Source organism: Phalangium opilio, unplaced genomic scaffold (assembly GCF_054372755.1).
Source record: "Phalangium opilio isolate 3A_F unplaced genomic scaffold, DU_Popi_V2 ptg000009l_1, whole genome shotgun sequence".
Classification (NCBI taxonomy): domain Eukaryota; kingdom Metazoa; phylum Arthropoda; class Arachnida; order Opiliones; family Phalangiidae; genus Phalangium; species Phalangium opilio.
The window spans coordinates 2,973,733-3,261,050 of NW_028324146.1; the positions used below are offsets into that span (position 1 = coordinate 2,973,733).

At 37.2% G+C, this 287,318-nt stretch overlaps 21 protein-coding genes, 8 long non-coding RNA genes and 1 other non-coding gene across 52 annotated transcripts; 15 read left to right on the top strand and 15 right to left on the bottom strand.

Moving 5' to 3' along the window:
• Positions 1–909: 909 nt before the first annotated feature.
• On the bottom strand, positions 910–60,713 carry Cdk4 (Cyclin-dependent kinase 4). 2 transcript variants are annotated; one of them, XM_089846818.1, is made up of 8 exons: positions 60,524–60,713; positions 30,645–31,069; positions 3,699–3,840; positions 3,442–3,609; positions 3,101–3,210; positions 2,874–2,924; positions 2,674–2,809; positions 910–2,029 (listed from the first exon to the last, which is right to left on the bottom strand). In XM_089846818.1, the coding sequence occupies exons 2-8, from the start codon at positions 31,007–31,009 to the stop codon at positions 1,805–1,807; spliced, it is 1,197 nt and encodes a 398-aa protein (XP_089702944.1). In that variant the 5' UTR covers positions 31,010–31,069; positions 60,524–60,713; the 3' UTR covers positions 910–1,804. The 2 variants fall into 2 exon arrangements, with proteins under 2 accessions (XP_089702944.1, XP_089702952.1); XM_089846826.1 differs by lacking the exon at positions 60,524–60,713 and adding an exon at positions 42,466–42,663.
• Positions 60,714–60,719: 6 nt separating this feature from the next.
• On the top strand, positions 60,720–85,501 carry LOC149713168 (multidrug resistance-associated protein 1-like). Its single transcript, XM_089846761.1, has 23 exons — positions 60,720–60,857; positions 62,983–65,230; positions 65,291–66,864; positions 66,990–67,166; positions 67,291–67,404; positions 67,467–67,604; positions 68,119–68,256; positions 69,728–69,786; positions 69,867–70,169; positions 72,876–73,050; positions 73,111–73,365; positions 74,336–74,539; positions 74,856–75,002; positions 76,673–76,763; positions 77,431–77,801; positions 78,288–78,455; positions 81,409–81,593; positions 81,827–81,932; positions 82,040–82,564; positions 82,976–83,175; positions 83,341–83,467; positions 84,389–85,158; positions 85,228–85,501. Exons 3-23 carry the CDS (start codon positions 66,820–66,822, stop codon positions 85,337–85,339), a joined length of 4,410 nt encoding a protein of 1,469 aa, XP_089702887.1. The 5' UTR covers positions 60,720–60,857; positions 62,983–65,230; positions 65,291–66,819; the 3' UTR covers positions 85,340–85,501.
• On the top strand, positions 79,976–80,048 carry TRNAV-CAC (transfer RNA valine (anticodon CAC)). Its single transcript has one exon. It is a non-coding gene; the product is annotated as a tRNA-Val (tRNA).
• Positions 85,485–87,610, bottom strand: LOC149713170 (uncharacterized). Its single transcript, XR_016370841.1, has 2 exons — positions 87,479–87,610; positions 85,485–85,771 (listed from the first exon to the last, which is right to left on the bottom strand). It is a non-coding gene; the product is annotated as an uncharacterized LOC149713170 (long non-coding RNA).
• LOC149713171 (uncharacterized) lies at positions 87,316–93,007 on the top strand. The gene is made up of 2 exons (XM_089846809.1): positions 87,316–87,439; positions 91,653–93,007. Exons 1-2 carry the CDS (start codon positions 87,411–87,413, stop codon positions 92,935–92,937), a joined length of 1,314 nt encoding a protein of 437 aa, XP_089702935.1. The 5' UTR covers positions 87,316–87,410; the 3' UTR covers positions 92,938–93,007.
• On the bottom strand, positions 92,987–95,664 carry LOC149713172 (uncharacterized). The gene is made up of 3 exons (XM_089847015.1): positions 95,640–95,664; positions 95,418–95,524; positions 92,987–95,351 (listed from the first exon to the last, which is right to left on the bottom strand). The coding sequence occupies exon 3, from the start codon at positions 95,190–95,192 to the stop codon at positions 94,692–94,694; it is 501 nt and encodes a 166-aa protein (XP_089703141.1). The 5' UTR covers positions 95,193–95,351; positions 95,418–95,524; positions 95,640–95,664; the 3' UTR covers positions 92,987–94,691.
• A 377-nt stretch (positions 95,665–96,041) lies between these two features.
• LOC149713173 (uncharacterized) lies at positions 96,042–102,111 on the top strand. Its single transcript, XM_089846954.1, has 3 exons — positions 96,042–96,346; positions 96,425–97,832; positions 101,549–102,111. Exons 2-3 carry the CDS (start codon positions 97,788–97,790, stop codon positions 102,035–102,037), a joined length of 534 nt encoding a protein of 177 aa, XP_089703080.1. The 5' UTR covers positions 96,042–96,346; positions 96,425–97,787; the 3' UTR covers positions 102,038–102,111.
• LOC149713174 (ATP-binding cassette sub-family C member 1-like) lies at positions 102,061–123,005 on the top strand. The gene is made up of 21 exons (XM_089849467.1): positions 102,061–102,091; positions 102,540–102,553; positions 104,921–105,034; positions 105,109–105,246; positions 105,722–105,859; positions 107,465–107,523; positions 107,630–107,932; positions 108,168–108,342; positions 108,412–108,666; positions 110,076–110,279; positions 117,416–117,562; positions 117,698–117,788; positions 118,209–118,576; positions 118,833–119,000; positions 119,196–119,371; positions 119,623–119,728; positions 119,811–120,335; positions 121,035–121,234; positions 121,531–121,657; positions 121,979–122,748; positions 122,830–123,005. The coding sequence occupies exons 1-21, from the start codon at positions 102,061–102,063 to the stop codon at positions 122,939–122,941; spliced, it is 4,221 nt and encodes a 1,406-aa protein (XP_089705593.1). The 3' UTR covers positions 122,942–123,005.
• Positions 111,627–114,057, bottom strand: LOC149713175 (uncharacterized). Its single transcript, XR_016370842.1, has 4 exons — positions 113,853–114,057; positions 113,678–113,769; positions 112,246–112,357; positions 111,627–111,694 (listed from the first exon to the last, which is right to left on the bottom strand). It is a non-coding gene; the product is annotated as an uncharacterized LOC149713175 (long non-coding RNA).
• An 891-nt stretch (positions 123,006–123,896) lies between the features above and the next one.
• Positions 123,897–176,665, bottom strand: LOC149713176 (uncharacterized). Its single transcript, XM_089846770.1, has 9 exons — positions 176,349–176,665; positions 136,784–137,112; positions 131,500–131,592; positions 130,919–131,080; positions 129,675–129,859; positions 129,034–129,256; positions 128,046–128,473; positions 127,518–127,861; positions 123,897–126,786 (listed from the first exon to the last, which is right to left on the bottom strand). The coding sequence occupies exons 1-9, from the start codon at positions 176,360–176,362 to the stop codon at positions 126,591–126,593; spliced, it is 1,974 nt and encodes a 657-aa protein (XP_089702896.1). The 5' UTR covers positions 176,363–176,665; the 3' UTR covers positions 123,897–126,590.
• LOC149713177 (uncharacterized) lies at positions 134,286–134,707 on the top strand. The gene is made up of 2 exons (XR_016369036.1): positions 134,286–134,416; positions 134,502–134,707. It is a non-coding gene; the product is annotated as an uncharacterized LOC149713177 (long non-coding RNA).
• LOC149713178 (uncharacterized) lies at positions 151,074–155,608 on the bottom strand. 2 transcript variants are annotated; one of them, XM_089846677.1, is made up of 2 exons: positions 154,585–155,605; positions 151,074–151,154 (listed from the first exon to the last, which is right to left on the bottom strand). In XM_089846677.1, the coding sequence occupies exon 1, from the start codon at positions 155,372–155,374 to the stop codon at positions 154,589–154,591; it is 786 nt and encodes a 261-aa protein (XP_089702803.1). In that variant the 5' UTR covers positions 155,375–155,605; the 3' UTR covers positions 151,074–151,154; positions 154,585–154,588. The 2 variants fall into 2 exon arrangements, with proteins under 2 accessions (XP_089702803.1, XP_089702811.1); XM_089846685.1 differs by lacking the exon at positions 151,074–151,154 and adding an exon at positions 153,145–153,256 and having other exon boundaries at positions 154,585–155,608.
• LOC149713179 (uncharacterized) lies at positions 158,813–161,491 on the top strand. The gene is made up of 3 exons (XM_089846666.1): positions 158,813–159,015; positions 159,139–159,221; positions 160,667–161,491. Exons 1-3 carry the CDS (start codon positions 158,934–158,936, stop codon positions 161,429–161,431), a joined length of 930 nt encoding a protein of 309 aa, XP_089702792.1. The 5' UTR covers positions 158,813–158,933; the 3' UTR covers positions 161,432–161,491.
• Positions 176,666–181,312: 4,647 nt separating the features above from the next.
• Positions 181,313–184,669, top strand: LOC149713180 (uncharacterized). The gene is made up of 3 exons (XR_016369037.1): positions 181,313–181,958; positions 182,021–182,123; positions 183,233–184,669. It is a non-coding gene; the product is annotated as an uncharacterized LOC149713180 (long non-coding RNA).
• Positions 184,670–196,504: 11,835 nt separating this feature from the next.
• Positions 196,505–231,927, bottom strand: didum (dilute class unconventional myosin). Of its 4 annotated transcripts, XM_089846711.1 has the most exons (36): positions 231,220–231,925; positions 228,893–228,997; positions 228,724–228,835; positions 227,561–227,762; positions 227,302–227,458; positions 226,179–226,410; positions 225,342–225,449; positions 224,245–224,357; positions 224,036–224,167; positions 223,817–223,950; positions 223,663–223,744; positions 222,571–222,711; positions 222,110–222,316; positions 221,013–221,150; positions 219,599–219,783; positions 218,511–218,622; positions 218,405–218,422; positions 217,475–217,686; positions 216,560–216,866; positions 214,430–214,519; positions 214,034–214,352; positions 212,426–212,706; positions 208,719–208,838; positions 207,476–207,652; positions 207,298–207,403; positions 205,421–205,545; positions 205,168–205,350; positions 205,023–205,100; positions 204,823–204,916; positions 203,366–203,670; positions 201,556–201,645; positions 200,651–200,801; positions 200,381–200,592; positions 200,127–200,212; positions 199,877–200,048; positions 196,505–197,880 (listed from the first exon to the last, which is right to left on the bottom strand). In XM_089846711.1, the coding sequence occupies exons 1-36, from the start codon at positions 231,244–231,246 to the stop codon at positions 197,605–197,607; spliced, it is 5,589 nt and encodes a 1,862-aa protein (XP_089702837.1). In that variant the 5' UTR covers positions 231,247–231,925; the 3' UTR covers positions 196,505–197,604. The 4 variants fall into 4 exon arrangements, with proteins under 4 accessions (XP_089702837.1, XP_089702822.1, XP_089702845.1 ...); XM_089846696.1 differs by having other exon boundaries at positions 228,724–228,997; positions 231,220–231,927; XM_089846719.1 differs by lacking the exon at positions 218,405–218,422.
• Positions 231,928–235,699: 3,772 nt separating this feature from the next.
• Positions 235,700–239,067, bottom strand: LOC149713182 (uncharacterized). The gene is made up of 2 exons (XM_089846733.1): positions 236,624–239,067; positions 235,700–236,563 (listed from the first exon to the last, which is right to left on the bottom strand). Exon 1 carries the CDS (start codon positions 238,026–238,028, stop codon positions 237,576–237,578), a length of 453 nt encoding a protein of 150 aa, XP_089702859.1. The 5' UTR covers positions 238,029–239,067; the 3' UTR covers positions 235,700–236,563; positions 236,624–237,575.
• LOC149713183 (uncharacterized) lies at positions 237,367–239,067 on the bottom strand. 2 transcript variants are annotated; one of them, XR_016370795.1, is made up of 3 exons: positions 238,901–239,067; positions 238,373–238,515; positions 237,367–238,267 (listed from the first exon to the last, which is right to left on the bottom strand). It is a non-coding gene; the product is annotated as an uncharacterized LOC149713183 (long non-coding RNA). The 2 variants fall into 2 exon arrangements; XR_016370796.1 differs by having other exon boundaries at positions 238,884–239,067.
• Positions 239,068–239,119: 52 nt separating this feature from the next.
• LOC149713184 (uncharacterized) lies at positions 239,120–242,943 on the bottom strand. The gene is made up of 3 exons (XM_089846991.1): positions 241,331–242,943; positions 241,130–241,273; positions 239,120–241,069 (listed from the first exon to the last, which is right to left on the bottom strand). Coding segments are annotated over exons 1-3 (327 nt in total). The 5' UTR covers positions 241,333–242,943; the 3' UTR covers positions 239,120–240,888.
• Positions 239,120–242,943, bottom strand: LOC149713185 (uncharacterized). Of its 4 annotated transcripts, none has more exons than XR_016370837.1 (3): positions 240,607–242,943; positions 240,337–240,546; positions 239,120–240,255 (listed from the first exon to the last, which is right to left on the bottom strand). It is a non-coding gene; the product is annotated as an uncharacterized LOC149713185 (long non-coding RNA). The 4 variants fall into 4 exon arrangements; XR_016370838.1 differs by having other exon boundaries at positions 239,120–240,009; positions 240,110–240,255; positions 240,337–242,943; XR_016370839.1 differs by having other exon boundaries at positions 239,120–240,037; positions 240,110–240,255; positions 240,337–242,943.
• A 140-nt stretch (positions 242,944–243,083) lies between these two features.
• On the bottom strand, positions 243,084–250,884 carry LOC149713186 (uncharacterized). Of its 2 annotated transcripts, XM_089846969.1 has the most exons (3): positions 250,746–250,884; positions 250,525–250,668; positions 243,084–250,451 (listed from the first exon to the last, which is right to left on the bottom strand). In XM_089846969.1, the coding sequence occupies exons 1-3, from the start codon at positions 250,863–250,865 to the stop codon at positions 250,353–250,355; spliced, it is 363 nt and encodes a 120-aa protein (XP_089703095.1). In that variant the 5' UTR covers positions 250,866–250,884; the 3' UTR covers positions 243,084–250,352. The 2 variants fall into 2 exon arrangements, with proteins under 2 accessions (XP_089703095.1, XP_089703089.1); XM_089846963.1 differs by having other exon boundaries at positions 243,084–250,668.
• Positions 250,885–251,891: 1,007 nt separating this feature from the next.
• On the top strand, positions 251,892–268,558 carry LOC149713187 (uncharacterized). 10 transcript variants are annotated; one of them, XM_089846951.1, is made up of 7 exons: positions 251,892–263,345; positions 263,428–263,549; positions 263,638–264,190; positions 264,251–264,436; positions 264,497–264,559; positions 264,616–264,879; positions 264,938–268,558. In XM_089846951.1, the coding sequence occupies exons 3-7, from the start codon at positions 264,138–264,140 to the stop codon at positions 265,212–265,214; spliced, it is 843 nt and encodes a 280-aa protein (XP_089703077.1). In that variant the 5' UTR covers positions 251,892–263,345; positions 263,428–263,549; positions 263,638–264,137; the 3' UTR covers positions 265,215–268,558. The 10 variants fall into 10 exon arrangements, with proteins under 10 accessions (XP_089703077.1, XP_089703019.1, XP_089703027.1 ...); XM_089846893.1 differs by having other exon boundaries at positions 251,892–263,813; positions 263,889–264,190; XM_089846901.1 differs by having other exon boundaries at positions 251,892–263,782; positions 263,889–264,190.
• LOC149713188 (uncharacterized) lies at positions 265,354–268,558 on the top strand. Its single transcript, XR_016370834.1, has 3 exons — positions 265,354–265,490; positions 265,554–265,610; positions 265,669–268,558. It is a non-coding gene; the product is annotated as an uncharacterized LOC149713188 (long non-coding RNA).
• LOC149713189 (uncharacterized) lies at positions 267,273–268,469 on the bottom strand. Of its 3 annotated transcripts, XR_016370833.1 has the most exons (3): positions 268,178–268,469; positions 267,816–268,109; positions 267,273–267,750 (listed from the first exon to the last, which is right to left on the bottom strand). XR_016370833.1 is itself a non-coding variant. In XM_089846980.1 (2 exons), the coding sequence occupies exons 1-2, from the start codon at positions 268,467–268,469 to the stop codon at positions 268,069–268,071; spliced, it is 333 nt and encodes a 110-aa protein (XP_089703106.1). In that variant the 3' UTR covers positions 267,273–268,068. The 3 variants fall into 3 exon arrangements, 2 of the variants coding, with proteins under 2 accessions (XP_089703106.1, XP_089703103.1); XM_089846980.1 differs by having other exon boundaries at positions 267,273–268,109; XM_089846977.1 differs by lacking the exon at positions 268,178–268,469 and having other exon boundaries at positions 267,835–267,956.
• Positions 268,559–269,418: 860 nt separating the features above from the next.
• Positions 269,419–270,974, top strand: LOC149713190 (uncharacterized). The gene is made up of 6 exons (XM_089846838.1): positions 269,419–269,560; positions 269,620–269,883; positions 270,014–270,376; positions 270,433–270,582; positions 270,645–270,719; positions 270,821–270,974. The coding sequence occupies exons 1-6, from the start codon at positions 269,493–269,495 to the stop codon at positions 270,972–270,974; spliced, it is 1,074 nt and encodes a 357-aa protein (XP_089702964.1). The 5' UTR covers positions 269,419–269,492.
• A 4,369-nt stretch (positions 270,975–275,343) lies between these two features.
• On the bottom strand, positions 275,344–281,248 carry LOC149713191 (uncharacterized). Its single transcript, XM_089846852.1, has 2 exons — positions 281,097–281,248; positions 275,344–281,039 (listed from the first exon to the last, which is right to left on the bottom strand). Exons 1-2 carry the CDS (start codon positions 281,246–281,248, stop codon positions 280,220–280,222), a joined length of 972 nt encoding a protein of 323 aa, XP_089702978.1. The 3' UTR covers positions 275,344–280,219.
• Positions 276,257–277,698, top strand: LOC149713192 (uncharacterized). Its single transcript, XM_089846865.1, has 5 exons — positions 276,257–276,398; positions 276,458–276,721; positions 276,852–277,214; positions 277,274–277,423; positions 277,486–277,698. The coding sequence occupies exons 1-5, from the start codon at positions 276,331–276,333 to the stop codon at positions 277,535–277,537; spliced, it is 897 nt and encodes a 298-aa protein (XP_089702991.1). The 5' UTR covers positions 276,257–276,330; the 3' UTR covers positions 277,538–277,698.
• Positions 277,819–279,878, top strand: LOC149713193 (uncharacterized). Its single transcript, XM_089846783.1, has 5 exons — positions 277,819–278,278; positions 278,346–278,569; positions 278,624–278,754; positions 278,821–279,284; positions 279,343–279,878. The coding sequence occupies exons 1-5, from the start codon at positions 277,819–277,821 to the stop codon at positions 279,876–279,878; spliced, it is 1,815 nt and encodes a 604-aa protein (XP_089702909.1).
• A 2-nt stretch (positions 281,249–281,250) lies between the features above and the next one.
• On the bottom strand, positions 281,251–281,941 carry LOC149713194 (uncharacterized). The gene is made up of 3 exons (XM_089849477.1): positions 281,639–281,941; positions 281,309–281,557; positions 281,251–281,265 (listed from the first exon to the last, which is right to left on the bottom strand). Exons 1-3 carry the CDS (start codon positions 281,939–281,941, stop codon positions 281,251–281,253), a joined length of 567 nt encoding a protein of 188 aa, XP_089705603.1.
• A 716-nt stretch (positions 281,942–282,657) lies between these two features.
• Positions 282,658–283,160, top strand: LOC149713195 (uncharacterized). Of its 2 annotated transcripts, XR_016370862.1 has the most exons (3): positions 282,658–282,797; positions 282,859–282,970; positions 283,035–283,160. It is a non-coding gene; the product is annotated as an uncharacterized LOC149713195 (long non-coding RNA). The 2 variants fall into 2 exon arrangements; XR_016370859.1 differs by lacking the exon at positions 282,658–282,797 and having other exon boundaries at positions 282,837–282,970.
• Positions 283,137–283,700, top strand: LOC149713196 (uncharacterized). The gene is made up of 3 exons (XM_089847072.1): positions 283,137–283,270; positions 283,338–283,412; positions 283,508–283,700. The coding sequence occupies exons 1-3, from the start codon at positions 283,167–283,169 to the stop codon at positions 283,698–283,700; spliced, it is 372 nt and encodes a 123-aa protein (XP_089703198.1). The 5' UTR covers positions 283,137–283,166.
• Positions 283,701–287,318: the final 3,618 nt, after the last annotated feature.

Consider the following 287,318-nt stretch of genomic DNA (forward strand, 5'->3'; position numbering starts at 1 on the left):
GCTGACACAAATCGCACAGCTACTAAATCGTAATTTTTTAGCTCTCCGAGTGACGATGACGTTAAGGAGAAGTATTTACACTGGACGTGTCTGTGTGTCTGTCTATCACCGCCGTCGCAGTTGGAAAATCGGAGCAAACGTATATGCACTATACCATACGGAACGTGTTCGCAGTACACAGAAAGCTAATGGTGGGGTGGCGTAGCGCTTTCGCCTCGCAGCAAGATGATCCCGGGTGGGATCCCGGACTGTGGCACTGGGTGAAAATCTGGGAACAAATCCTTCTGCATAGAGTTTGCAAGTTCTCTCCCCGCTTGTTAAAAGGAGTTTTCCTTCCGCGGTTTAACCCGGTTTCTCCTTTCCATCAAAACTTGCAGAGGTTAACGGTAATAGTTAGTATAGGGCGCTGTCGGTTAGCTGTGGCATAGGGGCTAGCCACCACCCCTCTATGCATTGTAGAGGGACCCACCTGTAAACAAGCCAAAGGCTTAGTGTGGAAATCCCTTCATAGGCAAAGCTTAGATTATTATTATTCTTGACTTCTACTCCATTATCATCGTTAGGGTTAAGATGTACGCTGCGATCGGCTAGGGTTACGAGAAACGTTCAGCCTCCCATACAATGGCAGAGCTTCCACCAAAGGTTCACGCGATTGCGGGTTTTCTTATCATATACTAAGAATCAATCCCTTTATACACCCAAAAATTCTTAAAAGGGCATACGCTATGGTTAACGTCAACAATAGCCATGTTTAAAATTATTTTAGGAATAACGATTCTTAAAACGATTTCACTGGAATTAAGGTAATTAATACTAATTATCCTTATCGGTCATACACACTCGTAATTCGCGTTGACTTTTATCGGCCTTCAACGCTTAAACCTGACTTGAAATTTAAATACAAAACTCTTGTTAGCGTGGACAATTTAAATTTAATAGAAACCCAATTAATTTGTCATTTATTCATCGCTACAGATGAAATAATGGTGGATATACATACATACATACAAATAATATTTTGGCAGTCGGTAAATTAATTGATTTGCATTAATTGTGGCATTACATGATTAAGAAAAACAATTAGGTAAAAAAAAGACGAACAGCCATTACATGATTCTCGTAAAAGGCACTTCGCGAAGTATAAATAAAAAACAGAAAACCGGGGTTCAAATAATTTAAAATGGGCACTTTTTTGCCTTAAGTTCTCAACCATTGACAATTTTTTAAATTAAGAGATTAAATTAACTTCCAATTTAACTGCATTATACGCTACGGTCATAGCTCCTTAGGCTGAAATCAAAAAATGACTCTCGCCAATTAGTTTCTGGACCTTTTTTTACCTAAATTAAAAATAACGCTACTTGGCTCAAATAATAATTGATATAATTATCATTAATACTTAGGAATACGTTTATAAAAAGGTTACTCGAGATTTTAGAGATAGTAAGGTTAAGTTACAGTAATCGTTTTTCTTAAACGTAAACCGGGTGTTGAAAGACGATAGTCACGTTTTGATTTCAGCTTCAGGAAGTATTATTCAATATTTCCGAAATTTCCAGTTCAAGTTTTACAGTAAAACTTCATTGGGAATTGACAACTATTAATTAATTTTGGACCTGTTAATTGGATGGTTCAACGTTGGGTAAAAATTTAGTTTTTTGCCTAATGGATGTCTTTAGTTCATTGAATGAATTATTTTTTAACATAGCCTAGAACAATTACATAATATCACACTTTATCCGTAAAATTCGATTGAATGTTTTCTTCCACGATTCCATTGTTCAAAATATTTAAGAAACTAGTCCTAGCTCCTTATTAAATGCGTAGTAGAAGCGGAAGCGCCAAAGCCAGCCATGGCGCCACCACTGTGTCCCGCTTGGGAGCCAGCTCCCATTTGAGGTCCACTCGTTTCATTTGAAGTCCTATCTAACACTTTAGTCGGAGGATGGATTTCCAATTCTTTAAAATATTCGTGAGCTAAGCTTTCTCTCGCCGTGATTCTCTTCTGTGGGTTAAACGTCAACATTTTCTGAAAATAAAACAATCATAGTGTTAGAAAATCATGTTTCTTATTGAAAATTTCGAAATGGCTATCGTAGTAAAGAAAATTCGACTCTAGTCTGATTGGGGGCTAGTACTCGCGAACTAGCGATACGTTTTGTTGAAGAACCCAAATGAACCCAAGCCAGTGACTCATTACTCATTGGTCACCAGACTAACTAAGCACGTGTTTGTAACATATAACGTTACAAACTTAATTGTTCGACATTGGTATCAGCAGTTACCATTATCATGAATATTTGTGATGGTATTTGGTTTGCTCGTGGAATCACGGTAGTATCCATACGCTCCCGCTGGGTGCAATAAATATTTTATCCTTGTTTGCAGAAGCAAGTGTAAGACTCTTCTTGCAATTACTTTTATAGTGCGGCACTCCTTTTAGGTAGAACTATTATTACTTCTGCTATTATTCAATTAAACAGTCGTGTTTTGAAATTTTGCTCTGTTGAAGAGTCAGTGGCGAAAAGTAATCGATTTGAGATGAAGTAAAGGGAAGTTATGAGACCATAATGGTGGTGGTTCTTGGCTTGCTAAGTGCCCTTAAACAAAACTACAGAGATCCTCCCATCTGTAGCTTATAGAAGAAACATGAAAACGATCAGGTTTTCTTACCGCTAAAAGGTCCATGCCTTCGGAACATATTTCTGGAATTACAGTATCTAACGGAACGCCTCTAGTAGGTCCAAAGGAGCCCCAAGAAAGGGGAACCTCTTCAGGCCATTCTTCTTCAGAAGGTGTTCCTAAAATTCTAAGGAGTAACCAAGTTGAAAAATACAATGTTTTAATCAACAATTTGAGTGCCAGAAACTTACTCGAATATTTTGCCAAGTTGATCACTTTCAGATTTACCCCTAAATAAAGCCCTGAAAGAAAGTTGCAATTTCGTATTAAGCGTATGACACACTATTTCCGTTAACCCAAATTGTTATTTGTCAACCAATAGGTCATTAAGGACTAATACGGTTATCGTAATGGGTAGTGGCACTCTTACGGTTGTTATGTTACATATGGTTACTGCTCACTTTGAAATTCTAATTACCTTCTGAGGAACAACTCTGCAAATATGCACCCGCAACTCCATAAATCAACTGCAGTGGCGTATTGAGTTTGTAAAAGAACCTCTGGTGATCTGTACCATAACGTCACTACCTGAAACAAATGATTACAACGTAAATTATTTCCATTACTAAATATTCCCACGTTTCTTTATCAATTTGAACTTTAACTGTTTCATCCCTAATTTTAACCAAATATTCCTAACATTAAATGAACAAGCTTACAATATTCTTAGCTACATGATTTGAAGAACAGGTTATCACGTGACCTAAATGTGAGGTAATTTCTTTGAAACAGTATATAGTCGAAATTTTCAAAACTCACCACAGACGTTAATGCTATTTCGGAGTCATACATCCTAGAAAGTCCAAAATCTGCCAGTTTAACTTGACCAGAAATGGTTACTAATATGTTCTGAGGCTTTAAATCTCTGTGAATAATTCGATGTGAATGAAGAAAATCCACTCCGTTTAAAATATGATAAGTCATGTCCTATAAAATATTTGATCAAGAAAAAAGTAAGTTAATTACTTGTACACGAGTATAATGTTTGATGGAATGTTATTGAAATTTCAATTAACCTTAATTTTATCGGGACCCAAACCAGGAGAAGGACATTTCTCTAAATATGTTGCTAGATCTTGTTCAACGTGCTCGAAAACTAAATATAGAACTAATTGTTGCTCCTGTTCCAGTCTTCGACCATGACAAACGTCTAATAACCTGTGGAAAATAAAAAATATCAGTTTATTTTCACTTTCCAAAAACATATATATCAAACACATAATTCGTATTTACAATAACCTCAAATTCTTGTTAATAACATAATGGCCGTAAGTATAACACTTCCCATTGCTAAGTTCCGGACACTTATATTATAAGGCAATGTTTCCCAGCTCGACTTTAACAGGGCCCCCAGCCGAATTTTGAAAATATTTATGGGAATTATAGGTATTTTTTCATAAAAATATAGGATTTTATAGGACGGTTTTCCGGAATTATAGGACACTAAAATATTAATTTCGTTTTTTAAAGAACCATGAAGCGAAACAAAACTTTTATTTCAACTTGAGTATAGAAAATAATGTAACAATGGTAACCTAAATAGTAACTACCCCAATTTAACCTCCAATCTGGCAAATCGATGAAATACTTCAAAATATAGGACTTTATAGGACTTTTTGCAAAAATTATAGGATTTTATGGGACCACTGGGGGCCCTGCTTTAAATATACGACACGTTTTCCGATGTGAATTTTTTTGGGATTTAAGAAAACTATATTTTGAACAATTTACATATTTGGCTTGCCCCATGTGACAAAATATTTCTTCACTATAGACTAGACTCCTGAGCATGTGATATTATTAGTACGTTAATAATGGCTTACAACTACAACAAAGGCATACACTTTTTATGGTAATATATTACGTCAATTTTCACGAAACCATGATGAAACCTATTTAGTGTTTTTTGACTCAACCCGTTGAAAGTTGAGATAAAAATCTTGAAACACAGTTTTCAAATTTCACGACGAAACCGATCTACTTAAACTTTGATAGATTTTGTAAAAGGCAGTTTTGACAAAAACTCAAAATAGAACTTCGTCGTCGGAAATTATATATAATTTGGAAACACACCTTCATTAACGTGTTTGAGATACGTCTCATACTTTTTGTTACTACGATACTTATTTACATATGAATGAATTCACGCTGATAGAAAAAAAAACATAGAAAAATCGCCCGTGGGTGGCTTTGCTAATTGAAAGAAAATAGGCAACCAAGCCCTTGGCCTTTTTTCGTACAAAATTAAAGGAAAATTTCACCCTAGAATTATTTTTTTATTTTTACTCAAAAGAGCATATAAAATAAAATTGTTTTAATTTATAATACTAAAGAAGATACAAGCAAGTTTTCTTACTGGACCCTTTGCAGTAAGCCTTTATGTAAAGATGACGACAAAGGGTTACAAAATTATATTGGACGACTAGTACCACCTGACGAATTCGTCCAATAGGATTCATTAGCCCTCTTTCGTCATATTCGCAAAGATGCCTAACCCGATAGGTTCTGTTAGAAAACTTAAATTGCTTCCAATTTCTTTAATTGAATATCATCTATATTTGTATAAGTAAAAGCCCTAACTGATAATTAAAGCCCAGCCCGAACCGCTTTACCTATAAGGCTGAAATGTCGCAGGGACATATAACTCTTAAAGCAAGTCTCCTCTGTGATTTAGTTTAAATAAATGCCACTAGATGCTCCCATAATCGAGGGGTGGAGTTGACTGACCCTGGAAGCTTTGCTAAGGCTAGTTTTAGCTCCGCCGTTATGGACGAGCTCTAATTGGCTCCTGCCTTTGACCATACTAGCCGACATTTTCTTTAAGTAGTAGGTAGGTAATAAAACGATTTTTAGAAAATGGCGGTCAAAAATGTTAAAAAAATATTTGTTGAATAACATCCCAGGGTTTCAACCTTTTTCACGAAGCTAAACTGCCTGGCGTTGCCCGGTGTTTTAAGGGGTGAAAAAACGGGAGGGGTTTTCTTTCTATAGTCTTTTGACCCACCCGTACAAAGCATGATGTTTTTAGAAACTAACGTTCCTTTTCCAACTTTAAATTTCAATAAAACGATTCTTAATTAGGGGTTAGTCATAAAGCTTAAATAATTCTTGCCTAGAATATGACCTTCTTACGAACTTAATGGCTAGGGGTTATCGGACCCAACCTTGAGGAACTTAAGCAAACCACTTCTAAAACCTTAACCTAGTGTTGCTGATATCAACCTCGCAGTTTGGTAACGAATTTTGACTGTGTAAAATGAACAAACAAATAATTACCCATAAACATATTTAAGATAATCTATGGTAAATTTTAGGGGTTGAACATGCCTTCCACCATCTTTTAAAATGGCGGCCCGAAAAATAGCGGAAATGACCTGACTAGCAACGACTGGTTCCTTTGAAGCTAGTTATTTTACGCGCTCTTTCGAATTAAAGAGAGAAAATCTAGCTTGGAACTTTCCTTTAACTACTGCGAAAATTATCCAAAGAGCGGATATCATGACGTAACCGTACGGTAATTTCAGAGGCATGCGATCCGACATTGACTCCCTTTCGTTATTACCCACGTTTAATCAAACAGTGTATGAAGTGTTACCTTTAAAAGCTAAGGGGAGTTTAAGTAAATTTTGTACAGACAGGAAGAATACGAACTATTTTAATACTGAAATGAATGGAAGTTCATATCTTAGAAGGTGTTAGACGGCTGGTTTTCGAAATACATTTTTATCCACAAATTTGTGAATAGTTCATCGATTATCTACACCACCAACCATAATTTGAAGAATTGTTCATAAAATTATCCATAATTTGAAAAATTGTTCATAAAATTATCCATAATTTGAAAAATTGTTCATAAAATTATCCATAATTTGAAGAATTGTTCATAAAATTATCCATAATTTGAAAAATTGTTCATAAAATTATCCATAATTTGAAAAATTGTTCATAAAATTATCCATAATTTGAAAAATTGTTCATAAAATTATCCATAATTTGAAAAATTGTTCATAAAATTATCCATAATTTTGCGAATAGTTCATCAATTGTTCATAATTTTGCGAATAGTTCAGAAATTATCCATAATTTGCGAAAATTTAATCAATTATTCATAATATAATAATCCTTGCATTTTTATAAACAAATGTGTTTATAATCCTTAACTTTTTATAAACAAATGTGTCTATAATCCTTCAAATAATTGGATTATTAGTAGGTTCTGAGAATCCTTTCGGCAAGAATAAAACTCGGAAAAGAATACGCGTCACTATAATATCAAAATCCTTGACTTCACGTAACAAACTTCTGATATGATAAAATGAGTATGACTTTTAAGGGCGCGGCGTGTTCAACTTTACACGCCCCCACTTCCTGCAACCGGTGGAAAACCTTGTAATCTCGCTGAAGGCAGAATTTACTACGCAGTTTGCAAATACTGAACTAGATGGCGCGCCAATCTTCGAAATATTAAGAGATAAACTTGAGAAGCAAAAAATTATAGTTGGCGGAATCACGAAAAGGTCATTATTATCTTTTAAAACGTCTTTATGTGATTCATAAATATAAACTCCAAACCGGAAGAGATTCCCATTTGATGACGAACTAATATTAAATTTATTATAGCCTTCGTCATCAATGATGAACGTCGCTTGTTTTCATTCAAGGTTTTAACATGATTCAGATTCACACAAATCATTTATTATCAATGAGTCAAGTATTTTGACTCAAATTCATTTAGGCTTTATTTAAACAATCTCTGGTATTTAAAGGTCTTAGTCGAAATTAAAAGCTACTATCATAAATTCATAAGATATGTTCCATAAGCTTGTCACTGGTTACTGAGAGCTTGTCATGAAGTGACGTGGGTAAAACATAACAGATAAAAGTGACGCCTGGGGAGGCGCTAAATAGGAAGATGGACTGCAAAATTAACCGAGTGTAGTCAATTCTCGCGTCGTTATTGAACTAGCACGAGCTGTAAGTCTCAAGCATTACGAAGTGTCATACTTATGGATATTTACTTATGATACTATTTATATTCAATCCAAAATTTCATCAAAATTACTCCCTGACCGTTATAACTCTAATACACAAAATTCGCTAATTGTAGTTTCAAAATGAAAGCTCAAATATGTTAACAGTATATTTGTTAGTATATTGTTTTAAGAAATGTATTTTTCCCACACTAAAATCAAACTCCCTGACTTTTCCGTGATATTTTTGGTCTATTTTTAAAAAATCTGACTTGTCCAGGTTTTTCCTGACCTGATGTAAAAGTGTTCGGATCCATTTCAATAAAACCCAATTTAACCGACCGGCTCACCAAATGTTGTCCAACAAACGACATTCAAGGAACATGAGTCCCCATATGACAACCAAAATAAGAACAAGCAGCAAGATTCCCCACGTGACAACAATACAAGTAGGACCAAGCAACAAGAGTCTCCACGTGACAACAATACAAGTAGGACCAAGCAACAAGAGTCTCCACGTGACAACAAGTAACAAAAATGCGCACGTGTCAACAAACAAAACGACAACTAAGGAACAAGAATCAGCGTGTGAGAATGAAAAGTAATTAGGGTCCTGCATCGGACGAAGAAAGCAAAGGCGAGAGAAAAGAGGACGGGGTAAAAGAAAGGCAAGGCCGAGATCCTAATCAGCTCGAGGCTATCGAGCGGAAAAAGCGCTCTGGCGTGAGAAGCGGCAGCGAATAACGAAAACCCCTTTCGGTACCGCGATTAAAACGAAGGCGAAACCGGCATTCGTTGGTATTTCCTCATCATCCAACCCTCCCTACATAATCCACATTCTTGAGAAGCTAGCGTGGCAACACACTCATTTCGCGTCGGCAGAGAAAAAATGGCACAAAGGCATTTTAATTCTTTTCCTCCTCGGGCGATGATCTAACGAAGCTCCTTACACAAATCGTATTGTAGATTGAGCCATTCTCCAAAAATTTCAGTCTCTTAAATTTTCGAGTTCAGCGGGTTCCACGAACTCACCGCGAAACGCCTTGTCCTAAGAGTATCACTACCGTGCCAAAGTCTACCAAAGTTCCAACTTTCAAGCTGTCCAGACAGCGTACGTAACTACGTAAGCAAAAAAGTATGGGAAAGACCGTGGGCTGATACTCCAAGTCTAGGGCGTAAATGACGCAACAAGTTTTATTCTCCGCCACCGCTTCGTGTATTAAAAACAAGAAACGTTACGATTACGGAATGTTATATCTACGCGTGTAGATGTCGATGGAATCAAGAGGAAATGTATTTCCCTATTAAGATAAATTCTCTAACATCATTGAATCCACATGCCGTATTTTCCTAATTAAGACAATACAGTGTTCAAACACCAGACTCTATTTTATCCACGACTATTCTGGACAAGTTTCTTGAGAGCAGGAGTTGGATGGGGAGGAAATTTCTGGGGAGTATTGTGTAGATTCTTTTCTATAAAGCGTTCATACTATGCAGCTATGTGTTACACAAAGAACGGATTCATGCTCATAAGAACATAGGACACGAGATATTCTGTCCCCGTCCTAGCATGGAAGAAGAAGGGTATGGAAGGGTCCTATAGTGTTAAAGAGAGCGCGTTGAAAAATCGTAACTTCCCCCTTTTCATTCCCTCCTTCCCGAGTTTATCACCAACGTTGAAAGCTTCCGCGCAGGCGCGCTGTAGCAGAGGCGGTAGAGAGCGGATCTAAACAGTGTATCCCTCTCTCTGCTTGCGCGCCAATATTGCGCAGAGCAGTAATCGCGTTACAGCTAGTGCCGAGAGGAGAGGAGAGTTTTCTCACGTGACCCTACATTTCGCGTAGCCGTCTGCCCATGGACGAACCAATACTGAAGGACGGATGGCAGAGGGAGAAAGTTAAAAAATACTTGTTAATTCTCCTTCTAGCGGCAGATAGTAGCAAACAGGATAGTGGGGGGCTTATGGGGGAATCAACGTTCTAAAGAGGGAAGCAGCAAACGTCTTAGTTTGTCTAGATGGCGCTAGCTTTTTCCGGGACTTGACTCGGTATTTTTCATAACCCCCCTCCGTTTTGGTGCTGAAAATGGGGAAGTAAGCTTAACATTGGTTGTTTACTCGCTTAGTATGGGGCTCTATGGGCTGCCATCGGTCCTTCAGTATTCGTTCGTCCATGGTCTGCCTATTCACCTCACCATTCCATACCCTTCTTCTTCCATGGTCCTAGCATACTTGGTGTAGGTTCGCGTCACTTCATTCCGCCATCTATGACGGTCTGCAGGAACTATATAGATTAGAGAAATGTACGCTTTTAGACACGTGCCATAAATATTAGCAGACGAATCTTCTCAACCAAGTATGCGAGGATGGTACCAGAGGATAAAGCTATTGCCCTATGTTCTTATCAGCATGAATCCGTTCTTGGTTACACGTGCTAGGCCTAGTAGAACAATTAAATAAGTAGTCCACGGGATCACTTCTATTCTATTCTACCCTCTATAAATAGTTGAAATTGTTTCTTTCTTTGTGTTAGCGCGAGAGGATAGGGATTGCGGGCGTCAGGTCGGAGTGGCATCAATTTTCTATTTATATTTAATCCAAAATTTCATCAAAATCTCCGTTAAGTTTAACACGTAGCTAATAAAAATACGTAATAGTCAATTTTAACTTGTTACGAGAACGGTGCATGCGTGGAAAAAACATGATTTTTGTACACCGGCACTTCGGAAGAGAAATAAATATGGTACCTAGGTAGGTGGCCCTCATTCGAGAATAGTATTATGCCCGTTGGGCTTATAGATGAGAAAAATTGTATTTCCTTTTTTCGATCTCACTTCCGTCCATTGTTGAGGAAAAGCCGTCAAGCGGAAAACTAAAAATTCATCACAAGCAACGAACGCTCTTTCGATTCTTTTCAGTTGTTTAACGTTCTCACGGAACGGTTATTCCCGTTAATTAACGTCAAATGTTTAGTATTACTACTCATTTACCCAACAATATTTATGCAAACGAATTTAAATACCTCCGTTCTTTAAGATAATATCTCCTCTATGATGTGCTTACGGTTCAATGGATGTGTAGTATAATTTAATGAAACTATTAATGACCTTCGTTAGTGTCGAAGGTTAATTAGGGTTAAAACATATAAACATATATAACTTAACAACAGTAAGTAAGAAACTCAAGTAAAATACGATTATGTTTACTAGTGAAACAGGATTTTGACTGTTCAATTTATTATTTGCCGAATTTGGCAAATAATAAGTTGAACGGTCAAAATCCTACCTGGCGAGGCAGACCAAATTGGTATAGTCTGCAAATGTTTTTTTTTTTAGAGTTTCTGGTACACAGAAAATTACATAACGTGGAAACTAACCTAATCACAGCAAATTTAGCATAACTGCAATGGGAATTGACAAACTTATTTTTATTATGTTCCACTAACTTAAATTAATTTTAAATATTATCTTTACAAAATAGCATGCAGGTGTGGCATATCAAAAGAAAAATAAGCTTTTATAATTTTTGTAAATAATAGTTGCCGGCGTTTTGTTAATGCATCGTAAATATTTCCGAAGTTTCAAACAATATTGAGAAGGCCGGGTGTTTAAAGAAGAAAACCTCGGAAGTAATTGTGGCAAGTGTTTTGTTAATGCTACTTCAGGAAGTATTTTTAACTAATAGGGAAGGTTCCCGGCGTTGGCCGCGTAAAGCTATGCTTCAAAAAAAGCAAGTTGGGAAACTAAAATGTTACCTCTCCGTGTCGAGACCAGGAAAATCTACCAACTTAATTTCCTGAATATACAAATATTGCTATTTATTGATAAGCAACTGAATGTGTTATAATTAAAATAATAAAGGCTTTATTAAGAACTCTATTGGCTTGTAAATACTGTCCTCTCCTTTTACCTCAACAATGGTCTTAGTTATCCATTATGTCCATACATTTATCGGGACAAAAGCTGAGCATGGGCCAAAGAATGGAAGGCTATTGCCTGATCATACCTATAACTTTGGCAACCCAATTGTGGGAATAACTCATTAATCTTCGAAAGAGTTTCCATCATTCCATGATTTGTAATACAATGGGGCAACGTCTTAATTCCTTGCTCTATATTAACTATGAAATTTGTATTGTGTATCGACTTCATACGCAATTTTCATTACTCGTCCTATATAAACTTTGACTGGAGAGGTTTTGGCTTACAGACGTTTTTCTTAAAACAATTAAATAAAATTGTATTAATTATTTTTATCGTAAGTTAAGTACCTTAATTTTAGTTAAATAGTTTTAAGTAACGCTATTCCTAACACCATTTGAAATATAACTACTATTGACGTTTGCGGCCTACCGTATGCTATTTTTTGTAAAGACGGCCGAATCCCAATAAGTGTTATGAAATAGTTCATTCGCGTGAACCTTTGGTGGAAGCCTTGCCATTTGGAAGTTAGACGTTTCTCGTAACCCTAGCCAACCGCCGCGTACAACTTAACCCTAACTATGATAATGGAGTAGAAGCCAATGTGACTGATTGGTGTCAGTGTGGAATAGACGGAAGACCTGTTGAAGGTGGTTTTGTAAGTAGCCAACAATTACAGATTGGTATCTATTGTCGATAGACGATTCTGACATTTTGCCCTAAGGGCCGCGGTTTTCTTTCCTAGTTAGTGTTTTACGCATGACTCTTTAAATTTATGTAAAAAAACAGATAGACAATGTAATTTAATTGCTGTTTCTGAATGGTTTGTGTTTAAAATAAAATCTACCAAAGCATTGGAGATTAAGATTTGAAGGGATATTCTTCATAAAAAAAACCTTCGGAAGGAGTTGAAAGGTCTGACAAATATTATGCACCAGATTTCATGTTTCCAAATATTATAATACGCAATTATCGTAAGAAGTTATGCTTAAAAATTTCATCTTCTCTGATTAGGCTGAGATTCGTGACAGCTATAAAGGTCTTTCGTTTCAGTTCCAAATACACGGGAAGTAACTTAACAAAAATAAGTATGACACTCGTAGAATACCTAATTGTAAGTGCTTACGACTAAAACACGATTTCCGTCAACTAACTAAGCATTGGTAGGTCATAAGACATCTTACATAAGTTGGTCACTGGTTACTGAGAGATAGATTCTCGTAAAGCGACGCCTGGTGATTCGCTGTCAAAGGCTTAGTACAGACCTACAGACTAAATAGGAAGATGGACTGCAAAAACGGAGTGTAGTCAATTCTCGCGTCGTTCTCGAACTAGATCTCAGTAAGTCTCTAGCATTTCGAAGCATATAGGTAGTGTTATAATATTGGAACATAACTTTTAAGCTCAAGGTAGAAGTGATCCATTATAAGGCAGAGCCAAGAGATATAAACATTCCGGTGTAATGTCAAAAGCTGATTACGCTTTCAGTTAAGAGCTGACTGAACTCTGTTAATTCCGAGGGGTCGGTCATTCATGAAATCCCGTACGCTACCCGCGAAATCCAACTAAAGAAATCCGAAATCAATGCTGATTTCGAAATCCCATAAAAAATCCGAAATCATGAACGAAATCACAGAATTAGTAAAGAAATCATAAAATCAGTAAAAAATTCAAAAAATCAACAAAGAAATCACGAAATCAGAAACAAAATCAGTAAAGAAATCGTCAAATCCAAAATCATAATAAATCACAAAATCCGACGAAATCACGGGGGAAATCTCAAAATCCGAGGAAATCACGCAAAAAGCCTTAAAATCCAACGAAATCACAGAATTAGTAAAGAAATCATAAAATCAGTAAAAAATTCAAAAAATCAACAAAGAAATCACGAAATCAGAAACAAAATCAGTAAAGAAATCGTCAAATCCAAAATCATAATAAATCACAAAATCCGACGAAATCACGGGGGAAATCTCAAAATCCGAGGAAATCACGCAAAAAGCCTCAAAATCCAACGAAATCAAGGGAAATATCGCAAAATCCGTCGAAATCAGGAGAAAAATCTCAAAATTCGATGAAATCCATTTGATTTTATCGAATTCTGAAATCAAACAAAATCCGATGAAATCAAACGAAATCCGATTAAATCAAATGAAATCCGATTAAATCAAATTGGATTTCGAAATCCCGTACACTTTTTCCAAAACGTCCGACCCCTAGTCAAATTCCATACAAAATCCCTAATTTGGCACGGTAGGAAACAAACCTTATTTTTATGAAATATAGCTTTAAGGCAATGGGAGCTATCATACTTATCATTATTACGTTACAAATGATATATACATAATTCCGATAGTGGATTGAAATTTCCGATAAAGAAAGCAACTTATTTGTGTTAAGGTAGAGGCGCATTCCGATTTCGAAAAGCGCTCGTTATCAACGATGGAACTACTTTTCTCTGGCAACGAAGAAGGGGTGATTGGCCGAGATATCCGGCTGCGTGCCAGTGTTATAGGAGTGACCGGTGCCGTCACCTTACATAAAAACACGCAAATTCCTTCTTCTCAAGATTAGAGATCTTCGAGGGGCCAGTCACTCAGTGCTATTGGGGTACACGGTTAAAGAGAGATTCCCGTTGAAGGAGGAGCTAAATTTCGTGAAATAATAGACCCCTGCCGTATCGTCTTCTTGATATAGGGGGTTAAGACGGAACATCCGGTATGTGGATCCAAAGACATTGGATAATAGTTTTAAAGTTTCCAGTCCTTCAAAGTCCATTTGTTTGAAGTCATGTCTAACGTCTTTGTATCTAAATACTGGATACAATAACAAGGTCGTCAAACGCCAGACTCTATTTTACCCCTGACCTATGAAAAAGGTCTATCACACTGCCATACTGGTGGGTCGAATGCATTGAGAAAGCTGAAACCCCCAACCAGTATGGCCGCCAGAACTGAGGTTAAAAATGGTGTGCTAAGCTAATTACCCAAATGAAAGCAATCTATAACTTTGACTGTACTAAAGGGATAACAAGTAATCTTTAAAAGCCGTGTCCTTGAAAGTACTAAAAGGATTACGCGTAACCCGTAATCGGTGAGAGTGATTAGCCCATCAGAAATCTCAAGCACGCCACACATGATTCGCTGTTGGCCAAATATCAAATGTGTGGCGTTACCTTCAAAAGTTTTTCCAAGACTCAAATACAATCAGAAGTGTATTAAATATTTTCCTTATACGAATGTATGTCCGATGTTAAAGATATAGAGAAACGGCAGCCTGAAATGTAAAAAATCGTTTTTATGGAACGACTTCCGCTCTTTGAAACGGTTATTAGACGGGCAAATTAATAAATTATTATAAAAATAGACGGGCAACGTCGGGTCTCTTTTCTGCAAGTTACGTTAATATCTATAAATGAGAATCATTGTCATGATTTACTAATGACATATCTCTCACTTCATTGTGGGAGACTAGATAAATTTAATTATTGTACGACGAACAACTTCTATTTCGCTTTGTCAGTTAAGTTATAAATTTTTAAACTAATTTTTTAAATTTATCTTTGACAATACAGTTTTACATCTGATTTTAATTTACTTGAAATTTTCCTTAATTACTAGATTATTATTCTAAGGAGCTTAATTTCCCTAAAGGACAACTAAAACTAAGAATGAAGTCTCGTTTAAAATAACCATTGAAATCCCTTCTAGACAGACGCCATTTACTTAATACCATGCACACCTGTTCTTCCCTTTATTTTAACCACTTTAAGGAAACACCAACCAATTGGCAAACAATTTATTGTCCATATCGAAGCAGCTGCTCTACCCCATGAATCAATAATGCTAGAAACAATAGCCCCGATCGTTTATAGACTTTATTATTTAACTACCGTTAAAATTTGAAACAAGCCGAAAGTGGCGGCGATGCGCCAAGACCATACGGCACACGCGTGTCAAGAGCTCGCGTGGTTAGTCAAGCGTCCAAGCGTCAGCCCCTGACGACACCTGCCTCTTAACAAGAGACCTTTTGTCAGGCTGGACAGAATCCAAGTGCAGCCTCGAGCTTGTTCACCAGAAAGCGTCGAAGCGTGAAGACCGCTTAATTTTGAATTTGAAGGAATAGCACGCAATTATCGGCCTCCGCCGCCTAATAAATATATTTCTATCGACGAATCCAAGGAGAGTAGCTCTTTCGAACTCAAAAACATTCTTGGAATATTTTGAATTTTTTTTTTAAATTTTTAAATAAGTATATTAAGCGACGATCCTGAAAAAGACTTGCAACATTCTCCGACTCATTCGGTAAAATGAATATCCGACTCCAGGCTCATTCGGTCGAAAGAATACCCGGTACCCGACTCATTCGGTATAAAGAATACCCGCTTCCCGACTCATTCGGTATAAAGAATACCCGCTTCCCGACTCAATCGGTATAAAGAATACCCACTTCCCGACTCATTCGGTATAAAGAATACCCGCTTCCCGACTCAATCGGTATAAAGAATACCCACTTCCCGACTCATTCGGTATAAAGAATACCCGCTTCCCGACTCATTCGGTATAAAGAATAACCGCTTCCCGACTCATTCGGTATAAAGAATAACCGCTCCCGACTCATTCGGTATAAAGAATACCCAGCAACACGACTCAATCGGTATAAAGAATACCCGCTTCCGACTCAATCGGTATAAGAAATACCCGCTTCCCGACTCATTCGGCATAAAGAATACCCGCCTCCCGACTCAATCGGTATAAAGAATACCCGCTTCCCGATTCATTCGGTAGAGAAAGATTACCCGACAACCGGACTCGTTCAATAGAAGAAATACCCGGCTTCTAATTCTTTGGGACCTGATAGTAGGAACCTCCATTCCATAACCCATTCGTAAAAGGAACTCTAATTCGCTAAATAGAATTCCCAGATTCAGTAAAACCAAATCTCCTGCTACTCGACAGATTCGGTAAAACTAAATCTCCTGTATACCCGACAAATTCGGTAAAACCAAATCTCCTGTATACCCGACAAATTCGGTAAAACCATATCTCCTGTATACCCGACAGATTCGGTAAAACCAAATCTCCTGCTACCCGACAGATTCGGTAAAACCAAATCTCCTGTATACCCGACAAATTCGGTAAAACCAAATCTCCTGCTACCCGACAGATTCGGTAAAACCAAATCTCCTGTATACCCGGCAGATTCGGTAAAACCAAATCTCCTGTATACCCGACAGATTCGGTAAAACCAAATCTCCTGCTACCCGACAGATTCGGTAAAACCAAATCTCCTGCTACCCGACAGATTCGGTAAAACCAAATCTCCTGTATACCCGACAGATTCGGTAAAACCAAATCTCCTGTATACCCGACAGATTCGGTAAAACCAAATCTCCTGTATACCCGACACATTCGGTTTTTAAAAGGGTAATTTTCGTGCGGGAAAGGTATACAAGAAGGTCTGCAAGCCAGGTGTGTAGGTATTTAGTGGCTCAAATGTAATCATAAGCACTAATTAAGTTATCGGCAATAATTCGCGCGACAATTGATCGTCTTCATGGTGTCGTCCATAACAAATAGGTGAAAATTGCTTCTTTCGCGAATTAAATTAGGAGGCGTGGTTCCGTTCATTTTGTCAATAGGTCGAGAACCGCTTTTATCTTAAATTGTCTAACTAGTTATTTCCTCGGTTCTTCATTAGTCGCACCGACGCCTTTAGTCCGGTCGCCCCATCCCCATCCCCTGTCCTCGTACATGATGTGGTCTAAGAGAATTTAATCTGAAGGAGATGAAAATAAAGAGAAGTCAAGTTCAATTTCCAAAAAGAATACAAAGCGGCGGAATAGAGAATTAAGCATTAGTTCATGTTCCGCTGATTATAACGTGATACGCGTTGGCTTATTCAAAGTCTGCTTAAGCAGACTTATGTATTTACCTCTAGCATAAATCTAATAGTCATATTTTCGGAAGCTTACATTATGATCTTATGGTAGAGTTTTAAATATAAGTATTAGAAATTTTTTAATAGGAACCTTTCTTGGTGATCTTGTATATTCAAAATATAATTTTTAATTTTTTTTTTTCAAAAACATGTTAATTTTGTTAACGCTAAGACTCGGCTCTAAAATCATTTCAGTCAAAGTAAGAGCTAGCTTTACCATATTTAATTAGAAAAAATAAGTCGATAAAGCTTACATTAGGACCATTGGGCTAAAAAGACCTATACCATTATTATTCAGGAACCTAAGCCTTTGATCAAATGGCATAAAAAGAGCGTTGTTTTGGACTTTACCAGTAACAATTTGGACAAATAGCAATCATTCCTTACTCTCCTAAATAACCAAGATTTCGGAAAACAATGAATAATAAACATGAATAATTGATTTTTTACATAAAGCCCTCTCAGATTTGCTCAACTCAGAGTCCTGAGAGTTCCAGTTTGAAGAAACTTTACCATACACGTCTTGAGTTCCCTACTTTCTCTCAATTCCAAACAACCAATGAACCAAGGTCTCCTTTCTGATATGTCACATCGAGCAAAACAAGCTAGTCGGTATTTTGCGGTTAGTTTGAATTTCAAAATATCTAATGTAATTTTAACTTTTTAAGTCGAAATTTTTGTATTCCACATAATTTTAGGCATATTTTCCTTCCTAAAACTGCCGCCATCTAAAACTACTAGTAGTAGTAAAGTGTTTGAGAGTATCCCTTTGAAGAGCAGGTAAAACAAGCTCGTCAGTGGTTAGAAGTTTAAGCACGGTGTTTATTACTTTTGACACATTTATGAGTTTCGAGGATGGGAGGAAAAGAAAACCAGTGTGAAATTCAATCTAGATCTTCTCCATGTCATAATTCCTCAAAGATGTCATCTAGGAATTCTCTAATTAGCCGCATCGCGTTTACCTTGATGGCAGATCGTTTCGCTTCCATGAATTGTAATGGAATTTCTTTCTTTGCGCGTAATTTATCACTAACTATTTAAGGAATTTTGTTTCGTTAAAAAATAACGTAAGGGGTGAATTTATTACCAATGTTCTCTTCTCTTCTATTTTTATATCGAAAACTAGTTTCGCAGATTTTGAAATTCTTAAGAGGATACTGACATTGGACATTCTGAATATTTATGTTACTTACATTATTAGCGCGAATTGTGTAACATTACACACCCTTTTTAGAGCCAGTATGACGACCCAAATTTTTGGGTGCATCACCTAATTACTTCTGCCTGCAAACATGATACCCTTCTACGCTTTAAACCTCAACAGGCGTAGAGTTTCTATGACGTTTCACCTACTTCACTCCCTGACTAACTCTCAATAAGCATTGGAAAATGTACTATAAGTTCATAAGTATGTTCCATATGTTTGTCACTGGCTACAAACTGGAGCTTGTCATGAAGTGACGTAGGTCATAGATTCTCGTCATGCAAAGCCTGCTGTGGCGCTGTCAAAGGTTTAGTACAGACTAAATAGGAAGATGGACTGCAAAACCGAGTGTAGTCAATTCTCGAACTAGCTCTCAGGAAATCTCTTGAATTACGAAGTATAGGTAGGTAGTGTCATACTTATGGAATATAACTTATAAACTTATGATATAACCATATATATATTTGAGAAAGTGGTCTGTTTGTTTGTTCTTCATGCACAGTCACCATTCATTAACAAATTTTGCCAAAATGCATGGTTGATATCAGTAAAAGTGGTTCGTTTCAGCTTCTCAATGTTGGGTCCATGAACTCCTTGACATTAAAGGGGCTGGCCGGAGCTGTTGGGTGAAGGGGGGTCAAACTGTTGGTTAGCATATTTCTTACCCGCCCACCGCGATGGTGGCGCCATTTCTTATGGCCAAGGAGCTGGGTGTTTTCCCCTGAACTAAGGGCGGACTTCACCCCAACAGCGCCGGTTAGCCCCTTTAAGCAAGGACGTGCCAACATGAGCCAACATTTTATACTTTAGCGGGGGCAAAATGGCTGCCTAATGTTAAAGTCCCATAGAGTTCAAAATTTGAGCGGGGGCCTTCGCCCCCGCAGTTGGCACACCCCTGACATTAAGCGTGTAAAGAACGTCATATTATCTACCCGAAACATTTTAGCTTTAAGAACAACAACTAGCTAAGCATCCATTGTTGAATTTGAAACATGTAAAAATTGTCTGTTTCTAAAAAACATTATCACGCAGCTATTTTTTACCTCTCCGTGTGACGTAGTCCAGGAGAGGTTCTGTAACGGCCGTGTCTGTCTGTGTGTGTGTGTGTGTCTGTCTGTGTGTCTGTCTGTCCGTTGTTACACCCACATGACCGCGTTCGCAGTTTGCGTATCGGAGCAAACGTGTTCCCAATTTCCGGACCGCATTGACAGTTCACAGAAATTTGGAAAATTGTATTTCTCTCCGTTGGCTACTCTATACTTGAGTTCTCACACCACCATGTTTGGTCTTCGTCCATCCCATATGAACACCAGTCTGGTACTTTTCTGGCTTCCACCACCACCATCTTCTATTCTTTGTCAATCCCACATTGACACCAGTCCGCACTTACACTGGCTTCTAACACCACCATCCACTGGTCTTCCGTCTATTCCACATAGACACCAATCTGTATCATTGGCTTCTAACACCACCATCCACTGGTCTTCCGTCTATTCCACATAGACACCAATCTGTATCATTGGCTTCTAACACCACCATCCACTGGTCTTCCGTCTATTCCACATAGACACCAATCTGTATCATTGGCTTCTAACACCACCATCCACTGGTCTTCCGTCTATTCCACATAGACACCAATCTGTATCATTGGCTTCTACTCCATTATCATCGTTTGGTTTTAGGATATACGCGGCGATCAGCTAGGGTTACGAGAAACGTCTAGCCTCCCTAAGGTGGGATCGGCCACCAAAGGTTTTCGCAATTGCGCTTTTTCCTTACTATTATAATGGAAACGAATCGTATATATACCCCAAAATTTGAAGAAAGCGGGCAAGAGGGGTACACTTCACTTTAAACGTCAATATTAGAAAGGTTTGGGAAGATAATAGGTATAACTTTATTTTAAACGATTTAACTATTATTAATGTTAATAATTGAAGATTAAAATAATTAAAAATAATTATATTTATTTAAATATTAAAGATAATCTTGTTTCTCAACTCAAAATTAATACGGAAAGATTTAAAAAGCAGTCTATGTTTTTGTCTGTGTGTGTCCGTCCATTGTTACACTAGTGCGTCGCGTTAGCAGTTAGCCTTGTGTTGATGTGTTAAGAAATCATACAGAACCTTAATATTCCCTTTTTCCATAATATAAAGTGAATATGTGGAAGTATTTTTCGTAATTATGATGCATTTAGTACTTTTGTAGCTTTAAAGCTCTGTTTCATTTTGATATTCCAAAGATTTATTTTAATATTGTTATTTGAAATGGCTGTTTATATATTGCGTAAGCTATACTACATCTGTATATAGAATAATCCTTGGTTTAGTAATTTCATGAAGAAAACTAAGACCTAGACTCAGGCGCGTATAACAAGTATTATCCGCAATAGGCTGAGTGAAACAAAGAGTATATAATTGAGGCCTGAGGTGAAGTAAACTTTTGGCTTTGATTTTCGTGTCTGAAATGAACAGACATCAACGGTTCAGAGTGAGCCGAAAGTTAAATACACTCTTAAATAATAATAATAAGGTTAGTAAAAGGGCTAATGGTAAACGGCTAGTAACTACAGACTTATTATTCTCTTTATGGTGCGCATTTACTATTAGTGCGTCTAGCTACAATTTAGCTTTGGTGTTATTTAACGTTAACATTCATGTTGGCAAACTAAGAATATTGTTGAGGTGAGACGAGACGATAGTGTTTACACTGCAAACCAGTTGTGAATGTAGCTTTCAGAATATAGGGTAAACAGCTGAAGCGTAGACTTCATTTCCTGTTCTTTTCCCCATTGACTGATTTCCATGTGTCCAAGATTTATCCTTATTGGATGTAAAATGTCGTCTGCTTTACTGTACATTCGCTATGTTTGGAATACTGCTTCAATATTTCGTAAATTTTTACTTCAAAAAAGTGAAATAATTCCATATCTAGGTAAATACGTTTGTAGTAGTAGACCTCTTGACACGGAGAGGTAATATTTTGGTTTTCCCAACTTGTAATTAGTTATGTTTTTTTTTACCAACCCGAGAATGCGAAGGTCCTAAAATACTTCTAATATGTCCAATTAAAGGAGTGGCGCCCTAAGCGCACCTCGGCGGTAAAATTTCTTAAAAAACTTTGCTATATTGTACATTTTTGATAACAAGAAATGAGAGTTACAATTTAGATTTGTACACGACACGCGGAACCATTTTTGCCTCTAAATAAAGTATTATTTTTGAACATGCACCAACTCACTTCGTGTCTTCCTTAGAAATTCAAATGGACCACTTGGTAATTATGGATTAAAATGTCTGCTTCAAGTGATTACCTTTCCTAAATCGTTCTTTTACTTCTTGGTTTAATATGAATCAAGTTGAAATTAATGTTTAATGTTTAAGATATATCTTTTTTGCATTAGCATGACGTTAAATTAGACTTGAGATTAGCCTAAAACTCTTAGCCATTATTTTTATAATTGCTAGCGTAGTTGATGCGTAATTGAAAATAACATCGAGATCCTAATTTAATTTTCAATCACATATTACGTATATTGCCTCTTATTTTGCTGTTCTACAATGTCATAAATCAGAAAACAAGCCAAGTGTTACTCCAATAAAAAGGATTAATTCGAGAATGAAGAAGCGTAGTAAGCTTCAATGACTCGCTTATTAAATAACATAAATTATTCAAATTATGATGATGGTTTTGCCCTGTAATTTTCCCAAGCACTTTTGGCCAAAAAAGAAAGTAATCTATAAAATTTCAAAGCTTCGTTGCATCTTAAATTATCCATGAAACTTGTCATTTAAGAAAACGACCGCTATAGGCCATCTCGATCAAAAACGCATTGCAAAAATAAAATATCAGTGCTTCTTTATTTACGGATTAAATAGTAATTCAATGTGATATCATAGTTTAAAAAATATTTTGCTACAAGAGAGTTTAATTCATAGTTTGTAGGGTTCATACGGTATTTCCACCACGCAGAGGTTGGAACGAGTGGTTGGAAAGGTTAAGCAATGGATTATGGTAAGGTAACGATTTCCGTTCGTTCTTGTGGTAATAGGGTTAGATCATGGTCAGACTTTATGGTGGTAATTGCGAATTGGATTTTGATAGTATGGTTAAGCATTGTGAATTGGCTTGTACCTAGTAGTCCTTTAATGATAATACATTCGTGCATATAAAATTATTTTCTTCTGTTTATAACAAGGATATAAGTTATTATCAAGACATAATAAGTAAGAAGCAAACATTTGGTATACAGGGTGCTAACCTTTACCGGTGACTAGTCTACGTGTTGCAGACTGGTGTTATGAAGGGATTATTGTATGAAATGTACAGACGCTATAGAAAATTTCGATGTAACTAAGAGGGAATGACACGGGGGCAAAACTTTGCCTTCCATCTCGCTTTTTATCATGAAAGTGCGCAGAGACGGCAATGCATCAACCCCCTTGTATGTCCCGATACTGAGGGCTGCTTACCCCTTTTTTACATCGAAAAGGTCTATTAGTCTATTAGGTAAATTAAATAAGTTTGGAGACCAGTGACTTTGGTTCATTTGGTTTCTTCAATTAATGTTATTCCGACTACTAATTTAATTATTGTACTAGCGCTTGTGAATTTCTACAAATTATCAAAACTATGCCTTTGAAGAAAGTTATCTCATACGGAAAGAGAGACTTAATTAATGTAATTAATACGTTTTGTTTACGATACGATTTGGTCCGAATATTTTCTGTTCAAGCGAAAAGTTCGGCATTTGAAAATGAAAGAAATCACTTTGAATATATTAGAATTTATTTAGCATTAATCGTGTATTACGTAAGCCGTTTAATAGCATATTTGACGCGTAATTAGACCCTAAAGAAAGTAATAAATTTCGATGGAAATGATGAGTTTTCCCAGAACTAATTGCAATTTTCCCTCGTTTTCCGAAAATTAGAATATACCCATAGCAGGGATAGATTTAATTTAGAAGTAGGAATGGAGTACGGTTAGTATTCACTTCAGTCCGACTCATAGCCCAGTATAGAGCCCCTACCACCAACACGTAACAAAAAGTTTAAATTACCTTATTGGCTCACTTAAACTACGATTTGATGACGTTGCTGACGGGGACGGCGAAAAAAAAAGTAATTCCTTTTTACCTCTGTCGCTATGACCCGCTTCATTTTCATACCCCTTCGTCCCGTGGAGGGGGGTGCAGGACTTTGACGCGCGCCCACATTACTCCGTTCTCCATTCCTACATCTAAAATTAAATTTATCCCCGCCTATAGGTATATTTCTTCTTGCTGAAACTAAAAACAACACAATTTATATACGCTCTCACATTTTCCTTGCTTGTTTTTTTTTTCTTTCACCCTTTTGTTACTTGTTAATGCCATCATAAGTAACATAGCCTCAATAAGTATGTTATGCACTTCCCATTGCGATATTACTAAATTTCTTAAAATGTTAAGGTTTGTTCCGAAGTTGTAGAAATGGGTATTGCATGAACTTGGCACCGTAATACAGGGTGTCCCAAAAAGGGGGGTAGTACAGTAGGTTACATGGGCAATTTTGAATTAAAAATGTTCAGTGGCATTTTACGCTAATAAGTTATGGGTATTTTCCCATTTTCCCCAATTGGTATCGTCCTACAGTTTGTTATTTAAATTTAAGGGGTCATCCCTAAAACGCGCTAACCATTACTTGTAAATTAATGTCGTAAAACATTTTCAACTATAGAGTACTAAGATCCTACACCATTTTAGCATAAGTTTATAAGATATGTTCCATAAGTGTGTCACTCGTTAATGAGAGCTTGTCATGAAGTGACGTAGGTGAAACGTCATAGATTCTCGTAAAGCGACGCCTGGTGAGGCACTGTCAAAGGCTTAGTACAGACTAAATAGGAGGATGGACTGCAAAACCGAGTGTAGTCAATTCTCGCGTCGTTCTTGAACTAGCTCTCATTAACCCTCTAGCATTACGAAGTATAGGTAGTGACATACTTATGGAACATATCTTATAAACTTATGATTTTAGGTATTACTCCTTGATGTTAAAACCATAAGTTTATAAGATATGTTCCATAAGTATGACACTTCCTATACTTCGTAATGCTAGATACTTACTGAGAGCTAGTTCGAGAATCGACTACACTCGGTTTTGAAGTCCATCGTCCTGTTTAGTCTACTGCCTTTGACAGTGCCTCAGCAGGCGTCGCTTTACGAGAATATATGACGTTTCACCTACGTCACTTCATGACAAGCTCTCAGTAACCAGTCACAAACTTATGGAACATATCTAATGAACGTATTGGCTTGCTGGACCCAAAGGGTCACGTCAAGGATAGCTCGTGTTGACAAATGTCAAGTTACTTGGCGGAAATAATGTTTTTTCTAGGAAACACACCACCATTGACATATTTTTGCGAGTGATATACTTCTGGTTGTTGTATTACTTTTGATTCCACCTATAAACTGTTACATTGTTTCAAGACTCGAGTCTTGTTCAGTCTGTAGAATTCAGCAACACTACATTCTTTCTTACGAGACGTAACATCACTTAATCATACGCCTCAGCTTTTCCTACATTATGAAGCGCGAATAAAATTTGGTTGTAGACCTAATTAATCACAGATTAAATTGTCATTAAGCATATACAATACGGTGACGTAATAATGACGTTGTTTAATTTTAAATGTAAGAAAATAAATAGGGCTTTGACTTTCTGAGTGAACAAAGAACCCTTTCAGTAAACGTAAGTCAAATTTTACGAACTATTTGAGTTTAAAGGAGCATTGTTCAGACAAATTCCCTGACTTTTTCGGTTTTTCTGACAATGTGTGGTTTTTCCCTGACCTTATTTTAGCCAAAGGTTATCAATATTAACATTTTTAACCACTTTTTATAGTGGTTTTATTGTTTGAAACAATAAAATTCAAACGTTACAATTTTCCGAAATATTCACCTATTAAATTCTGACCTTTTCCCAACTTGTCTATAAATTCACTTGAGTTTTTCTGGTTTCCCTGGCATCAGCCATTAAACATAAGAAGTAGATCTATCTTTAATAAATTACTAAATCTCTAAGAACTGTTATGGTCTGCTACTACGAACTTTCTCGTGACGACAATTTCACACCCTCCTATCTCTTACCTCGGTTTTGGCAACCATATTGGAAGTCATCAGCTTAGGCCATACAATTTATACTACCAATATTGACGTCACGTCCTGGTAACTCCTCCCCTATCAGTACCACTCTATTTCTATTGCCTTTGTTTAATTTATCACTTAAATTTCTATGATAATTTTATGGACTCCATCCTAGGGACTAGGAGAGGAGAAAAAATAATACAAGTATTTTCTTTTGTACAAAAAGGATATTGTTCTAAGTTTATGCAGCTGGGTTAAGGCTTAAGCCAACCACTGGTCATGGCCCGTCCTATGACAAAGAGACAGAAAGATGGCATGGGACAGTGACCCTATCTTCTCTAAATTTATGGTTCTTGCTAGCTGTGGACAAGATGGGTCGAAATGTCAAATTAAATAATTATTAAGTTGGCTTCCTTTAGGTTTTATTAGGAAAGCTACTTCACACGGTTAAGACCTACCCTTTGGTTTGAAATAATACATCGAAATGCTATAGACTTACAGCTCGAGCTAGTTCGAGAACGACGCGAGAATTTACTACACTCGGTTTAGCAGTCCATCTTACTATTTAGTTTGTACTAAGCCTTTGACAGCGCCTCATCAAGCGTTGCTTTACGAGAATCTATGACGTTTCACTTTATTAAAAGATCTCAGCAACCAGTGACAAACTTGTGGAACATATCTTATGAACTTATGGTAAACTTAATGGTTTAACTGAGGTTATAAGTAATTTTAGGATAAAGTTTAAATTTCGAAGGGTCTAAGTTCTCTTTTAAGCCTATTTTTAAACCTAAATTTCTTTACACAACAAAGATCAATCAATCAATAAATCAACAAAAACTTACGGAATACTGTCAATACCTTACCACCGATTTAATTAACATTGATTATTCTGGGTCGCTATATACTATCAGGGATAGATTTAATTTTAGAAGTAGGAATGGAGAACGGTTAATATTTACTTCAGTCCGACTCATAGCCCAGTATAGAGCCCCTCCCACCAACACGTAAAAACAAGTTTAAATTATCTTATTGGCTCACTTAAACTACGATTTGATGACGTTGCTGACGGGGACGGCGAAATATACGTAATTCCCTTTTACCTCTGTTGCTATGACCCGCCTCTTCTTTCAGACCCCCACTCCCGTCCCGTGGAAGGGGGTCCGGGACCTTGACGCGTTCCCACATTACTCTGTTCTCCATTCCTACTTCTAAAATTAAATCTATCCCTGATACTATAGACGGACTTTAAGGCTTGGGTTTGATCATGCCCCCATATTTTGAATTGGCGGCCCGATGAGTAACAAAAATGTCATGACGGGAAAACGCTGGGGTTTTTGCAGCTACTAGTAGATATAAAAACAAAGATAGGTTCAATGGCAGGCTAATGCACTAGTTTCTTTATAACAATTAATGGCAGCATATACTCTCCAATTACGCGTCTTCCATATTAAGTTCCATATGCCTAGCTTTTCACGCACTGATATTAAATATTGGTTCTCACAACTTATTTCGGACCAAGGCCTCCAGAAGGCAAAGTACGATCCAAGCATTACCGACTATTTAGTTACTTAACATTACAAAGAGAGTTCCGCATCATTGACGAAGAGGAAACGCCACTAATATAAACAAGCCCGTGTTTCCCTTCTCCTAGCGCGCTTAATGGACAAACGCTAATTCAAGGCGATGAAAGAAGACAATTATTTAAGTAAAAACGATTTAGCCCAATTCAGAAAATGATACAGCATGCGAGAAGAGGGAGAGCCAGAGAGAAACGGGCAAAAGGGGGATGAATTTGTTATGACTGTCAATGGAGACAATACGATCCATATATGGGACGTCGACCTTCCTAGTTATTTATAAACAAATACCAGAAGTGAGATGAGACTAGAAGTACTGAGCTAACCAAATTCTTCACTTGGCGAAAGTGAGTATTCTTGATAACACACCAACGGTTGGCCCTCTGGTGGCGGTTTCAGAAATTCCCCTCCAAAACGTGAGACGCTCGCGACGCAAGACGGCCGAACTATATTCAAGCACCTGCGTCCGTGTTCCGCGGCTTTAGGTTGAGGGGAAGGGGGTCGGAAATGTTTTTGGAACTCGACCAATTTTTTTCTCTCTAGTGTAGGCGAGTTGGAAGCGGCATAAAATCCTCAAATTTGTTCACTAGTTCCAGGATCTACTACCAATGCTAGAGCTCTTTACTTCTAGTCTCATCCTACTTCTGCAAATACTTAACAGAGCCTTTCCCACTCCGGCCTGCAGCTAAGTTAACAAAACTTAACATCGTACGCCTCATTTTACGCCTAGTGGATTTCTAACCTTAAAGGCGTCATTTTTGCCACTTGCTCCTTATTATGGCAAAATGCGCGTGGACACACTTGCCTATGTGTCAGCTACGGCAGAAGTTAATGAATTCTATCCTAGAAGTGTAAGACTCTGAGCCTATTCTAAACCATATCTGTTAGGCAGCTTGTATAATAATTCCGAGCCCCGCGCCATCTACGAAATTTCACGATTTGGTCTGGAGGCAAAGAGAATATACCAAGAGGAGCAGAAACTTTGTAAATAGGGACCGGCTCTGAATTTGGAGAAACTAGTTTCGGTTGTTCACGTGACCGTGTTGTCTGCTTAAAAATTACCTTTTGTACGTCAATGTTCAACCCAGAGATCAACCCAGGCTTTGCCACCACCAAAAATAAGCAGTCGACATAATTTAACCAATAAAAGGCGTCGCTGCTTAGCCAATCAACACAAACCGGATCTAGTTACTCCAAAACCGTGGCCGGGCTTTTCAAAAGCCTTGTGAAAGGCTAGACTTTCTGCTCCTTTTGGTATATTCTCTTTGGTGGAAACTATCTATAGGATGAGCCGAAACTGCTTTAGCTAGGAAGCTCAATTATTTTATTTTTGTTTTACCAATCAGCAGCCATCTTGAAAAATGGCAGCCCTTAAATGTAACCTACACCTTACTTACGGAATATAGTCCTTTATTAATATTTAGTATACTGATTGCTATCCCATATAGACAGACAGGCTTTATGGCTATAAGGTTGAACATGCCACCGTCTTTTAAAATGGCCGCCTTAAAAGTAACAAATAAGTCAGGTCGCTAGTGCTATTAATTTTGTATATATTCCAAATCATACGCTATTAATGACGAGATTGTGATAATTTTTCGAAATGTTAATTCTGGTTCTGCGTGAATAGTTGAGCCAGGTTGGGTGGGTTGGGGTAATTGTTGTCAAACAAGGAACTGGCGCTTTTAATCTAATAACTGAATGCAATATGACTTTAAAGCCTCGTGAACATTTCCCGTCAGCTGAGTCCAGAAATATACATCTGCCATCCGGCGACATTTCCCCTCAAAGCGGAAGTTACAATCAGCGCGCCACGAGACTCCATTAAAACGTTCATTCTAAAAATTCCCCGACCCCTATATAGGGCCTTCAGGAATTATTATTATTACGTATAATATCTTTATCGAAATTAGAACTTTAGGATAGACGCGTACTGGATTTACAGTAGCTAGTAACAGAAATAACTTCAACTGAAGCCATCGGATGAACCAAAGTCATTCATCACCGTTGGTAGCACCGTTGGTAGCAATGTTTCAATGTCGACGGACACCATTTTGAATATTTTAAATTGGAAATATTAAATGTAATGGGTTATGAACACTTGTTTTGTAAGTCCGGTAACCAATGGCATTGGTTCATTTGGTTTCTTCAATTATAACAAGTTTATAAAATATGTTCCAAAGTATGACTTTCCATATACTTTGTAATGCTAGAGACTTAATTAGATCTTGTTCGAGAACGACTCGAGAATTGACTACACGCGGTTTTGTAATCCATCTTCCTATATAGTCTGTACTAACCATTGAAAGCGCCTCACCATCACCAGGCTTCGCTTTACGAGAATCTAACGTTTTACCTACGTCACATCATGACAAACTCTCAGTAACCAGTAACAAACTTATAGAACATATCTTATAATCTTATGATTACAAGTTTCCTATAAACGTTCATTTACTTTCCCTACTAGCACCTGTACATCCTGTACACATTATCCCTGCAAAACACCAACTCTTCAGTTCAAATATCTAGACTGGTCAACCGGGAATGTTTCCACCTTTTATATGGGATTTACGAGAGTAATTTCCATGGGTTAGTGGTGTTTTTTTTGTTGTTGTTGGTGCATGTATCTTATAAACCTTATAGGATTGGGATAACTGGGGGCATTTACGATACAAAACCACGGGGTGCACGAACAAGGGCAGATTAGGACTGTAGAATATCAAGGTTACTCCGGGTTTTTTTCTGTTTTATGGAGGTCACTCGAAAAATCAAAAACCTGTTTAAAGGTAGGCGAGAGTAGGTTAGCACATGAGATGTATTCGCCTGAGCAAACCCTACTCTGATCATAGAAATTACTTGTTTGCTGATGCTCTTTAGAATTAAAAAGTTCATAGGAATGTGATACACCGCCCTCCGTCGCTTTGCCACAACAAATCTGCCTAAAGTCCGGTATTTTCCGACAGTTTCGAATGGTAAAGAGACCACATTTAATGGTGCCGAAACCCGAAATTAGTGATCTAATTTTCGGAACTTGGTGATATCACGTGGAACGATTGGATTTGTTACCGTTAAGGGCGATTTCCAGGATTAAATGATCACACACTGGATCGCCAGAGCCCCTTAATCTATAATGTTTAAACTAGTTTGACGGGAAAGTCCGGTCATGGCTAGCTAGCATGCACTTAAGAAAAAGTGAATTGATGTTTATCACTCACCTAACAATGTTGGGATGCTCGAAACTATCTAGATGCTTGAGTAGCGCGATTTCCCTCAGAGTATTCATTGGCACACCATCCTCAGTTAGAGGAACTCGAACTTTCTTCAAAGCCACGACCTCACCCTCGCGAGCCAAGTCTTTCGCTTTGTAAACGGTTCCGTAGGCTCCTGTTCCGATCACGGCCACTTCTTCGTAGTTCCGGGCGTTGTTTTGGATCGTTACGTAAGGATTCCTAAGCTCTAGCGTATCGGCTCCCGCCATAGCGTGGCCTCGTTGACTTCCTCCCATGTTACCACCGCTCTGATTGTTGCCCGCACCGCCGTTTCCCGAACTTGGTGTGGTTCTGGTGGTGGTGGCCTGCATTATTTAACGACGGACACTGATTTTGATTAAGCCGCATTCATTCCTTTGTTTTAACGACTACTGTAAAGAGAAACAATATTGGATTAAGATTTAATACAAACTGTAAATTTTACCCAATGGAATGGGTCAAACGATGGGTTTTTCTGTAATAGGCCATCCCATTAATTATTTGCTGAGAAACCGACACAGGTTATTTCCCTCGCTCAAAAGGCAACACTAGACGGAGCCCGAGTTCACTACACGCGGTGACGCGGGAGGGTAGCCAACTCGCACTGTCTCTAACGGAGCTTCTTGAAGCGATGGAAATAACCCAAGGAGGCGTTCCAGCCCCTGTGGTGTTTGCTTCTCTTCTGGAATTCTAGAGGGTCATAACCATTAGGCCCTTCTAGATAAGAACCCACACCCTCCCGTATTGTTACAGAAACAATTTGCAGGTTTTAAGCTAAGCGTCCCATAGAAAAAGCATTGTGTTTTGGTGGTCCCGCACATCTTATAGCTAAGGAACAACAGGGAAGTAGAGGTTCGGAATACTTTTAAATTAACAAGCAACTATTGAACGTTGAACTTCTGAAGTTTCATTAAGAACAATTTAGTCTAAGTATTTTATTTTCATTAATTTTGAAATTATGGTAAAACAGTTATTCGATGAACAAAGTCAGTCTCAAATGTTATCGCGTTCAAACGTATTTGGTCCAATTTTCGTGCTTCTTGAAACACAAAGGGGCCAGGCCTTGTGCGTGCTAACTAGTTAAGTTGCTAAATTGCTGTTTTAAAAGGGAAAAAACGGAAAAAAGACTATAGGGGATATTTTAGTAAATTTTCAAAATTGCCCAAATTATGAGAGAATTATTATTTCTAGCAATAATTCGTTAAACAACTTATGACGCAGCGTTGTCAAAATAAAAGAATCGGAGAAAAAACTAAATTTTCCTGTTGAGGGTTATTGAACGCAGAATTGGCGTCGTAAACATTACAGGCTTTCTTTCTTGTCTCACTTTTAGCCATGTTAGAACCGTTGAAGTACAATATTTGTTACTAAGGCTTAGTAAGTTGAATGAAACTCGGTAATCAGCTGGTAAGAAAGCTAATCGCGTTTAAAGATTATTTGTCCTAAACACTCTTAAGAATTTCTTACCGAGAAACGATAACAAATTCATTCAGGGTGCGGGCGGTTGTCGCCTCAGCTGAGTTTCTATGTCGTAACGGAAGGTTCGCGCTTGATATGAATTTTACACAGCCCCGATATGGAATCACAACAAGAAACGACAAGATTACGCGATATTGTCAGATTCAATTGAAAATAGACACCCCACCAACACTAAAGCTTACTGCATACTAAAGCGAGTATGAAGATTGCACGTTTCGAAGCGTATGCGTTTGAAAAATCTCGCCAAAGCTCGCGTTACGGTCATAGCGACACCTGGCGATCCTATTCACGCGGGAAAAGGCACACCCTATGCAACACTTCAAAACGCTAATGTATAGTAAGCTTAAAGGCCGACTTCCATCGAAAAGAGTTCTAGCGAATTGAAAACAGAGCATCGAGTCTAACAATGGAGCAACCGTGCCGATTTTCGAAGCCCCGCTGGGGTAAAAGATGGAAGGGTTCTAGCTAACTGAAGATACACAATAGAGAATTTCCTTCAGGGGAAAGCAAAAATTCGAGAGGAAATAAATTTAAAAGGATTTCTATTGTTCATCTTCAGGTCGCTAGAACCACATTGCACGGCTTTCAGTTAGCAAGAACCCTTCCAACTTTTGACCCAGCGGGGCTTCGAAAATCGGCACGGTCGCTTCAATGTTTGACTCGATGCTCGGTTTTCAGAACACTTTTCGCTGGACGTCGGCCTTTAAGAGCGAGACGTTAGGAACTGGTGATTATGAGTCAACAGTGTTCTTTGACATTTTGACGTAAAGGCCGCAGTAACCAGTTATAATTAGTGCTTTAAGAATGACCCCTTAAAATTATGTAAGATACTCAATGACAATGTTAATTTAATTAAGGGATCACGCGTAAAACAATAATCTTAACTGGCTTAGGGTGTCCGTTTCGACTCAAAATTAACCATAAAGCCCACTGTACTAGGTCCTACCACAATTTATGGAGTACCGTCATACTATTTGTAAGCTCCGTTTTCGCGACACCTGCTAAAGCAGAGTCTATAGGTAGAAGCGCAACAATTAATAGGGGTTTAGTTCCCTATCCCGTTTTCTGGAAAAACCCAATCTATAACATGATAGGGATAGTGAACAAACCTAGATAGCACAGCGCGAGGAAGTGTCATAGATTATTATTACAATTGAAAAATATAAATCAGATAATCGTTTCGCATATTAACTCTAAGAAAATGCTTATTCTCTACCTCAAGGGCCCTATGTAGTTTGTTTCATCACTGACTAAATATTACCACGGTCCCGTCGTCCCGTTATGTGATGCTGGCGACAAAAACCTGGTAGAACCCAACTGATTTTTCTTGTCTTTAATTATTATTGATAGCATCGCTAAGGTTTAGTGCAAAAACTTCAATGTGGTATTATAAAACTTCAATGTGGTATTATCAATGAACGCTACTCATTAACAGCCGTTACCCTCCCCAAAATTACGAGAAAACAAACATAATTTATGCGCTGCTTATCTGTCAGTGGTATGTGTGTTTGTGGAGCTTGGATACACAAAAAAAAAGGTTTGGTGAGGAAGTAGCTAAGAAAAAATCCCCTCAAGCTCCGAACTTGTACTCGAAAAGAATTCCATTGTAAAGTCCACTGGGTGTTTTGTGGCGACACTCAATTCTTGGCTAATATTGTACCTCCTCTTTTGTGAGCTGGAATTGTGGAAGTGGTGTCACACACATACCGTTCTACCCGTAATTCTCGAGAGGACATTCGGTTCGTGGAAACCTCTAGACTTAGCTACTTGTTTTGGAGAACTTAATAATATGTAAGCATGATGAAAGTCAAAAGATATTGTTTTAGTGATGACGCTCGAGGATTGGGATTGCAGACTGCTTTAGAGAACCTGAGTCGGCTGCTGTCGGCACGGAAATGATTTTATATTATATTCAACAATAACGCGCATCAAAAATTTGTTTAGGGTCTAACACGAGACACGTAGCTATTTAAAGTTTGGTAGTCATGTTTTCTACTTGTTTTTAACTAGAGACGAAGTCATTTGTCGTGGAAACCTCTCGACTTTGTAGTGCCCTTTATCGTTATGAACTTAATCGTTGACTAGTGAGTAGTGACGTCACTAGTTGACTTTCCTCGTCTTGAAGATCCCGGACTAAATGAATTTTACGTACACAGTAATAAAGGAATACTTAAGGAATGAAGAGTAATCTATAGGCCTCGATTAAAACAACTGGAAAATGTTTACTTAGGCAGAGTGCGTTCGTTATCTATGCAAGTTGTAAACTAGCAACAACATATATGACTGACTTTGACCCCTCTTTTTCAAAGCCTTATCGTTTAAAATTTGCACCGTTCATTTCCGTTGAAGTTTTGGAAGAGCGAAATTATTTCGAACGCTAGTACATGATTTCTAAAAATCAACTAACTTGTTTTACGTTGGGCTTGGTGTTTATGTCGATGTTACAAAGGCGCGGTCAGTCGCACTTACCGAATTAAGCTTCGTGTAATTATACGGGATAGTTTTTTTGCGGCTGAACACTGAAAAGAACATGAAGAAAAATGTGTTTGTTTCCGTAGACCAACTTTGTTATTTGTTAAAACGTTCATAGACGCGACCGCGGGTCAAGCAAAGCCAATAGGTATAAACAGCAAGGATTAATATGGTTGCACAGAAGCTAGAAACATTCTAATGTTCATGTTTGTACACAAAAATCTGTGTATAGACCATTTCATTAATGCCATAGAACAAGTAAACACTAAACAGGCGGGAAATCTTCCAAGACGATCTTCTGATAACATGCCCAAACGATGAAGAGTATTTCGAAAACTTGGAAACAGTCCTCGTCTATAAGGAGCAGGACTGAAATTGACACGAGAAAAATGCGTGTTCTCAACGAATTCGGTGGAATACCTCGGACACTTGTTGGATGAGAAAGATCTCTCACTTTCAGAGAAGAAAATTAGATCCATCATGGAAGCACCACAGCCAACAAAAGTAACCGAGCTGAAATACTTCCTGGGACTAGTAACTCTAAGTTCGTGTAAAATATGTCGGACCTGCTCAGGCCTCTGTACAAACTCACCAAAAAGGAACAACCTCGGACATGGGACAAAGACACCAACGTAGCTTTCCTCAAGACTAAAGGAATACTAGCTTGATTCAGAATTCTAGTACATTACGATCCGACCAAGTCACTGGTCCTTGCTTCCTATGCCTCTCGGCTTCAGCGGTTTTCAACGTGAAATTGAACGTCTATACTAGCAAATATTCTCAACGTCGAAATTTTCCAAGACTATCTTCTGATTACTGATCCAAATGATGAAGAGCAGTCCTGTCGCGTGTAAAAGAAGACAAGTACGATCGTCCAATCGTTTTCGACTGGAGAAAACTGTCGTCCGCAGAAAAATATTACAGACAAACCGAAAAAGAATCTCTGTTCTTGGTCTTTGGAATAACACGTTTCCGGGAATACTGACACAGAAGACGTTTCATCTTACTTACCGACCACATCCCTTTGACGATAAACACCTACAGCAGCATGAATACAGCTAGCCCTTTGGTCGCCTATGACCTGCGATATCAAATACGCGCCAGGAAGTCAAATCGGAAACGCAGATACCCTTGCCGGATACACGCGAAACCACTCAGCAACCAATGGAGTACGTAATGTTACTCAATGATACAATTTTCGGTCCGATCACCACCATGGACATAATATTAACATTGGAGAAAGATGACACCCCTGTACTTCGTCAAAAATGGTTGGCCAAAGTAAGTTCTAGACAACCTGAAACCTTTCAGTTCACGAAGACACAAACTTAAAGCCAAGTCAGGAGAAATACTGTGGCACAATCGCACGTACATTCACGAGCGATACCGACAAAAAATACAGGAAGAGCTAAACGTTTAGCCAGAACTACTGTGTGGTGGGGCAAAACATCGACCGAGAAGTCGAGAACTTGGTTTCAAATTGTCATGCCCAAAAAAAGTGAGAGCTCACTGGCCAAAAACAACTGTTCCAATGGGACGAGTCCATATCGATTACCTGGTAGATAAATAAGATATTCCAACATGATAGAAGCGGTTACAACAGAATCAACCACGTCCTCAACCAGCACTGATTCTCATGGACATCTTCGCACGCCATGGATTTCCGAAATGCCTCATTTCAGACAACGGGACTAACTTGAATTAAACATTTGACCACTGCTCCTTACCGAGGGTCCTCAAACTGTAAGAGCAGTAGATACGGTGAAACACAGTTTCGCCAAGCTGACACTAGGTGCCATGAAGTAAGGGAGGAGCTGTGTAGCCGCTTGGATTTACTGAAACCCGTTCCTTTAACTTCAACAGCTCCAAAACAGCGAGAGGAACTCGCAGTTAACAAAAATATTCGGTTCAAGTCACAAAGTATGGGCGAATAACTACTGGCAAAGACCAAGTTGGTTTGAAGGATCTATAATGCTCTCAGTTTCGACACCATTCGGAACCATACGCAGAGGTGTATATCAAATTATACCACGAATTCAAAACGTCTCTATATAATCGCTTACGAGCATCAGAGATTCCTCGGAAGCACAACAGAACACGCAGCAACAACAGACACTACAGTCTTACGAAATCATTTCAGCCATTTCCGAACCAACAAACCACGCGAAGGAAGACAAATCCAATGCCAAGAAGATCCTCAAGATCAACCAAACCACCAGATCGTTTAATGTTTTACCAGAAGCACTAGAACTTAGACTTATCTACTGTATAGTTAGCCTATTTCTATTATGTATAAATAATATTATGTATCATTACCACTCCAAATGACGATGACGTAATAAATTCTATTTATTGCTTCCGATTGCGGTTTTTTAATTCTGATTACTTGCGATTATGGTTTCTTTAATTCTACTGATTACTTGCGATTATGGTTTCTTTAATTCTACTGATTACTTGCGATTATGGTTTCCTTAATTCTACTGATTACTTGCGATTATGATTTCTTTAATTCTACTGATTACTTGCGATTATGGTTTCTTTAATTCTACTGATTACTTGCGATTATGGTTTCTTTAATTCTACTGATTACTTGCGATTATGGTTTCTTTAATTCTACTGATTACTTGCGATTATGGTTTCTTTAATTCTACTGATTACTTGCGATTATGGTTTCTTTAATTCTACTGATTACTTGCGATTATGGTTTCTTTAATTCTACTGATTACTTGCGATTATGGTTTCTTTAATTCTACTGATTACTTGCGATTATGGTTTCTTTAATTCTACTGATTACTTGCGATTATGGTTTCTTTAATTCTACTGATTACTTGCGATTATGGTTTCTTTAATTCTACTGATTACTTGCGATTATGGTTTCTTTAATTCTACTGCTTACTTGCGATTATGGTTTCTTTAATTCTACTGATTACTGTTCGAATTTTATTGGTTACTTGTCACCACTGTTTGAATACAACCAGAAGTGAGATGAGACTAGAAGTGAAGGGCTCTATCATTGATAGTAGATCCTGGCACTAGTGAACAAATTTGAGTATTTTATGCCGCTTCCCACGCGCCTACACTACTGAGAAAAAAATTGGTCGAGTTCCAAAAACATTTCCTACCCCTTTCCCCTCAACCTAAAGCGGCCGAACACGGACGCGGCTCCTTGAATCTAGTTTGGCCGTCTACCACCGCGAGCGTCTCACGTTTTGGAGGGAAAATTCAGAAACCGCTACTAGAGGGCCAACCGTTCTTGTGTTATCAAGAATATTCACTCTCGCCGAGTGAAGAATTTGGTTAGCTCAGTACTTCTGGTCTCATCTCACTTCTGATACAACTTATTACTTGTGATTACTATTTCAATTCTATTGATTACTGTGTATTCTACTGATAACTTGTGATTACTGTTTGAAATCTACTGATCCACTAAAATCAAATTGCCCAACTTTTCCCTGACCTTGTTAAAAGTTCGTCATGTTTCTCGGTCATTTTGACCAAACTTTAAATTATATTTTTCTGTCAATTTTGGAAAACATTAAACTCACTTTCTTTGGTCAATTTTGACCCATAATATAATAGCTTGACTTTTCCGTGTTTCTAACCTACGACAACCCAGCAATTATAAAATACACACACAAACACGATTGATAACCGCTACTTTCCAAATTCTTTCCCCAAAGTGAGCTCACCCAAAACTGAAGTTCGTAAAATCAATGCAGTGAGCACGTATATTAGAGCTCACTGATCAAAGGTGGGTCACTCATCACTCCAAGACCCGAGGAAACCCTAATAAAACGCCTTCGAGAATTTCGATTGCAGACCTGTTTCTTCCTCCTTGGAAATAATAATAACTGTTTGTTTATTGTGCAAATCAACAGTACATCGTAATGACCTTCTAGGATTTACACTCCTCAGTACAAGAGAACATCGTAAGGGGTTCTGGCTTGCAGGCGGCACTAAATCAATGGTGGAACCAGTCTGGGAAATAAGGATATTTTTTTAAACTTGTCCTTGGGACCAGTGACCCCCTAGGGTCCGAAATAATAAAATGGTCTCCGGATTGATCCCAGCTTTTGTTCTACCATAGATTTGCAATAAATAAACTGGTCTCGAGGACCAGTAAACCCCACTTCTCGAATTTAAAAACTAGTCCAAGCAATTTATTAACTGGTTTTGGACCAGAGGAAGTGTGTTATTTCCCAAACTGTATCGTTTAAAGGGATACTCTCAGCTGAAAATTTCAGAGCCGCGTTTTCTTTTTTCCTGGTTTGTTTTAATTAAATATGAAGTCTCTAATGTTTTTCTGATTTTTCAAACATTTTTATCAATGAAAATTAAATTTTTTAAAATTTGTTAGGTTTAGCCAATGCCTACGAGATAGACATCTATCTATCTCGTAGGCATTGGTTTAGCAATGGGTTTCGATTTTAGCACGCCAATAAAAACTTCTTTAGGGATAGAGACAAATCAGCCAATCCCGTGAGGTTTAGAGAATACTTAGTCCTATGCTGTCTGCTTCAAATAGGTAAAGCTAAGTTTAAAAGGGCGGGAAATAAGGATTTCTAGAATGGCCTCGTCATCATTGACTCCCCGGGACCCGTCGTCTGCTAAAGCTTGAGGACGATAGTAACATAAGAAATCAGAATAAAAATACTAAATTTCTGTCAATAATGTCCCTTTAAAGACTAATTAAATGCTAATTACTTTGTAATAAGAGATAATTTTTTATATATTTTCATTTTTATGTTTAGAAAAAGGCCGAGAGCAATTCGTCACTGTATTTTTATACGCTGAAACTTAAACTCTTTTCTCAGTTTTATGGTTCTGGTAAGATGCAAGTACGAACGAAACTTTTAAGTTCTTTCGTAGTATCATCTCGCCTCCAGGCGGCGACGGCCGCTAAACAGTTCAGGGCCTTTCACCCTGAAAGAGGGCTTCCTTTCGGCATGCGTAGTACCCCCTCCTCGCCACCCACAAAGATTCCCACCCTTCGTTGATAAAAATTCAAACCACCCTCTCCCCCCTCCCTCCCGCTCCTCCGCTTCAAACCCCCTTCTTTCTCCCGCTTCTTTCTGCCAAAACATTTTGCTCGGTTCCCCTTCTATCTACACAAAAAGATTTTAAATGTCCCTGGAGGAGAAACTTTTATTTCCTGTCGCTTTATCAAAATTAATCGCTTTCAAGAAAAACTTATTAAATCGACTTTTGGTTTCATTTATGCGTCTGATAATGTACGACGATAAAATCTAAGATGTAATCAAGAAGTGATATCTAGTTTATTAGGGAGAAGGTATAAGATCCCTAAGTATTTGCGCGCCATAGTCCCAGTCCCCCTTTCAAAATACGAGGGGGACGTAAAAGGAGGCCGGGCTATTTTGCCTCTCCTCAGTCGGTAAATATGACTGTAATTTTCGTCATTCGAGTCGCGATGACGTGAGTTTTCAAGAACCAATGAGGTGCTAGTTGTAATTTAGAGGCGGGGACTAACTTCGGACCTACGTTTGGACTGGAGATAAAGCTGGAAATGTGGCGAATTTATGCCTTCTCCCTAATAAACTAGATATCACTTCTTGATGTAATCTCGACTTTATCAATAATGCTAGTTAAGGTTGTAATCTCGCTTTAATCAAACTAGTTAAAGATGTAATCTCGCTTTAATCAAACTAGTTAAAGATGTAATCTCGCTTTAATCAAACTAGTTAAAGATGTAATCTCGCTTTAATCAAACTAGTTAAAGATGTAATCTCGCTTTAATCAAACTAGTTAAAGATGTAATCTCGCTTTAATCAAACTAGTTAAAGATGTAATCTCGCTTTAATCAAACTAGTTAAAGATGTAATCTCGCTTTAATCAAACTAGTTAAAGATGTAATCTCGCTTTAATCAAACTAGTTAAAGATGTAATCTCGCTTTAATCAAAACTAGTTAAAGATGTAATCTCGCTTTAATCAAAACAGTTTAGGTTGTAATCTCGCTTCAATCAAAACAGTTTAGGTTGTAATCTCGCTTCAATCGAAACAGTTTAGGTTGAAATCTCGCTTCAATCGAAACAGTTTAGGTTGTAATCTCGCTTCAATCGAAACAGTTTAGGTTGTAATCTCGCTTCAATCGAAACAGTATAGGTTGTAATCTCGCTTCAATCGAAACAGTTTAGGTTGTAATCTCGCTTTAATCGAAACAGTTTAGGATATAATCTCGCTTTAATCGAAATAGTTTAGGATATAATCTCGCTTTAATCGAAATAGTTTAGGATATAATCTCGCTTTAATCGAAATAGTTTAGGATATAATCTCGCTTTAATCGAAATAGTTTAGGATATAATCTCGCTTTAATCGAAATAGTTTAGGATATAATCTCGCTTTAATCGAAATAGTTTAGGATATAATCTCCCTTTAATCGAAATAGTTTAGGATATAATCTCGCTTTAATCGAAATAGTTTAGGATATAATCTCGCTTTAATCGAAATAGTTTAGGATATAATCTCGCTTTAATCGAAATAGTTTAGGATATAATCTCGCTTTAATCGAAATAGTTTAGGATATAATCTCGCTTTAATCGAAATATTTTAGGATATAATCTCGCTTTAATCGAAATAGTTTAGGATATAATCTCGCTTTAATCGAAATAGTTTAGGATATAATCTCGCTTTAATCGAAATAGTTTAGGATATAATCTCGCTTTAATCGAAATAGTATAGGATATAGTCTGGCTTTAATCGAAATAGTATAGGATATAGTCTGGCTTTAATCGAAATAGTATAGGATATAGTCTGGCTTTAATCGAAATAGTATAGGATATAGTCTGGCTTTAATCGAAATAGTATAGGATATAGTCTGGCTTTAATCGAAATAGTATAGGTTATAGTCTGGCTTTAATCGAAATAGTTTAGGTTATAGTCTGGCTTTAATCGAAATAGTTTAGGTTATAGTCTGGCTTTAATCGAAATAGTTTAGGTTATAGTCTGGCTTTAATCGAAATAGTTTAGGTTATAGTCTGGCTTTAATGGAAATAGTTTAGGTTATAGTCTGGCTTTAATCGAAATAGTTTAGATTATAGTCTGGCTTTAATCGAAATAGTTTAGGTTATAGTCTGGCTTTAATCGAAATAGTTTAGGTTATAGTCTGGCTTTAATCGAAATAGTTTAGGATATAATCTGGCTTTAATCGAAATAGTTTAGGTTGTAATCTCACTTTAATCGAAATAGTTTAGGATATAATCTGGCTTTAATCGAAATAGTTTAGGATATAATCTGGCTTTAATCGAAATAGTTTAGGATATAATCTGGCTTTAATCGAAATAGTTTAGGATATAATCTCGCTTTAATCGAAATAGTTTAGGATGTAATCTCGATTTAATAAAAGTGAAAAAAATGCTTTCTCCGGGGTACTTTAAAACCTTTATTCTCAAGTCTAAAAGTTCTCCGGCTGCAGAGTGCGGCGCGGAGTAGTAAGTCAGCTGATCAGAGACGTCACAGCCTCGTCGTCTGCAGCTAGCGAGAGAAACGGGGGAAGTCGGGGAACCTCGAATTTCAGCGAGTCTCACGGACTGAGCGTAAACCCCCTCGAGCAGAGAAACGAGAGTCGAGTCAAACAAAAAAAAAATTTAAAAACAAAAAAAAATGTACCTAAAAATTCCGACGCGAAAACCCTGAAGAATTTAAAACATCTTTAAATAAAAACCGCCGTCTGCTACTAGACGACGATTACTTTTATGACCGAGGCTTAACAAATAAATCCGGAAAAAAACCACGCGAAAGTGGATTTTAATTAATTTAATTTAATATAATTAATAAGGAAACGAAGTGGATTAATTTAAAGATGGAAAAAATTGTATTTACCTTATTTAAGAAATATCCAACAGAAGTAGATAAAACAAGCGTAGAAGTTTATAGTTAATTTATTTCTTTAAAAGTATATACAAAGTGAGTTCATTTCTATTGGCAGATCGAGACTGGCGGTCGTCTTCGCGTCAAGTTCGCGAGAACGGGGCAGCTGAAACTATGCTGTTTAGACTAGCTATAAAAACCAAATGAGACTTTCATGGGAGAGTTTCTCTCGATTACCGTCCCCCCTTCGTTTCTCTACCCCCCCCCCCAGCGAACGCAACTTTGAAGCTGCCTTCCCCCCTCCCAAACCCCCACTTTTTTTCAACTCTAAACTCTCCCCAATCTCTTTAACTAAAATCCAAACTCTACTTACTACCAATGGTTTTTTAAAATATACATAAAACCATTAACTATTGCCACGTTGCTATTACTAAAATTTAAATATTTACTCTGTGGGTTTAATTAGAACAATTGTAAATTTCTATGTTATTCGAATTTTGCTATTAGAGTTATTTTAAGGTATGGGAACACATTCGTCTTAAAATTCCCTTAAAATCCTATATTTTTTTAATATATTTACGCGTAATACCATCAAATATACTTTAAAATCATTTTGACTTTGCCTAACTTACAAATAATAAAATTTTGTTGTTTAATAGCTAAATAATCGCCGTTTCGATTCAAATTTAGCAACTGCGTATTTGCTCTCTGCTGACTAACCAAAGTCCAGTTCCATTTTGGAAATTTCTTTTATCCAATTTCGAAATTTCAATAGATAGAGACCTACAGTGTCAAATCAATATGTAGAAATAATATTATTCAAAATAACCACATTTTTATCCTATAGAATCCTATTAAACCGAAACAAAATAACCAATTTTTCTTATTTCTTATAGGAAATTTAAATTTTTGACTGGTTAGGTTAACTATAAACATTAATAGATATCAATTTGAAATTAATTTCAAATTCACCTGAAACCGAAGTTATGGTTTAATTATATTAGCGTCTAAATTGTGAGTCGTTATATTTTGAAACGTGGATGGAGGCTTATAATCCGTATAGCCATCTCGTCGCATATAATAGCATAATCGCGATGTAAAGGAGTTATTTATTTGAGTAGCACAAGTCTCTGTATTGTTGCCAACGGCTCGAACCAACGAATGGAAGGCTAGCGCGCTAAAATTGACGCCATATTATCCCGGAATATCGCTTAATTTCGAACCATTTCAATGGCAAAGGCTTACATAACTATTTTAAAACCCATTTAAATTTAATTACCAACTAAAAAATTATTATATACATGATTGGTTACATTTCAAATAACCCGCGTGTATAGCATCAGTCTCGGACAAAGGCTTAGTTCAAGATATATTTTTAAATAAGCGTTTTAAACCAAATTAAAATATTAAATTAATTATTTAAAACAATTAGGTATAGGATCGGCTAATTTCTAACTCCTGTACTATATCACTGTTTTTAATAACTGATTTAAATCCTTTTAAACAGAATTAACTATTTAAAATATAGAGTCGGTTGATCGCTAACCCAAGTGTCAGATTACAGGCAAAATAAAACTATTTAAAACCCATTTAAACTGAAATAATTATGTATTTAATAATGATTTTAAATCCGTTAAAACAGAGTTATTTAACATTATTAAAAATAGGATCGGTTAATGTCTAACACCACCATCAAGGCATAATTCGTTATAATAACCATTTAAAAGCCATTTAAATCCAATTAATTATAGTTTTAAATAATAATTATAAATCCATTAAAACAGAGTTAACTATTTAAAATAAATAAAATTATTATTGTTTAATTTCCAACCCACGAATCGGATCAAATTCAAATATATTCATATTTGGTGTCATTAACCATTTAAAACCCATTTAAATCAAATAACTATTTTAATTAATTATATATATAGGATCGGTTAAATTTTAGTTCTATCATCAATCTCAGGCTAAGACTTATTTCAAAATATTAGCCATTTTAACTATTAAATATTGGTTAAGTTATATACACATCATCAAGCTCATGCAGGCAAAGGCTTATTTGACTAAAAAACCCTTTTATATCAAATTAAGTAGAATAAACTCTATATAATAATTATATATAGGATCGGAAATATCTGCCGACTAATTAGAGACCATTTTTAATTATCACATTTAATAATTAACTACTTAAATTAACTTAAAAAGACTTAAATTTCTCGAAAAGATTCAACGTTTTCGGCGCCATTTTTGAAATCTGCCTTTGGATTTCGCTATAAATACTGACTAAAACGATTGTTTTCTCTTGTATTTTAGGCTTATATCTTAGTTAACGACACGATGGTAATAAATATGTCAATAATAATTAATTTACAATAGTAATTAGGGTTAAATTAACATAATTTCAACCAATTTTAACGTTGGGAGATTTGTTTTCAATATTAAAGTCGTTGGAAATCGCGCGTTGACTTGACATCATGATTACATTGCTAATTTAAATATAATTAAATATTTTCAGTAATGACACTTTAATTATCTATATTATAAACTAATTTAAACTTAATTTTATTGTATAATAAAAAAAATTTCAGATGTTTTGCATTGCATATATACGTAATATTTTTTCTAGTGATGAACTTGGATATTTAATAACTTAATGATTGTATTTATATTTAATTAATGTACTGCGAAATATTAATCCCAAATATGAAATTAAGGCCCATATTTATAATTTTTTACATTAAACGTTTAGGTTAAACTTAAATATGAACAAGACTGCATTTTGTATTTTTACTTAATTTCAGTTGATTCTCAACAGAAATTAGTTAAAGAACCAAAATCAAGGATAATATCAATGAGAAGTTTATTTGCTTAATTATTTAGGAAAATTACATATTTATTTTATGCTTGAAAAAGACAGTCAAAGAAAACTTTAATTTCTATACCATAACAGAAATTAGCTACATTTTTCTTTTTAGCGAAACTTTTAAGGCAATTCATGTACATTTTAATATCTTCGCAACATAACTTACCCGTATTTATCTGCTAAACATAATTATCATGTAAAATTTAATTGCTTCATAACATTAATTACCTATATTTATATAGAAACCTTAATTCAATGATTATTTTAATGCCAATAAACAACAGAAACCCAGAAAAATATTGAATTTTTGGTTTTAAGATTTTCTTTGTAGTTCCATGGTAATTTACGGCTATTTACCACGGCAATTGGTAAATGACCGATGGCAAATCGTACCGACAAAATGCCTAGTACTAATATGCTTCACCACTATATAAAATCATCACATATTCAAAAAATCTTGCTTGATTCGTATTGATTTATTTATTTATTAAATTGTTTTATTTTAAATTTTATTTCTAACGACTATAGTCTTATACGTTTTAATTTTGAATATTTTTCAACAATTATTGCGTTAAACAGGATTGAAAGCATTTTACAGATAATTCTCGGTTTCAAAGAGTATTTCAGCTTAATTTCCAGGCATATTTTATACTGAATGAATCTTTATAATCTAAAATAGCACGACTTTGAACTGTACTCACGAAATTAACAAATGTTTAAATTTAAATGCTCAACAATGTAATTTCCTAAAATTCGGTTATGATTCTTATGATTTACCCTGATATTTACCCTGATTTTTCACATTTCAATGAACCCTACCTGTTTAATAGAATTAGTTAACAAAAACCGGTTAAAAATATTTCTCTCAAATTTGGGAGACATTTACATTTTTTTAAAAATAAAAAGAGTAAGCCTTCCCTATTAATTTTTAATTATACTTCAACATAATGAATAAGAATTAACTATAAACGTTGATCAATATTCAATATCACAATTAATTAAAATCTATATTTGACTTATAAAATTATTTGAAAAATATCCGGATTAAAGTGTATATCTTCGATAACATTTAAAATCTAATTTAATTAAAAATCCAACGTAATTTTATAACTAAACTATACATTTATAGGATCGGACTGATGTATTCTTTGTTATGAAGGCAATTATTACATGTTTAAAATCATGTGTCATCAATGTATGCACTTAGAAACAAGCTACTCACAAAACCGCTTCGATATTAGAAATTTACGCAGTTTTTAAGTGAGATTAATTAAAATATTATTTCATTATGAACATTATTCAATTATATAGGAAGCGTAGGTCCAGACACACCTATATATTTAGTTTATTAAGCCTTCATTAGTCAATAATAGAAATTATTACTCTTAAACACGCAAATATGAAAAATTAGAAAAATTCTTTTAAGTACAAATACGAACGCGCAGACCAAACAGCTTGTGCGAAGTGAAACTAATAACTATATATAGCATTGCTATAACGATATCTACTACAAAAAAAAAGAAAAAAAAACAAAACAGAATTTAGTATACCGCGGCCATCTTGGAAATTGGCCGAATGCCGACGATAGAAATTAAACTAAAATCTTCCTAACGCAATAGTTTCCTTATACGTTAGAAGCGTTGCCAGATGTACTATAATTATAGTACAATACGATAATTTTAAGAGTTTTTTCGAAGCGTACGATAATTTTGACGCTGTACTATATATAGTACATACGCTAAATTCGATAATTCGGCTTAGGCGAACTATAATTTTGAATTTAGCGGGAAATTGAACTAATCTGGGCACAAAAGTCTCGCTAGGTGTCAAAAAAATGAAATATAAGGCAGTGAATCGTGTTGATCCCATAGTAATAATACACTTAAGGCCAAAGGCAGGATGTGAGAAACGCGTGGAGACGTTATTTACCTATCAACACTAAAAATACTGGTTCTTTCAATCATATTTAGGGGCTGTAAATGGTTTTTGGTTCGAATATTAAGCCTTGTTTTGAACTGGCGTGGCGACCGCATAAAAGTAGACAAAACATCCTCTTTTGTTATGGTAAACAGGGCTTGGAAATCAAATGGTGATGCACATTTTTCAATGGATTTTCTTATTTTTTTTTTGTTCGAAACCGACCATTAATTCGTTCCACAAATATTTTACGAAGAATAAGAGTCTTATCTCTCCATATTTGACCTCTTAAACAAATACATCTCAAAAACCAACCAGTGTCAACTCAAAACTGCCCTTTTGTTAACAACACCTGTTGATAAAAATAGTTCCATAGAACGACACTCTTTCAACTTTGATCTCGCCTTTGATAAGGTTATCTTGGATTTTGACCGCCGAAACAAATAGGCCTAGTTATTTATCAAACATTTCGTAAATTCGAAGAAGCGACTACATGGTGATGCATAAGTAATATGTTTTCAAGCAAAACCCCTCAAATAAATTTAGCTTAACGTCAACGGGAAGTTCATATCATACTTGATCATACTCATTGTTATGGTACTTTATTATGACTTTATTACTGCATCATTAGGCTTCAGTTCTATTAAAAGATTTCCATGAACTAAGTAGAATGAAGATAAACAAGTATAACATGTAGACAAACCTTAATTTCATAAGTAATTGAGCATTACGGCAATGGGAAGTGTTTTACTTATTTTTATAATTCTATTGTTGATATAATAGACTAGTCCATTAATGCCATAAGAGAAGCAAACACCTTAGATGCCCAACCCCTCTGCGTTGGTTTCTCTGCAAATATTTAATAGAATAGTTAGGCCTATCTTCGATGTGACGACAGAGGGCTATTAAAGGGAATGAGAAGCTTCGTTCGAAAAACCTCTGATTTATATAAAAAAAGATAGAATTAATTCCTGTGAATTCAAAAATATCAAGCTTTTAATTCTCCGATTTCTGCTTATTTGGCCGCAATATGCATTCGAAAATGCTTCATATGAAATTATTTGAAATCCACTTTTTATGAAAGGCTAAAACGTTTCCCGTAGGCTGACGTCACAGATATATTTTTCACGAGAGATGGTGTTCGCGCCGGCCACTCTCTCCGCTACAGTGTTGTTCTTGGTAGTACAATTGTACTTTTTTAGTAAATTTTAAAATCTTCAGTACGAAAAGTACATTTTGATGCTTGAAAGTACATTTTCAAATTCCATTTTTTAACATTAGCGTCTATGGGACGAAAATTACGCCGCAAGATGGCGCCAAAAGCCTTTCGTGTACGGGAAGGAAATTTTAATACCCCCAAAGGGAGAAAAGTACGTTTTCAATAAGCCTCCCATTGGGGTAGTACGTTTTACTATTGGGGAAAGTACGTTCCCAAAAATCTAAGGAACAACACTGCTCCGCTATCAGACCCAGAGTTTAGACTGGCGAGAAGCTCGAGACGCGTATAGGATTCCCGCGCTTTTTTTCCTCACGTCATAGTGATGTTATCAAAACGGGCGAACAAGCTCGACAAGACTAAATTATTGATATATCGAAACTGAGTTTTCGTGATTTTTCAATGGATTTTAAAAATATAAACTTTGGTTCAATTATATTAAAAACTCGGTATTTTGAAAGTAGAGACTTGAAAGTGTAACATAATACCACTTTCGTGCTAAAATATGATATTAAATTGTAAATTCGCATTCCCATTAAATTCTATTGGACGATTAGTATCACCTTAAGTCACCTTAGTATAATTAAGAGAGGCCTAACGCGTGTTTAACATTCTTAACAAATCTGTTGTTATCAAGTCACTATGGATAAGGTCGGTTGTAAATGGCAAGAACTATATAATAGTTGGGTCAATTTGTATAAGTTTAAATAAGATGGCTGCATGGTTGAGAAATCAAGCAACGCCTGCTAATAAAAACACAATAACTATGTATAAACACCGGTTCAACGAATCGGCTCACCGCGGCGTAATACCAATAATTATCCAGAGCTGTGCTAATTAGCTGACAACTAATTGAATTAGAATTAGCAATTAGGAAAATATTTATGAACTAATTAATTAGCCAATTAGCAATTAGGGAAATATTTATGAACTAATTAATTAGCCAATTAGCAATTAGGGAAATATTTATGAACTAATTAATTAGCCAATTAGCAATTAGACATAGAAACTAATTCAATTCAATTAGAAATTAGACATTTATTTATCAAACTATTTAATTAGAATTACTGTTTTCTAATTAAGGTACAAAAGAAACCATAAGTAAACATAAAAGTTTAAAGTGCCCATGGATTTAGTACTTTGGTAATGCAAAGTTTAATGTTTTAATGCCATTGAGAAACGGGTACGGAAGCCATGAATTAATTCTCGAAAAATGAGACAGGCCTCGAGTGTTCCGTCATGTTAAAATTTGTCTCATTTCTTCATTTTATTGCACAGTTCCAATAATGGACTCCTGAGTAGTAAATACATGCGCACTGCTATTAAATCGAGTAGGTAAATCAGTCGGAATTTCGAAATGGGGCAGTTGCGAACTACGAAATTTTCTACTAGTACTAGTATTCTCTCATAATTGAGGAGCTGAAAAATTTAGAGTAGCACTAAGGTTTCCTCATCGATATAATAAGGCTTTTTCATATTCAAATAGATGAATCAAGAATTAATTCCTCGATTTTTTTTACAACAAATTGGCGTAAAAGATTAATTGAAAATCCAATTGGCTAATTAGTTAATCCTAAATCTAATTAAATTTTAATTAGATAATTACCTTTCCGAATCATACTAATTAATTAGAATTACTTCTCAATTAGCACTAAGGTAATTAAAATTCAATTACCATTTTCAATTAGAAAATGTTGCTAATTAATTAGAAATTGAATTAGCTAACTAATTAATTAGCACAGCTCTGTAATTATCTGCTACAACTAACCCTAATCATATAAAATTAATAATGCTATAAAACCCGAATTGAATCACCATTATCTTAGGATGTCTACATTTTTTTTATATTCAGATTCTGGATAAATAATGGTTGCTATAAGAAGTAAACAAGTTCAGTCTTTTAACAGAGAACCTGTGTTTTCCAACAACGTTAAAATGAAAATGAGCCGAAGAAGCTTAAACTTGCGTCCACTAAACCCTTTTCAAAAGTTGGGGGTAAATTAGAGTCTGGTTTTCAAAGGATATACCTTCCAATAAAAGGACTTGTAACTTTGATGCCCAATCTAACGTCTTTGAAGGCACATTCCAGATGTTCCATCTGAAACCTTTATCAAGCGGATGATATTGCGCACCCCCCCCCCCAATTTGGAAAGGGTATATACATTGTTTAGTTTTCGGTAACATGGTTGCCAGTTTCCCAAGATGGTCTAACTGCGTAAATAACTAATTTCGAACGCTTGATTGTTATTGATTCTAAAAGTACTTCCGCGAAAAGCGATATGTAAATGGCACTAGTCTACCTTTTCTTAGCCACATCGAAGTCCGACTGCTGCTGCATTTATGGCTGGCTTCCACATTTATAATATTAGTAGGATTAACATAACGGCAATAAGTATGACATAATGAAATAGGTTAATTGGTTTGTGTTTCCGAGTAAAACACGATTTCGGCCGACCAAGTTGCTATGAGCTATGTGTCAAAACATTCTTAGAAGCGACCCCTGGTGAGGCTGAACCAACAGGATTAAGCACCAATGAATAGTATAATTTTATTGTTCTTGAATATAAGCTAGATGATTCGTGAACAATCGTGAAATGCTTCAATAGACCATTTCATTTTTGAAATAAGAGAAGCAAAGACCAACGGGGTTATTTCCCTCGATCCAAAAAGCACCGCAAGAGGCAGGGCGAATTGGCCAACCTCTTAGGGCGAGGAAAATAGCCTCATATGGTGGCCCAGCCCCTGTTCCTTGGTTGTTTTGTAAGTATTTAATGAAATGGTCTACCGATCAGAAGTTGCTTTTATAGAACCAATCTCTTTGGTGTGTGCACTGAACGCCCCTGTGTGACGTCAACAAAAACTAGAAACATGTTACGAGGTTGCCAAACAAGTTTAGGATTCACCTACTGATACTTATCCAATTTTCAGTAAAGAGGGAACAAATCTTCCTTCAGAATTTAGCATAACCATGGATAAAGAATGCGCGTGCGGAAATGTGTTTTCACGCTATAGGATCGGCAACTCCCTATCTCGAACGACAGCTTATTCTGTATATACTCTGTTACAACATCGAGATAGATTACATCGAGACCTAGCTTTGCGCGTGCTGACAAGAGACAAAAACTTCAGGATCTTCAGGATTTAAAATCGTTTAAAATATCCTGAAGTTTTTTGTCTCTTGTCAGCACGTACAAAGCTACGTTACATCGAGACCTAGGGTTGCGCGTGCTGACAACCGATGTTGCAACAGAGTATATACAGAATAAGCTGTCGTTCGAGATAGGGAGTTGCCTATCCTGTAGAGTGAAAACAAATTTCCTCGCGCGCATTCTTTATCCATGGCATAACTATAACAGAGATGAATGAGGTCATACTTATTGTTATTTTGTTGCTTATGGTAATACTTCTTGTTGTTACGTATAATGATTTATTATTATAACATGACCAAGCGAAGCTTGTTGCGACTTCCCAGAAGTTTGGTAAAACATCTGTACGAAAGCGAATGATAGACTCTGGTACACGGTGCGAATAATGAAAATACATGATCCATGAAACAAACGCAATTGTTCTCGCTATCATCCGGAAGGTCGGAAATTATCACGAGAAGACAAAGTCGAGTATTACGCCCAGTGAAACGTGGTCGTAAGGCATGGATGTATAGACTAGTGGCGGCAAAGAGGGGGGTATAGACTGTGTATCCCAAAATCTGGGCGCCCTCTTGTAAAAGGGGATACTGTACGCGCCAAGTAGGGGGATGACACTGAGCTAAGAGATTGAAGGGTATGACGTTTGCATACGTAGTACTGCCATTACTCAATATAAATACAACTTATTATGGATTCCTAACTTCTTAAGTTGACCCGTAAAGCTAACCACCAATCATAATGGTACACGCGGTTTAGCATTCCATCTTCCTATTTAGTCTGTACTAAGCCTTTGACAGCTACTCATCAGGCGTCGCTTTACCAGAATCTATGACTTTTAGCCTACGTCACTTCATGACAAGCTCTCATTAACCAGTGCCAAACTTATGGAACTTATCTTAAAATTCCTCATTCATGATGATAAGTTTAGCTCATCCCACAAAACCCGCCTAGATAGGTTGAGAAAATGGCTATACAATGATTCCTTTTAGCTGACCTAATACACTGAAAGTGAGGTAGCATGTCATTCCACAATTCTCAGTTCTTAGATTCTGGCGCTCAACTTGGCGTCTGTCACGGCTATTGATTTTGAAACAATCCGGTGTTCATAGAAAGAGTTAAGATTAGGAAATTGGAGACGTGCTTGACAATAAATAATAGAATTCCATGCAAACAATTCTTGGTGGTTGTCAGTTTTGGTGGCCTCTCAGCGCGTGAGAACGCACAAGACTCCTGCTTTTAAATTTTAGGGAGCTCACAAATCTTCTTTCGTCAAAGAAGTACGATTTCCTATTCAATCTGGGTAAAGATGTTGAGCGTGTGGCGATAATAAAACTTTCCAAACCTTAGACTAGTAATGAAAGCGGAACGTGACACCACCGTCTTTGAAAAGGCATGCTGGTTTGTAGCAAGAGGAAATCTCCCCGAAATACCTTAAGTGGCGGGTGAAAGGTGAAAATATCACAACTAAACGTCAGGAGAATCCCAACACAGGAGTTCAACTCTGTAAAATTCGTCGCCAAAGAAAGGCGCCATATCAAGTCATACTGCTTTAGCCTCACCCTATTGAACCTTCCATTAATTTACTTTCAGAGAAACCAATACACGGGGGAGGCCACCATATTAGGTTATTTCATACGCGTCAAGCCAGACGGAGCCCAATTTCAATACACGCCGGGAGGCTAGCCAACTCGCACTGCCTCTAGCGCGAGGGGAATGACCTAATACGGTGGCCCGCCCCTTTGTGTGCCACTCTTCAGGAATTAGCTCAATGGTCTGTTGCTTTCTGTTTCTTCATGAAGCTTTGAACAAGTCCCACTGCGAACACTTACATAGGGATATGGACAAGCATTTACCCAGAATGAATACGAATTTGTACCCCACATTTTTGCAAAAGTTTGGTTACCAAATACCGAATTCCGAACTGGAAAAATAATATGGAGCATTGCGTACCAGCAATCTATCCACAAAGGAATTAAACCAAGAGAACCCATTGCCCATACTCTCCTTACCGCCATCAGGAGCGCATATCTTCGGGTTGTAAGTCGCGTCTTATTTCAGCGAAACCTCTCCTCCGTTCTTTAAGAAGACTCGATGTTATATTTTGACCTCTTTCTATTTTACAGACTAGGAGAATTCATATCATTACTTCAGTTGTTACACAAAGAGTCCTTGTGTAAATGGTATGAATCCTCATAGTCTGTCAACTATGTATTTTCTATTCATTTATAATCGTTGACCTCTCGGACAACGCAACGTGGTAAGATTTCAGGATGAGGAAATTTAGATGTGCTGATGGAAGCACTAAACAGGTCGCGCATAGAGTTGTATTGAGAGGGGAGGAGCTAAGGAGACGTGACATCACGAGAAAGTTCGTAGAATCAGACCATAGAGAGCTTTTAGTTGGAGGAGGATCTGAGTCTCGTGACATAATTTACGCTGCCATATTGGTGGGTTTAAAGCAGGAATGAAGCTGAGACCACCCAATATGGCTACCAGAACAGCGGTAAGACTTGGGAGGGTGTGACGTACTACTATCCCATCGGAAATCTCTCTATTGAACATATTGTCCTCAAGTAACGCTAATACTCTAGTAGTCCTCTCCCGTATATGAAAGAGAGCTCTATCGTTGAAAATCCTTACACAAAGCCATTGGCGGAGAGAAGACTGAAGTCAGAACCCGACTTCTTTTTCACGGTCTATCTATGCTAGCAGAGTAAGATTGTGAATAAATTCCACCAGTACTGTTTTAGAGAACAACTGTACCACTTCTTTCTTTCTATCCACTAACCAACGAATACCTACTAACTAAACTCTGTTCTTATAACCCACGTGTTATGTAACAATAAATATCTAACAATAGCGATAGGTTTGTAAACTGCGAGTTACGCGCTCCTGGCTCGTAAAAAGAAAAAGGTCAACCACCGGTTTAAGAAGTGGACCTCCTTATTGAGAGGGACCCGTTAGATTCCAGGAATTCAGGGACGGGAAGGAGAAGAGACCATGCAGTGGACTCCCTTCTTACTCCTCAAACACCCCCGAAATGGGACTCCCCCTCCTACCCCCCCCTCCTCGGGCCAATTCCGGGAAATTTAGCGGAGCGGGCCTTTATTTGTAGGGTCGCTATTTACAAAGGATAAAACGCGAGGAAGAAAAATCCGGGTGCTTTAAAAAGGGGGAGGATTCCACAGGGGTCACCAACAGAACCCGCCACCAGAACTATAAATAAAGGCCCTTAAAGGGAGAGATTTCCAAGAAAACATTCTATCGCGAATAAATATACTTGGGGAAAAAATACCAAATCTGTTGCATTATTTCAGTCAGTTTTAGTGCTACAAAACAAGTTGATATTTACGATTACGTACTTTGTTAGCTACGTGTTAAACCTAAGAGATTTTGATGAAACTTCGGATTGAACATAAATATAAAATCGCAACCATGCCGACCCTACGAATTCACTCGCACCATCTTCGTCTCAAAGTCACGTGGCCTAGATATATATACATAATTTTCAGACTAGGAGGATCGATACCATTTACACCGGGAGGCAAGGCTACTCGGTGCTGCACTTTGTACGCCAAGTAGCCTGGCCTCCTGTTATAAATGGTACCAATCCTACTAGTCTGAAAACTATGCAATTGAACACTGATTTACATTCATTATCTTACTGAAATTTTAAAACGAGCGTGAATAAACCTAAGTAGCCAAGGCTTAACGATATGAATAAAGTGTTCATTTTAAGTATAGTCCACTCGATCACGCTTGTTGCTCGAGCAGCCAGCGTGATCGAGTGAGCTTTGCTTTAATGAAATGGTTGGCTTTCATTCGCTCTTGCGAGATGACGTAGAAAATTTTCTCTATAAGCTCCTCTTTTATAAAATCAACTATTGCAGACGAGGACTATCCTGAGTTCCTGACACATGCGATTCTTGGGCTCTTGGCAGATGTTGTCACCTAGAATAGTCTGCTACCACGAACTTTCTCATGACATCACACCCACCTATCTCTAATCTCGGTTTTGCTGACCATATTGGAAGTCATCATCTCAGGCCATGCAATTTAGACTACCAATATTGACGTCACGTTCCCGTAGCTCCTCCCCTCTCAGTACCACTTTATAGAACAAGAGAGTCTTGTACGATTCAAGCCGCGTCGTTCTCCACAACGTTTCTTAACACTAAGGGAAGGCTTTAAATCTATTGTTAGGCTTTGAAGAACTGGTTAGTATGTGAGCTGGATTGGAGACACTTAACAAGGAATGGCGTTTATATCTAAAATATATATCTATTTGAGTTATTAGTTAACGTTACTCGTTGAGAAAGATGTTTTATATCCGCGGCAATCTTGAAAAATGGCGACCAGAAATGTAAAAAAAAACACCTTCCTTAGGAATAACGTACTTACCTTTCTACTGATTTCATAAATATGTAGTAGGCCTATAAAGATTGGCTATCTTCTAAAGACGCATTTTATAGCTTTTAGGGTTAAACATGCCGCCATCTTTTAAAATGGCGGCCTAAAAAGTAAGAAAATTGTAGTGATGGGTTTAATTTGCTGCTAGACACTATTATTTCCTAAATGGTTATTTTCCTTGTTTCTAAACAGAAACAAAAACCAGAAGCATGGTTAGATCGTCATTTATTTGTTAATGAGCTGTGTTATTGCGAATTAGAATATTCGTTGTCACTGTCGCTGAATGAAATAAATTAAGTTACGATATCTTACATAGTAATAATACACACTCGAAGTGCAATTTATCTTATCAATTAATATTTAAGCTGGGCGCGTTATCGTAGTGTGTCGTTGAGTGCAGCGTAGGCGCCTATTTATTGCTTTTGACATTCTTTTACGGCATTCTAGGTGATCACTTATCTCATTGCAATTTCCCTTTGTCGGCTAACTCGCGAATACAATATTTTGCCACAAAAAATAAACAAAGGAGAGTGTGGGCGACTACCAAAACTAGAAAAACATTAGTTTTTCAAGTAAACGTGAAATCATAAGTAACGTAACAACAATACAGAATTGAAACCCTAATTTCCAACGACAAGTTAAGGTGCTTTGTAGTTGTAGGTGGTATGTCTCTAACTCAATTGAAATGAGCTCGATTCAATTATCTCTCGTTAAACACTGCAACACAGTGGTTTCGTGTAGCTCGTTATTCGTTAAACAAATATGCTGTGTGAGTCAAGTGACCAATGACATTGGTTCATTTGGTTTCTTCAATTAAAGGTATTGCAACTACTATTTTGTTTCTCTAATAGATTATAAAATTAATTCCAGAAGAGAAGCAAACACAACAGAGGCGAGGCCGCCTTCTTGGGTTATTTTCCTCGCGCCAAAAAGCACCGCTAGAGGCAGTGCGAGTTGGCTAGCCTCCTACTTAGGCTCAGTCTTACGTTGCCTCTCGAGGGAAATAACATAAGAGTACGGCTTCACAGGCTAATTAATTGAATTGTCTATTGCGACTGTAAATCCTGTACAAATTATCCCTGCACAACACCAACGCGTTAGGCCTTGTATCTGTACTGATTGCTGCAGAAGGTTTCGACCAAACACAGTGAAATACGATCATGGTGTGTTTTTGAGTAAAACATGATTTCTGCTAACAATACTTGTCATTTGTCAAAACGTGAGGCAAGACCAATAGACCATTTTCAAAATGGGGGCCTCAATATCGTCTCCAATGACGTTAGATAGGGCTTTAAAGATACCAGTCCATCAAAGTTCTTTGGTTTGAAGTCACATCTAACGTCTTCGGACTAACATACTGGGTGTCGCATCTTTACAAAAAAAAGGTTGTCAAATACCAGACTCTATTTTACCCTCCTGCAGAGAATCAAACATGTAGGAGGGGAGCAAGGTTACTCTAGAAAGATGCACTAGAGGGGAGGCTACTGTCTCAGGTTATTTCTCTCGCCCCAGAAAGCACCGCTAGAGGCAGTGCTAGTTAGCTAGCCTCCCGCATCATAGCGACGGTTGTTATTAAACGTTAGAACTTTGAGATTTATTTGAAGGATTTAGTTAGGTTGCGCATAACTGAACTGACCCCATCGAAAGACAAGCTAATTGTGATCACTCTTTGCCGATTACCTAGTAGAAGGGGTGTATTTGGCCATTCCCTATCTTTACCATTGCACCTGACCTGTAAGGAAAATGTTCAATACACTTTTACCTTTAATCAACTTACCCTGGGCTACTTAATGGACTGAAAACCGGAAGAGTTTTCTAAGTAGACACTTAAAACAAAAAGAGCCACCCTATGAAATATCTGCATGATCTTGTTTGTTCAGAAACTAATCTTTTTTACATCGTTCAATTACAATAAAAAGATAATTAGGGCTAATCATAATGTTATACGAGTCTAGAAAAGGACTTTCTCAAAAGTGCTAGGAATTTAATTTGCCACCATCCCAAGCTTGAGAAGAACTCAACGAAACCACTTCAAAAACCTTCCCCTTGTGTCACTGATATCAACCAAATATTTTGCTTAAATTTGAAAAATTAGTGTGATTGTACGTAATTAAAGACTTAACATTCGAACCAAGCAAACTAAAACTTCGTCAAGTATACAGGGTGTTTCTGATAAATGTGCCATAAATTAAGAGGGGTGTTTTTTGAGTCGAAAATTTTCTACGACATTTTGCCCTTCAGGTTATTATTCTCAAGTAAAGATTGGTCGAGTAATTTACGTCTGACTCCTTAAATTTAAAAGCAAACTGATTTAGACAATAATTTCTAGTTTAATTAAGGGATCATCCGTAAAATACTCAAATCATAACTCGAAAATAGTGGCTCTGACGGCAAAATGTCATAGAAACATTTCCGCTCAAAATCACCCACAATTTATGGTAGACTTATCATAATCAGAAACACCCTGTATATAAGATTAAGTCCCGTTCGAAGAAAGATGAGGGGAAAAATTTTTAAATTGAAAATTAGGCAAATATTTATACGATCGCATACTTAAGGAATTAATATGTAAACGAATTACACGGTGCACTAATTAAAACGGGTCTGGGTATTTCCCCGTAATTGTGACATACTAATTTGAATTAAAATTAATTCAGGGTTATTCCGAAAATTCCTAGGTCTGGGTCAGTACCCTATAAGTGAATTCATACGTTTATGACATTTATTCCATAACCATAAGTAGTACTTCTCTCATTTGTAATTGCGTCAGTTACAATTAAGTCGATATTAAGGTATGAACAAAAATTTTGTTATTCAGCGTTGTTAGCAGGAACATTCTCATGACGTCACACCCTCTTATTTCTTACCTCGGTTTTGGCGAACATATTGGAAGTCGGCACCTCAGGCCATACTATTGGCGTCACGTCCCCGTAGCTCCTCCCCTTTCAATAGCTCTCTATATGAGGTATCACCGACTTAGCGCCTTCTAAGCCTTTCACAGTGCCTAACCAAGTGTCGTTTACCTTCGACATTCTATGAAGTTTCACCCACTTCACTCCACGACTAGCTATAAGTGTCAAACTTTTGGAATATATAAACTTATGGTTAAATCATGGATAAAGAATGCGCGTGAGGAAATTTGTTTTCACGCTATAGGATAGGCAACTCCCTATCTCCGACGGCAGATTATTCTGTATATACTCTGGTCCAGCTTTGGCTGTCAGCACACATAAAGCTAGGTCTCTATGTAACGAATGCTGCAAAGAGACATAAGAAATGCCCTTTTCAGGATCTAAAATCTCGAGATTTAAATCCTGAAAATACGTGTTTCATTCGTCTCTTGCCAGCACGCGCAAAGCTACGTTACATAGAGACCTAGCTTCGCGCGTGCTGACAACCGAAGCTGTAACAGAGTATATACAGAATAAGCTTAAGTAGGAGATAGGGAGTTGCCTATCCTATAGCGTGGAAACAAATTTCCTCACGCGCATCCTTTATCCATTATTAAATCAACACCCAAAAGCGCGTGTAGGATATTGCGGCAATTTTTAAATTATTTGAAAAAACTGCGGTAAGAAAACTATATGAAATCTTTCAGTGTTACGTAAAAACTATTATTTACGAATTCTATGATAAGCAACGCCAACGCAGTTTCATAGATACTTTTCATTAAACCTAGAGAGAACTAAAAACAGGTTGTGTAAGCGTGTTCAAAATGAACGGCGTTCTACATAGAGAATATACGAACTTGAAAATAAACCCATATTTTTATTTATTTTATGTTTCACATTTTTGTTTGAATTTCACTTAAAGATCATTATTTTTAATCTTGAAACCTCGAAATCGCTTAAAAATATGGAATCACTTAAAATATGTTTTAAAATCTCGAAATACCTCCAAAAAATTTAAATAACTTTATGAAATTAGTTTTAAAACCCTATCTAATTACGTGACTAAAACTAAAAAATCACTAAAAAATTCTTTTAAAGATCCAAAAACCCTTAAAATTTCTTCTAAAACATTTAAAATCACATTAAAAACTATTCTAAGACGTTGGAATCACTTATAAAAAGTTTTCCAAAATCACTAAAACATTAGTTCAAAGCATCAAAATCACTTCAAAAAAAAGGTACATTAAAAAAACCGGAAATGTCTAAACCCGCCTCTAAATTTGAAAATCATATCTTAAAATCGAGTGAAATTAACAAAATCTCAAAATTGAATTAATAAAATTTCGGGATTAATTTCAAAAATATTTGTTAAAATTCCCAATTAAAAATCACAATCCATTCGCAACTCGAGATATCGTTAAAAAAGGCGACATTCGAGGGGCTAACCAATATTCCGTACGCCAATCAAAGATTACGTGAAATAAACAATTGTCAAAACTACTGATTTTGAACATGAGGTGAATACTCTTTTTTACACAAAGATATAATCCCGTCCAAATTAACATTAACACGTGGCCAACCCCTCGCTTTGAGGTTAATTACCACAAATAAATAAATTAAACCTTACCTCTTCTTTAATACAGCGAGACAAAAGAATGTCGTGAAGCACCCTCTAATGTGATAATCGTGAACTATGACAGGCCTTTTTTCGAAAAATCACAAAACACTAAACAAAAACTTCCGTCGACAAAATGTTCATTGTGCTGAAGTTCACGCTGTGAAAACGTAACGCGCCTTTCTCTCGCGCATGACAACATAAAACTCAGGGGGCCCTACCATAATGAATGAAATACCGACAACTATCAAAGAAAGCACGAAAAAAAAAAACACCAGCGGCTTGATACAGATTGTAAAACCGAATCGCGACAAGAAACTGCTTCCTTTACCACGACAACGCAAACGTAAGTATTGATTGGATAGAGTCTTCTAATTTCTACATATTTAATTGCAATGTTTTAATTGTAATTAGGGATTTATCCTGATTTAAACTCGGGGTTTATTTTTTCATGGTGTGATTTGGTCGCTTGTGTATCCTGGTCGTGCGAGCACGTGTGGCTGGCTAACGGCGTATCCTCGTTCCTTCCGTACAAAGAATACGAATCTTCAACTAAGATAGACAGTTCTTTCACCGAGACCGAGAGATATTTCGCCATTGCTTTATAAGATTGGCATTGGCAGCGCCCCTAGTGGAAATATAATGTTTGTGCTTGTTGCTTCCTCATCCTTAAACATCTCCGTGATTTGCATGATTTCTAACGAATTCCCGCTAAATTGCTACTGATTTACGTCACGTGATTCCCGAGATTCTGATAATCTTAAACAGATGTGGGTGACTCCCATAATTTTGCTGATTCTGACGTTTCATGATTCGCCACTGCTAGAATTTTTGTCATTCCCATGATTTTAGTGATCATCTTTGTCATAAGAAAATAATATATCGCATTTAATCAGTTATAATTATCATAATAATAACTTCTAGACCTTCAACGATTTAATTACAATGTAAAATTTTAAAATTTTCTAAACAAATATTTCATCTTTTTAATGCCAAAAATTCTTAATAGGTGGCATTAGTATCATTTTACAAATTTCAAAGGAATAAAATGCTGTTTACATGGGTTAAATGGAGAGTTTCATACTTATAGGGAGCTATATATTATTTTCTTATGTCTTTGTGTATTTCAACTGATTCCCGCGCGGGTTCCCTGGTTCTGAACTGATGCTGGTATGCTGAAGTGTGTAATCAAAGATCCAAGATAAATTGAAAATTTTCTCTGCATTTTTTTAAGATTTCCCTGACTTCGAAAATATTTCCAATTCAAAGTAATTACCGATGATTTTGTGAATCCCATAAAGCTACTATGTTTATGCACCTGAGTGGTGAGCCCCTCGACCTATTGTTGGGTGTAAGTGCACTTGAAAACCTGAGTCGCGTGAATAAGCGATTTTAAATTTATTAAGTCTCAATTTACCGGGCCTAGATCCAGGTGGCGCTCCTTTGTTTGCAACGTTAAATATACGATCATTTTCTGATGGTAGAGTCTAGTCTTAATTCGAGTCCATACTCTTTGATACATAAAAACGTGTTTTCAACAATAAAGGAGCTGAAACGGAAGTTAAGCCTGTTCTTCAAAACAATATTCACTTTCTGAAAAGTTATAACATTTTTGTGCTTTCAAAATTTTCATTTAGAGAAAATCTGTAAAGATGAATAAATTTTTGTGATTAAAAATTTATTTTAAGCTTTTCGTTAAATCACGGACTTTAAATAGATGTCGCTATATACACTAGGGAGTGTTTTTTCATAGACATTAGAAGTATACGCGATATATCAAAGAAATTAATAGTTGTATAATATTTTTTCAAGCTATTATAGAGTGCTGTCAGTTGTGACGTCAGATCCAAGGTTAAACGTCACGAGTCTGCCTTTAGCAATGGGCGGCCATGACAGTTACCGTTTTTTCTTTATGGGAAAACAGCATGGGTGACGTCACACCGGCGCTTCTGACAGCACTCTATATGGAGAATGAAATGGCAAAACAAATATTTTTAAACCGATTTAGACTTATGAAAGAACACCAAAATCACTATCAAAATTTTCCGAAACGCTTCTGTCAGTTTTATACAAACATTCAAAGTTGACTTTCCAAGCCTACCTCTCATTTAGAAGAAAGGCCGCGACACCACGTGAGATTTCAGTAAACATGGCATGTTTTTTGCTTGGCGTGGTTATGTAACACACCTAGCTTTGCAATCATTGTAATTAGTCAGTATTAATTAAAATACACACAATCGTCTTTTACCATAAATGATTTTTAAGTTTAACACGTCAACGTGTGAAACTTTGTGCATTTATGTAAAGTAAACGGATAATAATGAGTTTTCTTAATGATTTTCGTGGTTGTGTGGTCATTTCATTTTCTTTTAACAGAAGAATGATGTTTAATTCATATATTTCTCTAAATCCTTGTAACTAACAGATCAAGTTTCATTAAACACACATATTTCTTGTTTCGTGTTTTATAGATTTGTTCTCGATATCTATGGTAATTATTACGTCAGAGGCAAATTTGGTCTTTCCTTGGCGCGGCATTCGTTTGAACAGCCAATGAATTAACGACGATGAAAGGGTGTTGGAACTAGGAGAGTAACGTTACGTGGTTAACGTGTTCATCAGAGAAGGAAATGGGAACCTATGAATGGCATTAAGAGAATATTGGTTCGTCCCTCGTCACCCTCGTGACACGCTTTTTTAACCCTTTGGTAAACTCCCACCCTAAGAAACTCAGTTTAAAAAACTTTCTAATTTATGGTAGAACCGTAGAGAGGGAGGGATCTACAAGAGGAATCGGTAGGAGGTGCTCAATCTTACATCACCACTCATTTCTTTAGTTTTGTTTGGAATCTTGTATTAGGGCTGTAGCTTAACGCTCCATATTCACGGTTGCACCTGAGTAAATTCATGAGGCTCCATAATATCATCAGTAAAATAAATAACAAAAATAAAGTATAAAAATAGAAAATTTTATTTTAATAAATAAAAAGATAAAATGTAAAAATAAATAAATACATAAATAAATTCATATATAAATTCATATTCATAGTTTACAGACATGGGGATTCCTATCATTAGCACAAGGAGACCAAGCGACTTAGAGTGTATAATTGTCTGCTATTTTACACTCTAAGTTGCCTAGTCTCCTTGTGCAAATGGTATGAATCCTCCTTGCGTGTAAACTATGTATAAAAATAAATTAAAAATAAAAATATAAATTCATAAAAAAAAAAACTGAAAAATAAAAACAAATCCATAAAAAAAATAATTGGAATGGAAAACAAAAATATAATCCATGAAAAATATATGAACAAGTTGAGAAACCAAAATAAACCTCTCCGAGTCGAGACACAATTAAGAGGTGTTTCTTAAATATTTAAATAAATATAATTGATAATTAATTACTTTAATAGTCAGCAATTTACCTTAATTCTAGTTCAATCGTTTTAAGAAACTTTATTCCTGTTAACATTTTAAACGACGATTGAATTCAAGCCTATGCCTCTTTAACAATTTTTGGAAATTTAGGGTATATAAGGCGATTAATTCACAATAAGAGATAAGAAAACTCGCAATTGCATAAACCTTCGGTTGAAGTCCTGCCATTGGGAGGCTTGACGTTTTTCGTGACCCTATCTTCTTAATCCTAACGATGGGAGTAGAAGCCAAAAATTGCTTTACGCGAACACGTTTGTTCCGACTTGCCAACTGCGAACTCGGTAACAGACACACTCAGACATGTCCAGTGTAATACCTCTCAGTGACGTCATTGTCATTGGGAATAGTAAAAACAAATATATAAATCCATGTAGAAAGTAAACACAAAGGAATTAAATATCTCAGAGTGGGGAATGTCCCTTCAAATGCGAGAAACCAGTCAATCGCCTGCTAACTGGCCTCAACGAGGACAAATCATATTTCAGGACTACAACAATAGATACCAAGAAGGATTGGATATGGTCTTGAAGAACATAGATGTCAGGATCGAAGCCGGAGAGAAGGTGGGCGTGGTGGGGAGGACAGGCGCTGGAAAGTCGTCGCTGACGCTGTCACTCTTCCGTCTCAACGAGGGGTGCATGGTCAGATCGTCATAGATGGAGTGGAAGTGGAGCGATTGGACCTGTTCGATTTGAGATCGCGGCTGACCATTATCCCCCAGGAACCCGTCCTCTTCTCGGGCACACTCGGACTCAACCTGGTGGAACAGAGCGTAAGGCCATATCGTGGCGGAGGGGGTCCGAGTTCGGTGTGCCGGTTCGGGTATTATTTTGGTTCCGCCCGTTCCTTACCCCGTTCCCTGAAGGTTTCATTGCTCGGCCGCTTCGCCCTCGCCCAGGTGTTGCCTTGGCTCGCCCCGTTACTGGCAGCCCTCTGAGGATCGCGGATACACGTCTGGACCGAGTGGCACTACTGTGCTCGGAGGGAACTCCCTCGTACCCTCGAGTCTTCCGCTGCCTCAGTCCTTCCCGGTCACCGACCTCCTCTTGGCTGGGCTCGCTGCTGACGGTGTCCCGCTTCTGTCAACTGCTCAAGGGGCGTTTGTCGGGCCTGCCTTGACGGCGGTTCCGCAGGTTCAATTGGGAATATGATGAGTGACAATTGGGGGGGGGGCGCTGATAAGACTCCCCAGCTAGGTCCAGCGCCAAATCAAGTCCTCTGACATGCTGCCTCAGTCCTTCCCTGTCACCGACTTCCTCTTGGCTCTGCTCGCCGCCGACGGTATAAACGCTTTCGTCACCTGCTGGCCGATCCCGCGTGCCTTAACCGTTGGTTCCGCAGGTACAATTCGGGAACAGGATGAGCGACAATTGGGGAGGGGATGCTGATAAGGCTCTAGCGCTGTTTGCATCGCCTAATCAAATATGCTCTGAATGTATGTAAGAAGTAATTTTTTTAATCTTTATCTAATTATGAGATCTTTGAGGATTACGCGGAGCGAAAGAGCCGAGAAATATCTCAAAATATCTTCAGATTTCGTCAATAATTACAGGTTGGACCTCTGAGCACTGATCAATCGCGTAAGGCCCAGTCTTCCCGCTAACACTTCCGTGACAACCTCCATGTAGAGTCAGTGTGATATTCTTATAGTTAATTATCATAATTACTAAACATTCAATCCTAATTCCTTTTCTTCCAAACACGGTCAAGTTGAAACCTGACTGACGACGGATTTTCTAGACATTTTAGTCTGAAACTTTGACAACATTTTAAATTTTCGAGAATACGTTCTATGAGGTTGCCCGATGCTTTTGTGGTTTTAAGTATCGAAGATTATAATGAAAAACGGGTTATTTAAGTTATCTTTTTAATCGACATTAATTTTTAAATAATGAGCGATTGCGTATTATCAGATTAAGGATATTATATTTATATAACCAGGAATACAGACAGATAATTTCTATAATAAAATTAATTATCATGTCAAGCCCAAATATCTCATCGCAAAAATTAAAGCTTGCAAAAAGGTGGGATAAAAGCGTTGAAAGCCAGAAGCCTGGAATTTGTTATTGACGTAGAACACTCGCGTTAACCAAGGTCTGCGGTACAGAGGATTGTCAATCCTCTACGTCACTCACTGTTTATTCCAAAAAGCTGAAAACGGAGATTTTAAAACACCTTTTTTGTAAATAATCAACCTTGATGGTATTAATTCTAAAATTACAGCATTGCTAACTATACTTTGGGAAAGGAAGACTACATGATCAGTTGCAAATTACGTATGATCCACTGTAGGATCGTGACAATTAAGGACGTCCGATGCTACCAAAAGATAGAAAAAAATAATCTCGCTAAAATACTGTTGCTCAGAAGCTCAATGGTTTAATGGCTGGATTGATTATCTCCCCTTGAAAGGGGACCGCTATCTTGGCTTTCGGTATTTTGTGCAGCCTTGATATTGTTTCATTCTCACTTATTTGATACATTGACCTAACGTTTCTTTACTCAATTCTAAATGAAGACACCAATTCATTTAAGATTAGGCTATCTCTAGAAGGATACATTTTTATATAAATATTACTCTTTTTTTGTTTTTATCAACGATGGCAATGAGAAAATGTACAGTTCATAAAACGATTTAACAATTTTGCTATTCAGTTCCAATGTAGACGAATTGGTTCTGAAACACGCAAGTGTTTTGCGAGGTCTTTTAATGTAGGGTTTAACGGGCTTACGCTATCAACGTTACGGCTTTTTTTGGAAAGCATAGAAGTATTAGTTAGACGCTCGATAACATCGCAGCGACTAGTTTTTTAAAGAAATTCCTCAATTTTATTTTACCAAAGATTTTAGTATTTATTGATCTTCAAATGGATTCAGTTATTCTGGATGACTTTTGTGAATCAAAATTTTGGGTATGTTACGTGTTTTTAATTTACTAGGACTCTGATTATATCATTTGATAATTGATAGCGTAAAAATAAGGCTCAAAGCTTCATGTTTGCGTTTAATTATGGAGTTTGCACATTATTTTAAACAGGACGCCAATTTGACATGGTACACTGATAATCCTGATTTCACTCCTTGTTTTCAAAAGACCATCTTGGTCTGGGTGCCATGCGCTATACTCTGGTTCTTCCTCCCATTGGAAGTTGCGCTGATCGCGAAGTCGCCACGGCGAAGCTTTCGCTGTTCTCATCTTTCCATTACGAAAAGTGTAAGTCCTAACGATCAGGGAGAAATACGCATAGTACATACATCTGCAGTAGGCGGATGCGCGCGTTTTTGCCACTTTAATACCTACAAAGTAGTACTGTACTAGTTTTGCTTTGTCTTTTCAGTTCTTGGTTTTGTTACTAGCCGCAATTAGCGTATTGAAATTTGGTAAACAAATATACTTCGGCGACTTTGAAGTCGTTGACAATTTGGCGGTCGTTCTTCAATTTGGAACTTACGTAAGACAAGTTAAAAAAATCCATCACGATTTGATGAAATAATTTGAGCACGCGTGTTGCAGATATTGGCGTTATTCCTCATAATTTACGGTAGAAGGGGTGGCATGGTGTTGTCGGGAATCCTGACATGCTTTTGGTTCCTCTTAACACTATCGCAAACTATCACGCTCAGATCTACCATCATGAAATACTATTTACAAGTAAACCAAGGTTTCTTTTACAATTTATAATGGTATTACCAGGAATGTATGGAGGTGCTGGAATGGTTAAGGGGGCTCTCGTTGTACCCTTGATGGTGGAAACATAAGGCGAGTCCTTTTTTTAGAAGTGTAGCTCCTCCCCCTACGTCTGTTTAGTTGTCTACCGAAGGCGAAAAATGTCATGACTCGTTAAAAAAGACGTGGCAGAAGTGGCCTTTTAGATTTTTAAAGTTAAATGCTCTGATTCGCCGCCGTTCGCGTTCATATTCGATTCTCTCAGCCTAGGCAGAGGATAATTATAGCAAACAAGTTTTTTTGGCAGCCAATGAATGAATGCAAATAATTTAAGTGGTAAATACGATTTTTACGCCAGGCTACGATGTCACTAGCGTAAATTAAGCCACGCCAGTTGTTTCCAAGATCATTTCACACCGATTAGGATTTGACCTTAGCCATTCCAACCCCTCCATACATTCCTGGTATTACGGCAAAATAAAAACGTGAAATGTTTCAGAACGACAAAGATGACTATTTCGGGTTGGTAATTGATTCGGTAATTTACCCTTTAGTAGTAGTTACTCTAGTATTACACACATTAAGTGACGCCTCTCTGAACTACGAAAAACATGAGCACGCAATCGAAGTCAAAATGGTAATATACTTCATACATTTTGTTGTTTATGTAATATAAGTTCGACAATGGTTGCTAGGAGCTATAGTCACTTCTCTATTGAGTTCTCAGCATGGATATGAATAAATATTAACGTGTTATGTATTCCCAAGTAGGCTAAAAAGCTGTCCTCCAAATTCGCGTTTTTACCCGCGGATGTGAGACAGCTGTAAATAAAGACGCAAATAGATAGTTCACGTGGGAAAAAGGAACTACATCTCTCCGGAGAATACTAGTGACAGGTTTGAAATTTTGCCCTTTGCGCAGGGAGGAAAACACGAATTTCCCTCTCACTCACAAGTTTGAGGGATTGGAAGTCATACTTTTTCTTTGCTAAACGGGCGGCAAAGCGAAATGCCTTGTGGGAATCCATAACACGTTAGCATTTATACATATATACTCTCTCAGTAAGGTTTTAGTTTCACTTATGGACGTGAATACATACTAATGGGAATAATTGTGTCCCTATATGCATAGTTTTCAGACTAGGAGGATTGATACCATTTACGCCAGGAAGCCAGGCTACTTATCGGAAAAAGTGTAGCACCAAGTAGCTGGTGTAAATGGTATCAACCCTCGAGTCTGAAAACTATGTATATTCCACGTAAATTTCTACGCGGTTTTTTTGGGCCGAGCTCGAGCACTATCCATCACGCATTATAATTATGACGTCTTTCTAACTATGCTACTTTCTTGGGTTGTAGCAAGAATAAATTTACTATAAGAATGCCTAAGTCACTAGATTTTACGCTTCTACTCTTACGCCGGTGTCAGCGGACAAGTAAGCCCCACCCCTTTCATGTCCGTCATTGCTCTGCGCTTTCCTATTGGATCCCGTGGGGATAGGTCATACAGACGCGATTGACGTATTCCGAATAGAGAAAAAAATCCTCGAGCAAAGTAAACAGAAAATGGAGGATGCCAGCGGTGCTGAAACGGTTAGGGAATGGTTTTTAATTGCCATTAACAAAATAGTTAAATGTTTTAAACCTAACTTAATGGATTTTGAATACGTGTCTCTACGTGAAAATCGTTCGTTCTATAATTGTTTCCAAATCGAATCAAGTGTACTGTACTTATGATATCGTCAGTTCCGAAAACCAAACCAAGGCTTAACGAAAAGGTAAAAGAGATAGCTGGTGGAAAATATAGAGTAAGATAAAATATTAAGTCCCGCCTTGGTTTCCACCCTCCCCCCACCCATGAGGGGGGATTGTCGACTATCAAGCGCGCACCGGACGCCTTTTTAGGCCTTCTTATAGTAAATTCCTTCTTGGTTGTAGTAAAGCGATGTCAGGCGCGCTCTCTAGGTTCAAAGCTAAAATTCGTCATAGAGAATGATAATCTAGCTCTAGTCCACAAAATCCGCTTAGATATGACTGTAAAGGAAACTATCAGCTTAATTATTGTATTAGAATTCCTTAACAAAATATGATTATTTTCAAACATTAAGAAATCGAGGGAAGAAGATGCATCGTTTTGTTCACGCGTGGTTTATTCATGGCTTACCAGGTAAATCTGGTCCCGTTCTTGCGTTCTTATAAAGTACCCTTACTTACAGCGCAGCTCATTGTACTTCTATCGAATTGTAGTGCCCTGTGGAAAGGTTGGAAGAAAAACCTGGAGCCATCGGATGTGTACGACTTGAATGACGCGGAGCGAGCGCTGACTGTCTCGCGCCTTTTCGAAAAACACTGGAAACACGGAGCTGAGACCAAACGTGACGGCGATGAAATGGAAATGAAAAGATTTCCGGAAGAACGAAACAGAACCAAATATCAAAGAGAGTCAATCACTTGGCCTTTGTTGAGGACAATCGGATCTTGTTTGATAGCGGGAGTGGTCCTACAATTTCTGTCCGACGTAGTGTCTATCGGGCCTGCCCTGTTGACAGGGTAAACAATTTAACTTTTTCAGCCATGTAAGAAAACTCACAACGTCATAAGTGAATATTTATGGTAAATAAATAATATCATAAGTTTATAATGCCTCTAAGTACTCATATCGCTTCCACTTCTATGGCAATAGTGTTTGTCTGGCTCCCTTTAATGTGACCCTATACTCTCTTCGTATCATTTATCACCTCAACTTCAATACAAAATTGTACCGCCTAGCCTAGTGTTTCTTTTATCCCTTTTAGAATGTTTCAGGACTGAAACCGCCTCTATCTCACGAGAGAGAGGGATACGAAACGTAAAACTCTCCTTTATTCCACTGGATGATTTTTTTTCGTCTCGACCGCTTGGTGGCTGCACCGCGACAGAAATTTCAAAATTTTCTCTCTTCGGATCTTAGCGCTATACGAGTTCTGACGTCACAGTAGCCTGCAGAAGATGCCCAGTTGTAACCCGTATTTGTGTACTTAGAGGCATTATAAACTTATGATAATATAAGATTTAATTAAGATAAACAGAACCAGATTAGACATGGTTTTCACTTAAAGCTTGAAATTAAGTTCCTTTGTTGCTGTCAGTTGGTTCTTTGCTTATACTGAAGCGTAGAGAAAGGCCAATAGCACGAGAAAATAACATTTTCCAATTCTGTGATTCAGTTGTTAAGTTGGATGTTTTCATTCCTCTGAATTTTCTTTAGTACTGCACACAAAAAAATTGAGTGTTTCTTTGGAGTGAAAATGGTGTACTTTTTAAATACACCTATATAACGCCTAACATTTTCACATGAATAACAAAAACGGTGTTATATTGGTATTTTAAAGGTGACCATTATCTACGACAAAAAGCTTAGTTAATAAGGGTGTAAAATCGATCTGGAATTACTCCTTTTTCTCAAAAAGGGTGTTATAAGGGTAGATCTCAGACTTTAAATTTTATAAACTGGTATTTTTAGCACAATTCTGTAAATTTTTAATTGCTATATATTGTTAAACTGTCTCGTACAGTACCATACATTAACGCGAGAGCGGTGAGAGAACAATTTCGCATTTTTTCATTGATTTATGATTATGATTAATATTAATATCAAATAGTTTTGTGAATAATTAATATTTAGCGAAATGGAATTTTCAAAAGAGTGTAATTTAAGAAAACACTTTTTTTACAAATTAAAAACATCCGGACAATTTCGGTAATAAAAACCTTTAAAACACCGTTTGAAATTAAACATGGAAATTAAATATTAATACTGCGGGATAGAAAATCAATAACTTGTTTCTTAAATGAGGTCTCCAGTATATGTTTTAATTTTGAAGTCAATCCAAAGATTATTAAGTCAAGGAAAAAGACTTAATTGTTCGTATTTAATTAAATATAACAGCATTTTTAAAGATGATATTTTCTTAAGAAAATATTTTTATCCCTGAGTAAAACGTAGCTAAGGAATTGGTGATCAGGTGGTATGGTAGCTTTATAAAATCTGCTAAATGTGTTATGTGACACTTTTAAAAGCGTTACGCAGCATTCTTAAAGCGTTACGCGACACTCTTAAAGTTGTAATGCGACAAGCTTAAAAGTGCTATTTTAAGCTCGCGCAAAGGTGCTGAGACGCATCCTGTAAGGAATTGCACAACACACATAAAAGAGTAACAATTATCTTTTAGTACGAAAGACGAGTTGATGAGGTGTTAAACTGCACCTCTGTTTAACAATTTCCATTCTTATTTTCGACACCCATTGTTCAAATAAGTGTGTTTAAATCGTTTCAGCTTAATATCTAATGAACAGTTTCGAAGTCCACCTTATTTGACATTACCCATAAAATTCTATAATCATAAATTGTTTTGACGCATTGCGTCCCGGGTTTAACATTTTTAATCCAATCAAACAAGGTTAATTTATCGTTAAGTGCTCACGACGCCCACACTGCGTATACGGTCCAAAGTATTGGTTATCGGTTGAATTAATACTTATGCACTAAAATTTCGTGATTCTGCTGATGTAAATTTGAACTACAGACAAACCTTTCATTAAAAATCTATAAATATCTCAACAATTTACTGGAACATGTTTATTTACCATAATTTAAATATAAATTTATCTTTTTAAGCATCATGTTACAATAATAACAAAGGATATGTTATGGATTATGGCTTATTTCATCTTTCCCTTATATTAAGATAAGCCTTCAAATCGTTACGCAATGTATCACCTTGCGACTCTGTTATTATCAGAGAATTTTGGCAATAAATGCTTTCGTTAAGTGTAGTCTTTTGAGGCTAATTATCACTTTTCGAAAACCGCCTAAATTGCGGGAGTTTTTTTTCGAATAAGACCTCCCAATTATGGTTTCGGTCCGTGTGAAATGTGGACTCTTAAAAACTGCTTTTAAAGGTGTTAAAAATCACTAAATATTTGTGTGTGTACAGTGAAATGTATATATAACACCTTTATCGAGAGTAGAGGTGTAAGAAATAGCTCAATGAGGTGTAATAAATATGTCAGTGGGAAATATTTTTAAGATGCAGTGTCAAAAATGGTCCATTTAACACTTTCAGTGGTGTTGTTTAACAACTTTAAATTAAGACAAAAGGTGCTAAATCACACCTTTGATTTTAAGAGTGTGACTCTCACGGAGGTTGAGATTGCAAGTTGCTGGCCACGCTGCCATGAATTAAGTTAACCGAGTTGTTTGACTTATGTTTTCAGCTCCATTATTGATTACTCGACGAGCGAAGATCCTTTGTGGAAGGGGATTTTCTACGCTTGCCTTTACGGTTTGGCCGGTCTTGCGCAATCTTTTTTGCAAGAAGGCAGCGCCATTTTCCACACAAAACTAGGACTGAGACTCAAATCCGCCACCATGCACGTTCTGTACAAAAAGGTAAGTTAGTGTTATCGTGATAGTGAGATGCTGGTTCATTAATTAGATTCGTCGACGCAGACATTTCGCTTGACAAGCAGCGATCGACGTGACCTGACTATGGGCGAAATACTAAACACGATGTACGTTGACACGAACAGATTCCAAATTCTGTCGCCGCAATTGGGCCTATTGTGGTCCGTTCCGGTACAAACAGTACTGTGTTTCGCCTTCATGTATCAAGAACTGGGTTATTCAGCCTTTGCTGGAATCGTACCTATTGTCGTCCTTCTTCCACTGAACTATCTCAGCACAAAGAAATCCAAAGAATTGCAGGTAAATTTTATGAAACCAAAACACCACTAGACCGTAATAATGGGAACCGTACGCATAAAGTAATTTAATTTTAATAATCCAACTTTATTTCGTGTCCATAACACCCAGTGGGCTATATTTCAATGGGTCACGATTTCAATGCATAGAGAGGTGGTGGCTAGCCCCTATGCCACAGCTAACCGACAGCGCCCTATATTAACTATTACAATAAACCTCAGCAAGTTTTGATGGATAGGAGAAACCGGGAAACACCAGAGAGGAGAGAAAGAGGGAGAGAGAATCAGTATAGGCAGCCGTGATCCATGCGTGGTGAAAACGGGGGTAAATCTAGGGTCACCGCGGTGCCTATGCGCTGCTTTCTCGCGCACAGTTGAGGTAGAGGATGACAGAGATAAGGCGAGGAGGTCAAAGGACTAAAACTAAACGACGAAACGTACCGAAAATTGTTTTTACTACCCCCCTATTTTCCCATTTTTCGGCGGATTTTATAAAGCGCGTTTCTATCTCCCTCTTTCTCTCCTCTCTGGCAACACCGCGGAGGGAAACTCCTTTAACAAGTGGGGAGAGAACTTGCAAACTCTACGCAGAAGGGTTGGTTCCCAGGTGCGGGATCGAACCCGGGACCCTTTTGCTGCGAAGCGAAAGTGCTAACCACTTCACAACCATTAATAACAATCTCCAGTAGAACTCATCAATGAAATATAAACGACAATTTAATATAATCCTTTTCAAAAAGTTATAATTCAAAAAAATAATGTAGACGGGTAAAAGCAAAGGTGGAAGGCATTACTTCCCTCGTCTACGCAAGCGTCCCCTAAGGAAAGCAATTTTAAAAAGTTGGGAACCCAAAATTGTAAATACCTACGTTTTTGAGACTCGCGTGTTAGCTACGACAAGCGAATAATATTACAACAATATCACAACCAGCGGAGTTTCTATCAATGAATTCTTTAATTTTCTCGTTTATTAGATTGAGCTGATGAATCTGAAGGACAGCAGAATGAAAATGATGAGCGAAATCTTGAACGGAATCCGCGTCCTGAAGTTGTACGCCTGGGAGAGATCATTCCAGAAAATCGTTCTTGAAATCAGAAAGAAAGAAATTGCACTAATGAAGAAACAAGCCTTCTTCCAGGCAGTAAATGGATTTATACCAGCTCTCATACCGGTTTTGGTACGAACGTAAACACTAACAAGAAGTGTACTATAATTATTGATGATGGAGGCACATAGAGCTGTAGAGATTTCAGCTACGCATTAGTATGGTTTCCAATTTTCTCACTGGACACAAAACGGCAGACGTTGCTGATATCTCTACTCTTTCGCCACGCACAAGAAAGGAGATAACGCCACATTTCATCTATGAAATAAGAACACTGTTTGATGTTGGTTTAACTGTTGGTGGTCGTCATCTCTTTTTGTTGAACTATTCATCTTCAGGGCTTACACTTTTTTACCTCCATATTTATTTTAAGTTCCTACATATACAGATAACTTCACCGTGTTTCGCCATGTACGTATTAATTGACGACGATAACGTTCTAACCATGAGGAAAGCCTTCGTCTCCTTTCAGTTGGTACGATTACTAGCGACGTCAATGCTTTCGTTTCCGGATTTAATAAATACCCTAGTTTTGGTAAGAACGGTTTGAGGGAGGGTCAAAATATAAATACACTATTTTCTTCTTCTACTAAATATATGGACTGGTTTTTGATAATCAAAGATTTCACAGTTTCTGGGTTTTTGAAAAATTATTTGGCGTGTTTTAGTACAGTACTTAAGAATTATCTAAAGTATATATAGCTTGGGCTTCTTTAAAAAAGTAGCAGTGAGCACGTATGAGAGAGACTTAATTCTACGTCAGCTCCCCCCCTTTCAAAACCGGTACCGAGTTGTTGCACATGCGTAATCGGCGCAACAGAGAGGAAAAATATCAAAAAAGTTTGATTACAGCCGAGGCTACCGTTAACCACACTGATCTCTGATCTGAGCCTCTAACCGTCTTTTCACCTCTCCAGTGACGATGACGTCACTGAGAGGTATTACACTGGACGTATCTGTCTGTCACCGCATTCGCAGTTGGCCTTGGCAATCGGTGTAAACGTGTTCGCAATATTTAATTATATAAAAAAACATCTTAATTGGGTAGATAGCTATCTTTTCGACTCAGAGAGGTTTATTTTGGTTTCCCAACTTGTCGTATTTACCCTTTTTGAATATCTTTCTTAACTGATCACGAGTCGTCTGGCAGCTCTGGCTCATCCGCGTGCGCCGAGGTAGGTGCGCGTGAGAGAGAAATCTGGCTGTACCATTAAAGTTTCCTTCCCCCTTCCCCTCTTTGACTCGCCTTCTTACATGTGCTCACTGAAAAGTAGTTTCGGTTGACGTTCTTTTAATGCAAGATTATACAACGTTAATAACCGCGCTGTGTACCTATGGGTCTTGATTCAAAATTTCAGCTTTCAGTAGTAAATCACTCATATTTTATAACAAAACTTTAAAATCTTCAATAATATAAAGTAAATTTACATTTACGAATATATTTCGTCAAGATAGGGTAAAGTCGTCCCCTCCCTCTTATTTTTTATGCTACGGACTTGGCACTCTTTCGCCAGTTGGATCGAGACTTTTGGTTTTAATATATATACTTTTGGTATTGAGTTACATTCGATTGTCATCGTCCTGCTCAAAATAAAGTTTTGAAATTATAGTTGGCGTCAATAAATAAAGGCAACTAATTTCATGTTTTAGTACAAAACATTTTACGAACAAAAAATAATCGTACTGTATTTTCACGTTGACCTTCCCTTTAGTTAAAACTAGAGATGGCCGATGCCAGGCTTAACCCGATACCGATCGATACCGGTACAAACATGAACCGATACCGATCGATACCGATATTTACTCACTATGATCCAAAACCCGATACTTCAACCGATACCGATATGGTATCGGTTCATCCCTAGAGTAGAAGGCGCGTACTAAGAAAGATTTTCGCTTATTAGTTGTTAGATTAGATAAACTGAATTCAGGTTCTTTTTATATAAATGAGAACTCGTCACGATTGAAATTCATAGAAATGAGACATTATCACCATCATTACGTTACTAAAAGACCTAAAAATGTCATGTAGCGCCATATAACGCATTTAAACGAGTATCGGTTTAGTATCGGTATCGAACCAACCGATCCGATACTATCGGGAAACCCCGAGCATCGGTGCCGATACCGATATGGTATCGGTACCGGTTCATCCCTAGTTAAAACATCTCAAAACGACGCAAATCCCTAAAAAATTCTTTACAGACACACGTCTCCGTAAGAAGAATTGCAAATATGTTGATTCGTGCGGAAACAAAGCATTACGTGGAGCAGATGGCTAGCAACGCCGAATATGGTATGTCAATTAATTAGGTTGCTTATTATGTCCGGCAGCTATTCCTACACACGCAAATCAGTTTAAGCTCAAAATTAATTGTGGGTAAAAAGTAGAAGAGCGAATTTGAGTGCGAAGAATGAGGCAATAGACCAATACGAATATTACCTACAGAGAAACAAACTTCCAGGGGCACGCCCACATACTGGATCATTTCCCTGTCGCCACAAGACAACACTAGAGGTAGCCCAAGCTCACTGTATCTGAGAGGCTAGCCAACTCGGTCATGCCTCTAGCGGTGTCTCCTGACATGGTTGAAATTATCCACTATAGAGGCGTGCGCCTGGAAGTTTGTTTCCCTGCATGTAATATTCGTATTGGTCTATTGAAGGAACTTCTTCGGAACTTAACCTACCACACTGGAGCATTGCTATAAACAAAAAATATCCTCCTAAATCAGGTTTATTGTCAATGGTACCTTTATCCTGTTGGTCAAAACGAATTCTGGCTTAGAACAACAATCAATTTTGGAAGGAAATCCCGCAAAAACTCCTTTAAAAATTCAATTCGTAAAATGAGACAATCAACATGTCGTTCTTAAAGATGACAGCCTCAAATCGCTCTTAGATTGTTTGATGATATTTTCGATCAATGTTAACGCATCACTTTATTTCCATGAAAACTTCAGCAATTGAGGTTCAGAAAGGAATGTTTTATTGGAATCTGGGAGAGTCGGCAGCGGCGTGTCTTCAGGACATCAATTTCAAAGTGTCCCGTGGTTCGTTGGTGGCCGTGGTGGGTCCGGTGGGTTGTGGCAAGTCTTCTCTCTTGTCCGCTTTGGTGTCCGAGATGCAGAAGGTGGAGGGGGAAGTGAGAGTGGCAGGGAGAGTGGGATACGTCACTCAACAACCCTGGATCCAGAACGCCTCACTCAGAGAGAATGTTCTCTTCGTCGACTGCATGGACCGGGAAAGATACAACAACGTGATACGCGCATGTGCCCTACAACCAGACCTCGACCAGCTACCTGCTGACGACGAAACGGAAATCGGAGAAAGAGTATGAAATATTTAAACCATTAATACATAGATTTGTTCTACTTGGAATCTTTAACAAACCATTTTCAGCGACTTTTTGCTTGAATTAAAGGGGGAGAGTGTAGCAACCGTCACCTTTGAGGTCATTCGTGATTTATTTAAACTTAGAAAGCACATGAAATTGATGAAACTATAGTAACCAACGCGTCGATTGTAATCAAGTTTTCTTTGCGGGTTCTGAACGAGTAGACCTAAGGTCGACGGTTTTCCTATACCCGTGAATAACTGATGAAACGCGAGGAAAGAGGATTGGGCGGTGTAACAATGTTTTAAGCCATTTCCCTTATCTTCAATCAGATATTAGTATGGGGTCCATGCTGTTTCTCGGGAAGCGGTGGAAATAGTCTGATAAACATAATGCGCTTGGCGTAGCAACGTTTTATTCATAGTTCCATAGATGGCTATTTTCGTTAGAAATGTGTTTGTTTCTTTTAATTTTACATGATAGGGTATCAACTTGAGTGGTGGTCAGAAGCAAAGGGTCAACGTGGCCAGAGCAATTTATCGCAATGACGATGTTTATCTCTTTGATGACCCGTTGGGCGCTGTTGACTCGCACGTGGCCAGACATCTCTTCAACGAAGTCATCGGACCAAAGGGATTTCTTCGAACGAAAGTAAATAACGCTACTGTTATATTTTTACCTCTCCGAGTGACGGTGACGTCAATGAGAGGTATTACACTGGACGTATCTGTGTCTGTGTCTGTATGTATGTATGTGTGTGTGTATGTCCCTGCGCTCTCATATGGCAAATCGGAGCGTGTTCGCAATTTCCGACCCCGTTCGCAGTTCACTGAAATTCGGAAAATGTCTCACTTAAGCATCACTCATTAACTAGCCATTAAACCTTTATCGGCTAGCTATCTGCGCATTTTTTCACCAATATTTATTATCGATTTCACATACACACAAATCTGTACTTATTGTCTTCTAACAACAACACCATGCACTTGTCTTTCGTGTATACCATATACACATCAATCTGTATTTATTGGCTTCAAATAACAACCCCATCTACTGGTCTTCATCACATAGACACAAATCTGCAACATTCTACGTAAGACCATTAAACACGTTGTTCTTTTTATGGCAGCGCCACGCCGCGACCAATATTGAAACTTTTTCGACTCAATCCGTTGATGTTGTTTCTGTTGATTCATGTTTCATAATTTAATTTTTCGATCAAATAAGTAACTTTAATTATTGGTATGTGGCGGATGTTTACTTGTATCTATCGTAGGTGGTGGTCAATATTCTAAAAAGTACCGAGGCACGCGATTTGAACACCCGATTGAGTTTTATGCAGTTTTGTTAGTGGAAATTAGATCACTTTGATTACATTTCTCGAAATATACTTGGAAAGGTTTTGCAGTTGCATTTTTACAGCGTTTCTTAAAAGGACATATATTATAACAAAAACAGTTCTTCGAACTGAAAAATCCTTTTTGGGTCGCCTACTAATAAATCCTTAAAGATACAAATATCAATAAAGTGGATTTGCAACTGCATTACAATCAGTTGTCTGTTATTCCTCATACATGCAATGAATTTTCTTCACTACCAGTCATTTAAAAAACAATCAAAGAACAACCACCGAATTATATAATTGTGTTATAAACGGTTTAACCATTACCACAATGGCGACTTGCACAATTTGGCAACAAATAGAGATTGTATCGATATTTATTTTAAGCTCTTGATGTTTCATTGCCCAGCATGTGTGTTACGAACTTACGATTAGCGGTTGAGCAACCTCGTTAGAAATCATAACACATGCTGGGCAATGAAAGAACAAGAGCTTAAAATTCTACAGGGCCGGTAGGCCCTTGTAGATATGACTTGATACCGTTTTGTAACGTTAAAGTAATATTCACCCGCTTTTGCTAATTTCCTATGGAGATTAACATGGGTTTTTCGTGATTTTTCCCCACCGATAACTTAAAAACTACAGCGAAGATACTTTTCGGAATTATCTTAAATTAACAATTAAGTATTCAGGGTGTGCTATCAGCCAGTTTGATCAAAACAATTAAGTCTAAGTATGTTAATTTTAGTTAATTACAGAAGTACGGCTTTGACCATCGTGATTGGACATAATAATTAGCTAGATCTCTTGGAAAACGCAGTGTTATTACGTATCTGTAGTGTGGTGGTTATCACGTCCGCTTCACACGCGGAAGGTCCCAGGTTCGAGCCCTGGTAGATACATGTTTTGACCATCGTGATTGGGCGCTTGAATTAGCTAGATCTCTTGGAAAACACAGTATTACCACGTATCTATGGTGTAGTGGTTATCACGTCCGCTTCACGCTCGGAAAGTCCCAGGTTCGAGACCAGGTAGATACATGTTTTAACCATCGTGATTGGACATAATAATTAGTCAGATCTCTTGGAAAACTTACCACTTAAATATTTAACAATTATTTCACTTCACTTGGTTTAATAATGTGACATAGGTAGCCTACTTTTTCCCTACTTTTAAAACCATTAAACTAAGTAATATTAGAAGTTCAACAGATTGTCAAAAAAAAGATGTTAAAAGCCACTGTAAATGGTGCTTAAATGCCTAATATTTCCTTAATACTTCCAAATAATATTAGTAAATGGTGTGAATTGATCATAGAAATGGGGTTAAAGTACACCCTAAATGATGTCTTTTTTGGCACTGGAAAAAACAGCATATATGGTGTTTGAATGCACCATTATATTTTAGAGTGCAAATGTATGACGGTAAAGCAAACATAATTATTCAAAATTTAATTACATTAAGACTGAAGTGACAGATATTATATAAAAACGTCTTGGTTTGGACCAAGGCCGAAAAAACAAACGATATGTGTGAGGTTTATCAATTGACTGAAGTTCAGATATTGAAATTTTTTTCTAGTTATTTTTATCCACTCAATCCTTAATCAATATTTAATTCAATCAACTGATTTTACTGTTAATCGATCTAGTCCCTCTAAATTAAATGAAAAAATTACATATCTACGCTTTTTCAAGAACAATTAATATCATGATAAAATGTTTTCGGAAAATGTAATTGTTCTTGAAAAAGCGTAGATGTGTAATTTTTTCATTTAATTTAGAGGGACTAGATCGATTAACAGTAAAATCAGTTGATTGAATTAAATATTGATTAAGGATTGAGTGGATAAAAATAACTAGAAAAAATTTTCAATATCTGAACTTCAGTCAATTGATAAACCTCACACATATCGTTTGTTTTTCCGGCCTTGGTCCAAACCAAGACGTTTTTATATAATAAATATTGATGCAATCTCTTTTTGTCTCCTTCCTCTGGTTCGGAGAGGTTCATTTTGGTTTCCCAACTTGTCTATGAAAGCGCAAGGCGACCATAAATGAGGTTTAGACATGTCGTTTTTTTTAAATTCCGGTGGTAGTTGAATTTTGAAACCCGGAAAATAATCAGCGTCTTTACTGAGAAATAAATTCCAGCTGACATCTTGTGTATACAAAATAAACCATAATGAGTCTTTCGCTTTTAAAAAATTGTTTCTGTTTTTTAGTTCCTTGAATTGACAACTAGCAATTCAATCTCTTACAGACAAGAGTTTTGGTGACGCACAACTTGAGCTTCATCCGAGAAGTTGACGAGATCTTCTTCATGAACAACGGACGGATCATCGAGAGGGGAACCTATGACGAAATCATGAGCCGTAAGGGAATGGCCAGAGATTATTTCGCGCAACACATGAGTGACATGAGCGACGAAAATAAAGAAGAACCGTCGTTAGTAGATTTAGAGCTATTTCTGCGCTTTCTACAGCCAGTACGTAATATAGCAAAGCGAAAAAGCTTCAAGTCATTGGAATTAACTGGTTACTGTACAAAATTACCGGGCAAAGTTCTTTGTTAGCAACCGCCGCTTAAAACGAGTTCGCTCTATGCTCATCTTAAGTTACAGACTCCATGTTTGAACACGCTTCGCTAATTTATTACTTTTGATAATGCAATTTTTGCAGTACGTTAAATATCGAAGTTCAGATATGTAATCTTTCATCACAAGGAAAAGTCTCGGATGAAGATGAATCGAAACTCATTACTAAAGAGACGCTCAAAGAAGGAAACGTACGTGCTCTTTAATTGCAAAGGGAGTTTGGACTTTTCTTGACTTTTGAAAATTAAGACTCTCTACACACACTTTTTCTCGTGATAATGTTATTGGGAATTTGCAGATATCCGTATCACAATACAAACAATATTTTAAAGTCTATGGTATAACGAGTTATACAATCTACACAATATTTATGACCAGTGTTGTAGTTCTTAATTTCGCATCAATGTACTGGCTGTCTCTGTGGTGCGCGGACTCCAAGGAAGATTTTAAAGCTAACCCAGACTTAAAGGCAACCCGAATATCGGTCTTAGTCCTTCTTGGTCTAATACAAGCCTTTGTGGGATCTCTGAGCAAAATCAACGCCGACTTTCGCTGTCTACGAGCGGCAAACTGGCTACATGGGAAAATGCTCGACAGCGTATCTCGCTCTCCCATGTCTTTCTTCGACACGACTCCCGTAGGAAGGATACTCAATCGTTTCTCTCAAGATATCGACGCCCTCGACCAGCAATTACCCACAATGTTAGGTCAATTCACTTGGGGATTGGTGTTTCTGATTGTTTACCCTTTAGGAATTGCAATATTTCTACCATTCTTCATAATTCCCTGCATTTTTGTGGTCGTTGGATACCTTTTATTTCAGGTAGGAAATCGATTTTAGTCTCACTCTCAATTGTTAATTGTCGTGGTTAAACACGGAATTCGTATCGATCCTTAATAATTAGGGAGTTGATTGCAGGTCAGAGCTTGGAGCAAGATTACTATCCACATTTCCTAAATTTAACAGACATATTAGATGATTTTTAGTTTTTTTTTAAGCAACGGGAAAGAGACCTCGTCGCCACGACTGAAACTTCTCCACCCAGCACTTTCCCCGCGATATTAAAACAAGCCTAAAAATCTTTGAAATATTGAACAACTTGAAAAGTTTTGGCACTAATATATTTTATTGAAAAATGTTGTTGAAGGCATGCACGTTTTACTCGCGAAGTGCTGGCGCCCACTCCTGGAGGATTTACTTCTAAAACTGAAATTTTTTCAATATCTTTGGCAGCGTTTCTTGATGTCGAGCAATCGCCAATTCAAGCGGATATCAAGCTTGAGAAATTCCTTCTTGTTTTCGCACGTGGGAGGATCAGTGGCTGGCAGCACTGTCATCAGGGCTTGTGACGCCGGAGAGAACTTCGAAGGACGCTTCCTGAAACTGATCGACGAATGCACTGCCGCTAATTATATGATGAACATGACGCAAAGGTAATAATGCAATTGCGTCATTAAAGTCGTTTCAATTGAGTTTTGGAGCGACAGCATCGACACTACATTTTTAACTTGAGTTGAAAAGCGCTGTGGATGCAAAAAAGCGAGCAATCCAAGTCGATATTCACTGCTTCAATTCAATAAAACGCAATTTCTTTCCAGATGGCTGACAGTACGTTACAATATCTTGGGCAATTGCTTGATGTTTTGCAGCGCAATTTTCATCATTTTGAGCAAAGAGACTCTGTCAACTGATTTTGTAGGATTGATCTTGGCTAATGCCGATCGGGTAAGCGCTTCCAATTAAGACTGAGCGAGCTATTTCAAAAGCCAAAATCTCTGCTGGTTTTTCGTTTAACTCTTGATACTAGAGAACAAAACGAATTACACTGTGTATAATCACGTGAGCTATTTATTTAGCTTTTTTGTACACAATAAACAGCCTTTTTATTCATAGTGAAATATCGCTAAAGTGGAATGATCCAAATAGGACCAATAGTTACTGAATTAACAAAGAGTATCTCGAGATGGAATTGTATGCAGGGGTTTGAATGGGAGATTGGCATTTAGCAAAGCGAAGCAAAGTATCGCTGTAAGCGAGTATAGCGACGATGTAATTTTAGTTAAGGTACACCTAGGGTCGTCATTCTTGTATATTTTGTCTGATTTTGTTGTACGTTTTAAAAAATACGAATAATAGTCGTTTCATGACATGGCAGTGCCCAGCCTCCAATTTCGGTGGCGAGCCTTAACGACTTTCAATTTTAACTCTTAATTTGCAATGCTATTGATTTATAATTTCAATTACTGTCCTTAGTAAAGAAAAAAACCTTATTATACGAATCTTACTAATAAAAAACCAGAACAATTTCCTATTTCGCGCGCAACTGAAGCGTCTGAACATTCAGATTGTGTTAGATGGTAATTCCTGACCTTCAACCAAAAGTGTATAGATTGTTTTTAGATCTATACACTTTTGCTTTAACCTAATCTAGAATCTCACCGCCCACAGATTGTAGCTCGATAATCTTAAGCCTTGGTTTCGAGCTTCTATCAAGCCTTTCCCAAGGCTTGAAAACTTGTCGAGCCTTTCAAAAGTTGCTTATCCCCCAAATTTTGAAAAGAATTTGAGCAGACTTTTTTTTCTGTCACGTGGAAAAATATTTCATTTCTAAAAATTAAGTACTAAATTAACTTATTTATCTTACAGCTTCTACAGGTGATCAAAGTGTTTATCACAAGCATTACGGGTTTGGAATCAAATATCGTCTCCGTAGAAAGAGTCGACGAATACTGTCGTTTGGAGTCCGAGGCCGAGTGGGAGAAACCAGAATATCAACCGCCATCGAACTGGCCTCAACGAGGACAAATCATATTTCAGGACTACAGCACCAGATACCGAGAGGGATTAGATTTGGTCTTAAAGGACATAGATGTCAGGATCGATGCCGGAGAGAAGGTGGGCGTGGTGGGGCGGACAGGCGCCGGAAAGTCGTCGCTGACCCTGGCGCTCTTCCGTATCATCGAGGGGGTGCGCGGTCAGATCGTCATAGACGGAGTGGAAGTGGAGCGATTGGGCCTGTTCGATTTGAGATCGCGACTGACCATCATCCCCCAGGAACCCGTCCTCTTCTCGGGCACACTCAGACTGAACCTAGATCCTTTTGAACAAAAAGACGACCAGCAACTGTGGGCCGCCCTTGAACACTCGCACCTGAAATCCTTCGTGGCGTCACTCGAACAGGGACTGGATCATCCCGTGGCCGAAGGGGGACAGAATCTGAGTGTTGGGCAGCGTCAGTTGGTCTGCTTGGCTCGTGCGTTGCTGAGGAACACCAAGATCCTGATCTTAGACGAAGCGACGGCCTCGGTCGACATGGACACCGACGATCTCATTCAGGAGACCATAAAGAAGGAATTCGCCAACTCTACCATCATCACCATCGCGCACAGAATAAATACCATCTTAGACTACGACAAGTTAGTTTACCTACCTTTTAAACCAGCTTAAAATGACTGGCTAATTTGATATCTCTTAACTCTTTATAGGGTGATGGTTCTTGATCAAGGCCGAATTATGGAATTCGACTCGCCAGATGCTCTCTTGAAGAATGAGAAATCAATGTTCTACGATTTAGCCAAAGATGCCAATATATTCTAGATCACTTTTATTTTAACCTTTGCAATCAATGTTTTATATATTATCTGTCTTCATTACTCGTTCTAAATAGACTATGACGGTTGTCGTTCCGAAGAGAGAGAGGGTTTTCTTATACTGTACGTACACTATAATTAAATATAATTGATATTATTTTAATCTTCATTATTTTACCTTTATTCTAGTTTAGTCGTTTTAAGAACAATTCCTAAAATCATTATAAACAAAGCTATTGTTAACATTTGACTTAACCTTTTTAACTACTTTTGTAAATTTAGGGTATATAAGGCGATTGATTCACAGTAACCATAAGGGAGCTATGTATTATTTTCTTATGCAGTAACGGATAAGAAAAAGCGCAGTTGTCAGTTGTGTGAACATTTGGTGGAAACTCTGCCGTTGAGTCAAATAAAATATCGGTTTTGATACTCGTGTCTGTAATGAAGAGACATTAACGGTTCAGAGTGAGCCGAAAGCTAAATACACATTTAAATAATCGGGTTTAGATTTTATAATAGAAGAAAGCATCACATCATTGAAAGGTTTGGACGTAATCGGTTTATAGCTACGAATATTGTTGAGGTGAAACGAAAGGATGGTGATTGGACTGATTGCACGGCAATCCAGATGTGAATGTAGCTTTGATAATAAAGGGTATACAGTTGATGCGTAGACAATTGGGCCTTTACGAACAAAGGTAATATCTCTCCAAAATTTATACTTTTCATTTTCTGTTTTTCCCCATTGACTGATTTGTATGTGTACCAGACCAGTCTGGTCCAAAACCAGTTTGTTAATTGCTTGGACTCGTTTTCTAATTCAAGAAGTGGGGGTTTCTGGTCCTCGGGACCAGTTTATTATTTGCAAATATCTATAGGAGAACAAAGGCTGGGACCAGTCCGGAGACCAGTTTATTATTTCGGACACTAGGGGGGGTCACTGGTCCCAAGGACTAGTTTAAAAATATTTTTATTTCCCAGACTGGTGTGAAGCAGCGTGGGAAATAAGGCGGTGGCACAGGGCAAATGACCAGTTTAAAAATTGCCTGGACCAGTTTAAAAATTAAATCGGAGGGGGTCAGTGGTCCACAGGACCACTAAGAAAATTCAAGGGTCCAGACATTAGCTAATATATTTTAATTATCCACTTCTTCAATTTAGCAGACGACGCGCCCCGAGGGGTCAGACGTTCGGCATTTTAGTGTACGGGATTTTGAGATTTCAAGATTTTGAGATTTTCCCCAGATTTTGAGATTCTGACTGAGATTTTAGAAATCTTGAAATCTACTCCCAAGATTTTAAGATTTCGGGATTTTCAATGAGATTTTCAGATTTTGAACGCGATTTCCAGATTTTGAAGGAGATTTCGGGATTTGGAACAAGATTTTTAGATTTTGAAGGAGATTTTCAGATTTAGAGGGAGATTTTCAGATTTTGAGGGAGATTTTCAGATTTCGAGGAGATTTTCAGATTTTGATATTTTAGGGTGAGATTTCGGGATTTTACGTTAAGATTTCGGGATTTCACGTTAAGATTTCGGGATTTCTAGATTTTAATGTGGGATTTTTAGATTTTAATGTGGGATTTTTAGATTTTAATGTGGGATTTTTAGATTTTAATGTGGGATTTCGGGATTTTAGGTGAAGATTTCGGGATTTTCAGATTTTGAGTTAGGGATTTTGGGATTTTCAGATTTTCACGTGAGATTTTGGGATTTTCAGATTTTCACGTGAGATTTTGGGATTTTCAGATTTTGACGTGAGATTTCGGGATTTTCAGATTTTAAGGGTAAGATTTCGGGATTTCGAGAGAGATTTTAATAGATTTTAAACGAACTGTACGGGATTTTGACAAACGTCCGACCCCTCGACGCGCCCTGGTCAGTGGCCATGGACCAGTTTATTTATTCCAGGCCAGAGGGGTCGCTCACCGTCGCTGGCCCAATGTCCAGTTTAAAAAAATCCTTATTTCCCACCCTGGTGTGAAGTGGGCCTTTACTCTGCTGTCTGCTTAACCGGCTTGGACAGCACTAATCGTATAAAAATAAGCCCAACATTTTTCAAAAGGAGAGTACGATGGAATCCAATAGAGCTTCAAAGGAAAGGCAAGTTGATTGTTTAAAAATTAGTGTTTAACAATGTACCTTGCAACCGAAGAGACATATCAACCGTAACTTAACAAATCTGATCTTGTTTCTAAAAACATATCCTGCTAAGCCTAGGCCTACTCGGCAATTTGCCATAACGCGACCGCAGTTTGCCATACTCGGCCAGAAAAACGGAACGGAAAATTCTGCCGGATTCGCGACGCTTTAATAATTAGCTATAACCATTTTCAGGCAATCAATCAGTAATTAATTTTAATACACATTTAACGGTAAATAAAAAAATAGAAAGAAGTTATTTTGATAAATTAATTAATAACAAATATTATAATTTACTAACTTAAAATATTAATGAAGAAATTAAAATTTTAAGAGGACTATGAAAATCCAGAGAAACTGATGGCGGCTACTATTTAGATTTAAAACATCTTAAAGCAATAAAAATGGGTCAATTTTATGTATGGAGACTATTCTCGCACTCGTCACAGTGAAATAAATTTATGTTAATTAATCTAATTAAACTATCCTTTCCAATGAACCTAATTGCAGTAAAGATACATCATTCTTTCACACCATAAGAAAAATAGGTGCGCTTACGCTTTTACCCCTCCCCCCCCCCCCCCGTGGGAGATTTTTTGGTGCTCCGTTTAAACTGAGGTTTAAAGGGGGGGGGGCGAAAGCACAGCCGCCGGGGTCCGTGAAATATGGCCGCGCCGGTACTAGTGTAGGGGCTAGCCTCTGTGGTTCAAATCAATAATTCCAAGCTAGTTTTTGGCGCCATCTATTAATTTATTATGATAATTTTGACATGCACTTCATAATTATCATAATAATAATAACTTCAAGACCTTTAACGATAATTACAATATACAATTAGAAAATATTCTTAACAAATGTTTTATCTTTTTGAACGCCAAAAATTCTTAATTAGATTAGATACTTTTTAGTAATTTCAATTGAAGAAAATTACATGGCTTAAATGAGGATTTTCATACTTATAGGGAGTTATATGTTATTTTCTTATGTTCATACTTAATTATACAAGCTACTAGGAAAGTTTTAATTATACAAGCTACTAGGAAAGTTTTAATTATACAAGCTACTAGGAAAGTTTTAATTATACAAGCTACTAGGAAAGTTTTAATTATACAAGCTACTAGGAAAGTTTTAATTATACAAGCTACTATAGAAATTTGTTCATCTCTGAAACATAGGGTTAAAAAAGGGTATATCTCGTCCCTCTCACGGTGAAATCTTTTAAAATTTACCATAATTAATCTAATTAAATTGAGCTTTCCAATGAACCTAATTTCGTTTTAGAGACTTAATTCCTTCACACTTAAATAACTGTACAAGTTAGAAGGAAAGTATGTTATCTTCAAAACATAGGAAGGGGAAATCTCCACTTGATGGTGAAATCTTATAAAATTTACAAAACTGTACTAATTAAATTAATCATACCAATGAACCTAATTTGGTTTAATTTCTCGTAGGCTGAGATAGGTAAGGTTAGGTAAGACGTTCTATTTCGCAGACGCCACTAAACCAAGGGCGGATCGCGCAGTAGTCCTCGTTTTTAAGACTAATTAAATTCTAATTATTTTGTAATAGGAGATATTTTTTCCCTTTGTATTTAGAAAAAAGGCCGTTCTTTTAAGGTATAATATTACGTTAGCTGTACCTTACCTTTAACATTAATCTGATGTTTCATACACCATGAAAACTTCATTGTTAAACGCCTCTTATTTCAAAATATATAAATCGTGTCCCAAAATGGCTTCCACTAAGAAAAGCGTTACTGATGAAAATAATGAGGTTATTAAATGCAAACACTGCAATTACGAAACAAAAAGCAAAGATTCTTTAAAAAGACACTCTTGCCGACATTCGGAAATACGGAGGTTCAAGTGTGACCAATGTGACTTCTCGTGCGTTTAACATGAATCAATGATTATTCACAAACTAAAACATTCGGGCGAAAGACCATACAAATGCAATGAGATATTCGACTCCAATGGTGCCTTGAAGAAACATATTCCATCGCGTCACCAGAAAAAGAGATACAAATGTCACGAATGTGAGTACGTCGCCGCGGATAATTGTAATTTGAAACGGCACATTTAAATTCATACCGTGGAGAAACCACACGTTTGTAAAACTTGTAACGCGGCTTCCCGACAGAAAGAAAGTTTAGATGTACACATGAAATATCACGAGGGGAAGCGCGATTTCAAGTGTGACAAGTGCCAGAAGGCGTATATAACACGAGGCGCCTTGTACAAGCACAAAAAGACGCACCTTAAGACCGAGGCGCCACTTAAATGTAACATATGCCAAAAGGGATTCCGAAGGAGATACGAATTAGATAATCACTTACTGAATCATAAGGGGAAGTGGAGGTTTAAGTGCGATCAGTGCGATTTCCAAACAAATAGAAGATATGTTCTTACTGATCATAAATTAGTTCACAGTGGCGAACGACCATTCAAATGCAGTATATGCGATTACTCTGCTATAAGGCGGTGGGATTTAAAAAAGCACGTCACGACTCACAATGAAGAGCCCCCGTACAAATGCGATACTTGCCAATATTCCACCCGGAGGAAATGTGATTTAAAACTACACGTAGTGACTCACAGTGCCGAGCGTCCCTATAAGTGCGATATTTGCGATTACGCCGCGATATCAAAGAGATCTGTAAGAAATCACGTTGCTAAACATCATTCTGCCGAGCTTAATGAACCAAATTCAGGAACCAAACAAAAAACTACTAAAAGCATTTCATCTAAACCAACAAGTTCGCAGTTGGAACGAATCGAATCAACAAATGTCATCAGTTTCCGTAACAATATTGACGAAAACCTAGAAAAAGATCCTGATGATCCTGAAAGTAACCCATTAGTATTGACCCATTCGATATCTGTCAAAACTGAGGAGAACTTTTCAAATACCGTGTCTTCGCAGTTAGAGCGAAGCGAATCATCAAATGTGAACAGCTTCGATAAAGAACATCCTAATGAACCCGAAGAAGAACCTCTGCCATTGATGCATTCGATAACTGTTAAAACTGAGGAGTACACTTCGAATACGTTGCCTTGCAAATATTGCGGATGTCAATGCAAAAATTTTGATGATTTGAAGGATCACGAATTCTTCTGCCCATATAATTTGAACACGGTTTTAGCTAATAGTAATATTAACGTTTAAAATTAAGTAACTAATTATTTGCCAAATGAAAATGAAAAAGTTTCCACACTGGACTCCGAAGCATCGATGCGAGAAGTTGTGGAAAATTCTGCCAACGACAATTGCAATTTTTTGAATAACACAAGAAAATGCTCGATTATTTTAAATAAACTAGAAGATATGAAGGAATTTCACGGGTGCTATTACGTTAGGGTAAAAGAGCCACTTTATCGATAAGCAGTTCCTATGCAAGTTCTCAAAGTTAATTGGTTGCATTGTAACGAGTAACGCAGGGTTCCAAAGTATCGATTTTGAAAATATTATACAGACAGTGAGCGTAGACGTTGATGATCACGCAAACTTGAATTGCACTAAAAATCTGCTATTAATTTGAAGAAATTGAAAGATTTGGTTAATTATCATGGAAGACAGTCATTGCATTTGCGTGACAGAACCACGTTTTTTGTACGAAGCTGTGAAAGTTAATTGGAAACCTCTTTTAATTTATAATTAATTACCTTTTGACCCTATTGAAGATTTTTATAAAACCAATTTCTTTGTCTTGATGTTTTATGATAAAATTTTTGATTTATTTCACCTTTCTTGAATATTGTTATTTATCAATAAAACGCAGCACAAAGTTATTTATTGTTTGATCTTTCCAATATTTTAATAGCATTTCTATTAAGATTGTAACTAACAGACGTATAAAAATTTCCAAATACATACATAGATGTCGTTCGTACCGTATTGCCTAAAGAATATTAGGACTCTTATATTATTATATCCACAAATGAATCTCATTATTTGCCTATTGTTTTTAAATCAGATGATTAAAGGCAAAACCCAATAGTTTCGTAGCTCAGGCCTAACTGATACGTGTCAACATAAGAAACACGGTGTCGTTTTATAAGTTATTTATTTGCGTATATTTAACTAATGTTAACACTAATCATGTTTCCTTCTCATTGACACTTCCGTCTATATGTCCTAAAATATTCGTTGTTAAACGGCATTTTTATTTCAGATTTCGTAAATTACGTCGCAAAATGTCTTCTAAAGTGAAAACTTCAAAGAAAGGCGATTCTGATGAAGAGGATAATTTATTAAAGTGCAATCGCTGCAATTTCGCAACCAAATGGAAAAATAGTCTTGAAAATCACTCGTACAAGCATACGCAGAAACGGAGATTCAAATGTGACCAATGCGACTACGCTTGCATTCTAGAAAGTTCATTGACAACTCATAAATTCAAACATTCCGGAGAAAGGCCCTTCAAATGCGAGGATAGATTCACCTCCCAAACTGGGTTAAGGTCACACATCATGTCGCGTCACGAGAAAAGGAGGTTCAAATGCGACAAATGTAACTTTACCGCCGTGGCAAGGGGTACCTTAAAACTGCATACTTTAACTCATACTGGGGAAAGACCGCACCGTTGTAAAATTTGCGGCATTCGTGTTAGATTCGCTAAAAGTTTGACTATTCATATGAAAATTCACGAAGAGAAACGCCATGTCGAGTGTGATAAATGCGACAAGGTATTTGTCACTAAGTCTCAGCTGAACTCCCATAAAATTATGCACCATGGTGCTAAACGTTTCAAATGCCAAGGCTGCCAAAAAGAATTCTTTAAACGTTCAGAGTTAATGTCTCATACACGGATGCATTATAAGAAGAGAGACATTAAATGCGAACTGTGCGATTTCCGAACTAATACAATACGAAGTATAAGGTATCATAGATTAATTCACACCGTGAAGGAGTCGTACAAATGCGAGGATTGCGAATACCGTTCCAAAACGTGGACAGAATTAAAGAACCACCGTTTTACTCACAGTGACAATCGGTGGTTCAAATGCCCTGTATGCGAATATCGTTCGAAATGGGCCAAAGACGTTAAGAGCCACGTCCGTAGACGTCATCCCGACGAACTTGAACAATCAAAATCCGGAACCGATCAAAAAATTACGAAAACCATTTCATCTCAAGGGAAAACTAAACACAGCAAACGAGTCAAAGATTCTTCTAATAAAATTGGTGAAGGCGTAGAGACAAATTGCGAATCAGATCCAGATGATCCTGAAAATAACCCGTTAGCACTGGAGGCAGTTTCCACACGGGGCTTCAAAAAATCGATGAGGGAAGTTACTAACAACGATTACAATAATTTGAAATACACCAGAAAGTGTTCGATTATTTTAAAGAAACTAGAAGATGAGGGGGAATTTCACGGGTGCTATTACGTTAGAGTGAAAGATCCCCCTTATCGATACGAAGTTCCAGTGCAGGTTCTCAAAGTCAATTTGTAACCTGTCATGTAAATAATTATCTAGTATATGTTTAATGAAAGGATTACCATTATTTTGATGCTTCAGAAAATTGTTTTCAATTGGATTTTGAATTTTTTTTATTCTGTTATACGAACTTTCTTTAACACAAACATACATTTTGTACCATTGGACAAGATTGAACTATAGACTCATATTTTGATATCCACAAAAGAATCTAATTTTTGCTCTGGTTTTTTTTCATCCATAAGCACCACGTGTTTAATTGAGCTTGAAATTACTATGGGTGGGATATAAGTGTCAAGTAATGATTCCTAGAATTAACCTGTATGATATCAACAAACGTTGACGGTACCACCGATGCAAGTTACTATAAATGGTAGAGGTGTGCGAGTCCTCATTTTTAGGTTTCGAGTCCGAGTCCGAGTCCTGGAAAAGTGGACTCGTCGAGTCCTCGAGTCCAATTTTGCAGGACTCGTCGAGTCCATCGAGTCCTTAAAACATGGTTTCGAGTCCATTTTCGAGTCCAAAAAACATGGTTTGGAGCCCAAAATTCGTCAAATTTGCTCTTAAAACATTCTGTTTTTTTTTCTAACTGTTTCAAAACTAAACATTAATAGTAATTTTAACTTTTTTAAATATGAAAACGTTTTTATCAGTAGCTGATAAAGTTGGCTATTAAGTTGGTAAAGAAAAATGGACTCGACAAGCCCTAAACGGGTAATTTTAGGCCTTGGACCAGGACCCGGGTACCCGTTCGAGTCCTAGGAAAACCAGTTTCGAGTCCGAGTCCGAGTACTCGGACTCGGACTCGAAGTCGAGTACCCGTCATTTTCGAGTACCCGCACAGCCCTAATAAATGGTTTATAAATATAACTCGAGGATTTGATTTATAAAAATATTCTTTACAATATAATGTTAACCCTCATTGTCTTAGAAATTTTAGGAAAATCACTAGACGTAGGGTGAATTTGAATCTGAAAACACAAATTCTGGCAACACTGAAATATGACTTTGTACGCATTGGCACTTTTAGTAAGTATGGAACGATGGAGCGGTAATCGTTGTGAGATTACATCTAGACGTAGTACAGGACTACAGGTGTAGAAATGAAGTTGCGTTTACATAGATCCTTTCATGGCATACATCAGAAAACAGCCATTGGTGAAAACGAAATGAGGGGCACCAAACTTCTACTTAAAATTAATAAAATATTTTTTTTGGGAATACATCACGTGACGTCTCTCTTGTGAATCACGACTGTGCGACTCTACCAAGTGACGTACGCAATGACGTTTCCGGTACATTAGAATAAGCTGATCAAGCCACGACTAAGCACATTATTCATTAACATCTTTCACGTAATTCAATTCCATGAGAACCCAAAACACTAGGCCAGTTGAAAATTAATAATATAGCACCTTAGCAAAGCTCATCTAAATTGCTTGGCTAATTTTCTACAAACAGTAAAAATACCTAGCCTTCCGTCGTAAGGATAGATCGTAAGAATAATAAAGGTAAGCGCATCTTTCTCTATTGGACCCTACAGTACAGGAGGTATGGTATAAGCCTGAACTTAAGGGTTGCCACAATATACCAGAGTGAATTCATTCACAGTGCCAATATTTTGGTCCTTGAGAAATTGTTCTTGATCCTTTATTTGTTTCAATCTAGAGTCGTTTTCCCAGGCTTTTCTAAAGAATTCTCTTTTTTTCCTTGAAAAGTTGGGTCATTTAAAATTGAATTTAACTCCTGGGCAATTATTGTTAACGACATTAGCTATTACTTCCCATTTCTTCCGATTGTTCACTACTAAGATCAACCTCTTTTGTCTTTAATTTTGCTTCCAATTTCGCTTTTTTCTTGTTCAATAAATTTTTGGCCTTCCTGATCCTAGTTATTCGCACCTTCTTACTTCTCGGGGTTAACTTTTCAATACTGAAGTTGCTACTAAGGCTTTGCCGTTTGCATTTTCTGAAGGGTGTTTCCGCTAGTTTTCGTTTCGTACTCTTTGTCATGCAGTTAGTCGAATATTTACAAAATTCACATTGCTTGATCACCTTATTGGTTGGTTTTTGCGTTTTGAAATAAACTTCACACTTGTTCGATTGATAGCGGACAATTGGATACTCATGGCATATTATAGAGGCATGCGTTTCACCAGTTTTGATTAAGTTTACATTGATACCAGAACAAAATACATAACCACTCGATGGAAGCATGTATTTTAAAAGATTTTCCAATTTATCTCTGTCAAGTCCACCTTGGCTATCCATAATGTTACAAACTTCAACTTTTTTGAAAAGTACCGATAATAAACACTCTCCTTCCAATCCAATTGTTAAAGAAATAGGTTTCAGCTTTCCTCCGAGAATGCCAATTGATCCATATTTATAAACGCTAATAAATTCTTCTCCTCTAAAATCAGTTTTTATCTAAATGTTCCAAAAAATATCAATTAATTTCATAACATATGAATTGTAGAAAGTTTAATATCATACTTCAAAGTGAATCTTGCAGTAGTAATTTGGATCTTGGCATAGAACATCATATACGGATGACAAAAAAATATTTTTGGTTACATTCACTGCAGTGGGGGGTTCCCAATCTGTTTGTATTATTTTATCTTTCATAATAGGTTTTATTTCCATTGGGGTGATGTACATAACATGACCATCGCGTAAACAGCACTGTGTTTCTGACGATTTAAAGGTTTTATTTACCTTCGGCGGTAAACCTGGCTCTGTATCCTTACGAACTAATGGTAAAAAGGCGCACTGCGTTGACACTGTAGCAGTTTTCTTGCTTTCTGTTTTGAATTGTGGGTTTCTTTTATGCATTTTGTCCGCCTGGGCTACCAAACGTGAACCACTAAGGCTTAGCTCAGTTTTATAATTTTCTGGTTTTAAGTCACAATAACAACTCTTATCTTTAGTATTCTTTATCAATATCGGCAAATTGCATTGAGTTGCTGCATTTTTTTGCCTCAGTACTGACACAAACGCCATGATTTAATGCCCAATAGGGCCAAAAGCCCAAAACATAAACATTCACGACTTAAACACTCCCTGGGTGAAAAAGCAGCCGACGCCTCGAGGATATGGAGGAAGGATGCGAGCTGGAGAGCAGGCTGGGAAATAAGGATATTTTTTAAACTAGTCCTTTGGACCAGTGACCCCCTAGTGTCTGAAATTATTTACTGGTCTCCGGACTGGTCCCAGCCTTTGCTCTCCAATAGATTTGCAATTGATAAACTGGTCCCGAGGACCAGTAACCCCCACTTCTTGAATTAAAAAACTAGTCCAAGCAATTAATAAACTGGTTTTGGACCAGAGGAAGTGTGCTATTTCCCAGCCTGCTGGAGAGGCCAACTAATAAGCGCGCGAGAAGCCAAAAAGGGACACGGTGGCGCCGCCAGACGGCGAGTAAAGTAACTAAAGTTTGAAATAAAATTCAAAACCATGGCGGGAACAACAAATCGAAACATGTGGTCAATAAATGATTGCAGTGCTCCTAACTGAGTGGCTTCGTGGCGGACGTAGTGGGGAGAGCGACTTGGAAGAGTAGCGTTTCGTGGAAACTGATGGGTGACGTCTATTAGGGACCTCTATCCAGAACAGCGCAAAGCTCTTTCAGAAAATACGCGCGCTGTCTACTGAAGGCCAACTTGGAGTTTACATCAGTAATTGGTTAAGGTTGTTTTCTTTTAAAAAAATTGCATTCGGCATAGTGTATCAGTTGTCAGATTTTTCAAACGTTGAAAATTTATGTAAGATTAACGGATAACTTTTGGTAAGTCTTGGTGAAGATTTTGAGCTTCTTCTATTAGTCTTATTGATGGTAACGAGAGATTTTTGTTTAATGGTATAAAAACTATTTATGTGTCTCAACTCTCAATGTATTTGTAATCTAGTTACAATTCCGTTTGTGCACTTCTAAAATGAAGTTAAAGTACGAAATCGTCACAACGAAAACATTTAATTATAAAAAAGTTCATAACACGCGGATTTTAAAGGGGAATAAAAATTAGGAATTGAAAGGAAAATGGAAATATTAATAGTTCCCCCTAAAAATCATCAAGTGCTTCAAAAACGCATAATTTTAAATACTTTTAAAATCAATTAATCTCGATAGATTTATTTTTAAATGATTAATGATTGTGGTCTTGTAGTTATTTAGGAGTAGGCTGGTAATGAAAATTGAAGAGGCAAATAGTATGCTACAAGGGGTTTCAAGTATCTTCCGTCAATTTTAAATTAATTTTCATATGAATGATAGATTGTTAGGTAAATTGTCATCGTTTCGTTCTGCAATGTGTATTTACAGCGATAGTGTAGCATCAGATAGTCTTGCATTTGAATATTAAGATCAAAATTTCGAAGCATTTTAACTTTGAGGTCTTATATTTGGTTTACGTTAATTCAGTGTACACGATTTTTTTTTTTAAAAATTAACTAGTGTTTTGAACAACCGTAAAGGTTTTTCTAAAATTTAAAAGTTTAAAACAAACAAAAAAAATTATTGCAGACAAGGGAGTAAACGTTAATCTCCCGGTAATAGCGCAGCGACGCTTCGTTTACTCTTATTCAGTGTACCTGAATTAACTTTGTCATTTGTGTTTTGAATAACCGTAAAGGTATTATTAAAATGTAAACGTTTAAAACATAAACAAAGCATTTAATTGGATAACAGAGAGAGTATTTTTATGTATCCTACCAATACCGCGTCGACTTGATTAAAGTGGAATTTTAAATTTTAATATTTCAATACATAAAGGAAAACAGAAGTTTTACGTTAGTGGTCTGGAAACCTTACAGCGACGAGCTTGAAATATAAATCGCTCCAAAGATTGTTGAGTTATTCATCTTCAAATGGGTTCGTTCACTTTGGATGACTTTTGCAAATCTCCATTTTGGGTATGTTAGATGTGCTATTATTTTACCAAAGTTCTGGTTATCAGGGCCGTCGAGAGACTTTGCGGGCCCCGGGAAAGGTTGTGGGTCGGGCCCCTATTATATTGGGAGGGACAAATCTAGGTGCACTGTAGTGGGTCGGCCAAATTTAGCACTCCATGCTCTCGCCAAAAGCACTCCAAAGACTCTTTTCTCGTAGCAACTTAGGCATATTATATAAAAAAGGACTTGGTTTGCCCAAGCCTAAAAAACAAAACGATAAGAGTTTTTTCCAGTTGACTGAAGCGCGGATATTTTATTTTTCTATATAATTTTAAAGACAATCTGTATTTTACTACTCTTTAATTCAATCTCCTGATTTTACTGGTAATGGATTTATTTCCTATAAATTAATTGAAATAAAATATCTTATCTCAGATTTTTCAACAACAATTCCATTTTCGTAAAAATTTTATCATGAAAAATCTGAGATAAGTAATATTTTATTTCAATTAATTTATAGGAAATAAATCCATTACCAGTAAAATCAGGAGATTGAATTAAAGAGTAGTAAAATACAGATTGTCTTTAAAATTATATAGAAAAATAAAATATCCGCGCTTCAGTCAACTGGAAAAAACTCTTTATCGTTTTGTTTTTTAGGCTTGGGCAAACCAAGTCCTTTTTTATATAATATCTGTTCCTTCAGTCTTTATTTGTATTAATCTATTATAAAATAATATTTGCCTGAAATTCGAAATTTTTCACTTCTAGGACGAGGTTAAAAATGGTTCTACACTTCTACTAATTCTTATATGATACGGCTCACAATTCGTTTTAGAACCCGAGCTTTATAGTCAACTTCAAAACAAGCCTGCCACGATTTTTAAACTATCAAAGCCGTATCTTTTACAGTCCACTTTACGATTGCAATTATCCATGACATTGCGTGCACTGCCCTTGTACGTTTACAGTGATTGGCACCGTGGACGGTTATTTTAATTAAAATACCTAGGCCACAGGTCCAGTTTTAAAAATATCCTTATTTCCAACACTGATCCATCTATCCTTCCAGCTTTCACAATCACCCATTGCATAGACTCACTCAATAGTCTGCCTAAGCATGGATTTATAATAGAAGCTTACGCTTCCTGGATATTTCACTCACCATAAAACGCGCACAACATTTATTCCTCGTCTGAAATAGTACCAGCCTGGCACGCGCGTTTGTGACGTAGAATTTGAGGCAAATTCAGAGGGGGGTTGAAGTTTTTCACGTGATCGAGTTCTAATTTTGAATAGCGCGCGCGAAATTATTTTTAGAAAAGCGCGCGCGCACGCGCGCCGAAAGAAAAAAGTTTGCCTCAATTTCTACGTCATCAGCCCCCAGTCCCCACCCGCGCGAATTTTTGTGACATAAATGTGTTTAAAATCAAAATGCCTTACTGAAGGCTACAGGGAAATATCCATGAAGCGTAAGCTTCTATTATAAATCCATGGCCTGAGTAAGGCAACTTAAGCCTTGGACGAAACTAACATCAAAAATATAAATTAAAAAGGTATCTTAAGTATAGAATTTCAACCGAGACACATAATTAAACGAAAATTAGACCCGCCAGAGAAGTTTTTAATAAATATAGTGTTATATTTATTGAAAAATATCAAGTTAAAGTTTCAAGGCGGTGAAATGGCAAATTAGCGTCGTCTACTGTAGAGTAACGAACAATTAGCGTCGTCTGCTGTAGAATAATCTTTCGAGGTACTTATATTTTTAATTAAATTAACATACTTAGACTTAATTAAATTTGATGAAACTTGAAAAAGGCACACCTTGAATAGTTACTTGTTAATTTAAAAGTATTCCGAAAGCTAACTTCCATGTAGTTTTTAAATGATTCGATGTACAGGAGCACCAAAAACCCCATGTTATTCCTATGGGAAAATCGGCGAAAATCTGTGAATTTTCATTTAACATTACGGGAGGGTGTGGGATCTTATCTAGAAGGGCCTACCGGCCCTCTAGAATTTAGCCCCGGTATCTTCGTTTTGGTTAAAAGTAGAAGTCTGAATTTTCATTAACTAATAGTAATGACAACGCTTACCTCTTACGCCAAATTACAAGTTTGTACCTAATATAGTTTACGAAATATCTTAAGTCAAATTTTCATTATTTCACTCAACGACCGATCACGAAAATTCTAAGGTACTTTTGAAGAGGTAGAAACTAGAGATGGCCGATACCAGGCTTAACCCGATACCGATCGATACCGGTACAAACATGAACCGATACCGATCGATACCGATATTTACTCACTATGATCCAAAACCCGATACTTCAACCGATACCGATATGGTATCGGTTCATCCCTACAGGCGCGTACTAAGAAAGATTTTCGCTTATTAGTTGTTAGATAACTGAATTCAGGTACTTTTTGTATAAATGAGAACTCGTCACGATTGAAATTCATAGAAATGAGACATTATCACCATCATTACGTTACTAAAAGACCTAAAAATGTCATGTAGCGCCATATAACGCATTTTAAACGAGTATCGGTTTAGTATCGGTATCGAACCAACCGATCCGATAATATCGGGAAACCCCGAGTATCGGTACCGGTTCATCCCTAGTAGAAACTAAAAATTTGGGATTTATTTAGTATTTAATTTATAAAGCAAGAGAAAATTTAAAAATAGTGAAATTTCTTTAAATGGTTTTTTGTTCACACTTATTACCTATAAAAAGATGTGAGGTCCTAACAAAACATTAAAGTGCAAAAATATGCAAAGCTTCGTTTTGAAACTGCTCCACCGTATATAACTTCTGAGACCCAATATACAGCCAAGTTCAATATAAATATTTTTAAACTTTCTACACTTTTTATAAAACATTATGCCACTTGGCTATAGCACAGCAATAATGAGATAATATTAACAATATCACCAATATTATAACAAAGTGAAATTGTGCATGCAGCCATGCACAGAATTTTATTTAAAACTTGGATGTAAAAGGGATCTCAGAACATTATACCGTGTAGCAGGTCTAAAGCGAAGCTTGTCATATTTTGAATGTTACTGTTTTAGTACGGATAACTAGTTTAAAAGTTCATTGAACTTAAAATTATGGTACTCTTTAGGCTTTTTTAATTTTAACTCACAAAATATCAAGTTACAATTAAGCAACCTTTTTATGACGCTGTATGTACAAGGTCAAGATGTTGTGTTGTTAAATTATTAGATTACTTTGCCTAAACCCATAACCATAAACTTTGAAGTTAGAAAGCTGTTGGTATATGACTTATTAGCTTATGATCAATTTAATAATATTTATGGCTGCCCGATCGTCCACAGCCAAGGAACAACTGTAAAAGTTTTTCCAAGGGTGATTCCCGTGTGAAACCTCCGTTTATATTTTACTTTTAGTGATTCATGCTAGTGGGAAAAGGGGAGAATAAGGGACAGAGCATTTTAAGAGAAGGCTCAAGTTATAAAACTACCACTCTTCATTCTCTTTTTGCGTTTTACTGTTTAAGCTCTAGTTGAAGATAACATTTTTTATATTTTTTTATGTTTATATTATTACAACCATTATCCACTAGAATTAACAAAGGTCGAGGTCCGGCCGGGCCCCCGAGAGCAACGGGTCCCGGGAAAATGGACCGAATTTCCCCCTCTCTCGACGGCCCTGCTGCTTATAGCGTTTGTATTTTAGAGTTTTTGTGTGAATTTTATAACAGGATACCAATTTGACATGGTACACTGATAACCCGGATTTCACGCCATGCTTCCAAAAAACTATTTTGGTATGGGTGCCGCCAGCGCTATTGTGGTTGTCTCTGCCTCTAGAACTGTCGCTAATCACCAAGTCGTATCGCCGAAGCGTTCCTTATTCCAGAAGTAATATAAGAAACCTCCCTACGGGAGGGAAGTATACAAGGCGCCATAGCCATAACGTTAAAACACGCGATACATCCTCGAAACGCCAAATACCATATTCAGACACTATTGCTCATGGACAAGGTACGGTAGTCCTTCGATATGGTCGTTGGAAAAGGAAAGAGGAAAAAGCGCTTCAAACTAGTGTAGTCTGCTTAGCCGTCTGTCGTAAGAAACAGATGATTCCTGATTTTACTAATAAATATTCACATACGGTTATTTCGAAACAAAAATCTAGTTTGAAGATGATGAAAATTATGAATACAAGAATAAAATTTCGAGATAGATAATAACACCATTTTAAAATCTATCTATGTATAGTGTTAGTCATGTACCTTGGCTAGGTAAGGATTTAATTAAAATTTTATGCAAAGACCTGTGAAAATCCTATAATCTAGTCACTGCCTGTCTATTAATGATTTATTATCATCAAAATCTAAAAATACTGCATGAATTATTTCATTGAAAAAGTTTAAAATTACAATGAGTTTGTGAAATTGACGAACTTAAGCAGCCGACGCAATCACTTAAGCAGCCGACGCAATCGCTTAAGCAGCCGACGCAATCGACTAAGCAGCCGACGCAATCGCTTAAGCAGCCGACGCAAACGCGAGATCAGAGAATGTATTCCTACGCTCTACGCGGCGCGGCCCTATTTTTTAAACGTTGTTTACGGCCGTATAAGTGCGCGGGGACATTCGCGGTACGAGGATGTATCGCAAAAAATTCGCCTTTGAATACTTTCCTCCCGAAGGGAGGTTTCTTATATTACTTTTGCTTATTCTTATCTAGCAATTGCGAAATGTGTGAGTTATTCTTATCTCATTCAGCACCTTTGTAGGACATGAAGTGAGTTCATTTGGCGTTAAGCAGGTTGTGGTGGAACCGAAAAATTAAAAGTCGGTCACAAAATAAAGAAATAGCTCCCTCGTTTGTCGTTACAATTTCTCGCCAAAAGTTCTAAATTAAAAACTTCATTTTTCTGGTCATTTTACACAATTTCATCATTTCCCTTACTATGCCCAGCAAAATATTCAATACCCGTTTAAAACACCTATTTCAAGCGATTGTGAAATCGTATTAAAGGCGAGACACCTGTGTAAGGTGACTGACGTCATCGAACAGTGATTGGCTCGTTGCCGGTGTTTACGCCTCGCTCGGCCAAAAAGATAAAATCTTCCTACACGACCGAAATTTCGCCGCCAAGTCGTCGGACGCCGACGAAATTTTCGGTCTTTGTCGTCAATTTTAGCCCTAAATTCGCCCTTATTATCATTGTAAATATTCGTCTCGATCGACTTGCTTTAGTAGCGAAAAACTATAAAGCTCCCAAATCATCTTTAGGATTTAAATAAGAAAAATAGCCACAAATGAACTATTTTTTGCTATCTTCTATCTTTTCCAGATTCATTTATATGTAAATCAGAAATAAATTTGAAAATTATGTCTACGTTATAAGTCCCTTAGTAATCAATTTATCATGATGCGACAAAACTGGTATCTCATAGTAGGCCAGTTAAAATCTAGCATAGATTACTTCGAGCCTAGCTCGATGTCGAATGATTCTACTAAGTATTGAAAGATAATTTTAGTCATCCCTCTTCCAAAAGATTGATTTTTCAAGTGTTTCAAGCTTAGAATACAAACGATGTTTCAAATTTGTCTGTTTAGGCTTTACGAAAGCTCAAAGTTAAGTTTCCTATCAAATATAAAAGCTGATTATCTCGAGCTCCGATTTACATACCCCCACCACGACGTAAAGCACGTAATCTACAGTATATCTATATAAATCAAAGTCCTGACTGACTGATAATCAACGCCCAGCCCAAACCGCTTGCCCTAGAAGGCTGAAAATTTGCAGGAACGTTACTCATAAGTAGTAGGCGCGTACTAAGAAAGATTTTTCCAATCCGCCTCCATCTTAAAAAAAGGCGACCAGAAATGTAAAAAATCTTCTCTATGCAACAAAGTCCGCGCGTTTCAACCGATTTCGCAAATATTTAGTACACTGGTTTCCTTTAACCTATAGACGGGCTGAAAGGTCTTTCGGGTTCGATTTGTTGCCATCTTTTAAAATGGCGGCCAGAAATTTAAAAACCCTTCTATATGTCCGCGTGGAAAGTAATAAAAATTGTCCTGACGGGCAACGCCGAGTGCCTTCGCTCCTAGGGAGCTACAAAAATATTAGTCATCAGTAAAATCTACCCATTCTTTATATCATTTTGATGGAAGTTCTTATTACACGCGAGCGACGCCGCGGGTAACAGCTAGTCTTTCTATAAACCATTATAACATTCAAGAAATTTCAAGCAGTTTCATTGGGTTAGGCCTCTCCGCGATGATAATATTTTTATACATTTTAAATGTTTTTGTTCGAGCTTTAGTTGATTTATATTTCTTTGATATTGTTTGAATCCTTTTTTCGGTATTTTCAATAACCATGAGTTAAAAAGTTACATCTACATTCTGATCCCACACGCCTGTGAATTGGTTTTTTTACTATGAAGTCTAGAACAGTTATAACTCAATTTCTCGTGGCACGCTCCATGTCGAATGAAATATATCTCGAGATTTGATAAAATTTGCCCGCGATGTGAAAATCGTGGTGCGAGACAGGGCGTTACGCGATTGGTCGGAGCTCATAATTTCAAATTATCCTTAAAATCTGATCCTAATTTGAATTTTAAAATCATTCGGAGACTATTTCCTGAATGCTTCACTGTACAGAATGATCTTATAATTAGAAGAAGGATCGATAAAAAATCACTTGATTTTCCACTTCAACCTCCCTAGAAAATTAAGATATGTTACCGATTATTGGAAATTAAGAAATCGGCATCGAACAGAATTTTTTTCAAATAATTGATGTTTTATAATCATGTCTTCGAAATTAAAATTTGAATGTCTGTTACTTCAGGCAATCAACTTTCTGCACTTATCTTTTACACTTTACAGTTTTTGTTAATAAAGAGTTTTGACATTTCAAAGTTGGGTTTAACGTTGCAACTACGAATTGTCATTAGCTCGTCATTATAAACACACGCAGAAAGTTGCAATGAGAGGTTATTATCTTGTTATACGAAATAACAGCTTCTTCTCCCTTTCCGGAAAATACGGGGCTTCGTAAAATATTCATAATAATTTATACTGGTTCTGCCTTGTGGTGTTTTCAGCTCCTGGTTTCGTTACTCGGTGCAGTTAGCATTATAAAATTAGGGACACAAATTTATAACGGAAATTTTGAAGTCATTGACAATGTGGCGGTCGTCCTCCAATTCGGAACTTACGTAAGAGAATTTTGGAAATTAAAATTACGTTTCGAGTAACTACTGATGAAATAAAATGAAATATGGCTTTTCAGATCCTAGCTTTATTTCTCGTTATTTTTGGCAGAGGCGGTGGCCCATTGCTGTCTGGAATCCTAACATTATTCTGGTTTCTCTTAACGCTAACGGACACGATTACGTTGAGATCCTTAATCATGAAGTACTATGTAGAAGTTCGTAAATACGTATATTTACATTTTATAATAGTGTTAGCGTGATATAAAGGTTTCTTTACTGAACCCGGAGGTGAAAATACTTAACACCCTAGAATGGACTTGAACAACCGATTTTAGATCACCGTCCCTAAGCTCTATCTGAGCTACTGAAGCTTATAATTGAGTAGCAACAGTAACATCATTGAGATAACCTACAAGCTTATCATCTCGGTTTAATCGGTCAATGGTTCATTGTACCTTTTTTTCCCGGTATTGGCTTACGCATCCAAGTCAAGATATTATAACCTTGTAAGTTATGTCAATGATGTTACTGTAGCGGCTCAAACAAAGGCTTCAGTAGCTCAGATGGTTAGAGCATTGGGACGGTAAAGTAATTTGCACCTCAGGATTTTAAAATAAAACTGCTAATGGAGCCTGTAAATGTTTTACAACTCTTGAATTGAAGGACATAAAAGTATTTAACATTTTTCAGAATCACAAAGGTGATTATTTCGAATTGGTAGTGGAGTCTATAATTTACCCTTTATTAGTTGCTACCCTTGTATTACATACATTGACTGACAGCGCTCCGCACTGCGAAAAACATTCTTACTCTATAGAAGGGAAGTCGGTAATGTTCGAAACCGTTTTTCATATTTTTATGTAATTCAGGTTCGAATACATAGACATTTTTACTTGGAATCTTGAAGCGGCGAAGGGCCCATGCTAATATCTGTTTGAAGGTAACGGAAAGGTTTTAAAACTTAACCGAAAGCTTCTGCTTGGTGCAGAAATAGCCGAGAACTTACTAGGTTTTTGACGTTTTAGAAACGCAAATTTCTCTAACTCGTAACTGTGCATTGAAAACGAATGTTCAATTAATTTTCCCATTAAACCCCAAGTCTTATAATTTTGATGTTTTGGGTAGCTCTGGAGATGTTAACAATCGGGTTCGGTGCATGTCTATGCAGGGTGGTGAAGTAGTTAGCACTTTCGATCCCGGACTGTGGAACCCGGTGAAAAACCTGGGTACAAACCCTTCTGCGTAGAGTTTGCAAGTTCTCTCCCCATTTGTTAAAGGGGTTTTCCTCCGCGGTCAGGGTGAGAAATAAGGCGGTGGCACTGGGCAAATGACCAGTTTAAAAATTGCTTTGACCAGTTTATTTATTAAATGCCTGGGGGTCCAGTGGCCACCGTGACCACTTTTTAAATTCCCCCTCTTTAGTAAAAAATAAATTCCCAGTAGTGGGTTATAGAAATTAATCCATTCCACTGCAGCTCATACAGTATGTAGAAATATTAAGTGGTCATTGACCAGTTTTTTAATTAAAACCCTTGGGCTCTACTGGTCAAATGACCAGTTTAAAAAAATTCCTTATTTCTCACCCTGTCCGCGGTCTTTACATCAAAACTTGCTGAGGTTAATGGTAATAGTATAGGGCGCTCTCTTGGCCACCACCCCTCTATGCATTGAAATCGTGACCCAGTGAAATAGCCCTCTGGGTGTTATCAGGACTGTACAGTATGGAGGGGTTGGAATGGCTAAGGTCAAATCCTAATCGGCATGAAATGATCTTGGAAACAACTGGCGTGGCTTAATTTACGCTAGTGACGTCATAGCCTGACGTAAAAGTCGTATTTACCACTTAAATTATTTTCATTCATTCATTGGCTACCAAAAAAACTTGTTTGCTGCCTATATAGGCTGAGAGAATCGAATATGAACGCGAACGGGGGCCAATCAGCGCATTTAACTTTAAAAAATCTAAAAGGTCACTTCTGCCATGCTTTTTTTTTAACGAGTCATGACATTTTTCGCCTTCGGTAGACAGCTAAACAGACGTAGGGGAAGGAGCTACACTTCTAAAAAAAGGACTCGCCTTATGTTTCCACCATCAAGGGTACAACGAGAGCCCCCTTAGCCATTCCAGCCCCCATACATTCCTGGTGTTATGGACACGCAATAAAAGTCAGAAAAAATGTCACGTGATTGCTACTTTCAAATGAATTATTGGGTGACGATTTCTACACCTCCTCCCATTTAATTCAAGCAGTAAGGCTCAGAAAATGGCCTTTCAAAGATTCAAAGTAGTTGAAATCTATGTATTCCTGGTTCGATAATGGTTACTTTACTTTTCGCTTCTCTTTATAAATGCATGAAGTGACATACTCATCTAACATTTAAATTTATGATTCTATTACAATTCTTTGTCACAAATATTATATTAAAATTAAGAAATCAAGAGAAGATGATGCATCGTTTTGTTCACGCGTGATATATTCATGGCTTACAAGGTAGATCTTTTACAATTTTACACTAGCAATAATTACAGCCAAGATGATTTTACTCTGTGCTTATAGTTTAACTATATACAAAGTCTTACTTTTAATCGAATTTTAGCACCCTGTGGAAAGGCTGGAAGAAAAATCTGGAGCCATCGGACGTGTTCGAGCTAGATCATTGGGAGCAAGCTCTGACCGTCTCAAGCATTTTTGAAAAACATTGGAAACCTCAAGCTAAGATTAGAAGTGATGGCAACGAAATGGAAATGAAAAGGCTTTCGAAAGAATCAAGCAGAAAAAAAGATCTTAGCGATTCAATCACTTGGCCTTTATTTAAGACAATTGGCCTTTGCTGTATTGTTGGAGTGGTCTTGCAAATTCTATCTGACGTAGTGTCTATAGCATTTCCCTTATTGATAGGGTAAATACTATTACTTTTTCGGTTATATACGCAACATCATAATTTGTTTAGTGATTGTGGTTAAATTTAAATGAAAAAACTATGATGTATGTATACATATCTTCCACATTGGCTCCAAGTACAATCTGAAGCACAGTGAAAGGTGCACTGACCAGGAAAATAAAATTTTTCGTTATGAAAAATATCTTTAGCAGTTGTGGACGAAAATAACTAGTTCGTTCATTTTACTTGTCAGTTCCATTATTGATTTCTCTACAAGTGACGATCCTTTATGGAAGGGGATTTTCTACGCTTGCCTTTGCGGTTCGGCCGGTATTGCTCAATCTCTGTTGCAAGAAGGAAGCGCCATTTTCCACATCAAACTAGGACTGAGACTAAAATCTGCCACAATGCACGCTCTTTATAAGAAAGTAATTTAGTGTTTTCTTGGTAGTGATTTGTATGATACTCTAGTTCATTAACGAGATTTGTCGAAGTAGACATTTCGTTTGACGAGTAGCGATCGACGTGACCTGACGATAGGCGAAATACTAAACACGATGTACGTCGACACGAACAGATTTCAAATTCTGTCGTCGCAACTGAGCCTCTTGTGGTCGGTCCCGGTACAAATAATTCTGTGCTTCACCTTCCTCTATCAAGAATTGGGTTATTCAGCCTTTGCAGGCGTCGTACCTATTGTCATTCTTCTTCCTCTGAACTATTTCAGCACAAAGAAATACAAAGAAATACAGGTAACAGTTACTTAGTTAAAACACCAATAGTCCGTATTGCGAACCCATAAACGGTTAAAACACTATAAGCATAGGTTATTAAAAACCCAAGATAGCAAGCACCTATGAATCGTTATCAACTAAGAATACGAAAGAAATCGGAAACTCTGCTCTCATTCTTGATATTACAATGAATTTATTCATTTAATGAATTAATTCATGATATTAAACTGAGAGCTAGAAATTAATTTTACTAATTTTAAAGGGATTTAGATTGTGCTATGCAGGGGCGAGGCTTATATCAAGCTTATCTTCCTTCAGCATGATTGAATTTCGTAGCGTTATCAGTGATTACAGTCAAGTGACATTCCCCATCACTACTCTAGGAAATAGTTACTTACTACTTCGAAATACATGCCCCTACATAACGCGTTGTAAATCCCTTTGAAAGAATCTTTCAAAAACCCCTGGGAACTAGCATCTGCCATTGGTTATAAGGTTCGGGATAGTAGCACCCACGAGCAGTGGTGGTAGGAGAATCGTACCGACAAAATCACAACCTTCCTCCTCGGCTGTGTGCTGAGGTAGGTGCACACATGCTCGTGAGATACAGAAACGACTGCAGTCATGAGTTAATAATATGTTAGCACCCTATAAGTTACTCAGGCAATTCATTTTTATACTCCAGCGTTTTCTCCTGCGCCGCCGGCTTCCCAATTATATGCGACGCTCTGCGGCCGCCACGTGAACGAAAATCTTATTTGCTCTTCTTTCCGGTTTTTCCCCGGAAGCGCGTCTAGTGGAAGCTAGCCAATGATATCGGAGCTATTTAAGCTGCCGAATATTTTTCTCAGTAGCCTCGGTTAAAAAACAGTCAGAAAAAGAGATCTGTGGATTGGATTTAGCTCAGTTGTATAATTTTCTTGTTTCAAGTCACTATAACAACTCTTGTCTTTAGCATTCTTTATCAATATCAGCAAATTGCATTGAGTTCCTGCATTTTTTTGTCTCAGTACTGACACAAACGCCATGATTTAATGTTAAATTGTTAAAACATAAACATTCACGACTAAAACACTCCCTTGGTGAAAAAGCAGCCGACGACTCGAGGTCGAGGAGCCGTACGAGCGGGATTTTTTTTTTCGACAAGAGAGAGCGCAACATTCGGCTTTTTTTCCCGCGCGGGCGAAATGAGAAGAAATCGCTGGATACATTACGCCTATGGAGCCTGAGTAACTTATAGGGAGCTAACATATTATTAACTCATGCTGCAGTTCAAAACACCTTCCCTCTTCGACTCTCCTCTCTCTACTTCCTCCATGATAACACCGATTCCCTCAAACTTTGTCGCCCAGAAGCTTGGTATACAGGAGTACGCCAAACTCAACCTGTTAACAATAGATGGTTGTGTTTTCCATCTAATTTATTAGGTTGATCTGATGAAGCTGAAGGACAACAGGATGAAAATGACGAGTGAAATTTTGAACGGAATCCGTGTCTGGAAGTTGTACGCCTGGGAAAGATCGTTCCAAAGAATCCTACTTGAAATCAGGAGAAAAGAAATAGGCCTAATGAAGAAACAATGCTTCTTTCAAGGAATAAATTTGTTCATAGCTTTAGTCATACCAGCTCTGGTATGAACTCAACTTTTAACCATAAGTATACGGCAAAGAAACACCATAGTATGAATGTCAGCGATGGTATTGGAACTAGGGTTCACTGAGAGAAAAATAACCAGTTTAAAATACAGGAAGTTCATGGAAACTGGTGTTTCCATGAATTTCTTGTCAAATTAACGGGATATTCCGTAATTCTAAAATATAGGTAGCAACATGTTATAAAAACAGGTTTTACGTTTGCCAAAACTGCATTTGTAGACTGGTGGTTTTAACTATCTTACCATTTGAAAACACACGTTTAAAACCAGTTAAAAATACAAGACATACATGTAAATAGCCAAGAAATTTTGCATGTTAATTATACCATTTTCATGTAATATTTACCGGGTCGGTGCCTCTCAGATTAACATTGAAAATGAGTATATTCTACAGCATTAGCTCATGTAACAATATCATGAGGGCTAATGATATATTTTACAGGATGAAAAACGTAACAATATCATGAGGGATATCGGTAGATTTTACAGGATGAAAAACGTAACAATATCATGAGGGATATCGGTAGATTTTACAGGATGAAAAACGTAACAATATCATGAGAGTTAATGATATATTTTACAGGGTGAAAAACGTAACAATATCATGAGGGCTAATGATATATTTTACAGGATGAAAAACGTAACAATATCATGAGGGATATTGGTAGATTTTACAGGATGAAAAACGTAACAATATCATGAGGGATATTGGTAGATTTTACAGGAACCAAACTGCATTTTTTAATAGGCGTAAATCAGTATATTCTATAGCATAGGCTCGTATAACAATATCATGAGGGATATTGGTGGATTTTACAGGAACAAAACTGCAATTTTTGAAAGTGCTACACTTGTATATTCTATAGCATACGCTCGTGTAACAATATCATGAGGGATATTGGTAGATTATACAGGAACCAAAACGCAATTTCAAAAAGGTGTCCCTTTATAGTGCATTAAAACCCTTGTTTTATTTAGCAGTACAAAAACGTAAACTCTGTGAAATATTCCAGTAAAACCTCCCTTGAGAAAGTAGATTAAATTGTCAGGTGTTAAACTGCATAAAATAAGTACAGCTTCTGTAAATACTACAAAAATACTTATGTCCAGGTAAAAATGCATTAAGAGAGTTGACTAGAATTTTAAATATATTCCCTGTAAATTTCTTAACTCAATTTTCTAAATGTTATGAACTAACATGGTATTTCCACACAAAGCTGTAAATTCCAAAGATATAAAGTTGAACTATTCGAGTTAACAGATAAATTAAACAAAGCCTGTTGGGTTTAATGAACAATTTCAGTTTACAATAATGAAACTGTAATTCAAAGAAACATGACATTTTATTTTGAAAAGTCTACATTTGGTTTATTTAGAAGAGCCCAAGGAATTCTGAAAAGACAAACAATAAAAAGTTTATTATGGAGGGAAAGGTACTATTTTCTAATTATTGGAAGGCCATTGTAAGAAAGTGGGGATCCTTAGCTTCGTATTAATTTAAATGATTCCATTTTCCTGATTTGTTTTCACGTCTTAAAACATAATTATTTAAAAATCGTTTAAGATATCAACCAGAGGTTTTTGAGACTAATTTTAGATAATTCATAAAGAAATTAATAAATGATTTACTACAGCCTAAAATCGTCAGTAGCGTAAGTTTGCAATCACACGCTTCAACAACCCGCATGGCACTACGTCTAAAGGGAGCGTGAAGTTCCCAGGAAACCATTTTTGAATCGATTTACTTTGTTAAAACTAAGTCTTCCGTTAATTGAAATATGACTTAAAATAAATCGATAAAAAAATTTCTTTGGGCAGTTTATGCTCTCTTAAGAAAAACTCACGCGAGCGCAGCATCAGTCTACACTGAGGCCATTTTGGTAAAACATTTTTGAAACTTTTAAAAATTTATTTAAAAATTTAGGATTGAAAATTTAACTTACAGATTGTTATTCAGTCCAATCGATGTGAGATACTTTGTTCATTAACCCAGTGAGTTTTGAATTAATTGCAGTCTTAATCGTTGTACTATTTGTACTTATTTTTGCCAAATACCTGAAAATTAAATATTCATTGATTTATCACAATGGCATGATCTCATTTGCCAATTCCGTTAAAGGGAGGGTGAAAAGGAAAATAAAGTGATTTCAGAAGAAAATAGGGGAAAGTACGTATCTCTAGCTTTAGCTAGTGCAAGTCAACCCTTTCTCGTAAAAAAGCACTTGACGGCCCAATATTTGAATTCATCCAATCAGAGAGAGGCAACTTTCCGAGGGAAATTTTCTTACATAGGCTACCACATGTAAAATAACTTATACATAATTTAATGTAACCCCAAAAATTTAATATTCCAAAACTAAAAATTCACACCTAAAATTTAAAAAATTAAAACCTAAAAAAACCCAAAAACTAACGTAAAAAAAATCTGTTTATCTTTCTAAAATCTAAAAAAGGGTACTTTTCCACTATTATAATCCCTATCGAAGCTGAATAGCGGGTTGGTTCGAGAGGCCAAGCACCTCTCTCTAAACAGAATTTATAGAAAGTGTGACCAGCCCGTAATTCCCCTCCGAGTGTGGAAAACTTTCCATTCGTAAATTTTCGACTCCCGCAGGGGAAACGGTTAGCGAGAACCGAGGGGTCGGGCACTAGCCAAAATCCCATACATTTTCATCGAAATTCCAAAATCTTTAGATACGTCCTATAGAATACAGAATTGACAAATGAAAATCCCTCCTACATTATATTGCTTTCAAAATTCCGAACACAAAAATGCCATATGTCCGACCCCTCGGCAAGAACCCTTCCAACTTTTCCTAGAAAATCGTCAAGGTTGCCCCATTGTTAGTCTCCAACTCTCGATGCCCCTTTTTTGCTGGAAGTCGGTCGTCGGTCTTTAAACCATATTAGAATAAAATCCGCGATTTCCCGCCAAAAACGCAATCATGAAATGGCGCAAAAAAAGCCTTAACTCGACGCCTCGCGAAATCCTACGAGATACGTACTTCACCCTATTGGCCCCATTAACTTACTCGATAACTTTTACAATTATGTAGGGGAATTATTGGATAATAATATTCATTACAAATCCTGTGGACTGGTACACTTTTTAGGTCCGTCCCCTCGCTTAAACCCACCTTAAAATAGTCCGCCGAACACAAAGGGAAATTAACTTACTCGATAACTTTTATAAATATGTAGGGGAAATTCACCCCTTTAATCTAGATTTGATACTACATCCCACTTTTCAAAGTTTCCGATTTTCCCCAAACACAACGAGATTAACATAATAATTTTTCTACAATATTTCCTTTTGTCGGCGGTTATGAACATTTTTGATTTAACTTAAGAGCTGTAATTAAAGTTCTGACATACCTTTCTATCCGTTGAAGCGAATTGAAGTTAGGTGAAAATAAAGTTGACTTGAAGGAAAAATTCCACCGTGAAGAATATACCATATGAGCACACTGGAATATTTAATAAATTATATACCGGTATATTTATATTAAAATCACATTTCTGGATATAATTATTTTTCGGATGCAGGTACCTTTTGAATAATTATAGACGTTTCCAACCAGGTTCCTTTTTCCAGAAGTAAGTCAAGATCTCAAGGACTGCGGCGGGTGACGACCGATCGCGGAACACTGCTAAACTAGGCTAGTTCCTCTTTACCCTTCTGCAAAATTGCCTTTGATTGTGCACTGGGCAGCTTTTCTTTGCTTATACAGAAAAGCATTCCCACGTGATTCCACAACCAGCTTTCTACACCAAACGCCCCCCCCCCCCACTTAACTCTCCAAAAAGAGGAATTTACCAATGCGTTAGAGGTATAGCTTAGTAGGAGGTCAAAACTTATACTGAAATTATATATATATATAAAAAAAGACTTGTATTGGCCAAGCCTTAAAAACAATCGATAAGGTGTTTTTTTCAGATGGCTGAAGGTTCGGATATTGTTTTTTCCCACATTAAAAAATTAAAGACAATCAATATTTTACCACTATTTAGAAATACAAAACTAGAAGGATCCAAGTTCCGACATATGGAAAACCGAAAAAACTCAAGCTTTTAAATAATACACATAACCCCAAATCCCTTTCAATCATACCAAAAGTAAAACCCTTAATAATTTTTAATACCCGTTATACAACAACAACAAAAGTCATAACTATTCGAAGTTGTTGCCGGATAAGAGCAAAATTTATTCCGTCAAATTTCGCCCAAAAGTAAAAATAAGCAAACTATTTAATTTGTATAAAAAAACATATAAAAGGGAAATTTATTGTTTCGGTGTTGGCGAGACAGTCAAAGGAAAATAAATTTTAACTTGTCATAGGTATTTCTTGAAAAAGTAAGACGAACAGAAAGTTAAAATTGTCAAATCACGGTTAAGTGAATGTTCCCGTTTTCGAGATTTATTATTTTTTTGTTTACTTTGTTTGTTGTTCAACTTGTTCCGATGCTACTTTTTTATTTTGTTATTTTTTACAAATTCTCTATTTCATACGTTTCACCACAACCTCCTGATCTCTTAGGCTTCACTCCTTGCTCAACCCTAGTGGGGGGTTTGTAACGATGAAATAGCGCTTCTATAGTTGCGTTGGAGATCTTCCGTGATTTCGCTTCTATGGTGGTTTTGAAGATATTCCCCTAAAAAACCCACACCTGAGAAGCGAAGGACTAACTAGCAAGAGCTTTTGTTTAGATTCTTGGAAGGAGGGATGTTATCGTAAACCATGTTAGCAGGGACTTTCACTGGCCTTAAAGGGAGGCTGAAGAGGAAAATGAAGTGATTTTTAATCGATTCTACTAATTATAAGACCTATCCTCGAGCCTATCCTGCATATAGCGAACAAAACTTCCAGGTCACGCGCTCAATGTCGCGTGCTACGGTTATTACATTACACGCAACATTTATCATATCTCGTGCTAAATAATGCTCGAAATAGAGCGTGCCACGTAACTTTTGTTCACTGAAAGGCAGAGCGTTACGCGATTGATCGGAGGGGCTTATTTAAAATTATTGATGAAATCTGAATCCATTTTTATTTTTAAAATCATTCAGAGGTATTTCCTGGATGTTTCACTATGCAGATAGGTCTTATTACTAGTAGAATAATCGATAAAAATAACTTATTTCCCACTTCACCCTCCCTTTAAAAGGTTTATTTCACGCTACTATTTGTGTGCCGGTCGAAAAGACTTTCCACAAATCATTGAAATATCTCTTAAAATGAATATATAAGGGGCATCTTATATATATATATATTATATCTCAATTAATTAAGCAGGATTAATTCTTTTTTGCGGAAACGGCAAGCCTTAGTGTTAAAAGTACAAGCATGAATCGTTTTTAAGGAGTTTAAGTTGGTCCCGTTGTAAAAACGGGAAGTGTTCCTTTAAATAACAGGTATTTTCAGTAAAGTCTTAAATACAGGCTTCATGTAAAAATACCGATAACAAGTAAAATTGAAACATCTTAGCATGTGTTTTCTTAAAATCAATCCTCATGAAGATTATACTAGGGTTATTTTGCGGAAACGACAAGCCTTAGTGTTAAAAGTACATGTATGAATCGTTTTCAACGAATTTATGTTGGTCCGGTTGTAAAAACGTGAAGTATTCCTTTAAAAAACAGGTATTTTCAGTAAAGTCTTAAATACAGACTTCATGTAAAAATACCGATAACAAGTAAAATTAACACATCTTAGCATGTGTTTTCTTAAAATCAATCCTCATGTAGAACATACTAGGGTTATTTTGCGGAAACGACAAGCCTTACTGTTAAATGTACATATATGAATCGTTTTCCACGAATTTATGTTGGTCCGGTTGTAAAAACGGGAAGTATTCCTTTAAAAAACAGGTATTTTCAGTAAAGTCTTAAATACAGACTTCATGTAAAAATACCGATAACAAGTAAAATTAACACATCTTAGCATGTGTTTTCTTAAAATCTATCCTCATGTAGAACATACTAGGGTTATTTTGCGGAAACGACAAGCCTTACTGTTAAAAGTACATGTATGAATCGTTTTCAACGAATTTATGTTGGTCCGGTTGTAAAAACGGGAAGTATTCCTTTAAAAAACAGGTATTTTCAGTAAAGTCTTAAATACAGACTTCATGTAAAAATACCGATAACAAGTAAAATTGACACATCTTAGCATGTGTTTTCTTAAAATCAATCCTCATGTAGAACATACTAGGGTTATTTTGCGGAAACGACAAGCCTTAGTGTTAAAAGTATAGGTCTTAAACGTTATTCATTAAATACTGTTAGTCACGTGGAAATAACTAAAGGTGGGTCTGCATAAAACACGATGATTTGCAGTGAAATCGTCATGACAAGTGTTTACGTAAATTTAACATGAATAATATTTGTTAAAACTACGATTTTTTCTCTCAGTGTTCAAGCTAGATTCTCACTCGACCAAGCAATACCAATGGAAATTACTCAGCCAACGGTAGAAATTTGAGCTTATAACGGACATCTGTTTTCTATCTTGGTGGCATTATTTTCATACGCCCTGGTAAACTACTTGTAACAGAAAATATCAAACTCAATAAAAAATGGCGGCCCTCGATCGATCCCGCGTACGCGTACGCTCTTGAAAGGTATGTCATCGTTCGTTCTATTAATTTAATTTTCAACCGACGTAACGCCGAACAAGACGAAAAAATAGAACACAAGTTACGGCCGACTGAACGATATTAACTTCCGTCGAGCTCGGCGAAAAATAAAATTCGGCTGAACCCCTTTCTGCTGGGTTTCCGTCGATTTTTCGATCGAGTGGGAATCTACCTCTATGAGACGAATGTGGTAATATGCGTAAAGAGGGAATGAATCCCCTGCTTTGAGGGGGATAATTTTGTAACAGAGGATACTGCACACAACGGTAGATGACATTTGTAGATGTATTGGAAGTTGCCATGTATGTGAAAGAAATTACTCATCGTTTACGTTATGATGGCTTTCGACAAATACAAATACGCGAATACTTTACATCAAACATTTCAGCGATCGAATGAGACAAATGCTCTTAAACCCCAACACTTTTACTTTCATATTGACTTCAAGTCCCTACAGTTACTTTTATAACTATTCAGATTACTTCACCGTGTTTCGCCATGTACGTTTTAATTGACGAAGATAACGTTCTCACCACGAGAAAAGCTTTCGTCTGCTGGCAGTTGGTACGATTGTTTATGGTGTCAATGGTAATGTTTCCGGATTTGATAAACACGTTAGTTATGGTAAGATAATATCGATGAAAAGCAAATTGAAGGGAGAGTCAAAAGATTATTTTAATTTGAATTGGGTAGGATTCCCTTTTGACCCTGCCTTAATTTACGTATCTTAAACGATACCAATGGAATAAGTTATTACAGACGCACGTTTCGGTAAGAAGAATTGCGAACTTGTTAAGTCGTGGGGAAACCAAAGATTACGTTGAAATAATACCTAGTGATTCCCAAAATTGTAAGTCATTTATTAACAATGTAAAAGGAAATAGGTAGTTCAGAGTTTGTCCTTCACAAACAAAGGAATTCAGGGTAATCGATTACAGTAACACGATCTTGATCCCGGGAAAAGAGATAATTGAAGGAAATTCATCTAAACTTAGGTTAGAAAATTCAGGGCATTGGGTTTGAAGAGAAAAAAATAGTTCTGGGTAAAATTAGCGCAATAATAAATTATAGAAGAACACCCTTCACATCCTTCAAACACTTAAAAGTGTTATTTGTAAAATAAGCCATTCAATTACTGATTGTTTTTCAAATCCCTATAAGAATAGAAGAGCTTTTTGATTGTTAACTGCCATCATTGAACTAGCCTCTCTCAGCTAACCAATTTCGACCAGTGATTGATCCATTAATTTCATTTGAATGGAAATTTCAGCAATTGAGATTAGCAAGGGACTGTTTACTTGGAAACCGAATGACTCAGCAGCCTCTTTGAAGGGCGTCAATTTCAAAGTATCCCGTGGTTTGTTGGTCGCCGTCGTGGGTCCGGTTGGTTGCGGCAAGTCTTCCCTCTTATCCGCTGTACTTTCTGAGATGGAGAAGATAGAGGGGGAAGTGAAAGTCGCCGGGAGAGTGGGATACGTTACTCAACAACCCTGGATCCAAAACACCTCACTTAGAAAGAATATACTCTTCGTCGACGACATGGACCAAGAAAGATACAGCAATGTCATACGCGCATGCGCCCTCCAAACAGATATCGAGCAGCTGCCCGCTGGCGACGAGACAGAAATCGGCGAAAGGGTACGTATCAATGGAAATATGATGTGGGGAAACTGCTAAAACATCAACACGAGTATCGTTTGTATTCAATTTCGCGCCAAAATGTGGCCACGCACATTTAAAAAGAGGGTTGGGATCTCCTTCACATGTGAAGAGTACTGTCGGTTAAGCGCAGTCGGTCTTAATAGAAAAAAAAGGGATATTTTCTAGCACAACGGACATATTTCTAATATGAGTAAAGCTGACGATTTTATACATGCTGATATAATTACAATAGGGTATTAATTTAAGTGGTGGTCAAAAGCAAAGGATCAACGTGGCCAGAGCAATTTATCGTAATGATGATGTCTACCTCTTGGATGATCCTTTGGGGGCCGTTGACTCACACGTAGCCAAACATCTTTTCAACGAAGTCATTGGTACAAAAGGATTACTTAGAAACAAAGTGAGTCTAATATTTGAAATTGAACAACAGCGTGACCAAAAGTTTCGTATTTGCGGATAAAAAAGTAATCAAAACATCGAAAACCAATAAAGAAACCCTGGATGAATTTATAAGAATCGCAAAATAGGACACTAGAAAGTTGCACCTTTTTGGAAATTCCTTCCTTGCTTGCTCCTCAAATTCTTATTCTTACAGACGAGAGTTTTGGTGACCCATAACTTGAGCTTTATACGAGAAGTGGACCAGATCTTCTTCATGAACAACGGACAAATCATCGAAAGCGGTACTTTTAACGAAATCATGAGCCGTCAGGGAATGGCGAGAGAGTATTTCGCGCAACACATGAGCAACGAGGATAGAGAAGAACCATCGTGAGTAAACGGGGACGCAGGTTGTATATTACTAACTAAACATAGCTCAACAATGAAAAAAAAGAAAGAGTTAATTGAGAGGAAATAAGGGTGTAGTGCAGAAAATAAGTAAGTGGACTGACTACCGCCATGTGGCGTGTACTGATGCCAATACTTTGAGCTATTTTGAGTCATTCTTTCAAATGAAGTATACTTGTGAAATTAAACACGTCTTGCTTATTTTTCATTTCTGGAAATGCATTTTTTTGTAGTAAGGTAATTGCTGAAGTTGAGAAATTTCATCGTACATCCAAAGGAAGAGTCTCGGTCGAAGATGAGGCGAACCTCATGACCAAAGAGACGCTTAAAGAAGGAATTGTACGTACTGTTCTTGGCTACTTGAGAACTAGAATTGTCTTCAGAAATATTTTCTAATGATAATTTCTTTTCGAATACGCAGACGTCTTTATCAGCGTATAACCAATACTTTAAAGCCTATGGGGTCATATGGTGTATTATGTTTGTGTTAACACAAGCCGTCGTCGCGATCTTTAATTTGGCGATAGTGTATTGGCTGTCGCTCTGGGGCTCAAACTCCAAGGAAGAATTTAAAGCGATCCCAAACTTGAAGGCAACCCGTATAGCGGTCTTTGTTGTCCTAGGTGTTAGCTACGCTATTATGGGATTTGCGAACGCGATCATCAACTTACTTCGCAGTCTAGGAGCGGCAAACTGTCTACACGAGAAGATGCTTGACAGCGTATCTCGTTCTCCCATGTCCTTTTTCGACACGACTCCAATTGGAAGAATACTCAATCGTTTCTCCCAAGACATCGACGCCCTCGACCAGCTAATAGCTCCATTTTTAAGATTAACAGTTGTGGGATTGGTATACGTAATACTTTTCACATTGGCAAATGCAATTTTTTTGCCGTTATTCATAGTTCCGTGCGTTGCTGTTACTGCTGGATACATTTTGTTTCAGGTAGGAACTCTACTTCCGCTTCATGTTTTGAGAAATAGTTCAACTTTGATTTATCCTCCCAGAAGGAAATTATAAATATCTAAAAATATTTCAAAAAGTTTCTATCGCTTAAAACAAATGCCAGCTTTTTTCAATGTCTCCAAAGCCAAGAACCAATAGGTAAACGTCCACGATGGCGGAACTAAAACTAGCCTCGGTTAAGCTTTGTGGGCCTGTTAACTCTAACTCCACCTCTCGACTATGTGATCATTCAGCGGCATTTGTTTGAGCCGAGAGTTGCTTTAAATTGACACAAGATGAAAAACGTTTTATTGGGTTTCAAAAGTCAATTAAGTTCATCCGTGTTGATTCTTAACAACCATAACCAAATAGTAGGGAAATCTATTCAATAAAATTTCACCTACTTAAAGTACTCGGTTTTGCAGTCCCTCTTCCTATTTAGTCTGTACTAAGCCTTTGACAGCGTCTCACCAGGCGTCACTTTACGGGAATCTATGACGTTGCACCTACGTCACTTCATGACAAGCTCTCAAGCATTTATTTATTTTTTATTTATTAAAAAGGCTCGTGGGATAGTGTCATGAAGCCACCAGCGATTGGGTACCACCCCCTTATACCAGTGACAAACTTATGGAACATATCTTATGAACCTATGGTATTATCGATTCTAATATAATTATTTTTCAATGTCTTTTGCAGCGTTTCTTGATGGCGAGCAATCGTCAATTCAAGCGTATAATTAGCTTGAGAAATTCCGTCTTGTTTTCGCACTTGGGGGGATCAGTTGATGGCAGCACTGTCATCAGGTCATGTCACGCCGAAGAGAAGTTCGAAGGGCACTTCCTGAAACTGATCGACGAATGCACTGCCGCTAATTATATGATGAGCATGGCACAAAGGTACTTCAGGCTGATACGGTCTTGAAAATGAACCGAACACATTTTAATTGTAACATTATAAGGCTAGTTTCCAAAGCAACACTTTTCGATTGTTGCAAGAGCGTTTCAACATTTTCGTTTTGCTTCAATTAAAGAGCTTAGACCAGCAAAACGAAGTCAAATTCGCAGTCTTCTTTTTTAAACAATTGAACCAATCTTCACAAAAAATATTATTTTATTAACTTGCAACCTCACCAGTCGACTTGTGGAGGCCTTCATATTGATTTACTCAGTTAAAAAATGCAATTTCTTTTCAGGTGGCTGACAATACGCTATAACCTCTTGGGCAATTGCTTGATGTTTTGCACCGCACTTTTTATTATTCTGAGCAAAGAGAGTCTTTCAACCAAATTTGTAGGAATGATCTTGGCTAATTCAGATATGGTAAGAGCTTCGATTCAATCCCGCCCACAAATGGTCCCTCCCTTTTCCAGTCAAAACTGGAGTTCGTAAGGAAATTTGAAGTGTCGGGGAATTTTTTCTTTCATAAGTTTAAGCAAAAACGGATATTGCAAACTGTGGGGTTCTAGAAACATTCCCTCCAATTATAAATATATTTAACTCACAATAGAACACACTAGAGAGTGCGAATTTTGAAATTATAAGCCACTCCATTCAAAATCAACAAAGTAGTAGAGGAGGGTAGGGCATTCGTTACGTCCACCCTCCTTTTTACGTTAATCCATTGGCGATCGGCTCTTACAGCTTCTACAAGTGGTGAAAATGTTTATCGCTGCCTCCACGGGTTTAGAAACAGCAATTGTCTCTATAGAAAGAATTGACGAATACTGCCATTTGGAATCCGAAGCCGAGTGGAAGATATTGAAATCTGAACCACCATCTGACTGGCCTCAACGAGGACAAATCATATTCCACAATTACAGCACTAGATATCGCGACGGTCTGGATTTAGTCTTGAAGAACATAGACGTCAGAATCGAGGCCGGTGAGAAGGTGGGCGTGGTAGGTCGAACAGGTGCTGGAAAGTCGTCGCTGACGCTGGCGCTCTTCCGTCTCATCGAGGGTGTGAAGGGTCAGATCGTGATAGACGGAGTGAAGGTGGACGGATTGGGCCTGTCGGATTTGCGATCGCGACTGACCATAATCCCCCAAGAGCCCGTCCTCTTTTCGGGTACGCTGAGACTCAACCTGGATCCCTTTGGGCAACAAGACGATCAGCGACTGTGGGCCGCCCTCGAACACTCTCATATGAAGTCATTCGTGGCGTCACTCGAGCATGGACTGGATCACCCCGTTGCCGAAGGTGGACAGAATCTGAGCGTCGGACAGCGTCAGTTGGTCTGCTTAGCTCGTGCTTTGTTGAGGAACACCAAGATTCTCATCTTGGACGAGGCGACGGCCTCAGTTGACATGGACACGGACGCTCTCATTCAAGAGACCATCAGGAAAGAATTCACCGACTCTACCATCATCAGCATTGCGCACAGAATAAACACCATCTTAGACTACGACAAGTAAGTACACCCACCTTTTAATCAAGCTCAGCCTATGCAGAAAAGGTATTGGTTAATTGCTTGTCTTTAAACTGTTTATAGAGTGATGGTTCTCGATCAAGGCCGAATTGCGGAATTTGACTCTCCACATGTTCTCTTGAAAAATGATCAATCATTGTTTTATGATTTGGCCAAAGATGCCCATGTAATCTAGACAACATTTATTTTATCCTTTGCAATCAATGTTATATAAAGATAAATATTTGTCTAATGAACAACCTGTATAGTCTTTTATTTTTACTGAAGGGTTTATAGAGCACATCATATGGTCGCGGGATTCACAATCGTAAAAACAAATTCTTGTACAAAGCACCAGATTTAGAATATGAACTATTTTAGAAAAATACTTACCTTCGTTCTATTGCCGAATTTTTATTTGCCCAAAATATTCCACTTGTCAAGATATTTTATACTGAAAAGATTTATACTGATAATTTTATTAGACACCATCCTCCCAAAAATCTAATAGACCCTTAAAGAAAATCGTTCAAATTTCCCAACCGTCTTTTGAGGATTGACAGAGCATTCTGGGTAATCAGTATATTAATCTGATTGGTTTAGACAGCTATGGGCCGATTTTGCGCAGTAGTGGCAAGGAAGTGTACTTTAAAAATTTAATGGCGGAACTTGGGAACTGAAGTTTCAGGTGAAAGTGATTTAGGAACTGTTTTAGAGCAGATTTCGCTTTACCACAAGCTCACAACGTAATTATCTTGTTGTTTTTCGCAATAGAATCTCAAATCGTAGAAAGATTAGGAGATTTCCAAAGCTTGTCATTGAAATTACACAGTTTTAGATTTTGCAAAGGCTTAGTAAAGTTTTTATAATTTATTCAACGAAACCTTTCGCCACTAGATGGCGTTGGTACTCTATTCCAAAAAATCCCGACTCGGCGTTATAAGGTGTCCAGCTTGTTTATTTTCTTTAAGGGTCTATTATTTCGCATACGTCAACTAAGAGGAATTAGTACCAGTAGCATCTGCAACGCTTCTCCCTTGCCTCTACAGGACCGCATTCACCGTAACACCAAATCGCCTGAGTTGACTCTCCTTGGAATCCTCCCTGCCCATGAAAACAAATTTTTTTTGATAATATTGCAATATACTTTGATTAATACGTGATTATCTGATTTTAATATTTCAATGACTACATTCAAATATACAATAAAGAATTTATGTAGAAAATTATGTTACCATTTTTTTTTATAAATAACATGTTCTTTTGCAAATTATAAATTTGATTTCATTTACATTACTTTTAAACGTTATATCAAAATAACTATATTCGTGGTGGTCCCTTATTATGGTTTTCTTAAAAGCCGAAGTTAACCGTGAATTTATTCATATGGCTGTATATGAATGAATGCTTGATGAACTTTGTTTTTTTGAACTCGGGGATGACAAACGCTTTTAAATAGCATTAAAAGTGTTTTAAAATCCCTTTAAATAGCGCAAAGGTTAATGAAAACTTCGCGATTGAATTATAAAAGTGAGCTTATAGCGCGTGCCATTTGTTCGCTCGGGATTTTCTTTATTACACTGTAAAATCAGTCGTTGATAGGTCAGAGATTGATACGGGTAATTTCCGGAGTTGCTCTCTTTAAGGGCCAGAAGCTCTATTATCTATATGAATAGCTTAATTGTTAAATTTATTGAGATTTAATGGGTTATTTATAAAGATGTATTTTATTTATAAATTAGTTTTGAGTGTAGATCTAACAGCGATTTCCACTGACTGTATTAGAGCACTCTAACTTCAAGTGCACGTTTTCCACTGACCCCAAAAACTGCGCGAGAATTGCTCTTTCGTGCTCTGAAAACTTCAAGGGAGCGTCGATGCTCGAATGTGCATGACTTAGTAGCTTGATAGTAAAATGTTAGATCGTGTTCTACTGACGAAACGTTCACCGCCAAAACTCGACGAGGACTGTAAAATATTCTCAACCCTGAGGCCTGAGGGCACTCTTGGGCATCCAGTGGAAATCGCTATGAAAGTGGAGCATTCAAATTTTTTCAGCCGCTATTACTCCATTGGTATATGCGTAAGTTCATAAGATATGTTCCATAAGTTTGTCTCTGGTTACTGAGAGATTGTCCTGATGTGACGTAGGTGAAACGTCATAGATTCTCGTAAGGCAACGCCTGGTCAGGCGCCTTCTGTCAAAGGCTTAGTACAGACTAAATAGAAATATGGATTGCAAAACCACCGCGTGTAGTCAATTCTCGCGTCGTTCTCGAACTAGCCCTCATTAATTCTCTAAGGTCTCTAGCATTACGAAGTATAGCAAGTGTCATACTTATGGAACATATCTTATAAACTTAAGGTATATGTTAGTTTAAAATCAGAAGAGAAGCATCGTCGCGTTTCTTGCACCATTAAAAAATGTTTATCAAAGGTAATTTGGAGCAAAAGATGTATTATACCGTAAAAAGAAATTTCGTTCGCTCAGAGTTAACGTTTGTGATCTCCATAACTACCTCACATTCTGTTATTTCTTTGATTTTGTGGTGATTATGTTTGGTCCTTTATGTCAATATGTACTCGTTTTTAAGAAATAGATCTGTTTTTAAGCTCGTTAATTGATTGGAAGTATTAATTTTTCGTGATACAATTAATAATTTGTAGATTTGATAAAAATAAATATAAATATCTCGAAATTTATGTTTCTATAAATTTATAATAACGTTTCTTCCTTTACCTGCAATATAAGACAGTAACTTTAGCAGTTCGAGGCCTAAATCTTCGTTAAAATCGGTTAAGATTTCACAAAATACAAATTTAAGTAGAAGTAAATAATTTTAAAACCAGGTTCACTCGAAAAACGATTGTGAATTATTTTTGTTCCCCTTCTGCGTCATAATTACGAAAGAGGATGGTTCACGCCCACTTTAATTTCAAGTTTCTAACTAGGCTTCGTAATACATTCGCATTAGGATTAAGCTTGTGCCTTATTTCTTGTGTACGTGGTATCATGGCGGTTTATAAAGTAAAAATGAGACCGGCTTATAGCGAATTCCTCTAGAATGATCTGGGTGCTCTGAAAAGTGGCTTGTGTTCCATTAGTACGTCGAGATTACTTCTTTTTCGGATTCACGTCTTCCATTTGCTTACTCACTCGTAACCGATCTGTATTTAAAAACAAGATCAGTACGAATGGCTCGGTAAACGAGCACAGATATTTTGGCGGGAAAAAAGTAGTGTTAAAACCGCTCCGGAAATAATGGGTATGAGAACGATCTTCTTGCTTTGTGTCGGATTTGATGACGAAATAGAGCAAATCGAGAGCGATATCAGAGCAGTCTAATGGAATTCACTATTAGCGTGTCAAATCAAGAATTAATCTATCTAATTATTTCTATTTGGTTGGTTGGTTTAAAAAATTCGTCGAAAAACCTCTTAGCGTTTTCCTTTGGGTCCTCGCGGAGCGCTCCCTTGGAGGAATAAAACTAGGAGATCCTATTCTTCAAAAACAGTCTTTAACGAAGCTGGAAACTACTACTACCATTTTTATTGCTCCTTGGGAGCTCTCCGCGAGGACACAAAGGAAAACGCTATTAGTATATTCTGTATAGCGGGTAGACTTTATTCCCCCTTTAGAGATATTTCTGATGTATCGTCAGCGCCTAGGCACAACGTCATGGTTTGGTAATGATTTTTCTGTACGGGAAATTAGTTTGGGTGAGGTACGAACTATGCCTTCTGAAAAAGCAATAACATACCAACGCTCAACGCCAATCCCTTTCATTTAGAAAATACTGGCTGTGCCGCATTTATTGTCTTATATTACTCAAGTTTTGTAACTTTTAAAGCCTTATATTTGGCGGTAAAGGCCTGTTTGGAGTAAATCTCGGGTGAAATACTCCTAGAGCGTTTTCCGTTGTTGATGGGGAATCGCAAACAGATACTTGGTGGGAAGACTGTTCAGTTTTGTGAGTCAATAAAGCGTCTAGAGCTGCTTGCAGTCTGTAAACTGGAGTGTGCATTCTCAACAGTGAAGACCTAAAAATGTTTTCAATTTGTCAAATTATTTTTATTATTATATAATAGACCAAGTAGTTGTATAGGCGGATGAAATAGGTATAAAGCATAGAGACCGTCTAACTAAACGTGAGCATTGGACATACTACTGAGGGTGTATTTCCTAACAACGGATCTCGCAAACTGCTAAGGAGCATAATCTAATTATCACCCCCTCCGGCTCCATTGGGTGGTCACCCTGGTGGAGCAGAGCATAAGGCCTTGTCGTGGCGCAGGGGGCCCGAGTTTGGTGTGCCGGTTCGGGAGCTCCTTGGGATTGCCCTTGGTTCAGACCGTTCCTTGCCCGATCCGCGAACGTTATGCTCGGCTGCTTCGCCCCCGCCCAGGTGTTGCCTTGGCTTGCCCCCGGTTCTGGCACCCCTCTGGAAGTCGAGGATACATTGTCAGGGCCGTATGGCACTTCTGTGCTCGGAGGGAACTCCCCTGTTCCCTCGAGCCTTCTGTTGCCTTAGTCCTTCCCTGTCACCAACCACATCCTGACTGGGCCCGCCGCTGACGGTGTCCCGCTTCTGTCACCTGCTCAAGGGGTGTTTGTCGGGACCGCTGGGCCGATCCCGTGTGCCTCGACGGCGGTTCCGCAGGCTCAATTGGGAATATGATGAGCGACAATTGGGTGGTGCTGATTAGGCCCCCCCCGCTAGTTGCAGCGCCTAATCAAGTCCTCTGGCATGACATGTCTAATGATTACAAACCTTGATCGCAGAACCTCTGGAGCGGCTGACGTTTGCCTTCTTCTGGCACTCTCATTCAGAAGCCAGTAAACGAAGGGATTCACGGCTGAATGTGCGTGGCCCAAAAGAAGTACGAATGGAAGAGTCGATGCCAAGGATGGGCTCGGATATAGATCGACGTAAAATGAGGCGGCATTATACGGTAGCCAACAGGCGACGAAGCATAGGGTCATACCCATCAAAACGTTGGCCAAGTGCCTTCTCGCTCGCTGACTTCTTTGTACTGTTCTCCTTTCTTTAAAAGAGCTGCGATTTTTGCTTCCACCGCCGCCGGAATTAGATCCCCAGTCACCAGCAGAATTACCCTTAGGATCGAAAATCAAGTATTAAGCCTTTAATCTACGTGCCATGCTAATACAACTCCAAATGAAGAGCTTATTCTTTCTAGATATACTCTGAGAGAATCTGACAGACAATACCATCAGTCGTAAGCTGGTCTCTTAGAGTTGTTTCATTACCTTGTGGTATATTTTTTAACTGAATATTCACCTGTTGGTTACTCGTAGCGTCTGTACCCGTTGAACTATGTCTGCAACAAGAACCGTCTGAGAAGACCGTATCACCAGCAGCGGACGACATGTTTACCACAACACCTGTTCCGGTTCTATAATGTCTGTTGGCGTAGTGCATATGTCGCTTGTGCGCTCGACTTCCACAAGATGTCTCAGCTTGACTATTGGGTGGAGCAATAGGCGCAGAAGGTTGAGCGTTGCATTCTACACCACTATAATTCTGAAATGCAGTTCCCCTGGCGGACGTCGACCCCGATGAACAATAGCTGCTGTTCGGATATACTTGCGAATGCGAATTTTCCGATGAAAAACAACCTGACGAATGCTCGCACCTGTCTTTAACTCGAAAGGCTCGTTGACGAATACGATTTCTACTTAACAGTTTTTCTTCCGCAAAATTTGAACCTGTAATTTTGTAAAAATTGTAACTATGCGCAATATCACACACAAAGAGGATGCCTTCGACGACGACCAGTCTAAATCTTACTCTCCACGCATTGGCAGGGATAATTTGAATAGTATTTGTGGCGGTAAAAGGATATAGGCTCGAAAGATTTAATTAAAGAATCGAAATGAATCAAAAGTTATTAATCACCGGACTTGTAAATCCCGTACAAATTATCCTATCATAATAACAATGCGTAAGGGTACTCGTCGTCGACGGAGGTTCTCACTCTGTACAAGGAACAATTTAGAAAGAAATCAGTCATTTCATTTGCTTAAGAAGCTCATCAATGTTGAGCATCTGGCTCAAAGTTGAAATTCAGGGAGTGAAATTACTTATGTCATAAAATATTTCGAAATAAATATATTAGGTTTCGATGAATGCAATCTACCCTAGAATTAAGGGACCAGACCATAACTAACTAAAAGGGACCAAATAATCTACCCATTGGTGCCATAAGTCGCTCGCGGGTCGTTGTTGGACACGACTTGTACACGCTATGATATGGCTAAAAACCCACCAGATTTTTGGGCTGTTTTGTTTCTTTTTTCTTTGTTGGAAACGGCGGCACCCCCAGTGGCCAGTCTCAGAGTCCAACTGACCGAAGCGTGGCAGGCAATGAGGACGGCACATGGCAAGGCGTATACGATGGTTAACGTGACTAAAGTGAACGCTCTTCGCGCCATCTGATGCTGCCAGAGCTCCACGCAAAAGTCAAATGTGAATGGACCCAGTCTGAGATCCTGAAATGCGGGAAATTCAACAATATCATGGAGAGAAAGATAATTTTTGATACTTCTAAAATACCTCCCTCCCAATAAAAGAGAGAAAAAGAATGAAAGCTTAATAACCGAAAATCATACTACATAATAATAATTAAGTATTGAATTAAGAGCATAACTAACCAACAACAATAACTAAAACACTTGTATTTTTGGCCCCCTATTTCTCGTAGGAGCTGACTTAAAGGAAGGGTGCAGGAAACATTCCACAAAAAGTCTAATGATGTCCACTTAAGAAGATTATCTGCTTATGTTTATACCTAATGGCTCTGCCTCACCAAGGGTCCCTTCTACCAGAGTTTTGACTAACAAATTGTTTGGTGGAATCATGTTTTGCAAGGAAGTTTTTCATCGAGTGTCATATCTTCAGATGTCTTACCTGCGTTGTCCTAACAAGTATCACGGGCGCGGACAACAAAGCGGACAAGGTCCAGACTCCAATGACCATTCCAGCGGAGAGCCGACGACGCCTGACTTTTTCAAATACACCCGGATGTCTCGTGAATAGGTAACGATCCAAACTTAAGGCTGTTAGTGATAAAGTACCGGATGTAACTGCTACACCTGTACGTGAACCATTAATATTAAATTTATAGTCCTCATTCTTAAAAGATCTTAAAACAGGGTGACCTAGAAAGAGGATCGTAAAATTTGTTGAAATAAAAACATTAAGAAATTTAGAGGCGAATTACAAGATAAATTAAATCCGAAGTAAGATGAGACTAGAAGTAAAGAGCTCTAGCATTGGTAGTAGATCCTGCCACTAGTGAACAAATTTGAGGATTTTATGCCGCTTCCATCGCGCCTACACTAGAGAGAAAAAAATTGGTCGAGTTCCAAAAACATTTCCTACCCCTTCCCCCATTCTAAAGCCGCGGAACACGGACGCCGGTGCTTGAATATAGTTCGGCTGTCTACCGCCGCGAGCGTCTCACGTTTTGGACGGAAAATTCAGAAACCGCTACTAGAGGGCCAACCGTTGGTGTGTTATCATCAATATTCACTTTCGCCAAGTGAAGAATTTGGTTAGCTCAGTACTTCTAGTCCCTTATCTTACTTCTGATTAAATTAAAAATCGTATGATCTATTGGAACATGCAAATTATCGGTGCAACGCTCATTTTGTATTTAGTAGGAATTTACAACAAAATAAAATAATAAGCAATCATTCGCTCATCTATTATAAAGTAATTTAACCGAAGCTGAAATACAGCTGTAATTGTTACATCTGAGCAGAGTTTTTTCAATAGACCCAACCAACAAATAAACAAGTTGACTTGATTTAGTCTCCATCTGAGGGATAAGGTTTACATGATTAACAGAGTTGACTGTAGTACCCTCTGTCTCTGAGCGACGAAAATAAATCTCTTATCTTTCTGATTGGATTAGTCTGACTATAGGGGTAAAACAGGTTCTGCGCATAACAAAAATCAAGCCAATCAGGTTATCCCTTTCTCGCCTCAAAACCTGCGAACGAGATCAGAGCAGTTATAAAAATTCAAACGATTTGTTGGTTGGGTCTACGGAACGAGGCAAAATTATGTTTGATATTAGCAAACAATGGTTTTTATCAGAAGACATTGAAAAGAAAGGAAGTGAGGTCACCCTGTTACTATTTAATGACCTTGAAAATACGCTAGGGCTTTGCACATTCCTTTGCCAAGAACCCATACTTTAGTAGCGCTGGTGTAGGCAGCCATGGGGCAACAAACTAAGAGAACTAATAGATCCGCAACGCACAAATTTACCAACACCGGGTTATTCCTTTTTCTTCTCTTTGGCGTGCCTATAACAAATCAGAAATAAATTATTTCATTACTTAAAAAACAAAATATGCAGAAATAAATTATTTAATTGCTTAGATTAAAAAACAATATGCAGAAATAAATATCTTATAAACGTATGATTTTACGAAGTTGCCATAGAATTGAAAGAATTTGCATTCACTACAGTTCAATTTTTGGACGGTTATAGCATTTTATAAAACCGCTAACACTAAGATTTTTTGCTAAAGTTAGAGAAATGCGTTAAAAACAATAAACATTCGAAAATTTTCTATGAAGTTATAAAACGCTTAAAACTAAAAAAAATGAAGTTTATTTAAACGATTGTTTAAAACTAGTTCTAAACATTTGACAACCCATATTGTTTCAAAGGTTTTCATGAAACATTCGGCATGGTGCCACACAAATTCTTAATACTTACTGTAGAAATTGTTCTTCGGAGACATGTTTCCTTTGTTACTTCTGTTAAGAAAATGGGCAGCTGTGAAATGCCTCCACTTTTGAGTATCTTCATCTAGGAAGAAATAGCACCGTGTTAAATGAAAAATGAAACGCCCCAACAACACATCAATACAATATTCATCTAGAATACAACTTGAAGGAACCTAAGATCTGTATGCAAGGAACCAACTGAAGGAGAGGGAATCCCAGCTTTAACTGAAGTATAAGATTGCAATAGCTTTGTACGCTTAATAATATCGTTACAAGAACGACTTTACTTTATTTCACTGAAGCTCTTGAGCAAACATTCGTATCGATTCCTGGGTTAAGACGGAAACTAGTTACTCTTACCCTGAGAAGTATAAGACTCAAAGCCATTCACTTGCACAAACCAAGCACTTTCGAGCATAGTATTAGGGAACCTGCTGGTTGTTGTGAATTTCGGAACATTGAAGGCTATGTGATTTTTCTTAGTTGTTTTCATAAAGCAAACGTTCCATGGGAGAGGAAGCTTACCGGTTTCAAGTCCGTTAACAGATTCAGTGTTCACGAAGAACTTCACAACGGGAAGTCTTGATTTTCGAACCAAGAGGCGTGGGCCAGTATTGGCTCTTGAAATTTTTTACCACACTCAACCATCTTACCATCACCACCTCATCGAGAGGGGTACACTATAGCTTGATAAGAACATCAACACGCTCTATTGAAACCCCAGTTCGTGGATTTTTCTCATTTACTACCTCAAATGACAGATCACGTCTCAATGTTTCGTTAGTTCGCCAGCGCTGGCGAGCAAATCAGGCAGGCCTCCAACTCAAAAGCAAAAGTAATGAAAAAAATGTCTAGAGAAGCTAGATGATTTCTAATAAGTTTCGAGTCTTATACTTCCCAGGCTAGAAATAATTAGCTTTCGGTTGAACCGAATGTTCGTAATTGTTTTTAACAACCTTGTTTGCGCGTTGTAAACAAGATGAAAGCAAAATTACGTAACTTTCTCATTGCTACGACCACAAATGTATACGACGGGCAGTGGAATGAGTTTCATTGCGCAATATATGAAAACAATTAACAGAAAGTCACCCCCCGCAGTGTCGACCTAATTTATAGTGTATTAAAAGGTAGTAAAATGTTATACAGGGGGAGACCTACGCTGGCGACCACTCTCAAAATTCTTCATACTCGCTGCGAAGAAGTTTAAAGGATTTTCAGACGCTTAAAGATGTGTTGGAAAGAAGCACTTGATACAAATCAATGACTGCTACTTTTCAACCTTAAGCAACATCATCTCTATCATCCAGTTAAATACGATTGAAATCCAACCCTAAAATTAATTTTAATGTCGACTGACGGCATTTTGAACATTTAAGTTAGAAGCAGTTAGCGTAATGGTTAACTTCTTAAGAACTAGAAGACGGCAACATGTTCCCTGTTAAACCTAACATAACCAAACCTATTTGAAAATCTCAAACCAAAAAACTAAATAATAAATAATTCCTAATATTAAACCAAACTTAAGCTTACTTAAACTAACATACCGTAAATACAATGAGGGTGACCGCTGACTTTCAATTTCATCAACTGACGGTATTTGCCTTTTATCATTTCATTTCTTTACAACTGTCAGTAAGTAAATTACATAATGGCCTTGCACAACTCTGTATCGAGATCGTTAAAAGGTTTCCACCCAGTACAATACATCATTCATTAATTTCAATAAGTTGTTAGTAGCCACGGGCTAATTAAAATAACTTGGGAATAATACGTGCATATTTGACGTTCTCCAATGGTTCTGACGTTTAATTAATTTTCTCAAACTGGGTCTTTAACTGCTTCTTGGCAGCGATTCAAACTATATTTCGAATATCTTACATTCATTCGCGCCATGTGAATGACGGAAGAAGAAATTAAAGAGTGCTCCTATAAATGATATTTATAAAACAAATTAAGTTATTTAATATATTTGAAGCGTATTTCTAATTGCGTTTATGGCATTAGAAGCAATCAGGGATAGATGCAACTTTAGAAGCAGGAATGGAGAACGGTTAGTATTTACTTCAGTCCGACTCATAGCGCAGTATATCTTATTGCCACTTAAACTACGTTTTGATGACGTTGCTGACGGGGACGGCGAAAAATGCGTAGTTTCTTTTTAACCTCTGTCGCTATGACCCCGCCTCTTCTTTCATACCCCCGTCCCAGGGAAGGGGTCCGGGACTTGACGCGTGCCCAGATTAATGTTCTCCATTCCAGCTTCTAAAATTAAATCTATTCCTGACGCAATATTAATATATCAATCTAGATAATTAGCAAAGAAAACGGGTGTGGTGAAATCGTTACTTTCTGTGCATGGACTAATAGAATTTGCAACGTAAATATTGCTGCTCTGTTTATGACTTCACCGATTGTGGCTTAAGTAACATAATAATAGCAAGTAATGATACTTTCCATTACCCTAAAGCCATACCGTGGAGTCAGAGGATCCCGAAAACATTTATGGGAATTAAAAATTTGGAAAGATTTTTTTGATAGATTTTTAGATAGTATTTGTTTGATCGTAACGTTTTGTAAATCCATTTATCTGCAGAGATTTTCGGAATTTACATTAGTGAAATGCGCTGAATTCTTTTGGCGCATATTTTTTAAGGTTAATTAGTTAACGTTCAAAGAGTTTCTCGTTCATGTTGACACTATTATCACGATACAAGTCTTTACCCTTCCCCTATAAAATATTTACGTAATGTTTCTTTTTTAAACAAATTCAACAGAACGGAATACGGGTCTCGTGGCACGCTCCGTGTCGAATGAGATTTATCGCAAGATTTGATAAAATTTGCGAGCGATGTGAAAACCGTGGAGTGAGAAATGGAACGTACCACGAGAATTTTGTTAACAAAATGGTAGGGCGTTACGCGATTGGTCAGAGGTACTTCTTTAAAATTATCCATGAAATTTCAAACTAATTTTAATCTTAACCATTCGCAGAGTGTATTTTTTGGATGCTTCACTATGCAGATTGGTCTTACAATTATCCTAGTACAAGAACCGATAAGAAAAATGAATTGATTTTCCACTTCACCCTATCATTAAGAGTAACGTCCCTGCAAAATTTCAGACCAATAGGTATAGCGGTTTCGGCCGGCCGTCGATTATCAGACAGTCGTATCAATTTTGACTTATGTAGATATAGAGAAATTTTTTCATCGTTAAACCAAGCGCAAACCCGCATTACAATAATAATTGAATTAAGGCTAAAAATATCCAATTTTTACGGCAAACAATTCTTTGAAAATTGACAGAGAAAATTTAATTACTCTTAGGCTGACTTGGAGAAAAAAATGAAACTTTTCTTACTTTATTACGTAATTTTATTTAATCCCATTATGGCCTAAGGTGCAATTTTCCGACGACGGTGTGTGTTTATGGAAAGGTTCGAGTTAACCCAGTAACGTAATTTTACGAAAGTAAATTAATTTTAAATAGAAGCCGTGTTTGCTCGGGCTTTTAGAGCTATTTCCAGACACCGTTAAAATTAAAGTTATATTATTTTGAATTCTTCGAAAATTGATTCTAAGCCTTTTCATTGACTCTAATTTTTGCAATTTTCGCAAAATTTTCGAAACTTTTTTTTTCAGATAATTATCAACATTTTTTTGGACTTTCCGTTGCGAGAAACGTTCTTTCGGATTCTAATAAACTAATTATGCCGTTTTTCCTCTGGCTTCTGGTACTTATCCAACATTTTAGATAGCAAAGCGAGATTTTAATGCTAACTTAATGCCGTTTTCTCCTGGGCTTTTTGCATGGAGTAACTTTCCGGGAGCTATAATTAAATAGGAACTACAAACACATTGAAAGGTAGATTCTTATATTTTATTTACCAGTAGTACCAAGAGTATATAGATATAAAACAATAAGTACGCTTAAGCAACAATTCCCTGGCTTTTCTGTACACGACATGAAAACTGAGATGAAAACTACCCTCCGCTAAACTGCCAACTGTAGATAACCAATCAGGGAAGAGCTTCTTGACGTCATAGGTTTAAAGAAACTAGTACTAGAGCTAGCATCTGCTACTTTATGAGCCTATTCACGGCTTGTTCCCTTGCCACGGGTTGGCAGGTAATCGTACGCAAATGGGGGTCGAGAGTATTGTGTGATAAAGGAATACTTCTCATACTACACGGTGCGACCGACATTCAACAAAGTCTACTTCTTTTTATATCTATATACTTTTGGTAGTACTTAATGGACCTATCTCTACTTCCAAATTATAAGTTTTAACTTAATATACCTAGGCCTAGTATGCAAAATATCTCAAACCATATTTTTGCCTTATTTGGTCACTGGCCGATCATCAAAATTCTACCTACTTCAGCCAGAGCAAAAAAAACATTTAATTTTGGATTTAAGCAGTATTTAAATTATAATTGAAAGAAAAATAAATATAAAAAATAATAAACAGAAATTTCCATAAATTGGTTTTTTACCAGAAACAGGTGACATGTAAAAATGTGCCAAGTTTAGCTTTGGACCTGCTACATCGTAAAATGCTCTGAGATCCCATGTATATTGTATAAATCAAGTTTTACATAAAGGTTTATAGTTTGTTCATACACAGATATCGTCACAGCTTATATCGGTTATCAACAGTGCATATAGAACTGCTTTGCACGGCTTTCGGTTAAAGCAAGTCTCGGCTGTGGTAATAGTTTGTGTGAACCTTTGGAGGAAGATCCGCCTTAAAAAGGCTAGACGGTGATGATGGAGTAGGAGTCAGTGTGACAGGATGCTTTTTGTGTCAAACAAACGGATGACCAATAGATGGTGGTGTTAGAAGCCAATATGTATAGATTGGTGTCTATGTAAGATAGACAAAGACCAGAAAATGGTGATGTTAGAAGCCTATTTGTAGAGATTGGTTTCTATGTGAGATAGACAAAGACCTGAAGATAGTGGTGTACGGATAAAATTGGTGGTTATGTAAAATGGTCGTCGGACTTTGTTGTTATTGAAGGAAAAGAGTGGATAGGATCTAAGTGGGATAGCTGACGTAAGGCGATATTAGCTTACCAAATTTCTGTGAACCGTGAACTCGGTAAATAAATTGGGAATACCTTTGCCCCGATTTGCAAACTTCAAACACAGTCACTGACACACGGACACGGTCACGGCCAGACACACAGACATATATGTCCGGTTTAATACCTCTCCGTGACGTAATCGTCACTCGGAGAGGTCAATATAAAGGTTAGTTCATAGCTTACCTTGTTTATCAGTTCTTGTCGGCTTCTTCGGTACGTTAACGGCTGGTTTACTACAACAAGCGAGTCGTAAAAGTACACCATTTCCAGCAACACCGAGCGCGAACACTAAAGCGTAAAGCGAAACTAACCACAGTACAGCTGTATCAGTTGTTCGATTTAATCGACTACGAAATTCTTCAACCACTTCAGTCCAATCCGATTCTAAATCCGATCTTGGGTCACCGTCTTCTAATCTTTTGTCTCCACCCAGAAAGGTTCCCGAAAAGTTGGTATCGAGTGAGTTCACAGCGGAGGAATTGTCAGCGGAGTAAATAACAGTCAGGAAAGATCTGGAATAAAACAGCATGTACACACAATATTAATACCAAATACAAATAGAAATAAATAACAGCATGCCAAACAATGAGGTTCTTGAAAGCTTTCCATAGGGCACAGTATGCTGTTTACGAAGCCAAACCCTCGTTTTTGAGCTAGATTATTCATTATTATTTGTTACCAGCGGCTTCCAATTAGTATTATTTTTTAATTAATTATGGCAAAGCAAACAGCAAAACCTGAATCACAATAACAAAGCAAAACGAATAGAAAGACAGACAAAGAAAAACTACTATTATCAGACAGATACTACAACAGGAACTACCATGTTAAAGATATGTATGATTAATTTAAAAAAAAATCAGCTAGGTAATAGCACACAAATTAAAAAAAAACTAGTTGACCCAAGGGCTGGGGTATAATAGAAGCCACACCGTTATCTATTTAATTAGCACATGTATAAAAAGAAACTCATTATAAAGACCCCAAGGATACAAATTCAGAAGTATCCGACCCCACGTATAAAATCCAAAAGTATCTGACCCCACGGATAGAGAGGTACCTCCCTCCCCCATCCCCGACACTTCGGAGATAAACTAAACGATGAAAACTCGAGATTTCTATCGACTCTCTATGGCTCAGTGGTAGAGTGTCTTACTACTGTGCGAGCGACCCCGGTGCGTTCTGTAAAATTTTTAAATTAAAATAATATCTCTTATCGAGCTAGGGGTTTTTGAGGTAGTATCGAGTTCCTTTTAAGCTAAAATCTAACGATAACGAAAGCAAGAACTCGGCCCACTCCTACTACTACTACTACTTCGGCTCAGGTCAAACTAAGAGCCTCATCCCATACTACGATGTAACTAAAAAGAAGTTAAAATTATAGAGTAAAATAGTCATTGGGTCAAGCTGTGATGTTCTAAAAACGTTGAAATGATTGTAAGTCATCTAGCATTGTAAAGAAGAAATAACAGATTAAATCATAGTCTGAAATCTTCCCTCAGTTATTTGAGGCTTATTTTTAAGTTTCCGAAGTCAAAATGGTAGTATTTCAAAATATTAAACGCCACCATTTTTATTGAACAATAGAAGTGGAACAATCGATCGCTAGATGGCTCCACACAAAACCTACAAACATTTTAAAAATGTACACTGCACTTTGGTAAAACGATATACTCTTTAAAAAGCTTTGTTTCTCGGATCGTGATTGCCATTTATTTTAAATGAACTTAATATAAATATTAAATTTCCATCTAGGGTTACAGTTCGTTATCGTCATGGAGACCAACTCATTAAGGGTTGAACCTAACCCCGAGAGAGCAATTATCGATCGGAAGAAGATCCCAAGGATAAAAGAAAAGACGAAAGACCAACCGACAAAGTTCGTTAAGAAATAAAAAGACTACAGAAAGGAAAAACGAGGGCATATTTAGATTGAAGTTACTGATTAAAGAACCTAAATAAACGTCTTCCTTTTGAGGCATTAAGATCCTTATCCGTTGAATAAACCAAATGCAGTAACCTAATTCTTTTAACCATTTGTTCTTGCCGCTCTTACTCCGAGTTCAATTCCAACGTGGTTTCGTTTTTGTTGAAATACTTGGCTATTTCCAAGGGGAGAATCGCGCTCCCTCGAAAAAAATAACAAATCATTCTGCAGAATACTACATCTCCCTGTAGTTTTAAATAATTATAGCGTAAGCCTATCACCCTGTTTAAGTACCCATCTGTGGCCATTTAATGGAACGTTCCCATCCTTCTTTCTTTTACGTTAATTACGTTGGCGCCAAAACTCTTTCCCTGGTGTCGCCGCTCATGGCTAACAAAAGAGTATCATGCCAGGGTTGGCATGTGGAATAAAAGTGAAGAAAACCGGCAAAAACATTTTCTAATTAATAGTATGTCTTTGAACAGTTCATATATTTCGATCTTATCTTGTAACATTTATTGCTGCTCAAACAAACAAACTTAAATCAGTTTTAGAGTTACAACCTTGGTTATAACTGTAATTTTGGTTTGCTAATATAAAAAGTAAAATTTTTTTTTAACATTCTAAAAACTCGGGATGCTTCGATCCTGTTTAATATTTGGTAAATTTTACTACAGCTACTACCTCTAGTCTGTTTCGAACTTTTCCATAATAAATGATTAACTAGAAAATATTCCTTCTATTAAAGCGTCGCTAGTGGGGCATGATATCAGATGCGTAATTAATTGAGAGAATACTTTAGTAGCGGTACTGCTTTTAAATATTGCATTCTACCATGCGTTTGAAGCTATTTCTCTATATAAAGCGAGGCCAATACTCTTCTTAAATTTCATTTTCTATCAATGACTACCATTTCTAAACAAAAATATTTCTCGTTTCTTCACATATTTATTAGTAAAATTTTTAAATGTTTTATTTTCATTAAAAATCGAATTTTTTTCAATGTTTTCAAAATTAAACTAGTTTTTTTAATTTAAAGTGAAAAAAACCTTTGCCGGTTTTTCCATCAGTGCAAAATCCATTTCCTGGGCTTGACCTGATTTTGTTGAGTAGAATTTTTAGTTTAGGGTATCTCTGTTTTACTTCCGCTAGCTCCTGACCAAGCGTTAGTTTTGTACTCCTTACTCTACCAATAATTTAACGTTTTTAAGGACGAACATGTTTTTTACTATGATTTAATCCGTATATACGTTTTGAGGGAGAAAATTATTCACCAACCACGACTCCGGCAATAGAGGAGAGGTTATTTATGTAATTCTCGTGTTTCATACAAAGAATACACTAAAGTAAAGGCTTTGACGTCGGTAGTGTCTCACATAATATAATACCAGGTTGGGGTGAAACAGAATATAGGCTGCAGGCGAACACACTAGTCCTCCTTAGATCCCATACAGACATAGCTAGTATTTAGTGGTCGATCATTAGCTTTTGATAAAAGTTATAAATAAAAATTAAAATATTAGCGTGTAATATCCAAAGGGGAGAACGCTCGCGAATTAATTTCCTTTCTCATTTTGTACATTTCTATATCTAAAAAACGAAAACGTTCCAATTGTAATCATCAGCTTTTGACTTAATAAGCCTCTTCGATGTAACAAAGGGTATGCAAAATTAATAGGGCATTGTTCACTAGATTGTGTAAAAATAGCGTCGCTTGTTCATGGGCGAGCTATCAAAACTTTGGGAAAATTTATTGGTCAAACTGGCCAGTGACCCCCTTAGTTTTTAAAAATATAGTGGGACATTTTAAAATGTTATAGGACAGTATCCAGTGTCCTGTGCTTATTTCCGGCCCTGGGGACAATAACCAAGGTTATTTTAACTGATGGGACACGCCCGCGCCAGCACATGTGGCGTATTTGAATGAAATAAGACGCCGTTTATGGAGTAAACTATGGCTGTTCAACTTATAGGGACTAATATATTATTTTCTTATGACTATAACGTATATGGTTGTCACGTTGGATAGATCTTAAATGTCTGTTGAAAACTTGAAATGACTGTCGTCCTCAGTTTAAGCCGTAAGGGTCTAGAATATACGTAACTCTTGACACTATCGAGTGGGAAGGATGTCAATTACACTAATGGTGAAACTATTTCAAGGCACGTGCTTCTTTCGAAACTATAACAGATAATCGATGCGACTTCCTCGTTTTGTATAAAGATCTTCGCTTTAAAAATTATGTTTCCGAATTTCAATTCCTACAGCATGCGGGTAGTTTAATGAGTAGCGTGTTGGAGGTTGTTAGGTTGTCTTAGTAACACAAACTCCTGAAAGTTAAACATTTATTGAACTTAGAGGGGCTATTTACAAAAATTTTTGTACGTCTATTAATTGGGGATTAAATTGACAAAGATCAATTTTTAAAATAACAGTTTTAAAAGAGAAAAACTGATTTTACTTTGCCCAACGAAAATAAGTATAGAGAAAGCAACGAAACAAGATCACCCGAGGGCTGAGCTCATAATGGCAGAAGGGGATAGGAGAGGAAGGATGAAACTCTGCATCCTGTTAACATTTTAGTTATGTAACGTGATTCTTCCCATTGCTCAAGCTTTTGGTTTGCACTCCTGCTCATCAAAATAATTATAATTATATAATATAATTAAAATTTTAATTATAATATAAATAAAATATAATTACATAATAAATATTATAATAATTGCCACTGTTTCCACAATATTGGCCATAATAATTAGATGCCACTTTTTCCTAAATATTGGCGATAATAAATATTCAAATTTTGTTTTCACATATTTTTTAACAATTTTTTCTGAATTGGTGTCCTAGTTTGTCAGGCAAGACTAGCTGTTTTTATGTTATAAATGAGACAATTGATAGCAACGATATCTGGGTTAGTTTCGGCCGAATGGAAATGCCTACTATTGAATTGGATTCAGTCCAATGGTACCAAAGCTTCATAACGCGTCTTAGCTACTCTAATCATGAATGGAAGATTCCTATAATGCACGCTTTCCTTCCTGACTCAATAGGGACATTGTGCTAATAAATATTCACCATGGTTCCAATCTAGACATTACCCCGAGGCTCGTTGTAATGCAAGATCGATACCGAGCTTCAGTTTCAAAAGAGATTTTAGTGAGTCCATTATCGCTTATTAGTTGCTTTTAAAAATCCATTTCTAAGGGAAAATATACGTCACATCCTGTCGAGTACGTCATCAAAGTTTACTCTTTTAAGGAGAGACGAGTTTGAATTTAGTGACGGTGGAAGGGGCTACTATGGGCAGTTTTGCATTTTCGTTATATTTGTCAAGGATGTTTCATCATCGATTAAACTATAAGGACCAAAAGTACGCTATTCCTTGTACGAGTAGCGTTTGCTCATCTTAAATATCAAAAAAAATTGCAATAAAAACTATTCTAAACATTAAAAAAATTGCAATTAAAACTATTCTAAACATTAAAAACGAAATTGCAATTAAAACTATTCTAAACATTAAAAACGAAATTGCAATAAAAACTATTCTAAACATTAAAAACGAAATTGCAATAAAAACTATTTTAAACATTAAAAAAATTGCAATTAAAACTATTCTAAACATTAAAAACGAAATTGCAATAAAAACTATTCTAAACATTAAAAACGAAATTGCAATAAAAACTATTTTAAACATTAAAAACGAAATTGCAATGAAAACTATTCTAAACATTAAAAATGAAATTGCAATGAAAACTATTCTAAACATTAAAAACGAAATTGCAATGAAAACTATTCTAAACATTAAAAACGAAATTGCAATAAAAACTATTCTAATCATTAAAAACAAAATTGCAATAAAAACTATTCTAAACATTAAAAACGAAATTGCAATAAAAACTATTCTAAACATTAAAAACGAAATTGCAATAAAAACTATTCTAAACATTAAAAACAAAATTGCAATAAAAACTATTCTTAACATTAAAAACGAAATTGCAATAAAAACTATTCTAAACATTAAAAACGAAATTGCAATAAAAACTATTCTAAACATTAAAAACGAAATTGCAATAAAAACTATTCTAAACATTAAAAACAAAATTGCAATAAAAACTATTCTTAACATTAAAAACAAAATTGCAATAAAAACTATTCTAAACATTAAAAACAAAATTGCAATAGAAACTATTCTAAACATTAAAAACGAAATTGCAATAAAAGCTATTCTAAACATTAAAAACGAAATTGCAATAAAGACTATTCTAAACATTAAAAACGAAATTGCAATAAAAACTATTCTAAACATTAAAAACGAAATTGCAATAAAAACTATTCTAAACATTAAAAACGAAATTGCAATAAAAAATATTCTAAACTTTAAAAAAATATGTAATAAAAACTATTCTAAACATTAAAAAAAAATGTAATAAAAACTATTCTAAACATTAAAGAAAATGTAATAAAAACTATTCTAAACATTAAAAAAATGTAATAAAAACTATTCTAAACATTAAAAAATGCAATAAAAACAATTCTAAACATGAAAAAAAATTGCAATAAAAACCATTCTAAACCTTTAAAAAAAATTATATTATTTCTAGATGACCAAAGAGCGTGCGTTAGGGATCGAGGTTAAAGAAATGAAATATAATTTCATGGAAATGTGGTGAAGAAGACATTCAAAAATTATTTCTGTTTTGCGTCACATATAGTTCATGAAGGATCCCATAATTTTGATTATTATGCTAATATCCGTTTTTTATGCAAGAGATCAAGGCTTTAAACAGGTTTCATTATCGTTCAACTATAGGAGTAGAAACAGTTTGCCTAAATAAACAATGGGAAGCTCCATATTTATGGGGATTGTTACTTACAAAGCACGAGTCACTAAATTGTATTTCCCGTGCCTTGTTTAATTTTCGATCGCTTTCATACTTACGGATCACTTTGAATCGCGCGCCTCAAACTAGCATCTAGTTGTTGTTGTGCACGATACATAATATAGGAAATCATCAACAAAAGCTACAGTGCGACATAGAACATAAGCAAAAACATGATACATTTCGTAATAGGGGTACAGCTTCCACTCCTCAGTCTATATACTCCCTGTTGTTTAAACTTGTGCTTGTATGTGAAGTGTCGTCCCTCGATAGGGCTTTTCATGTGTGAACTCATAAAGAGGGTCTATGCGAGCCAAAAAGTTAATTCCACAATGACATGAATATAGTTCTATTTCATTACTCGAACCCAGTTATTAATCTGTGCAATGCGAGGAGCTATAGTCATTCGTCAAAATTTTGTACACCTCATTACTGATTTCTGAATTTAAGTGAATTCCTATGATTACTGAACGAATTCCATGATTTCTGTGATAACGATTATTTTCGGTGATTTCCATAATCTTTACACTGATTTCCCGTTATTGCCGCAGTTTACTTCCAATGAATTCCGATGATTTTTTGGTGAATGCCGTGATTACCACTGGATTCTTCGTGAATTTCGATGAATGCAGTGAATATTTCTACTTAACTGATTATGATTTTTATTTTGGATTTTCGAATTCCTCGATTGATTACGTGTGATTATTTCACGAAACGTGTGATTACCGAGGTGATTACAAAAGATTACTAGTAAATCATGTGATTTTTTCTGACTTTTCTGAAGATTTCATGTAATTTCCCGTGATTATCGAAGATTTCTGATTACCTTTGATTACCCACAGGAATGATTTTGATTACTGATGATTTTCTAAGAATTCTAGAAATCAAGTAATCGATTTCTGTGGTTTTGTACACCTGATTATTCAAGTGAGTAACCCCTCGGTGTAATGTTTTTTTCGAAATGAGAGTGAATGTAAAATTGTAGGATTGAATTTTTCCCTTTCCATTCGAAAACCCAAATAAAATAATGAATATTTCGGGTTGAAACCATTTATTAATTTTTGATACTAAACTAGGCATGAGCATTTATCTTTCTGGACGCTATACATTAGCATCTCTACGAACATGATGAAAGCGCTATGCTTCATAACCTAATGCCTTCTGACATATTCGTATAATAGGTCACCTTCCCAGAAACTACTCGAAAACTTCTCGTATCTTTAATATTGAAGAGAAATACATCGATTCCAACTGAAACCATTTTAAAGTATTCCGAAATGTAACTTCAATCTCATTTTTCGTTTCACATTCTGGGTGGGTGTTTGGTTTTATCTACAAGGGTCTTTTATGTAGGTTCGGTTAAAATAAAAAATTCTAGACACTAGACAGAGAATTTCCTTTAAATATTAATATTGTTGGAAAATATATTTTTCGATTCCTTGTACAAAATTGTAAAATGAAACGATAGCTCAATAGAAACTCAATGTAAATTTATTCATATTTAATGATCATTTAGTTGTAATTCCACTTCAAAACCAAACCCTTCCCATGTGCAAAAATAGGCCAAGCCTCGCATCGCGGCCTTACCACCGTGAAAAGATATGATATCCCATGTAGAGCCAAGTCAGACTTTTTCATCTCATTCAGTCGCCAATTGAACAATTTTGTAATAAATTAAATACATTTCCTAATTAGTAACCAATTTTTTGTGACTCTTTAACATTTATATACATTTTGATCATACAATCGCGGGTAAGAAAATACGTTCAACCCTAATACACTTATCTAAAGTTTGAGTGATAATCCCCTAGAAATGCCAAAACAATTTAGAACCCCCAGACAGGTGTATACTTCCTTTTGCCAGAAGTGGAAAATTTCACTCGATTTCCGAAAAAAAAAGGATTAAAACATTCTAAAAATAACGTTACATGCTTTTACTTTTAAAATTCGAAATATAGGAGTGGTATTGAAAGTGTGAAATTTGAAAAGGATTTAAAAAAATACCATAACCCTCTCTTTTTCTTTGAAAATAATGAGTGAACGAACACAATTCGCTATGTATCAATTTTTCTAGGGTTTTGAGAAAAACTTCCAACATCCGTTGCCACAGCGTTAGTGTCAGACGTTGCTCTAAGTAAACCTAGCTCCCTATTCAGTTGGCTGTCCATGGGTTAGGTGGTCTGAGTTGGCAGCACCTCACCAGGTGTCGCTTTACAGAATCTATGACGTTTCATCTGCGTCACTTCACGACAAGCTCTCAGTAACCAGTGACAAACTTATGGAACATATCTTATGAACTTATTTTACTACTATTACAAGGCACGTCAAACTAATAGCATCATTGCAGATATGCATCATATGATGGGGCTAAAAATTTCACATTGAAAGATGTGTCGTATATCTATAATCAGGCAAAATATGTGTTGCAAGTACGAAAGAAGTAAATTGGCTAAAGCAAAAATGGATTCATGTAAGAACGTTGTACGTTGCCTATCAGACTTCTTTCTAAGTAGACGAGATACAAGATCCTTGTCAAAACTGTAAACTCTTAGAAATAAGTCACGAAGGTCATTTTGTAATAGAGTAACGTCCGTGAAAACTTCCAACCTTGTAGGTACAAGGATGATGGGTAATGCGGTTTGTGCGTTGACGATCAGTCAGTCAGGACTTTTACTCATATAGTTATTCTATAAGTGTGATACTTTCTATACTTTGTAGTGTAACAGCCTAAAAACAGGGATAGATTTAATTTTAGAAGTAGGAATGGAGAAGGGTTAGTATTTACTTCAGTTCGACTCGTCGCTCCCTCTAACACGTAACGAAAAGTTTAAATTATCTTATTGGCTCACTTAAACTACGTTTTAAACTTTTGATGACGTTGTTGACGGGGACGGCGTAAAATACGTATTTCCTTTTTACCTCTGTCGCTATGACCCGCCTCTTCTCTCATACCCCCGTCCCGTGGAAGGGGGTGCGGGATTTGGAGGCGCGCCCAGATTACTCTGTTCTCCATTCCTTCTTCTAAAATTAAATCTATCCCTGCTACTACAAGACCAAATTGCTGGAAAAGGTAGTATACTTACGAGTAGATCAGTAACTTACGCGAAATGTTGAAAAATATATCGAATGGTATTTCGAAATGTTTTTAGCGAGGATTTTTTTTATTGAGAATAGGATATAAAATGTAGAAATATTATATTTATTTTTATACGAAGCCTCGAATAAGAGACTTTTTTTTGAAAACTTACATCCCCCTAGAAGAAATGTCGAAATATTTGCAGAGTATTATCTGTTTACAATTCAATGTCCTATATATATACCCGGTGTTTGGGTTCCTCGGGGTTCCTTGTCTCAAATTCCACGCGCAACCCAGTAATACACTAGAGTTTCACGTATCTAAGATATAATAAGGATAGGACTAGAATCACAAATAATATCTTTACAATATTGTTCGACTCAAACTGTACTATTGTTAAATTTCATTAATTATACTTGAGTTAAAGATGAAATTATGGAGTTTAATTCCGGCAATAACGGTTGAATTATTACTGATCGTTTACGGTATTCATAAACGAGAGCAGAAATACATAGATTTGTTCTTACTTCCTCGCATTTGATTAGCTATTCCCAGATGTAGGTCTACTCGTTCAGCACACGCAGAGAAATTGTTAACATTTCGGTTCGGCGTGCGTAGGTCGCGGAAGTTGTGGCAAAGGTCACTAGCTACGTCAATGTCTAGGGTCGTGGGTTCTAGGTTCAAATGCATTACAAATGACGTCAGGGATGACGGTTTCTAAAGCTCCTCCCCTTTAATTCATGAGGGGAGGCCCATGATATGGACGGCTAATGATTCCAATAGAAGAAATCTATGTAATCCCCACTAGACATTTTTAGGGCGCTAACGTAGCATAACGCTACCGGTGTGCTTTTGTTAGTGTTTGGGAGGTAGAGCTAATAGTATTAATGAAGCCTACTTAAAATTTCAGTTTATATTTAAATGTCCTTTTGTTTGCTAATTTATTAACCTCGTGAGAGAACTAGCTTAAACTTTTATCTAAAATTTTAAAGGTTTAAGTCTTCTCACTTAGAATTAATTACTATCATTTCAATGGAACAAAGATTGAAATGCACCAGGGTATTAATATGCTTTACAATTTTGCTTTCTGGCGCCTGCGCTGAAGATGTACGAACCCGAAGAATATTCCTTAGTCAACAAACTTAGTTTCGGTACGTACTATAAATTGTTTCAACAACGGCAAAATCAATACATTTTCGGCAGTAAGTTTCTGCAACTAATATGGCCAATACTTTGAAGAATAACCACGTATTAAAAACGTTATCAGTGAGAATCTAGTACTTATGGGTGAACAATTTTAAAATTTTCAGAATCGTAAGAAAAGAGGGTCTGGAAATAGAGATCTTATAAACTCTAATTTATGAGCCGATGCTGCTTTGACGATAAAAATACCTTGGCACGAGTAAAGGGAAGCACAGAACGAAGCTTGAGGATTTTATCTTTTTTTTTTCAGGTATATCAAGGTGACTCGCAATTACAAAATCACTGTTGGAAGGGAAGTAAATTGAAGGGAAAATTCAGAAACCGCAACCAGAGGGCCAACCGTTGGTGTCTTATCAAGAATATTCACTTTCACCAAGTGAAGAATTTGGATAACTCGATACTTCTAGTCCCTTATCTTACTTCTGGTACTATACATCATGGATTTCACAAATGATATTAAGTTCTAAAATGTCAAATTTTAGTCCATGCCAGTGAGTATAGTTTAAACACATTTCAAATTAGTTTTACATCTTTTGTATTTCCAGCGGTAATCTTGCTTGTAGTAAACGGTAATGACATAAAAAACATATCAACCATAGGTCTGTTACTCAATAAATTATGTAAATAAGGGTGTGTTTCCGAATAAATTATGATTTCCGCTATCCAAATTGTTTTTGGTAATTGTTTCATAGAAGCGCCCCCTGGTGAGGTAGAATCACTCAAGGAGCAAGATAGATTTATAATTGCACAACATCTTCCTTAATAATATTTAGCATTAAGTCAATGGGAAGTCTCATACGTTTTGTTGTTATGTTTCTTATGGTACTAGCATAGTCCCATAACGGGATACAAGGGCTCTCTAATAGATATTTGAAAGCATTTTAAAAACTGTTAAATTTAAGTCAAGTGCTGGAAGAAAGTATATGTGTCATAGCAAAGTAGATTTCTCTGTGACATGGATTCAAACTATTCAGAATTTAGCATTACGCCATCCGGGCAATAGACCACTCCATTATTAACATGGGTTAAAAGAAAGAACTTTATTGGGCGTAGGGGTGCGTCAAGAAGCACCCCTGAAGGCAGTGGGGTTTGGTTAGCCCCCGCGTGTAATGAACTATGGCGTTGCGTTTTGGCCCGTTGCTTGCGCGTTGGTTTCTGCACAAGTATTTAGAGGAATGGTCTATGGGAAGTGTGACACTTATTGCTTTTACGATACCTATGATAATGTTAATAGCATTACCTTTTGGGTATTTAAGGAAGACCCGTCTTACACACGTGTTCCTTTGCGTGTTTGATTAAGTTGTTATAAGACGAGCAGGTCGGTGTTAATAAGGTTTAGTAGGCATACTTCACAATCCCATTAGCCCTCATTCAACTCCTCAAAGATAAGAGTAAACACGCTTGAATATAATAAACATTGTCTCGTACAGGCAACTGTGGGAGTTCACGGTTCGAGAGACAATTATCCATTATGCTCGTCTTGTTGTTAGCTTCTCATTCATGCCAAGGGAATATCTCATTCTTCGCCAAAATGATTTTTTTAAAACTGAATTAACAACGACTTATTTCCATAAGCCTTAAATATTTACATGCTGCTGGGAACTTGAATTTCCATATGTTAATCATAGAATAGTGCTAACTTTATAAGCAGATATTATTTTGTCTGTATTGGATGTTTGGCGTTTCAGTATAACCGGGACTTGAGATTTTGGAAGACATTTTACGGTTTCGCGATTACGGCCGAAATAGACACTTAATTTCGACGTAAAAACTTTTACAAATTATGAAAAGATTTAAGGATTTTGAGGGAGTTTATGAATGAAATTTAAGGATTTAGATATTTTGGAGTTTATGAATAAGATTTAAGGATTTAGATATTTTGGAGTTTATGAATGAAATTTAAGGATTTAGATATTTTGGAGTTTATGAATAAGATTTAAGCATTTAGATATTTTGGAGTTTATGAATGAAATTTAAGGATTTAGATATTTTGGAGTTTATGAATAAGATTTAAGGATTTAGATATTTTGGAGTTTATGAATAAGATTTAAGGATTTAGATATTTTGGAGTTTATGAATAAGATTTAAGGATTTAGATATTTTGGAGTTTATGAATAAGATTTAAGGATTTAGATATTTTGGAGTTTATGAATAAGATTTAAGGATTTAGATATTTGAGTCTATGAATAAGATTTAAGTATTTAGATATTTTGGAGTTTATGAATAAGATTTATGGATTTAGATATTTTGGAGTTTATGAGTAAGATTTAAGGATTTTCAAGGAGTTAATAAATATGATTTAAGGATTTTTAAGGATTTTTAAAGAGTTTATGAATAAGATTTTAATGACTTTGAAGGAGTTTTTGAATAAAATTTAGATATTCTGAATCATTTTGAAAAAATTTAGATATTCTGAATCATTTTGAAAAAATTTTGATATTCTGAATCATTTTGAAAAAAATTTGATATTCTGAATTATTTTGAAAAAATTTTGATATTCTGAATTATTTTGAAAAAATTTTGATATTCTGAATTATTTTGAAAAAATTTTGATATTCTGAATTATTTTGAAAAAATTTTGATATTCTGAATTATTTTGAAAAAATTTTGATATTCTGAATTATTTTGAAAAAAAGATTGATATTCTGAATTATTTTGAAAAAATATTGATATTCTGAATTATTTTGAAAAAAAATTGATATTCTGAATTATTTTGAAAAAAAAATTGATATTCTGAATAATTTTGAAAAAAAAATTGATGTTCTGAATAATTTTGAAAAAAAATTGATATTCTGAATAATTTTGAAAAAAAATTGATATTCTGAATTGTATTGAAAGAAAATTGATATTCTGAATTGTTTTGAAAGAAAATTGATATTCTGAATTGTTTTGAAAAAAAAAATTGATATTCTGAACAATTTTGAAAAAAAATTGATATTCTGAATAATTTTGAGAAAAAAATTGATATTCTGAATAATTTTGAAAAAAAAATTGATGTTCTGAATAATTTTGAAAAAAAATTGATATTCTGAATAATTTTGAAAAAAAATTGATATTCTGAATTGTATTGAAAGAAAATTGATATTCTGAATTGTTTTGAAAGAAAATTGATATTCTGAATTGTTTTGAAAAAAAAAATTGATATTCTGAATTTTCTGAATTATTAAAAAAAAAAAATAGATATTTTGAAGGAGTGTGTGACTAAGAGTTCGAGAGTTCAACTTGAAATGTTCTGATTTCAAGATTTAGGGAAATATGTGGAGACTTGGAATAGGTAAATATATTCTCACGCGAAAAGCACTCGTGCTACAATTTGTACTGAGGTATTAGCCACTGGAAATTTCAGTGTTGTTACCGCGAAATGACTCGAAAAAGACAGTGTATACATGGTAAAAAAACATCATTTATTGTACTTAGATGAAAAATTAAAAACACAATCCCGTGCTTCGTCCATTTACGGTTTCCTGTTTAAATAAGAAATTTTATTACAGCAAATTGTAATGCAAAATTACCTACAAAGTAATAAATGAATTATTCTATTTTAACTTATCATTAATCAAATATTAAAATTCTAGATAATATGACCAAACAACATGGCTGATATCCGTAACACTAGGGGAAGATTTAAGAAGCGGTTTGGTTCAGTTCTACCAAGAAGCGATATCTAGTTCACTAGGGAGAAGGTATAAGATGCCTAAGTATTCGCGCACCATAGTCCCAGTCCCCCTTTCAAAATACAAGGGGGGACGTAAAAGAAGCCTGGACTATTTCGCCTCTCCTCAGTCAGAAAATTAGTAATTTTCGTCATTCGCGTCGTACTGACGTGAGTTTTCAAGAACCAATGAGATGCCGGTTGTGATTTAGCAGCGCGGATTAACTCCGCACCTACGTTTGGACTGGAGATAAAGCTAGAAATGTGGCGAATTTAAACCTCCGTAGTAAACTAGATATCGCTTCTTGGTTCTACTAAAGGTAGGGTTCCCGGTAAAGTAACCATTAAGCCTAAACCAGAAACGTTTCAGCTAATAAGCTTCACGTTAAACCCCTAACTAAGCATATAGTTTAGTTAAATGTGAAAGTTCTAAAAAATATAAATTGCTTAAAATCGTTCATTATCATGCGGGTGGGCCCAAAGACTGTGTAATGTTTAGTGTATACATAAGAAACACTTCCTGGTTTCCAATGAAAATTTTCTTAAAGTTTTCATTGCCTCCTCTAAAACTAGGCCTAACCCTTTAAAATACGGGTGGAAGCTTTGATTTCCCGACGATATTACAACTATTTTGCGAGATTAAAACCACGTGCTCTTAATAAGAAGCATATTAGTGAGCAGCAGGGTCCGAAACAAGACAAGTCTTCTGGACAAAAAACTGTTTATAAATTCGATGGACCCCTTTTTTAATTCAAATCCCGAGACTCACTGGTCCAAAGGACCCTTTAAAAAGTTCTACATTAAAGGAAAAGCTCAGTTAATATAAAATTCTAAGTTAAAGGAAAGGGTTGAATAATATAAAATTGTAAGTTAAAGGAAAAAGTGTAGATAATATAAAATTCGAAGTTAAAGGAAAAAGTGTAGATAATATAAAATTCGAAGTTAAAGGAAAAAGTGTAGATAATATAAAATTCGAAGTTAAAGGAAAAAGTGTAGATAATATAAAATTCGAAGTTAAAGGAAAAAGTGTAGATAATATAAAATTCGAAGTTAAAGGAAAAAGTGTAGATAATATAAAATTCGAAGTTAAAGGAAAAAGTGTAGATAATATAAAATTCGAAGTTAAAGGAAAAAGTGTAGATAATATAAAATTCGAAGTTAAAGGAAAAAGTGTAGATAATATAAAATTCGAAGTTAAAGGAAAAAGTGTAGATAATATAAAATTCGAAGTTAAAGGAAAAAGTGTAGATAATATAAAATTCGAAGTTAAAGGAAAAAGTGTAGATAATATAAAATTCGAAGTAAAAGGAAAAAGTGTAGATAATATAAAATTCGAAGTAAAAGGAAAAAGTGTAGATAATATACAAAATTCTAAGTTAAAGGAAAAGTATATTTAATATGAAATTCTAAGTTAAAGGAAAAGTACATGCAATATGAAATTCTTAGTTAAAAGAAGGTTCAGTTAACATAACATTAATAGACCGGCCGCAATTGGTGCAATGTTCAGTTTATCTGTTGAGCCTTGGTTTCATTATTTGCGGGAACTACGCTAAGTGAAAACGCTATTACGCTGACCGACAACGTAAAAAACCATGCTTTATAGTTAACCTTATTAGAAGCTTTTACAGTATTAAAAACATTAATGTTATTATAATTAGAAACCCTTTAGGTCGGTTTAATAATGTGAAGAAAGGATTTGTGATAAATATGGATAAACAAGAAACAGAAATATGTAACCTCTGAAAATAAGTATGCCACTCGATCAAAAATATTAATGGTTGTTTTCAAGTAAAACATAGTTCCTTAAGACCAACTTGCTATTTGTATGAACTTCTATGGAATTGTCCCCTGCTGAGTTAGAGTTTATAAGTTTTGCTCAAAACATGGTAATTTTCCAGTTTTCAGACAAAATTCCTATTTATAACATGGGAAGAAATCTGTGTTTAGCATCACATGATTTACTTGGGTCATACTTATTGTTATTCTGTTACTTTTGATAAAATCAAGTACAGAAGATTGGAGTGTGTTATAATCTAAATCTATGCAAGTCCTGACTGATAGTTAACATCCAGCCCAAATTGCTTTACCAAGAAGCTTTTCGGGTTCAATTTGATGCCATATTGTAAAATGGCGACCGAAATGTTTAAAACTATAACGTCTGCGCGTGTCAACCGATTTTCATAATACTTAACGCACTGGTTCCTCATATCCTACAGACTGGCCTCATGGCTTTAGGAGTTCAATTTCCCGCCATCTTTTATAATGGCGGCCCATAAATTAATAAAATGTCCCGACGGGCTGACGTGCAAGTAAAGTATTGAGGAGAAAAATATACAAAAGTTGTGGCCCAAAAAAATGCATGGATAAATTATGCTTCTATGAAAACTAAAATCCGTCCTATGACTGGCTAACGCGCAAGTAAAATGCATTATTAATATCTTTTAAATAAATCTATTCTTGCAAAACTTGGAATTCGGCTGCCTAAGTGACTCTATTTATCGATCGAAGTTTTCTTAGTACCTCAAAACATCATAACAGAAGCTGATTACTTATATCCTGAGAAGTATACACCTCTATGCCTTCCTATATTCGATTTCCCTTTAGTCAAAATCGTAAAATGGGTAACTTTTTCCTCCCCTTAATGAATGAAGTGTCTCAAGCTCATGTCTCATGAAAGAAAACACACTCACACGGCGAGACGATAAGTTGTCGAGGAAACAGGTGTGTTCAAAAAAATATTCCGCGACAGTACCAGCACGTGATTGCGTGTTTAAGGAAAACAGTGGTTTAACTCGAACTACACTCTACTATCTCTTTAAACATTTCTCTGATCAGAATGTCTCACAAGACATTAAAACACCTGTTCACGAATCGGTTCCAATTCAAATCAGTCCTCGGTTCAAAACGCGGAAAGTTGACTTTATGGTCGCGAGGTAATAACTACAGTCGTATACTTCCAAGGATAGAAGTCATTAACTTCTTAACCGCAACTTAGATTAGCGTATAAAATGCAAAGATGATTTAAATTAGAGGAGAGGAAAAAGCTGGATATTATAAGTAAAAATAAATAAAGAAAAACTAACTACCAAACCCCTTAGCTTCTACTACTCTCCTTTTCACCCTCTTTATTAGATGTCAGGAAAAAAAAACATTTCCTGGAAAACTGTTGGCCTAGTTTTAGTGAAGGCAATTTTCTTAAGACCTAACATGTCTAAATTGAACTAAACCAGAAATAATCTCACCATATTACTTATTTTGTCTCATGGTTTGCAATTCCTTTTGCACGGCGTCAATTTCTTTCCTGCGCGTCTCCCTCTCTTCCCTCGTGGCATTAATTTGAATTTTCAGCATGGTAATGTGAGATTCCATATTTGCCAGTTCAAATCCTAAGCGACTAATTTCGGCCGTCAGATAAGACGCTTCCGACGCCGTTTCCAAAGCCTTCAAACGAAGCATTTCCTGTTCAATATCCATCTTTTCGCGAAGAAGGTTCCCCAAGCTAATCCTCAAATCAGAAACCGTGGCTGTCTTATTATCTATTTTCACCTTGGACCGTTTACGAAGATCTTCTAGTTCTTTTTCCTTCTTGTTTTTTATAGGGGACCAATAATTTTCTAAGCTACGAGACTGCTTATCTTTCTCGAACAAACGCACGTCGGTTTCCATTAATTTGAAGTTTAAAACTTCAATGCGAGAATTATTATGGTCTGCCATAAATGCCGCCTTATCTTGGGCTTCTTTAATGGAACGATAAAGACACTCTTGATCGGACTTATAGTTCTTAATCTGTTCTTGTAATGTATCAACTTCCGAGTTTAATTTTATTTCTTCCTCGGTGAAGATTTCACTTGGATCATCTTCACTAATTTCTACCTGCGTTGGGAATAGCTCACCACATGGACTAGATCGAGATGAAGACGAGGCCAGCTTATCAGCATCCAAATCCGACAATCCTACGACGTCGACTTCTTTTTCGATCGACAAATCCATAACGCTTGTCTCGTGATTCTCGTCCGGATCCATTAACCACATTCACATGCACGCAACGGCTTTCAAAATTATTGCAAATCCCGATGAAAACGGACTAATTAAACACAGGCCCAAGTTTGCGCGGAACTTGAGATAACAGAGCCAGAGTTTAACCCTTAGCGCAGTCACGAACTATGGTAAGAAACCAAACCAACCACTTTCCTCGCCTTGTCGAACGTTTTAAATGGATTCTGAAATACGTTGGGTAAAATGGGAGGTATTGGCTCTTCAAGAACGCTATAGCACTTACGCCCTCCATTTTTTCCCTTCTAGGGTTCAATCATGGAATTTATATAGACTAAAAGTGATAAGAAAAGGGACCGCTGTGTCGATACAAAAACTACGGAAAAGGGTGATTAAGATTCAAGCATATCTAGGTCACACTAGAGGTCACCGCACTATTTAAAGCTTGGCGCTGGGGTGACGTAAATAAGTTTCAGAATTTTCAAATCATTGTTTAAAGGTAGGCGCGTCGGGGAAACAGGTAAACAACAGGTTTACCTCAAACCTCACTTCATACATCGCAGAAACTACTTTAAAGCTAGACTGGCTGAGGTGACATAAATTATGATCTGTATTTTTCAGATACATCATGGTCACTCGAAATTTCATAGCGCTGTTAAAGGGAAGATGCCGGGGGGGTGGGGAAGCAAATGTAATATATTCCACTAAGCTTACTCTACTCGGATTGAAAATAAATACTACTTCGCTGCTCCTCATTAGAATTTGAATAAAAAATCTTTTATCTACCTGTAAACGATCGTTCAGTGATGCCAAGTACCATTAAAATTATGCAATTGCTGGCAACAGCCTCGATACAACCTTGGTTAACTTAATCCCTCTTCTAAGATACAAATGAATTAAATGCGGACAGATGCTGACGACGGTCTAGAGCGCGACTGTTGAAATTTAGATTATCAACAGACCCAGTAGAGTTAATAGGGCAAATATTATTTAAAAAGTCCAATTTTTTTGGGAAAGAAATGGGAAACGCACCATGTGGCGCTATTAGTGTTTCCAACTCAGTTTCGAACCTTGTTCTGTGATCAAAATAAACAATGCGGACATAAACCGATTGTTTAAAATAGCGGAAACATGATGTGTACGTTGGCATTCCTTTTCCCAAAAAGTACTACTTCAGGTATTTTTTGGCCTATTGACGATACTCGATCTATAGATACTATAGAAAAACTAAGCTATGGTCTTAAAAAATACTTTATTGCCAGTCCTCTTTATAGTTTCAAAGTCCATGGTTCACCACGCTAGGAATAGGCAATTAGACGCGGAGCGGAAAATCTTCAAACATTTGGAAATAGGGGAGATTTTTTTTACAACCCAGAACCACACCCCCAAAAGTAAAGGGGTGTCCGTGAGGGCTGCTTGGCCCGGGACAATACTCAAGAGCCGAAGGGTCTTCGCTAACAAAAGACTGAAAAGATGGATGCCCTAAAGTATAGATAAGAAGTCCTATAGTCGAGACATGCGCTAAAATACTCGCGTGACGTCTGTTTTATTTACATCAGCTACCTCCCACTGTCAAACCCCATCTGCAAATAACTCGGTAAGAGTCATAGACTACTAAGTGGGTTCGTTATAAAGACTGGAAATATTTTAACTGATAGCTTCAATAACTACATCATTTTGTCTACGATGAGCTACTGGGAACCAATTCCTCTGCAACGCCGCCTGAAATAGTTTCTTCGTAGCTTTTTATATTGAAATCTCATCAAACTATTAAAAAGTAGTTACACTTAGTTTACACGCAAGGAGGATTCATACCATTTGCACAAGGAAACCAAGCAACTTAGAGTGTAAAATAGCAGACGATTTTACACTCTAAGTCGCTTGGACTCCTTGTACTAATGGTAGGAATCCTCCATGCCTGTAAACTATGTATTGAAATTACGTAATCGTTTGTATCAAGTATTTAAAACCACCAAAACATTATGGTAGAAATTAAAGACATCTGGCCCTGAATAAATGGTTTCCAGTCACTGTTTAGTAATAGGAGTGGCTTTACAGTCTTTGATTAGCGCTGTTCATGGAAAGATGGGAAGGTCGTGTCGAACAAAAGATCAAGAAGTATTCTCTACCATGACTATTTTAGCTACTGAAATAAGGCTTAGTGATTTTTAGCTCCTTCGCGACATTACTTCAAACATTTTCAAATGTTAAAAGTACGCATGATGTTGAACGGTTGTACAATAGGGAGCTAACAGTTCTGACCCTGAAACGTCACACCCTTCTATCTCTTACTGGAGTTTCATCCCCCCTAATGCTTGGAAACAGTATTCTACGCTCATAAATTCCAACCAGAGGGGGGCTGCGTGACGTCAGACTATCTCTTCCCCAAGCCAGTTGTTAGCTCCCTATATAGTAGAAAAGACTGGCAAATACATCTTGGTACAAGTCATCTCTTTTTTTTCACTATCCCAGACAGCTTGTCGTCCGAAGCTACATTATTTACCCCTTTGCAAGCTAAGAAGGCGGAGAAACTTCAACCCGCACTTGAAATCTTCGCGCTTTTGTCCATGCTTTTTAAAGCAAAACCCAAGGTTGTTGATTGTTGTTCTTCCAAGAATTCTGTCAAATCGAGGCAACTTTACACCCCCGAATAGTATTCAACTACTGACCCAGTAAAGAATGGAACCCCTTTTTAAAAAGAGTGAGAATGACCCATAAGAGAGCTAATATAGACCGAGTCAAGAAACATAGTAAACGCCACATTCTATGCCAATTACGAAAATGAAATTGAAAACAGAGGGAAGGTCTATCGCCACTTGGTAAAAAAAGTACCATTACTTGCATAAAACCAACACAGGTGGGAGGCTGTCCTCTTAGATTATTTCCATCCCACCAAGAGGCGAGTTCACTACACGCGGAAGGCTAGCCGACGTGCACTGCCTCTAGCGGTGCATCTTGGCTCGAAGGAAATAACCCAAGAGGACACCCTCCCATCTGAGTGGTGTTTGCATCTTTTCTAGAATTAATGAAATAGTCTATATATTGAAATATCACGACTGATTGACATTCTGGCCTAATAAAGTGAATTCTCGAGATATTGGTATTTCCGTAGTAAATAAATTCATATATATTTTAATAGAATATCTCTAGCTCGCAACGCAGCAGCTATAGATAGTTTATAGACTAGGAGGATTCATACCATTTACACAAGGAGGTGTAGCTTTAGACTCACCCAATGATTCAGGCCTCCTTGAGTAGCATCTGAAGCCTGGCTTCCCTGTGTAAATGGTATGAATCCTCCTAGTCTGTGAACTATGTATCGTTTCATATCTGAACAAAGATTATATAAACAACAAATATTAAAAAAATATTTCAATAGAAAACTCCTTTGCCATATGAAAAACAAACAGCACAGAGGAGGGGCCACCATATTAGGCTAGTTCCCTCGTGCTAAGAAGCACTGCCACCCGTAGTGTGAGTCTACTAGCCTTCCGCGTGTAGCGAACGCGAGCTCCATCTAGTGCTGCCTTTTGACGCGAGGGAACTAGTCTAATATGGCAGTCATTCCGCTGTGCGTTGGTTTTTCGTCAAGTATTTAATGGGATGGTCTATCGTACCGATCCCTTTAACCACCGACTGGGGATATCTCTTGAGTCGAACTATATTGACTCTGACAAAATGTAAGCCTATCCCCCACGCATTGCCCAATTTTTGAAGTTGGGGGAACTCGGTATGCCCCCACCGCCCTATTTCTTTATTTTTTTCTATACGTTTTCTATTTCTTGACATTTCTGAACGACAAGCCTGCGCCTGGCCACTCAATTTTAAGATTGGATTCATTCGAGTTCACAGGGAATTTTGGTCTCAAAATATAGTTCAAGATTTGGTAAATATATGTTTTTAAATTGGCTTTTGAGTTCAGGGGTTTAGTATAACGCACATTCCATCGCGGTTTCAAGTTATAAATATCAGATTAGGACGTTGTAGATATTGCTTTGTTAATTTTCAATCGCTCTTGAAAGAATAGGGAGAGCTAAAACGTATGAATCAGCAATCGAAGAAAACGTGTTACTCAAGTAGGGTCGTGCTTGAGTTTATTAGTCGAAATTATGAAACACTTACTAAAATTTACTTCCGCTGTTTCGTGGTGACCTTTTTTCAAGGGTTATAGTCTGCGGAAATAAATGATTAAGCACTTCGTATGATGTATGTCTGCGGTTGGGCTATTGAGATATTATAGGTCAACTTCGGAAGCGGATTAGTAGTGGTATAAGTTGTTTGTTTGTCTCTTCAATGTGGTAAGGTTAGCTGTAGAATGATTAGAGAACTCTAACTCTATAGTATTGCTAGTGATTTAAGGGAAGAGACAATAGGGACTTGGTAAATTGGATTTAGCTCCACCCAACAGCGCCATTATGGTATTTTATTTTTGTACAGTATTTTGTATTTAAGGACCTCCTCTTGGTATGTTTTTAGCGCATGACGCAGTTCTGTAAAGACCCTATTCCATTAATTACTTGTAGAGAAACCAACGCACATGCTGTAGGCCGCCCTGAGTCTCTTAACGTTATTTCCCTCGTGCCAAGAGGCAACGCCAGATGAAGGCCGAGTTCACTAGTCAACTCGCACTGGCGCTTGCGGTGCTTCTTGGTGCGAGGGAACTAGCCTAATATGGCAGCCCGGTCCATGTTGTGTTTGCTTCTCTTCTAGAATTATTTGAATGCGGTAGGGTTACGTATTAGGACTTTCAGGAATTTCAATAGCTGAAATATGTCTTTTAAAGGGTATTAAAGTGAATAAATTGATGTGATTTCAAGATTAGACTAGAAGTATATAAGTTGAAGTTTTAAATTATTTTTCTGGTATACCATTATATCAGGGATAGATTTAATTTTAGAAGTAGGAATGGAGAACGGTTAGTATTTACTTCAGTCCGACTCATAGCCCAGTAAAGAGCCTCTCCCTCCAACACGTAACGAAAAGTTTAAATTATCTTATTGGCTCACTTAAACTACGTGTTGATGACGTTACTGACGGGAACGACGAAAAATACGTAATTCCTTTTTACCTCTGTCGCTATGACCCGCCTCTTCTTTCATACTCCCTCCCCCGTCCCGTGGAAGGGTGCCCGGGACTTTGACGCGCGCCCACATTACTCTGTTCTCCATTCCTACAACTAAAATTGAATCTATCCATGATTATATACAATGTTTATTGAAGAAATGGTGTGGTTAGTTTCACCAGAATAAATGAAATATTGTTGATGAGAAGTAGTCGTAAAGCTTTTTTGGTTATCCATGACTAAATAATCTGCATATCTTTGGAATTTAGGTGCACACGATGGATGTTACTAAAGACACTTCTAATTCGAATGACGAGACTGTGGATGATGTTGAAATAAACCTTAATCCAGTTTTACCCACCTTGCTTCCAGTTGAGGAGAGTGTTTCTGAAATGCCAGAACCTGTCGCAACTACCGACGTAGCTTATCAACCACCCCAGCCATCTAAAAAACTAGACAAACTGCGTTTGCGTCTCCAAAAATTGCAGAATGACGCGGCTAATTACCAACGTGCTAAAGAACAACTGAAGATCGCGTTAAAAGAAACGCAAGCCATGGCTAGGTGTCAGGAAGAAGTTAATAAAAATATACCGGAAACGATGGAAAACATACTGATTCGAAAACAAAAAGATCTTGAGGCCAGGGAAACATCGCTGTCACGATTGCAAACTCAATGGGCTGCTTTCATTCACGACAAAGAGGATAAAATTAAACGGTTGAGAGAAACCACCAATTCAAAGCTGAAGAAATTACAGGACGAGGCCGAGAAGCTGAACTCGCATTTGCAAGTCGTCAATCGAGAAAAGTTGGACATTCAACAAGAGGTTTTGCGATTGAGGACTAAGCTGGGAACGTTGGATCAGAGTGTGCCTTGGCTTAGACACGAGTATCTTCGTTTGGGGTACGAGTTGGCCCACTTTCAGATGGTTGTAGCCAATCTGAACAAAGAGTTAGAATCGTCCAGGAAAGAAACCCAACAATGTGTTCAAGAATTGGAACATTTAAAAAATGTTAAAACCACTTTGGATGATTGAACAAAAAATGATTTTCTGTACGTTTTGAAAATAAAAGGTTAACCCTTTTTAAATTTCAAACCAGAATTTTCTTTGAGATGCCGGAACGTTTCTTCGCTGTACTGATTAGTTTAAAGTAAGGCACATTTATACATGCTGCGTAAGACAATAATTGTATTCCAAGGGACCAACTTCTCGCATGTACTTGAAACTAGACAATGCCTAGATTATTATTATTTAATAGGCATTAAATTATGATCAATTTGCTAGGTACACTAAATCTTCTAAAAGCCATTTTATTTTCGACTGAGAATTTAGCTTCTTTAATTATTGACTTCAGAGTGATTAAAGATAACGTCTGAATTCGAAGTCGTTATAAATAATGTAGATTTTAGACCATTCTTACGAATATACGCCTAACATCAAACACGTTGATTGGCTGTTGTTAAAGGCCGACTTCCACCGAAAAGGGTTCTTACGAACTGAAGACCGTGCATCGATTCTTAACAATAGAGCGACCGTGCCAATTTTCGAGTCCCCACTGGGGCAAAATTTGGAGGGGTTCTTACGAACTGAAAACCTTGCTATGCGGGTTCTTACGAACTGAAGATAAACAATAGAAAGTCTCTTAAATATTTTATTCCCGATTTTTACGACCCTCTGAAGGAAAATATCTATTGTTTATCTTCAGTTCGTAGGAACCCCCGTATCAAGGTTTTCAGTTCGTAAGAACCCCTCAAAATTTTGTCCAGCGGGGATTCGAAAATCGGCACGGTCGCTCCATTGTTACTCTCGATGCACGGTTTTCAGTTCGTAAGAACCCTTTTCGATGGAAGTCGGCCTTTAAGATGGTAATTGGATTTTGTGTTGTTATAGCGTTGAAACTGTAATTGGCCCTTAGTATTTTCGAAATTGCAATACAGGGTGTAAGACTTCGCCTGCAGCCAGTCTGGATACCCTTCCTAACTAGTTCTAGAGACAATTTGCACGTGATTAACAGGCGCTAGTTTAGTAACTTCAAGAGTAATCACAATACATTTTATTCAGCAAACCAAATGAACCAAACTCACTGGACTTACAAAGCATGTATTTTTAACGTATATGTTCGAAATACCGACACATTAATACAATACCTACAGCGTTGACCAATATGGCATTAACTGATTCTGTCTGTTTCTTGAATAAAAGGTACATAATACTTATTTAAATAGCCACATCGTGTGAAGAATATCTACGGTGAGGCTATTAGTTTGACATGGCCCTGTAGTAGTCGTACTAGTACCACAGTACCGCCTTTGACAGTATCAGATTATTGGTTCGTCATTTTTAAATGTCGACAGAAAATCTATCACCTTTTAGTAGCCGCTACGTCTAACAGGTGGAGTTTCACAATTTTATTTCGATGGAGAAATGTTCTGGAGTCAGCTTTGGGGATTTTGAACGCGTCATCTCTTCATCAGTCAATTGAGATACAAAGAAAACAAGATGGTCTAGCCACATCTTTTAAGTATTCTCGCTATTCCTACTTCAACAAATTTACTTTTAGTCATATATTTCCTAGTATACCTATGAGGGGGGGGGGCATTTTTCTTTGGCAGACAGGATGCGGGCAATACACCCTATCGACGACTCTAAGAGGGAAAGGCGCGGGGGTGAAACTCTGCCTTCCATCTCTCTTTTTAGCGCCTGCGCTGTAGGCGTTTTGGATCTGAGAGTGCGCAAACACGGCACTGGAGCAACCCCCTTGTATCTCCTGATACTAAAGGTTGCCTACCCCCCTCTTTTCCCGTCGAAAGGGTGTATGCGAATCACACGTCACCAACAGTCTACTAACTTCCTTATTTCTTTTATTTCTATTTGTCTTTGTTAATACTAATACTACTACTACTACTAATACTACTACTATTCGGTAAAGCTATAAGTCCCATCGATACAATGTAGATAAAAGCATATAAATTGAACTTATGTGCATAATCGTCAAGGCACGGGTCTTTAGAATCACGGAGGAAGTAGAGAAAGAAGGGTCAAAGAGGGAAGGGGTAAGCGAGCGCTCGGTACCAGTTGTGAAGGGGAGGGGTTAACGGAGACCACAGCGCACTCGATCACGCTTTGGCTTCACGCGCTATAGAAGCCCGTCCAATTGGCCTCAAAACGCGAATCTCACATTTTAATTAGCCAAAGATCAAAAGAGTCAGCTTTTAAGTTTTAATATGGCCGTCAATGGGAGAATCCCTTTTTTTTACCCTAATTCTGAAAATATTGAAATTTTAATAAGATGTGCTAAATAAGGTTTTTATTTTTGTGCAAATATTCAAAAGTTTCTCTTTCATAGCTTAAATAAATTAATAGGGAAATTAGCCTTAATTAAAGGCTTAGTCTTGAAACGGTAGAAGTTTGTTTTTTTTTCGGTTTCACTGGTTCGAATCTCTTGGATTTTTTTTCAGGGGCATATTGAAGGGTTTTAAATTATCGTGTAAAGTTTCGAAGTTTTAAAACGAATAGATCTTTTTCTAAGACTAGGTGTGGAATGTTCATTTCTTATTGAATAGGTTCTTGTTAAGCAGAGAACGACGTGGCTAATTTTATGGCCTAGCCCTGGATCATCTTGTTACTAATGCTTGTAAATCCGGTACAAATTGTCTATGCACAACACCAATGAGTTATGAGAAGTATCTAGTCTCTTTGAAGGCAAAGATTTCCACCCTGTATAACGACTTCAAAGATACCTTTAATGATCGGTTTTCTCTTTAAATATAACTTCATTATGCAAGCTTTAAGTTCCTTGCACTAAAAAACCCTGAATTATTTATACCAAGTTAAGTAATTTTGTTTCTGTTATCAGCTTTCAAAGATCCAATTATATTTATTTTTTTATTACACCAGTCCGAAACTAAGCACGGATAATTTTCTAGATACGATATATAAATCATAGAGAACATTTAATTGGATGCCTAGAGATGTGAAATTACTGCAATTTTTAAAAGTGGTAATTTTACGAGGTTTGGACTCTGAGCAAAAGAAAAGAAAAGTTTGGTAATTTACTGGCAAATTACCATTGTAAAATTATGGTCGGTAATTTACTCGGTATTTGGTAAATTAACGGTAACTTACGAACGGTAAACTACCGACTCAAATATCAATGGATGCCACTCCGCTTGAATTCGGCGAGTTGAAAAGGATGCTATTTCGCACGAGCATAATTTTCGTTACTTGTGAAATTGCCCACAAATGTAACCTATCATCCGAAATTCACCATTCCTGATCTTGTATGGGGGAGTGACCACGGAGCTGTATTGTAGAAGGAGTAGAGACTCGTAGCTTCCCCTCTACTAAAAAAGCTAGACCTTATTTGTCCATAAAAAGGGGGTATGAATTTTGACCCTCCCTCCAAACCTAGGCGAGCCAATGTAAACAATAAAGATGGCCGCGAGCTACGAACGTTCAGGAGGGTTGAGCCTCGGTCTTTTGTGTATCGACTTCCGAGTGACGGGAGTTTCTCAACGGTTTGAAAATCTCATTTAAATTTTTATTTTTACTATTATTTCTATTTATATTAATTATAATATGGAAAATATTCAAAGAATTAAGCCGGGAAAGAAGAAAACGGACGCCTTCTTTAAAACACGTGACGTCAGAGATTGTTTACATTGGCTCGGTATGCGCGAAAATTGTGCGTGGAGCACTAGTACGCTTTTGTCTAGGCCCTAGAGGCCTAGTCTCTACTCCTTCTACAATACACATCCGTGGAGTGACGTAGGTGAATGTGTGTGGTGAGAACTAAACCGCATAAGGATGTATGATTTTGTCTGTCTCTATTCACTGCTCTATTGAACTTAAAGCGTAATGTGGAATTCGCTTCAATTGAGGTATTGAAGGGACTCAGTCTAAAAATGGTATCGACGGGTGGGTAAAAATGATTTGAAATACGTCATTGACGCGTTACTGAGGATAGGCCTGGTTTAAAAAAACTTTGTTCGTTTTATTTCGAAAACTAGCACTTTAGGGAATTGGCGCTGCAATCTGGCGAGTAACGTCTTTGTACCTTAGTCGGTGACGTATTTCAAATAATTTTTACTCACCCACATATTCTTTACAGTCCTTTTAAAAGTGAATTGCGCAGCACGGTTTTAGGTTCGTGTAGCGTTGTGTACATGTCACGTGTAGTGAACCTCTCCATTACTCGTTCGAAACAAATCTTATCTTCTCGAGTCTCTTTTCATGAGGATCGAGAAAATTTCACAAATTTTAAAAAACATTCCATTATTGGTAATGCTTGTCGGATTAGCCTTTTACTATTGATATACTTTAGGAATCTGTGGTATATTGGAGAATTCTGCTTGCAGAAAGATTCTCAAACAGAAAGGGATAGTTTTGTTCGAGGGGAAGGATAGTTCCTCCTTTTAAATCCGGTGGTTTAACCAAGGATAGATTTAATTTTAGAAGTAGGAATGGAGAACAGAGTAATGTGGGCGTGCGTCAAAGTCCCGGACCCCCTTCTACGGGACGGAGGGGTATGAAAGAAGAGGCGGGTCATAGCGACAGAGGTAAAAGGGAATTACGTATTTTTTGCCGTTCCCGTCAGCAACGTCATCAAAACGTAGTTTAAGTGAGCCAATAAGATAATTTTAAATTTTCGTTACGTGTTGGAGGGAGGGTCTCTATACTGGGCTATGAGTCGGACAGAAGTAAATACTAACCGTTCTCCATTCCTACTACTGAAATTAAATCTATCCCTGGGTTAACGTTATTGCGGTCAAGTTAAAAATATATATTTCAAATGCAAAATCAGTTTTCTGACGATTCGTGAACTCACGACACCACAAAGGCAAACACAAGTGGACAATGGAGATTATATTTTTGTGGGAGCGGGAGAGGCAGGGTATAGGGTCCAGAGGAGAGACTCGATTTGTCAGAGTCGAAGAAGAAGGAAATGGAAAAAATCGAGGGATAAATTTCCACATCTAGTTTTATTTTCTTTTTTTTTTAACATTCAGTGACGTCTATCGGAAAAAATAACCCCATTATAAGCCAACCATGATTAACCTTCAGCACATTTTCTCGATCAACAAACGCCACCGTCAGTGTCTTGGAACTATTTTAAAATAATTTTTATTTTTAATTTATGGATGCTCATTAAACCAGGGAGGAATAGAAAAGGAAACTAATTGTAATCGCTTTTCAGACTGGCAACCTTTATTCTTAACTCCAATAAGGGGAGAGATGGGGGAGAAACTTTGTTAGAACTTATCACGTGGCCACTAGTGGCATCTCATTTTCCGCAAACTTGCACAACTCCTTTGTCATAATCTAATATTACGTTTGAGTGGCTAATTGTCAAAATACTACGTTTTGTGTTGGAGAGAGAGGTGGCAATAAAGTTATCCTATACAGTATAAGAACAGTAGTCTACTCGGCCAAGTGACAAGAAGGAACCAATTCAATTCCCCGTTCTTCACGAGTTAGGGGAGGCAGAGGAAAGCAAATTGTTCTCTTTCGAAACGTCTAAGGTATACAGTCCTGCGCTCTAGGAGCCGACAAGGAGAATGTATAAGAGGGGATACTCAGAGTTAGACAATATGCCCCCGTTCCTGAAAAAGTACATGTTACCACCCTCACGGCAAGAGAGCGTACACTTCAGTTCAAGCCGCCTTCCTCTAGCTTGTTTATAATTTTGAATATCCCTTCTTCCCAACAACGATCAAGTGACGCGCGCCTTTACCAACTGCTTGTGCGTCGAAGTGGCGCGCCACTGTATGCGGTATCTGCCTCTTTTTTCACCCCCTGCTTTCCCGAAGGAGTCTCCTCTCTTATACATCCTCCTTGGAGCCGATTACCCTATGTCCGCAGGCGCTGACTTACCCCAAACTCACCCTTCCATCTGTACATTAGTGAACCCTAATTAAACTCATCCGGGCATAGACTTCGAACCAAATATGCATTGAATTCTCTCTCCACCCCCCCCCCCCTCGAGTCAAAAATATTTCTCCAAATTCCAAAATATATATATTTGTATATTTGTATATTTTGGCACAAAGCTACAGATAGCTTTGAAAACGTAATAACTCAATAGTTTCAAATACATATTTGGCATTCAATTTAATTAAAATACTAGGGCTTATGTAACTACTACGTAAGATTTTCCTTCTTTAGCTGATACATATGGTCTCATAAATTAATATAATACATCCATGAATAAAGAACCGATTTAGTGTTGCTGTTTTCAGTGTCCAAAAAAAACCAAAAAAATGGTTGCGCTTTAAATCCCACCACCATAACTACTACATAAGTTGATTGTTCCATAAATTTGTCACTGGTTACCGAGAGCTTGCCATGAAGTGACGTATGTGAAACGTCATAGATTCTTGTAAAGCAACGACTGGTAAGGTGCTGTCAAAGGCTTAGTAAAGACTAAATAGGAAAATGGACTGCAAAACCGAGAGTAGTCAATTCTCGAACTAGCTCTCATAATTTCTCTATCATTACAAAGTATAAGTATACTTATAAACTTAAGCTACTCCTACTTATACATCGTAAAAACGTCTTACCTCCTGATTGATGCGCTAGAAATGAAAGCCGTCTTATTTCTGACAATGAATTTATCAGGGTATAAAGATTCTTATTCATGAAGGTATGTGGCTAATTGAAAAGGTACCTTATACATGCATGTTTTTTATGGCGGTGATATTTTCAGATGGTGCTCTTTGAATATAGCATTTTTGTGTATGATTGCTGGATATTAATTTTCTTTTCTATAAATAATCTCTTTGTATTGTAATTCTATAGACACGTTTTCGCCTTTGTAGTCAATGCATACGGATAATATCTGGCTTTGAACGAGTCTAGCAATGTAACAAGAACAATTTCTATTACGTAATATTTGAAGCTACTTGCGTTCTCGTAACTCTGTTAACAAATGCCGCCTCATAGAGATTTTGATTAAATTTTGGACTTAATGTACAGACAATCGCCACCGCGATAAAACATAGTCATACGGTTTTATAGTTCGAGAAACAATGAGAGTCGTAACTTGGTTAATTTTAATATTTTATTATATTTCGTTTTATCATTGCCCCTGACCATATCTATCTATATCTATATAAATCAAAGTCCTGACTGACTGACTGACTGATAATCAACGCCCAGCCCAAACCGCTTGTCCTAGAAGGCTCAAAATTTGCAGGAACGTTACTCGTAAGTAGTAGGCAGGTACTAAGACAGATTTCATCTTAATAAATGGCGCCTAGAAATGTAAAAATGCAACAAAGTCTGCGAGTTTTAACCCATTTCACAAATATTTAGTACACTGGTTTTCGTTAACCTATAGACGGGCTGAATGGTCTTTTGGGTTCGATTTGTTGCCATCTTTTTAAATGAAGGACAGAAATTTAAAAACCCTTCTTTATGGAATAATGTCCGCATGAAAAGTAGTAAAAAATGTCCCGACGGGCTGACGGGCAACGCCGAGTGCTACAAAAATATAAGTCATCAGTAAAATATACTCATTCTTTATAACATTTTGCAGGAAGTTCTAATTACAAGCGAGCGCCGTCGCGGGTAACAGCTAGTATTTCTATATTTCTTCTAAATTCCCCTACCCTAACAATATAGGTAGTCTTTGTCAGTATATACGAATCACTTTAAAAATGGCAAAGTTACCCTTCTTGGAAAAAATTCGATTTCTGGAAGTTATTTTATGGTCAGATATTTTCAGTTTTAACGTTAATAATTTGAAGTAAACTAAAGATAATAATTCGAAGTAAAATTTTTAAACCTTTCATTACAAATCAATATTATACTTTTTTAAAAACAAACAAAATTTAAATTTTCTTAAAAAGTCGCGACGTACGGTGTTGCCCGTCGGGACAATTTTAATGGTTTCGGGCGGCCATTTTAAAAGATGACGGAAAATCGAAGCCCCCAAAAGAAGGTTTTTTAAATTCGTGGCCGCCATTTTAAAATAACTGTAGATGAAAGCCTTTTGTAGTGAAAAATATGACACGAAGTGTCGCTTTCACTCTAATCTCTTTAGTCTACTAAAAGATCTCCTTATCTTTTATCTTCCTTTCTGCGACGAAAATAGTTCCACCTTTGAGGCCTTCAGGGCTTTAGAATATATATTTTTGGGGGATTATAGATTTCGAACTTCAAACCTGTTAACTGTAATTTCATTTTCCTGTTTACTCGCGCCAGTATTCATTCCCCTAATATAGAGTAATGGCAGAAATACATAGGCCCAAGTCTTAGCTCAGTTCATCTTCCTACTGGGTGCGTACATACGGTATCCCATCTTACAACGTAGCGCCCAGAGGTAGGGATACACAGTCTACAAGCCTCTCTACCGCCACTAGCCTGTACCGTGGGTTAAATTAAATGTTTTTCGTTCCTGTTTCTACTTTCTACTATTTGCCTCTGCTTAAAGTGATAATTAAGTAGAAAAAAACTTATTTTTACTTGATTAAGACTACTAAAATATGCGTAAAAGCCTTAGGGTAACTCACGAAAACTTTCTCGTTAATATATAATCAATTTTCACATTTTTGATTTTACCTCGCTAAGCCTAACTTCATTTTGCAAGAAATTTTGAAGATGAAAATATCTTTAGAAAATGGAATTTTCGGTGGCCAATCAGGGGCCTTATATCTTCTATACCCGTAGCGGCGACTAGTCTACTTCAAGGCTCGTTAATTTTGGAATTAATATATGAAGTCGGGACTAGATCGTGCTCAAAATGTGTTTTTCGACGATATACAACACTTTTCTAAAGGTTAAAATAACTTTTGTGACTTCTAAAATACTGGTACTTACTAAGCCTTGGTGTGCTCAAAATTGAAACACCAAAAACCAGGGCCAAGGCTTAGCGAGTAACAGTACGTTAGAACTTAGAGCTTAGAAGCTCTAAAAACGGCATGAAGGTTGTTTTTACCTTCAGAAACTTGTTGGATATCATCAAGAAACACACATGAAGCACGATTTAGTCCATTTCCATAAATTAATTCTAATTATAACGCTGAAATTAAGTTTAACTAGCGTTGAAGCCTGATTATCTCAGAGACATGGCTATACTGAATGCCAGCGAAAAATATTTCCATCCATAAAATGGATTTTAAATTAACGATAAAGTTGTTGGAAAGTTATCCTAATGTTGTTACACATATTTTAAAACCCTTAATAAATATATTGTTTTTCTACTTCATTGTCCCTTTAACAGTTATCAAAACACACCTTCACTAGATATTTTAGAAAATGTTTAACACCCACAAGCCAAAAAACATTGGAAATGTATCTATGTGAACCGAGGACTCGAGACGTATGTACGTGAAATAGTATTATTTGTTTGTTCTGTTTTCGTAATTGAATTTAGCAATTCTAATTGGGAAAATATACGCGGGATGCTTCTTAAAAATTTATAATCTCCAATGTCGTCGAACCTGTCACGTGGCAAGGATGAAGGTTCCCGAAATACATCATATTAAGAATAAGGTATTCCCTTCTGGTATTATTTACAGAATCCTTATGGCTATTATAAGCGTATTTTATAATAAAATTGAAAATTTTATGACAAATATTAAAAACAAAAACTCAACGATAGTCCATGGAGTCTGGATATCAAACACCAGTAAGTTATCACTTCATATGATGGATCTTTAGTTCTATAATCCATGTATTAAGCCTGGGATAGATTTAATTTCAGAAGTAGCAATGGAGAACGGTCAGTATTTACTTCAGTCCGACTCATAGCCCAGTATAGAGACCCTCCCTCCAACACGTAATGAAAATTTAAAATTATCTTATTGGCTCGATGACGTTGCTGACGGGGACGGTGAAAAATACGTAATTCCTTTTACATCTGTTGCTATGACCCGACTCTTCTTTCATACCCCCGTCCCAGGGAAGGGGTCCGGGACTTTGACGCGCCCCCAGATTACTCTGTTCTCCATTAAACACTTTTCTTCGTTATCCTTGTTTTTTCGACGTTTTTACTCCGTGCTTTATTATCCTTGATTTTAGGCTTTATGGAATACAATATTCAATCATTAGTTTGAGCGCTTTAGTTAAATAGTCTGTAAGCAATCGACTGGCGCAGTGAATGTGCATCATCTACTAATTCCGGGGTGTTAATTAATATTGTGAAGTTCTTACTGACATCAGTTATGTTTTGCAACATAAATGTTTTCAGTGCGTTACCAACTGATAGATTAATGTGGATTCTCTTATCCGTCTTATACAGGGTGTAACCCTTCACTGTCGGTCAGCCTATATAAACAGATTTGGCTTATTTAAAGGAATAGCGACGTGATTTAAAAATAATCTCAAATCTAAAGAAAACCTTACTTTTTTGAGAGTTTAAACTCTTCTGATTCCAAAAATATGCTTGATTAATATTTAATTATGAGGGAAAACACAGAAAATGCACTTTGAAAACTTGAAATTTGGGGGACAAAGGCAAATTTGCGGAGAACATTTTTGGCGGGTTTTTCTCCTTGATACGTCACTCACGGCATCTCGCGGAAAAGCCAAGCGCGAGACTCCCGAGTCTACTAATGCGGCGCGCGCGCGAATCTAAATAAATTAGGCTTAACGCGGCGCAGCGACACTAACAGGCGCATCACGTGAGCGACATCTAGAGTGAAATTTTCTCCTTACTACGTCATCAAACGAAAGAAAATCTCAACTAGGCCTTTTCCAAACACAAAACTTTGATTGCAATTTAATAAATTGCTACGAAACCAAATAAAAAAGTAAACATATCATAATAAACTAGATTTTTCAAGGATTTTTTTCGCATTTTAAGTTTGAGGATGACGAAAATTATGTCACTAACACTTTAATAAATGCCCTCAGAAATATTTATTTCAGAAAGATTGTAAGCCCATCTTCCATAAAAGTGACTTTTTTTAAGAAACCACTTTCATCTTCGCGCCAGACCTTTCGCAAATGAGATGTTTTTAGAACAGGATTTTATGTTTTGACGTTAGGGGCCTCAGGATATCGTGTCATTATAAACAACAAATCTGTAAAATGGCGACGTTAAACAAGGAAGTTTTATTGCTATTACTATTGTAAAGGAAATTATTGCTGCTATAAAAAGAGAAGAAGAAACCGCGTTGGTGGGTACATCCGATATGGTTAAACCGAAAGAAGAAAGGATATTTTCACACACTGCCGTTGCTTGTTATGTTGAACTAGACAATAGTATTAAATTTAATGCCTAAACACGAAATGGTCGCTTCGCGCCAAAAGAGTTTTTACCATTTACTTCCAATTACCGCTCTCCTTATTGGCTAGTGAAATGCAGGTGGGTCGCGGCTGAAGCTGAAAGATCAACATGAAATTGATATTATCACTCGGTTTAAAAAGACCTACTTCGGTCGTCCGCTTTTGAAGTCAGCTTTATAACACCAGTTTCCGCTCGAATGCGAAAAGTTTCGTTGAAACTGCTGTTGATATACAGCTTTTACTTTCAGCTTCTGGTTTAAAGGCCGGGAAACGGCGAGAAGGGTTCTTGTCAAACTGAAAACCGTGCATCGAACTAACAATGGGCGACCGTGCTTCAAACTTTTTAGGGGTTCTTGTCAAACTGAAAGCCGTGCAAAGCGGTTCTTGTCAAACTGAAGATAAACAATGGACAGTCTCTTAAATGGGGGATGCAAAAAGTCGGGGAAACAAAATTTAAGAGACTGTCCAATGTTTATCTTCAGTTTGACAAGAACCGCTTTGCACGGCTTTCAGTTTGACAAGAACCCCTAAAAAGTTTGAAGCACGGTCGCCCATTGTTAGTTCGATGCACGGTTTTCAGTTTGACAAGAACCCTTCTCGCCGTTTCCCGGCCTTTAAGCTTTGCACTCCTTTGCGAAAGTAGCTTAAGCTTAAAACTCGCTTTACCGGCTCCTTTGCGAAAGTAGCTTAAGCTTACTTCGCTTTATCGGCTCCTTTGCGAGGGTAGCTTAAGCTTACCTCGCTTTATCGGCTCCTTTGCGAAGGTAGCTTAAGTTTACCTCGCTTTTACCGCTCCTTTGCGAAGGTAGCTTAAGCTTACCTCGCATTATCCGCTTCTTTGCAAAGGTAGCTTTAGGAGAAGTGTGAAGACTCATGCAACCGAAAGTTTCCACCCTGTATGTACATCGATTCAGAGTGTTGATTACTTTTTTCGCAGGCAGTTAATCAACTTAAACTTCTGAAACGTTATAATCGTCTTTTTCGATTGAGGCTGATAGCTCCGTCAGTTTTTAAATTAAGAAGCTATTTTCGTTGAATTTTTATATATTATTTTGTTTTTCATTCAGCTCCATATAATTTTTAAAACTTACGACCAAGGTCAAACTAGCCTTTCTCTAAAACCTGAGATTTTATTGGGCTTCTATCTTTTCTATTACTAGTCGGCGATAAGGGCGCAAAAAGCAGATTTGAAATTTGAAACACCAAAAGCAATATTTTTTTATCTCATTACTTTCTTTCTCTTTCGTCTTTCCCGGCGAATTCCACTTTAAGAGCTTTCACTCGCTAGTAATTCGGCCATTTCGCGATCTTTCCTGACAAATACAATAGTAGGAGTATAATACTATAGTAGTATTAGTAGTATATTAGATCTACCAGGGATAGATTTAATTTTAGAAGCAGGAATAGAGAACAGAGAAATGTGGGCGTGCGCCAAAGTCCCGGACCCCCTTCCAAGGGACGGAGGGGTATGGAAGAAGAGGCGGGTCATAGCGACAGAGGTAAAAAGGAATTACGTATTTTTCGCCGTGCCCGTCAGTAACGTCATCAGAACGTAGTTTAAGTGAGCCAATAAGATAATTTAAACTTTTCGTTACGCGTTGGAGGGAGGGGCTCGATACTGGGCTATGAGTCGGACTGAAGTAAATACTAACCGTTCTCCATTCCTACTTCTAAAATTAAATCTATTAAAAATTTATCCCTGATCTACTGATGACTTATTATTTTCAATACTTTACTTTCACGTGTATCCAACCATTTGGTGAGCGCAAACTGATAAGGCAACCAAGCAACGCTTTTTCTCGCAACTTAATTTAAAATACAAAGTTTTCAGACTAGGAGAATTCATACCATTTACACAAGGAGACCTGGCTTTAGACTCCACCAGAGAGTCTGACCTTCTTGTGTAAATGCTATGAATCTTCCTAGTCTAAAAACTGTGTATATTGGAATTAAAACAAAATATAACCCGTATCTTTTATGGGTAGTGAAATAATTTTTAGAATCAGTTCAGTAGAGATTAGCCCTACATACAAATAATCTAACATATTTAACTCTTTATAATATTAGTATAGACAGCGATAGATTTAATTTTAGAAGTAGTAATAGAGAGCGGCTATTATTTACTTCAGTACCACTCATAGCCCAGTATAGAGCCCCTCCCTCCAACACGCAACGAAAAGTTTAAATTATCATATTGGCTCACTTAAACTACGTTTTGATGACGTTACTGACGGGGACGGCGAAAAATACGTAATTCTTTTTTACCTCTGTCGCTATGACCCGCCTCTCCTTTCATACCCCTCCGTCCCGTTGAAGGGGGGTCCGGGACTTTGACGCGCGCCCTGATTACTCTGTTCTCCATTCCTACTTCTAAAATTAAATCTATCCCTGGTATAGAAGAGAAAATGCGACGGTTATGTTAAAGTTGAATTGTTTTTTACGACATTGGTTCCAAAAACTTTTTCCCCTCTGTCTTTGCTCTAAATAGACAAATTTTGAGATGGGCTCAAACAATCAAATAATTTACTTCCGTGGTTACGGAGGTAGTGGGTCAGAATATACGATAATTTATGCCGATTGCGAATATAACTTTGCTGTGACCCATTTATCGAATTAACAAGGTTAATTCCCACAGTTTAAAATGGCAAGAAAAGTATATGAAGATTTAAGTCTTAAAAAAAATCACGATCGATAATATACATTATCCCTTAATTGACGAACGAATTTCCAACTTTATCTCTTTGAAGTTAGATTAATTCCAAAGTTTTGAAAGGAGTATAAAATTGTCATAATCAACCACAAAACTTATCAAACTATTTCCGGTTATTTTATAGAGATTTTCGATGTTGCGTGTGAAAAGCTTCATAAATTATTTTATCTGAACGAAACCTATAACCAGTTATCGACAGAGACAAACAGTTTTCTTCATTCTCCCTTTAAGCTCGATATTATTGCATTTATATTTGCCTAAATTACTATTCTGCAGTTTCAAAATCAAAGTCTTTGTTTTTATTTTTTAAGCTTATTAAAGCTTTCCCTATTTTTGGGATGTTTTTCATTCTGCTTTTAAAAAGTTTATTTAATGATTAATATTCTTGAAATTATCCTTTTCAATGGAAAAACTTTCCCGGAGTGCATGATAATTAAAGGTGATTTTGAAGAAAGAAAATAAAGCTTTATTTATTAAAATACTACTCTAAGGTTGCAAGATAGCGCGCTAAAAAAATGCAAAATTAACGTGTATGCCTGTTCATAGATCTCCAATACAGGGTAGAAACCTTCGCCTTCTTTTATCGCGTTATTTTAATGCACGGATAAGTTGTACGGGAAGTACAGACACCAGTAGAGAAAATCGCAACACCTTTCAATGAAACCAAAGTCATAGGTCACCGGACTTACGATAAATGTTTCTAGGCTCAAAATACCGTCAGTCGACATTGTTATATTTCTTACAATGGTGACTAATGACTATGGTTCAATTAGTCTATTCAATCAACCATATTGCTAGTATTCTTTAATTTTCTCTACTAACTCCTGTAACTGCGATAAAAATTATCCCTTCATCATAACTCGAACGCGTTAGAAGTATCTAGACGCGTCACTTGGGGACCGGCGAAGCTTTCCAACCTGTATATTCCACCATAAAAAATGTTTAAAGTTTCATTTTTACAAGTTAAGGTCTCTTTTAACGAAAACCAATATAATTTGAAATGTAACTCACGTAAGATTATCCATAAAATCTGTTTATCTTTCACTTTCCTTCGGAAAAGAGAGTGAGAGAGAGAATGAGTTGAAAAGGAATCGGTGACCGTATCTGCCTTTATATTGGTTGTCGAACAAAGTGTAGTGAAAGCGCCGCTCAATTTCACAGTCGTTCGCTTCGACGACTCGATCTTAACTGGGGAACTGTTGCGTGCGGCGGATCAGATTTCAAAAATCGCTAAAATACTTCGCCCTTTCGTCTTTCGCGTCTTGTTCCACAGTGCACTCGGTAAAAGGACATACGAGAGAGCCTTTCAAGAGCTGGATATAAGCTCAAAAGGCAAGGGATGACTGCGACAGGGAGAGTATCGTAGGAATACCTGTCAGCGAGGTTGCGCTAGTGTCGCGGAAAAAGGCTTAGAAAGGAAATAAGCGGGGATCAAGGATGAAAGCCTTCTCAAGAAACTTACCTTAAGCAGAAGTATGATGAGACTAGAAGTGAAGAGCTCTGGCATTGGTAGTAGATTCTGGTACTAGTGAACAAATTTGAGGATTTTATGCCGCTTCCATCGCGCCTACACTAGAGAGAAAAAAATTGGTCGAGTTCCAAAAACATTTCCTACCCCCTTCCCCTCAACCTAAAGCCGCGGAACACGGACGCGGGTGCTCACTGCTTGCATCTAGTTTGGCCGTCTACCGCCACGAGCGTCTCAAGTTTTGGAGGGAAAATTCAGAAACCGTTACCAGAGGGCCAACCGTTGGTGTGTTTTCAAGAATATTCACTTTCGCCAAGTGAAGAACTTGCTTAGCTCAGTACTTCTAGTCTCATCGCACTTCTGCCTTAAGTAAGAAGAAGATAGAATGCAGCTTGGAGAAATTGCAAATGTGGTTAGGTAGTGATATCCCACGCGCTTGTAGCGGTAGGCATTATTAGAATACTTTTCCAAAATATACGCGACTGTTATTATTGTTCGAACTAAAGTTAATAACTTCATCGCGATATAAAAAGGGAGCCCAGCCAAAACATATTAGTAGAAATTTTCCTATTGTTTTATAAAAAATAAGGCTATATACATCTCACAATAAGCAAAGATCCTGACTGAGTGATAATAAACACCCAACCAAAACCGCTTTACCTACGAATCTGAAAATTGGTTTGCAGTGACCCTACACGCTCAATAATTTGCGGAAAAAACTGGGTCCGTTTTAGTTAAAAAGTATAAAAAAAACCTTATACTATCCAGATTAAAATTTGTTCAAAGTTCAAATATAATGCTGCAATATTTTTTAGGTAATGGAACATCAGTTGCGGTAAATGCAGGGTAAATGCTGGACAATATTTAAATAAAAAACTGAAAATATATATTGAAACTTTTTTTTATTCAAACAACTAGCTGTTACCCGCGGCGTCGCTCGCGTGTAATAAGAACTTCCATCAAAATTATATAAAGAATGGGTTGATTTTACTGATGCCTAATATTTTTGTAGCATCCTAAGAGCGAAGGCACTCGACGTTGCCCGTCAGCCCGTCGGGACATTTTTTATTACTTTTCGGTCTTACATTATTCCATAAAAAAGTGTTTTTAAATTTCTGGCCGCCATTTAAAAAAATGGCAAAAAACGAACGCAAAAAGCCATTCAGGCCGTCTATAGGTAAAAGGAAACCAGTGTGCTAAATATTCGTGAAATCGGTTTGAAAAGCGAGGACTTTCTTGCATAGAGAGGATTTTTTACATTTCTGGGCGCCATTTACTAAGATGGCGGTGGATTGGAAAAATCTTTCTTAGTACGCGCCCACTTCTTATGAGCAACGTTCCTGCAAATTTTCAGCCTTCTAGGGCAAGCGGTTTGGGCTGGGTGTTGATTATCAGACAGTCTGTCTGTCAGTCAGATATTGAAATAATCTGTAGACGGGCTTATAGCTCGTGTGATTAAAACATGTCCTCCGCCGTCTACTAAAATGACGCCCCAAATAGTATGAAAACATAATGACGGGCAATGCCGGGTCCCTTTGCTGCTAAAATAAGATATACAAACATTTATCATATTTGAGATGCAAAGGAACATTTTCGGATTAAACTATTTACTAATTCATGTAAAATTTTGAAAATATAGAACTAGAGAAATAATTTTATTTAACTGGAAATGTGACCTTGTGTACTGAGTACACAATTTCCGAGCTGCCTTTCACTAGAAAAGTGGTCGTTTATTGGGAAGTTAGATTTACCCAAAAATGTAGGCTATGTCAACAAATATTTATTTTTAACAAGTATAGACTATCTCAGCTATGACGTTGGTTTCAATACACTATACTTCATTAGCCTACGTTTTGGTAGTGGGCGGTCATTTTTTTAAGGAAACGTACAGGTAACATAACATTATACCTTAAAACTAATGGCCTTTTTCTAAATATAAAAGGAATAGTCTTAAAAACGAGGATACTGCGCCATCCGACATTGGTTTAGTGAAGTCTGCTAAACCGAACCTTTAACCACTTCGAGATTGGTTGAATTCTCACAGGCTGAGAGACGTAAGGAGTTCCGTTTAGCAGATGCCTCTAAACCAGTGGCGACACAGTAGTCCTCGTTTTTAAGACTAATTAAATGCTAATTATTTTGTAATAAGATATCATTTATTCATTTTTTATATTTTCCCTTTAATACTGGCCGTTTATTCAGTTAATGTTATGTTAGCTGAAGTTTTTGGACGAAATACGTTAGATAAAAGCTAAAATTTGTTTAAAGGATGACTGAAACTAGACTTTTAGGGAAGTTTATCTTCAGTATACGAGATAGTCTAGCTTTTCTTATTCATGCAATCTTCGAAAAGATACCTGAAAGGTCCTGAATTGGCCAAAGTATACCTAACGTGTGTTTGAAAGCTTGATAATGCTTCAGAAGGGTCGATCATTCAAAGAACAAAAGTAAAAGCCTTTAAAACTCTTTCCATTTTTTATTTTCTTGTATAGGTAAGAAATTCAACATTATAGATTGTTTTGGTTGATTAGTGGTTTTTCCAGGATTATCGATTTTTTTACGTATTTTTATTTTTATATTTGTTTCCAACTTGAAAACTTCGTGAGTCTAGCTAGATACTTCTCCAAACATGTTATTGTTATGCGGGATATTTTGTAGGGGATTTTCATGGCCTAGAAGAGAAATTAAACGAATAGTCGCGATAACTCTAATTGACACGAGATCAAGCCAAACAATCAAATCTGTTCTAACAAATATCGCAACACAAAGATTTAATGGAACTGTCTGGCTAGAACTCTCTGAAAATCCATTACAATCCGTGGGCCTAGGATTTGAACCAGGGAACTATTTTTGTGCTCACTGTTTGACGGAATTTTTAGCAGTCTATTAAAACAGCTGTTCTTGTCACCGTTTCTGATTCGTTACCTCAAACCACAGAGCACACCTTAAAGTTTCGTTACTTGCCCGCTGCTGGCGCGCAAATCAGCCTGCCAGCACAAAATGAGAGAACCGCCATAGGTGGCGCGGTGATCGGGCCTAATAAGAAGTTGGCTAACAGAGATGGTTCCGGATATGGTTAGAGTCCAATACTTCCCAGGATAAGAAGTCATAAACTTCTGGTGTTGCGAGTACTTCTCAACTAGCTTCTGTAAATCGACCAGCGTTGATGAAAATGCTATAGAAAAAGTTTCTAAACCGACGATTACCACCCAATATAAATAATAAATTCTACGTCAAATGCGCTTAGAACGTCCAAAACTATTGAAGGCAGCAAAGTGAAACTTAAGAGTTGGATGTGACTATGTTACGACTTAAGGAGAAAATTTGTACCATTTTTACGAAGCGCGATGTCGTTCTCGTTAGGAGCTCGATCACCTAATTAATGACGGCGCTTCCCAAGGCAAAACTTAACTCTTCTTTCATTGACGTCAGGAAATGTTATTTAATATTATCTCCATTTCGATGACCACTTTCCCGAAAATGCACTGCAACCTTGGATTAAATAAGCGTAAGGATGCTCGTTTTATGAACGAACGGTGCATTTCTTAAAAGCTACGTTTTTGAGAGGAGCCACTTAATTGGTGAACTACTTCTGACTTTCAATATATTGAAAAAATGGCTGCGTTGTAAGGACACAATGCTAATTCTTGGTCAGTTGCCAAAACTGGAGGTTACGGATCTCTAATCTCCACTCCAAAAAGCCGACTTCCATCGAAAAGGGTTCTAGCGAACTGGAGACTAACAATGGAGCGACCGTGCTGATTTTCGAATCCCCGCTGGGGTAAAAGTTGGAGGGGTTCTAGCTAACTGAAAGCCGTGCAATGTGGTTCTAGCGAACTGAAGATGAACAATAGAGAATTTCCTTCAGGGGAAAGCAAAAATTCGAAAGGAAATAAATTTTAAAGGATTTCATTTGTATATCTTCAGTTCGCTAGAACCACATTGCACGGCTTTCAGTTAGCTAGAACCCTTCCAACTTTTGACCCAGCGGGGATTCGAAAATCGGCACGGTAGCTTCATTGTTAGTCTCGATGCTCGGTTTTCAGTTCGCTGGAACCCTTTTCGCTGGAAGTCGGCCTTTAAAAAGTAAACTTGAAATAACTGGGGAAAATTTGAGATTATGGTTCTGTATTTATATTATTGAAGATGCGATTTCAAAATTTTTGATCGGAGGTTATTCTTTAATACTAGTAAACTGGGTAGTATCCGTCGGTTTAGAAACTTTTTCTATAGCATTGGCGTTAACGCTGGTCGACTTACAGAAGCTAGTAGAGAAGTACTTGCAATACCTTTAATTGAAGAAACCTAATGAACACTGTTTCCCGGACTTACACACGCCGTTTGTCTTCGTAATCCATGGGCTAATGAGCTACATTAAATATTACTGTTACGATATTTGTTAGAGATATGACTTTATCTCATGTCAATTAGAGGTATCGCGACTATTCGTTCAAATTCTCTACTAGGCCATGAAAATCCCCCACAAAATATCCCGCATAACACTAACATGCTTGGAGAAGTATCAAGACTGGCGAAGGTTTCAAACTCTGTATATATAATCAGTAAGTGGTGAAATAGCCACGACAGTAGTACCATTTTCATTCCGATAAAAGTCCTCAGTTAGTAACGTCAAGTATGGAGTAGGCAAGTGGTAAAGGATTACAGAGAGGATCGAAAAACCGCGTCAGCAGAAAAGAAGAGTCGGGCAGGCTAATAAAGCGAGAGTTCCACTCAAGTAAGTTGGCCTTTCTCCCTAGCAACGTTCTCCAGTTCAACAACGTAACGGATATCCTACCTTTTGTTTTCGTATTACAGAGTTTGCGAAATCAAGATTGGCCACTTTATAAAAGTCGACTATACATGACCATAGATATCAGAATGCATATTTGTGCATTTGGATAACTTCAAAAACTTAAGATTAAAGAGGGGAAATCGGCGTTACGGTTACGCAAAAAAATAGTTCAAACCAATCTCAATGTAGTGATAGTTTTAAAAGACGATAGTACTCAAGGTGTTGACAAAAGACGATAGTTCTCAAGGTGTTGACAAAAGACGATAGTACTCCAGGTGTTGACAAAAGACGATAGTACTCCAGGTGTTGACAAAAGACGATAGTACTCCAGGTGTTGACAAAAGACGATAGTACTCCAGGTGTAGGTTATATTTTGGACGCCACTTTTAAAAGATAGATTGAAAAGTCTTTCTTTTTGTATAGAGCTATCTCAGTTGTGACATCAGTGCCTAGGTAAAACGTCAGGGGCTTAGCTTTGGCAGTGGGCGGCGATGTTTGGTATCACTTTGGTTCTATGGGCAAATAGGTGACGTCACACAAAAGCTTCTGAAATAGCTCTATACCTGCAAAATTTCAGCTTTCTAGGTAAATCGCCTTGTCTAGGGCTCTACGTGTTCATTATCAGTCAGTCAGTCAGAGAGGACTAATACTTACACCAATTATAATTGTTTATAGAGATACAGATTAGACCCTAAGCGAAAGTGTTACACTCTACCTCTACATAAAGTTAGTACCGCCAATGAAGAAGGAGCATTTCCTTGCAGGTGTAAAGCTTAAACTTTCATAGATCCGTCTTAGATGATTTTTTTCGCGTCGGGATCTCTTCGGTTAATTAACCAAATCCTCTTTTCCTGTTTGTTAAAACGAGATAATAAATTCACGTATACTTTTTACGTAGCCATAGGCCTATTAAACTCTCCGTAAGTATGGGATGAAAGAATATTTGCCGTATAAAAGGACAAAGACATTCGCTTGCCCTTTTGCCAGAAACAGGAAACCAGACTAACGTCCAAGCCATATAGCTTTGAAATATTTTATCGTCCGGAAAAAAGTGTTTTTCTAAGGCTCAAGCTGTTTGGAGTGATTACAACGGGAAAGGAAAATGATTACCCGTAGGCCTAATAAATCTTTGTCAGGTTGTAGCGGGCGTCATAGCACTGACGACCCTCTCTCCCGTTAATAGTCCGTTATAGATGGCGGCCCGGCCACGTGGTTGATTGTCCGAGGCGTAATATGGGGGGGGGGAGAAAGGAAGAAGCCGGCACAGTAGTTTTATAATTAATTCACTGTTTATGAGGTAGAAAGGCTCTCAAGGAAAGAGATGTGTAAATATATAATTGTTATCAAATATGTGATTTCGCTTTACCCTGAGTTTAACTATTGGCTTGTATGTCGCCGGCCATGCTTGGCACGTTACAAGGTGAATGATACAGACTTTGCTACAAGCTTCTTTTTTTTTTAACTATTTGAGTCTTTTAAGATATTAAGCCCAACGTATGGACTTTAATAGAAACCTGAAACAGCGTGCTTAAGGATTTCTTCCTCAGGCGCTTTGAGCGAAATTAATTATTAAGACTTCTCTCTTTAACCGAAGGCAAATAGAAATATCAGGTTGGATGAAAGCCTTCCATATAGGGACTTGGCAATTCGGGCTTAACTCCGCCCCCAGCGCCATTATGGTATGTTTTTTAACAGAATGAAAGCTACATAAGCCCCTCCTCCTGGTATGTTTTTTAGCACTAGTGGAAGGTAGCCTGACGTTGCATGACGTAGTACTGCCAAGTCCCTATTGTTCAGTATAAACAGAAGTAGGATAAGGGACTAGAAGTATTGAGGTAAGCAAACTCTTCACTTGGCGAAAGTGAATATTCTTGATAACACACCAACGGTTGGCCCTCTGGTAGCGGTTTCTGAGTTTTCCCTCCAAAAGGTGGGACGCTCGCGGTGGTAGACGGCCGAACTAGATTCAAGCACCCGCGTCCGTGTTCCGCGGCTTTAGGATGAGGGGAAGGTGATATGAAATTTTTTGGAACTCGACCAATTTTTTTCTCACTAGTGTAGGCGTGATAGAAGCGGCATAAAATCGGTCCTCAAATTTGTTCACTAGTGCCAGGATCTATTACCAATGCTAGAGCTCTTTACTTCTAGTCTTATACTACTTCTGGTATAAATATATTTACGACATTAAGTGTCGCTTTCTGCACTCTCCTCCTAACTGCCTCACTTTCGGTTATCTCCATTGCCTTTGATCTAACTAACCCACGCTAATTTTTCCCTGTCCCTATTGGCCGTAATCATGTTTGTATGCAAATAGTTTGGACGTATTCTTGCAACAAGGAATGACTGGTGTGTATATATGTTTTTGATTTCTATTAGCCCAAGGAAAAGGTAAAGAGAACGAATTTTCTTTGAGAATTTGTTAACGTAACGACTCTTGGTAAACATTCCGACATTCTTATACAGGGAGGTGACTTTCAAATAAACGAGCGGCTAATATGAGTTCAATTCAATTCTGTTCCGTCAAACACAGCTATGTACGGTATTACCAGAAGTAAGATGAGACTAGAAGTACTGAGCTAACCAAATTCTTGATAACATACCAACGGTTGGCCCTCAGGTAGCGGTTTCTGAATTTCTGACGCTCGTGGCGGTAGACGACCGAACTAGATTCAAGCACCCGCGTCCGTGTTCCGCGGCTTTAGGTTGAGGGGAAGAGGCTAGGAAATGTTTTTGGAACTCGACCAATTATTTTCTCTCTAGTGTAGGCGCGATGGAAGAGGCATACACTCCTCAAATTTGTTCACTAGTGCCAGGATCTACTACCAATGCTAGAGCTCTTTACTTCTAGTCTCATCTTACTTCCGGTATTACTGTACATCGTTAAACAATGGGTTTCAAGTATATGCTTCGTTAGACCGCTTACAAAGCTATACTCACACTTACACATGGCATCGGTTCTGAACCGGTTTCCCAACTAGTTTCGAAACCCTCTTCATTATCAGTTCGAAGCGATTTCAACAGTCTCGGTTCACATTTTAAGACTCTGCTAGAACTACCTTTGGTCTGCTAAGCCATGTGAAAACACCCCTGAAAACTATAGTCTCATCTCAGGTGAAATAACCTTCCTTGCAAACTAGAAACTAGGCTCCCTGGACTACTCACCGGGGAAGGTTTCCACCCTGTACATTTGAAACGTTTTTAAAATTCCACCATATCTTTTCATTCAATTTTTTTTCTTCTCTTTATGAATTAAATACCGAAGAAATTTTTTTTATCGATTGAGAATCTTTAATTTTAAAGGGATAGAATCGGATTTATCTGAGTTGGTCAAACTAACATTGGTTTTCTATAAATTAACCACCCCTAAAAACATGGGGGTCAGTAGAAATCGCGAGAAATATTTATTAATTAAAATAAACGTGAATAAAAATTAAAATTTTGAACGCCAGATTTAAAATCGGCCACCATTTTCAACCCATTACCTACGTAGGTAAAGTTCGGCCTCTGATTGGTTGCTAGTAGTTGGAATGAAAACTGTCGTTTTAGGAGTAAAAAGTAGTAGGATCGAGAATCTAGGTCCAGGGCCGGAAATAAGAAAAATTTCTTATAGGACATATGTCCAGTGACCCCCCTATTTGACTGGAAAATTTATAGGACATGGTCCACTGGAGTGTGCAAAATAGTGTCGCACCTGCATAGTCAAGCTATCAAAACTTCACAAAATTTATTCGTCAAACTGTCCAGTTACCCCCTTATTTTTTTAAAAAATTATGGGACATTTCAAAATTTTATTGGACATTGTCCAGTGTCCTGTGCTTATTTCCGGCCCTGTCTAGGTCAGCTTGCCTGGTGAATCGTCGTCTGCTTATATGCTTAAGAATGTCAGACGAGAAAGTATTTCTGATCATTTCGGTCCTGAATCTGAGGATGAAAGTTCGAACTCTGATTCTTTGGATTCAGAAAATTCGGAACAATTTATAATAAACGAATCTGAGGGTAGTTCTTCTGAAGTAGAAGAACTTGGTGCGCAGTCATACCATTTCGAGCCTCTCTCACTCCCGTCAATCTGTATCATACTGCGCTCACAGAATGAATCCCCCTACCAGTAGGAAAAACACTACGGAACCTAAGAGACTTATGAAGTCGAAATTGGTAGAGACAAACTAGTAACGTTTTTCGGTGGTTCGACTCTGTATCACCAGGCGTCCTCATGATCGCAAAACAATAGCATTTTGGATCTTTTAATCGTAATTTAAAAATCATTAATTAAACTAAAATATAAAAACATATATATTTTCAGAATCCTTATTTGTCTATCTATCGAAATAAATTAACCTTATAGGGATTTATTGCAATGAAATTAAAAGAAAGTATCCCTTTAAGTGAGAGGTGGTTAATTGGCATGAAAAAAATTAACGTTCTGACTGTGACGACATATCTTATGTAAAGAAACAATTCAAAACTTTATATAAAACTGAGTTGTACATGGGATCTCAGAACGTTTTAGGTTGTAGCAATTCCAAAGCTAAGTTTGGCATATTTTTACGTGTTAAATTGTTCTTCTAGGACAAGTCGACTTTTTTAATCAGCTTTGTTTTTCGAAATAGCGTTGGACGTTGTGAACGAATTAAATCAGGGACATTATATACTCGTGTGGGACGACCGAATCTTTTTGAAATTCCTCATTTCGAATATACATTTTTGAAAGGAGAAACACCAAAGTATTCTTTAGTTCCTAAGATAAAGAAAGTACGAATAAATCTTTCAAATTTACCGAGAAGCTAGAAAGAGATTAAACGGCAAAATTCATTGCTAAGATTACTTTTGAGCTTCTTTACTCATCAATAAAAACTTTTCATCAATTTCGAATGCTATATTTAATGAACTGAATTAACTCGTAACGAACAGTCAGAAAAAGAAGCTGTATTCACATAAGGTGAAGGATCTTGCATTCACGCGCACTGTAAATCGTCAGAAGCTTACGCAGTGGCGTCGCTAGGCCTTTTTTGGGGGGGGGGGGCTATAGCCCCCCAAATTCCAAACTTAGCCCCCCCCCCCAAAATAATCCGTAAACCCTACCAAAAATTGCTGTTAGCAACCCAAAATTCTGTAGCAATATGTAAAAATTTATCAATATCAAACAGAAAAGTTTTGAAGAAAAAAACAGATGGAGACAAGTAAAATGTTTCACGTTCTTGCGATGGGAGTCCGAAACGTGTGGACTAAAAGCTAACCAAAACTAAAAATCAACCTAAGACAAGTGAAAATCCTTCATAATCGGTTCCGTACTCTTTATCAGTAAAAGGTTGTATTAATACGAATAATTTCACGTTGACACAAATTTACGGATAGTTTTAAAGGTCTATACATTTTCCAATGAACCCATTATGCAATTTGTAGCCACATCGTAGTATACGATAGGCTCTTTGTTTGACCCGAGCTGTAGTAGTAGTGGCCGGGGTTGTCGCTTTCGTTATCGTCAGATTTTAGCTTAAATGGAACTCGATAGTACCTCGATATAACGATGTGGCTACTATTAAGTCCCAGCCCCTGGGCCATCTTGTTTATATTAAGTTCTTATAATAACTTTAAAATAGTTTGCCCAGATTTAGCCCCCCCAAATTTCAAACCCTAGCGACGCTACTGAGTAATTGCGAAATGATTATTCTTTGCCACATATAAGTACTTCGGCAAGCGGCTGAAAGAAATGAACATCTTGCCTTAGCAGTTAATAATAATAAAAATTATAATCTAAGCTTTGTCTATGAAATGATTTCCACACTAAGCCTGTGGCTTGTTTTCAGGTGAGTTCTGTAGATATTGCATGAAATGACGATCAGACAACACTGGGGATACGTTCACTGGTGTTTTCAACTATGGAAAGATTTCGGACACTAAAGAACAGTAACGAACTATATTTTAACCAGTTGTGTTTTTTTTATATATCGTTGAGAACAAAACGGCTGACTCTTGAAATATCAACAACTTCACATTAAAAGACTATGGTGTAACTCTCTGCTATAAACTCTTCATATTCCACTTCGTCTACCTGTGTAAGTTAGCGGTTGAAATTTTGAGTAACCTCCTTGCTAAAATATGGACTTCCAGAGAAGACTCGGCCCAGCTTTGCGAGGTTGCCAACGGACTCTTAAAATTCGTTGAATCAGTTACTATATCACTCCAAGTAGGTACTTTGTGTACGGAACTTCTTGTTTCGGTAACGGCCACGAGGGTACTATTCGAATAAACTAATTTGCGTTAAACCGAAAATCTCTGGAGAAAAGATTACACTTGACTAAATTTGAAAGCGGGAGAAGAAAATCCTTCCATTAAAGTGAAAAGGAATTAGCCTGATCCACTTAGGTATTTATATCCCGAACATTCTGGAAATAGACTAAATTCTGCAATTATATATAGAGAACAGTAGCACAGTGGTACGAAACCATTTATAGATAATTTCGTTCACGCTGAAAGGCACCGCTAGAGACAGCACGAGTTGCCAAACTTGCCAATCTTCCACGTATAGTGCTGCCTCTGGCAGTACCTCTTAGAGTTAGCGAAAATGCCAACCGAAGATAAACAAGCGATGCCCCAGTTTACTTAACCCATAAAGCCCTCTTTCCATTGAATCATTTTAAATGAACTAACTTAAATAGTGGTGGATAGGAAAAGCCGGGCAGAAATTATATTAAATCCGATTTAATCCATATTTCCTTTTACGATTTAAGTGACGTCATTGGTCGTTACGTTGAAAATACGAAGGGGAACTGGCCCTTTAAATGCGTTAGATTAATTAATGTCTCCCCTTTTGGGATAGCGGGTCTTCAACACTTCCCTATAACCATATTTGCATAACACGGGAAACATTACCTCACAGCCAGTCCTGATATTTATCCAAACTCGTTGGTGTTATGCCGGGATAACTTTTACGGAATTTCCAGGCGCCGGTGGAGAAATTAAATTAGTAATAATATTATCTCTATCTGATCTATTTAATTCTGTCTTGCTAAATATCGCAAAAACCAAGATTATTCGTTAAAAAATGGGTTACCAATGTGTGGTTTGAATGTCCTAAACCGTGCAATGACTTAATGGGTTAATTTGGTTTCTTCAATTTTAGGTATTCGACTACTTAATTAGTTTTTAACCTAGGACCTGTAAATTCTCAACAAATTATCACAGCATAACATCAACACGTTAGGAGTAATATCTGGATCGGTTGCCAAAGTATAGGTTTCCACCGTGGAAAATCTAATACTTTTACATCAAGCCGACGTGATGTAGATTGGCATTTTAAAATTATTTCTAGTTGTGTTAGAAAATGTAACGAGATGTATAGATAACTAGCTGTTACCCGCGGCGTCGCTCGCGTGTAATAAGAACTTTCATCAAAATGATATGAAGAATGGGTAGATTTTACCATAAGTAACATAATAACCATAAGTATGACAATTAGCCAAAACTAACTAAAAACCTATTTTCGGACCTTTTACGTAATCATAAGTTCGCGCCCAGCACAGAGACTCCTAGCGGTGGAAAATGAAGCGACTTCCGCCCATATCGAAAATCCGGTTCAGAGGTTTAAACAGACGCCATTGAGAATTGAGTCAACGGTCCTAAGCCTTGGTTATATAGTTGATTTGTATTGACTTTTACCGACTTTAGCGCGGCCAGATTACGAAGTTGAAAGTTGCACTGGGTAAATTTAGTTACCGAATATTTAGACTTCAAAAGGCTTATCATTTTTGGTGCTGAAATATCCGACTTATGGCAATCTTAAAGTCGAACATACAAACACCGCGACCGCGCGAGCTTGTACAATAAATAGCAGACGAGCTATTTCCGACACAAATAGGTTCAAGGAGATGGTTTATTGTGATTGGCTAAAATTGTAGAACTATGTCATTCGCCAAAGACCAGCATGAAGTACCCGACGGAGTTGCAAGTCCTGGCCTGATGTAAGTGAGAGTGTCAGTGTTGATTATAGGTTTCATTTTGAAATTTGCATTATTACAATAGGAAGAGTCATACTTATGTTTATTATGTTACTTATGATTTTACTGATGACTAATATTTTTGTAGCACCCTAGGAGCAAAGGCACTCGGCGTTGCCCGTCGGGACATTTTTATTATATTTCACGCGGACATTATTCCATAAAGAAGGGTTTTCAAATTTCTGGCCTCCATTTAAAAAGATGGCAACAAATCGAACCCAAAAGACCATTCAGCCCGCCTATGGGTTAAAGGAAACCAGTGTACTAAATATTTGTGAAATGTGTTGAAACGCGCAGACTTTGTTGCATAGAGAAGAACTTTTACATTTCTGGGCGCCATTTATTTGGATAGCGGCGGATTTAAAAAATCTTTCTTAGTACGTGCTTACTTCTTATGAGTAACGTTCCTGCAAATTTTCAGACTTGTATGCTAAAGATATTTTCAAGATAAGACCTATTTAATAGCCTGTAACGGCAAGAGCAAATCAAAGGAGGAGTATGAAACCGTCACACTGTGTTTATGGAGCAGCTACCTGACGAGTAAAGATGCGAATTGAGTTGTTATGGAGAATTATCCCTGCCGAGATTTACTCAATTTTCTCATCATCTCTTTGTCTGTCTCCTGTAATAACATCGAACATATAGATGACTTGACTACTTCTCTAGTAACGCCAAAACTACGAGGGAACAACTAGTTACGCTATTGTGTCTCAGATTCTCTCAGTCGAACGTCTCATCTCCAGTGTTTATTAATGATACAGCCCGAAGCGAAATCATATCCATTATTTGTAGAGTAATCCAAATTTGAGGACTTACAGCCTTTCTCCGCATCAAACACACCATCATAGAGTGCTATAATTATAGTGGTCGTGTTATTTATGATATATTGTGTATGACCATAAATTTTTAAGATATGTTCCATAAGTATATGGCACTTCCTATATTTCGTAGTACTAGAAACTTACTGAGAGCTAGTTCGAGAACGACAAGCGAGAATTGTCTACACGCGGATTTCCAGTAAATCTTCTTATTTAGTCTGTACTAAGACTTTGACAGCGCCTCACCAGGCGTCACTTCATGACAAGCTCTTAGAAATCAGTGACAAACTTAAGCAAGATATCTTATGAGGTTATGGAACATATATTATAAACTTATGGTATGACCAGAAGTAATATCCCAACACGTCACAATGTCTCACAAATAAATATATACATTTCTTTTGTCGTCTACGCTAATTTCTTGTATTGTTTTTATGATTCACGCTTACACTAATGACCCCTCTGGTATCCTTCAGTCTTTCGCAAGAAATAATGCCTATTCATCGTACAAATAATCTTACTAATAATTTATTTCGGAATCCATCATATTTTTTGAAAATAAATATTTAATTGTAATTTTAAACCCTCACAACGATCAATGTTTCCAAGATAACGATGTAACTTTCCTTGGCGAACAACAACAAAATTACTTATAAATTCAGTTATGCAATTATGAACTTCAAGTCAAAGATAAATATTGAATATCTCATTATATTTTATCTTTTAAATTTGAGCTTTCCTTACTCTCGTGGGATTGGCGCGACGAATACATTTTGCAAGAGAAAAGCTCTTGGCTTACTCCTTCTGCTTCAGGGATCAGATATTGAGACTAACACGTGGAGCACCAGTCACGTGTTGCATAGCCCGAAAAAGACATCTCTCGCTATTACTGTTACTAAACAAACAAATTCCGCACGAGACTAATATTAAGTTTAATGTCAAACCTTAAAAGAAAAAGAAAATGAAAATGTCTAAAAATCAGCTTTCTAATTATTTTCCATTATTTAATACAAAAAGGTAGTTTTTACGCAAGGTTGTTGGAGATGTAATTTTCTATTGGTTTACCACGCGGATGCTTTCAGCGAACAGCTCGGCCTATTATTTACTGAACGCTACGATAGCTTATAGGTTAATAATATAAAAATAGACAGTTTGTTTTTCAAAAATTAAAATTAAGCTTAACACATTAACTTTGATGTATTGGAAAGTTTTCGTAATGATTCTGATGTTATTTAATAAATTAAAAACCATTATCACTTTAGAATTGGCTTTACATTTAAGTGTAATTAGTAGATTATTATGTTTTATTTTTATAATATTTAAAAGAAACGTTTGATTTAAACATAAGTTAATGAGAAAACGAATTAATCTTAAGCACTTTTTTATAAAAAGTTTTGTAATTAGGTAAAACAAATAGAAATTATTTAGTGTATTATTTCCAAGAACGAAATGTCAGCTAACACAAATTTTAGTGAATTTGAAAATGTACCTTTTAGTGCCGAATTCGGTGCTTTTATGAATTTCGTCCTCGTTTGCAAAGTGCAAATTATAAAGACGAAGAAAAAAAAACATTAAAAATATGTAGTGCATTCTGGAAGATTTTAATATCAACGACAAAGCGCTAGCATTCTTAAACTGTGATGTATGTCTTTATTAAAACCTGAAATATTTCGTGTCGTAAATTAGAAAAAAAAACTTAAGGAAATGCGAATTTACAATTTAAAATCATATTTTACCACGAAAGTGGTATTATGTTACACTTTAGAGTCTCTACTTTTAAAATATCAAGGTTTTAATATAAATGAACCAAAGTTTCTATTTTTAAAATCCATTGAAAACTCACGAAAACTCAGTTTCGATATTTCAATAATTTGGTCTTGTCGAGCTTGTTCGCCCGTTTGATTAAATCACTATGACGTGAGGAAAAAAAGAGCGGGAATCCTATACGCTTCTCGAGCTTCTCGCCAGTCTAAACACGGGGTCTGATAGCGGAGAGAGTGGCACCATCTCACGTGAAAAATATATCTGTGACGTCAGCCTACGGGAAACGTTTTAGCCTTTCATAAAAGGTGGATTTCAAATAATTTCAAATGAAGCATTTTCAAATGCATATTGCGGCCAAATAAGCAGAAATGGGAGAATTAAAAGCTTGATATTTTTGAATTCACAGAAATTAATTCTATCTTTTGTTATATAAATCAGAGGTTTTTCAAACGAAGCTTCTCATTCCCTTTAAAAAGACTTAAAGCAAAGCGCGGGTTCAGTGGATCCCCTACAAGTTGACTTTTCTTAAGAACTCCAGTTTTGGCTAGGCGAAGGCAGGAAGCATTTGTGGGCGGGATTTATAAGTGCCCTTATAAATCCCGCCCACTAGCCTTTGCCAACCCAAACCGGAGTACAGGAGGAAACAGGAAAGTTACCTTGTAGGGGATCCGCGCTTTGCTTTAAACATTTTCGAAAAATGTTTCTTCTATGCTAGCTCAGAAGATCAAAGCTACATTTATAATATAATACTGGCAGGAAACCTTCAAGGTGACCAGTATAGATACTTTGACGCTGATGCTGGAATAAATTGTCGTACAGAATTTACTACTAGCGCCGGTGAATCTAGTATAAATTATTCCTGTATAACACCAACGAGTTAGGAGAAATATCAAGACGGGTCGTCATCTAAAGGTATAATGTTCTTTGTTTGCCCTTAGGTTTTAAGTTAAGAATTGGACAAAAGATCAACCGTGTATCCGTGACACACTCAAGTTCACCATTTTTACATCTCCGAGTGACGATGACGTCACGTGTTTGTCTGTGTCACTGCGTTCGCAGTTTTCAAATCGGAGCAAATGTTCGCAATTTCTAGTCCGCGTTCGCATTTCACAGAAAGCAATACTGGCTTCTACTCCATTATCATCGTTAGGGTTAAGATGTACGCGGCGATCGGCTAGGGTTACGAGAAACATCTAGCTTCCTAATGGCAGGGCTTCCACCAAAAGTTCACGCAATTGGCGCTTTTCTTATCATTCACAGTGTACACCCTAAATTTCCCAAATTCTTAAAGAGGCATTAAATGATTTTAGGAATAACGTTTCTTAAAACTACTAAACTAGAATTAAGGTAAATTACTGACGATTGAAATAATTAATTTCAATTATATTTAATTATGTAAGAAAAACTTCTCGACTCTGAGAGGTTTATTTTGGTTTCCCAACTTGTTCATTGTTACAAACTAAATACTTCTAGAATTTTATGAAATATTACGCGTTTATATTAAGAAAACGGCTGGTTTGAATTCTTTTGAAATTTCTAAAATACAGAGTGCTTCTGATTTTGAAGGTACGAGTGCACGTTTCAACATTTAATTGTGAAAACACAGATAAAGCTACAGTGAAAAATACGTAATCCCTTTTTATCTCTGTGGCTATGACCCGCTCTTCTTCCATACCCCTGCGTCGCGGGGAAGGGGGTCCGGGACTATGACGCGCGCCCAGATTACTCTGTTCTCCATTCCTACTTCTAAAATTAAATTTATCCCTGGTCTAATAGGGTCTTTGCGCGTGACGTCAAGTTACCTACCCCCTTTCCTCTCCCCTTGACGGCTGCCCGCTCTGGCCACGTTAGGACGCCATGTAGACATCACCTGAAAACCGGTTTTCGCCCCCTATTTCTTCTCCCTTTTTACTCTCGCGGAAACACCCTATACATTATTTTTTCAAAGAGTCGGATTAAAGAAACTATATAAAACGCAGCAATAAATACAGCTGCCCATTATCTCAACTATCTGGGCGAATTTTGTGCGAAGAGCTAGTCTAATCATTATGAATGACAATTTTTTTATCGCGAATAATCTACCTCGCTTCGCCTTGCACCTGCGCGATGCACCTTACCAAACAATTACAGTTTGAAAGACGCCAGAATTATGAGGCGTGAAGGATAGTACTCAAGACAGGCACACAAAAACTTGAAGGTGAGAGGGATGGAGGGGAAACCGCCATATCATTGCCTCTGTATTCCCACCTCAAAAGGCGCCGAAGTCATCTCAGCAAGTCAGCATCCTTAGCGTTTAGGTGTAGGGTCGTATAGTACAGAATCGTAAAGGACGCAGATTCTGTCCTAAAAATGCAATGGCGCTAAGCGGCAGCACTTTAGCAATTAAACAATCGACTAAAGTGTCACGTTAGACTGCTTTTCATACTCAAGGTGATTCGTGGGTGAGACTCACGTCACTAATATAAACCCATGGATATCGGTCACGTTCAAGAGAGAGTTCCTCTTCCTGATAGCAATATCAGGTGAATAACATCCAAAAATAACTTGGGGGGGGGGGGCAGTCGATACTGTTCGTTAAGAACTCAGTGGGGGTGAATATCAGACATCAAGAATTCACTGGTTTTATGTAGATCTTGATGAATATTGGACATTCAATATTCACACGAGTTACATCAGCTGCGTACGTCACAAACATTTGCGAATCCATGTATAGTCCGCGATTTATCCAAGAACCACCAACACTAACTTATATAAAACGTAGTGAATATTGAAGATTCGATATTCACCAATTGCACATTCGTCACAAATATACATGAATTAATGGTTTATCATTTATGCCTGGTGTATCTCAGATCAACAGCGAGTGATAAATTATCACTTGTATCTCATATCAACAGAGAGTGGTACATTATCATTTATGTGAAGTGCATCTCAGATCAATAGCAAGTGATAAATTACAATTTATGCCACTGAGGTTAGATACACCACGGGCTACTAAATTAAGTGGTACTTAGTTTAGTGGCCCGTGGATATACCTTAGTGAACATTACACACTGAATTTTCACCCGTTCGTCAGTAACACTTCAACTTGAGAATTAATGTATGGTCGACTCCCGTGATTCATCGAAGAATCACCAACACCAACATATATAAACCATCGTGAATATTGCAGATTCGATATTCACCCGAAATTCAGTAACTGATATATGTCACATGCATACACGAATTAATGTTTTAACATTTATGTCAGGTGTAACCTTTGTTGTAACTCAGATCAATAGCGAATGGTAAATTATCTCTTATGACAGATGTATCTCAGATCAACAAGGAGTGAAATATCATTTATGTCTGGTGTATCTCCGATCACTAACTAGTGACAAATTATCATTTATGTCTGGTGTATCTCCGGTCACTAGCGAGTAACAAATTATCATTAATCTCTGGTGTATCCCCGGTCACTTCAATTCGTATTATAATAAAGATTAATTTTGAATACAAATGGTACGTTTATTAGCTGATAAATGAATGTATGGGCGAGAACCATTAGGTGTATTTCAGATGAACTAATGATATAATATCAACTATTTAAGGTGTATCTCAGATCTATCGCAAGCCATAATTTGTCACTTTTATCAGGTGTATCCCAGGTTTGTTACAAGTGATAATTTGTCACGTACGTCGGGTGTCTTTCGGGTTAATAACGAGGGATTATTTGTAACTCATGTCGGGTGTCTTTCGGGTCAATAACGGGTGATAATTTGTCACGTACGTCGGGTGTCTTTCGGGTTAATAACGAGGGATTATTTGTCACTCATGTCGGGTGTCTTCCGGGTTAATAACGAGGGATTATTTGTCACTCATGTCGGGTGTCTTTCGGGTCAATAACGAGGGATTATTTGTCACGTATGTCGGGTGTCATTCGGGCCAATAACGGGTGATTATTTGTAACTCATGTCGGCTCCCTCTCGGGTCAATAACGGGTGATAATGTGTCACGTATGTCTAGTGAATAATGAGTGATCAGGTGCCACGCGGGTTTATAACGAGTGATATTATGACTTATCACAAATGATAATAACATGTAAGTCACGTAATGTTTACGTAAAAGGTTATAAAAAGTAGCGAAAGTTATGGAAGGGAGTGGGGATTGCATATTTGGGAACTTCATTCCTGGCAGCTTAACATTAAGCCTTCAGAACGCCATCATTATAAATAGATTGAAACATAGCAGTTAAAACTACTTACTTTAAAAGAGACAATGAACTCACCAAAGCTCATTTCGAATGATGCCTACTAGAAAAATACGCGCTATTTAATAAAAAAAAAATAAAATAAAATTTTAAGTTTTTAATAATATAAATAAGAAGTTATTAAATACTTTAACAGAAAATAAAATTAAGTAAAAATAGTTATATCAATCTTTTTTTCTAAACGTTTCTTAATAGAATCTGGTTATTATTTATTAATTTTTCTTCATTTTAATTAACTAAAAATTATTTATCACTCACACATTGTGAATAGGCCTACCTTTAATGGAACAATATTTATAACATTACGGCATATCCCCTTCCATTTTGTTAATTCACATATATTAAAACTATCACACAAAATGCATGAACTATAACATGTTCCTAGATACAATTCCGGTAGTCGACACTGGTCCACAAGTTCAAAAAAAAGAAAAAAAAAAAACAAAAAAAAACGAAAGATATATTGGTTATATCTTTTGTTTTTTTTTATAAATTAAATTTAACTATATTTATTTTTTTTTTTACCAAAAAATGGAATGTATACGAGGAATTATTTCAGAACCCAACACCTTATACTATTATTGCACTAATTTAAATATAAAATTAAGTTATAGGGTAATTCCTGATGCAATTGTTTTTCTTTTATTATTTGAAAGAGAATATAAATAAATTTTAATATTTCACATTGGGACAATGCGTATATCTATAAATCTCAATGGATGCTACACATTAGGTTTAGGGACAATTACAAAAGGGCTGTAAAATTCTTTTGTACGACTAGTACCACCTGAACCATGTTTCATAGCCTTCTTTTGTCATTTCCCAAACTAACACTTTTAACATTTTAGGTAGATACGACTCCAATTTAAAATATTCTCCTACCTTTTAACACATTGTAGATAAACATACCACTCCAATTTGAAATATTAATAATATACACTCTTTGGAATAAAAAAAAATGAAAAACTAAGCTCGGAACTTACCTTTAAATAATATAAAAAATAAGTTAACAATTAACTGAATTAAGTACTTTTTTTCATGAACACCAAAGTCCAGTATCGAGCGAGTAAGGCACCCATTTCTCTAAAATTAACTTTTTGAAAAATTAAGTGCATGCCAGATATAATATTAATATATAATCTCCAATCTCCTCAATTTTATGAAAGCTCCGTGGGTTTTACGTTAAACTTTCTTCAAAACTTGTGATAAGTTTAAAACTTCGGGAAGATTAATATCTTCCAAACATACAGAGGAAGGGTTAAAAGGGAAACGTATTGGGAAGGCCAGTTTGGTATCCATTAACAACGTGGAAGATCCACGACTGGCAAACAAAGGATTCGTCTCCAACATTTTCTCGTCTCTTTCTTGAAGACAAGCTTGAACTAGACGAGTAAATGATACTGGTACTCTCTCTTCAAATTCATCCGCAGGGGTATACAGGTTCAAAATTTTAATAATCTATGAGAAACAAAAGTTGTACATTGTAATATCTATCTGCTGATGGAAGACGTTTACAACATATTGCTATAATTATGCTATATTTTAATAATAATAATAAAATAATCTAGGCTTTATTTACGAAGGTAGGTTCAAACTAAGCTTGCTGTTTGTTTACATGTCATAAATTGAATTACGTGATCATAATTCAATCTCTACCAGTTTAAGCATGAATTATGTGATCATAATTGAATCTCTACCAGTTTAAGCATGAATTATGTGATCATAATTCAATCTCTACCAGTTTAAGCATGAATTATGTGATCATAATTCAATCTCTACCAGTTTTAGCATGAATTATGTGATCATAATTCAATCTCTACCAGTTTTAGCATGAATTACGTGATCATAATTGAATCTCTACCAGTTTTAGCATGAATTACGTGATCATAATTGAATCTCTACCAGTTTTAGCATGAATTACGTGATCATAATTCAATCTCTACCAGTTTTAGCATGAATTACGTGATCATAATTCAATCTCTACCAGTTTTAGCATGAATTACGTGATCATAATTCAATCTCTACCAGTTTTAGCATGAATTACGTGATCATAATTCAATCTCTACCAGTTTTAGCATGAATTACGTGATCATAATTCAATCTCTACCAGTTTTAGCATGAATTACGTGATCATAATTCAATCTCTACCAGTTTTAGCATGAATTACGTGATCGCAATTGAATCTCTACCAGTTTTAGCATGAATTACGTGATCGCAATTGAATCTCTACCAGTTTTAGCATGAATTACGTGATCATAATTGAATCTCTACCAGTTTTAGCATGAAATACGTGATCATAAATCGATCTCTACCAGTTTTAGCATGAAATATGTGATCATAAATCGATCTCTACCAGTTTTAGCATGAATTACGTGATCATAATTCAATCTCTACCAGTTTTAGCATGAATTACGTGATCATAATTCAATCTCTACCAGTTTTAGCATGAATTACGTGATCATAATTCAATCTCTACCAGTTTTAGCATGAATTACGTGATCATAATTCAATCTCTACCAGTTTTAGCATGAATTACGTGATCATAATTCAATCTCTACCAGTTTTAGCATGAATTACGTGATCATAATTCAATCTCTACCAGTTTTAGCATGAAATACGTGATCATAAATCGATCTCTACCAGTTTTAGCATGAAATATGTGATCATAAATCGATCTCTACCAGTTTTAGCATGAATTACGTGATCATAATTCAATCTCTACCAGTTTTAGCATGAATTACGTGATCATAATTCAATCTCTACCAGTTTTAGCATGAATTACGTGATCATAATTCAATCTCTACCAGTTTTAGCATGAATTACGTGATCATAATTCAATCTCTACCAGTTTTAGCATGAATTACGTGATCATAATTCAATCTCTACCAGTTTTAGCATGAATTACGTGATCATAATTCAATCTCTACCAGTTTTAGCATGAATTACGTGATCATAATTCAATCTCTACCAGTTTTAGCATGAATTACGTGATCATAATTCAATCTCTACCAGTTTTAGCATGAATTACGTGATCATAATTGAATCTCTACCAGTTTTAGCATGAAATATGTGATCATAAATCGATCTCTACCAGTTTTAGCATGAAATATGTGATCATAAATCGATCTCTACCAGTTTTAGCATGAAATACGTGATCATAAATCGATCTCTACCAGTTTTAGCATGAATTACGTGATCATAATTCAATCTCTACCAGTTTTAGCATGAATTACGTGATCATAATTCAATCTCTACCAGTTTTAGCATGAATTACGTGATCATAATTCAATCTCTACCAGTTTTAGCATGAATTATGTGATCATAATTCAATCTCTACCAGTTTTAGCATGAATTATGTGATCATAATTCAATCTCTACCAGTTTTAGCTTGAATTATGTTATCTCTTGAGCCTTCCACTATCTTAATCTCAATTGAAATTTCAATTAAACTTACTTGGGAGGTTGTTAATTTATCACACATAGCACAGACGCTCTGAACATCCTCGTCACTTTTTCTAGCCTGGAGAAGCTGCGAAGCTTGAATTATGGGGTCCAGGGTTTTGGTTACTTCCGTTTGGTGAATTTTCTGATCCCTGCACCACTGCTCTAAGTGGCTTAAGTTGTATCTTCAAGTACAAAGTAGTTTTGTAGGTACAATATTTCCGCAATACTTTAATTATACCTAAAAACAAAAATTATAGTACCTAATTTGCATTCCCTTCGACCAATGACACATGTCCTTCCTCAACAGTAAGTTGTTTAGTGCTCCGGCGCAAATGAAGTAGAAGAGCTATAAGAAACAGAGCATGTTGAAATTTTTGTATTATTTCAGTAGAATTCAACTTTTGGTGGCTAAAGTGGGTCGCGTTGAGGAACTGACAACCGAGGCTCGACTTCCAACCTCGGGAGTAGATTTTTGTTGCAATATTCGATATTTGATTGGAATAGGCAACTTTACCTGCTTAAAGACTTGTGTCACCAATTCTGGGTCAACACCGTGCAAATTAAGGATTTGATAAAAGCCATCAAGTTCACGCAACAAGGCATCCATCGCTTTCTGCGGATCTACAGGCGAATCGGACTCCCTGGCCACGCTTGATGATCTTCCTCTCATTTGAGGTTTGTTTCCCGATATACCGGGTATAGCTTCATGTTCCAGTACCGCAGGAACTATAGAACATACGGAATGAAAACATGAAAGGTTTCGGAAAAGGAATGAAAAGAATACCTATGAGTGGTTGAACATTTTCTTCCATTATCTTGATAACAGCTTGGTATATCCAAACAGCAACGTCACTCAGAACTTGTCTGTACTCTGAGAGGTCAAAATTTCTCAGGCACTGTTCATTTTGTTTAGGAGTATTCTCGGTTTGGAATGCCTTTAATTATAATTAATATTACGTTAACATCATAATAAGCTTTTGTTTCTAAAAGACCGGTTAGAGTTCGCAATATAAAAATTGAACCGTTGTTTATCAAAAATAAGTGTTTGCATGGCTTAATTCGTAAACTTTTGATACTTTGAAAACTTGGATAATAATAAAGAAATATACTTTTGTTCTTAAAGCTTCCTTAATGATTTTGTTGTTCCGGAGCCTCCGGGATGAACTAGGCCCATGCGTGTGGCGAAGCGAGAATATTTTTTTAACTAATTTAGTTCGCCGTGTTTTCCCGTTTGGGGGCGCTGATACGACCGAAAAATAAACAAAGTTCAACCCCGTGACCCTGTCGAATGCTTAAGTATTTGGGCCAAGGTCGCGGATTGTAAGTATACGTTTTTATTACTCTTACTGAATTATTTTAATTGAAATTAATTTACTTTGTTGTCATCAATACCATTTAACCGAAAGATTCAATAAAAAGTGAATAGCCCCAAAAACATTTACGTTAATTTTAGGATGAAACTTTTCTCTATCATAAAAATTTTATGACTGACCCCTAAAATATCAACGATAATTTAAGGAAGACCCCTGTCACAACGGAAAAATAAGCGCCATCTATGGTGAAAATATTTTTCCTAACAAACTGGATATTCCCCCACATAAAATTTGACATACATGGGCCTAGTTCATCCCGGAGGGCTCCGGTTGTTCTTTTCCTAGTCTAAATGGATTAAAAATATTGAATACTTACAGCATCACCGCTGTATTGTTTTAAGTTGTGAAGAAGGCGACATATATTCGCTAGCCAAAGCACTGTGTATTCTATGTCATCATGTCGTTTCTGAAAACACAAATTTTATATTCAAGCCATAAACTTGTGTTGTTCATTGATAAGGATGAGATTTATAAAATGACTCCTTTAGTTAAAGAAACGAAATTAGCCAAAGTCATTTGTCGATCAATTTACACAGCATTATGTTGAACAATTCTAATTAAACGTTTGAAATAGGGTTTCCAATGTTCCATTAAGTAGGTTTCTTTCATTTAAGGTTTGCTATTAGATATTTATTTTCTCCACTAATATTGGTAAATTCACCATAAGGCCAACGCAATAGAACAAGTATCTAGGTTAGACACTGGTGAAAGTTTCCATCCTGACTGATAACTAACACCAAGCCCAAAAGCAATTTAAATAAGGAGCTGAAACTATTCTTGCAGGGACGTTACTCTTAATTAGTAGGTACACACTATCAAATTTTTTTCCAATCTGAGGTCAGCGTGCAAAATTGGGGGTAGAAAAACATTCAGCCAAATTAACTAATCAAATATCTAGTACACTGTCTATTATCAGGGTTCATACACCTTTTGAAAAACAAATTTCCCTGAGATTTCCAGGTTTTTAAATTCCCATATACTTCCCTGAATTTTCCAGGTTTTTCCCGTATATGGAGTATCCTATGGAGCAAATGTTAACGAAGGAGGGGGGGGGGCAAACATCTCTAATATAACCAGAGCTATGAGCCTCGACCATAGTTTTGTATAATGTTAATCCTATGGAGGGTATGTTTATGAACATTTGCTTAATAACTCAGCCCCTGTTTGACGAAAAGTTCCCTGATTTCCCTGAATTTTACTAAAAATTCGAAATTTCCCTGAGTTTTCCCCTGAGGTTTTTGTCAACTATTTATTTCCCTGATTTTTCCAGGTTTTCCCCGTTTTCCAGGTTTGTATGAACCGGCTCTATGAACACACCACTATCTTTTAAATAAATGGCTCAAAAAAGTAATGAAAATGTACTGATTGGCAAACACCAGTCTCAACATTTGGGGTAATAATAATAATAATTTTTAAACTTCCTTGGGACCACTGCCCCTAATGTCCAAAATAATAACTGGTCCTTGGACTTGTGGCCCTCCTTGCAATTAATAAAGTGGCCCTCCTTGCAATTAATAAAGTGGCCCTCCTTGCAATTAATAAAGTGGCCCTCCTTGCAATTAATAAAGTGGCCCTCCTTGCAATTAATAAAGTGGCCCTCCTTGCAATTAATAAAGTGGCCCTCCTTGCAATTAATAAAGTGGCCCTCCTTGCAATTAATAAAGTGGCCCTCCTTGCAATTAATAAAGTGGCCCTCCTTGCAATTAATAAAGTGGCCCTCCTTGCAATTAATAAAGTGGCCCTCCTTGCAATTAATAAAGTGGCCCTCCTTGCAATTAATAAAGTGGCCCTCCTTGCAATTAATAAAGTGGCCCTCCTTGCAATTAATAAAGTGGCCCTCCTTGCAATTAATAAAGTGGCCCTCCTTGCAATTAATAAAGTGGCCCTCCTTGCAATTAATAAAGTGGCCCTCCTTGCAATTAATAAAGTGGCCCTCCTTGCAATTAATAAAGTGGCCCTCCTTGCAATTAATAAAGTGGCCCTCCTTGCAATTAATAAAGTGGCCCTAACTTCTTGAATTTAAAAACCGGTCCAACTGGATTTGAAGCAGAGGAAGTGTGATAGCTATTTCCCAAACTGTCACCACCAGATCCCAAAAAGAAATGACAAGAACATTGTGAACTTACCCTTATTAATCTTTTGACAGCAGTCATTCCACTATTCAAAAGACTTCGAACTTTCTCATCATCATTAATATGATCAGTGTGTCTTATGCACATGAATATGATATACGCTGGCAGACCAGGTAAAAGGTTGACAGCAATTTTTGGCTTTAAATCGTGAATCAAACCCCTGATGATAACAGGCTCATCTTCCTTTCGATATTCGAACATTCCCAAATACTGAGCCTCTTTATGTTTGATTGCTGGCATTATCGTTCTCGACGCGTCGTGTTCTTTACCAGATAAGTCAAGTGCGGGGGCTTCAATACCTAAACAAAATTAATATTCTTTCAAACAAATTCCTAAATCTGGGTTGACACAATTCTTCATTTCAAAATTCCGGATTTTCCCTAACCTAAGACCATTAAACACAGATGGACTGGAATGGAGATACGTAGCATGGTTCTTTTAGGGCAGCGCCTCTCTAGCGCCACGCCACGACCAATATTGAAACTTTTTCGACTCAAACCATAGAGAGCTTTCAGATGGGATAGTAGTACATCACACCCTCCCAAGTCTTACCGTTGTTCTGGTAGCCATTTTGGGTGGTCTCAGCTTCATTCCTGCTTTAAACCCACCAATATGGCAGCGTAAATTATGTCATGAGACTCAGCTCCTCCTCCAACTGAAAGCTCTCTATAGAGTAATTTCTTTCCCATATACGGCAACGTCATAACCCTCTATCTCTTACCTTAAGGTTATCCCCCCTCCCCTTCCCTTCCGGGGGCAAATAGTATTCTCTAGTACAAAGTTGCCCCTAACGTAGGGGATACACAGTTCACTCCCCCTCTCAACCGAAATTACTCTATAGCCATAACACGATCCATGAGTCGAAAAGTTCCGGGACTCTACCACTAAGGGGTTTTATCTTATCATTCCAGTCCATTTGTGTTTAATGGTCACATATAGATAGTTTTCACACATGGAGGATTCATACCATTTACACCAGGAGGCCGGGCTATCTGGCGGACAAAAACACATCTGCTTTTGTCCTCCAGGTACCCCGGTCTCCTGGTGTAAATGGTATGAATCCTCCATGTGTGAAACCTATCTATAGAAGTAAGCATTCAAATGGACTAGCGATATGCTTCAAAGACGTTTTATTCTCCAGCTACTGAACATTTACCCTTAATCACGAAATAGATACAAAAAAACAACTGCTTGAAAGGGTCGCAATAAGACTTACCGTCAGAACCCAATAGCAACAATGTAGGTTTTTTAGCTACAATTCCTTTCAAATTTGCAAAGGGGAAAAAATGGATGACAAATTTAAGGTAAAAATACCAGCTTTCAATAACATACAGCATTAAATTCTAAATAACCCATACCCTCAAGCCCAAGATTAACAAATCAGTTCGATGCATCTCTTAAATTAAATTATCATGTAAGGATTAAAATTATAATAAATGAAAAATACTAACCTCCAGATTCTTTTAGCTTGGTGGCGTACATCTTAAGATGCTTCTTCAGCTTCTTCACTTGCTCAGAGAGGCTATCGTTCTTTTCACGTAAATCCTATTACGTTAAGAAGAAATAATCAAGCACGGTATGAAGTTGTCACAAGTATTGGAGCTCAAAAATAGTAAAGCAGTGCAGAGCATAAACTTAAGTATTAACTTACGTTGTTTTCATCAGTTAAACGATTTATTTCTTGTTGTAGAATGGCTTCAGTTTGAGCTTGGGGTGACCTCTTCAAGTTCTTAAAACAATAAAACCGTTTTTAAGAAAAACGAAAATCGTAATACAGAATATTATGCAAAACTAACTTGGCTTATCAGTTTTTGTTGCCTTTCATTATCTTCTTGCAGCCTAGAAATTTCCGCTCTCATATCCTTCGCTAAACCATTTTTGCTTAACTTTTCGGCTTCCAGTTCACTCTCAAGATGACGTATTAGGCGTTTTTGGGATTCGAAAGCCATCAGAAGTTCGCCATCTTCATTTAAGTCTCCCTTCAGATTGCAATGATATATATATCGCTTTAAAATGAGACAAGACTATAACATATTAATAAAAACTTACTTTGTTCGCGTAAGCTTCTTCAACAACGTTCTTTATATCTAGTCGCTGATTCGCCAATACCGACCGCATTTGAATGCATTCATCTCTACGTCTTTCTAGTTCATCTTGCATAGCGTGGAATTGTTCTGAAATGGACCAAAGACATGGTTCAACCAATTACATTAAACAGAATTGAAGTGACCACAAATCAATAAGATCTATTACAACTACTCATATAAGTTCCAGGGTTCATACAACTTTTGGAAAACAGCAAATTTCCCTGAGATTTTCAGGTTTTTTCCCCATATACTTCCCCGAATTTACCAGGTTTTTCCCGTATTTGGAGTATCTTATGGAGCAAATGTTAACGAAAGAGGGGGGTGGGACAAATAGGACTATAACATACTAAAAGGACATCCCCATATCTCTAATAGAACCAGAGTTATGAGCCCCCAAAGTTTAGTGTAATGTTAACCTTATGGAGGAGATGTTCATGAACATTCTGCTTAATTATTCGGCCCCTGATTGACGCAAATTTCCCTGGTTTCCCTGAATTTTACTAAAAATTCGAAATTTCCCTGAGGTTTTTGTCAACTATTTTTTTCCCTGATTTTTCCAGGTTTGTATGAACCCTGCTTCAGTGCGCAGTACTGAGGAGTTTCCGTTTATAACGTGAAATACGTTGATAAGTCTATCGTAGGTGGCGCGACGGTAGACCAATCAAAATCGGGCAAGCCAGAAACTCTCTCGTACCTCTAGTTATATTTAGGGGCAACATGTATTGTAGGCTTGTGGAGCGGAGGAGCTTCCACTCCTTCCCTTTATTATCTCTGGTTGAATATAGAGTACTGCTGAGAAGGGAGGAGCTACGAGAACGTGACGTCAACATTGGTAGTCTAAATTGTATGGCCTGAGCTGACGACTTCCAATATGGTCGCCAAACAGAGGTAAGAGATTGGAGGGTGTGACGTCACAAGAAAGTTCGTGGTAGCAGACTATAGCAAATTCCCTACCCGTCCTCTCCTACTTTGAATATTTCCATGGGAGTGCCTTATAATCTAAAAACTCACGCTCGCCATCTATCGGCCATATCTCTTATATTTTGGGCTTAAAAGGTGGTTAAGTAAATAATATTTTAACACAAAGCTAGAAACATTAATTCTTAACTTTAAAACTTAATTCCACTAAATCGGGAGGTACATCGCATTGTTGCCCGCTTTGCTTTTTTACCACTACAAGTCGCTATAAACTAAGTTTATGGGGTGGAGTCAAAATATAAGCAGACGAATCTCCTCAATGAAGTATGCGAGCTATGATTCGTCGTTCTTAATAACGTTAACCCGATTTTGTAAATACTGATTCCATAACTAAAACAAGATGGCACCGGCCAGATTACACTTTTGCGCTGCCTCTAGTGACTAGAATTAGTATTAGTATTACTATATTCATTATAAGATGACCCCGGCAAATTTATAATTTTCGGTTTTTTCCACTGTTTATAAAATAGCATTCCGTTTATGAATAAAACAAATCTAGTAAGAATTTGGTTTTCAGTTCAATTAAATAAGTGAATCGCGGCCGTTCCCAGGCGACGATTATCTCTTCACGAGATACGCTTTACCAAATAACTGTAGCTTGTCAACATCCCTCCGTGGCTCAGCTTGCTTAGTCAATAATCTGAGGAGAAAAGTGGGGATCCAAAGCGCAAAATATTTTCTTAAATAAAAATTTATATTGATGTTGCAGAGCCACCTAAGAGTGGTTCTTTGCAAATATCCGACCGTGTACGCGAAAAAAGGGGGAAATGGGGGATAGAAAAGGCGCCCAGCCTGCCAGCAAGGGTCGGAACAATACTTTCGCTAGCTCTAAAGAGCGCAAAAGTAAAAAGAGAGACATACCCATAACTTCTTTCGTATTATTTGATGGATCCGAACTTAACGCGACGCTTCGCATTCTCTTCAAGTCTTCCTTGATCTTGGCATTCTCCATCGTTAGCTCGTGCAACTAAAATTAAAAACCAATTAAACAAAATACTTTCTTGAAAACAGTCACTGCAATCAATATCAATTAATATACCCTAATGGAGTCTTGCGCCAACTTTTCCTCCTTAGGCGTATCAAATTCCTGTCCATTCTGCATAGTCTTGATTTTATACAGAAGTCTTTCATTTTCAGTCATCAGTTCCTTCAACTTTGCATTTAGTCTCGCTACTTGCTCACCATCCCCAGATGAAAGAACTTTCTCTAACATAGCCTAAGTACAGTACTTGAATATTAACTCAAAATGAAGTAAATACCATTTTACAAAAGTTCACTTTTAAAATAGAGTTAAGTATGAAATTTTAAGACCGCAAAGAAAGCATCGGCGTGTGGGTTAAATTTTTTAAAATACGTCACAAGCACCACGTGACGCCAAGTTACAAAGACTCCAAATGGAGTAGAAACTGTAGAATTGGACACCTAGTCCTTGTTTTTCGAGAGATTGCAGCGCCAATTCCCTTTAAGTGGTAGTTTTCGAAATAAAACCAACTTTAAGCTTCTTTTAACCACGCCTTTTCTCAGTCACGTGCCTGGGACGTATTTCAAATAATTTTTACCCACCCGCCGATGCCTTCTTTACAGACCCTTTAAAAGCCACGACTTTCCCAGGTGGTACGTGTTTACCAGAGCCTACTTGATAACTTTCAGTCCATAATTTCGCATTGAGTCACAACTAAGAGCATCAAACACAGATGGACTGGTTCTTTTAGGGCAGCGCGTCTCTAGCGCCACGCCTCGACCAATGTTGAAAACTTTTCGACTCAAAACCAAAGCCATAACATGATTTACGAGTCGAAGAGTTACTGGACTCTCCCGCTAGGGGCGACGATAGGCGATGCCATTTGAAGAATGGGGGTTTAGCTTACCATTCCAGTACATCCGTGCTTAATGGTCTTAGATCCCAAGAAATGATTGACTTTTTCAAAAAGTTATAACAATCTTTGACTTGAACCTGACCTTTAAACCCATGACCTATACCCCAATTTTTTCCATTATCTCCAAGTCTTCCAGGTTACATAAGAACCCCGAACTAAGGAGGGTTTTGACCAGAGACTTTTGATATACTATGCATTTATTAGAGGCTGGCTCATGTTCAAATGAATCGTCAAAAAACCGAAAGTCGTCTATTAAGTGCCCCCTTTTTAACATTACGGTTATAAGAAGCGGTTGATGTCTATATTACTAAGTGTTTAAGGAAAATGCCTGGTGTCTACCCTGTTAAAACACCGCAGAAAGTTTCTAGTTTCAATCATAGGCTATTAAAGATATTAAAATCAAACCTGATCGTAAAACTCTCCAGGACTTCCTTCCTTGCTGGCCGATTTGTCCCACGTGATATCGTCAAGTTTTAAATGCACGCCATCTTTTTCCTTCATTCGAACAGAGCCGTAGCCAATATCCTTCAAAAACATTTAATCCCTGGCATTATAAACTTGTACTTTTGCAGAAAACTATTTTCCTTAGTTTCTACAGGGCTTCGTACAAAATGTTTGGAATGAAATTCCCTGACTAAATTCCACAAATTTCCCTGACCATTTGCAATAACGTACATGGCGAACATATATGAAAACCAATCTAAAATCACTCGAATCATTTTTGCACGAGTTGTTATTGTTATAAAAATAAGTCAACTATTTCGTTTAAATTTAACTTAACTAAGTAAATCATAAATTTGGGGCTCTGGTCAAATCTCAGACAACACATTTTCTGGTTACCCTGACACTGTTATCCAGACTTTCCCTCTAATATATTATTCCCTGACCTTTCAAGTACATTTTCAATTTCCGTGACCTTTTAGGCCCATTTCCAATTTCCCAGACTTTCCCCTGACCTTTTAGGCCCATTTCCAATTTCCCTGACTTTCCCCTGACCTTTTAGACCCATTTCCAATTTCCCAGACTTTCCCCTTCGACCTTTTAGGCCCATTTCCAATTTCCCTGACTTTCCCCTGACCTTTTAGACCCATTTCCAATTTCCCAGACTTTCCCTTCGACCTTTTAGGCCCATTTCCAATTTCCCTGACTTTCCCCTGACCTTTTAGGCCCATTTCCAATTTCCCCGACTTTCCCCTGACCTTTTTAGGCCCATTTCCAATTTCCCCGACTTTCCCCTGACCTTTTTAGGCCCATTTCCAATTTCCCCGACTTTCCCCTGACCTTTTTAGGCCCATTTCCAATTTCCCCGACTTTCCCCTGACCTTTTTAGGCCGATTTCCAATTTCCCTGACTTTCCCCTGACCTTTTAGGCCCATTTCCAATTTCCCTGACTTTCCCTTCGACCTTTTAGGCCCATTTCCAATTTCCCTGACTTTCCCTTCGACCTTTTAGGCCCATTTCCAATTTCCCTGACTTTCCCTTCGACCTTTTAGGCCCATTTCCAATTTCCCTGACTTTTCCCCGACCTTTTAGGCCCATTTCCAATTTCCCTGACTTTCCCCTGACCTTTTAGGCCCATTTCCAATTTCCCTGACCTTTTAGGCCCATTTCCAATTTCCCTGACTTTCCCCTGGCCTTTTAGGCCCATTTCCAATTTCCCCGACTTTCCCCTGACCTTTTAGGCCCATTTCCAATTTCCCTGACTTTCCCCTGACCTTTTAGGCCCATTTTCAATTTCCCTGACTTTCCCCTTGACCTTCTAGGCCCATTTCCAATTTCCCTGACTTTCCCTTCGACCTTTTAGGCCCATTTCCAATTTCCCTGACTTTCCCTTCGACCTTTTAGGCCCATTTCCAATTTCCCTGACTTTCCCTTCGACCTTTTAGGCCCATTTCCAATTTCCCTGACTTTCCCTTCGACCTTTTAGGCCCATTTCCAATTTCCCTGACTTTTCCCCGACCTTTTAGGCCCATTTCCAATTTCCCCAACTTTTCCCCTGACCTTTAAGCCCATTTCCAATTTCCCTGACTTTCCCCTGACCTTTTAGGCCCATTTCCAATTTCCCTGACCTTTTAGGCCCATTTCCAATTTCCCTGACCTTTTAGGCCCATTTCCAATTTCCCTGACTTTCCCCTGGCCTTTTAGGCCCATTTCCAATTTCCCCGACTTTCCCCTGACCTTTAGGCCCATTTTCAATTTCCCTGACTTTCCCCTTGACCTTCTAGGCCCATTTTCAATTTCCCTGACTTTCCCCTTGACCTTCTAGGCCCATTTTCAATTTTCCTGACTTTAACCTTGACCTATTAGGCCCATTTCCAATTTCCCCGACTTTCCCCTGACCTTTTTAGGCCCATTTCCAATTTCCCCGACTTTCCCCTGACCTTTTTAGGCCCATTTCCAATTTCCCCGACTTTCCCCTGACCTTTTTAGGCCCATTTCCAATTTCCCCGACTTTCCCCTGACCTTTTTAGGCCCATTTCCAATTTCCCCGACTTTCCCCTGACCTTTTTAGGCCCATTTCCAATTTCCCCGACTTTCCCCTGACCTTTTTAGGCCCATTTCCAATTTCCCCGACTTTCCCCTGACCTTTTTAGGCCCATTTCCAATTTCCCCGACTTTCCCTTGACCTTTTAGGCCCATTTCCAATTTCCCTGACTTTCCCTTCGACCTTTTAGGCCCATTTCCAATTTCCCTGACTTTCCCTTGACCTTTTAGGCCCATTTCCAATTTCCCTGACTTTCCCTTCGACCTTTTAGGCCCATTTCCAATTTCCCTGACTTTCCCTTCGACCTTTTAGGCCCATTTCCAATTTCCCTGACTTTCCCTTCGACCTTTTAGGCCCATTTCCAATTTCCCTGACTTTCCCTTCGACCTTTTAGGCCCATTTCCAATTTCCCTGACTTTTCCCCGACCTTTTAGGCCCATTTCCAATTTCCCCGACTTTTCCCCTGACCTTTAAGCCCATTTCCAATTTCCCTGACTTTCCCCTGACCTTTTAGGCCCATTTCCAATTTCCCTGACTTTCCCCTGGCCTTTTAGGCCCATTTCCAATTTCCCTGACTTTCCCCTGGCCTTTTAGGCCCATTTCCAATTTCCCCGACTTTCCCCTGACCTTTTAGGCCCATTTTCAATTTCCCTGACTTTCCCCTTGACCTTCTAGGCCCATTTTCAATTTCCCTGACTTTCCCCTTGACCTTCTAGGCCCATTTTCAATTTCCCTGACTTTCCCCTTGACCTTCTAGGCCCATTTTCAATTTTCCCGACTTTCCCCTGACCTTTTTAGGCCCATTTCCAATTTCCCCGACTTTCCCTTGACCTTTTAGGCCCATTTCCAATTTCCCTGACTTTCCCTTGACCTTTTAGGCCCATTTCCAATTTCCCTGACTTTCCCTTCGACCTTTTAGGCCCATTTCCAATTTCCCTGACTTTCCCTTGACCTTTTAGGCCCATTTCCAATTTCCCTGACTTTCCCTTCGACCTTTTAGGCCCATTTCCAATTTCCCTGACTTTCCCTTCGACCTTTTAGGCCCATTTCCAATTTCCCTGACTTTCCCTTCGACCTTTTAGGCCCATTTCCAATTTCCCTGACTTTTCCCCGACCTTTTAGGCCCATTTCCAATTTCCCCGACTTTTCCCCTGACCTTTAAGCCCATTTCCAATTTCCCTGACTTTCCCCTGACCTTTTAGGCCCATTTCCAATTTCCCTGACCTTTTAGGCCCATTTCCAATTTCCCTGACTTTCCCCTGGCCTTTTAGGCCCATTTCCAATTTCCCTGACTTTCCCCTGGCCTTTTAGGCCCATTTCCAATTTCCCTGACTTTCCCCTGGCCTTTTAGGCCCATTTCCAATTTCCCTGACTTTCCCCTGGCCTTTTAGGCCCATTTCCAATTTCCCCGACTTTCCCCTGACCTTTTAGGCCCATTTTCAATTTCCCTGACTTTCCCCTTGACCTTCTAGGCCCATTTTCAATTTTCCTGACTTTTCCCTGACTTTTTAAGGCCCATTTCCAATTTCCCTGATTTTTCCAGGATTTCCAGGTCGTGCACGAACCCTGTTATTTCTACTTTCTTGCGATATCCCGAATACTTTCAGGCTATAACTGCAATTAATACCTCGGAATCCATGGTATCGGAGACATCATCGTGAATAACTTCCGTAGCATCCGTCTGAATACTGAGTAGGCTGATGTCCGAGGCTGTTCTCTTGTGAGATTGATAAGGAAGATCCAGATTTCCCCCTCCCCCTTTAACACGTGACATTTCATTCTGCATGCTTTCGCAACGTTGTTCCATACGCGCGTACTCCCGCATTAATTTTTGGTAAGCCTTGCGTTCCGATTCAAATTCATCCAAGAGCATTTTTTTCTCATTTTCGATTTTAGATTTCAGTATTTCTGAAAATTAAAAGTGTGTGATGTCTATTAAGAAAAATAAAAATAAAAGATAACTGGTCAGTGGTGTTCGTGTATTCGTTAAGTTCGAGCATCGAGCCGAGTACTCAATTCAATACTCGATAACAACATATTGAGATACTCGAGAAAGGTTTGAGCAGCTTTTATAAACTTCTTAAAGAGTCTACAAATATTCAAATCCAAGGCTTTGAACTTTAGCAGACGATGTGCTCATGAGCATTTATATTGAAAAGAACATGATAAATGTTTAATTGTTCACTAACAATCTTAAAAACTTGTTAATTGAACAACTTCGTTATTTTCTAGAAATTTCCTTTAAAGGGAGGGTGAAGTAGAAAATCAAATGATTTTTTATCGATTCTTCTACAAATTACAAGACCAGTCTGCATCTGCATAGTGAAACATTCAGGAAATATTTCCGAATGTATTTCCGACCAATCGCGTAACGCCCTGCCTTTTCATTAACAAAATTCTCGTGGCACGTTCCGTGTCGAATGAAATTTATCGCGAGATTTGATAAAATTTGCGCGCGACGTGACAATCGTGGCGCGAGACATGGAGCGTGCCACGAGAATTTTGTTAATAAAAAGGCAGGGCGTTACGCGATTGGTCGGAGGGGCTTCTTTAAAATTATCCTTAAAATCTGAACCTAATTTAATTTTAAATTCATTCTGAGATATTTCCTGAATGTTTCACTATGCAGAATGATCTTGGAATCTAAGTATCGATAAAAAATCACTTAATTTTCTACTTCACCCTCCCTTTAAGTTTCACTATGCAGATTGGTCTTATAATAAGTAGAAAAAAAAAATTTTCAGAACCAAATTCCCTGACCTTTTTCTGAGATTTTCCCTGACCTTTTTAGGCCGAAAGTGTAAATGTTTAGAGCACGTTTTAAGTGCTTATAATTAAATAAACTCGATCTACATTAAGTTTCCCAATGAATTTGTTGCACCAAAATAATTAAGAAATATTTTAACTATAAATAACAGTCAGAGAGCGTTTACTTTATAAAAACAATTCTAGACATTTTTAAGGACTGCTCTAGAGTTCATTCTGTGTTAAGAGATTAGGATGAGGAGAAACTTTCATTACTCTTTCAATAAAGACTTATCCCCAGAAATTTAATTTTACCCACTAAAATAAAATTCCCCGACTTTGCTGAAATTTTTAAAATTTCCCGACTTTTCCCTGACCTTTTTGGCCCATTTTTTAAATTCCCTGACCCGTGGCAACCCCGAAAAAGAGCTACTGCACCGTTTAAAATGAAAATGGCGGCCGGAAAAGTGACAAAATTGGTAAATCTCACCTTCCGTTCCTTTCTCTTTAATCTTAATTTCTTCATTCAGAAGGTCCAAGTTGGCTTTCAGCTGACTATTTTCGGTGTTTAGGGAATTGATAGCGAGGTCTCGTTCCTTTTCTATCGTTGCCTTCTCGGTTATCCAATCCTTCTTTTCGTCTTGCAAGTGACTTAACTGAGTTCTCAGCGAAGCCAATTCCTCTTCTAGCGTAAGAACTTTGTTGTTAGTTTGTTTCACTTCCGTTTCCAGATGGCGGGATTGTTCCAATTTCTCGGTAAGCTGCTTAACTTCAACCTCTTTACGTTTGAGCGTCTTATTCTCTTTAGACTAATGAATGAAAAGATATATATATAATTACTGACAACTAATGTCTTAATGAACAGCGGCTACAGAATATTACGTACCAACTCCTCAATCTTATGTTGAAGTGATATAATCTTGTTTTCAAGACCTTTGTTGAGCTTTTTGACGTGTTCAACCGATTTGGCCTCCACCTATTTACAAAAATAATTATTAACGTTTTTCTTTTAAATAAAATATATTCCTTAAAGCTTCGTTTGCAAAACCTCCGATTTATATAACAAAAGATAGAATTAATTTCTGTCAATTCAAAAACATCAAGCTTTTAATTCCCCGATTTCTGCTCATTTGGCTGCAATATGCATTTTTGAAAATGCTTCATAAGAAATTATTTAAAATCCACTTTTTACGAAAGGCTAAAACGTTTCCCGTAGGCTGACGTCACAGATATATTTTTCACGTGAGATGGTGTCACTCTCCGCGATCAGACCCAGAGTTTAGACTGGCGAGAAGCTCGAAACGCGTATAGGATTCCCGCGCTTTTTTTACCTCACGTCATAGTGACGTCATCAAAAGGGCGAACAAGCTCGACAAGACTAAATTATTTATATATCGAAACTGAGTTTGTCGTGATTTTTCAATGGATTTTAAAAATAGAAACTTTGGTTCAATTATATTAAAAACTTGATATTTTGAAAGTAGAGAATTGAAAGTGTAACATTACATAATACCACTTTCGTGCGAAAATATGATATAAAATTGCAAATTCGCTTTCTTTTTAAATAAAATTCCTTGCTAGGCCTAATTTGTTATTTTCTATTTGAAAGAGTGTATATAAAGTAACGCATATTTCAAAGTGGAACCACGCATCCATCTTCAGTATAAAATAAGATACAAGCAATTAAGTTTATTTCCCGTAGACCCTAAGCGTTAGGCACGTTTTAAGTGCTTATAATTAAATAAACTCGATCTACATTAAGTTTCCCAATGTATTTGTTGCACCAAAATTATTAAGAAACATTTAAACTATAAATAACAGTCTAAGACCCCTTTTTTAAAGGCATTTACATTACAAGAACAATTCTAGACAGCATTTTTAAGGACTGCTCTAGAGTTCACTCTGTGTTAAGAGAGGATGAGGAGAAACTTTCATTACTCTTTCAATAAAGACTTATCACCCAGAAATTTTACCCACTAATATCAAATTCCCTGACTTTGCCGAAACTTTTAAAATTCCCTGACTTTTCGGCCCATTTTTAAATTCCCTGACTTTTCCAGGTTTTCCAGGTACTGTGGCAACCCTGATCAAAAACTACCTAGAAAAATTTCAAGAAATACTCGGCGACCAATGAGGAGAGTTATTTTGAAATATAGAAGCTCCTAAATGTTTTTCTCCTTGCTTGGCATTAACTATTCGCGAATACTAGGCTTAACTATTCGCAATTAATCGGGCAGTGAAAAATTTTTCATGGCGTAACTATAGAGCTATTTCAGTGGGGGAAAAATTTCGTCTGCTACGAAAATTGGGCCTGCCTTTGAGTGTAGGGCGGACATTTTGTGAGGGTTTTCTCTATGGGCAAATAGCATTGGTGACGTAGCCATTACCCCCTCTGAAATAGCTCTATTAGGTATTCTATTCGGTTTTTGAGAAGGAAAATTTTTGTTATTCGGTAACTGGGTCAATACCCAAAAATTGGTATTCACGCACCTTCATTCATTTAGGAACGTCCTAACAAATAGGATCACGTAAAAAACCTTAATTGCGCATATATTCTATACTATTGTAGATACATGATTATAATTTGAAACAATAATTATTTTCAGAGCCGTTTCAAATAAAAATTAATAGGTCTTGACTTAATAATAATCTAAGCTTTGTCTATGAAGGGATTTCCACACTAAGCCTGTGGCTTGTTTACAGGTGGGTCCCTTTTACATTGCATAGAGGGGTGCAGGGGGCTAGCCCCCATGCCACAGCTAACCTACAGCGCCCTATACTAACTATTACCGTTAAGTTTTAATGGAAAGGAGAAACCGGGTTAGACCGCAGAGGAAAACTCCTTTTTACAAGCGGGGAGAGAACTTGCAAACTCTACGCAGAAGGATTTGTTCCCAGATTTTCACCCGGTGCCACAGTCCGGGATCCCGTCCGGGATCCTCTTGCTGCGAGGCGAAAGCGCTAACCGCTAACCGCTACACCACCCCACCCTGCAATTCCATTTAACATGACATACCTTCAATTTCTTCAACTTCCTTCGAGCCAAAAATCTTCTAATAGCCGATTGACATATAACGACACGTCTCTGATTCTTTTGATATCTTCTTTTAGCGAGAAAGCATCGAACGTTCTTTTGAATTACAATACTGGCAGCGTTTCTTCTCATTTCTAAAAATCGCTCCCGGGCCCATTTTCCTCTAGCGTGAGTTTGTATTATAAGAGCCGTTCGCTTCATTCGGTTGTATTTGGTACGTTGCAACCATCCTTTAACGCATTTCTGAATTTTAATAGCCGCCTTAGTGCAGCGAAGGAATTGGGCTTGCCTGAAAGAAATTAATTAAATCATAAAATATAGGATTTTATAAGAAATTTCCTCATGTAGTTATAAATGAATATAGCATGGCTGTCGGGTCCAGATTTTTGGGTGTCGGGTAAACTCCGGGTAATAGAAAACTTTACCCTCGGGTATCGGGTCCAATTTTCAATTACCCGTCTGGGGGGATCCGAGCTGCAAAATCCCCAAAATTAGCTTTCGGGTCCAATTCGGGTCTTTTTTTTCCCTTACAGTCCAATTAAAAGCTAGATTTCAAAGCTGGGCCATTATCCCATAGTGTCACTCATTAAACAATATTAATTAATAACTTGTTACTAATTAAATTAATTAATTATGAAAGGCAGAATTATTGAAACATGCGCGGTAACGTCATGAACTGGACCCATGGGGACTTTGTCAGACACGGCGGGTCAATATTGGCAAAGGACTCGGGTACCCGTTCGGGTCCTAAAATATATGTTTCGGGTATCAGGTTCGGGTACCCGCACACTCCTGGAATATGGGAAAGGTATAAAAATATAGCATTTTAAAGGAATCCCCGAACCATTGTTCTACCTGAAATAGTTTTTGGGGTAAAGTTCACTTTAAGTTACTTACTTTCTGGCCAAAAATCCTCGTCCACGACATTGGAGTCTAAGAGTCACTTTCTTAAGTAACACATATTTCTTCCTGAGTACCCATCCTCGGATGTGTTTGATAACGATTAACGCGCATGTTCGAAGTTTATCGGCTCTCAATTTTTCAAGATACGCCACTTGTCCAGCTCTAAAGAATATTTTGGTTTTGCCAAATTGGAATTTGTCTTCCTCCTGTTTAAAAGTTGATAAAGAGTTAAATCACTCAGATACGTCAAAAGATCTCGCATTCAATGTAAGGTTGGCGTGCTTTCTAATCAAGGTATAAGGTGTTAATTAATATGTTAAATTTTACACGAACATTTCAGTTGAAAATGCCAACACTTAGCTAATACTTAAATAATTAATTGCCTGTCTTACCAAAATCTACATTGGTTGGTAACATATCATGCTTAAACAAATTTTGCTTTTGGGCTATGAGGAGTGTCATACGCATGGTCATTTTAACCAGAAGTAAGATGAGACTAGAAGTGAAGGGCTCTAGCATTGATAGTAGATCCTGACACTAGTGAACAAATTTGAGGATTTTATGCCGCCACTTCCATCGCGTCTACACTAGAGAGAAAAAAATTGCTCGAGTTCCATAATAATTTCCTACCCCCTTCCCCTCAAGCTAAAGCCGCGGAACACGGACGCGGGTGCTTGAATCTAGTTCGGCCGTCTACCGCCACGAGCGTCTCACGTTTTGGAGGGAAAAATTCAGAAACCGCCACCAGAGGGCCAACCGTTCTTGTGTTATCAAGAATATTCACTTTCGCCGAGTGAAGAATTTGGTTAGCTCAGTACTTCTAGTCTCATCTTACTTCTATTTTAACTTATTAGGTAATTAATGCTTTAACAGTAAACAAGTCGTGCATGACGCTCATAAAACATGTAGCAGTCAGTAACTTACCGGTTTCCAATGCATGGACTACAAAATTTTATAATTATGAGCATATATAGGAGCGTATTTGACGACATTAGCTAATTATCAATGGTTAATGGTAGAAAAGACTTACTTTTATAACATTTTCAAGTATTTTTTGACAAGAGAGCTTTAAGTCATTTCTATTGACATCCTTCCTTCGACTAAGTACTCTATACCGATTTAAGAAGTCCAAGTACGTCCATCTAAAAAGTGAGAATATAAAAATATACCATTCGAACCATTTTGATCAGTTTCGTCATCAGCAGGGCTGTATTGAAACATGCGCGGCAACGTCATAAACTGGACCCGTCAGACACTCGGCGGGTACTGGCAAAGGCTTAAAATTGGGACTCGGGTACCCGTTAGGGTCCTAAAAAATGTTTAAGAGACAGAGACCCGAAGACGGGTACCCGAAAATATACGCAAACCGCTGGTCATCTGTTTATAAGATATGTTCCAGGAGTATAACATTTATTATACTTCATAATGCTAGAGACTTACAGCTCGAGCTAGTTCGAGAAAGACAAGTGAGAATTGAAGTACTACACTTGGTTAATTTTGAAGTCCATCTGCTTACTACAGGGTTCATACAACATTTGGAAAACAAATTTCCCTGAGATTTCCATGTTTTTCCCAATATACTTCCCTGAGTTTTCCAGGCTTTTCCCGTATAACATGGAGCAAATGCTAACGAAGGAGGGGGGGGGGGAAATATGACTATTACATAATCAAAAGACATCCCCGTATTTCTAATATAACCAGAGTTATGAGCCTCCAAAGTTTAGTGTAATGTTAATCCTATGGAGGGAATGTTCACGAACATTTTGCTCAATTACTCGGCCCCTGCTTGACGCAAATTCTAAATTTCCACGAGTTTTCCCTGAGGTTTTTGTGATCTATTTATTTCCCTGATATTTCCAGGTTTGTATAAACCCTGTTTTCCAGGTTTGTATGAACCCAGTACTAAGCCTTTGACAGGGCCTCACCAGGCGTCGCTTTACAAGAATCTATGACCTACAAGCTCCAGTTTGAAACCAGTGACAAACTTATGGGGAACATATCTTATAATAAACTTATGGTTTGTTTCGTTAATGATTCTGATGTTATTTTATTAATCTAAAAATGTGTGTCTATTCTGACCATTCTATTCTAAATTGACACACGAAGATCATTAAATACCTGGATGGAAATCCAGCCGCGCTTATTCTGACAGTTTCCAATACACCACAGGCCCTGAGTTGTTGAACCGCTCGTTTAGGATCAAATTTAAAAGCTTCTTTATCATCATTGGGTTTAATACATCTGACATAGTGAGGCGTAGTTGCGTTCAAAGTTGCCATAAGAAGACCCAATGATTCTCTAAACTGAAAAATTAAAATAAAAAAAAAATACCATTCAAATTAATACAAGACTCTAAAGGCTCTTTCAGACGATCCAACTTTTTGACTCATCTCGATGGGTCAAAATTTTTGACTCATCTCGATGGGTCAAAAAGTTGTATCAACTTGCCCAACTTTTGAAGAGAAAAGTGAAATAAATCCTTCCTATTCACACGACTAAACTTGTACCGCCAAACGGAACTTTTTAAGCGCCACCTACCTTGGCACTTACGAAATAACCAGCGAAAAAAGCTTTTTTTTGTAATTAATTTTGATTGGCTGAAGAAATGAAATTAAAAAGTTGAGTCAGCAAAAATTGGATCACTGATCCAATTTTTCCTAGCCAGCTTTTTTGGTGACTCAACTCATCCAGTTCAAATTCACACGATCCAACTAGTTGATTCAACTCGAGTTGACCCATCAAGCTGAGTCAAAAAGTTGGATCGTCTGAAAGAGCCTTTAGACTAATGAAAGGCAAATAAGAGAGAACAGCAGTAAGGAAATCATAGACGATGTTAAGGCTCTTTCAGACGATCCAACTTTTTGACTCAGCTTGATGGGCCAACCCGAGTTGAATCAACTAGTTGGATCATGTGAATAGACGCTGCTCGATGAGTTGAGTCAGCAAAAAGTTGGATAGGAAAAATTGATCCAATTTTTGCTGACTCAACTTTTTAAGTTCATTTCTCCAGCCAATCAAAATGAATTACAAAAAAGCCTTTTACGCGGGTTATTTCGTAAGTGCCAAGGTAGGTGGCGCTTAAAAAGTTCCATTTGGCGGTAAAAATTTAGTCGTGTGAATAGGAAGGATTTATTTCACTTTTCCCTTCAAAAGTTGGGCAAGTTGATACAACTTTTTGACCCATCGAGCTGAGTCAAAAAGTTGGATCGTCTGAAAGAGCCTTTAGAGAGAACGGCAGTAGGGAAATCAGACGATGTAAGAGTTAAGCCACAAAAAGTGTTTATTTTTTATATAATTCATTTTGATTGGCTGAAGATATGAAATCATAAAGTTGAGTCAGTAAAAACTGGATCACAGATCCAAATTTTCCTACCCAAATGTTTTTTGTGACTCAACTCAAAGCTTCAATTCACACAACCCAACAGCTTCATTCAACTCGAGTTGACTCAACAAGCCGAGTCAAAAAGTTGGATCGTCTGAAAGAGCCTTAAGATTGACTGAAGAAGGATGCAAACAATTATAACCAACTGACCTGCGAGCCCACTGTCTTTTTATTCTGTTTTTGGGATTTTCCAGGCCCTTGAGCGGCTGACTTCACAGTAACTGTTTTCAAACCTTTAGTGGCTTTTGCCGGATCAACTTCTTCAAACAGCTCCGCAACTAACTGAACCTACGTAAATTGAAATATAAAAACGGTATATTACTTCAATTTTAACACTATTAATTAAGTTATAATTAACAGTTGAAAATAGTACATTCAGGGTTCATACAACTTTTAGAAAACAAATTTCACTGAGATTTCCAGGTTTTTCCCGTATATGGAGTATCCTATGGAGCAAATGTTAACGGAGGGGGGGGGGCAAATAGGACTATTACATAATCAAAGGACATCCCCATATCTCTAATATAACCAGAGTTATGAGACCCCAAAGTTGGGTGTAATGTTAATACTATGGAGGGTATGTTTATGAACATTTTGCCCCTGTTTGATGCAAATTTCCCTGAATTTTACTAAAAATTCGATAATTTCCCTGAGGTTTTTGTCAACTAATTATTTCCCTGAGGTTTTTGTCAACTAATTATTTCCCTGATGTTTTTGTCAACTAATTATTTCCCTGATTTTTCCAGGTTTGTATGAACCCTGATTTGCTTAATTACTCGGCCCCTGTTTGAAGAAAATTTCCCTGATTTCCCAGAATTTTACTAAAAATTCGAAATTTCCCTGATTTTTCCAGGTTTGTATGAACCCTGATTTGCTTAATTACTCGGCCCCTGTTTGAAGCAAATTTCTCTGAATTTTACTAAAAATTCGAAATTTCCATGAATTTTCCCTGAGGTTTTTGTCAACTATTTATTTCCCTGATTTTTCCAGGTTTTCCAGGTTTGTATGAACCCTGAGTCATTCTCAGAGCTGACAATTAGAAGATTTAAAGGGACTGGCTGGAGCTGTTGGGGTGAAGGGGTGGAGTCAAACCGTTTGTTTAGCATACTGCTACCCATGCCCCACCACGACGGTGGCACCATTCATTGTGGCCAAAGAGCTGGGTGTTTTTCCCCCGGAACTTAAGGCGGACTTCACTAAAACCGCTACGGAGAGCCCCTTTAAGTAGGAAAGAGAAATCCACAAACCTGACTAGCTTTCAATATATTAATATGTTCCTCCATAACAGTATCACGATTTTTCTCTAGGAATCCGGAAGAGTCGTATGTCACTTTGTCGGCAAAATGGCGAATAAGGAATGACGTTTGTGAGAGTCTAGGTTTCTCAAAATGCTCCCATTTTTTACACTGCTCGAATAGTTTCTGGCACCAAGTTTGGTCACTGCCTTTAGGCATCTATCACGAAAAAATTTAAGTTAAACAATTAGACTTTTAGAAATTGCGAGCAGTCTATTGATAATCTATTTCCTGCTACGTCACTGCTTTTAAAGAACAAACGCGACAAGTAAAGTCCTTGACTCTTGCACTGCAGGGCAGGTCAATAAGTAATGAATAACAATGAAACTATAAGGTCAAGCAACAGGGATAAAAAGTGTCCATGCAAGACCACAAGTTCGCAGAAAAGTTTTAGCGAGCGGTTTAATTCTTACCCTGCATTCTTCATCCAGAAGGTCAAGAATGCCAAGTTTACTTTCAATGAGATCAATACATGGCTGATTATCGTAATATTCAATTAATTTCCACTCGATTTGCTCTCGGAAATATTCTTCTTGTTCGAGTTTAAAGACATGCTGAAGAAAAAATGATCGTTATTTAAATTTTTACACGCTCGAGTATGAGCCAAAGTTTATATGTTCAACCATAAGTTTGTCACTGGTTACAAACTGGAGCTTGTCATGAAGTGAGTGACGTAGGTCATAGATTCGAGGTAAAGCGACCCCTGGTGAGGCGCTGTCAAAGACTAAATAAGAAGATGGACTGCAAAATTAACCACCGAGTGTAGTACTTCAATCCTCGCTTGTCGTTCTCGAACAAGCTCTCAGTTAGTTTCTAGCATTATGATGCACTACCAACGAGATATACAAGGCCCATGCACGCTTGCTTTGAAGGGGGGCCCCTCACCCATATATATTTGACTTGTGTGGTAGATAGATGGCGCTTCTTAGTCTCTTTAATACACTTACTAATATCAGGGTTCGTACGAAATTTTTACATTGAAAATCCCTGACTTTGCCAGGTTATCCCTGACCAAATTTTCGCAATATCCCTGACCATTTTAAGGTGCCCAGCCCACTTTATCACACCTGGCTCATATTTAGCATTGCTCCAAGCATTGTTTGATATACAAAACGAGATCCCTGACATATCCCTGACTTTTTACGAAAACATTTTAAATCCCCGACTTTTTACCCTATTTTCCAATTCCCTGACTTATCCAGATTACCCAGGTTCCGTACGTAATTAGGCTTAATTCGCATGAAATCCCACCGCGCGCTCATTCGCTCGAGGTTCGAAACTTAATAGCAGACAGCTGGTCACGTGAGCTTTAAGTAAATTTTTAGACTTAAACGCGCCCTCTAGCGGGAAAATCGAGGCAATTTAAAAGGTCCGGAAAAAAATTAAAAAAAATTGGCGCCCGCATGGGCCTTCGTTGGTAGTGTACGAAGCATAGGAAATGTCATACTTATGAAAGGAACATATCCCTTATAAACTTATTCAGATCTAAACTAGCGTTTTCTAACCTGATTGAATTGCTGCTGTAATTTTTCATTAGCATAATTAATACAAAACTGTTCGAAACTATTGGTTTCAAACGTTTCAAACCTACAGAGACACGTGAAAGGAATAATGATAAAATTTCCATTTGAAATTAGCTTAAGAAAGTCGCCATTTTACCCGTAAATGTCTAAAACTCCTATGAAATGGTGGATCTTGTCATCAGATACGAGAGATTTATTTATTTGGCTTACAATCCAATCAAAGAGTTTGGCGTAAATATGTTTGGCTAAAGCATCTCTAGAGAAAGAAGCCTATGGGAGAAAAATTCATATTGAACAACTTCAGTTTTCATTTGAGCATGCGCGCTGCAAAGTCTTTCTTATAACAACTGCGTACCTGTTCAACAGGCATGGGTTTCGTGATTACTTCCTTCATGCTCTGTAGTTTCCTATGACACAGCCATCTACTCATGTTCGTTGCATCAACACCAAGGAGTTCAGAGAGCACCACAAGATGAAGATCATTTTTCTAGCGTTAAATAATTCCCAGAAATTATTATTTAACCCATGATTAAGAGTTCTTTCATTTCGTTCGAACTTTCTTACCGATACGAAAGAGCTTTCGGTATCTTCTTCACCAGGTAGAAACTGTACATTTCCAAGATGCAAAATAGCAGCCAATATTCTTAAAATGGTATTCCTCTGGAGCTCAGAGAAGCCTATATAATTATGTTAGTAAGTACGTGTAATGCAACATCATGTCGTTAAGTACAAGTAATGCACTTAACACCTCCGACCAATCACGTAACTCCCTGCCCTATTTTTAAAGGGAATGAGAAGCTTCGTTTGAAAAACCTCCGATTTATATAACAAAAGATAGAATTAATTTCTGTGGATTCAAAAATATCAAGCTTTTAATTCTCAGATTTCTGGTTATTTGGCCGCAATATGCACTTGAAAACGCTTCATTTGAAATTATTTGAAATCCACTTTTTACGAAAGGCTAAAACGATTCCCGTACGCTGACGTCACAGATATATTTTTCACGCGAGATGGTGTCACTCTCTCCGCTATCAGACCCAGAGTTTAGACTAGCGAGAAGCTCGAGACGCCGCGTATAGGATTCCCGCGCTTTTTTTCCCCTCACGTCATAGTGATGTCATCAAACGGGCGAACAAGCTCGACAAGACTAAATTATTGATATATCGAAACTGAGTTTTTGTGATTTTCCAATGGATTTTAAAAATAGAAACTTTGGCTCAATTATATTAAAAACTTGATATTTTGAAAGTAGAGACTCGAAAGCGTAACATAATACCACTTTCTTGGTAAAATATCATATGAAATTGTAAATTCACATTCCCTTTAACAAAATTTCTGTGAAACGCTCCATGTTGAATAACATTTAGAGCGAGATTTGATAAAATTGAGCGATGTGAAAATCGTGGTGCAAGATATATAGCACGCCATGCAAACTTTGTAAATAAAAGGCAGGGGGCGTTACATGATTGGTCAGAGATACTAATTAAAAATTATCTATGATATCTCTAAGAAAGTTCTTAACTAATTTGAATTTTAAAATTAATCGCAGGTATTTCCTGGATATTTCACTACGAAGATTGATCTTATAATTAGTAGAATTTATAAAAAACTACCCTCCTTTTAAACAAGTGGTCCTAGATACTAAATTTATAGAAACTTACCGAGCATTGTAAATGCGCTCTTCGTGTCTTTAAAACTGTGGGCATCATTTACAGATGGAATAATGGGAGACTGGCCCTGGTTTGTGTAGTGAAAGCTATCGCAATCACCTGAAAGTTAACAAAGGTTGGCGTTAAAATAATAAGGAAAGTTTTAATGTAATATAAGACTGGAAAATGATACATTGCAAGTCAAATCATGACCATAAATCAGGTGAAGTTCATCCAAAACTTAAAGCAAAGGACGGCTCCGTTGATGCCCCTGAAAGATGCCTTTTCTGCTACACGTTGGCTAAGCTTGGCAAAGGCTAGTTAAACCAAAGGCAGGAACCAATGGGACCTAGTGCATTAGGTCTGATTGGTTCCTGCTTTTGGCAAGGTAAAATTCGTGTCCAGAAGATTAGGCAGCATGCTAGGGGTGATAATGGAGCCGCCTGTTACTTTAAAGGAAAAGTATAGCAGGGTTCGTACAAGATTTTTGGAATGAAATTCCCTGACTTTTCCAGGTTAATTTTCCCTGACTAAATTCCACTAATTTCCCAGACAATTTGCAATAATGTACATGGCGAAATATGAAAACCAATCTAAATTCACTCGAATCATTCTTGCACGAGTTGCTATTGTTAGTTAAAAAGCCAACTATTTCGCTTAAATCTAACTTAAGTAAATCATAAATAATAAAGTCCGAGAAACCGCGCTTCTAGCATAAGACAGTGACGAACTAAAACGTCACTTTCGAGTATAGAAACAATAGTGCTTTTGCACGCGCCTTGATAGATAAGTCACAAAGAATGTCTAACACACAACACTAATTTTCAAAGCTAATTAATGCTGGCGTACCCAACTGCAGTTCTTCAAGATCCTCAGCCTTGTCCTTGGCCGCTGCGCACAGTTGATAAAATATGTGGTAATTTCTTTCATCAACCGCTTGAAAGACCACCCTTGATTTTTCAAGTAAGTATGTTCTCATGTTGGCACCGACAATGTTGTACTTTGAGTTGAAATCCAGCTCAATATATTTTCCAAATCTAGAGCTGTTATCATTTCTTGTCGTTTTGGCATTTCCAATGGCCTACACAAAATAGAATTGACATTAATTTTGGCTCAGCACTCGAAAGTCAAAGGACTTTTGCATAAGGCTATGCAAAATAAGGATGAAATGGCAATTAAACAACTAGAGCTGTGCCGCTTATCGTTTCAATTCAATACCAAACCAAATAATTGAATAATTCGATCCATTATTCCATAAGCCTATTTTTACTATTCAATACAAATACCGAACTGACTATTCAGTTGAAGTTCGACTACCATAAATTTAGGGCCTTGCCGCCTTGGCATTGCAGCTCCCTCTTATTTAAAAATGTATCTTCCCATTTTTATTTATCTACTATCAAAAAATAACAGCAAGTGCCTAGGAAAATTTAAGGAATACTTGGCGACCAATGATGAGAAGTATTATGAAAAGCAGGAGCTTCTAAATGCTTTCCTCCTTGCTTGGTATTAACTATGCAAGAATATTAAGGCTAACAATTCGCGGGCATTATGATAGTAACCAATGATGATAGTAATAATGAGGGGGTAGACGCTTTGGATCTCTGTGTACACCTGAGTTCAAAAGAGTTCAGCTTTGACAGTGCATTGAGTTCAAAGCCTTCGAAACTCGCAATTCAGCTTTGACAGTGCATTGAGTTCAAAGCCTTCGAAACTCGCAATTCAGCTTTGACAGTGCATTGAGTTCAAAGCCTTCGAAACTCGCAATTCAGCTTTGACAGTGCATTGAGTTGAAGACATATTGTACACCTGAGTTCTCAAGTGTCTACCCCCTCGAGTAATATGCATAACCTTATGAGTACTATTTAATTTTAAACCCTAAATTTAGGCCTAAATAGTAAGACGTTTGGAGACCGGGTATTTATGCCCAAATTTTGGGTCCATATAGCCACTTCGTTTTAGGCAACGTTACCTCCATAATGGGATTTGAAGCAAGGACTTTCTTCTCGACATGTGTCTGCGTGGAAGATCCTCCTACAGTCGCAAAGTATCTCATGGCATGTTTCGCGGACATGGTTTTCCCTGCACCGGATTCTCCACTGACAATTATGCTCTGATTTTGGTTCTCCCTAAAGTTAAAATATGAAATATGGCGGGATTTTGAAAAAACAATTGGGCCTTGGCACGTCTTATAAAAAAACTTAATCTATCAAAAGGACGAATATACAAACCTTTCCATTTGAGTATACGCCTCTTCAGCCACAGCAAATATATGTGGGTCAAGATCACCCATAGCTTGACCTCGATAGGCCATGATGGTGTCAGTGTTGTAGATTGGAAGGTCTTCATAGGGATTAATGGCAACGAGAACAATCCCGCAATAGGTGTATATGGCATTATGATTGCAAAACCTGATTTTCAGATTATTAAGTACTAAAAAAGAAAACGGAAAATTTCTTTTATAGGAAGGCTGCAATTGCTTTTTAGCATAAGTTTATAAGTTATGTTCCTTCCATAAGTATGTAACTTCCTATACTTCGTAATGCTAGAGACTTACAACTCGAGCTAGTTAGAGAATGACAAGCGATAATTGAGGACTACACTATGTGGTTAATTTTGCAGGTCCCATTTAATCTGTACTAAGCGCCTCACCAGGCGTAGCTTTACGTGAATCTATTACGTTTCACCTTCATGACAAGCTCTCAATAACCAGTGACAAACTTATAGAAAACTAGCTTTTACCCGCGGCGTCGCTCGCGTAATAAGAACTTCCATCAAAATGATATAAAGAATGGGTAGATTTTACTGATGACTAATATTTTTGTAGCACCCTAGGAGCGAAGGCACTCGGCGTCGCCCGTCAGCCCGTCAGGATGCATTTTTTATTACTTTTCACGCGGACATTATCCATAAAGAAGGGCTTTAAGTTTTTGGCCGCCATTTAAAAATATGGCAACAAATAGAACCCAAAAGACCTTTCAGCCCGTCCATAGGTTAAAGGAAACCAGTGTACTAAATATTTGCGAAATCGGTTGAAACGCGCGGACTTTGCTGCATAAAGAAGATTTTTTACATTTCTGGGCACCATTTATTAAGATGGCTGCGGATTGGAAAAATTTTCTTTTAATACGCGCCTACTACTTATGAGTAACGTTCCTGCAAATTTTCAGCCTTCTAGGGCAAGCGGTTTGGGCTGGGCGTTGATTATCAGTCAGTCTGTTAGGACTTGATATTTATGTTTTCGCTATTGCCATTTAGACTCAAAGTAAAGCGTAAAACAGAGAATTTTGTTCATCTAAATGATTTCTACATTTGCGCCATCTATTGCTCAACTGATTTGAAGTTTTTTTTTATTTAAAAACGGGCGGTCCTGTCGAAATAAATTATTACTTACCAGCAGGTTCGTGTAAATACGAAAGAGAAGTTAAATCATTTTCTCCAATTAATATTTCAGGATTCTTGAGAGGCGGAAGTTGGTCTGGTTTATCAATGGCAACCTTTAACGTCTGTAATAAAACAATAAATGTAAAGCTAAGTCGCTGGCAAAAAAAGTCTTGACTTACTTCTCCATCTTCAACTTGAATAGTAATGTACTTGTCCTTTACATGCTCGAGAACTTCTCCACATTTCCAGATATTTTCAGCATCAGGTACCCATACCTTAGCGCCCTATAAGTGAGAATAAACTCGTTTAAAGTTAATGAGAAGCTTCGTTAGAAAAAACCTCAGATTTATGTAACAAAAGATAGAATTAATTTCCATGAATTCAAAAATATCGAGCTTTTAATTCTCCCATTTCTGCTGCTTATTTGGCCGCAATATGCATTTGAAAATGCTTCATATGAAATTATTTGAAATCCACTTTTTATGAAAGGCTAAAACGTTTCCCGTAGGCTGACGTCACAGATATATTTTTCACGTGAGATGGTGCCACTCTCTCCGCTATCAGACCCAGAGTTTAGACTGGCGAGAAGCTCGAGACGCGTATAGGATTCCCGCGCTTTTTCCCCCCTTACGTCATAGTGATGTCATCAAACAGGCGAACAAGCTCGACAAGACTAAATTATTGATATATCGAAACTGAGTTTTCGTAATTCAATTTCAATGGATTTTAAAAATGGAAACTTTGCTTCAATTATATTAAAAACTTGATATTTTGAAAGTAGAGACTCGAAAGTGTAACATAATACCACTTTCGTGGTAAAATATGATATGAAATTGTAAATTCGCATTCCCTTTTAGCGAAGATTTTCATATTAACATGTCAGTTTAATGTAAGATTGGCAAGAATGGTTACTAATCAAACTGTTTATAACCAGGTGGTTTTAGTAATAAAATGGGAAAAAGCCGTTTCTTTTTATAGCCACATCGTATATACATAATTTTCAGGCTTGAAGGATTGATACCATTTACCAGGAGTCCAGGCTACTTTCCAGATGAAGTAGTCTGGCCTCCTGGTTTAAATGGTATCAATCCGCCTAGTCTGAAAACTATGCATATACGATGGGCCATTAGTTTGACCTGGTGTTCGTTATTTTTAAATAGTACTTCGCAGAACCACCTCTAGGTGGCACTGGCGCATAGCTCTATCTTCAATAATTTTTTTATCAACGATTTTTAAATGGGTTAGGTTTGATCAAGTAAAGTTAAAAGAGGTTTTGTTCACAGTAGGCCTTGTTAAGGTTTAAAATAGCTTAGGTTAAGTTCTAAAGGGGGGAGGGGTTAAGGTGCTGTTAGTTAAGTTTAACTGCTAAGACTGGCAACATCACACTATTGAGTAAATGGGGTTCTTTACATTACAACGTGTTAGAAGCTTTGATGAAGTACACTTTCTTGGTGTATATTTTTGGCGTGACATTATCATGGTAAAGACAATCATAATTAATTAATGGTATCAAAGATTGTCAGTCACCGCCAAAATACACCAGTTACGCCAGGGAATTTTCAGAACCAAATTCCCTGACTTTTCCCTGACCTTTTAGGGCGAAAGGGTACATGTTTGCAGCACGTTTTAAGTGCATATAATTAAATAAACTCGATCTACATTAAGATTTCCAATGCATTTGTTGCACCAAAATGAATAAGAAACATTTTAACTATAAATAACAGTCGAAGAGATTTTTTTAAAGGCATTTACTTTACAAAAACAATTCTAGACATTATTAAGGATCGCTCTAGAGTTCACTCTGTGTTAAGAGAGGATGAGGAGAAACTTTCACTACTCTTTCAATAAAGACTTATCCCCAGAAATTTTACACACTAAATTAAAATTCACATTATGATTATTTTCTCTTTTTCTTGTTGACCAGTAACTCTAAGCATAAATGCTTATTATTTTCAGCTTATAGCGTTGAGTTGACAAGGATCTTCAAATCATTCTTAAAACCAAAGTCCAGTGTGATAGAAATTGTCCAGTTTACAGGGAGAATAGGGTAAATATTGGCTTTACAATAAAAATTACTTTCATTGATTATTTTATAGTGTTAATTTATTTATTTATCTAGGAACCATGTTCTATAGGCTTATGCCTCTGTGATTGCCAGTAACATTGGTTTCAATTATTATTATAATTATAATAACACCCCCTTTCAAAACCTAGCCTAAAACCACTACATTAGATTACTTATTTTATAACCTATAAAACGAGAAATTTCCGTTGTCTCTCGGGGTAAGAAATGGCAAGCTAACAATTAAATCATTAAAGAAAATCTCCTCTTAAATCAATTTCAGCTATCAACTATCTGAGTGGGTGTTTTTGGGTGTGATTTTTACTATATGGTGAATCACATAACCCTTCTACAACTTAAATATTACTAATTTAGACTATCGTTAATCATAAGCAATAAATTAAATGTTAAACTAAAGAAAAATAAATGATTAATTTTACTCACCTTAGCATATAGTTCCAAAGTTGACATGGTTTTTTTGAAATTTGACAAGTTCAAAATATCAGGCTTATCAAAGGCCTACAGCGCGCGTAAGGGAATTACAAATAAATTCAATTGAACATAATGAATTAAAATCTTCAACCATATTTTGAAAAGGTCGATTTAAAGTTTCCCTAACTCCTCAAGCCCAACAATCAAACTAAAATACTAAACTATAATTATTTTGAGGTTTAAATAATTGAAGTAATGACATTGACATTTCGGTTAATACCACATCCCGTCACCCGTGTCGAGCAATCAGTGGAGCGCAATCAGAAAACATAACCTTTGGCCCCTGTAAGCAAAGCCTCTTGGATCACGCGACTAACGGACACAGGGCTCCTGCTCCCCCTAGCAACCAGCAACCTGCGTCTTCGAGTCGCGTGATCCAGAGGGCTATAATGTAACCAACGGCTGGCCAGTCTGGGAAATAAGGATAATTTTTAAACTAGTCCTTGGGACCAGTGACCCCCCTAGTGTCCTAAATAATAAACTGGTCTCCGGAGTGGTCCCAGCCTTTGTTCTCCTATAGATTTGCAATTAATAAACTGGTCCCAAGGACCAGTAACCCCCACTTTTTGAATTAAAAAACTAGTCCAAGCAATTAATAAACTGGTTTTGGACCAGAGGAAGTGTGCTATTTCCCAGACTGCACAGGGTTGCTCCCCCTAGCAACCTGCGTCTTCGAATCGCGTGATCCAGAGGGCTATAATGTTAGTAACGGCTAGCACCTTCCTTTCTCTATGAACCTAGCATGTTCACGATGCACTGCGCTGTGCGTAATCGCTATTCAGTACTGAGTACTCAGTTCGGGGTATAGAACGTACTGCTCTCTTTCCCATTAATAGTAATAGCAGCTCTTTGAAAGATAACACATTGTACCATCAATCATTTGATGTAATTTCAATGAAACGCGTTAAATTTATTTACTAAATTAACCTTCGAAAATTGAAAACCCGATAGAATTTTTAAAATACAACAAAAGTGGTGCCTTAGCCCCTAAAGACTTTACTTCAAGTATAGTTCTGATGTCTTATCCCATCTTTAAAAGCCCTGCTTCAAAGACCTCATTGGGAACTAGCCTAGACGATCGGCGGGCGACGCCGGCGGCCGGCTTCGCCGCCATTATAAGCGTTTCGGACTTTCGGCTGGAGCGCGGTGTCGAAAGATCTTTAGATAGATATTTGAGAAAAAAGTATATTGAGTCCACGATTACTAAATTTAATTACTTTAAAATATAAGTATGGAGTTCCGGGAGAAGTGCGGACTTCTCTGAGAAGCCTTAATGCGCTCTCGGAACGTAAATACAGTTCGTTTAAAAAAGCAACGGCCTCGCCGCCTATATATAGGCGGCGTTGAATAAAGTCAGGGACGCCTTTGTTAGTCGAAGTAAAGCATTTATCTTGGAAGAAAAAAATCTTCATTCTGAGTAGCAAAATAAAGTTTGTAAGAATAGCCTAGGGCAATTCATTCATTTCGCCGTATTTTCCCAAAGTTTTCCTAACGTCCAACGTTGATCTTGGGTGTGGCACCTAAGCTGTAAAGCGTTGCTATATCATGAATCTATACAACAAAGTATGCTGAATTGGCAGTATTCTTAATGCGTGAACCTTAGTTGTTTTTTTGAAACCTTTCGTCAAGGGTTTGAAGCATTTTGCGATGCTTCGAAACATAAGTTATTTGAATCCTTGATTTCTGGATTGTGACTACCTTATCTTCGGGGGGGGGGGGGTTGTTCCTGAGGGGGGACGAGCCTTACAGTTTCGATTAGTTATCTATGCAGTGGGAATTTGTTTTGGACATTAATGGTTTAAATGTTGTTTTAGTTTAGATTTAAATTGCTCAAGTGACTTTAAAGAGACAATCTCAGGGGGTAGGGAATTCCAGGTGGGTACCGACCGATGGAAAAAAGAGTGCCTCAGTTGAATTTTGCGGGCCTGTTGGTGAAATAGTTTTCTATGGTGACCACGGGTGGGGATGGACGAGGGAGCAGCGTAAAAAATCTTTAATTAGGACAATTTGAAATTTTTAATCAGCTGATCAGGTCGAGATATTTCTGACAAGCAGTCAAAGAAGGCCAACCAAGGGTAGATAGCCTATTTTCCCTAGGTTGGTGTCTTAGGTTACATGGTAGACGATAGAAAGAACCTTGAATGTTGTCAAGTTGGTGAATATCAAGAGCTGAGTGGGGGCTCCAGTTTTGGCAACCAAATTCAAGTACGGGGCGAACATAGCAGTTGTAAATGTGGGTGTGAAACTTAGGGGTGATGCCTGGGAAAATAGCTTTGACAGTTGCCAGTAAACTTCTGCCACGACCACAGGTTTTGCGAACATAGTAGTGAAATTTAAGGTTATGGTCTATTTGAACACCCAGATCTCGACATTCATTGACTCGTTGATGGATCTGGACGCCATATCTTGAAGTTTTGAAATATCTGCCATTGGACGCCACATCTTGGGGTTTTGAAATATCTGGCATTGGACGCCACATCTTGAAGTTTTGAAATATCTGGCACTGGACGCCATATCTTGGGGTTTTGAAATATCTGCCATTGGACGCCACATCTTGGGGTTTTGAAATATCAGGCATTGGACGCCACATCTTGGGGTTTTGAAATATCTGCCATTGGACGCCATATCTTGGGGTTTTGAAATATCTGCCATTGGACGCCATATCTTGGGGTTTTGAAATATCTGCCATTGGACGCCACATCTTGGGGTTTTGAAATATCAGGCATTGGACGCCACATCTTGGGGTTTTGAAATATCTGCCATTGGACGCCATATCTTGGGGTTTTGAAATATCTGCCATTGGACGCCACATCTTGGGGTTTTGAAATATCAGGCATTGGACGCCACATCTTGGGGTTTTGAAATATCTGCCATTGGACGCCATATCTTGGGGTTTTGAAATATCTGCCATTGGACGCCATATCTTGGGGTTTTGAAATATCTGCCATTGGACGCCACATCTTGGGTTTTTGAAATATCTGGCATTGGACGCCATATCTTGGGGTTTTGAAATATCTGCCATTGGACGCCATATCTTGGGGTTTTGAAATATCTGCCATTGGACGCCATATCTTGGGGTTTTGAAATATCTGGCATTGGACGCCATATCTTGGGGTTTTGAAATATCTGGCATTGGACGCCATATCTTGGGGTTTTGAAATATCTGGCATTGGACGCCATATCTTGGGGTTTTGAAATATCTGGCATTGGACGCCATATCTTGGGGTTTTGAAATATCTGGCATTGGACGCCATATCTTGGGGTTTTGAAATATCTGGCATTGGACGCCACATCTTGGGGTTTTGAAATATCTGGCATTGGACGCCACATCTTGGGGTTTTGAAATATTTGCCATTGGACGCCATATCTTGGGGTTTGAAATATCTGCCACAAAATTTATTTAAGTTGAATGTTGAAATATCACCGGCTATTCTTGATTCTTATACTCAATTAGCACAATTTATGGTGGGATTAATAATTTTTGAGGTATTTACCCGTATCCATCACAATTAATGTTAAGAACCACTTCCTCGCTAAACCCTTCAAATTCGCCTAAATCAACGCTAATTAGATAATATCAAAATAATTAATTGATATTAAACAATAATAGGGAAAAAACTTGCACGTCGCCAGGATTTAAAATAGGGAATGTTAACATGGAGTCATCACTCCCATCTTCATTTTCAACAATATAGTTAAATACATCTCCTCATCAATATTATCATTATCCTCCTTTACAACTAATATCGGGTGTTATTGATTATCTTCCTCGCTTAACCATACATTTTTCAAACCCATGGGAACGCTGGTTAACCATTTTTTTAACTTGAAATTTACAGTTTTTCAAAGTGTCCCGTAGGAGAAAAAAAGAGTTTTGATTAGAGTTTCAAAGGTTGTCCCCATCATGGGCATATCGTGTAGTATTAGAACCTCTAACCCTACCACGTATTTCCCAAAAAACCCAATATTAATTGAAACCATTAGTATGAATTGTAGGATTAAAAACTCTACAACTATGAATCATTCGAAACTAAATCTTCAATGGTCCCTTGCAAAAAAAAAAAAACTTATATTAGCAATATTTTGAAACCCCGAGTAAGGGATTTCGGGGATAAACCCAATGAGCACATCATGAAATTCAGAAATGGTTCATTAAAGATGCTCTCGACACATGGCCGACATTGATTCCGTAAGGTGGCTGTTCTTGAGAAAATCATGCCAGATTTGAAGGGCCAGTTCCGCTAGAAATGCTAAATGATCAGGATGATGAAGAAAACGAAGTGCCACAAACACCTGCTGGACTTGAAGTTGTGATGGAACTCCGGGGACCGGGAGTGTAAGATGGTGCTCCGAAAAGTTTGAGGAACATTCCCCCGCTCGATTCTCCCTGGAGATTCGTGGGTCCCACAGAAGCATCTAACGCACACACATATTGTTAGATTGTTTAATTGTTTATTCGAGTCTGGTAAAAGGTTACAACTGTTCAAGCTGAGTTTTCTCCGGCTGCTGTTTCATACCTGTTTGCAATCTAGTTATCAGTTCGATATGATCAAAGGTCGATCCCTTATCAATCGTTATCTATCATAGCTATCGACCTTCTATAACATCCCAACACATATTGTCAGGCGTAAAAAGTAGTCGGGTCGGAGTTTTACTTATTAATAATTAAGGCGAATTTATTGATACATGGAAATGTGTTTTAAATGTAAGTTTTAAACGTTAATACGCGACGAGCGAATTAAATAGCGCGAGAACGAATGTCGGGTTGACCGGAACGCGGAGGCTCTTGGTTAGTTCGCTGGGGCCGGTTTTTCAACCTAGTTCTTCCCAGTTACATAAACCTTGGTAGGCTCGGAAGTGGGTCCCCGAAGAGAGAAGATCCCTCTTAGAGCCTCCAGATCGTCTTTTATACCATGGCCAACCCAGATCCGTATCAACGCATCCCTAGACGGTTAGACCACTACAGAGGGCTGAACTTTCCTGAAGGGTTATTTTACAGCGCCCCTGCTAAAGTCCAGGGTCCCGTTGACTCCAATCGGCGATGTCTGGGAATTCCCTAGCGGAGATGTTTTTCTCCCTCGTGGGTTTGTTGTGGGCTTATGGTTTCGCTTTTTCTGTCTGTCTTCTGGGGTCTTTGACAATATGTATTAATTTTTTTATATTACTCACCTCCATTACTCCTCCACAATGGCATATTTCTTATTAAGTTCCCAATTGTAACATGCTTTTGCATTTACACGTAAGCAGTCGTGGAGAAAAGTATACAAAGGCTGTCAACAGCATTTATACTCTATCACTAGAGCGAAGAAATAAGTATAGTGTAAAATATACACAATCTGAAAGAATTGAAACTTACTTTCGACATGAGACGTTCAATTAATCCTTATTGGGGTATTTTAGTTACGATGGAAAGCAGTAACTATTTTATCACTAGTTAATCCCACCTCGAACTAGTATCATACGTGATCAAATTTAAATCTGATGATAACCTCGCCTCTTCGAATGCTGTATCTGTGACGTCATTCGTCGAATTGTTAGTTCCTGAAAAGATAGGCTTATGCTAGTTGTATAAAAATCAGATTTTTTATACTTAGAGCCTTTGATGAACACAGACAATTTCAATTGCTTCGAGAATGTACGCGTCGGTATTTATCCAAATGTAGAATAAATAACATAATTGTAGCTTACGCGTTAAGTTTTTGTCTCGAACTAAATTATGGAAATGTTCGAAGGAGGTTTCATCGCAATTCAAGAAAATTTTCGATATATATCATTCATGCGCTTTAGAATGGCTTTGTACATGCATTTAATAACTTCGGCTGTATCATTCTAAAGGTTGTAGTGAAATTTTGTAAAATAAATTTTTTCGTACAATTTCTTAGCCTCGGCTGTTAGCATGAAGACGCTACCATAATTTATTATTATCTTCTCTTCCACAACTGTTACTTTTATTCTCCAGTTTAAGTAACTATAATTACCCCAGTGGGCAAGTTCGAAGGAACTGACGTGAAGGCTTCGGCGAACGATCTTTTTAAGCTGTGGTTTATATTTTTGGAAGACGGAGCATCTACAAGATCTGTTTGAGATGGAGAAAACGTGTCATGGGCAATCTCTTTTTAATCCATGGTAATGAGGATATATTCGTCTACAAGTATCGTCAGCCATTATTGTCATTAGATGGAGTTAAAAAGCAATTTTCGCACCAATTATTTTGATCACGAATAATCTCATCATGGATATCGCGAAAATCGCAAACAGTGTGATATTTAAGTTTTTGAATAATGTCCCATTTTTTGTCAAGGTCATATTTATCGCCATAAAAGCAAGCGGAACATATTTTTAAAAAAACGCGAACCAGGATTATTTTCATGAGAGCGGATGCAAAGAGGATCTCCAAATGGGCAGTCGAAGTGCATCTGACACAGGTAATAATGATAAATCACGTGCGTCCTTTCAATCGACATCGGTATATATTCATTTTCCGCCATCATGAAGTTGAATTCTTGATAAGTCTTGGAAGATCCCTCTATGATTCCAGAGTCAAAAAATCCGTCTAGTACATCCAAAAGAGCAGCAATTTTGTAAATCACCGGACAAAGGGAAGCTTCCCGCAATTGAGGGTCCAATGTACGGGCGATTGATGTTGTTAGTACAGGTGAATGATGCAAGTTCCACCTTGATGCCGTCCCCATATTAAAGGATTCGCGGAATAGTCCGACCATGCTATATTTGCATAAATTAAAAAGTGAAGGAGGATTCATACCTTTAAGTTGGTGCGACTGTCGTCGATGTTGTTCAGCAGCAGAATGAATAAAAACGGGGGATGTCTGCGTTTAAATACTTTCTGTTATCTTCCCCCACTTATCAACATGCTGTTTACTTGCCGCTCAACCATTGGTTGAGATGCAACGACGACGACGACGATAGCGAAGCTCCACCCATTGGCCTTGCCTAAGATCATGAACATCAGCGTTCCATAAATTCCCGATATTTCATGCTCCTGGATGAAAGATTGCAGTTTCCTCATTTAGTGAAGAAATAAAGGAAACACGGAACAATCATCTAATTAAAGCGAAAGAGAGGGAGAGAAAAAAATAAAACATACCTGGATAATGATCTTTTCTCCCCCTACTTTCTTCAACGGCCGATCCATATTAGGGTAATACGATACGGAAACGTCGATCGAAGAAATCTCCGGTCTAAAGTCAAATTGGATCACGAATCCGATGTGAATAGAATGTACCATCACTAAAACAAAAGAATAAAAACGTCGTCAAGATATCTAATTTTTAATATATATACAGGGTGTTTCTGATAAGTCTGCCATAAATCAAGGGGCGTGTTCTTTGGGTCAAACTGAGTGGAAAGTGTCAAAGAACATGGGGTGTACAAGAATTTGCAACGAAGATATGGCCCCCAAACATTGGCCCCTAAAACAAGAAAATATTCGAAAATGTAGACAAAAACAAATTCAGCCTTATCAACTTGTTTAGAAATATGAGACAATTTCAATAGTTTCCCTCTAACATCGTTATTGAACTTTCACCTGGCAGAAGTGTATTAAATGAGTAGAAGTATGCCTACTCTAGTAAAGTAAATTCAAAGTATCATGGTACCTTTCGGTTGGTATTACTTTTATTCTTAACAAGTTAACATGGACGTTACAGGTATTGTTCAAAATGTCCACCAACGGCGTTAAGACAAACATGAACCCGTCTTTCGAAAGATTCTTGGACATGTTGGAAGATTCCTGGCATGTTCCTGATTGTTTGACAACCTTCAATAATTCGTCTTCGCAAGTCTTCCTCATCACGATGTCTTTGAGATGACCCCAAAGATAGAAATCGCACGGATTTAAATCCGGAGATCTGGCTGGCCACGCAACTGGTCCTCCACGCCCAATCCACCTCAAATTAAACGTAGCATTAAGATGTTCTCTAACTGCACGGCTGAAATGTGGGGGTGCCCCGTCGTGCATAAACCACATGTCACGAAGTAATGCTAACGGTATGTCCTCGAGTAGTTCAGGTAAAGTGTCTCTTAAGAACGTGAGATATGCTTCACCATTTAGTCTGGGTGGAAAAAAATGCGGACCTAGTAAATGATTACCGACAATGCCGCACCATACGTTTAAAGAAAATTGCTGTTGGTGACTTCTAACACTAGTTGCGTGTGGGTTTAATTGGCGCCATTCGTGGTGGTTGTGATAGTTCAGAATTCCATCCCGGGAAAAATGTGCCTCGTCGGTTACTAAAAGGACCCGTGGAAATTGATTGTCCTCTACTCTGGCCAAAAACCACTCGCAAAAGTCGATGCGTCTTGGATAATCTGCCGGGTTAAGAGCTTGCACCTTTTGAATATGATACGGGTGAAAATGATGTCCGCGGAGAATTCGCCAGACCAAAACGTGATTAACATGTAATTGTCGTCCAACTTGTCTGGTACTTGTCGAGGGGTCCTCATCGAACATGGCAAGGACGTCTTCCTCGATTTCCTCCATGTCTTCTGGAATGTCTCGCTCTCGAACGTTGTTGGGTTGTACTTGTCCGATGTCCCTCAAGCGCCTGTCAACAGCCTCGAACGTACGACGATTTGGTATGCGACGTGGCGGAAATTGTTCCTGGTATCGCCGCTGTGCTTCCACTGAATTGCCCTGCGCCAGTCCATACATGAGATGCATGTCTGCATATTCTGCATTGGTATACGCCATACTGTACTACCACACGTTCGTTCGAAGTGATACTGTGACGTTATCAACAACATCGCGTTACTTTATAGCAAACCACCGTTTAGTTTTTACGTTTGCGTCATGACTCTCAGCATTGTTTTTTATTGTACATACCTGTACGATGCTTTCCCCCCCCTCCTATTTTTCTAAGGAGCCGGTCCATATTGGAGTGGTATTGACACAGAGACATCGATGGATGAAATCTCTGGCCTAAGATCGAATCGGATGACGAAGCCGATATGGATGAAACGCACCAAAACCTTAAACAAATGAATAAAAACGTCGTCGTGATATTTAATTTTTAATGTAAAAATGAATCAATTTGTTAAATAAATTCTTACCTCCAAATCTCGGAAGGTGAATGTCGGGAGGCCACCTCTCCCGGGTATTGGGCCCAGGATGGCCGTGTATCTTAATATTGCTTTTACTTCCTCGCCAACGGCAAGAAGACTCGCGGACATTTTCTATTACTAAAATGCGGCTTTATCCCGAAAATCTTATCCGGGAATGATGGTTCTTGAAGGAAGGACCGATACTTTTATACTCTATCACTGGAACGAATAAATTAGTATAGTATAATACATATACAATCTGAAAGAATTCAAACTCACCTACGACAATACCTATAATCCTTATTGATGCATTTTAGTTACGATGGAAAGCGGTAACTATATTATCACTAGTTAATCCCACCTCAAACTAGTATCGTACGTGATCAAATAGGATATTTAAATACACCATAAATTCATAATCGGTGTTTTCTACGATAGATCACGTAGAAGTTATATAAGAGAATAGTAAGCCTCCATATCCGCGGGCAGCGCAGGGGTGGATGAATGTTTTCCCCCATCCCCGATACCCGCGAAGGGTGGGTCTAATTTTTTGCCCCCAGATTAATTTTTTTGCCCCCTCAAAACCGGCAAAGGGTTTCCGGGAGTGGGTGTTATTTGCACGAACTGCATGAGTCGAGAACTCAACTCCCGGAAAACAACATCGTCCTCGCGGAGATCAAAACCATGATCGAGATTCTCCGCGCAAATCCCCACTAAAGTCCTATGGACATCAGGAAGGATCCTATATAAATGTTTAGGGGGAATATAGACATTAAAGTTTTGAAAAATATAGAGACCTTACCTGAAGAGACTGCAATCATTTTGCGGCCGTTCATTTAATATGTTTTCAACATCGGGTTGAGGAGGCGGAGGTTGATTCTCAACCCGATGTCGTGCGACAAAATTTTCTAATAAAAGTACATCATCATCGATGTGTCTGTAGGGCCTATTAAGTTCAAAAGTTAGTCTCTCCGTGATTTCAGAAAAGAAACAGTATGCTCACATGATGATGGTGGGTGTTGTTCTTTCCGTGGCTAAAGCGGGAATGATTTTAGTATTGGGAAACTTTCCGTATATATAGTATGGAGGGGGTCCGTTTAATCCCAGACACTCTTCCCCCCTCCCCCCTCTTACAATATACAAAAACTGTTTGTTACATTTGGTGGTTAGGGGCGTGAAAATTAATAGCCCTCAGAGGCGTGGATATTTACGTTAACGAAAAAGCCCGAAGTTTACCATCTGCTGTACCAGCACCCCCCAGGCGACTTTGTCGAGGAACAGTTTCATTCGTGGCATGTCGAACATGGTTGCCGTCCGAATGGACGCGGCATCAATCACGCCCGCGCCATCATACTCCCCCTCGGCCTCTCTGTATATCCGGGTTCTCCTTGTAAAAATTTTTACGATGGATGTATTGAGACTGTAATGAAAAAATATATTAGAGATGGTCTTAAAAATGAAAAACTAAGTAACTTTCGAGCTAGAAAAACAATTAGCCGTGTTTAAGGGCTGTTCCTCTCCAATAGGCTCTACGGGGAATACCATAAAACCCAGCAGTGTCTGACCTAGGGCTTCGTTAACGTAATTTGTTTCGACCCTAATCTCTTCGTCGACGGTCGTGCGGTCTTCCTCGGTCGCAGAGTGGATCTTGGCTAAGATCCTGTTCAAATTTTACGGGGGAAATATAGTTACTAAAAATAGGAGAAAACAATGTTTACCGCTGGATGTTACAATCCAATGGGGTAGGATCTTCATCATCTTCATCAGAAAGGGATTCCTCCCCCTCCTCCTCCTCTAGCTCCGCTAAGGGAAAAGGCTCTTCTTCTAGAGGTATATCGGTAGCAGGTGGATTGAGAAATTCAAAAATCTCATCGCCAAAAGGTAAAGGATTGGTAGGCGCCCTAAATACCAAAAACTTAGTCTATGATTTCAGGAGAAAAAGAAGCCTGTATACTCACATGTCGAAAGTTTGGTATCGTCAGGATTAAGGTTTAAAGTTGTTCGTCGGTGTTTAGGCTGAGAGTGATTTTTGTATTGGGCAAATTATCGTATTTATAGTACCCATGGACAAACTGGGGGTCTTTTAGACCCCGACGTTCTTTTTATATACCCCAATACAAAAACCTTATGTTCATTCCAATATTCAAAAGTTTGTTATTGTCCACATGGCTTTCGAAACATTAATAAATAATTCAAGTCTAGACCCTGCTCATATTCCTAAAAACCAGACTTTGAAACAATTTAACACACACCCATACTTTGTTATGTATGGAACTAGAGTGTAAATGAATCCCAACGAAAATAACACATTCCTCGCAGATTCCCAAGATTCTATATACCCCAATACAGAAACCTTATGTTATTTCCAATATTCAAAAGTTTGTTGTTGTCCACATGGCTTTCGAAACATTAATAAATAATTCAAGTCTAGACCAGCTCATATTCCTAAAAACCAGACTTTGAAGCAATTTAACCCCCCCCCCAAGCCCATACGTTGTCATGTATGGAACTAGACTGCAAATGAATCCCAACGAAAATAACACATTCCTCGCAGAATCCCACGCTTTCTTTGTAGCCCCCCTAATCATCTAAAGTTGTTGTTGTTGTCCACCACATTCCTCGCAGAATCCCACGCTTTCTTTGTAGCCCCCTAATCATCTAAAGTTGTTGTTGTTGTCCACATTGCTTTCGAAAATTTAGACACGTCTTGTTATGGTCCTATAAATATATGCCTATCCAGATCAAATGACAAAATATACGTTTTAAAAAATTTATTTCAATACAAATTTACACCAAACCAAAAAGACTGACAACGTTTAAACGCTTCTTTAAATAAGAACTTTGAGACATTAATATATTATACGATTGAAAATCAAAACTTATTGCGCGTTCCTTTAATCTACCTTCAAAATCCATTAATATTTTATCCCGCGAATCACGTTGAAGAAGTTAAGAAGTAATTGTCAAAAATTGCGCTTAATTGAAAAACAGCAGCGCGTCTGTGCATCTAGGGACTAGAGTACGTTACTTGAAATAAACCTCAGAAACAGATGAAATCGTTTCTTCGGTCCCTGCCCCCTCATTTTATTAAAAAATAAAAAGAACGAAAAAAGAAATATCAATTTATTAAAAAAATAAAAAGAACGAAAAAAGAAATATCAAAGAAAAATAAATTACAACAATAGCTCTTCATTTAAAAAACAAACTCTTAATGAAATATCTCTTGTCAATTAATTGTAAAGAAAAACAGAAAATAAATGTTACCATTAAACATTGTGGTGAAATTTTTTGTTACTAATCTTAATTTTCTTAACCGATCAATTCTTTTTGTAATTTTTCGTTTGGTGCTAAAGAAGGATAATATGTTATGTTTATGGTCTACAAAAGTATTGCTCTGACGGCTGAATTTAAAATAAATAAAAAACTATCATAGGACTAAGAGTTAGGGTTACGGTTGGGGTTTGAGGTTCGATTAAGATTAGGATTAGAGTTAGGAGTAGTGTACGATGTGGAAGTAGAGGCCGCTTCAGATGGCAAGGGCAACCCATCACGATTTCGATGATTTAATATGATGTTCATTAACCGAACATGATTTCGACGTTGTTGCTCTTCCAAAGGGGGGGGCAGTGCTGAACTCGGGTCATTTATTTCTTCACGCATCATCGGTTTTACTCGCCTTATTGGTAAACCTCGCCATGATGGGTGTTTTTCGCATAATTCCATATCTTCGGCTTTTAAACTCATATCATATAATTTTGATAAAAGTTCCTAAAGTAATATTTAATTATTAAATTCTAAGACACAATTGGAATTAAATCATAATATCTTTATTTCATGCAATTTAGGAAACTATCGAAAATTGGTTTTAAAAGTTTTTCAGTTTCTTTAACACGATGTTTAAACCTCATGTTATTATATAGTTCAATGTTATATCGATCTTCCAACGGCAAAATATGTACAGTTATTATATGTGAAAAACTAACCAACATTTTTTTTTAATTTTTTTACACAAATATGAATTTCTCTCATCAGGTAAAGTTTGTCGCATTTGAAACAACGGTTTTTCGTGTCGCATTCGGTAGTTTTTAAATGCCAAAAAAAACAAATTTCACATTGTACGGTCGTGGCACCTCTCGCTTTTATAACGGATTTATCCGTAAACCGGCAAGTTACACCTTCTTCGGAGCATTCGGCGTTACTAGCGTCCTTCGCTGACGAATACATACCGCATACTAAACACACTCTATCCGGACTCAAAGGTGGAAAATTTTCTTCGATTGGGTGTATCCAATTATTTTTAGTTACAAAAACAGTGTGATGTCTTAAAGCACAATCGAGATCTCCATCGCAATAAAACGTTTGTCCGGCGGGATCCGAAAACGCAATGAGGCTTCCGTCGCATTGATAGCATCCAGTTGGATAAGGTGGCATTTTATCGGTAGACATATTATCAGGAACTAGAACTAAACGAGTTATCGACTAATGCGTTAACAAAACTAGAAACTGACTTATATAAAGTTCAGAGATTTTCCGACGTAACTTGAAATAAAACTCTTAACGTATACCTAGGAAACAAACTAAAATATCTAAAATAATATACACCATAAAGTTCTAAAATACTTTTCATGGGCCCGTTTTAAACCCAAAAGGCAAAGTGTCCCAACCTTTAATTACACGTTTGTTAAACGTAAATCCAAAGCTTTTTTCTAGTTTTGAACTTAAAAGAGTGGCCGACGTTTTATTTCGAATTACGTTGAAAGGAACGTCCACTTTTATACGTTTGGACTTATTTTTTATAGAGTCTACTATAGCTTCAAAGTTTATAATTTTCTCGTTAACACGATTAAGGCAAATTCCTTTAACCTTAACGACAGATTGACCGTCCGTAGTTCTGTAACCGTAACGCTTGAGACCATTTAAAACAAACTCTGAAATTGTAGCGTCCCCTAGTTCGTTAACCCAACATCCTAAATTGTTACCCGTGGGGGGTTTAAAATCGTTTTCCCCCGCCACAAATAAAACGCTATCGGAATCCGAATAAAAGGCTCTTCTACCTAATTTATGCAAGGTCTCAAATAATGTTAACCTTCCGTAACACGAAGCGAAACAAGCCACATACGGATTTCCTTTGAAATATGTTGGTACAAAATCATCTTTGTTTTTGTACGATAATAAGCACATTTCTTCATTAATTGGTCTCAAATCTACCAATTCCTTTGTGTCATCAGATAAGATACGTATAAGTTCTGTACACTCGTTAACAATTAGTGTTTTAGATTTGTTTGTATTCATACCAAAACGACCCCAAAGACTGTTGAGACAAATCTTTGAAATAGCCTCAGCGCGGGGTTATGGACTACTTCATACAAATACCTTCAGACTCATAAATCGATTCAACATATTTTTGTTTTTGCTCGTCAGTTTTAACGGAAGACGGATAGCCGGAATTAGCTTGTTTTATCTTCAAAAAATTGTTAACATAACCGCCAAATAGTCCATCGTTAACATGTTTTTCATACTGAAATGTCTCGTCGAAATGATGTACTTCGTATATTTTTATAATTTTATAACCCATTTCTACGGCTTTGTAAATTTCAGGCGAAGGCCAAATACCCGAAATAATTCGCTCCTTGTGAGAATGTTGACACTCTTCATTATTTGATTCAAGGGCACATGACTTACACAAGGGGAAAAAAAATTTTATATTAAACCTGTATGGTAAAACTGGGATGTATAGATCAGTCGGGGCCAAGAGTTCACACGATATTATACCAAAATAGGCATTTTGTTCATAGTTAAAGTTACTATTTAAAATTTTGGGATGTCCTTTTGGGTAGATTCCGTATTTTTTGACAGCGGGATAGAGTGACATGAGGTCGTAATAATAATTTTTTTCATTTTTTGCTTCGTCCGGTTTATGATATAATTTGAATACTTCTGTCCTTCCACCGTATAAAGCCGACCTTGCTAATATTGGTGGAGGTACCTCTACAGTCTCACAAAAGGTACTACAAGCGATATTTGTCTTTAACAACTTTTCAAACTCGCATTCCCACATCTTTATATACATCCAGGCCCTACTCGTAACAGTTTTTATTTGTATAATTTACTAAACTGTTCCATTCACTGCCTTTTAAACATTTCGGACAACCGTGATATACGCAACCATTGAATTCTAGGATTATTTCAGGATCCTTTGAGTAACCATCAACTAAATAAGGTCCAATTCATTTTTCTCCTTCAGGAGATAGGGCTGTCTGTATTTCTACATTCATTTCTTTGCTAACCCTTGCCAACCACTTGATAGCTTTACTACTTTGGTTGTATGATCCACGATAATCTGGACTAGGTACCACACCCAATGTTTTTTTTTAAATATTTGTGTAAAAACACGTTAGTACAGGCCCCCGATATTGTAGTAGCTCCGCAATTAAGAGGATCTAGACCCGATGCTTTTTTGTAAAGTTCTCTAAATTTTGTAATTCCTTTTTGTAAAACTTCCACATCTTGTACAGCATATTAATCTAATTCGGTCATTATTTTGTACGTAGAATTTTTACCTTTTTCACTGTACCATAAATCAAAGGCTTGTCGGTCCTTTTCATTCATAAATTCAGGTTGAAATGCGGTCTTTTCAGGTAACGGACCTTCATAGTGTCCTCTTTTAAGAAAATATAAGGAAAAAACTGTTTTTTGTAACTACCCAATTGAAAGGTTTCTGTAAAGGCTCTCAGAGGAAGCGCCACGAAGGAATAACTATGAATAAACCTAAAATTTTGACTTTTAATAAAGAGAGCTAGAATTTTAGAGCCGTCGAATATGACGTCTGGTTTTATATGATTATTAATTAACCAATTTAATATAAAATACAAATCAAAACCTTTAAAATTGTGGGCCACTATAGTCAAATTCTCAAATTTAGGTTTACTTAATTTCATTCGTTTATTGTTCTTTGTATAAGTTGTCTCATCTTCTGTTTGGGTCAGATATTTCATAAACTTATCAACACAATCAAAACCTCTAAAAATTTGATAATCGTATTCGGTATCATTATTTTGCATTGCCGAAACTAATAGAACTGGGGTATGTTTAGAGTTCATATCAATAGTTTCACAGTCAAAATAACAAAATCTAGTTTCTTTAAAAGTATCATGAACGGGCTGAACGTAACACATTTTAGGAGAGTGATCAATTTTACATCTAGGACAAGCTGTAAGACATTTATGTTTGTCATCATGAATTTCTTTGCAGCATTTTAAACACCGTTTAATTTTTAAACAAGTGCCATTTTCTATGTGAAATTGGAAACATTCAGGTCCTTTAAAGTATCTATTACAGTTTTGACAGCGAGATATTTCAATCTGAGGGTCTTCGTGAAAGGTTTCAGAGTAACAAAGCCAACATTTGGTTTTTTGTTTAAAAAATTTGTGTTTTTTTGCGTCATTTGATTTAGTAAACGTTATTAAACACGTATTGCAATTCGGCATTGCCCTAAACTTTTGATTACGTGCATGTGTTGACCTATTTGTAATAAAAAAAAATTTTCTCCGAAAACATTTCACCTTGATAAACCTTTTTAAAATTATCATTAGCACTGAAAATAACTATTTGATACTCGGGTTACAATACTTTTTGAAACATTGAAATTTTGTCTAAACTAACGGGACCAATAGGCACATTAGCCTTGGCATGAAGCTTTAACGCTTCTTCTTTTAGCAAAGGTCTATGACCTAATTGTATACGTCTATAGCGATTAAAATCAAAAGTCAAAGTACAAAGCTTCTGTTTCTTTAAATATGTTAAATGAGCAACCATCATCCCGCAAACGATAGCTCTTGATACACATAGTTCATCATCGTTTATTATGGGTAAAAATGTCCTTCCTTTCTGAATATATTTGTCGAGAGCTATCATCGATCTATTTTTAACAGATCGACGACCTGATATTGGTATATTAGCATTTAAAAATATAGCGTCGAGTCTGACATCACCCTCGAGAAAAACATTTCGCCGGCTTTGACTTACTTCACTAATGGCAGTCATTAATCTTTCCGCTGTTAACTCATTTAGGGCCATAAAATTTAGATTTATAGCATTTTCCAGTAAGTCAGACCTAACACAAAATCTAACACTATTGTAACCTTGAGAAGATACTAAAATTGTATCTATAATGGATTGAAAGATTTTTATCAATTGTTCATATACTTCTGTCAATTTGATCATATGAAGGTCTTTAAAAGTAGTTTTATATTCAGAGGCTAAACAGTTGAACTTTCGAGAGACAGTTTGGTTAACTTTTGATAATTCGTAAAACCTTTTAGGATTAAAATTGGAAAGATCCAAAGGTTCTTCTTCGTCTGATGACATGTTTTCTATTTGATCTTAGGCGCGACTTGAAATAAAGCTCTTGACGTATACCTAGGAAACAAACTAAAGTATCTAAAATAATATACACCATAAAGTTCTAAAATACTTAAGTATTAATTTTCTAAAAATACGTTGTAAAACTCTTTATTGTTTACATTTGCAAATCTCTTACTCAGTTACAGGTATTTTCTTTAAAACTTTAAGACTCACAACCTCTGGTACTTCATCAAACTTTAAATTTAAATGTTTTTCGCGGATTTCCCCCTATATTTTGTTAATAAATAACCCGTATCTTTAAAATTTTCCAGTTCCAGCATTCCTGGGAAGCATAAGGTCTGCTTTAGGATACCGCATGGTTTGCTTAAATTTTTTTTAACTGCTTCTATCAGATCTACCGAAATACATATTCCATATATAAGGGGTTTTTTAAAAGCATATCTTCTAATATCTATATATAATTTTTTGTTAAATTTAACTAATTTTACACCGATATTTTCACTCTGATTAAATTTAATTTCGATAGTTTCCCATGTTTGATTTGCTGTCTAAATGCAATAATGATACAATTGGACATACAGTTTTAACAACATGGAAAATTAAAAAATCTTACCATCTTTGAAGTCATCGAGAGAATTTAGTTAGTTTATGGTCGAGAGATATTGGATCAAGTGCTTGTACGCTGTGAATTGCGGGGTTATATACCGTATCTAGAACGGTCTTATAATAGGCGTATCACGTTAAAATAAGTACATTTTGAACTATCATATATATGAATCAATCTTGAGTAGTGAGAAAAGGGGGGTTCTAACTCAGGAACCACCATGTTAAACCTATGGAGTTTTCCAGAGTACCACCATGTTATTTCCCATAGGGAACCCATATGGAACCCATACTATGTATTTTCTATGGCGTCCCCGTTTTTTTTTATGACGTAAAGATCGGGGGGAGGGGTGTTTGTGGTAAAATGGGCACGTTTGATTTCCTGACCTATAAAAACCAAAATGTGGGTTATTTAAGTATTGGAGGAGGGAGGGGATGCGATTTAGAAAGAATTTTTTTTATGACGTAAAGATCAGGGGGTGGTGTGAATATGTTGTGTCTGGACAGTTCGATTTCCTGACCTATAAAAACTAAAATGCGGATTATTTTTTAAAGTATTAGAGGAAGCGGGGATGTGATTTGAAAAGAAAAAACCCCTCTGCGAATACAAGACATAAGAAAATTTATCTCACGATTATGTATAAATACCATCCTACTCGAGAAAAGACCCGCACTTTAAGTTTCAATCATCATCATGAATTTCATCTGTCCGGATTGTAATCGGGAGTTTAGTTATAAGTAAACGTTAAATAGACATATACGCGAAGTTCATCAAAGAAACAAATTAACTTGTAAAGTTTGCGGCGCGACATTTTCCCGCTGTTACAGATTAGAAAAACATTTAACCATTCATAAACGATTAAAACAACTGAGAAAGAATTACCCCGATCGAGGGAAGGATGATGCGGACCCATCTAGCAAAACTAATCAACCGAGTACTTCACGTGGTAATTTGAATCAACCTAGTACTTCACGTACTAACACATCGAGTGAAAGGAATTTAAATCAATCAGGAGTTATATATATATATATATATTTTTTAATTTTAATTTTTTTTGTTACATTTCGCTGCTTTTGCCCCGATTTTCAAAATAGTCTTTAAAAATAAACGACTTGGCCCGTTCGTGTGGCAGAATGAATGTCTCCAACTTCCTCACCTAGTGAAGAAATAAAGGAAACATGGAATAATGATGTAATTAAGCGAGAGAGAGAGAGAGAGAGAAAACATACCTTTATGATGCTATTTTCACCTCCAATTCTTCTAACGAGCCGGTCCAGGTTCGGGTAATACGAGACGGAGACATCAACGGATGATATCTCCGGCCTAAGGTCAAACTTGATGACAAAGCCAACGTGTATGGAGCGCACCAAGATCTTAAACAAATGAATAAAAACGTCGTTACGATATTTAATTTTTAATATAAAAATGAATCAAGTTGCTAAATTCTTACCTCTAAATCCCTGAAGGTGAATTCTGGGAGGTCGTCTCTCAAGGGGATTGGGCCTAAGGTGGCCGTGTAGCGTAAGATCGCCTTGATTTCTTCACCAACAAATATAGGAGTCACAGTCATTTTCTATCTCAAATGTGACTATCTCTGGAAATATTATTCGAGAATGATGGTTCTAGAAGGAAGGACCGATACTTTTCTACCCACTGCAACGAATAAATTAGTATAGTATAATACATATACAATCTGAAAGAATTCAAACTCACCTAACTAGTTTCATACGTGGTCAAATAGGATATTTAAAAATACCATAAACTCATAATCGATGTTTTCTACGATAAATCACGTAGGACTTATTTCCGTAAAATATCCGATATACATTAAAAACCGAAGAAATGACTATCCACTATTAATTCACCCGCAACGCTAAATCCGATACCTATAATCCTTATTGATGTATTTTAACGTTTTTATCACTAGCTAATCCCACCTCGAACTAGTTTCATATGTGGGTCAAATAAGATATTTAGTTTCTATGGTAGATCATGTAGGACTTGTCTTCATAAAATATCTGATATACATTAAAAACCAAAGAAATAACTATCCGTTATTAATTCACCCACAACGATTAATCCGAAAACACGTCCTCACATGTAGTTTTGACGTTTATTAAAATGAAAAAAGTTCGTTTCGACAATATATCCGTAATATATTATATTGAACGTGAAAATAGAATAAACTATTTCTTATACAATGTCGTAAGATTTAAGCATCTTATTTCCGTCATGAATTCGAAATTGGGTCCGATATTAAAAAAAAAAGTTTGAGAGTCCAGGAAATCGGAACTAAAATCACATAAGAGGAAAGGTTGAGGTTAGAAGCTTTCATTCTTCTTCAATTAGTCAACGCGTGAACAACGCTAAAAATGGCTCAAGAATCGCTATTTTGGTAATTGGATGTTTTTCATTTTACCGAATATTCTGTTATATTCCATATAAGGCCCATTTTACCCCCCCCCGATCTTTACGTCATAAAAAAACGGGGACGCCATAGAAAATACATAGTATGGGTTCCATATGGGTTCCCTATGGGAAATAACATGATGGTACTCTGGAAAACTCCATAGGTTTAACATGGTGGTTCCTGAGTTAGAACCCCCCTTTTCTCACTACTATCTTGTTGACGTTTTACAAAAACATCTGTTAGTTATAACAGAGCAAAATATATTTTTAACTCAGTATAATCCCTAGGCGCTATAATATTCACCTTGAGGTATAATGAACCCTCGGGTCATAGCTAGTTTAAAAGTATTTTATGGAACGAAGTCTATAACCTTGTCGTAATACGTATATTTCGAATTATATTTGACATAAATCATACTTGTTTTCACCTTACAAGAGATTAAATATATATTTTTCCAGTAGGTATACTGAACCTCGGTTCATAGATTTCTTAATAGTATTTTTGTGGAACGAAGTCTATAACCTTTTCGTCATACGTATATTTCAAATTATCTTTGATATAAATCAAACTTGTTTTCACCTTATAAGAGGTTAAATATATATTTTTCCAGTAGGTATACTGAACCTCGGTTCATAGATCTCTTAATAGTATTTTGTGGAACGAAGTCTATAACCTTTTCGTAATACGTATATTTCGAATTATATTTGACGTCAACCAAACTTGTCTTCGCTTTATAAAAACAACTGTTAGTTATAAGAGATAAAAATACATACTTTACAAAAGTAACATTGGTTCGCTTGTTAAGGACTCTCGATAAGGGGATTCGAACTCGTGATTCATAGAACAATGAGTTTAAAGACCGATACGCTAACGAGCGAGCCAATGTTACTTGAGGTTATGTTTGGTTGATGACTATAGTAACGTGGATTTATTAATAACTTTATATTATATAATATGATTCTTTCCCCCGTTACGAAAAGTATATCTGCTGGATAACCAAGTTCACTACTAACAATAAGTTACTGTATTCAGATCTACAAACTATCAAATTCTCCCCGCAAATAATGTCTTTATCAAATGTACCTTTCTGTATACCTTGGCTAAAGTAGCGTTGCACGAAACTTTTAATGAAGTATATGAGCATGAACTCGCTTTTCGGCATGACCTTTATTATTCGGGTTGTTTGCCCAGTCATATCGCTACTGAACTTGAAGAATCACTTGCTACCGCCGGTCAGTGTCTCGATTCAAACATTTTAAACTATCTTTCGGCACAAGATGTTTTCGACACTCAAGTTAAAGCACATCATAAACTTTCATTTCTACAGTACAATTATGTTATGACAAACCCCTCACAATTACCGCACCATATTCGCGATTGGTGTAACGGTAATCACGTTGTAAAAGACTATTTAAAATAGAAAATGTTTTTGCGTGCCCAACTAAAACCCTTATTGTTTACGGTGTCACGAAAACGACTCAAAAAGTATTTTAAAACTTTTTTCCACGTGTTATTATGATATTGACATGAATATTGAGAAAGACTTTGATCAAATGGCCCGTGCGAAATACCATTCAATTATAGATAGGAACGATATCTACGACAGTATCGTTCTGGATAAGGGTAATAATTGGTGTAACAATTGTTACACTACCCACTTATTCACTATTTTTGCGGAAGCCATTTGCAAAGAAACAATTAAAAATATTTATCATGCCATTAAACGCCCCCTAATATTGAATGAAACAGACGCCCAATTCAAAATCTTAAAATACCCTCGATTATAATACAGGATGGAAGCATTCGGCGGCGTCCAGTCAAGATGCTGCTCCAAAAACATTGGTGTAATGCAGGAAAACGTTGTTAGGGATTTACAGGCGATATTACAGAAATTAAATGAGTAGTGGTAAAACCTCAAATTAGGAGATCAATTCAATTCAGTTCTGTTAAATCTCGCTACAAAAGTTAGAAAACAATGCAAGTTACGGCGTAGATCGCGGCGCTTTTCTCTCCCAAACCCATTAAACAACAGCATTGACGTACACCTGTGCTATCATGCAAACGTTGGTAGCAATCGTCGAAAGCTTGGTGAAATGAATCAACTTATATGGGTACTTTCCTCGCCCTTTTAATTTTGGTTTCAAAATTGAATATTTTTTTAATGATTGTCAAGATCGAAAAAGTAGACAAGAGTATCTCAGAGGAAGAAGACTCCCTACATTCAAGGCCATCAACTTCCCTGCTCTCATCTAATATCGCAAAAGCATCGTCAGCAGAACTACCATCCACACCATCATCGAAGCGATAAAAGAGAACCACGACCGTTGAAAAATCAAATAAAAAGCAACCGAGTAGAATTCTCTGATGAACTGGATAATATAATAGCCATGGAAAATATAGTCGACGAAGCGCTGATAAATGAAACCATGATTAAATCCTAAAAGAAAAAAGTTTTTAATATGTTTTTGTTCGTCTCATTTAAGCTAATACATATCTCTCATAGTTCTCAGACAGGAAGGGCGGTTAGAACACTGGAAAGTTTTCCCCTAAATGCCTATATAGGCTTGATTCAGACCATTCATATTGTTAGTCGCAAATAAAGATCACGCTATCAAAACCGCCTTTAAACGTGGCTAACTGTTATTCTGGCTCGTAAGTTATTTAGTTTTTAAGACTATCTCTAATATCTTTTTCTTTAAAGTCTCAATACAGCTATCATAAAATTTATCACACGGAGAGCCCGAATATACAGGGGGGCCGAGGCGGAGGAGGATACCGAGTCCATTCGAATCCGAAATGTAAAATGTTGTATCCTAAATATCATAATTCTCAAATACCATTTTCCTTTTTAAATAATACTGTTGTTGCCAAATTAATAACAAATAATGCACTAAATCCACAAAATTATGAAGATAAAGCTTTTACTTGTTTTTCATATTATTGAAATATATAAAACCGATGTTCGCTAGAAGTGGCAAATCTGACATATTTTTTACACTGTACTAGAACACACTTCCTAAATTGGTCACAGTCGCGCGTTGTAGAGAAATAATTTAATTGTCCATAGTCGGGCACGTCTTTCAGTGTGCCTTCGAAATATGGACAGTATAGTAGACCGTTACGGGGCATGGGGGCATAACCTTGCTCCTAAATGATCTCCACAAAGCTATCGACGCAGGTTCAAATCATTTACCACCAAAAGTTTTGAAAATGAATACGTTCAAATATAGTAATATCAAAATATTACTTTAAATAAGTACTTTTAAATAAAAAGTACTCCAAAGACTGATTAGAATTCCTAATAAAAAATATTTCACCACAATTGTATTATCACAACTACTATCTGTATTATTTAAACTAGAACTTATATATAATACATAATTACGCAAAGTTAACTATGACCTAATTCTAATATATTACAGAGTATATTTCCAGGCTCGATATTAAAAAACATATAATTCGGGTAATTAGCAAAAAACTAAGGACCAGTTTGATATTGTAATTCTTGAGCTCACTGTTCGTCTTTTAATGTCCACCGGCCGTTTCAAATCTTCAACGTCGCTTGACCATTCAATCATTTTAAATCAGTGGTACTAAGAAGGGTAAAGCGTCACTATCGACGAGTCCTTGCATTATATCTGATATGGTTAACACCATGTGGTATGGCAGTATAGGCGAGCTAAGCCCGCTATGTACATGGTCTTTTTCAAATACCATCTAGCTAAAGACTGTGAAAGTGAGTCTCTTCTTTAGGGCACGGTCTATTTATTCTCGTGATTTGCAGCAGGCATAGTTTAAAACATATATCCAAGACACGTCTATAGAGAGTTTCTTCGTGAAAGCAATATCCCCCGTAATACCAGTAACGGGAGGCACATTTCACCGAACACTCTATTTTTAAAAAGGTTTGCTGTAAACCTACTCATTCGGACCGGGCTATCGTTCCATTGGTCGTTTATAGTTACGAAAGATTGGGTTAAGCTGACAAAAACGCGACCGTGAAAGAGGTGTTTAGAAATGAAACTCAATGCAAACTGGACATGGGTTTTTTCCAGGATTCTATGCTGTCGAAATAACCGCAGCCAACATAAATCTTCCAAAGCATTAAAGGTATAATCGACGGGCATATCGTACTGTATTTCGTAGGTTACTATTCTATCGCGATGTTTTCGCTCCTGTACTGAGACAGTTTTTATAAATAGTAAGAATGATCATAGATATATTGAATAAGCATGAACTTAAGATATTTAAACTTTATTAAATTGGTTCGTTTTATAGTCTAGGGGATAATCATTTTAAAATAAAGAACTAAACTAAACCTTTATGCTTTTAAACATAATAAAACTGTCGTCATTGAAATAAACATAAAAAATTGTTTTAATGATTTAAAATAAAAAGAATAACGTAACCCTGGCTGGGTTTAATTCAAATAATAAAATGGTTCAGTTTATATTTACGAATTGATGAAACCCGCACAAAAGCGTCCGGCACGAAAAGTATATCGTCCAGGTACCGGCGCGTTGTTAAAGTTTTAGTCCGGAGACTTCACGAGAAAACAGCGGCGTGGCCCAGAAGGGTCCACGCACGAGGGCGTAAAGCCCAAGGGCTGCAACGACAGAAATCTGACCGAGCAGGAGCAAGGTGAGAGTCAGAGAGAGAGAGTTAATCAAAGGTCGGAGACCCCTTTTTATAGCGCTAGCGCGTTAGTATTGCGCGCACCATCACGTGACCCATTCGTGGGTCCTTCTTCACGAAGTTCAAGTTCCTGTAGGTCTTCGGGTTTTTCATTGACATCATAGGTCAGAGTTTTTGAAGCGAAAACACTTCACGGTATAAATAGGTAAAACCAGCCAAGTTAGAAAAATAAAGGGAGAGTGCCGTTTTAAAGGGATAATCTATAAAATACTGTTACACTCTTCCCCACTTAATTTCGAACGTCCTCGTTCGAGAACTCTACAGAAAAACATAACTGAGAACAAAACAAAAAAATATGCAAAACAAGATTTTGTGACAGCAAAAACGAAAAGAAAATACAACAGCAAAACTGGGGTCAAAAATACTAAAACAGTTAAACATCAGCGATTGGCATAATGAAACAAAAAAACTCAATTGTTGTCAATGAGAAAAAACATCAGCGATTGGCATAATGAAACAAAAAAAACTCAATTGTTGTCAATGAGAAAAAAAATAATATTAAGGTAGTCATTTGGACATTAATAATTACTATGAATAAAAATCAAAAATTTTACAAAAATATTACAAAGCTAGCTAAATACAGTCAGGTATACACGCGGACTATATATCCAAATCATAAGAGTTAACCTAATACTCCAAGGCTTAAACAACAATAGAGGTCCCTCCTCAAAAAAATTAAATAGTCAGGTTTACACGCGGACTATACATTCAAATAACCTAATACACCAAGGTTTAAAACATACTAGAGGTCTCTCCTCTAAACAAAATATGTGGGTTCCCTAATCCCTACCCAAAGTTATTCAATGGCCAATTGAAAACAAATAGAGCTCTAAGTAACTTGGCCAACGTTAAAGAGGTGGTCACGCATAATAACGGGCTTCAAATATTAACTTAGGATCAAAAACAAACTCGCAACCCATGTTGGCACAGGCGGAAAAATTAAGGGAAATAGTGGGATGCTCGTTTAGACTAAAGCATGGCCTAATTATTAACCCTGACAAATAAATAAACACTAAGAGGATACTACTAAAAGTACTCTAGAACAAAAAAAAATTATTTAACCCAAATGCTTGATTACCATATCTATGCCTGCCTACTGCGATGGGTCTGTACAGAGGTATACACGAGTAGTATGTTACCCCACTTTAAGCCATGCAAATTAGCCGAAAATGATCCAAATTTGCATAATTCAAAATTTGTATCAAAAGTCGCACTTTAAGGTACGGTGAATTTGCATATAAATTTGCATAATCCAGAATTTGCATATAAGTTTGTATAATCCAGAATCACACCTGTCAGTCAAATGCGAGTCACGTGTGGTGTGAAGTAGGTAAAATTTGTAAGATATATCCGCAACAGTGATTGAAATTGTTCTAACGACGAGTCAGGGAGAGATGTACCAGAAACGGAGAAATACGTTTCAACTACAACTAAATCCAAGACTGAAGGATATTGTAATAATAGATGTTGTATATTGCGGGTTTTACAGGTTGGAATCGAATATTCTTTTATAGCTGGAACATATATTATTCTACTTCCTATAACTGTACCTGTAGTAATTATTTTGGGAATGTTGACGATCAACCCAGTAGTTGCGCTTTTTGGTCTCTATCCTTTACTTTTACCATATGAAATATTTCCTGACACATATATAAACACACGAAAGTGTCAATGGTGTAAAAAACAAATCAAATTTTGAAATAAAATTTTAAAAAACAATGTTTATTTGTATTGATTACATCATGATTAAATTCTGGGATAATAACGTTTCCAATAAAGGTTATATAATGTTACAAAGTGTCTTTCTATAATATCCAAGTCTTGATGAGAATAATCAATGGCGTCTTTTGAAAATACTTTAAAAGCGGGGTCATACGTTAATTCGTAGTTTCTATCTATCAAAATGCTTGGAATAAAATCATATCTTGTAATGAATTTGTTTTTAAATTTTTCGAAAGTGAAAGTTAAATCCATTAACGAATGATTAAACTTATGCAATTCTTCAATAACTACGTTTATATATAATAACTTAATCAAATTAATATTATAACTAATAGGTGTATAAACATATTCACCATAGGGGTGTTTATTGTAAAATCTGTTCTTTATGATCAAATCAGTGTTGAATTCATACAAAAGTTTTATAATTGCAGTATTTAATACTGATTCAACACTCGCCTGATCATGACAAACGTATCCTAAAATGTACGCTGCTTGACCCGAATGTTGACATTGATCAAGTTCATTAGGGCGGTATTTATGTAAACTTTCTAGTTTACATTCCGTACTCAAAATGTCACGTCTACAATCTCTGGTGTCGATAGAGGTCCAATCTTTCCATCCATCATGTCGGTAGTAAGATACTTTAACGATGTTGATAGCCCACAAGTTTTTTAACATTTCGCGACGTACAAGTTGATTAATAACAATATTCGATTGTTTCCTTCAAACGTTATACGATTGTTCTCAATTTCGATCAAACATAATGTACCAATGTCGCGGTATCACGTTTGCACCTTCTGATTTAATACTAATAGCTTCGTAACACACGTAACTCGAAAACCGATGATTAATATTGTTACGTGATTCTTTACCAAAAACGTTCTCTTTCCATTCCATTTTTGAATTTTTATTTCATCAAAAGGTAAAAGATGGTTCACTATCTCGTAAATTGTAATTGACAGCGTTCTTTAAAAATAACTTCTTTCTGGGGTTAAATTCTTCGAAAGTAAAACAAAAAATTTGGAAAATTACGTTTTAAGAGATCTTCAAATGTCTGCAAGTCGTGGGGCAAATACGTTAAGTGGTCTTTGTTGTTATAAAATAGACCGCTAACACCTTTAAACGGATGAGAGAGGTGTACGAGAAAAGCAAACTTACTTTTATAATTTTCAAAAGTGAATGTTAAGTCCATAAACGAAAATTTTAAATTGTTCAATTCCGTAACTGTATAATATATATACGCAAATTTCAAAAATACTACTAAAAAAGTAGTAGGAGAAAAGTTACCACTAAAAGGTGAATGGTTTTTTACAATTAAAGGAGAGTTTAATTCATATAAAAGTTTGATTATAGCAGTGTTAATTACTGCTTGAACACTATCACTGTCGTGACACTCGTACTGGAAAATATAGGCTGCTTCATTCGAATGCTGACAACGCCACTGTTTTTTCGGATCGAACTTATGAGTTCGACCAAGTTTACATTCTGTCGTAACGACGTAACGACCGCAATCTCTAGGATTGATGAGACACGACTCTATCCATGCGTCTGGCCAATTCAAACGCACAACCCTGCTTTCATATACGTTTTTTAACATTTCTCGACACACAAGCTGTTCGATAGCAGTAGTATGTTACCCCACTTTTGACTATGCAAATGAGGTAAAAATTATCAAAATTTGCATAATTCAGAAATCCCACTTTTGACTATGCAAATTAGTCGAAAATGATCAAAATTTGCATAATTCAGAAATCCCACTTTTAACCATGCAAATTAACCGAAAATGATCCAAATTTGTATAATTGAGAAATCCGACCTTAAACATGCAAATGAATCGAAAATGATTCAAATTTGCATAATTCAGAATCACACCTGTCAATCAAATGCGAGTCACGTGTGTGACGTAGGTACAATTTGTAAGATATATCCGCAACAGTGGTTGAAATTATATTAGTTCGGGACAAAACGTAAAGCTATAATGAACTGGGAAAAACTACGGCTCGAAACTTTTAAAGATTACCCCGTTAGTAATATAAATCCGTCAGAGTTTGCGAAACATGGTTTTTATTATTTAAAGAAGGGCGACGCCGTTAAATGTTTTTATTGCGATATAACATTACATAGTTGGAAAGCTAATGATAAAGTAAATGAGGAGCATCGAAAATATTCCCCGGAATGCCCAATTGTTAAAGGGTTTTCGACATGCAACATACCCATACATTGTTCTAACGACGAGTCAGGGAGAGATGTACTACCAACGGAGAAATACGTTTCAACTACAAGCAAACCCAAGACTGAAGAATATTGTAATAATAGATGTTGTACGCGGCGTGCTTTACAGGTTGTAAAAGAAAATGTCTGTTTAGGTGGGTTATTACTTATCCTTCCCATAACTGTACCTGTAGGAATTATTTGTGGAATGTTATCTATGAACCCAGCAGTAGCGCTTCTTGGTTTCTATCCTCTACTCTTACCGATTTTAGATCAGAATTTTTTTAAAACAGGATTGTGTCAATGGTGTAAAAAACAAATCAAAGGATGAAATAAATTTTTTAAAAAACAATGTTTATTTGTATTGATTACATCACGATTAAATTCTGCGATAAATATTCCAAAAATTTGGAAATAAATTTAAAAAGCGTCTTTCTATCCCCTCCAAGTCTTGATGATAATAATAATCAATAGCGTCTTTTGAAAATACTTTAAAAGTGAGGTCATACGCTAATCTCAAGTTTCTATCTTCCAAAATACTTGGAAGATATGGAGATCTTGTAATGAGGCTAAATTTATTTTTAAATTTTTCGAAAGTGAAAGTTAAATCCATTAAAGAATGATTATATTTATGCAATTCTTCAATAACTACGTTAATATATAATAACTTAAACAAATTAACAGTATAACTAACAGGTGTAATAATATATTTAATATGGGGGTTGTCATTGCATTGTCTGTTCTTTTTAGTCAAACGAGTGTTGAATTCATACAAAAGTTTTATAATTGCAGTATTTAATACCGATTCAACACTCGCTTGATCATGACAAACGTATCCTAAAATGTACGCTGCTTGATAACATTGATCAAATTCATTAGGGTTGTATTTATGTAAACTTCCTAGTTTACATGCCGTACTAAAAACGTAGCGTCCACAATCTCTGGTATCGATAGAGGTCCAATCTTTCCATCCATCATGTCGGTAGTAAGATATTTTAACGATGTTGTTAGCGCACAAGTTTTTAAACATTTCGCGACGTACAAGTTGATTAATGACACGCTTCGATATTAGATTGTTTCCTTCAAACTTTTTACGATTGTTCTCAATTTCGATCAAACATAATGTACCTAATCGAGGTATCGCGTTTGCACCTTCTGATTTAATACTAAAAGGTTTGCAACACACGTAACTCGAAAACCGATGATTTATATTTTTACGCGATTCAATACCAAAAACGTTCTCTAAGTTCATTTTTGTGAATTTTTATTTCACCAAAAGGTGATGGTTCACTATCTCGTGAATTATAATTGACAGCGTTCTTTAAAAATAACTTCTTTCTGGGGTTAAATTCTGCGAAAATAATTCCAAAAACTTGGAAATGAATATAACATTTTTTGTTCTATTTTTTGCAACTCTAGGCGTGCATAATCAATAGCGTCTTTTGAAAATACTTTAAAAGTGGGGTCCGATTTTATCTCTCAAAATTCTTGGAATATTTTTAGATTTTGTAAAGAGATTAAATTTTATTTTCATTTTTTCGAAAGTGAAAGTTAAATCCATTAACGAATGATTAAAGTTATGCAATTCTTCAATAACTACGTTAATATATAATAACTTTATCACATTAACAGTATAACTAATACGGGGATCACCATTAATATAATAGTAGTAATCTTCATTGTCATTTTTGTCCTTTATGATCAAACGAGTGTTAAATTCATACAAAAGTTTTATAATTGCTGTATTTAATACCGATTCAACACTCGCTTGATCGTGACACACATACCCTAAAACGTACGCTGCTTGACTCGAATGTTGACATTGGTCAAGTTCATGAGGGTTGTATTTATGTAAACGTCCTAGTTTACACTCCGTAGTCAAGATGTAACGTCCGCCATCCCTGGTATCGATCGAGACAACATCTTTCCAATAATCATATCGGTTACGAGATACTTTAACAATGTTGTTGGTGCACAAGTTTTTTAACATTTCACTGTGTACAAGTTGAGCAATAGCATACTTCGATATTCGATTGTTTCCTTCAAACTTTTTACGATTGTCCTCAATTTCGATCAGGCATAACGTACCTAACCGAGGTATCGCGTTCGCAGCTTGTGAATTAATACAAAAAGCTTCGCCACACGCGAAACTCGAAAATCGATAATTTATATTGTTACTTGAACCAAAAACCATGTGATGCATGCATTCTCCAAACCCGGAATCCATTTTTTTGAATTTTTATTTCACTAAAAGGTAAATGATGGTTCACTATCTTGCAAATCCTTACCAATCCCACTCTTCACCTTCAAGTTCTAGGAAAGATGGATTGGCATTTTGAAAATCTTCGTAAGATTTATTGGTGGTATTCTTTGAAAAAATCACTTCATACACGTTATCAATGGATACATTGTCACGAAAGTGACCGGTTTTACAAAAAGAGTATCGAACCTTAAAAAATGTATCCCTAAATCTAGACAGTGTATTTGATAAGGATGATTTAGAGTAATTGCCGAACCGTAAAGAATCGATTACAACACTAATATATAACAGCTTCAAGAAATTTGAGCTGAAGCTGTTAGATGTTGCGTAATTCTTGCGAAATGGGTTTTTATACGTCAGCGTAGAGTTGCATTCGTAAATGATTTTAACAATCGCCGTGTTAATTACTGCTTGAACAGCCTCACTGTCGTGACAAACGTATCCCAGAACGTAGGCCGCCTCTTTTCGATGTTGACAACGCCAGTTTTGTTTGTTATAGTACTTATGAATCCGACCTAGTTTACACTCCGTTGTAGGGATGTAAATACCACAATCAACCGTATCGATTTGACATAATGAGTCAACTGTACAGAAAGTGACCCAAGATAGTTCTACAACATAACTCTCCCGCTTGTTTTTCAAAATTTCTTCGCAAACGAGTTTTCTAATCATTGTGTGAGTTATTTTATACTTTCGCGCAAATTTCTGACGACTGTCTTCAATTTCGATTAGACATAACGTCCCTAACCGAGGTACGTTATTTTTACAATCATGTTCAATAATATTTTTTTCATTAAAATTGTACGAATAAATTTCTCTCATTTTTTTGGGAAGCTACACAAATAATAGTTTGGTTCCTCTTCACTGTCCCAGTATGAACACTCTTTTTCTTGGCGTTGAGCTTTGTAACAAAACTGGTTACAATTGATACAAAAAAAACTATTGTCCAGAATCGCGTAAGCGTTTTCAATATTGGTGATTAAAACTTTACCGTATTGTTTATAAATGGCTTTTTTAAATTTTTCACAATTATTGTTAACGCAGTAATGAATTTCACCACCAATAGATGAGAAACTAGCAATATCGTCTTTTTCACAAAAAAGACAGTTTAGATCCTGACCACTCTGTAACTCAGTTTGGCCTGTGGTATTTAATTCCGAAAATTGTTTTTCATTCAAGTCTGTGAAAAGTAATAATAACTTATAAGAAACACGCACGTTGTGAGGGCCTCTTTTAAAATTATACATTTATAATATGCACCCTTCTTAAAACGACTGATAAATATTTTTCGATAGGGACGCTCATTAATATGGACCCTTCTTTAAAATCGTTAATACATAAAAAACCAACAGTTAAATATTTTTTCAAAGAAAACCAGGGATGACCTCGACGCTCATTACAAATTCCTAACTAGACTTCTTAAGCTAACAACCTTGAAAATTTCTTATATAAACTGAACGGATTTCAAAGTTTCACATCATAACGCAAAAAACTTTAAGTTTGAAAATATCTTCATAGATAAAGTCTAGATTACTACTAGAAAAATGTGTCCAGCAAAATCTTTTGACTCAAACGCTGTTCAACCGGTTGAGGAATTGTAAGTTATTTTAGCTAGCAAGTTAAAATTATTTTTTAATACCGGATCTATTTTATATAGCGCTTTACCCCAACTCTGGGATATCGATGATGAATTGGAAGTAGAACCAATCATCATCCACGAGGAGCATGATATCCCAGATGGGGTGGAGGAGGAAATAAACGAATTAATCGCGAGTATTGATATGTTCGCCGAAGCCGACGACCCGGATGTTGTATCGACGGAATCATCCTCGGATGAAGAAACGTAAGGTTTTAAATAAGTTTGAGGAATTGTAAGATACCTAACAAGAAATTTTTAAAACAGCGAAAGCGAAGAACTTTACAACGCAATGATTCAAGAATACCCATGCATGCAAATTGATTTAAAGTAAAGCAAAATAAATTATTATCTAAAAATTAATAAACTAATACATGTTTTTACAGTCTTAAATATCCCTATCCTACATTGTGTTCTTGTTGTTTTTCCACCGAATTTAATTCTCATGTCATTTTTCGTACTATTGAATCCCGCTATATTTTATACTTTTGCGCTACTCCTAATTGCCCTCTTTTCCGAACTATCATCTGCCTTACCTGGGATCAGTCTAATTTCTATCCAATTAACATTTTCCTAGACACCTATTTCCTTTCTAAATATAAAGCATACCGACTTCCCCTATACGAAAAAGATCTACAAATTGACTTAAAGTAAGTTGTAAATGAGTCTTATTGTATATTAAAAACTAATTTTAACCTATTTTTATAGTTCTACCTACGATATTCCTACTCGCTGCCCTAATTGTTATTGCCGTACTCCAAACCACTACACTATCAGGGAAACTGTCTGCGTTCCGGAACGACGTACAACTGTCTACAAGCTCTACTTCTGTCCTATTAGAGACTGTCCTTTATACCAACATCTCATCTGCTTCTCCTATCATCAAAAATATTATCCTGTTCATATTTTAAATAATTCTCATTTCTGTTTTCTTATTGATCGTAGACGCTTACCTAAATTATTATCTCAAATTAATTCTCAATAAAAATATATATGTTATAACGAAACTTGTCTCTTATCTTTTTATATTAAGCTTAAACACTCTATAAGAATCCCCTCTCTTAAACAACCGTAGTGCCAAACATTTCTTAAAAAAGTAGTTAACCTTGACAACGCCCAATAATAATTCTTTTGAAATAGTAGATATCTCGGGGAAAACTTTATCATTTTCTTTTAACGCTTCATCCGAGAAAGTCTTTTAAAAAAACATGGGTCTCCCAGAAGATAATCCTCAGCCGCAGTTACAGGAGATGGACTTTCTGTAAGCTAAAAGTTTACTAGTTGTTTTTAAGCTTCTAGTTTCTTAAGAGTGTTTTTTTTATAGAACCCAAGTACCGTTAAAAATTACCGCAGCTTTACCGAGAGAAAGGGCATCTGCAGGGTAAGTGATATTTTTACCATTAAAAAGTATAGTTAAGTAAAAGTAGCTATGTATTTAGAATCTTCGAAACTTTTTCATTGAGATTCAAACCATGCTGCTATTGTAAAAGAAGAGAGGTTTCTGCTATCATTAGAAAAATTTCACAGGCCTTCTATTTCGCGAATTTATCCTGTCCCCGCTATGAATAAATTGTCGGTATTTGCTTCCCCGCTGTTAATTTGCATTACCCCTGTCGCGGTCTTCGCGAGGATTTAAATACGAAATTGGCGGACATTCTTGATTATCCTCTAAATGTTTAACTCTTTTACAAAAATTAGCTTTTTTCTAAATATATACCATTTATTATTTTTAATGTATTTTGGTTTTTTACAACTGATTAAAAGATTTTTAAAATTCAATTAAACAGTACGAAATCATTTGTTGAATGCTTAAACACATTGAATATTTTGAGGATTTCGTAAATTATTTTCGAATGATTTTAACAGATCGGTTAAATTTAAGGTGCTGCAAAATGCAAACCTCTAACTCTTACTACCTTAACAATGCCCATCTTCCTAAATTCTATCATTACTTTATACAAGAAGATCTTCACATGACGGATGATGAAATTGATCTAAAGTAAGCTAAAAAACCGATCTGACTTATATTTTTTATTATAGTTATTTGTATTCTCGAATCACTCCCTGTCCTCGCAGTAAAAACTACTCTCCACGGAACTATTCTCTATCAATACAATACCAAGTTCAAACTACCGACTGCAAGCTCTACTTCTGCCATCACGAAGACTGTCCTCTCTATCAATCAATTATTTGCCTCAACTTCTACGATCAGTACTTGGTTATCGACCTTCTTTGCAACCCTAATTTTGCTTCACCTCTCTATCTAAGAAAAATACCTAAATATATCCATGAAATTAAAAATGAATAAAATATATAATTTTTTAAGAAAATGTTTCGTCATTTATATGAAACTTAAATATTCTATTAATAAAATTTCCACTAAATACAAACACTGTAAAACAACCAATGTTTTTCAAGGACCTCTCGAATATCAAAATATTAAAGCTAGGAAAGTTGCTATCCTTGACAACGCCCAATAATAATTCTTTAAATAGTAGATATCTCGGGGAAAAATTTACCAAAAAAATCGACGCTCATTACAAATTCGTAACTAGACTTCTTAAGCTAGCAACCTTGAAAATTCTTATAAAGTATAATGATATATGTATATCACCCTCTCCAGATAGGATAATATGGTGTTACACTGAATATCAACCGAAATTATTTAATTCGGTATTAGATCGCACGCCTTCCGTAGAATTTCACGAAGGTATATTAAATGTGAATATATTAGACCCCAATGTCAAAAATTTTGTTATACTTGATTTACTTTGTGAAATATCTAATAACAAGGATGTAACTAATTTGTTCATACGGGGATCGCACCATAAAAACACCTCTGTTTTTATTTTGATGCAAAATTTATATTACCCCGCCAACTACAGGGGGAATTAAGTCAAACTTGTTGTGGGTATTGTGTCTATTTCTCGTTGTATGGGTGTAGGGGAGTTAAAATGTTTGATATAATAAAACGATTTTCTAAAAATAAAAATCTTAACGATAATATGATTGCTGAATATATGTATAAGAATTACTCAATAAATTTGTCATAATATTTTTATTTTGCGTTTTTATGCCCGTGGGCGAGTGTCGTAATACCGTCATTTAATATGTACCTCTTATCGTCACAAGGGTTTAGGCTGAGTTTGGTTTGTTTTACAGTTTTAAGCAAGTGTTTATCGCTGACAATTCTAACCATCTCCGCGGTGGTCAGCTCGCGGTTGAACAAGCACTCGCGGTAATCCGCGTGCCGGACGCGTTTCTGTACGACGCGCTTGCAAACCCCCTACAGGTCTTTTTCTCTCCCTTGGCCGATAGGATGCTGTACATTTTGGGTCTCAGCCCACAGAACTCCTCGATTGGGCTGCCGTCCATTTCATCCTTGAATTTACCAAGGCGTTTCTTGTTCACATCGCTATGAAGCGCGTGATCTCGTGGGTAACCCGAGAAGTCGTATTTTTCCGACTGAGCGACGAAGCCTTTGTAAAGGTCTTTCGTTTCTATGTGATATGTGAGACTGTCTATAATTACATATCGAGTTAGTAAATATATAATTACACATCGGGTTAGTACATATAAATATTACATAATCACGTAAAAATTACTGGTATCTGTAAAAAGGAGTTTAGCCTTGTCACCGTATTGCTTCTGGATTACGTCATAGTGGAACTGGTACATGAGGAGTTTCGACAGATCCAAAATGACAAACCCGGTGTATATGGGTCGGTTTAGGACCAGCTTTTTTGTGGAGTTGATTCCAACTAGTTCGTTGTGGAATATCGTGAACCGTTCGAATGCTGGTGAACTAGCCTTTTTAGCGGCTTTTTCGGCAGTCGTCACTAGAAATCCTGGCGGTTCCGAAGGTTCTCCATCGTTTTTCCTAAGGGAGAAAGCAAACCATTATTATCTATACTATATTATATTCATTCTAATTTTTTAAATACATACCAAACACGGCATTGTTCATTAATTTAAATAGATCCTTCTCGAAATCGTCAGTTGCCTTCGTCCTCTTCTCAGTGTTAAATTCTATGTGCCCCATTAACCACGCTCCTTGTTGAAACTTCAAAATTCTGTGAATTTTGCCGATTCTCAGCCCCTTTGATACGTAGTACTTTAAATTACGATAGTGAACTACGTATCGTTCCTTCTTGTTAAGGTTGGGGAGTAGTTTGGGTAGAGATTCCTTGATTTTGATGTTCAGCGAAGTCATCTGCTCTTTGGAATAGTGAGAGAGCATCTGGGGTTTCTTATTTAAAGAAACGTATAAGCGTTGTCAATCTTTTTGGCTTGGTGTAAATTTGTATTGAAATAAATTTTTTAAAACGTTTTTATTTTGTCATTTGATCTGGATAGGCATATATTTATAGGACCATAACAAGACGCTTCTAAAGCATTGTGGACAACAATAACTAGGCTACAAAGAAATCGGCTAGGAATGTGTTATTGTCGTTAGGACTCATTTGCGGTCGGGGTCAAATTCTGTTTTTTTTAGGAATGTGACAGGGTGTAGACTTGAATTATTAATGTATCGCAAACCATGCGGACAACAATAACTAGGGTACATAGAAATCGGCTAGGAATGTGTTATTGTCGTTAGGAATCATTTGAAGTCGGGGTTAAATTCTGTTTTTTTTAGGAATGTGAGAGGGTCTAGACTTGAATTATTTTGGGGTCTCGTTTGCTTCAATAACAACTTTTGAATATTGGAAAGATCATAAGGTTTTTGAATTGGGGTATATAGAAAGAACGTCGGAGACTTAAAGACCCCCCCAGTTTCTCCATGGGTACTATAAATACGGCAATTTACCCAATACAAAAATCACTCTCAGCCTAAACACTGACGAACTACTAAGACTAAATCCTGACTACACCAAACTTTCAACATGTGAGTATAATGTTTTTTCTCAACCAACCTGCTCCCGATGAACCTTTAGAAGAAGAACCTTTTCCCTTAGCGGAACTAGAGGAGGTGGTGGAGGGAGGGGAGGAGGAGTGGGAGGAGGAATCCAATTCTGATGTGGAGGATGAAGATCCTACACCATTGGATTGTAACATCCAGCGGTAAACATTCCATGTTTTCTCCTATTTTTTAGTAGCTATATTTCCTCCGTAAAATTTTAACAGGATCTTAGCCCAGATCCACCAGGCGGCCGAGGAAGATCAACCTGCCGTCAACGAAGAACGCACGGCCGTCGAACAACTGTTCGCGGTCGAAACAAATTAAGTTATCGAAGCCCTAGGTCAGTCACTGTTGGGTTTGATGGTATTCCCCGTAGAACCTATTGGAGAGGAACAGCCCTTAAATATAGCTAACTGTTATTCGGGCTCGTAAGTTATATAGTTTTTTTCACTTTTAAGACCATTTCTAATTTCATTTTTCTTTACAGTCTCAATACAGCCATCTTAAAATTCTTTAAAAGGAGAGCTCGGATATACAGGGAAGCTGAAGGGGAAGTTGATGTCGATGGTGTAATCGATGCCGCGTCCATCCGGACGGCAACCTTGCACGACATACGGCGGGCGAAACTGTTTCTAGACAAAGTCGCCTACGGGGTGCTGGCCCAGCAGATGGTAGACCTAGGGCTTTTTCGCTATCATAAATATCCGCGCCTCGGGGGGCTATTCAATTTTCACGCCCCTAACTGCCAAATGTAAGAAACAGTTTTTGTATATTGTAAGAGGGGGGTGGGGGGGGTGGTAAAGAGAGTCTGGGTTTAAACGGTTCCCCTCCATACTATATATACGGAAAGTTTCCCAATACTAAAATCATTCTCGCTTTAGCCTCGGAAAGAACAACACGTACAATCATCATGTGAGCATACTGTTTTTTTCTGAAATCGTGGAAAGACTAACTTTTGAACTTAATAGGGCGTACAGTCACATCGACGATGTACTTTTGTATTCAGACGACGATGACGACACGAGGCAAAGTTTTCAAGCGCGACATCAGCGTCATCCACCCCCGCGTCCTCAACACCATGTTGAAAGGCCGCACAGAAACACCGATGCCGAAGAGGCCTTGCTTCGAAATTTTGTAGCACGACATCGTCATCGGGTTGAGAATCAATCACCCCCGCCTCCTCAACCCCAGGAAAACCCGCCGAGAGTAAATGAACAGCCGCCAAATGATTGCAGTCTCTTCAGGTAAGGTCTCTATATTTTTTTAAAACTTTAATGTCTATATTCAAACATTTTTATAGGATCCTTGCTGATGTCCATAGGACTTTAGTGGGGATCGAGGACGTTGTTGTTTTCCGGGAGTTGAGTTCTCGACTCATACCATTCGTTGACATAACACCCACTCCCGGAAACCCTATGTCGGTTTACGTTAACACGTCTCGCTCGTGCTCGTAAGTTAATTAGCATTCTTCTTTAAAGACGGATCCCTAATATCTTTTCTTTCTATTTTTAGTCTCATTATCGTTATCACAGGGTATTTTCTGGAGAGAGCGGTTAACCCCCTTGTGAGAGTTCAAGACCGAAAGAGGCAAAAACGTTTTCTTAGAGCTGTAGCCGATGATATTCATTTACAAACAGGACTTTAATATTTCAATATATTTTTTTCTATTTAAATTTATATATATACAGGGTGTTTCTGAAAAGTCCATCACAAATTAAGGGGCGTGTTTATGGGACCAAACTGAGCGGAAAGTACCAAAGAACATGGGGTGTACAACATTTTGTTACGGAGATATGGCCTTCCAAACATTCGCCCCTAAAACAAGGAAATATCCAAAAATGAGGAGTAACACTTAAGACCGACTAACCAGCTTGTTTAAAATTACTAGACAATTTCAATAGCCTTTAATCGAACAATTGATTTCTACCTTTACTAATCAGAAGCGTATAAATGAGTAGAAGTATGCCTACGGTGGTAATGTAAAATTAATCCCAAGTGACATGATGTTTCAAGATCTTCCCAGCACCAAGTAAAATGGTTCTGATTGAAGGGACTTTTATTAGCACAGCGTAAACAACGTTATTTTCAGGAATTAGTCCAAATGTCCACGGGCGGCATTACAAAAACGAGGCAGTCTTTCGAATGATACTTGGACATGTTGGAAGATCCCTGGCTTGTTCCTGTTATCTCAAACCGTAAAAAGCTACGCAAATCTTCATCATCACGGACAACACTCTTGTACGTTAGGTATGACCTTGAGAAAACCTAAAAGGACATCTCGAATGTATTTGAAAAACCCATCTCCAATTAAGGGGCGTGTTGTTTGTTTCCAACAGAGTAAACTCGCCCAGAGAACAATTACAATGCAGAGCCACGTTTCGGCGTTAATGGCCCACAAAGGTGGTCCCAAACAAAAGAACAAACTTTAATTTGTTTCGTTCAGTAAGTGTTTCATGTGTCATAGATAAAACGCCATGATTAATGCACAAAGAAAATGTTATTGACAAGTTTTCGGACCGCGATGCTGAAATGTGGTGGTGCACCATCGTGCATGAACCACATTCTGTTTATTAAACCTAAGGGTACGTCTTCGAGTAGTTCTGGTAAATCGTCCCGTAAGAACTACAAGTAAGCCACACCGTTTAACCTGGGCTCTAGGAAATATGGCCCAATTAAATTGTCACCCACAATACTACACCACACGTTTAAGCTGAATTGTACTTTGTGAATTCTAACGCAAGTTGCGTGTGGTTTTTTCTTAATCAGCAAACCCATTGGCGGCTGCTTGTTTTTGGATCGTCCTCGAAAATAGTCAGAACTTCGCCTATTCTTAAAAAACAGAGCACTAAAACAGAGCACTATGTTTTTTAAGAAAGGAATAAAAGAGGTTTCACGTACATGTGTTTGTTTTATTAAACTCATAATTCAACGAAGTCTGTTACAATGCCTTTCTTCACAAATGCCGAATATGCGGATATGCACCTAATGTATGGACTAGCCGAGGGGAATGCCGCTGCAGCTGTACGCTTGTATCAGGAAAGATTTCCGCAGAGGCGACTACCAAATCGACTGACGTTCGAGGCTGTGGACAGACGTTTGAGGCAAGATGGACGAATCCAACCGGCTGGACCTCAACCTAGAGCGAGAGCCATCCCAGAGGCCGTAGAAGACGAAGTTCTCGCCATTTTCGAGGACGAGCCTGAATCAAGTACCCGCCAAGTTGGTCGCCGATTAGGCGTAAACCACACGCTCGTGTGGAAAATCCTCAGAAGCCACCGGTTTCATCCTTTCCATGTTCAAAAAGTTCAAGGTTTGAATCCAGCGGACTACCCACGACGCACGGCGTTTTGTCAGTGGTTTCTGGCTAAAGTAAACGATATCGATTTCCCACGGGATTTGTTGGTTACTGACGAAGCTAACTTTTCACGGGATGGTATTATTAACTTACATAATAAACATCAATGGTCCCAGCTAAACCCCCACGCAACTTGCGTTAGAAGTCACCAAGTACAATTCAGTTTAAACGTGTGGTGTGGTATTGTGGGTGACAATTTAATTGGGCCATATTTCCTAGAGCCCAGGTTAAACGGTGTGGCTTACTTGCAGTTCTTACGGGACGATTTACCGGAACTACTCGAAGACGTACCCTTAGGTTTGGTAAACAGAATGTGGTTCATGCACGATGGTGCACCACCACATTTCAGCATCGCGGTCCGAAATTATCTTAACGCGACCTTCCCTTTGCGGTGGTTAGGTCGAGGTGGACCTGTGGAGTGGCCTGCTCGATCACCCGATCTGAACCCTTGTGATTTCTTTCTTTGGGGCCACCTGAAAGACTTAGTTTATCAGACTGAAGTGCCCGATGTTGAAGAGCTACGTCGACGAATAATTCACGGCTGTCAAACAATTCGCGAAACTCCAGGCATTTTTCAACGTGTAAGGGAATCATTTGTAAGACGTGCTAATGTGTGCCTTAACGCGGGTGGTGAACACTTTGAACAATTTTTGTAACTAGTTGCAATTAAATGTTAAAACTTGTCAGTAAATTCATTTTCTTCGTGCATTAATCATGGCGTTTTATCTATGACACATGAAACACTTACTGAACGAAACAAATTAAAGTTTGTTCTTGTTTTTGGGACCACCTTTGTGGGCCATTAACGCCGAAACGTGGCTCTGCATTGTAATTGTTCTCTGGGCGAGTTTACTCTGTTGGAAACAAACAACACGCCCCTTAATTGGAGATGGGTTTTTCAAATACATTCGAGATGTCCTTTTAGGTTTTCTCAAGGTCATACCTAACGTACAAGAGTGTTGTCCGTGATGATGAAGATTTGCGTAGCTTTTTACGGTTTGAGATAACAGGAACAAGCCAGGGATCTTCCAACATGTCCAAGTATCATTCGAAAGACTGCCTCGTTTTTGTAATGCCGCCCGTGGACATTTGGACTAATTCCTGAAAATAACGTTGTTTACGCTGTGCTAATAAAAGTCCCTTCAATCAGAACCATTTTACTTGGTGCTGGGAAGATCTTGAAACATCATGTCACTTGGGATTAATTTTACATTACCACCGTAGGCATACTTCTACTCATTTATACGCTTCTGATTAGTAAAGGTAGAAATCAATTGTTCGATTAAAGGCTATTGAAATTGTCCAGTAATTTTAAACAAGCTGGTTAGTCGGTCTTAAGTGTTACTCCTCATTTTTGGATATTTCCTTGTTTTAGGGGCGAATGTTTGGAAGGCCATATCTCCGTAACAAAATGTTGTACACCCCATGTTCTTTGGTACTTTCCGCTCAGTTTGGTCCCATAAACACGCCCCTTAATTTGTGATGGACTTTTCAGAAACACCCTGTATATATACAAATATTTTGAAATAAAACATGGATAAAATATTTAATGCCTCTTGATTTATACATACATAGCGCGAGCGCAAAAGTAAAACAGCCCCGCTTTAAAAAAAACGTTGGGAGAGAGAAATTCGGCGAGAGGGAGAGAAGGAGAGATTTAGAGAGATGGAAGTCCCCCGGCTTGTACGTGTATTCCCCCGCCTTGTACGTGTATTCCCCCGCCTTGTACGTGTATCGAAGAGAGGGACCCAAGAGAGGAATTCTATGGTACATTTCAGTACTATACGGAGTTGACCTATATACAAGAGAGAGAGAGAAAATGCGCGCCTGCTAGGCTTGTACATTCGCGAGCGTAAAAATAAAGAGACGGTCAAAGGGAAAGAGACGGTGAAAATCAGGGGGGAAACAAGAGAGAGATGGTAAGAAAAAAAACTCTCCAGCCTTCACAGCGCTCTTGCGGGTATCGGGCTGGCATAAAATATAAAGAGAAAGTGAAAGTCAGAATAAAAAGGGGACTTAGCGGAAAGAGAGAGCATACACTCAAGTAGAGAAGTAGAGAAGAACAACCTCCACCCTTCGGGGGAGGAGGTGAGGGGGAGACCCACTAACCACCTCCGAGGGTGGAGGCATGGGGACCAAAAATTCGTCCCCCCCCTTCGCGGGTATAAACCACGCTTCATTGACCTGTCAAACAAAAACACCCCTTGCAAGTGTGAGAGCGGGGTGCGTCAATCAAAAACGCCCTCTTGCAGGTATGAGAGAGGGGTGCGTCAATCAAAAGGGTTACGTACAAAGTCTCATCCGCCGTCTTGTATCCACCCCCAACCCTTCCACACGCTCCTCCATACCTTGAACTGTACTGTGCTCCACGCCCCACCCTGCCATCCACTGTACTTTGCTCCACTCTCCACACTTCTCGCTCCACACTCCACGCTGCCCTCCACTGTACCTGCACTGGGAACAGCTTATTTCCCCTACTCATAGGGCACCTCGGGGGAATGTTATTTTCCATAGGGAACTTCCATGTTATTTCCAATAGGGAACCTTGTGGAACCCGTACCATGTATTTTCTATGGTTATAAGAATCTAATGTATAGAGTACCCGCATTTGCGTAAACTTTAAGGGTGGTGTTAGTGGTAAAAAAAATAAGCCGGATATGTCGTGTCTGGACAAGTTCGATTCCCCGATTTATTAAAATTAAATGTGGATTATTTTTTAAAGTATTAGAGGAGGAGTAGACCTAATTAGTTTTTATAGGAGTAAATATAACTTCAAATCGTAAAACATCTTTATGAACCCTTTATATTAATTATCCAGAAAACTTGTAACGTGTTAAATAAATCAAGACTAAAACATTTTCATCAAATTTGTTTATTTTCGAATATGAATTTCAAATTTGTTTTTACTTTAAAACTAAAGATAAATGATCGTGGTAAAAGCTGTCCGGGTTTTAATATCATTCATTTGTCGCATCACCGAAAGTAAGAAATTATCCGCGTGCAATTTCGCCTTTTCCTCCAATAGTTGTGGCGGGCTGCGTATTTTGTGGGTTTCAGCTACGATTGCATTAAGTCCATGACCCAAACGACTGAAAATTTCTCTAACTTCGATATTTTCGAGAATTTTGGTACTTCGCTTTTTTTAGGAATGTGACAGGGTCTAGAATTTTATTATTTTGGGGTCTCGTTTGCTTCAATAACAACTTTTGAATATTGGAAAGATCATAAGGTTTTTGTATTGGGGTATATAGAAAGAACGTCGGAGACTAAAAGACCCCCCCCCCCCCCAGTTTCTCCATGGGTACTATAAATACGGCAATTTACCCAATACAAAAATCACTCTCAGCCTAAACACTGACGAACTACTAAGACTAAATCCTGACTACACCAAACTTTCAACATGTGAGTATAATGTTTTTTCTCCTGGAATCATAGTCAAAGTTTTTGGTATTTAGGACGCCCAATCCTTTACCGTTTGGTAATGAGGTGTTCGACTTTCTCAACCAACCTGCTCCCGATGAACCTTTAGAAGAAGAACCTTTTCCCTTAGCGGAACTAGAGGAGGTGGTGGAGGGAGGGGAGGAGGAATCCAATTCTGATGTGGAGGATGAGGATCCTACACCATTGGATTGTAACATCCAGCGGTAAACATTCCATGTTTTCTCCTATTTTTTAGTAGCTATATTTCCTCCGTAAAATTTTAAGAGGATCTTAGCCCAGATCCACCAGGCGGCCGAGGAAGATCAACCTGCCGTCAACGAAGAACGCACGGCCGTCGAACAACTGTTCGCGGTCGAAACAAATTAAGTTATCGAAGCCCTAGGTCAGTCACTGTTGGGTTTGATGGTATTCCCCGTAGAACCTATTGGAGAGGAACAGCCCTTAAATATAGCTAACTGTTATTCGGGCTCGTAAGTTATATAGTTTTTTTCATTTTTAAGACCATTTCTAATTTCGTTTTTCTTTACAGTCTCAATACAGCCATCTTAAAATTCTTTAAAAGGAGAGCTCGGATATACAGGGAAGCTGAAGGGGAAGTTGATGTCGATGGTGTAATCGATGCCGCGTCCATCCGGACGGCAACCTTGCACGACATACGGCGGGCGAAACTGTTTCTAGACAAAGTCGCCTACGGGGTGCTGGCCCAGCAGATGGTAGACCTAGGGCTTTTTCGCTATCATAAATATCCGCGCCTCGGGGGGCTATTCAATTTTCACGCCCCTAACTGCCAAATGTAAGAAACAGTTTTTGTATATTGTAAGAGGGGGGTGGGGGGGGTGGTAAAGAGAGTCTGGGTTTAAACGGTTCCCCTCCATACTATATATACGGAAAGTTTCCCAATGCTAAAATCATTCTCGCTTTAGCCTCGGAAAGAACAACACGTACAATCATCATGTGAGCATACTGTCTTTTTCTGAAATCGTGGAAAGACTAACTTTTGAACTTAATAGGGCGTACAGTCACATCGACGATGTACTTTTGTATTCGGACGACGATGACGACACGAGGCAAAGTTTTCAAGCGCGACATCAGCGTCATCCACCCCCGCGTCCTCAACACCATGTTGAAAGGCCGCACAGAAACACCGATGCCGAAGAGGCCTTGCTTCGAAATTTTGTAGCACGACATCGTCATCGGGTTGAGAATCAATCACCCCCGCCTCCTCAACCCCAGGAAAGCCCGCCGAGAGTAAATGAACAACCGCCAAATGATTGCAGTCTCTTCAGGTAAGGTCTCTATATTTTTTTTTAAAACTTTAATGTCTATATTCAAACATTTTTTATAGGATCCTTGCTGATATCCATAGGACTTTAGTGGGGATCGAGGACGTTGTTGTTTTCCGGGAGTTGAGTTCTCGACTCATACCATTCGTTGACATAACACCCACTCCCGGAAACCCTATGTCGGTTTACGTTAACACGTCTCGCTCGTGCTCGTAAGTTAATTAGCATTATTTTTTAAAGACGGATCCCTAATATCTTTTCTTTCTATTTTTAGTCTATCGTTATCACAGGGTATTTCCTGGAGAGAGCGGTTAACCCCCTTGTGAGAGTTCAAGACCGACAGAGGCAAAAACGTTTTCTTAGAGCTGTAGCCGATGATATTCATTTACAAACAGGACTTTAATATTTCAATATATTTTTTCCTATTTAAATTTATATATATATATATATATATACAAATATTTTGAATAAAAACATGGATAAAATATTTAATGCCTCTTGATTTATACATACATAGCGCGAGCGCAAAAGTAAAACAGCCCCGCTTTAAAAAAAACGTTGGGAGAGAGAAATTCGGCGAGAGGGAGAGAAGGAGAGATTTGGAGAGATGGAAGTCCCCCGGCTTGTACGTGTATCGAAGAGAGGGACCCAAGAGAGGAATAAGCCACTTCGAGGTAAAGTTTGGCGCATGCGCGGATTGAGTGCTGGGTCCAAAACAACGAAAATGGAGTTAGAAACGCATAGAAACACCCTAGTCAAGCTAAATATTAAGAAATTAAAGGTGTTATGCAGCAATTTATCTATCAATTGTAAGAGTAAGTGGCGAAAACATGATTATATTGAGGCAATAGAAAAAACCCTTTCCCAAAAAAGTCAAAATCAGAACGTTGAGCAGGCATGTAGTTTAAGCCTTGGCGATAATTTGGTCGGTGAGGACCGTGAGGTTCAGGTCTCAATCTTAAACAATTTCCAAGCACCTTTGTGTTCGTCAACGCCCATTGTTGATCGCAGTAAGAAAAGGAAGGGCCAGCTATTGTTGAATAGTGGGTGTAATAAATATTTCAGAGGTAAGCTCATCGTGTCTAGACTCCACATACTTGGATACGTGTTACTTCATAAATGATTTTGTTTCAGATTTATGCGGTAAAGATGGTCCTGAGCCAGATGAAATTCAAGATTGGACATTAAATCCTGATCCCACAGCTTTACCAAAAATAACATCAGTTGACGTTTATAATTATCTGGTTCAACAGAAGTCAAACATTGATAATGCTAGCAAAAGACATTATAAGGGTTTCAATCGAGCTGTAGCACATCATGTTGCTAATGATGTTATAAATGGAATCGAAACTAGTCTAGTAAGGAAACAGTATATTATTTTAAGAGTTTTAAATTAACTATTATTGTCAAAGGTCTGTGATCAACTTCTCTATGTGAAGTCTCGCTGTTATCCCTCAATGAGATCGGAAAGTTATCGTGTATTTGTAGTACTAGACCAAATAGACTGTACCATATGCGGTGGCGGATGCGAATGCGCAGTTGGGTACTTTAAAACAGATAAATTATAATATTTTATGTAATGAAATTGTAATGAACCAACTTCATTTAGCAAATCTGGCGGGTGCTCTCATGTTGGTGCTTTACTGCTGTTTTTGGAAAGGTACGGTGAAATGACACCTGGAGATGTCGAGATAGCATGTACTTCTACTATCTGCGGCTGGAAAGCTCCAAGAATAAGAAATATAGATCCAAAACCCTTGAAGGAAATTTCTTTAAATCGGCCAAAACTATATTCCAAGAACTTAAACGAATCAACAGAAATCGATAAATGGGAATCCTTTGATCCAAGACACCCTGCTGACCGAGCAAAAGACCCTGAGAGGATTAAACGTCATGTTAGAGCTCTTGTGGAAATTTACCCCCAGACTGGTGTCAAACATTTTTGGGACCTTGACATTCTACCTAATAGCAGCAACGAGGTGGAAATATCAACCTCTGGGAATGAATCTTCTAATTTGGTTAACGACAACTCAGATTTGGTTTCACTATCTATGAATCTTGTTTTTCATCCAGGTAAGTATTTAAATTAGTAGGTAAACAACATTAAAATTAACATAATCTTTTATTATAGCTTTGGCTTTCCAAACAGTGAGTGAGTCTGCGTTAGAAGAATTTGTCGTTAATCAAAACATTTCTCAAGAATTAGTGAACTATATAGAGATGGAAACGAGGAATCAATCTTCTAGTAGATTATGGAAACGTCTGAGAATCGGGCGACTAACAAGCTCCATGTTTGGGCAAATTTTAGGATGTAGAGAAAAAAAATTCCCAACATCAATTGTAGATTCAATCTTGCATCCCTCGAAACTGGATAACTATGCTAGACTTCCACCTGCTGTTTTACGCGGGAGAAATTTAGAGCCTTTAGCTAGAGAAAAATATGAAAAATTATACAATCTAAAGGTAGAACCCAGTGGATTATCTCTGATGGCAGAGTACTCTTTTATTGGTGCTAGCGGAGATGGGCTGATAACGGATCCGATGGAAAGTACTCAAGGGGTTTTAGAAATAAAATGTCCAGCGTCAATTAAAGGAACAGATATTAGTAAACTTGAAATTGCAACCATTGTTGATAACTTTCCAACATTTTGCTTGAAAAAAAAATAACGGTGTAATTGAGCTTGATAGAAAGTCCCATTATTACGCGCAGGTGCAGGGAGAGATGGCAGTTAAGAAGATAACTTGGGCAGATTTTGTGGTATTCACTGAATCTGCGGAAGGTGGATTATTTCGGGAACGAGTTTTCTTTGACGATAAATTCTGGACCACTAAACTTCTTCCTAAGCTGAAATACTTTTTCACTAAATACATTGTCCCATTTTTGATCAACAGTCCAAAAGAAGTGCCTTAAATTTTTTGTGATATTTTAATGTTATTCATTTTTGTGATATTTACAAAAATGTGATAGACAACTTTTTAAACAAGGAGTTGATTAAAAGTACAAATTTTTACAAAAGTGGTTCATATATATTTGTTATGTAAGAACAAACGGCAAAAATACTGCTTGACATTTTTGCTATTGTTAAAGGCATAATTCCATCAAAAATATGAAATTTCTTAACCCTTCCTATTGCCCTCTCTACGTGAATTCTCAATTCTGCAATTCTTCGCGTTTCAATAATTTCTTTTTCCGAAAACTGAGGCTTATTTTTCAAAAAAGGGGGCAAATTCAAGGTACAGTTTTTCTCTTTTAGTAAATCTTCAATTAAAAAGCCTTTATCAGCAACCACATTATCGTATTCATCCAGTAACATTATTAGTTTGGAATCATTTGTTATAGCTTTATCAGATACTCTTCCTCCCCATCCTTCTGATACAAAAGATATTACACCACCAGGAGTAATGCCTACTAGAAATTTCACCGTATTGTGCTGTTTGTAGTTAGAGAAAGTAAGATTTTGAGCTGTTAAGGAGGTCGACCGTTCTATGAATAACTCGGTACAGTCAATTATTATTCGCGTGTTAGGATACTTTAGATAGCATTGCGGCATGTACTTGTCAACTAAAGCTTTAGATGGAAAAGGAAACATTTCTTTTAATTCTAGTTCCATTAATTTAATCCATGTTTGAAACATATCGGAAAATGACGAAGGTGATATGTTGAAGCGATCAGCGATGTCATGAGCAAATAAGCCCACTTTGAGCCTCATCATCACTGCTAAGAACTGGTCAATTAAGGGAAGTTTAAAGGACCTTCTTCTTTTCCCTGGATTTGGCACCTTTTTTCCTCTTTTAAACATCATTCTCTCAGCTTTCTCTTGAAAAAAACTAAAAATAAAGATCAATTAACAGAAGAACCTTAAATCTTTATCCAAAATGTCACACCTGAAAAGCCACAAGAATACTGCGTAAGTTGGCAAACCAGTATAAAACTTTGTCATCTCATTATTATCTTTTAACTTTTCCGCATTCCAAGTACGTTGTTTCAAGCAGTCTTCTAGTTCTGATATTTTTTGACGCAAATTTCTATTTTCCATTTCTAATTCATGGTAGTCTGTCTGTGTTCCTTCACTAACTCGACTTGAAAGCACAGGCACAGTTTCTGTGATATTTGGGTCAGGGGTTTGGTTAGTCGTTTCATCAGCAATTTGGACAGACATTTCTTTTCCTTCAGACGTTGAAGTTTGAGAGGGGATTTGGACAAGCGTTTCGTTTGCCACAAAATTCACAGTTTCACAAATTTCTTTCGTGCTTATACTGCTTCCCACGTAATCATGAAAACCCAGAGAAACAACAAGCCTTCTTTCATTTACCAGTTTACTCCTAAATTCTTTATACCTTTCATCCTTTAAACAAATTGTAATCCAAGGCTTAGCAAAACTATTGGAATTTTACAACCAAATAGGACTAATAAAACTATATTTTACCTTAATTTTGTTTCTTTCTTCGTTTCTTACTTTCCTTTTAAGTGCTAATTGAAGTTTCGCTTCTGAAATCTTTCTAGGTTTACGCAAGTTTAAAGTTGGAACCCAATCCGGATCACTAGGCTCCCAGCCTGGATATCCCGATACAAAATGTTTACTACATATACGCGAGTTCTGCGTGGGAGTATAGTTTTTTCTATTTACTATTCTTCCCCATAGTTTAACTCTAGCGGCCGGAAATCTATGCAGTCTAATATTTGGCATTCCCGTCCTGCTTTTACAACCGACGACACTACAGCAAACCATTTCTTAATTTTAATGTTGGTGATTTAATCGAGACAAAACAAACTTCCTATTAGGATAGCCTTACGGGAAAAATGCAATGGCGCCCGTTGGACCCACGCTCCCTTCTGCGCATGCGCGACTGAGTCCCCCTTTTCCCCCCCAATTTTACATCGAAGTGGCTTATTCTATGGTACATTTCAGTACTATACGGAGTTGACCTATATACAAGAGAGAGAGAAAATGCGCGCCTGCTAGGCTTGTACATTCGCGAGCGTAAAAATAAAGAGACGGTCAAAGGGAAAGAGACGGTGAAAGTCAGGGGGAACCAAGAGAGAGATGGTAAGAAAAAAAACCCTGCCTTCACAGCGCTCTTGCGGGTATCGGGCTGGCATAAAATATAAATATAAAGAGAAAGTGAAAGTCAGAATAAAAAGGGGACTTAGCGGAAAGAGAGAGCATACACTCAAGTAGAGAAGAACAACCTCCACCCTTCGGGGGGAGGAGGTGAGGGGAAGACCCACCAACCCCCTCCGGGGGTGGAGGCATGGGGGCAAAAAAATTCGTCCCCCCTTCGCGGGTATAAACCATGGGGGAAAAAATTCATCCCCCCTGCGCTGCCCGCGGGTGTCGAGGCTTACTATTCTCTTACAATTCATACTAACTGTTTGAAGTTCTATTGTGATTTGGTGAAAATCCGTGGAAGGGTTAGAGGTTTTCATACTACATGTTGAACCCAGGGACATGGGTCATTTTCAATATTCAACTCACAACGATTTTTTCCGTCCAAGACGCAAGTCGAGTGAGATTTTATTTTAAAACTTTGAAATTAAACTTTAAAATGGTTGCGGGTCGAATTCCTACGGATGATATAAGATGGGTAATAGCCCCGGAAGCTCCTCCGCTAATAATTGAATAAATGGAGGATGATTTCTTGTTAGATGAGGGAGCCGATGAAGTATTAAACTTCATCGTCGAAAACGATGGTGATGACAATGATGGGGGTGATTCTGATTCTGTGGACACATTCCCAATTATCCATCCCGGGGATATGTAAGTGAATTTTTTTATTATTGTTGTTTAGTATCAATAATTAAGTTTGTTTTAATGTAATTAGCGCCGACCTGGGTGATTTCGATGAGTTTAACGAGAAAGAAGTATTAAACATAAACTGTGATGGATTCCGGCAAATACATCCATATTTATACACCCCCACCATAAGTAGTGCTAATTAATTTCGTTTAGCATCATGGATACCATACGGGTATTGTTACTCCCGAGTATGGCCACCCCCTCTATCCGGACCCTTTTGGTCACCCTAGAGGACCTAATTGCGGGGTATATATGCCCAAGGTGTGTGTTGAAAAAAATAGCTAGGTTTTTGATTATTTATTAATATATTTTGGGATTCCCCCCTTAGCCCGACGAGGGATATCAATGGGGCTTACCCCGCCCCGGATGGTGAACACCCATCCCCGAACTGCGATGTATATGGGTATGACACATTATCAAATATTTAATTCTATTTACATTAATTACAATATACATATATTCGCTAAAACAATTTTTCCTCTTATGTACTATTATCAGCGTTCAAAACGCCATATTCACGTTAATGATGAGGAGGCGGAATGCCCGCAATAACTTAAATGGTGGGGAGGAACATGAGCTCGCCACCCAGCTCGACAGGGCGGTAATTGAACATGTTGGCATTGTAGTAAATCATAGTGTATTTGCTAATTACGCGGTGAGTAGTATAGGGCCCCACTTCGTACCACGGTAGAGGTATAAAGTAGGAGCGTGGGAACTGGAGCACGCCGCCGCCGCGAATCTTCGCGAGATCCCCGCGCGCGAGTTCCTTCCCCCTGAGCCTCACCCCCGTGGGGTTCCCCTCGCGCGCCGCGAGTTCCTTCCCCCATTATAACTAGTTTCGTACTATTTAATTCCAGGAAAAATTCTATTGTTAAATTCTTACTATTTACTGAGATTTTATACTGAGACTATCCCTTTAGTTTTTTATCCTGAGACTGTCCTTTTAAAGAACTAAGAGGTGTTTTCCCTCGGTAACATCAAACCTTAACCTTTCTGTTTTCATACCTTACGTGTGACTAATCAGTAATAGGGATTATTTATTCAACAACACGAACTGGCTATAATACGTTTTATTCAATGCCTTCAAATATATATCAGTTTAGTTTTTAAATCATTTACATTGTTTACAATGTAGTTGTAAAGAAATGGTTCATCAATAGGTAGATTAGTACCAAAATCTTTGCGAAACTTTTCAATGACATTATCGTAGTTAATTACTTTTAAAGCTTTCACTAGGTTTTTTTCGACCCTTTCGTTCCAGTCAGTTTCTTCGGACTCGCACATAATATCGTGGGCTATTTTGTTTTGGCAAGAGGTATTGTCGCAGCATTGGGTCATCTCCAATAAGATTTCTGTTACGTTTTTCAGAATCGCTTCTCTCATAGTTTCAACGGCTCTTGTTTTTTCGTGTAGCTCTAAGTCTATGAGGGCTTTAATTTTCTTCAAATAATCCCAACTAGATTGGTTAAAGGAAATGCCCCCGCTTGTAGCGTACAAAATGTTGTATTTTTCTCGACATCCTCTCGTGTATTTTCTAATGTCAAATATATGACCTTTGCGGTTTACGAAGCATTCTAGCTTTAAATTGGTAGTAGTTGGATGTAGCCAGACGGAAAACCTCGGCGAATTTCCTTTGAAGAAAGCGTCGATTTCGTTGGAAAACTCCCAAATATTAGACCAAACGTGTTTCTTTAATGATATTTGTACACGAGTGTCGGTACGTCTAAAATATACCTTTGGGGTCGTGACATTACCAACCCAAACTTCTACTTTCTCCGAAATATTGTGAACTTGGTTCATTTTCAAGCGGTTAAGAAATGACGATTTCGACGTTGAGTTCCTACCTAATATAGTTTTTTCCTCAAAGTTCAGGTGATCTCCAAAAAAGAGTAATACGAATGACGTCATATCTAATTCAATCAATCAATGCACCTATATTATAACTGTCCGAGGAATTACGTCATATTTGCCTAAGTTTTACTCTAATGATACAAACGTTTTTATTGTTATATTGGGACTAATTGTTACAAACTTCTATTGTTAAAGTTAGATTTTTTTTAGGGTCGACGGTATAAGCATTTTCTAATGGCATAGAATTAAGGCGATATTTACAAAGTCACGTCCTGTTCTTATGGAATATTACAAGTCAGCTATATAAAATATAAATCGAAAGACCTATGTTTGTATTAAGAAGTGCTAAGCTTATTGGCTGACTTAACCATCTGGGTAGAAGGTTTAAAAAACTAACCAATTACAAATTGTGTACTAGAACGTTTATAGCACGTGATTTTACTGTTACAAGCACTTCTTGGAATCGGAAGTTTCTTAGAATTCAGTTAAAGGCGGTCATTTAGAGGTCTTACAAGTTATCTAAAATTTCAATAGAAAAATGGTCAAAATTTTTAAAAAAGGCTTTTTGATTTCAACTTAGTTTAAAGTTTTTCATGAAAATGATTTTAAGTACGATTCCAAAATATAATTTGTGTGGATATAGTGGTTTCAAGCGTGTAATTTTCGAGTAAAAAACCACGTTTGTTTTTGTGATCATCAACTTAAATAAGGAATACATATATTCACATTGAAAGGTAACATTTTTTGCTATATTTAAATTAGTTTTGGGGTGCCTAGTTTTTGAAATGTGCACAAATTTCAGGAACAATATTGTATAAGTGAACTATCGCTATAAGTTATAAACGTGACAGGGTGTTAGCCACTAAAATAAGATCAATATACATGACAAAAATGGGTAATGAACGAAAAATAAACGAACTCCTCCTCCTCTTCATTTAAATTAGCAATGCGTATAGAGCTTCATCTATTTAGTTGTCTCAAACGGCAGAAAATCCAACCCTTATGAAACAAAAGTCATACCATCCTGTTAACTGGAAATGGTAGTTGTAAAACCCTTTCGCTAGGAATGCGAGATGTAAAACCCTTTTCTCTAGAAATGAAAACAATGTAGCTGAATGAGAATTTAAGTTTATTATACTACAATTTACAATACTTATTATTCATTTCCGTAAAAAAAAAAATTTAATGTAAAAAAGATACACGAGCCACTTTAGTATGAGTTACCTCTTCTTGGTCTCTAAATGTAAATGATCTACGATTGCTAATAGTATGCCAGCCGGTATTATGCGAACAAAATTCCTCACTATACATATTAAATAAAGGTTTTTTTATGCAATTACTACAGAAACTTTTCTGAACGTCCCAAATTACTTCTACCATCATGTCGTCTCGATGCACTACTGTATGAGTTTTTACCGCTAGATATTTCGTATTTGGTTCGTCCATATCGCTAAAAAAGACAAAACAGTCTCTGCAAACTCTACGTTGGCATTTCCTTTCACCTTTTCTCCATGTTTTTAAAAAATAGTCATATTCTATGTGGTGGTACCCATCCAATAAAAAGAAAGGGATGGTAACTCTATTCCTTTGCGTAGCTTGAAATTGAGCAAAAGTCAAGCGATTATCCACTTCGAATTCAATTTCTGATTCTGTGATCCAAAGCTAATTTGGTATTTCTTCGGGATATAGATCCTCTTCGCCCTGGTTCCCTCGTTCACCAATAGCCGCTTTCCAAAATACCCGTTCAGATACTCCCCAAAGTTGGCGTGGAATTGTTTTCTTAATATCATTAAAGGTTTGTTCCGTATTAGCTAAAACGAACTCCATTGTTACTACCATGGCTCTAACGGCCATGGATCTCAAAGACATGGGTGACCGAGATTCCATATTGATTTTAAATATATGAAGAGATGCTTTAAAGTTAATAACTGAATGTTGTATGTGCCCTTAAGTTTTAAATTTCCCCTTAAATACCTACTGTTAATTAGATAAAAATATTCGCCAAAAGTAACATTAGGTCGATTGAAAGGTTACTTACCGATAACTGGAATCGAACCAGGATCTTTCGAATTCCATATTTAGCAGCCAATCGACCTAATGTTACCTGTGATCTTTGAGTGTGAAACTATAAGTCTATTTTTCCAATAACTACTATTTATACAATGAATGACGGAGGTGATATTAGATTTTTTGGCAAAGGTAGTTTAAGTATAGTAAAGCATATATAAGGCTCATTAGACTTCAAAGTTAATTGTTGCGTTGAGTCATAATTCCAAGAAAAATCCTTCTATGCCAGAACTTCGAATTAACTAAAACGTCATTGTTTCTAAGGCTTGAGTTCCAAGAAATTTTAATTTTATTTAAAGGTATGGTTGTTAAGTTTTATTTCTCTATTGGTTTAAGTATGTCGCGCCAATTTTCCCCTGCTTTCACGTGCAAAAGCGGTAGGCATGATAAA

Bases quoted from the DNA above. Each gene is read 5' to 3' on its own strand.
- Cdk4 (XM_089846818.1), bottom strand. From the start codon at position 31,009: ATGCAGGCCACCACCACCAGAACCACACCAAGTTCGGGAAACGGCGGT. The intron at 2,810-2,873 runs GTAAGTTTCTGG...GTTACTCCTTAG, and splicing joins CAACTTGGCAAAATATTCGA to AATTTTAGGAACACCTTCTG. The intron at 2,030-2,673 runs GTAAGAAAACCT...TTTTATTTTCAG, and splicing joins AAGGCATGGACCTTTTAGCG to AAAATGTTGACGTTTAACCC.
- LOC149713168 (XM_089846761.1), top strand. From the start codon at position 66,820: ATGGATTCAGTTATTCTGGATGACTTTTGTGAATCAAAATTTTGG. The intron at 69,787-69,866 runs GTAAATCTGGTC...ATCGAATTGTAG, and splicing joins GTTTATTCATGGCTTACCAG to TGCCCTGTGGAAAGGTTGGA. The intron at 85,159-85,227 runs GTTAGTTTACCT...AACTCTTTATAG, and splicing joins ACCATCTTAGACTACGACAA to GGTGATGGTTCTTGATCAAG.
- LOC149713171 (XM_089846809.1), top strand. From the start codon at position 87,411: ATGGAATCCAATAGAGCTTCAAAGGAAAG. The intron at 87,440-91,652 runs GCAAGTTGATTG...TTTTTATTTCAG, and splicing joins AATAGAGCTTCAAAGGAAAG to ATTTCGTAAATTACGTCGCA.
- LOC149713172 (XM_089847015.1), bottom strand. From the start codon at position 95,192: ATGGATAGCCAAGGTGGACTTGACAGAGATAAATTGGAAAATCTTTTA.
- LOC149713173 (XM_089846954.1), top strand. From the start codon at position 97,788: ATGGGTTCGTTCACTTTGGATGACTTTTGCAAATCTCCATTTTGG. The intron at 97,833-101,548 runs GTATGTTAGATG...ATTTTATAACAG, and splicing joins TTTGCAAATCTCCATTTTGG to GATACCAATTTGACATGGTA.
- LOC149713174 (XM_089849467.1), top strand. From the start codon at position 102,061: ATGTATAGTGTTAGTCATGTACCTTGGCTAG. The intron at 108,343-108,411 runs GTAATTTAGTGT...TTGTCGAAGTAG, and splicing joins TGCACGCTCTTTATAAGAAA to ACATTTCGTTTGACGAGTAG. The intron at 118,577-118,832 runs GTACGTATCAAT...TAATTACAATAG, and splicing joins AGACAGAAATCGGCGAAAGG to GGTATTAATTTAAGTGGTGG.
- LOC149713178 (XM_089846677.1), bottom strand. From the start codon at position 155,374: ATGTGGTTAATGGATCCGGACGAGAATCACGAGACAAGCGTTATGGAT.
- LOC149713179 (XM_089846666.1), top strand. From the start codon at position 158,934: ATGGGATGGTCTATCGTACCGATCCCTTTAACCACCGACTGGGGATAT. The intron at 159,016-159,138 runs GTAAGCCTATCC...CTGAACGACAAG, and splicing joins TATATTGACTCTGACAAAAT to CCTGCGCCTGGCCACTCAAT. The intron at 159,222-160,666 runs GTAAATATATGT...TTTGGAATTTAG, and splicing joins AAAATATAGTTCAAGATTTG to GTGCACACGATGGATGTTAC.
- LOC149713176 (XM_089846770.1), bottom strand. The intron at 131,081-131,499 runs GTAAGTATTAAG...GATTTGTTATAG, and splicing joins TCCGAAGAACAATTTCTACA to GCACGCCAAAGAGAAGAAAA. The intron at 127,862-128,045 runs GTGAATATTCAG...TTCGATCCTAAG, and splicing joins ACGCTACGAGTAACCAACAG to GGTAATTCTGCTGGTGACTG.
- didum (XM_089846696.1), bottom strand. From the start codon at position 231,246: ATGTCAACTTTGGAACTATATGCTAAG. The intron at 208,839-212,425 runs GTATTAATTGCA...ATGTTTTTGAAG, and splicing joins CCGATACCATGGATTCCGAG to GATATTGGCTACGGCTCTGT. The intron at 205,546-207,297 runs GTATGTCTCTCT...GGTCCATTTCAG, and splicing joins TAATACGAAAGAAGTTATGG to AACAATTCCACGCTATGCAA.
- LOC149713182 (XM_089846733.1), bottom strand. From the start codon at position 238,028: ATGAATCCTCCTTCACTTTTTAATTTATGCAAATATAGCATGGTCGGA.
- LOC149713184 (XM_089846991.1), bottom strand. The intron at 241,070-241,129 runs GTAAGGTCTCTA...ACATTTATATAG, and splicing joins AATGATTGCAGTCTCTTCAG to GATCCTTCCTGATGTCCATA.
- LOC149713186 (XM_089846963.1), bottom strand. From the start codon at position 250,865: ATGACTGTGACTCCTATATTTGTTGGTGAAGAAATCAAGGCGATCTTA. The intron at 250,669-250,745 runs GTAAGAATTTAG...CATTTGTTTAAG, and splicing joins TCACCTTCAGGGATTTAGAG to ATCTTGGTGCGCTCCATACA.
- LOC149713187 (XM_089846893.1), top strand. From the start codon at position 264,138: ATGTGTCCAGCAAAATCTTTTGACTCAAACGCTGTTCAACCGGTTGAG. The intron at 264,560-264,615 runs GTAAAGCAAAAT...ATGTTTTTACAG, and splicing joins TGCATGCAAATTGATTTAAA to TCTTAAATATCCCTATCCTA. The intron at 264,880-264,937 runs GTAAGTTGTAAA...CTATTTTTATAG, and splicing joins GATCTACAAATTGACTTAAA to TTCTACCTACGATATTCCTA.
- LOC149713189 (XM_089846977.1), bottom strand. From the start codon at position 267,907: ATGTACCAGTTCCACTATGACGTAATCCAGAAGCAATACGGTGACAAG. The intron at 267,751-267,834 runs GTAATTTTTACG...ATGTAATTATAG, and splicing joins ACTCCTTTTTACAGATACCA to ACAGTCTCACATATCACATA.
- LOC149713190 (XM_089846838.1), top strand. From the start codon at position 269,493: ATGGTATTCCCCGTAGAACCTATTGGAGAGGAACAGCCCTTAAATATA. The intron at 269,561-269,619 runs GTAAGTTATATA...TTTTCTTTACAG, and splicing joins GCTAACTGTTATTCGGGCTC to TCTCAATACAGCCATCTTAA. The intron at 270,720-270,820 runs GCAAAAACGTTT...ATATATATACAG, and splicing joins AGAGTTCAAGACCGAAAGAG to GGTGTTTCTGAAAAGTCCAT.
- LOC149713192 (XM_089846865.1), top strand. From the start codon at position 276,331: ATGGTATTCCCCGTAGAACCTATTGGAGAGGAACAGCCCTTAAATATA. The intron at 276,399-276,457 runs GTAAGTTATATA...TTTTCTTTACAG, and splicing joins GCTAACTGTTATTCGGGCTC to TCTCAATACAGCCATCTTAA. The intron at 277,424-277,485 runs GTAAGTTAATTA...TTCTATTTTTAG, and splicing joins AACACGTCTCGCTCGTGCTC to TCTATCGTTATCACAGGGTA.
- LOC149713193 (XM_089846783.1), top strand. From the start codon at position 277,819: ATGGAAGTCCCCCGGCTTGTACGTGTATCGAAGAGAGGGACCCAAGAG. The intron at 278,570-278,623 runs GTAAGGAAACAG...TTATTGTCAAAG, and splicing joins ATGGAATCGAAACTAGTCTA to GTCTGTGATCAACTTCTCTA. The intron at 279,285-279,342 runs GTAAGTATTTAA...CTTTTATTATAG, and splicing joins GAATCTTGTTTTTCATCCAG to CTTTGGCTTTCCAAACAGTG.
- LOC149713191 (XM_089846852.1), bottom strand. From the start codon at position 281,248: ATGGAAAATAGAAATTTGCGTCAAAAAATATCAGAACTAGAAGACTGC. The intron at 281,040-281,096 runs GTGTGACATTTT...CTTTATTTTTAG, and splicing joins GTATTCTTGTGGCTTTTCAG to TTTTTTTCAAGAGAAAGCTG.
- LOC149713194 (XM_089849477.1), bottom strand. From the start codon at position 281,941: ATGGTTTGCTGTAGTGTCGTCGGTTGTAAAAGCAGGACGGGAATGCCA. The intron at 281,558-281,638 runs GTAAAATATAGT...ATTTGTTTAAAG, and splicing joins AAGAAAGAAACAAAATTAAG to GATGAAAGGTATAAAGAATT.
- LOC149713196 (XM_089847072.1), top strand. From the start codon at position 283,167: ATGGATACCATACGGGTATTGTTACTCCCGAGTATGGCCACCCCCTCT. The intron at 283,271-283,337 runs GTGTGTGTTGAA...TTCCCCCCTTAG, and splicing joins GCGGGGTATATATGCCCAAG to CCCGACGAGGGATATCAATG. The intron at 283,413-283,507 runs GTATGACACATT...TACTATTATCAG, and splicing joins CCGAACTGCGATGTATATGG to CGTTCAAAACGCCATATTCA.